We start from the raw sequence: 262,466 nt of genomic DNA on the forward strand, positions 1-262,466 counted from the left end.
GAAAAAATCTGAGACGACTGTGGTATTCCAGGACAGGATAGGGAACGCAAAAATCAATCACTTATTGCTACTTAAAATTATCAGCAGTAACAGATATCTTCAGGCTGTTTTTCCTTCCCTCTTTTCTTCTCTAAGGCTAGGAATAAATACGTAAATAGCCTCAGCGACTTTTCCTCTTCTTCCATCAGTGCAGACACTATCTCGAGTCTGAATGGGCCGGGAACACTGGCTCACGCCTGTAATCCCAGCTCTTTGGGAGGCCAAGGTGGGTGGATCGCTTAGAGCTCAGGGGTTCAAAACCAGCCTGGGCACCATGAAGAGATCCTGTCTCTAAAAAAATAATATATACACACACACACACACACACACACACACACACACACAAAATTAGCCGGCCATGGTGACGCGCACCTGTAGTCCCAGCAACTCAGGAGGCTGAAGTGGGAGGATCGCTTGAGCCCAGGAGGGAGAGGCTGCAGTGAGTCATGATAGTATCACTGCACTCCAGCCTGGGTGACCGAGCAAGACCTTGTTTGGAAAAAAAATAAAAAGAGTCTGAAGGAAACAGAGAACTGTGGTTCTCCCAAAGGTGGGTATAAGAAGCCTCCATGTGCCCCTTACATCTTTAAGAAGTAATACCAGTTTTTTAAAAAGCCATAGTGTTGGCTTCTGCACGAATAATTTATTCATGGCATTGAATAAAAATATATAACATGGCTGGATGCAGTGGCTCACACCTGTAATCCCAGCACTTTGGGAGGCCAAGGAGGGTGGATTTCCTGAGGTCAGGAGTTCGAGACCAGCTTGACCAACATGGCAAAACCCATCTCTATTAAAAATACAAAAAGTTAGCTGGGCGTGGTAGCGGGCACCTATAATCCCAGCTACTTGGGAAGCTGAGGCAGGAGAATCACTTGAACCTGGGAGGCAGAGGTTGCAGTGAGCTACGATGGCGCCATTGCACCCTAGTCTGGGCAACAAGAACAAAACCCCGCCTCAAAAAAACAGATATCACCTCACTGATGTTTCGTCAGAAGTCACCCCACTCTTGCTGCCAGTTGTGGTGAATAATCAGAGGTGGACTGTAGGGTCTTTGGGCAAAGGACTGAAAAAATTTCCCTCACTACAGAGTGCCCTTATAGGAAGAAGAAAGAATCAGAAAGCACATAGGGCTGTGAATGGGCTGCCACTCACCTTAAGGAACAGAGAGCTCCTCTACCCTACCCATATCACTGACCACACCTAGGACAGGTGACCCTCACTTGCAGCAGAAACGTAATATATGAACACGAAACGTCCATAATATTACAGTTCTCTTGACTGTAAGGGTCTCTAGAAAACATCTAGAGATTGCCCCAGTTTACAGGCCAGAATAAAGATCTCTGGTTTAAGGCCGGGCTCAGTGGCTGACACCTGTAATCCCAGCACTTTTGGAGGCCGAGGCGGGCAGATCACAAGGTCAGTAGTTCGAGATCATCCTGGCCAATATGGTGAAACCCCATCTCTACTAAAAATACAAAAATTAGCCAGGTGTAGTGGTGCGCCTGTAGTCCCAGCTACTCGGGAGATTGAGGCAGAAAAATCGCTTGAACCCTGGAAGTGGAGGTTGCAGTGAGCTGAGATCACACCACTGCACTCCAGCCTGGGCGACAGAGCAAGATTCCGTTAAAAAAAAAAAGAAAAAATCTCTGGTCTGTCATTAGTTCATTTACAAAGAGGATATTGCCTGGCAGAAGGAATTCTCATAAGTGGAATAGTTTAACATGAAATTTCATTTTGAAGATTACGTCCCTACTGTAAAGCATCAGAGCCTGCATCAGCCAGCTAGCCTTCAGCCAGGGCAAAGTAGGCAGGTGTGCCATCTCGGTGCGGTAGTGCCGAAGCCACACCTAGGGCACCCCGAGCCTCTGTATGGGACAGCAACTTCAGATATAAAAAGAGCCAATAGGCCGGGCGCAGTGGTTCACGCCTGTAATCCCAACACTTTGGGAAGCCAAGGCAGGCAGATCACCTGAGGTCAGGAGTTCAAGACCAGCCTGGCCAACATGGTGAAACCTCGTCTCTACTAAAAATACAAAAATGAGCTGGGCGTGATGGTGGATGCCTGTAGTCCCATCTACTCGGGAGGCTAAGGCAGGAAAATTGCTTGAACCCGGGAGGTGGAAGTTGCAGTGAGCCGAGATCGCACCACTGCATTCCAGCCTGGGCGACAGAGTGAGACTCCGTCTCAAAAACAAACAAACAAACAAACAAAAAAGCCAATAAGCAGATTAAAAGAAGCTCAATAGCTCAATATCATTAGTCATTAGAATAATGCAAATCAAAACAATAATGAGACACCACTTCATACCTACCAGGATGGATTTGATAAAAACAAAAACCTGGAAAATAAGTGTTGGCAAGGATGTGAAGAAATTGTAAACCTCCTGTACTGCTGGTGGGAACGTAAAATGGTACACTGCTGTGGAAAACAATGTAGTAGTTCCTCAGAAAGTTCAACATAGAATTTCCATATGATTCGGCCCTTTTGCTCCTAGGTATATGCTCAAAAGATTGAAAAACAGGTATTCAAACAAAACTTGTACATGAATGCTCATAGCAGCACTACTCACAATCATCAAAAGGTGAAAACAGCACAAATGCCCATCAATTGATGGATCTATAACCAAAATGTGATACAGCTTATACAGTGGATTTTTATTCAGACATAAAAAGGAGTGAAGTGCTGACACATGCTACAATATGAATGAACCTCAAAAACACTATGCTAAGTGAAAGAAACCAGACATAATTGGACACATATTGTATGATTCCACTTACATGAAATATCCAGAATAGGAAAATCCATAGAGCTAGTACATTACTGGTTACCAGGGCCCACAGAGAGGGAGAGAATGAGGAATGACTGGTATTGGTTACAGGCTTCCTTTATAGGGTGTTGAAAACTTTCTGAAATTAGATAATTGTGATGGTTGTACAGCACTGTGACTATACTAGAAATCACTGAATAGCACACTTAATTTTAAAAATCATAGTAGTTACCATTCCACAGCATGTTCTCTCTACAAAGCATCATTCTAAGAAGCTAGCTCAAATCCAAGGTCCATTACTTACAAGCTGCATGCCTTTAGGTAAATTAACCTCTCTGCGACTCAAGAACATCATTTGTAAAATTCGGATAAGAGTATTTACCTCCATAAGGTTATGAGGGTTAAATGTGTTAATATTTAATCTTACTTTGAACAGCGCTTTGTACATATTAACAGTATATATGGACTAGTAAGAATTAGCTAAGTGTTAGCTATTATCATTTCAATTAATCTTCACAACAATTCCATGACCCTAGGTGCTTTCCATTATTCCCATTTTACAGATGAGAAAACTAAGGCACAAGGAGATTATGCAACCCACCAAGTTACTTATTTAGCAAACAGCAAGCAAAGCCAGCAGTCTGGCTTCAGGGTCCCTGCTTCTCAACTATTGCTGTGCTTGACATAAATCTGGTATATGTAAATCTGGCGTTCATAAATCTTGAATTCATAGCTATTTTTGCCTAGGATGAGATTTAATTAGGTATTTAAGGTTTTCAAAAAGTAAATCAATTTAAGTAAGCGTGTTAAGTAAATATCGTCCTCTCTGGTACCCAGATACGACAAAACTTGCAAAGGGACACTTGAATGACTGAGGTTTAGAAAACATTGGTAAACCATGGAAATCTAAGATGTGACAGAACACACCCATACTGTTACCAATTATACTAGGTAGGCTACTGCACACCTTGATTAAACCCTGTACGGATTTCTTGTGTGATCTAACAGCCCAGGCAAAAATTGTTCGCCAGGTATGGAGCCCAAAGAGAAGAAGGCCTGCAGACTCAGCAGGAGCCAGCCTTAGGAGGAAATGTCTTGCTTAAAATCAGAAAGGCTGTGGGGTTGTAACCCTTGAAATCTTTTTGTGATTTGAATATGAATATTCAAAGTGAATATGAGGCAGGAGGACTTATTAATTAGACACTGTAGTCGAAGTGCCTAGGCCCATCGCACTTTTAGGGGACTGTGAAAATGTCTTAACTGACTGGGCGCGGTGGCTCACGCCTGTAATCCCAGCACTTTGGGAGGCCAAGGAGGCAGGACCGCTTGAGCCCAGGCGTTAGAGACCAGCCTGAACTACATAGAGAGCTCGTCTCTACTAAAAACAACAACAAAAAAATTTGCCGAGAGCAGTGTCCCGCGTGCCTGTAGTACAAGCTATTTGGGAGGATCGCTTGAGCGGGGGAGATAAAAGCTGCCCTGAGCCCTGAGGGCATCATTGCACTCCAGCCTGGGCGACAGACCGAGACTCTGTCTCAGGAAAAGAAAAGAAAAGAAAAGAAAAGATCTTAATTTCTTTTAAAATCATAAGAAAAAATTAATATAATCCATCCCAAATTATATTCATCCTTATACCAACACAGCTGTAAAATATAATTTTTTTCTTAATGGAGGAAGGGGCCCAGGAAGGCAAAAATGCCTAGGACCCACGAAAGTCATAATGTGGCCCCGACATGAGGGTGAGAGTGAGGGTGAGCCTCATTACCTCTCCCTCCTGACCAGGTCTTCCAGACACCAGCTCAGCAACTAATGCATGCAGTATCCTGTCTTGTTAATATCCTCTCCGTATTGAGCAAACGTGAAGTGGTGGGCTGGGGGAACCCAGAAGTGCTGGATCCCAACCCTGTGGTTTAGGGACATCCAGCCGAGGCCCTGGAGCAAGGGGAAGAGGCCTGAACTAGTGTGCAAAAGAAGAAGACCCCTCACACCCAGGAATTGTAAAGGTTATGTCTCCCCCAAAAGCCACCTCCTCCTACTCTTACCTGAAATCCCACTATTATTTACTCGTTTGAATTAAGACAGCCATAATATAGTGAAAAGTGCACACATTTTGTAGTTAAAACTGGCATGTATTGCCAATGGCAAGTTGCCTGGCTCTTTGGGGCCCAGTCTTCTGTATTTTTTTAAAAAATGGGGGATGATAATGGTGGTTATCAAGGTGAAAGTAAGATAAATCATGTACAGTGCCAAGCATAGGGCCCATTATTAGCAGGCTTTTAAAAAAATTTTTTTTAATTATTTTTATTTTTTGAGACAGGGTCTACTGTCGTCCAGGCTGGAGTGCAGTATCCCGATCATGGCTCACTGCAGCCTTGACGTCCCGGGCTCAAGCGATCCTTCCACCTCAGCCTCCCTAGTAACTGAGTCTACAGAGCTATTTTTATAATATTACGGATATTAACACGTCCTGGGGAACCTGCAAACACTTATTGGAGGGAGAACCATATAGCCTTCAATCATAGCCCGGCCTTTTAAATGTGATACATCACTGGGGAGCAAGAACTCAGGAAGACAGTTCCAGAAAAGCGGAGGGGGGAGGAGGAAGAACGGGTAGTGGGGAAGGCGGGAACTCTCCCAGGTCCACAGCACAAGCCCGGGGAATACGCGCGCTTTAGGAGCCTGCAGAACGGGCTTCTGCAAAGTGCGCTGCAATAAGCAGCACAGCAACCTAGCACAGCAGACGTTGCAAGTACCGCGCATCAAAAGACGGGGCCCCTGTAGTGTAAGCATTCTTGGATGCACTACGCACTTAGCAGATTTCTATACTTGCACTCTGACATAAGTTCATTACTGAAAATCTTAAGTCTTTGGAGCTTTCTCAAAAAGCACGTTGGGTTTCTTGCAGCGTGCACCTGAGCAGCGGACTGCTCTTCGAACTCAGCTCCAAATTCCCGCTCCCGGAATGCACGGTGGGTTCTGAATTCAAAAATCCAGAGCAAGCAGCCTTCTAGCCAATCATTGCACCTTATCACTATCCTGACTTTGGCGCGAACTGTACAGAACTAGATAGTCCTATCCATTTGTCACCAATTTCTAGTAGGGGAGAGTCGTTCTCAGAACCCAACTGCATGGTAGACTAACAAGTTCACTTTTGCATGTTTGGGCTGCTGAACGCTCCGAGCTTTCTTCAACGCCATCTCTGGGTCTTTTCCGTGGGGGAAGCAAAGGGCATTGCTCCACCCAAGTGCTACGAGGTAAAGAGGGTTGGGCGGAGGAACACTGCCAAAATACCTCTCCACAAGCTAGTGTGAGGTGTCAACCCACCCCCTCGCCCCCAAATCGGCTTTCACAACCCAGTCGCTTTTTCCAATCCCGGTCTCCGCTCAAGTTGGAAGTAGTTAGTTAAGCAGCAACTTGGAGCTACTGTTCACCGCACAGCATGCTCACTACCTGCACCATGCTTGCGCACGCTCGCCCTATTTTTTGTACGCCCTGGACACGAATGCGTCCCCACGGGGTCGCACTCACAACTAGATGTACTGTGAATGCTAATAGGGGGCGTTTAACCGACGCGTGTGCGTACGCTTTGAACCTGCGGAAGGCACCGTACCGCTATATAGGGCGCGCAAGTGCCAGACGGCGCCAGAAAGAGGTCCCGGCGCCAGAAAAGCGCTCGCCCGAGCCATTGGTCCCAGAGCCAGTTCCAACCCCGGGATCGTCGCGGAGCCCGCGCAGAGTCTGCAGAAGTGCACGGCTTTATCGACAGCACTTGAAGCATGGAGTCTCTTCGCGAGTACACCAACAGTGATACCGGCTACCGCAGCCTGGCAGTCGGCGAGGACATAGAGGAAGTGAATGGTTAGTGCTTGGACAGGGACAGGAGCTTTCGCGAACTCCAAAAGAGGAATTTTTCCCTGGGAGAGGCGAGCAGACGGGACGCTGCGCGGCTGTCGCAGTTGCTCTTCCATAGCGGGTCCCCTGCCTCCTCCAGCCCTCGCGCCGTGGGCTCCAACGCCCTGGGGTCTCTCTTTTGCTTTCCTCCCTTCCCAGATGAGAAACTTACCGTGACCTCGCTGACGGCAAGGGGAGGAGAGGACGAGGAGAATGCACGGTCCGAACCTGAGTACGGAGCAGAAGCCGAAAACGTTGGCACGATGGGGTTCGTCCCCTCGGACGACCAAGACCGTGAGGGTGGCGGTGGCCACGAGCCGGAGCAACAGCAGGAGGAGCCGCCCCTGCCCGAGCCGGAGCAACAGCAGGAGGAGCCGCCCCTGCTTGAGCCGAAGCAAGAGCAGGAGGAGCCGCCCCAGGCAACCGTGGAAGGGCCACAGCCGGCGGAGGGGCCACAAACCGCTGAGGGGCCACAGCCCCCAGAGAGGAAACGCCGCCGCCGCACCGCATTCACCCAGTTTCAGCTGCAGGAGCTGGAGAACTTTTTCGATGAAGCTCAATACCCCGACGTTGTGGCGCGGTAAGTGGCTTGCCCCGGAGGCGCCCAGTTCATCCCGAGACCCTTTCACTCTCCTCCCGAGCCAAAAGCCACGTACCGGGCTCACGGGCGCTGGCTCCGCCCTTGCTTTTTGAGGGATGTGGGGGGCTGGGCGCGGAGGATGTAAAAGACTGGGGCGGGACTAGGGTAAAGCGAGTGAGGCAGGGTCCGATCCCGCCTTTATTTAAAATTTTGGCAATTTGCTCATCATGGGTTGTTTTTGCATTAATTTTGATACGTTTTAATATTGCATTAAAATAGTATCTGTCTTGATTATTGGGTTTTTAAGCGCCATTTACCTTGTGCGCGCGTGGCGAGCGCCTCACTCTTTTCGCTCTAGTAACCGCCCTGCCACGTGGAGCGCACTTTTACAACCAGGAGGCGGACTTTTGAGCTTTCGGTAGCCAGAGACCCCTTTCCTTCGCTAGCCTCTTCGGAGCCCTCCTCGTACCGGCCCCCGTAGTGTACGAAGGGGCAGGCCTTTTCTGGCCAGGCTGGAATTGGGGGCGGGGGTCACCTGGACAGGTCAGAGTAGGGTTCAGGGGACCTTTCTGGCTTCGTTGTACTTAGCCTTCGCCAGGCAAAGAGCAAGAAAGAATTTCCCGAGGGCGTGCTTGGCCGATGTGGTTTGGAGTTCACTCCCTGAGAGTTCACCTCTCCCTTTTACAATAAACAGAAATACTGTGGTTCAATACAGCGCTTTAAAGGTGTTTTGGCATTTCATTTTTTTTTTTTTTTCACGGACGGACTTCCCAAGGAAAGATTTCCAGGGTTGTTGTCTGCTGTTTCACAAACAGAAGAATTGAGTCATATTCAGCTAACAAACCATCGGGCTCTTTTACATATATTCCCTTTTTCTATCTTATTTAACAGCAAACTCGTTCATGGGAAAAACCTCCCTAAAGCAAGTCCCAACCGTATTTGGGAGGTGGGGAAAAACTGCACTGGGAGGTGGGGGATAGAAATAATGTACATTCATATATACACACACACACACACACACACATATATATATATATATATATTTTTTTTTTTTTTTTTGAGACGGAGTCTCACTCTGTGGCCCAGGCTGGAGAGCAGTGGCGCGATCTCTCCTTGCTGCAACCTCCGCCTCCCAGGTTCAAATGATTCTCCTGCCTCAGCCTCCCGAGTAGCTGAGATTAAAGGCATGCACTACCATGCCTGGCTAATTTTTGTATTTTTAGTAGAGACAGGGTTTCACCATGCTGGCAAGGCTGGTCTCGAACTCCTGACCTCAGCACCGTCTTCGGCCTCCCAAAGTGCTGGGATTACTGGCGTGAGCCACTGCACCCAGCCACATTGATATTTCATTTTATCCACAACTCCAAGTACTGAATATTTGTAATTTTCTTCCCTAAGAGAAAGACTTGCAGCACGCCTGAATTTGACTGAAGACAGAGTGCAGGTCAGTAAATCTTGAAAAAGCAATTTGGCAGGACAGCCATTCTAAAGCATGCTTTAGGTTTTGTCCTGGACATTCTCAAGTTTGTGTTTTTTGTTGTCTTTTCCATCGTTGGCAAATAAGTTTTGAACAGTAGGGGCTTTGGTGGTAGAAAATAGGATATGTAAACTTCAGATTATGGAAATTGCTCGTTAACAGAGGAAATATGATTTTCTAAAGAAAAAAAATGACTGTTCTCCTATCTCTATCTGTATCTGTCTTTCCTTCCATATAGTGTATGCACATGTGTATGTACATATATACATTTACATACACATATATGCACATGTATACACATACATACATACATACATATATTTCAATAAATAAGATTAACCTTCTTCTAACACTGGTATTCTCTAGGGAGAATGTTAGTTTTCCCTAAAGGATTACTTCTATATGGAGTCATGTTCGGGGCTCAATCTGACCTCGGAAGTAGTCAAATTAATGCACAGAAGAACTGAGTTTTATAAGAAGGTTCAACTGTACTAAATTATTTAAAATATTTAAAACCAAGCACAAGCACTTAGCTAAATGAGTGAATTTATATTTAGGCATTGGGATGAAGGAGTAATTCACACACAGAACACAGTACTTAAGTAGAGAGTGGCGGACCTAAGTTTTAATTTTTTTGGAAGATTTTGATGTCAGCCTGAAAACATTGCTAACGTATTGCAATTAAGTGGTAATGGGGGAAACATTCGTAAGCTTTGGAAAACTGTCTTTAAAAAATGAAACAAAGAAAAAGAAAGAAGAATTTGAATAAAGTCCCCTTACCTAAGAAGGATGGAAAGCTTAGAGAAGAATTGTATACAGTCAAACACATGCATTGCAGATGTCACACAAATTCAACTTTATGAAACTACCAAATGCATAAGAGATTGTTCACTTTTTGTAAACACCTTAGAAAAAACATCTTAGATGTTTTATTCTTTTTGGTGGTGGTATTTTGAAAAGGTGGGTTTTCTGGAATTTGATTGATTAGGGGGGTCTCTCGATTCAGGCAAGATTCTTACCTGTGTTGATTTAAAATACCTTTTCATTTACTCAGGCAGTAACGACTAATTTTGCAGGTCACGAGATCAAAAGTTGACTGTCTAAAATTACAGAAGACCATAGCTGCATCAAGGAAGTATTTGCAAATAAAAAATAAAAAAATGTTAGAATGGGCTTATTAGCTTTGCCTCAGGGTGTGTGTGTGAGTGCAGTGATGGAAATGCACTGCATGCCTGTGGGTGTGATGTCTGGAAAAGCAGTCCAACAAAGCAGACCACTGAATGCTGGAGTCCTGATGTGCCACAGGCCTAGCCTCAGGTTGGGATGACGTATCCTCTGCCTTCTCAGGGAAGCAAGGTAAACTCAGAGGAAAAGAAAAAAGGTTCGCTGACCTGCTTTTTTTCCCTCCCAGGGTTTACATAGGCCTCTCAATGGATTTCTGAAGGAAGAAAGAGCCAGAAAATACAAAGAAGGAAAAAAGACAATATTCTCATCTATTTCCAAATTCTACAGCATGAATTTCCCTAAAGACACTTTTAATAGACACTCCCCTCCTTTTCTTTGCAAATATAGTATCCTTATTTTATGAAATCAGTATTGAGAATACAGACCCAATATGGGCCCATACCAAAATTTGCCGTCTGTTGGCTTCGGTTATGTTTAAGCAGGGGTGACCACTAGCACATCTGAGCCCGCCCCTCCCTCAGTCCTCTAAGATATTTCATCAATAAGAAAATAGCTTCACCTGTTGCAGTTTAAAGTCTCAATGGCATATAGAATTGCATGTCATGTTTTTTTCTATTATGACGTTAGCTGTTCAAAATACTAAACCAATTCATTTTTCCCCTCTGAAGGTTTGGTTTCAGAACAGAAGAGCCAAGTGGAAACGAAATCAGAGGGTGCTCATGTTGAGAAACATTGCTGCCGCCGCCCTGGCCCGCCCTACGGAGGTGTTCTTGGGTGGCCCCTATAATGCCACTCCTTCTCTGGATCCTGCTTTGTGTGTTCATCTGGTGCCACAACTACCAAGACCACCTGTGCCACCTATGCCACCCAGGCCACCCATGGTCCCTATGCAACCCAGGCCACCCATGGCACCTATGCCACCCGGGCCACCCAGGCCACCCATGGCACCTGTGCCACCCAGGCCACCCATGGTCCCTATGCAACCCAGGCCACCCATGGTGCGTATGCCACCCAGGCCACCCATGGCACCTGTGCCACCCGGGCCACCCATGGTGCCTATGCCACCCATGGCACCTGTGCCACCCAGGCCACCTATGGCACCTATGCCACCTGTGCCTCGTATTGGCCTGGCTCCTGTACGCATCACATGGGCCCCTGTCATCAATAGTTATTATGCAGGTCCCTTTTTCTAAAGTAAGGTCTTCATGACAGTTTTTCCAAAGTTCTTTCCTGCCAGATAGAAATTGTGCACAGCACAGCATCAAGTAATACGTTAGATACTTGTTAAATGAGATGGATAGATGAACAAAGTTGACGAATGCCCTGTTATTTTTGTAGGTCACATGATGGTAGTATTTTCAATAAAGATGTGACTTAATAGTACGTTGGTTTTGGATGCCATTTGGGGTCAGTAGAATACGGATGGGAATTGCTAAGGGAATGCAATTTGAGTAGAATGGTGAAGAGGCCTCTTCTCATCAGGTAATATCCCTGAGTCACCATCAGTATGTCCTGCACATCACAGAGCTTGCCAAGTGCCCGTGATGGATTTACATTGACCCATACATTTTCCTTCCACATGTCCCCCTATCCCATCCTCAACCCTCCACCCTGCCCCACTGGGAACATATAAATGTGCGGGATGGGAAGGGGTGAGTCTAGTGAGACAACAGTGCGTTTCCAGGGAGGGCCACGTTCCATTCATGCTAAGGAGCTCAGGCTAAATCATGGACTCTGAGAGAAACTTACTAAGGGGCTACTCACAGAGCCTTGAGGGAACGGGACAGCTAAATTTGCATCTAGTACTCTCCAAATTCTGCTCCCTGCCCTTATTATTATTATTATTATTATTTTGACAGGTCTCTCTCTGTCACCCAGACTGGAGTACAGTTACATGATCATAACTCATTGCACCCTCGAACTCCTAGACTCAAGGGATCCTCCTGCCTCAGCCTCCTGAGTAGCTGGGACTACAGGTGCACCACCAAGCCTGGCTAGTTTCTGTTGTATATTTTGTAGAGATAGGGGTCTCACTGCAGTGCCGAGGGTGATCTCAAACTCCTGTTCTCGAGCGATCCTCCTGCCTCCAGCCTCCCAAAGTGCTGGGATTACAGGTGTGAGCCACTACACGCAGCCTGCCCTCCACTTTGTGGAGGAGATAGAGGAATAGGAACTATTCTGGTCCAGAGGTTCTGCAACTTCAAGGGAGACACAAGAAGGGGCTCCATCAAGACCAGAAAGAGGTGCTCTCTCTTTTCTTCACCACTAGGCCAGGAGAACCTATTACTGTAGCTTCCCCAGCTAAGAAGTGGGCAGTTACACCTTCCAGTGTATTTTTCACCTTCAACATCTTTGAGAGAATCCTGGTTCCTGCCAATTAAATTGAAAGGGAAACTTTTGGTTTAATGCTGCTCAAAGTAAGAGATGGTCTGTGAGCAATGTTCCAGAATAATCACTCATTGAAAAGCGGTCAGACCTTTGCTATGCCTGCAATCTTTACGCAAATCTGCTTCAGTAGGAAGCAATAAAAACCAAAATGGAGGAGGGGGAGGAAGGCAAGTCCACTATTTTTTAAACATTGAACTTTTTCTTAGAGCCTTTACTTTTGAGCAATTTCTAGCCATTTGCAGTAATTTTATGAACACATTTTATGCTATGAAATGATTGCAATGGCTTCAGATAAGGGTGTCATAGTTATACCAGAATTTCTTCTCGCAGGAGGTGGGCTGGAGGGAGTTATCAAAGACAAGTTTCACAGCAGTTACATACTCCCAGTTTGAAGGGCGGCTCTGTTTTCTCAGAAAAGCATACTATTTTTTTTTTTTTTTTTTTTTTTTGCAGTGTTGCCTGATACTTTTTTTTTTTTTTTTTTTTTTTTTTTTTTTTTTTTTTTTTTTGAGACAGAGTTTCGCTGTTGTTGCCCAGGCTGGAGTGCAGTGGAGAGACCTGGGCTCACTGCAATCTTCGCCTCCCAGGCTCAAGTGAGTCTCCTGCCTCATCCTCCCAAATAGCTGGGACTACAGGCGCCTGCCACCATGCCCGGCTAATTTTTTGTATTGTTAGTGTAGACAGGCTTTGACCATGTTGGCCAGGCTGGTCTCAAACTCCTGACCTCAGGTGATCCACCCCCGCCTCGGCCTCCCAAAGTGTTTGATTACAGGCGTGAGCCACCACACCCGGCCTGCCTGATACTTTTTATTCCTTTCTTCTCTCCCTTCACACATAAGGATGTCAAGCATTAGCAAGGCAGTTAGAGTCTTAGATTAGATTATATCTAAGATTTCTACAGCAAGGAGGTCATTACCTCCCCAGGAGTCCCAGTCTCTGATGGGAGCGAGAAATATCCAGTAATGTATCTGTGGTGCCCATTGCCATCCTCACCGGGTGATTTTGAAACTCAGCCTTTCTTGTTTCCCGTTGTTAAACTTTTCCCTTTTGTTAACATCTGGTTTCTCAATGCTTTAAGTTCTCTTGGAGCTACAGGGTCTGTACAAATAAAGGTGCCAATACCCCATCCAGTCTTGCCACTCTGAGACTCAAAGCCAAACAGCATCCAGCACACAAATCCCACAGTTAATTCATAACCAATTGGACACACACAAACAGAACATTTTTTTTCAACTCAGGCAGCCTGGAAGAAGCAAAAATAGGAATATTCTTTTTCATACGTGAATAGGGTCTTCAAGATACATTTATATTATTTTCAAGTCATATCTACTTCTTCCAGGTTCCAGTGATTTAAGGAGGGATAGTGGGATGGGGACAGGAAATATGCAACACATTCCTGCAGATAAATACTTTCTCTGGCCAGGTGCAGTGGTTCACACCTGCAATTCTATCACTTTGGGAAGACAAGGTGAGAGGATCACTTGAGCCCAGCAGTTAGAGACCAGCCTCTATAACATGGTGAGATCCCATCTTTACAAAAAATTTTAAAAATGTAATTGAGTATGTTGGCACATGCCTATAGTCCCATCTACTCAGGAGGTTGGCGTGGGAGGATCACTTGAGCCTGCGAGGTTGAGGCTGCAGCAAGCTGTGATCGAACCACTGTACTCCAGCTTGGGCAACAGAACCAGACCCCGGCTCAAAAAACAACAGAAAAATAAACACCAAAACAAAACAAAAACAAAAAACAACCTTCCTCTAAGTCTACGTTTTAAAAGGAGGAGGTCTTCTACAATGATCTCAGAAAAAGCATGTCTCTGTCTCTTTTTAGGGACAGGGTCTCACTCTGTAGCTAGGACTACAAACGTATGTCACCACACCAGGCTAATTTGTTTATTTTTAGTTTTTTTGTCAAGACAAGGTCGCACTCTGTTGCCCAGGCTGGTCTCAAACTCCTGGCATCAAGCTGTCCTTCCACTTTAGCTTCCCAGTGTTTGGGGATTAGAGGCGCGAGCCACTGTGTCTGGCTTCTAAACAGCATTTCTCTCAAAGCGCATTTCCAATTCCCTAAGACATGGATGAGAATTATTGTAATATAAGGAAATTAATTTATAAAAAGGCTTTAGAAATTAGCTGTCAGCAAATAACGTTTACCTGTCACAGATGGTCTTTGCAGAAGTTAGTTTTGGCTGAAAAGTTATGAATGTGATCTCAGGAGGGGTGCAGCAGCTTCAGCATTGTGCAGTAATCTAATAATTCTGGATATGCTATTGCTTTATAAAGTTGTTTCACATTGAAGAATATATGCCAAGGAGCTTTCACAAGAGTAATTTTTATGGTCAAATTAAGCAGGGAGAAGTTGAGCTATTTGAGGGGACAAGAAGCCTCTTTGATTAAAACTAGATTTCTATAACTTGGATCTTGTTTTAAATAGATGTCATCAGAACTTAGAGGTATAACTTGGAAGTGCCTAAGAATCAAAATTCTAAGCCATTATTTGGACTACAAGTACTTAGAAAAAAAGGGCAGAGAAAGAAGGGACTAGAAATAATTCTTTAGCTGAGAATACAAGGGTATCCCTTGAGATAGGTGTGAAAGGTGACTTCTTAAACAAAGAGAGAAGTTACTGTAAATATATACAAAATAGAAGAACAGTTTTGTTTGACTTTTTTTCAAAAGAACAGACATTTGCCCGAATTTTGATCATGGGGTGTTATATTTAAAATTGGGCATGTTCTGAGCATATATGGATGTACTGTTTTTCTACCCAATCATTTGGAGCTGGTAGCTCTAGGAATTGTTGAAAACCTGAAGGTAAAATATGACGCTTAAATAGAATCCTGACCAGATGCAGCAGCTCACGTCTATAATTTCAACACTTCGGGAAGCTGAGGCCAGAGGATCGCTTGAGGCCAAGCATTTGAGACCTTCCTGGGCAACATAGCAAGATACTGTTTCTACAAATTTTTTAAAAAATTTGTCCTGTAGTCCCAGCTACTTGGAAGGTTGAGGCAGGAGGATGGGTTGAGCTCAAGAGTTTGAGGCTGCAATGAACTATGATTATACCATTGCACTCCAGCCTGGGCAACACAGCAAGACCGTGTCTCTAAAAATAAATAAATAAATAAAAATTGAGTCCTTTACTGGATCTTCTAATTGGTAAATCCAACTTTGTCTAATTCAAGTTTCTGTAGCCCAGGGACTCCTATTGATGGAAGTAGGGGAGTTAGTACAAAGTGGTGCATAGATCCTGGAGCAGGGCTCTCAAACCTTGAGTGGAGGCTCTCTGGAGGCAGTAGATATCATAGCATAACCCTCATCACACACTCCTCTTCCTGAGAATGCTGCATGAAATTGGGAAAATACATCTGGGACTTTCCTAATGCTCCCTTCCAATTAGTCAAGGCAGTAGGGTGACCCGAAGAGAAGGAACCCTTTGCCTCAGACAGTTCCTTTTTCCTAGCAGGCACTTTCTCATGTTCCTTTGCAAGTGAGACGAATGTTCATGAGTCCTGCAGTAAAAGTATGGTGACCACAGGGAACTCCTGTCATTTCATGCCACTCTTCCAAGCAATGGGCCTTTCTCCTTCTGGGGGACATGCAATTGAAAGGAAGAGACCATGGCATTCTTTTTGAGCCGAAAGGGGCTTTCACAGCCATCCAGTGCACTCTCTTCATTTTACAGATGAGGAGACACAGGCCCGGAGGAGTGGAATGGTCTGCCCGAGATAGCATGCAGAGTTCATCCCAGAGAAGGCCAGCTTCTGTATGGCCATGGCCTCCCCTGGTGCCCACGATTGCCCAGCTAGGGGCAGCGCATACCATTGCAAGTGTAGCTCCTCAGTGCGTATCACCTCCAGCTGCCCAGACCTTTTTCCTTCAAGGGCTATAAACTCAGGGCTCCTCCCCAAGCCTCGGCACTGGGCCATTTTACCTCTAGGAAAAGTAAGCAACTTCCCCTGAAGGCATGCAGTATTCTGGTGTCCGCTCTTGAACGCTGAACAGCAGGGGCTTGAGAGTGATGCAATTTGTACCCTCCTCACAAAAGGCTGAGTGTGCTTCCACTACAATAATCCTCATTTCCCCCAATCCCCTTGCAAAGCTGTGCCTGCCAACTGGCAGCACAACACATAAGCAACAGCCAGTTCTGGGCTTGTGTTGAATTAACTTTTTTTGTAAAGTAGGCTAATAGTTTGGAAACTGTCATTATGCAATTTGTATTCATTTTGAAATGTGGTTATTTATGCTTTGCCTTGATCAATGTCACACTCTCTCCTTCCCAGATGTTAGCACAGCACTATGGGGCAGGGACCCAAGGTGCAATTGGTGTAAATTTAATTTTCAAATGCACCCCATTGATCTGAGTGCCTCCCCATGAGAAGCGCAGATCTTAAGGAGACTGTCTGGATTCCCAACATTTACATGCAAATATTTTTAGACTCTAGGAATACAAAAGACTCTTTCTGAAAGCACACTCTGTTGTGCTTCACAAACAAGGGGACACAAGTGATTGAAGAGGTGGCATACAGGCATGGGCAGCATAATTGATACACCTGGACCCTTCTGAAACACAACCCCCAGAAAAAACTAGGATCTCTATGAAAACTGTGGAGTTGGAACACAATTTTCTATTCCAGGCTCAAGAATCTTGGTTCAGGAAATAAATAAGAGGCAGGGTAGAGACCAAGGAAGAGTCTCTGACCAATTCCCTTTGAACAAGAGAGACAAAGAGATGAAGCAGATGTTTGAAGTCAGGAGTAGGAAATCAGGCTGTGGTGACCTAGGGGAGAAAGAAGGCCATGTCTATGGCTGGGAACTGAGCTGTTGCTGTGGTGTGGGGATATAGGTGGTAAGTTGGCACTGGCCACTGTATAGTGTCTCTGGGAGGTAGCCAGTGGGGCTCAAGGAGGTGGCTCTAGCCAGCTGGGCTTTACAGAAAAGAAGACAGGAAAAACAGAACACAGGTTCATATGCAAATCAGTCCCTACTATCTCTTTCCCCAGTCCCAGTCCCCATCATAAGGCAAAGCAATGCAGCTGCCCTTTCTCTTTTCCCTTCATCCTTACCTTCCATTAACTCAACGGATCATCCCAAGGGGCTTCCCCAGGACTGAAATATTCATGAGGAAAGAGGGAAAGCCAGGATAGAGAGAAGGTCCTACGATGTGATTGTCCCCGGCCAAGATACTCAGTCCCAGTACCTCCAGAAATACCCAGGATGGTTCTATTTCTTCACTTTAACCAGAAGGAATTTCCAAGCATGTCCAATTAATTTCATGGGCCCGCCTACCATATCAAAACCTCAGTTCCAACAGGGAATCACACAGAAATATTGCAAGGTACTGAATTGGTTCTTCTGCTGTTTATTTAACATAGAGGCTTAGACTTTAGGGCATCTCCATGGCCCAATCTGTTCTTCCATTAAATGAACATCTATAGTCTTAAAACTCTGCTTGACGGTTCAATCCATTTATTCTAAATAGGAAGCAAGAAGGCTGGTCATCAATTGTGACCTTGGTCAACAGGCAGGACATGAAAAGATAAGAAGGTCATCTTCACAAGTATGAGGTCCCTGTACAAGGGTAACAAGCAAAGCACAGGCCAGAAATCAAGGTCCATTCACCTCACACTACTCTTTATCATTTTCTCTCTGGGGAACCCTGAGAAGGCCTCAACTGACAGGCAAAATTCAAATAGCATTTTGAATTTCTCTATCCATAGCCCCGCTCCCTGACATTTCAGGGATCTTCGCACAAGTGTGGCTTGTTCTCTCCCATAGCTGATAAGCCTTGTAATATTATATGTCAATGTCTCAATTAAATAGGATTATATTTGCATAGAACATTGGTTCATCAGGATTGTGTATTTATTGCAGATCAAGGTAAACCACCAGGAAAGTCTTTTTTCTTTTAATCCCTTTTCCTTTTTAAGTCTCTTAAAATTATTTTGCTGTGGTTTTCATTGTGTTGTACTTTGTATACCATTTAGAGAAGTCCCAGGGATCAGCATCCATTCAATCCAATTGCCCACTTCTTTTTCAGTTACAGGCCTAGCAAGGAAGTTTGATCTCCAAAATTATGACCCTGAGGCACTGCAACCACACAGCAGACCTCCAGAATATGCCATGCTCATTTCTGACCCACACCTTTCTTAGCTGGTACTGTTCCATCCCCCTTCCTCATCTAGCTGAATCATTCTGGGCTTGCTTCTATCATGCCTTTTCCTCCTCCTTTCAACTCTCCTCCTTCCTCTTCCTTCCCTTTCTCAACCTCACCTGCCCAGCTCTTTTCTCCCTGAACCCCTATGGGCCTGAAGTGTGCATCATTCATTTGACAGGAACCTTCATAACTTACAGCATCCCACTAAAACCAAACTGTTTTGTGGATGTAATTCTTGTATCCCTTACCTGGGCAGTAAGCACCTGGAATTTCCATCTGGTTCTCCTACTTGTCTTATTCCCCCATTGCACCTACGATGGTGCTGTACATTTAACAATAATAAATAGTGATAATGGTAAGAGCTAAAATTTGCTAAGGGCTTACAATATGCCAAATACCATGCTACACATTATGCATGAATTAATAACTATCACTATTTTGCAGATGAGGAAATTAAGACAAAAGAGATTAAATAACCCACCTGAAATCACACAGCTGATAAGTGGCTATGATAGAATTCAAGCCAAAGACTTTGAATCAAACATTTAATTTGTTCGCTAGACTGTTTAAATTTGAGAGAAAAATGGACTAATACATATTTTCACAATTTTTTCAACGTAAAGGATAGAAATAGACAAAACATGGGTTTCTTGTTAATTTTCAGTTCATCAGAAAGTGCCATTAAAAAGAATAATCCCCATTTCTTGAGCATTCTGATCTATTAAGGATTTATTTTAACATATCATCATGCAATATTTCTGGAGAAAAACTCAGCATTTAAAATCATTGAGTATCAACCTGAGAATTTTGATCTCATTTGTTCCTCTACCTGAGCCCTTTTCTCTGTTTTAAGCTTTCCTTTTTAAAAGAGAAAGCAATCTCCCCTTTTCTAGGTGAGTAGAGGACAGACTGAACACACCATATCGTTGGAATCTGGAAGCTTCATATTTTCAAAAGAAAGGTAAAACGAGATCATGAATATTGCCAACTCTGCTTGTTTGAATCAAAGTGTGTCTCTTTTGGTGATTTTTGCTTGTTTGTTTTTTGAGACAGAGTCTCTCCTTGTCACCCAGGCTGGAGTGCAGTGACCCGATCTCAGCTCGCTGCAGCCTCAACCTCCCAGGCTCAAGCAATTCTCTTACCTCAGCCTCCCCAGTAGCTGGGACTATAGGCATGCACCACCACACCCTGCTGAGTTTTGTATTTTTTGTAGAGAGGGAGTTTTGCCATGCTGCCCAGACTCCTGGGCTCAAGCGATCTGCCCACTTCCTCCTCTCAAAGTGCTGGAGTTACAATCATGAGCCACGGCGCCCGGCGGTGATTTTTTTTTCTTAAGTTTATCAGACAATAGCTTAAAGTAGTTAATGGACTACAGGCACTGGAACTGCAGGCACCCACCATCACACCCAGCTAATTTAAGATGGAAACGTTCATGTTATGTATATTTCACCATAATTTTTTAAACGAAAAAGTAGTTTGTGGAGAGTTTCTTGCAATTCTACACTCCTGTATTCAAAGGAAGTCCTGTTCGTTTATTTTTGAAGAAAACTGTCTTGAGTGTATCAAATGCCATAGTTCTACTTTTTCCCCACCTCCCTAAGGTCACTCTACCTGAAAAGCCCTTATTTATGGAACGAAGTACAGGGCAGGCATTTTCACATACTCTCTCCTATTTTAATGCCTTTTTTTTTTTTTTTTTTTTTTTTTTTTTTTTTTTTTTTTTGAGACAAGGTCTTGCTCTGTCACCCAGGCTGGAGTGCAATGGAGTGATCACGGCTCACTGCAGCCTTGACCTCCCAATTGATCCTCCCACCTCAGCCTCCTGAGTAGCTGGGACTACAGGTGCATGCCACCACACCTGGCTAATTTTTGTATTTTTTGTAGAGACGGGGTTTCACCATGTTCCCCAGGCTGGTCTTGAACTCCTGAGCTCAAGCCATCCACCCACCTCGGCCTCTCAAAGTGCTGGGATTATAGGGGTGAGCCACCGCACTGGGCCTTTTCTTTTTTTCTTTTGAGATACTGTGCTGCCTAGGCTGAACTCAAATTCTTGGGCTCAAGCAAGCCTCTTGCCCTCAGCTTCCTGAGTAGCTGGGACTACAAGCGCATGCCACCATGCCCAGCTTTCCACATTTAATAAGTCTGCATTGTTCTTAAATAGCAAATGCCAGCCTAGGCAACATAGTGAGACCCTGTCTCTACAAAAAAATTTAAAATTCACTGGGTGTGGTGACACGCTCATGTAGTCCTAGCTACTTGGGAGGCTGAGGTGGGAGGATCACTTGAGCCTGGGAGGCGAAGGCTTCAGTGAGCCGTGATGACCTCACTGCACTCCAGCCTGGGCAACACAGCAAGACTCTGTCTCAAAAAGAAAAAATAATAATAATAAACAAATTGTAAAAAAGAAATAGCAAATAAGTAGCACATTTATCTCTGAATGTCTCCACAACAAAAGTTTCGTACCTTAAATGCTATAAATTATAAACATCATAAACTGGAATTAAGCAATGCAGGGCCAGAGGGCTGTATCTTACTTACATCTGAATTCACTTCTTTTTCCATTTTCTCCCCTTTCTCATAGTAGATGTGAATCTATAGTTGCTCAATTGTATTTGGAATCTGTGACACCACTGTCCATTTGGCTGTGCTTTCAAATCCAGTTTGTTGGCCAAATTTTGGAACCACGTCAATTTCCACCCCTTTCGGATAGTGAAGACGAGCTTCCCCACACTAAGCATTAGCCTCTAGGATGGTCAACCCACAACCTCTTCCTCTGGGGACCCAGTATGCAGCAGAGCACTCAGCTGCTCCTCCCAAGTCTCATGGTGAGCTCTGCATTTGGGGCTGTTCCCATTTCCTCTTTGTTTTTTCACACACACACATGCATATGTGCACACACACATATGCACACACCGGATCTTTTTTTAATTTAATTTTACTTTATTTTAAGTTCCGGGATACATATGTAGGACGTGCAGGTTTGTTACATAGGTAAACGTGTGCCATGCACACAACAGATCTTTAACTTGAAAATATCCTGGAATGATCATATCAGTTCATTTCCTTCTGTCCTTCTTTTGGTCATTAGAATGCCCCCAACAAGCTCCAGCCACATCATTTCTACCTGTTGTCAGATATAGCTGTCAAGCTGCCCCCAAATGAGGTCATATGAGAAACAATTTTCTATTGATGGCAGAGTTTTTCCAATGAGAAATTCCAATTGGCTAACACAGGAGTTCAGGAAATATTTCCTAAATCTAGTGGCCTAATATCATCAAACTTCTTCCTATAAAAAGCAAGAAGAATTCATTATCAGAGAAGAAAGCCTGCTGAGCCAGGTGTTAGAAAGACCAACAAAGCCAGCAACCCAGCAGGGTGTCTTGGCTCATGAGTCTGTATTGACTAAGAAGTATTCAGGAAGAAAATTAACTTTTAAAAGACCTTTCAATAACAGATTAGTGATTTAAAACTTTTTTTTTTAGTTTTGCAATCCTTTTAAACAATTAGTGGCGTAATTGGAAAGGGTCTACAAATTCAAATGGACTACCTATGAATGGGCTCTCCCCACCACTCTCCCTGCCCAATACCATCCTCAGAACCCTGCCAAGGTGCACTGAATGACAGCCATCACCTGCTCTTTGGAGGGTCTCAGATTGTCAAGAGGGGCAATGAATGGAAGTCGAATGCCCCGGTAGCTCATAACACAAATTAATTCCAGAAAAGGGATCAGTGTAGTCACTGTAAATGAAAATAATTCCTTCCTCTGGGCTGGGCTGAAATTCCATAGGAGTCCTCCGAAAGCCCGACTCCACTGGTCACCTGCACCTGTCGGCCAGTGGACTCTGGACTCCCCTTACTTCCCATTCAAAAAACAGGCTGCTCTAGGGAAACCTGGCAAGAGGAGCTTCTTACTGCTCGTGGGAGGGGGAGACAGGGTGTTCCCACAGGAACTAAAGTGCTTACCCACCAAACGCATAGACCACCCACTGTTGCAAAGTTTGTTTTCATAGGCAATGGAGGTTAAAGTGTACACCCTGGCATCACAAAGGCCAAGCGGTAGGGGTCTCCCCTCAAAATGTTATTGGAAGGTTCCCCCAACCCCCATCCCAAGTCTCATAACCTCTCTGCGTAAATTTAGCTCTTGGATCTCACCCTGTGACTAATTGTTTTTACATATAGGATGTCCATTTTCTGCTATTTATTTATTTACTTGGGTCAGGGTCTCGCTCTGTCGCCCAGGCTGGAGTGCAGTGGTGAGAAGACAGCTCACTGCAACTTTTGCCTCCCGGAATCCAGCGTCCTTCTGCCTCAGCTTCCTGAATAGCTAGAACCACAGGTGTGCACCACCATGCTAAACTAGTATTTTTTATTTTTCTTTTGTAGAGACAGTGTCTTGCTATGGTTTCAGACACCTGGCCTCAAGCAATCCTCCTACCTCAGCCTCCCAAAGTGCTGGGATTACAGGTGTGAGCTACTGCACCAGGCCTATTTTTGCATATTTTATAGTATTCTTCACACTGATTATTTTAATGTTTGCATTCATATATTATAATTTGTTTATATTATTTCATGGTAGATAATGAGCAAACAGATATTTGTTAAATTAATAAACATCTTTGTGTATATATAAAAATATGTATACATACATCTATACATATATAAGGACAGAGAGATTTATGCTTTGAAATTATTTTCTTAGGATAAATTTCTGGGGCTGGAATAGTCAAAATGTATGAAACTCTTCACTGCTCGTGTTACATATTGCCATAGAAAGCTGTGTAGAGCTTTGGTTAAGAACACAGGGTTGGCCAGGCACAGGTGGCTCACACCTATAATCCCAGCACTTTGGGAGGCCAAGGCGGGTGGGTTATTTGAGGTCAGGAGTTCAAGACCAGCCTGGCCAATATGGTGAAATCCCGTCTCTACTAAAAATACAAAAATTATACGGGTGTGATGGCGGGCTGAAGAATCTCTTGAACCTGGGAGGCGGAGGTTGCAGTAAGCCGAGATCATGCCGTTGCACTCTAGCTGGGCAACAGAGTGGGACTCTGTCTCAAAAAAACAAAAACGTAAACAAAAACAAACAAAAAACAGGGTTTGGACTTCAACAAAGGTTTTTTAGGCTGGTTCTGGCCATAATAGCCGTGTGATGGTGGACTACTTACATCACCTGTCTGAGTTGCAGTTACCTCATTTATAAAATGGGAGAAACAATAGTTCCCTCACACAGAAATGTTATGAAGAACATGGGCGCAGTGTTGGTTACTGTTGTTATGATTATCACTTCCAACATACATATTTCCCCACAGCCTCATGAACATTGGATTTTATCATTCAAATTTTTTTTTTTTTTTTTGAGACGGAGTCTCACTGTGTCACCCAAGATGGAGTGCAGTGGCAGCGATCTCGGCTCACTGCAACCTCTGCCTCCCAGGTTCAAGCGATTCTCCTGCCTTAGGCTCCCAAGTAGCTGGGATTACAGACTGTGCCACCACGCCCCGCTAACTTTTGTATTTTTAGTAAAAATAGGGTTTTGTCATGCTGGCCAGACTGGTCTTGAACTGCTGACCTCAGGTAATCTGCCTGCCTTTGCCTCCCAAAGTGGTGGGATTACAGGCAGGAGCCACCGCGCCTGGTCGCAGGTGGATGGCTTGAGTACAGGAGTTCAAGATCATCCTATGCAACATGGCAAAATCTCATCTCTACCAAAAAATACAAAAAATTAGCCAGGTGTGGTGGCACACACTTGTTTGGAGGCTGAGGTGGGAGGATCACCTGAGCCAAGGAGGTGGAGGCTGCAATGAGGCACCATCTCGCCACTGCATGGCAGCCTGGGCAACAGAGTGAGACTGTGTCTTAAAAATAAAAATAAATGTTTTTTGTTGATTAAACAGGTATAAAAACAGCACGTTTTTGTGTTTGTATTTCCTTGTCGCATAATAAGGTTAACATATTTTTCAAGTATTTATTTTTTGTAACTTTTGTTCTGCAAATTGTCTGCTCTTTTACTTTTAAAACATTTTACCTTCAAGGATTTTGTGGTATCCTTTCAGAGTTCAGTAATTTTTTTTTGTTTTGTCTTTTGGGGGTTTTCTTTAGATGGACTCTCACTCTGTCGCTCAGGTGGGAGTGCGGTGGAGCGATCTCGGCTCAGTGCAACCTCTGCCTCCTGGGCTCAAGTGATTCTCCTGCCTCAGCCTCCAGAGTAGCTGAGATTACAGACACCCACCACCACGCCCAACTAATTTTTTTTTTTTTTAATCTTTTTATTTGAGATGGGGTTTCACCATGTTGGTCAGGCTGGTCTCTAACTCCTGTCCTCAAGTGATCCACCTGCCTCGGCCTCTCAAAGTGCTGGGATTACAGGTGTGAGCCACCGTGCCAGGCCAAGTTTTAAAATATGTTTAAAATAACTAATACTTATCCGTCACTTATCACACTATTCCCCACATTCTATCGTGGGATAGAATATTTTTTCTTCGCTTTGTGGTCCACATTTTCCTTTTTGAGTTTTGTTTTGTTTTGTTTGTTTGTGTTTGTTTTTACAGGCGTGCCACCATACTCGGCTAATTTTTTGTATTTTTAGTAGAGACGGGATTCACTATGTTGGCCAGACTGGTCTCGAACTCCTGACCCTGAGTGATCTGCCTGACTCGGCCTCCCAAAGTGCTGGGATTACAGCTGTGAGCCACGACACCCAGCCTTTTTCTGGGTTTTTTACTTCTTCAGTCCTTTAAAAATTGTCCTTCTCGAACAGCTGGGTTTATACTTTCTCAAATAATTGAGTTTATGAGGAGCTATCTATTCTATTCTTTAGATTTAATTTTACTTGAATTTTAACTCAATTAAAATCCCAACTGAGATCTATTGTGCCCTATAGTAGGAAATAGGTAGTTTTAAATTTATTTTTCCACATTACTATTCAGTTGTTCTCTAGTGCTCACTTAATATTAAATACTTCACTCATTGTGTCATGGTGCATGTTTGACATCTGTTAATGTCATATACGCTCAAAGTTATTTCCAACCTCTTGCTATCATTCTATTGATAAATACTTCACTTTTGAGGCAGTATCACAGTTTTAAGCATTACTGCTTTGTATCTTGTTCTAATATGTGGTGAGATGAATTTGTACTTATTATTCTTTAAATTATTATTTTGTTTTATTGCTTATTTTTCCATTTTAATTAAAGTTGTATTAAAATTAGAAAATTGTTTGGCACAAATTGTCATATTTACAAATATGCTATCTTCTCATTCAAGAGTAGGTAAATAACAAGCTGTTTTACAAATAATACCTAAATCCTGAATATTCTGTCAGTGTTGCTGGAGTCTCACAATTGCCCCTAATCTTTTCTCCCTTTGGTAACAAGGGCCAATTCTCTGCAACATTCAGCAGCTGTGGTAAGTGGAATAATAACCCCAGTCTCCCAAGGACGTCCGTGTCCTAATTCCTGGAACCTGTGAATGTGTTATGTTACATAGCGAAGGAGAATTAAGGTAGAATATAGAATTAAGATTGTTAATCTGATGTCCTCAAAATAGGGAGAGCCAGACGCAATGGTGTGTACCTGTAATCCCAGCTACTTGGGAGATTGAGGCAGGAGCATCAGGAGGATGCCTTAGGCCCAGGAGTTCAAGGCTAGAGTGAGCTTTGGTCACACCACTGCACTCTAGCCTGGGTGACACAATGAGACTTTACCTGTAAAAAGCAAACAAAGCAAAACAAACAAACAAAAGAGAGAGAGAGAGAATGGAGAGCGAGAGATGAGACCTCATCTGTCAAAGAGAGAGAGAGAGAGAGAGAGAGACATTCTCTAGGTGGTCCTAATGTAAGCACAAGGGTCCTTAAAAGTAAAAGAGAAAGGAAGAAGAATAGGTGGCTAGGTCAGAGTGATGAGATGTGAAAAATCTAGACTCACAATTGCTAGCTTTGAAGATGGAGGAGGGGGCCAGGAGCCAAGGAATGTGGGCTGGGCTGGAAACAAGTTCTCCCCCAGAGCCTCCAGAAGTGAATGGGGTGCCACTGATACCTTTCTACCACACTTAGGAACAGTGTCTCACTCTGTAACCCAGGCTGGAGTGCAATCGTTCCATCGTAGCTCACTGCAGCCTCAAACTCTTGGATTTCAAACTATCCTCCCGCCTCAGCCTCCCAAGTGGCTAGGACTACAGGCATGTCCATCACACCCAACAAATTTTATATTTTTTTGTAGAGGCAGGGTCTCTTTTTGTTGCCCACGCTGGTCTCAAACTCCTGGCCTGAAGGGATCCTCCCACCACAGCCTCCCAAAGTGTTGGGATTACAGGCATGAGCCATCATACCCAGGCTCATATGATAAATAAGTTTATGTTTTAAGCCATGAAATCTATAATATGTTATAGCAGCTACAGGAAACTAATACATTTGCTAAGTAAAAGCTGTGCAAAGGATTCTTCTTCCACTGACCTTGCTCCTCTCTGCCCTTAACCTATCTCTGAGGCTAATGAAAGTTAGCAGGAGGCCAGGTACTCATTCCTCTAATCCCAGCACTTTGGGAGGCCAAGGTGGGAGGATCACTTGAGCACAGTAGTTCGAGACCAGCCTGGGCAACAGAGAGAGAACCCATCTCTATAAAAAATGTAAAATTAGTTGGGCATGATGGCAGCGCCTGTGGTCCCAGCTACTCAGGAAGCAGGGTGGGAGGATTGCTTGAGCCCAGAGGATTGAGGCTATAGTGAGCTGTGATCATGTCACTGCACTCCAGCCTTGGTGACAGAGTAAGACTCTGTCTAAAAATTAAAAAAAATTAGTTAACAGACCTGCCATGGCCCCTGCCTCTTCTCTCTCTTGGCTCTTGGAATGTAGGAATCATCTTTCTGGAAATTAATTGCTTCTGCTTGGTACATGCTGTACCACTTTTGTTCAGTCCTGCCTAACCACTTTTGTACTCCTACTTTCCTGCCTAAAATACTTGGGAATCTGTAGGTGCTCAGAGATAGGGGGCAATAAGGGAAACTGGAAATCACACTTCTTTTACTCCCTTACTCCCGCCACATTTATGAAATTTGTACAATTTTCACACCATCCAAGGACTTTCTCAATTATACATCTTTTCCTTCAACTACAGAAAAGGTTTCCCAGAATCACTCGGTACTAGTTTTCAAATGTTTGATAAGATGAAAGGACAAGAGTCCATGCAGCTTGTAGCAGACTGGATTTGGAATTTCCACAGCAAACTTATTGTGCCTTTGAGAATTGAAATCTTTAGAATTAAAACACTCTTTAATTTCAAAGTATAAAATACATTTTCATTTTATTTCATGTATAAAAATGTAGAGAAACACTGATTATGACTCACATATTGCTGGGATAACATGAGATGGGACAAGTTTAAGGGGCTGACCAGAAAGGAGATAAATTTCCTTTGGTTGGGACACATTGGTGGAGGTAGTGCTTTTATAATCTCCCTCCTCCCTTTTTTGGTAGCTTACATTTATTGAGCCTTTACTCTGTGCCAGGAGATGTACTAAATAATTTATATGGGTCTTTTCTTTCTTTCCCTTCCTTCCTTCCTTCCTTCCTTCCTTCCTTCCTTCCTTCCTTCCTTCCTTCCTTCCTTCCTTCCTTCCTTCCTTCTTTCTTTCTTTCTTTCTTTCTTTCTTTCTTTCTTTCTTTCTTTCTTTCTTTCTTTCTTTCTTTCTTTTTCTTTCTTTCTTCCTTCCTTTCCCTTCCTTTCTCTCTTTCTCTCTTTCTCTCTTTCTTTATTTCTTTCTTTCTTTTTTCTCTCTCGCTCTTTCTTAGATGGAGTCTTGCTCTGTCACCCAGGCTGGAGTACAGTGGTGCGACCTCACCTCACTGCAACCTCTGCTTGCTGGGTTCAAGCAATTCTTGTGCCTCAGCCTCCCGTGTAACTGTGACTACAGGTGTGTGCTACCACGCCTGGCTAATTTTTTGTATTTTTAGAGAGACGTTGGCCAGGCTGGTCTTGAACTCCTGACCTCAAACGACCAGCCCATCTCTGAGGCCAATAAAAGTTAGCTGGGGGCCAAGCACAGTGGCTCATTCTAGCACTTTGGGAGGCCAAGGTGGGAGGATTGCTGTTGGCCAGGCTGCTCTTGAACTCCTGACCTCAAATGATCTGCCCGTCTCTGCCTCCCAAGGTGCTGGGATTACAGGCGTGAGCCACTGCACCTGGCCCACGGATGATCTTATTTGATCCTCACATTAAGAGTTAGGTACTCTGAATCCCATTTAAAGATGAGGAAGCTGTTACCCACAGTCACAAAGTGACTTAAAGCCAGAATTCAAAGTCAAGTCCGTCTGACTCCAGAGCTCGTGCTTTGTCAAGTGTAATACAGTAGTCACACACTGCGATGCTAGTATTACAATGATCTGGCTGCCAATTCCAGCTTTGCCACCTCCCAGCTGTTTGTTCCTGGGAATATTTTAACCTCCATGTCTTCAGTGCCCTTCTCTATAAGAGTGGAATCGTAGACAGCAGATGAGAAGAATAAATGATGTAACATACGTAATGTACATAGTACAACGCTCAGCCACAGAGTAAGTGCTTCAGAAATGTTCACCACTATTTCTCCATACTATCTCCTATCATCACATTGTAACCTCTCTTGCCATCTTTCATATGTGGCACGATGGAAAGAGGCCTAATTAGGAGTCAGGTGGTCTAGCTTCTTGTCACAGTTCTTTTACTATCTCTGTAAGTTAAACAAACCACTTAACCCACTGTATCTGTTTTGTTTCACAAAATTTTAAGCACAATACTCTTCCCTATGTATACAAAGTTGTTCTAGGGATCAAGCAAAATCAGACATACTTCAAAAAATCAGAAAAGTATAAAAAGTTAAAGGTATTATACAGACATAAGGAATCATTTCATCCATGACCTTCTAGAGATCAAAGTGTCATGTTCATATTTCTAGTCCCACTCCCCTTTCCCAGACCTACCTTTCCCACTTCTTTTTCCTCAAAGAAATGAAATCAAATGTGGTGAATAACATAGAGAAGACTTAAATAGTTATCAGACTGGATATTTGATAATATTGGCCATGTTTTAACTGTGATAATGATACTGTGATTCTGTTCATTAAAAGGGTCTATCTTTTAGAGAAACATACTAAAATATTTACTGATAAAATAATATGATGTCTGGATTTGCTTCTAAATAACGGGGAGGGGGAAGACAGGGGAGTTGGAGAATCGGTGAAGGTATTAATGAAATAAGATTGGCTATGAATGAGAATTGTTGAAAGAGGGTAATGCATGCATGGGGGCTAATCTTACCATTCTTTCAACTTTTATGTATGATTGATTTTCCCATAATAAAACTCTTAAAGCCAGACACAGTGACTCACGCCTGTAATCCCAGCACTTTGGAAGGCCAAGGCGGGCGTATTGCTTAAGCCCAGAAGTTTGAGATCAGCCTGTGAAACGTGGTGAAACCCTCTCTCTACAAAAAATACAAAAATTAGCCAGGCGTGTGGTGTGCACCTGTCGTCCCAGCTTCTTAAGAGGCTGAGGTAAGAGGGATCTCTCGAGCCGGGGAAGTCGAGACTTCAATGAGCCTAGATTGCACCACTGCACTCCAGCCTGGGCGACACAGCAAGACTTTGTCAAAACAAAAACAAACAGACAAACAAACCAACAAAAAAACTACCACCACCACCACAACAAATCCCTTCAAAAAAAAAAAAAAAAAAGAAAAGAAAAGAAAACAAGGGTTTTGATGGACATGGTGGCTCACGCCTATAATTCCAGCACTTTGGGAGGCAGAGGTGGGCTGATACCTGAGGTCAGGAGTTCAAGGCCAGCCTGGCCAACATAGTGAAACTCCGTCTCTACTAAAAATACAAAATTAGCCGGGCGTGGTGGTGCATACCTATAGTCCCAGCTACTCGGGAGGCTGAGGCAGGAGAATCACTTGAACCCAAGCGGCAGAGGTTGCAGTGAGTTGAGATTGTGCCATTGCACTCCAGCCTGGGCAACAAGAATGAAACTCCGTCCCAAAATCAATCAATCAATCAATCAATCAAGGGTTTCAAACCCAAATGCCCGCAGAGCCAGTCAGGTAACATAAAAGGGAAGCAGACTGGGTGCAGTGGCTCACACCTGTAATCCCAGCACTTTGGGAGGCGAAGGCGGGTGGATCACCTGAGGTCAGGAGTTCGACACCAGCCTGGCCAACATAGCGAAACTCCGTCTCTACTAAAAATACAAAAATTAGCTGGGCGTGGTGGCACACGCTTGTAGTCCCAGCTACTCAGGAGGCTGAGGCAGAAGAGCTGGAGGCTGAGGCAGAAGAATGGCTTGAACCTGGGAGGCGGAGGTTGTGGTGAGCCAAGATCTGCCACGGCACTCCAGCCTGGGTGACATAGTGAGACTCCATCTCACACACACACACAAAAGGTGGTGAACAGCCCCTACTCAACTCCAGCTGACTGTTGTTTTGGATGGGAATGTGGAGTTGGATGCCAGAGTTTTTGGTTTTTCAAGAGAAGCCAGAAGTAAAACATTTTATATGAAATCTTCCAATCTTTAATGTTGGTGGCTAATTCAAATATGTTTTATCAACACTGTGCCAGCCAATTAAAACAAGTCTGAAGTCCGGGCGCAGTGGCTCAGGCCTGTAATTCCAGCACTTTGGGAGGCCCAGGAGGGTGGCGGATGACTTGAGGTGAGGAGTTCGAGACCAGCCTGACCAACATGACGAAACCCTGTCTCTATTAAAAATACAAAAAATAGCTGGGCATGGTGGAGTGCGTCTGTAATCTCAGCTACTCAGGAGCTTGAGGCACGAGAATCACTTGAACCCGGGAGGTGGAGGTTGCTGTGAGCCAAGATTGCGCCACTGCACTCCAGCCTGGGCAACAGAGTGAGACTCCATCTCAGTAAGATAAATAAATAAATAAAAATAAAAAATAAAACAAGTCTGAGGACCAGATTCTACCTGCAATTGCCAATTTGTAACCTCTGCATAAGAGGCTAATTTTAGGCAATGTTCACAACTCCGAAGCAGTCGAATGTCATGGGATGCCCTCCCAAAACCAACAAAACTAGAATACCATCATTCTGCCTTAATCTTCCTTAGTACAGGTACTGCTCCTATATATGCTTTTTCTCTACTCTCCACCCCTACCTTTGAGTTCCAATAACTTTATCCTTCACTTGCATTACTTCGTTCCAATCTCAAATTCCTGATTGCCGAGGACCAAAAGTTCACAAGGTTTCAAGATGTGAGACCTCACCACAGCAAATCAAGATTTAGGCCCCACATGATCTGATCCTTCTTCCTAACACATTTTTCTGCTCTTCTGAATGATGAGAGAAGCTTGGGAGAGTCTTAAAAATCATTATGCCACAAGGGGCAAAGGAATAGGCTGGGAGGCGTAGGGCATCCTAGAGAAGGAGCAGGTGTTGTGTTACCCTCCTGACTGACAGCCCACAGGGCAGGCATTTAGTGTGTGTCTCCTAGTCATGGTGGTGGAGAGAGTGGGTGAGTCTGTTTGCAGTCTTCCACTTTCCCTCATTCACCCCTTCTCCCATGACTACAAGTTTATGAGATATGTGACTGGGTGATAACTATGCAGGTTTTTTTCTGAGAGGTCAGGGCAGGCTTTCTTGAGAAGTGATGTTTTAAGCAGAGAGAGAAGGATGAGTTGGAGTTAACAATATGGAGAATGGATGAGAAAGCATTTCAGGCAGAGAGGACAGTGTGGGCAACAGCCCCAAGGGAGGAAAGTACTTGGCACATTTGAGGAACTGACAAAAGGCCAGTGTAGCTGCAGAAAGGAGGAGGGTGGCTAGAAATCAGGCTAAGGCAGCAGGCAAGAGCCAGATCATACAAGCCTGGCCAGACCCAAATTGGAGAGCCCAGTGGATTCATGACACTGTTCTGGAGACTCTAGAAGCTATGGACATGGCTCAGACCTAGTCCCTGCCCTCCAGCAGCAGATAGCAACCAGTGGGATATTAGGCAAATGCCAGTGGTTGCTAAGGAATGTTATTGGAAGGGATTGAGGAGAAAAGTGGTTCATTTTTGAATGGAGGGATTAGGAGAAGCTTCAGGGAAGAGGTGATGGTTACTTAAACCTTGAAGGATAAATGACATTTCAACTAACAGAGAAGGTGGGCAGAAAATTTCCAGTAGCAGGAGCAGTCTACTCAAAGGAACAGAGGCGAGACCATTTGGAGTATGCTTGGGAGAAAAGAAGAGCAAAGTTGAGGGTGGGAACAGTATTTGGGAAGCGACACTGTCGTATAATACAACTTTGTGGTGGCCTGAATCCCTAACTAAGAAGTATGTGTACCATCTAACCTGTTGTAAGTACTGTAAGCTAGAAACAAGATTTCCTAAATGCAACCTTTTTCATTGTGCATCATACTTTAAAATAATACTGGGTTCAACCATACAGATTCCAAAACTCTTTTCTTTTTGCCTTTGAGACAGAGTCTCACTCTGATGCCCAGGCTGGAGTGCAATGTTGCGATAATGGCTCACTGTACCCTCAAGCTCATGGGCTCAAGTGATCCTCTTGCCTCCAGAGCTGCTAGGACTACAGGCCTGCACCACTAGGCCTGGCGAATTTTAAAAATTTTTTGTAAAGATGGGACCAAAATACTTTCTGTCTCTTCCTATCACAGATGATCTTGATTTACTATTTTCTCATGGAATTGATTTTTATATAATAAAATTATACCCTATTGCCAAAAATTAGAAAATACAGGCCAGGCACGGTGGCTCACACCTATAATCCCAGCAATTTGGGAGACCAAAGCAGGTGGATCACTTGAACCCAGGAGTTTGAGACCAGCCTGGGAAACATGGTGAAACCCTGTCTCTACAAAAAATATTTAAAAACTTAGCCGATCATGGTGGCATGTGCCTGTAGTCCTAGCTACTCAGGAGGATGAGGTGGGAGGATTGCCTGAGCCCGGTAGGCAGAAGTTGCAGTGAACTCAGATTGCACCACTGCACTCCAGCCTGGGCGTCAGAATGAGACCCTGTCTCAAAACAAAACAAAACAAAAAACAAAACAGAAATCCTAATGTAGACTGTAAAAATAGCATGCAATTTGTATTAGTCCATTTTCACACTGCTGATAAAGACATACTCGAGACTGGGCAATTTACAAAAGAAAGAGGTTTAAATGGACTTGTAGTTCCACGTGGCTGGGGAAGCCTCACAATCATGGCAGAAGGCAAGGAGAAGCAAGTCACGTCTTACATGGATGGCAGCAGGCAAAGAGAGAGAGGGGAAGATGTAAAAGTGGAAACCCTGGATAAAACCATTAGATCTCATGAGATTTATTAACTACCAAGAGAACAGTATGGAGAAAACTGCCCCCATGATTCAATTATCTCCCACCAGGTACCTCCCACAACATGTGGGAATTATGGGGGTACCATTCAAGATAAGATTTGGGTGGGGACACAGAGTCAAACCATATCACAATCTTACAACTAAGAGATAATTACCGTGAACATTTTGGTGTATATTATTCTGATTTTTTAATCTAAATATATGTTTATATAATTTTAAATAAAAATTAGATCATATTATACATTCTGTTTTATGATATCATTTTCTTCTAATAATACATCAGGAACCTCCTCATTCTGTAACAATAAAAATGCATTTCAGTCATTATAATTTTTAGTATCTTCATAGAGTTCTAGCATATGGGTTGCCATAATTTGTTAAACCAATACTTTATTGTTGGACATTTCACTCATCCCTAGCTATCTACATCATAATTAACACTGTGATTAACATCCTTGCATTAGATTAAACCATATATGTCATTGTTGAAGGTGAAAAATGGTCAAATATCAGCAATTTCATATTATTCAACTTAATACATACATCTCTATGCCAAACTCTGGTTACTGCATTAGAATAAATTTCTAGAAGTAGAATTGGCCAGATGTGGTGGCTCATGTCTGTAATCTTAGCACTTTGGAAGGCTGAGGCAGGGGGATCATTTGAGCCCAGGAGTCCAAGACTTAACTGGGCAACATAGTGAGACCTGTCTCTACAAAAAATATTTAAAAATAGAAGTAGAACTACTGGATAGGAAGGTATGCACATTTCAAAAGCTTGAAACATTTTACAAGATTCAAAATTGATCTCTATTACCATTTATTTATTTATTTATTTATTTATTTATTTATTTATTTATTTTTGAGACAGAGTCTCTCTCTATTGCCCAGGCTGGAGTGCAGTGGTACAACCTCAGCTCACTGCAAACTCCGCCTCCCAGGATCAAGTGATCCTCCAGCCTCAGCCTCTTGAGGAACTGGAACTACAAACATGTGCCACCATGCCAGGCTGATTTTTGTATTTTTAGTAGAGATGGGGTTTCACCATGTTGGCCAGGCTAGTCTGGAACTTCTGACCTCAGGTGGTCCACCGACCTTGGCCTCCCAAAGTGCTGGGATTACAGGCGTAAGCCACCATACCCAGCCTATTAACTTTTATTTTTAAAGTACTTCTTCTGTTTCACTGAGGTTCCTCACGATACTGTAGAAACATAGATTAGCAAGTATCAGATGTATTCATCTAATGTTTGGGCAATTGTGTTTACCTGTTCAAAAAAGCAATGCGGAATACACCATAAAATCTGTATGTGTACCACCTAATCCGCCGTAAGTACTACAAGCTAGAAACAAGTTATTACTTTTTTCTACATGGTATCTTCACTGTGTTGTCCAGGCTGGTCTCAAACTCCTGGGCTCAAATGATCCTCCTGCCTCAGCCTCCCAAAGTGCTGGGATTATAGACGTGAGCCATTATGCCCGGCCAATTCCACTTCTAGAAATTTATCCCAGTGCAATAATCAGAGTTTGGCATACAGATGTATGTGTTAAGTTGAATAATATGAATAATAAAAAATTATTTATGTTTTATATAGAAAAATACATGCCCACAAAGAGTTTAAGTCTCATATACTTATTGAAAGAAAAATAAAATCTCACTGCAATCAAAGAGTTTGGGATTCCCTGGGATCTACTCTTACTGTCCAGCAAGGGTATTTACATTTTTTTAATTTGAAGTATCAGATGAAAGTCCCGGTTGAACTACTACAATGAACAGCACTGGAGTTAACCAAGTTGTTTTAAATATTTTGTAGCAGGGCTGGGTGTGGTGACTCATGCCTGTAATCCCAGCTCTTTGGGAGGCTGAGGCAGGCAGATCACTTGAACCCAGGAATTCAGGGCTGCAGTGAACTAGGATCATGTCACTGCACTCCAGCATGTGTAACAGAGAAAGACCTTCTCTCACTCACTCACTCTATCTATCTATCTATCTATCTATCTATCTATCTATCTATCTATCTAGATTATATATATATATATGAATTACCTGCTACACTCTATGTGTATATATACATAGAGAGAGAGAGAGTAGCAGGAAATTAGATAACTATTTTATATATATGTATATGTGTGTGTGTGTGTGTGTGTGTATATATATGTGTGTATATATATATAGAGAGAGAGGCAGGTAATTAGGTAATTTCCACTTGTTTTCATTTCATGAAAGCTTGTATTGCCCTGGAGGATGTATCTTAAGAACATAATCCTAGCTAGGCGCAGGGTACATAATCCTAGCTGGGCACAGGGTATACCTGCAATCCCAGCACTTTGGGAGGCCGAGGTGGGTGGATGGCTTGAGTTCAGGAGTTTAAGATCATCCTGGGCAACATGGTGAAACCCAACTTTGTCAAAAATACAAAAAATTAGTCGGGTGTGGTGGCATGCACCTATAGTCCCAGCTACTCAGGAGGCTGAGGTGGGAGGACTGCAAGAGCCCAGGAGGTGGAGGTTACAGTGAGCCGAGATCACTCCACTGCACTCTAGCCTGGGTGACAGAGTGAGATCCCATCTCAAAAAAAGAAAAGAAAAAAGAAAAAAAAATGATCCTTTTTGAAAATGAAAATTTTAGCCCATTTTAACAAGATATTGCAGAGAAAATTCAAGTATGGGGAAAAAATTGTCCAAATAAAAAATTTTAAAGAAGCACAATTCTTGATGCGATCTTTATAAGGAAAGAAAAACAATTGTAGTTATTTAAGTGTTGTTTTCAGGTATCCACATTGAATATTTCAATACAGTAGCAGTAATGGCCAGTTGTTGTGTGGTCTTTGAATGAGGCCTAGAACATGAATAGGAAGAAAAAATGAAAATATTAGCATGGTGTCGTAGGTTAAATTATTGGCATCAATTCCTCACCTCACCTTGTGTCCATGTATTTTGCCAAGTAGCTTTGCTGTTCCTCCTAGTAAAGGCCAAATGCACTTCCCACTTCTTGACTTTGGGCTCTGCCATGTGACTTACTTTGTTCATTGGAATATAAGTAGAAGTGACAGTGTGCTAATTTCAAGACTAGACTTTAAGAGGCAGTGCATGTTTCTCTATGTATGTATGTATGTATGTATGTATGTATATTTTATTGAGATATTCACATAACATGTAATTCACCCATGTAAAGTATATAATTCAGTGGTTTTCAGTAGAGTCATATAATGATCACCACAATCAATTTTATTTTCAATATCCCAAAGAGAACGCCTTCATGCTTATTAGAAGCCACTTCCCATTCTCTCCAACTCCCCTCTCTGGTCTCTGTTAACCAGGAGTCTACTTTCTGTCTCTATGGATTTGCCTATTCTGGACATTTCATATAAAAGGAATCATACAATACATGATTCTTATGACTGGCCTCTTAATGCCTGGCATAGTACATTCAAGTTTCGTCCATGTTGTAGCATGAATCAGTACTTAATTCCTTTTGTGGCTAAATAATATCCTGTTACAATATGGATACTTCACATTTTATTTATCCATTTTTCAGTTGATGAATATTTGGGTTGTTTCTATATCTCCATGGCTATCATGAATAATGCTACTTAAACATTTGTGTACGAGCTTTTTGTGGATGTATGTTTTCAGATCTCTTGAGTATATGTCTAGGAGTGGAGTTCTTGGGTCATATGATAACTCTATGTTTAGCCATTTGAAGAACTTGTCAAACAGTTTTCTAAAGTGGTTGTATTATTTTACATTCCCGCAGCAGTATATTATTTCTTCACATCCTCACCAACAATTGGTACTATCTAACTTTCTGATTATAGCCATCCTAGTGTGTGTGCAGTGGTATCTCATTGTGGTTTTGATTTCATTTCTGTAATAACTAGTGATGTTGAACAATTTTTCATGTCCTTATTGATGATTTGTATATTGTCTTTTGACAAATGTCTAAAGAGATCCTTTGTCTACTTATCTCTGTGTCTCTGCCATGGCCAGAAGGGCTTTCCCTGGGTAGCCAGAGCACTTCGTCCTGTGCCCCAGAATGAACACACCTAGAGCAGATCAGAACTAACCAGCAGTGGTGAATCAACCCCAGTCAGATCCATAGCTTGAAGCATAGCTGCCCGGCCAAGCTGCCTTGACCAGCCAACACTTAATTAATATATAATAAATCAGGCCTGGCAGGGTGGCTCACTTTTTTAATCCCAGCACTTTGCGTGGCTGAGGCAGGAGGATGGCTTGGACCTAAGAGTTTAAGACAAGCCTGGGCAACATAGTGAGATCCTCATCTATAAAAACAATTATAAAAAATAGCCAGGGATGGTGGTGTACTTCCAGTTACTCAGGAGGCTGAAATGGGAGGATCGCTTGAGCCCTGGGAAGTCAAGGCAGTAGTAAGCCATGACTGCACCACTGTACTCCAGCCTGGGTGACAGAGTGAGACCCTGTCTTCTCCCCTCCCTCCCCCCCAAAAAAGAGAAAGAAATAAGCATATCACTGTGTCTCACTGAGATTTTGTGCTTGGTTGTTACTCAGTAATACTTGACTGATAGTGAAGAAAAGAAAAATAGGTGACATACTAATTACATGTGACAACATCTGTCTAGAAATGCTGATAGCAATTCTTTGCTTCCTAACTCCCCTCCAACTCTCTCCACCAAAATAAAACAGGTTCACATCCTCCATCTTTAGGACATCACTGACAGTTCCTTGGGTACCTTTTGAATCATCTCATCCACATTATTACTACCTTGCTAGCATTTCCTTTTAAGAATTTCCTGAATAATAAAATTAATTCTATAACAGAGAATTTTAAGTCACCTGAATATACAACACCAGTGTTCTTTTTGTTATCCTTTCACTATTAATACTTTATTATATTTTCTTTCTGCCCATCAACCGCACCAAAAAGAAAAGAAAAAACCTTAAATGAAAAAAATGGAACTTCCTTATTCCCTCTTTACTACTAAGTGTTCTGGGATGTTTCTACCAACCAAGAAAGATGCAAACAATTAATAATTTGAAAGTGATTTTTTATAGTCAGATAATTCTGGGTATTTATAGCAATTTCTTGTCAAATATGCGTTGAGTAAAGAGACCCCAGAAGAGAGATGGAAAAGAATACGTCAAGCAAGCCAAGAAATTAAAATATAAGTTCACCAACAGATTCTCTTTCAGTGGGAAGAGCTACTCTAAAATCCTCTCCACTGCTAGCTTTACTGCTAGCCTAAAATTAAGGCCCAAATAACCATGAAAAATAAGAGACATTAAATAGAGTGAGTGAACAGGCATCAACTGCTATACAGGAGGACACTTACTACACAATCAAAATGAACTTTCCAAGAGCATCTAGTTTGGTCCGTCTGTCACTTAATCCTCTCTTTGGCTAAATAGAACTGGATGTCACCTATGAACCCAGGTTAACGTAAGAAATAAATTGCAATGTTATCTCCATAGATACTCAGAAGGTAAATGGAAATGGTACTTAGAATTTAGTAAGAGAGTTAAAAGTAATATACTGAAAAATAATAAAACTATCTAACAGAAAACGGGGCATGATTTGTTAACTCTTTAGAGTTAACAAAATGGAAATACAATACACACATATTATAAGATACAAGTATATAGTGAATAATTGCTTAAAGCTTTTATGTTTTTATATTGCCCCCAAAACATACTAGCTTTTCAGTCTCTATTAATACAAAGAATGTTACTTTTAAAAGAGAAACCAACAACAAAATGAGCAAAAAACATCTAACTTTTGAGATGATCTCAACAAATAATGTAGAATCAAACCTAGGCCATTATCTCTGGCTGAGAATAACTGGTGCAAACTTTTGGAATCTTCCATGAGTTGCTAAAGCACAAAGTTTAAGCACTCAAAAATAAATGTAATTACTAAATTAACAGAAAGAAAAAGAAAAAAAAATTTGATCATCTGAAGAGATGCAGAAAAGGTGTTTGACAAAATCCAACCTCCATTCCTGATTAAAAGAAAAAAAGCTCTTAGCAACTGAATAATTGATGGGACTTTCCTTAATCTGTTAAAGGATGGCTCTGAAAAATCTGCAGTTAACATCATGATGGTAACAGACTGAATGTTCTCCCTGTAACAACAGCCTCAGGCAAGGAGGAAGTTGAGGTAGTTGAAGCTAGAGTCTGTTTTCTCTTTGAAGGCGGTAACATTCTCTGCCTATGCCCAGTCTTCAGTCTATCACTCTGATATTGTTCATAGATATTGCAGATCTAAGAAGGAAAAGAAAGCTAAGCACTTAACTTTGAACAAGTAATGTACAAACCAATCATTTATTAGAATTGTTTGAATTCACTAAGCAACACTGTGCCAAGCACTACACATGACATGAGGTACACCTCAAAGTCTTAAATTGTGAAGCAGTAGTTCTCAAACTTTGATATGCATTCAATCACCTGGGAGCTTATTAAAATGCCTGTGCCTAGGCCCCACTCCTAAAGAATCTAATTCAATGTATCTGGAGCAGAACATGGGAATCAGAGAATCGATGTTTCAAAAAAGCGCCATTCAATCCCTGATACGGATGCAGGTGGTTCCTAGACCCTGTTCGGAGAAATACTGGAGTAAGGGCTCCATCACAACTGTGACAATCACAACTATGGCAACCTAATTTTGGTAGAAGGGTATTGGATGACAAGCTGTTTCCCAGTGTTCAAGCTGCCAAATTATCTGTTGAAATCGTTACAGGCCACAGAGATACTCTTCTTCACGCTTTCTCTACCCTGCCTCCATGATACAATCTGATTCAAGGCTTCTACCCTTTTCTCTAACTGCCCGTAGGGCAATTTTGACAAGGACTGGCTCTATATTGACATATGTGGAATTGCCAGAGGAAGGGGCATTTTGTGGTCCACTCTGCTGAAATCATATTTGTTTAATCTTCTCCACCTTCTTGGCCTGTTCCTTCTCTGCTTGACCTCCGAGAGAGTCTGACAGAGCTGTGCCTACCGTGGGGATCATTTCCCTTTTTCAGCAGAGCTGTATATGTAGAAAACTACGTGTCACGTGAACCTGAAAAACCCAATCCTTTAAGATGCATCCCAAGTAGCTAATTAGGCCTAAATTTAAAATAGAGCCAAGTGGCCATTTGCTGACTAGAGGTCACACATTTACTCTGAGTTTCTCCAAAAACTCACCTCTGTTTAACTTTGGGACTTCCAGAGTTTACCTGAACCAACCAATGAGAGCTCACCTGAACCAACCAATCAGAACTCACCTGCCTTGACTAATCAGGGCTCAGCCAATTGGAACTAAGAGAGCTTGAATCCCTTATTTGCATAAATGGGCGTGATTAGGAACCTAGGTGGGAACTTATGCTATAAAACTTGAATCCTCCTTTTGTTCTTTGGAATGCATCTTCATTTTACACCAAAGGCTGCATCTCCCTGGCTTGCAAACTGTTCACTGCAAGAGAGTCTCTTTCCTCCAAATTCCTTTTCTTAGAACTTTTGTTTACACACAAATATATGTGTATTTAGAACCATTTACATCAAAACTGATGGTATGCACTGAAAAGATATACTTGTAAACTGGCCAAAATTACAACTGTTTCTGTCCATATTGGTATGCTTTGTAAACTCAAAGTGCAGTTGAAAGAGCACCATGATGTCTGACAAGCTCTGAAAAGCGGCACTTGCTGTAAGTAATTTAAATGGAGCACTATCATGGTTTATGGATTTTTTCTGTTTAGAATCAGTAAGAAGCAAAGGCCTGAAAGTTTTAAGCTGATGCTTATCACTTTTTTTTTCCATAACTCCTTGTGGTTATGTATTTTTTTTACTTTGTATCTTAATCATTGAAGTTTCTTGGGCAGCAAAGTATCTTTAGTGATCTTTAAATATTTTACATGTTCTCCCTGCCCACTCCCACTTCACCACATTTTCACCTATAAATTGGTTGCAATAGAACATTTTGTTTGGAGACAATTGATCACAGGCACAAGAAGGGAAATGTAGCTAACAAAGACACATCTTGAGAACAAAATAGGGTTGGTATGTCATTTCAGATGGCAAGTTTATTATGCCTTACTGACATCTACTCCTATCAACACAGGTTTTAGAATAGTGACCTCATGCTGGGGTTGGGAGACACTTATGGATCATCTACTGCTATCTCCCCTTTTCAAGATGGGCAAATTTAGGCCAAAGAGGGAAGTGATGTCCCCAGCTCCCAGAGAGTCAAGTTTTGCCTTCCTTCTTTCCTCCCTTTCCCCCTCCCTCTATCCTTCACATGCCTTGGGGCTAGCCTGGAGTTTAAGGTTAACCATGTTATGTCTAGAACCCAGAAGACTGGGCTAGGTGCGGTGGCTCATGCCTGTAATCCTAGCACTTCGGGAGGCTGAGGCAAGTGGATCACCTGAGGTCAGGAGTTCGAGACCAGCCTGCCCAACATGGTGAAATCCCGTCTCTACTAAAAATGCAAAAAATTAGCCGGACGTGGTGCTGGATGTCTGTAATCCCAGCTACTTGGGAGCCTGAGGCAGGAGAATCATTTGAACCCAGGAGACAGAGGTTACAGTGAACCCAGATTGCGCCACTGGCCTCCAGCCTGGGCAACAAGAGCCAAACTCTGTCTCAAAAAAAAAAAAAAAAAAAAGAACCAAAAGAACCCAGAAGACCCTGACCCTCTTGACCTGCTTTGTCAGTCTCCAAATCTGTGGAAACACCACTGTTTGCATTTACTGAATCGTACCTGAGTTCCTCTCTGGGGCCTGCCCAATCTACTGCCAAATCTAGTGATTCTTCTTTGGCAGGACTTTCCAGATCACTCCATGCCTTCCTAATTTCTGCAGGCAACAGTCAAATTCAGGCACTCATTTCCTCTCCTCTGAGTTATTGGTACAGCTTTCTAACTATTCCCTACCACCAGTTTCTTTGTCCCCAGTCCCATCTCCACTACCACCCACCACAGAGCTGGAAGACTAACATCCCTAAAGTCAAGTCATCTTATGACTCTCTTGCTTGAAACCTGTCAATGGCTCCCTATAATGGAAAACAAAAGTCCAAACTCCTTGATCTGGTATTCACGGCCTGCTAGGAATTGGTCCTCACTTATTTATACAGCCTCATCTTCAACTATTCTTGATGTATCATATGCCCCAAACTTGACTTCTAGCATATTTCCAAATGTACCCCATATTCTTACCTTCGTGATTAATCTAATACTCAGCTTAAAGATTCCCCTGCCACATATTAGAAATTCTCTCTCCTTCCTCCTTCTTAGCACTTAATTATAATTTTGGAGAGAAATATTTGATTCTTACATTCTTCCTACTCAGACTGTAAGTTTCTTGCCAGCATGAATAATCTGCTTAATCTCTGATTCAAGCAAAAGTCATGGTGACCATGCTGCCACTGGAGCAGTTGTGCGATGGAAAAATAATGCGAGTTAGATATGTAATTTTAAGTTTTCTAATAGCCTCATTTTAAAAATAAAAGATTCATGGAAAATTAAATGTAGTCCTATATTTTGACTTATATTAAACTATCATCTCGACATGTAATATTAAAATATTATTGAGATATTTTATATTCTTTTTTGTATTCTATTTAATATTCTTTTTATATAGAATATTTTATATTCTATTTTATATTCTTTGAAACCAGGTGTATTTTTCAAGTGGACAGCACATATTAACTTGGACTAGCCAAATTTCAAGTGCTCGATAACCCCATGTGGCTGGTGGCTACCACATTAGACAGTGAAGATCGGGAGTCTTTCTGCCAGGGCTCAAATCCTAGCTCTGTAACTTACAGCTGTGTGATCTGGACTAATTGCTTAACCCCTCTGTGCCTTACCGTGAATATCTTTAAAATGGCAACAATAATAGTACTTACCTCATAGGGTTACAGTGAAGATTAAATGAGAAAATGTGGCCATGTGCAGTGGCTCACACCTGTAGTCTCAACATTTTGGGAGGCCTGGACAAGAAGATCGCTTGAGCCCAGGAGTTTGAGACCAGCCTGGGCAACATAGGGACACTCTGTCTCTACAAAAATTTTAAAACTTAGCTGGGTGTGGTGGCACACGCCTGTAGTCCCAGCTATTCAGGTGGCTGAGGTGGGAGGATCACTTGAGCCTGGAGTTCAAGGCTGCAGTGAGCAGTGATGCACTCCATCATGACAGAGGGATGACACTTGCCAAAAAAAAAAAAAAAAAAAAAAAAGAAAAAGATGGTGGAGAGAGGGGAGAGAGAGAAAATGGGAACTGAGAGCTTTGCATGTGGTTAGCATACAAGAAATTGTAGCCACTATTTTTAATATCATTATTTTTGAAGGTACCAAAAGGTCTAGAGACATCTATGGTTGGCAACTACTGCATGTTTATTGAATTGAAATGAATTCTGCTGAGTTCCCCAAATCACGGAGGGATTAAAGTGATATTTATGAAAAATTAGCCTAAAAGTGTGAGGCTTATTAAAGTACAAAATCACAATGAAATATACGTGTCTTTTCAATGTACTGAATTTCCTTTGCAGCCTCTCAGGTTCTCGCCATGTCTCTGTGGTCACAGGGGAAAGGATTTGCTACCACTCAGATCACTGGTTCTCAATCTTGACTGCATATTGGAATCATCTGGGAAGTCTTTAAAGCTACTGCTGCCCAGATCTACTCCCTCACGATTCTGAGTTAATTGGTCTTGATGAGACTGGGACATTGTTAGTTTTTTTGTTTTGTTTTGTCTTTTGAGACAGAGTCTCACTCACTCTGTCGCCCAGGCTAGGGTGCAGTGGCACAATCTTGGCTCACTGCTTCCACCTCCCGGGTTTAAGCAATTCTCCTGCTTCAGCCTCCTGAGTAGCTGAGACTACAGGCATGCACCACCACACCCGGCTAACTTTTGTATTTTTTGGTAGAGACGGGATTTCATCACGTTGGCCAGGGTAGTCTCGAACTCCTGACCTCCAGTGATCCACCCACCTCGGCCTCCCAAAGTGCTGGGATTACAGGTGTGAGCCACCACGCCCAGCCGGACATTGTTAGTTTTAAAAGCTCCCCAGTCTCACTGTGTTGCCCAGGCTGGAGTGCAATGGCGAGATATTGGCTCACTGCAATCTCCACCTCCTGGTTCAAGCGATTCTCCTGCCTCAGCCTCCCGAGTAGCTAGGACTACAGGTGCGTACCACCACACCTGGCAAATTTTTGTATTTTCAGTAGAAATGAGGTTTCGCCATGTTGGCCAGGCTGGTCTCAAATTCCTGGCCTCAAGTGATCCCCCTATCTTGGCCTCCCAAAGTGCCAGGATTACAGGCATGAGCCACCATGCCCAGCCTGAGAAAGGGAAATTCTCTCTGTCTCTCTCTCTCTGTCTTTCTCCTCCCCCTACTGGTATTTTTAATTGATGTATAATACTTGTACATGTTTATAGGGTGCAGTATGATATTTTCATACATGTATATAATGTATAATGATCAAGTCAGGCTAATTCGCATATCCATCACCTCAAACATTTATTATTTCTTTGTGTTGGGAGCATTCAAAGTCCACTCTGCAGCTATTTGAAAATATATGAAAATATATAAAATAAGTTGTTTTAAATTATAGTTGAACTACAGTGCTATAGGACACTAGAATGTATTCCTCTTATCTAGCTGTAATTTTGTATCTGTTAACCAACCTCTTATCCCCCTTTCCCCGCTACCTTTTCCAGCATTCAGTGACAACTACTCTACTCTCTGCTTCTATGATATCAACTTCTTAAACTTCCACATATGAGTGATGACATGTGGTATTTTTCAGTGCCTAGCTTATTTCACTTAACATAATGGCCTCCAGTTCCATCTATGTTGCTGCAAATGACATGATTTTATTCTATTTTATGAATGAGTAGTATTCTATTGTGTATTTATAACATATTTTCTTCCCTTAGTCAAGATTACATTTCTTGGCTATTGTGAATAATGCTGCAATAAACATGGGGGTGCAGATATCTCTTTGACATACTGATTTCCTCTCCTTTGGACACATACCCAGTAGTGGGATTGCTGGATCATACGATATTTCTATTTTTAGTTTTCTGAGGAATATTCATACTGTTTTCTACAATGGTTGCACTAATTTCCATTCCTACCAACAGTGTATAAGAATTTCCCTTTCTCAGGCTGGGCATGGTGGCTCATGCCTGTAATCCTGGCACTTTGGGAGGCCAAGATAGGGGGATCACTTGAGGCCAGGAATTTGAGACCAGCCTGGCCAACATGGCGAAACCTCATTTCTACTGAAAATACAAAAATTTGCCAGGTGTGGTGGTACGCACCTGTAGTCCTAGCTACTCGGGAGGCTGAGGCAGGAGAATCGCTTGAACCAGGAGGTGGAGATTGCAGTGAGCCAATATCTCGCCATTGCACTCCAGCCTGGGCAACACAGTGAGACTCCGTCTCAAAAAAAAAAAAAAAAAAAAAAAAGAAAGAAAAAGAAAGAAAGAAAGAAAGGAAAAAAAAAGGAATCTCCCTTTCTCTGTGTACATGCCAGCATTTTGTTATTTTTGTCTATTTTTGTATTTTTAAAAATAACTTTATTGTAGATTCGGGGGTACATGTGCAGGTTCGGTACCTGGGTATATTACATGATGCTGAGATCTGGGGTGTGAATAATCCCGAAACCCAGGTAGTGAACATAGTACCCACAGTTAGTTTTTCAACCCTGTATCCCTCTCTCCTCCTTCTACTAGTCCCCAGTGTCTATTGTTGCCATCTTTTTGTCCATGAGTACCCAATGTTTAGCTCCCACTTATACGTGAGGACACTTGGTATTTGGTTTTCTGTTCTTGTATTAATTCACTTAGGTCATTCTAACTGGAATGAGGTATCTAATTATGGTTTTGATTTACATTTCCCTGATGAATATGGATGTTGAGCATTTTTTCATTTACCTGTTGGCCATTTGTATGTCTTCAGAGATGTCTGTTCAGCTCACTTGCCCATTTTAATTGAATTATTTTTTTGCTATTGAGTTCATTGTATATTCTGATTATCAATCCCCTGTTGGCTGCATAGTTTGCAAATATTTCCTCCTATTCTGCAGGTTGTCACTGTCACTTCACTCTGTTGATTGTTTTCTTTGCTGTGCAGAGCTTTTTAGTTTGGTATAGCTCTATTTGTCTGTCTGCTTTTGTTGCCTGTGCTTTTTTTTTTTTTTTTTTTTTAAATGGAGTTTTGCTCTTGTTGCCCAGGCTGGAGTGCAATGGTGCGATCTCAGCTCACTGCAACCTCCGCCTCCCAGGTTCAAGCGATTCTCTTGCCTCAGCCTCCCGAGTAACTGAGATTACAGGCACACGCCACCACGCCCAGCTAATTTTTGTGTTTTTGGTAGAGACGGGGTTTCACCATGTTGGCCAGGCTGGTCTCAAACTCCTGATCTCAAGTGATCTGCCCGCCTCAGCCTCCCAAAATGTTGGGATTACAGGTGTGAGCCACCGTACCCAGCCTAGGACCATCTTGTTTCTGGGAAGTGGGTGCCCCTGTAAAGTGTTCTATGGATATGACTGTGCTTCCATGAATCCAGCTGGACCTTGGCAAGGCCAAAAGGTTTACTTAGCCAGTCCAATGCAAGTGGCTGGTGGCTGGCCAGATCTATCTGGTGGCCTTAGAGGTTCTCCCTTCTCTTCTCTCTGTGGATATTAAGCAAACTTAGTGTGATCAATGACAGTGTTTGGATGAGAAATATATATTTTTAAAATCATGAATGGTTTTGCCTACAGGAAGAATAATTACATTGTAACCTGAAAAGCAAGGTAATAGGCAGCCATCCTTATGTGTTCAACAAAAATCTACAAAGTGCCTGTTTTGTATGCAGTGCTGTGTTCTGTGCTGTCTCTTTGCCCTAGCAGGTCTCTTTGCCAGGAATGGATGGCTGCCTCCTAATCTTGTCTTTCAAATCAAAACTTAAATTTTCCCTCCTCAGTATTCCTGAATCTTAAGTGACCCACTCTCCATCACATTATCTGATTTTATCTTCTGCATAGTGCTTTTAAGTATCTGAAATTATCGTATTTGTTTTCTTTTTGTCTCACTCTTTTCCTTCCTCCCTCGCCCTCTCTTCTGCACTCCCTAGAATGGAAGTTCCAGGAAAGAAAACTGGTCTTATCTGCCTTGCTCATTTCTATATCCCCAATGAGTAGCCACTCAATAAATATTCATTGAATAAATAAATGAGACACTTGGAAGACAGGAATCTCCAGTCAGGTCTTAAAACGACATAGCCATGGGTCAGAAGAGAAATCAGCTTTCCAGATAAGGAGAATAGGGTAGAAGACTTAATGACCTCCGTTTTCTGAGGGCCTGAGGGGAGCAGCTGGTGCATAGCCCAGGGGTTAGGTTAGGGAGCAATAAGTGCTGTCATCAGAGGCACAGTTCCCATGGAGGGGACTGTAAAGCATGGAAAACCACAGATGCTAAGATGAGGATGTACATGATCCAAAAAGTAGTTAAAAAAAATCAAGGGGGCCTTGTGTGGTGGCTCATGCCTGTAATCCCAGTACTTTGGGAGGCCAAAGTGGGTGAGTCACTTGAGGTCAGGAGTTCAAGACCAGCCTGGCCAACATGATGAAACCCCATCTCCACTAAAAATAAAATAAAATAAAAAGGTGGGTGTGGTGGCGGGCGCCTGTGGTCCCAGCTACTAGGGAGACTGAGGCAGGAGAATCGCTTGAACCTGGGAGGCGGAGGTTGCAGTGAGCCGAGATCGTGCCACTGCACTCCAGCCTGTGAGACAGAGACAGACTTTGGAAAAAAAAACAAAAAAAACAAACAAAAAAACAGAGAGAGAAACAATGGTTTATTGAGTAGGAAAATAATGAGAAAAACTGTATTTAGAGTTTATCCTAAAAGAGTAACAAGAGTAAAATCCATTCATGTTCCTGAAGCACACTTGTTCCTCAAGCAAAACCTTGGAGAACACAACATAAAACAGTTAAGTGCCTTACCCCTTTCATTCTTCTCTTTTCCCTTCTGTAAAGCAGGAACAGAAACATCATTAACAATAATGATATGCTAACAGTTCTATTGTGAGGCACTAATTCATACAACATCATTATGAGGTAGGTGGTATTATTAGCTCTATTTTGCAGATCAAGCAACAGAGCCTCAGGGAGGAGGTTACATAAATCAAACCCAAATCTAGTCCAGAGTTTTATTAACCACCATCTATAACATGGAAGTCTCAAAGATAAAATCCCACTTGTAAATTTATTGGGAGAAGATGTCACCTTAAAAGAGACAAAGTACATAATGTTAGAATAGGAGATTTCTGGACACTAAAACCTGAGATGAAAACACTGTAGTTGTGCTCTGCTCTGACAGAAGGCAACCTAAGTGTATATGCAGCCCTGTGATGTGGTGTTAAGAGTGAAGGCTTTGAAAATGAGATCAACCTGAATTTGAGTCATGGCTCAACTAGTTTCTCGCAGTGTGATCTTGAACCTCTCTGAGCCTCAGCTGCCTCATCTATAAAATGAAGATGATACTAATACTGAGGTCATTAAGATATAGTGAAGATTAAATAAGCTAACATATGTAATCTGCCACTGTAGAGAACAGAATCAACAGCTTTAGAATCAGACAAATCTAGATAAAATCCTAGCTCAACAGTTCAGTAGCCGTGTGACCTTGGGCAGGATGCTTTACCTTTCTGAGTACTGATTTCCTTATATGTAAAATGATAAAAATAACACTCACAACTCATTCTTCCAACAAACATATATATATATATGTAAAAATACATAATACACATGTAAATATATATATAATTTAGAGACAGGATCTCTGTCACTCAGGCTGGGATGCAGCCTGATCATAGGTTACTGCAGCCTCGAACTCTTGGACTCAAGTGATCCTGCCACCTCAGTCACCCGAAGTGCTGGGATTATAGGCATAAGCCACTGCACCTGGCCCAACAAATATTTTTTCAATGCCTGTGATCCTAGGCAAAAATACCTTCTAAATGCCTCTGTTGCTTTTCTAGGTTTTTGTTCACAACATTCGGTTTTCTCTTGTACATGGTTAATTTTGAGTGAGTGAACACTATATATGAACAATGCAAAAGATCATTTGAGGCCTAGAATGAAAGTGCCCTGCTCAGAGAGCATTCTTGCAAGTGACTAGAGTCCTTAGCAATCTGAAATTATCTTGATCCATTTCAATGACTGAGATTATCAGAAACTGGTCTTTAAATCCTGCAAGGGCCAATCTATTTCTGGTTTCCCATTATTCCTAGAGTTACAGCGTTTTGAAGTCCCAACCAAGAGTTGACTGGCGGGTGGAGTTGCCAGGCCCTACTGTCCTTGCTGAGCTCTGGACTGCAGATTTTGTACTCCCTTTCCCCTTGAAGCTATCATAGTACTGCTTGAATTCTCAGTCATTTAGATGTTTCTTCTGGAATCAAGAGAGGCCTTAGAGGAAAAGTTGTCCAAATGCCAGACTCACCTCTATGAGTTTCTGCCTTTTCTTAGACTTTTGAATCTCGATCCCCATGATTCTTCATTGCTTTGATACACTTACACACACACACACACACACACACACACACTTTTCATAATTGTCTTCAATGAGTGGGTTGCCTAAATCCCTAGTCCACCAATACCAGAGTGGAAATGTTGCTAGAAACGTTTTTAAAATATTACCTCCTGTAATACTCACAAATGTGCTCAGCATCACACAGGAGAAAAGTGGAAGAGACAGCTATGGTAGCCCATTCTTTCTGATTCCAAAGTCTAAGTAACAAAACAAACAAGGGCGATGTAGCAGCCTGCATGGTGTGCAGCTATAACTGGCAAATTAGTTTTTATTAGTTTCATTCCATCTCTAACATTTAATGCTAATTTAAGTATTAGAGGAAAAGGAAAAAAACTATAAGTGAGTTATGTGTTTGAGAAAGAAACACCTCAGAGAAGGGTGACTAACATATATAAATCTCAGCAAAAATAAGTTGTGGTAACCGGCTTCTATACAGTGAAGAATGCCTCTATTCCCCCCTTGCCATCCTCATTGCCATTGCCTTAGTTGAGACCCTAATCATCTCTCTTCTGGATCTGTCTCTGTAAGTTCTCTTCTGCAAAAGAAAGTAACAATGCTCAATCTTCTTCAAATGATAATGGGGTCACCACTCTACTTAAAAGCCTTCAAAAAGACTAGGATTCCCCTTGACTTCACAGCCTCCTCCAGCTACCACCTTATTTTTTTGCTCCTTGTCACAGTAAAGTTTCTCAACAGAGTTGTCTCTATACTGGCTATCTTCACTTCCTTGCTTCTCATTCTCTCTTAAACCCACCACATTCTGGCCTCTGTCCCTCAGCATTCCACAAAAACTTTTTTTTTTTTTTTTAATTTTGAGGTCACCACAATCTTCATATTGTCAAACGCAGTGGACCCTTTTCATTCTCATCTTACTCTCAGCAGCATTCCACACTCCCTCTCTCTAGAAACACTAGCCTGGACTTTTTCTGACTTCTCCTCCTCTCTCCAACATCTGAAATTTGGTGTCTCAAGTCTTGGTTGTGAGAAACACTTCTCCATCTGCGTTCTCTCCTTATATGATCCCATCCAGTCCTACCTTGAAATACTACCTATATGCCGTTTCCCAAATTTACGTCTTCAACCAGATCATTTCTCAGCTTCAGTCTCCTATGTATGATGATCTGTTTGATATTTCCACTTGCATACCTCAAATTCAACATGTCAAAAATGAATCTTTGATTCCCACAATGCCCAATTTCTCTTACAGTTTTCCTCATCTCAGAAGATGTCATCTTTCCATTTCTACCATCATCCTAGTCCAAACTATCATTTCTTGCTTAGACTATACCAATGGCTTCCTAGCGGTTCTCCCTGCTTTTATCTTTGCCTTCCTATATACTTTCTCCATAGAGCAGTCATAATAAACCTGAAAGCCTCAATCAGAACATAGAACTACCCTTCTTAAATACTTCCTTCTATACACACAAAGGGCTTACATGTAGTAGAAGGAATAAAAATTATAAGATAGCCCTAGCATTGTTAAGGATTTGTGCATACGTCTTACTCTTCCTAACAAATGTATAGCTTCACAGATTCCACAGTGCCTTACACATTAGGAATCTGCAAACTTTTTCTGTAAAGGGTGATATTTTAGGCTTTGAAGGCCATATTGTCTCTGTCACAACTACTTAACTTTGTTATTGTAGCACAAAAACAGCCATGGACAATAAATGAAGAGGCATGGATGTGTTCCTACAAAACTTTATTTATAATAACATGCAGCAGGCTGGATTTGGCTCACAGGTCATAATTTGTCAAGCCCTGTTCTAAGTGTCCCGAGTCTTGTGTGATTATATCAAAGAAAAATGGCTACTATGGCAGAAATGAAGGTGCACCATTCAGATCTCCCTTCAAGAGAGAAACTAGTCAAGGAGTGCAATTATCTGACAGCCTCCAGTTGCAGGTTGCTTTAGGATCTGTTCAGTTTTTGAGCCAAGGCCATGTGCTTCCCAGGTAGTTCTCAGCCTATGACTGAGCATAGTGGTGGTACAATGGCTCACCATTCATGGCCAGCACAGGACAGTCTTTACACATGGGTGAGCTTTGCACCAGAGCTCCCTACTTGGCTGGCTGAGATTTTTTCAGAGCTGTGCTGCAATGTGAGGCTATTCCTCCCCAATCCTCCTTTCTTCCCACTTTCCTTTGTCAGGGGTCAAACCTGCATCACAGTCTAAAGGCAAGTAATGTGTTGGTGGGCTGGACTTCATGGTAACAACAGTAGTGGTAAGAAATGGTCAGATTCTGGACAAACTCTATAGGTAGAGCCAACAGGATTTGCTGACAGAATGGGTTTTGAGTGTGAGTTAGAGAAAGGAGTTAGGGGCCGGGTGTGGCGGCATGCACCTGTAGTCCCAGCTGAGGCAGGAGGATGACTTGAGCCTCAGAGGCAGAGGTTGCAGTGAGCTGAGATCGCACCACTGCACCCTAGCCTGGGCAACAGAACAAGACTCTCTCTCTCTCTCAAAAAAAAAAAAAAAAAGGGAGTTGCCGAAGATGACTCTGTTTAGTGTTTTCTGGTCCACTCATTTCTGCTCCTATTTTTCTTATTACCTGTCTTATATTTTCTTTAGTTTTATTCTGTTGTTCTGTCTCTGAATTCTTCATTTATACAGTTAATGAATCAATTTGGAAGCCTTTTCTCGTTTTATAAGCACTTAAGACTACACATTTCCCATGAGATAATTTGGCTGCATACCACTTTGTTGCACAGTACTTTCATTTTTATTCAGCTGTATTTTAAAATGTGTTACTTCTTCATTGACCCATGAGTTATTTAGAAGTACATTTTCAAACTTTCAAAGACGTGTTTTTCTCTAATTATTATTTTCTATTGGTTCCAGTTTATATGCACTGTGGTCAGAAAATGTGCTCTGATGATATATATATATATATATATATATATATATATATATATATATATATATATAATGTTCAGACATGTTTTAAGGCCTGGTCTGTAGTCAAATTTTGTAAAAATGCTGTGTGGGCTTGTTGAGACTTCTGTAATGATTGGGATTATGTCCTATATATTCCATTAAATTAGGCTTGGTAATTGTGTTGTTTAAATTTATACCCTTATCGAACTTTTATCTGTTCAATCTAAAAATAGAGAAAAGTGCTTAAAACTCCCACCATAATGTAGATTTGTCAGTTTCTCCTGGTAGTTCTGTAAATTTTGCTCTCTATATTTTTGAAACTACGTTGTTAGGCAAATTCAAGTTTAGAACTGCTATATTCTTATAGTGACTTGAACCTTTTATCATTACATAGTGACAACCTTCTTTATTTTTAGTAATGCTTTTTGCCTTCAGGTCTATTTTGCTTGTTGTGAATGCAGTTTCACCACCTTTCTTTTGGTTATTATTTGCCTGATATACCTTTCCCCATTCTTTGACCTTCACCTTTTATGGGTCCTCATGTTTTAGATGTGCCTATTACAAAGAGATTACAAAGAGCATTTGCTTTTCTTCTCCCTTAACTTAATCATATAATATTTTAACATTAGTTGTTTCACATTTATTGTGATTTTAAAAAATGTATTTGATTTTCTTTCAGCCATTTTATACATTCTATTCATCCCATTTTGTGGGTTTTTTCTTTTCTTGCCTTTTTTAGATTTTAAAGATTCTTTTTTCTTGCTCCATTTTTTCCCTTTACAGATTTAGAAGTTAATTACTCTTTTATTTTCAGTAAACAATCCTTGGAATTCAAATTTAAAATAAAAATTTTAAATATTCATTGAAATAAAATTAAAATTTAATGTAATTTAGGATCTTGTACAAGCCCTTAGAATATTTTGACTGCAATCATTGCCTTCTGGCTTAAATGCTCATTTTGAAGCATTTTATTGAAATATACATACAGAATATTGCACATTAGTGTACAGCTGACTTTCTACAAGCAGACTACATTATTTAACTAACCAACAGCCATCTCAAGAAGTTGAAAATTACCAGTTCCCCAGAAGGGCCCCTCAAATACCCTTGTAGTCATTACAGGCATCTCAGACCCATAAAGGTAACCACTGTCCTAGTCCTAACAACATAGTTTTAATTTTCTTTTAATACCATGTACTATGTACTCCTTTGTATTTGGTTTATTTTGCTCAACATCATGTTGGTGAGACAGATTTATATTGTTGGGTATAGTTGTAGATAATTCATGATCAAGATTGTATAGTATTCCATTGTGTGAATATACCCTGATTAGTCTATCCATGCACCTGTTGGTCATTTGATTAGTTTCCAGTTTGGGGATATCATAGTGTTGCTATAAATATTCTAGCATATGTCTTTTGGCAAACATACACCTTTCTGAGGTAGGAGACTGTCAGCCCTTATTTTCTGGTCCTGACAGGATGAAAAGAAAAAAACCATTAGAAACCAGCAGATGGTAACTAAAGTGATCCTGAGCTGCTCTCATTGCTCATTAGCACCATGACAGTTTACAAACAACATGGCAACAACCCAGAAGTTACTGTCTCTTTTTAGAAAGTTCTTTATAAGCCACCCCTCAATTTGCATTAACCCACCCCTTAATTTGCATGTAATTGAAAGTGGGAATAAGTGAGTATAAATACAGTCGCCAAGAGCCCATACATTGCTGACTGTGGGTGCACTGTCTACGATTTAGCCCTGCTCTGTGAGGAGCTGTGCTGTTTAATACAAGACTGTTGTCTAATAAACCGGGCTATCTTAAGGTATTAATTTGTGAGCTATGGGAAATTTTGCTTTTAATGGTATAACCAGTGTCTTTTGGAGCTTCTTGGATTCATGCCTCAGAGGTTCAACTGTTGTCTCACTATTTTCTGCTCTCTCCTTTTAAAAATGCTGGGGATGATGGCTCTCTTTTTTAGCTTTTTTGTCAACTTCTGTGACTTTTTCTCCTCTTATTCTGACTTTTGTTGTGGCCTGATACTAAAGTGTTTTGTCTTAAAGGTCTGTAAGAACAGTGGTTTCCCTCAGTATTGCTTGATTCTATGCTTTTAATTTTTCCTAATATATAATTTTATTTTTGACTTTTAAGTATTGACTCTCATATTAAAAGAGCTTAAAAGGGGTTAAGGTTTAATAAGTGCCTGCCCACCTTCATTCCCGTTCAGCCCACAACATACATTTATTTATTTATTTATGAGACAGAGTCTCACTCTGTCGCCCAGGCTGGAGTGCAGTGGCACCATCTTGGCTCACTGCGACCTCTGCCTCCTGGGTTCAAGCGATTTTCCTGCCTCAGCCTCCCAAGTAGCTGGGATTACAGGTGCACACCACCATGCCTGGCTAATTTTTGTATTTTTAATAGAGGTGGGGTTTTGCCATGTTGGCCAGGCTGGTCTCGAACTCCTGACCTCAGGTGATCTGCCCTCCTCAGCCTCCCAAAGTGCTGGTATTACAGACATGAGCCAGCACACCCAGCCCTTAGGACGTTTTTAAATGGCCATACTCCCAGTGGCAATAAATCTTTATTTTTATTTTTATTTTTTATTTTTTGAGACAGAGTCTCGCTCTGTTGCCCGGGCTGGAGAGCAGTAGTGTGATCTCAGCTCACTGCAACCTCTGCCTCCCAGGTTCAAGCAATTCTCCTGCCTCAGGCTCCCAAGTAGCTGAGACTACAGGCGCCCGCCACCATACCCGGCAAATTTTTTTGTATTTTCAGTAGAGATGGGGTTTTGCCATGTTGGCCAGGCTGTTTTTGAACTCCTGACCTCAAGTGATCCTCCCGCCTCATCCTCCTAAAGTGCTGGGATTACAGGCATGAGCCACCGCGCCCAGCCGGAAATAAATCTTTTAATAACTATCTTATTTAGACATATTCATACTACACTGATGACAAGGCAGTTTTCTAAATGTGCACGAGATAAATGGAATTAACACTGCTAAGCGAATGTGACATTTTTGTTGTACTGTGATCATAGATGAATCAACTAAGTAAAACAATTAATCACAAATCAGTATTACCAGGCTCACTGAGAGACTATTTCTCCCTTGCAAGGCAGTTAGAAGCTCTAAATTTATAAGCTAATGAGTTTATTCTAGCTATAAGCAGACATAAGTATCTGAGTATGCAGAAAATGTGTGGGCAATTAAGCTCAAATGATGATCCCCTCATATATATTTTGGCACATTTTTATCATACGGGTGTTGTGCAGATATATAAAATGACATACATTACAGATAAAATTTGGATAATATAATACTAAGATAACTAGTCTAGAATTTCAATACATGTCAATAAGATACTTAAGAATCACAAATTATCTTCATTTCATCAGTCTTTAAACAGCTTTGCTTTGTTTTGCAGTGACTAGAACTTGTAACCTTAATAAGTATCATTATCATGACCAAAATCATTTGGAAAGGAAGAGGGATTTACAAAGCTTTCAGTAAGTATTCCCTTAAAAACAGGAGAAAATGAAAAGTGATGGTGTTAGGGTTTTTAAAGTAACCTATCTGAATTGAAATCTCCACCAAGCTCAGATTGGCAAAGTTATTAATAATATCAAATTAACAAAGTTCTTTACACAGGCACAAGGAACCACAAGGATGTAAAAATGAAAACGTGGACTAGTGGGAAAGACAGACAAATAAACCTTCTTAACTGTAAGGCAGAATGACATACAAGCTGAATAAAGGTACATAAATATTTGAACAGTACCTAGAAGCAGCAGCCTACATGTGGCCTGTGCCGGTCTATAATGAAGTTTTCACTGGTCTGTAGCAAAATGATCAATATAACAACGTAGAAAAGTTTCCATACAGCTTCTTTAGATTATGTCCTTCCTACTTTCTTGGCATTAAAATTAGCTTTCTTTTAATGAAATGTATATTGGTTCCCTCTTCTAGGAAACTGAAAACCTATGCAAAATAATGTAAGCTCTGTAGGCTGGGTGCGGTGGCTCACGTCTAATCCCAGCACTTTGGGAGGCCAAGGTGGGCGGATCACCTGAGGTCAGGAGTTTGAGACCAGCCTGGCCAACATGGCGAAACCCAGTCTCTACTAAAAATACAAAAATTAGCCAGGCTTGGTGGCAGGTGCCTGTAATCCCAGCTACTTGGGAGGCTGAGGCAGGAGAATTGCTTGAACCTGGGAGGTGGAGGTTGCAGTGAGCCGAGATCACGCCATTGCACTCCAGCCTGGGTGACAAGAGCCAAACTCTGTCTCCAAAAAGAAAAAAAAAAAAAAAAAAAAAAAGAGAGAGAGAAAAGAAAAGAATGTAAGCTGTGTGAAGGCAGAGACTGTATCTGTTTTTGTTTACCACTTATCTCATGGTGCTTAACATAGTGCCTAGTAGACATTCAACAAATGTTGCTGAATAAATGAACGAGGAAGCAGCATATGAGTTTTCCTTTGCATGATGAAAAGGATGCAAGAGGAAGTCATTTCATTGTATATTTTTAGTAAATGATGTACTAGTTACCTAGCACTGCATAACACATTACCCCAAAATTTAGCAGTTTAAAACAACACACATTGTCTTGCAGTTTCTGTGGGTCAGGAATCAGACACTACTTAGATTGGGTGTTTAGCTCAGATCTCACAAGGCTGCAGTCTTCTCAAGAATCCACTGGGAAGGATCCACATTCTAGCTCACTCACGTGACTGTTGGCAGGATTCAATTCCTCACAAGCTGTTGGCCAGAGGCTTCCTCCATGATTCTTTGCTATGTGGCCCTCTCCACAGAGCATCTCATAGCATGGCAGCTTGCTTTATCAGAGCCAGTGACTAAGAGGACAGAAGAGAATGCCAGCAAGTGATTGCATAAGCAAGGCAACAGTTTTCTACACTACCTCACTTATGCTGTATTTTATTGATCAGAAGCAAGTCACACAGCCCACACCCAAGGGAAGGGAATTATACAGGGCACGAATTGCCACAATCATTAGAAGCCACATGAGAAGCTGCAGACCACAAACACTGAGTAGACTGGTTGGTTTGATCGTAGAGTAAATGAACAAATACACAAAGTAGATTGAGGCCAGGCAAACAGTGGAGGCTCTTGAAATGTCCTAAGTTGTCTGAACTTTGTTCTGACCCTTGCTGCCACTCAAAGTGTGGGTCATGGATCACCAGCATTCCTATCACCTAGATACTTGCTGGAAACACAGAATCTTGGGGTCCTACCACAGACTTACTGAATCAGAATCTGCATTTTAACAAGTAGCTATGTGTATTAAGGTTTAAGGAGTATTGCTGTAGATCCTGAGAAGGAGAAAACAGCTTTGGTGATAAGATTTAACGTGAAGGTAAAGGAGGGGGAGGAATGAATCAAAGATGACTAAATTTTTTGAGGATATGAGATAAGAATTTGGTCTGATCAGGGCATTAGGAGGTCTACCGAAGAATATGACTCACCCTCAATTAGTGGCTTCCACACTTATTCTGCATTAAAATCACCTAAAGACTTTTTAAAAATGGTGCTCAGGGTCAAGCATGGTGGCTCATGTCTGGAATCCCAGAATTTTGGGAAGCCGAGGCCAGAGGATCATTTGAGCCCAGGCGTTTGAGGCTAGGCTGGCCAATACAGTGAGGCACTGTCTCTAAAAAAAATAGAAAAATTAGCCAGGTATGGTGGCTTGCGCCTATAGTCCCAGCTACTCAGGGAGGCTGAAGTGGGAGTATTGCTTGGGCCCAGCAGATTGAGGCTGCAGTGAGCCATGATCATACCACTGCACTCCTGTCTGGGTGACAGAGTGTGACCCTATCTCAAAAGAATAAAATGGTGCTTAGCTCCTTAGAGAAATGGCTAATTCTAGGGCTGGGTCATCGTGTAGTGCCAGAAAGTAAAGAACTGCTCAAAATACAAAAGGATGAGGGCAGGTCAAAGGGACACTGGAGCCAAGCTTTAAGAATTTCTAACATCCAAAGCTGGAAAAATTTGAGTAACAAAATGATAGTACTTGGTTACAACCCAAAGTATAAAATAAACATCCATTAACCTGTCCTGACATGAATGATTGAATAAATAAATAAGGGTCGGGCACGGTGGCTCACGCCTGCAATCCCAGCACTTTGGGAGGCCGAAGAGGGTGGATTACCTGAGGTCGGGAATTCGAGACCAGCCTGGCCAACATGGTGAAACCCTATCTCTACTAAAAATACAAAAATTAGCCTGTCATGGTGGTGCATGCCTGTAATCCCAGCTACCTGGGAGGCTGAGGCAGGAGAATAGCTTGAACCCAGGAGGCAGAGGTTGCAGTGAGCCAAGATCATGCCACTGCACTTTATCTCGGGTAGGCAACAGAGCAAGACTCCTTCTCAAAAATAAAATGAAAATAAAAATAAATAAATAAGTAAGCAGAAGAAACAAATCTTTCATATGGAAGAATTCCAAATAATATATGTATATATTCCATTCTTCAGGAAGTAGAGCCTCCCCTCCACTTTGAGTGTGGGCTGGACTGAATGACTTGCTTCTGGAGAACAGAGTACAGAAAGGGAAAAATAGTAACATTACAATGAAGAAGTCTGGCAAACACTATCTTAGCCAGGTGATCAAAGTTAGCATGACTAGTGTTAAGCCATGTTGATAGTATGTATCTTTGAGGTGAAGAGAATGGCACTTCATTTTTATGGTAATCTTCCTTAAGTCCCCAAATCCCAGTCTAACCATGAGAAGAACATCAGACAAACCCAAATTGAGGGGTGATATTCCACAAAATATCTGACCAATTCTCCTATAGGTCAAGATCATGAAAAGCAAGGAAAGGGCTGGGCATGGTGGCTCACACCTGTAATCCTAGCACTTTGGGAGGCTGAGGCGGGCAGATCACTTGAGGTCAGGAGTTTAAAACCAGCTTGGCCAACATGGTGAAACCCTGTCTCTACTGAAAACACAAAAAAGTTAGCTGGGCATGGTCGTGGGCACCTGTAATCCCAGCTACTTGGGAGGCTGAGGCAAGAGAATCACTTGAACCCGGGAGGCGGAGGTTGAAGTGAGCCGAGATCCCGCCATTGCACTCCAGCCTGGGCAACAGAGCAAGACTCCATCATCAGACCAGAGGAGGGTAAGGAGACATGACAATTAAATGCAAAGGGGATCCTGAATTGGATTCTGGGATATAAAGAGGAGATTAATGCAAAAACTAGTGAAATCTTAATAAAGTCTCTAGTTAACAGTAATGTACTAACATTAATTTCAAAGTTTTGGCAAATGTACTATAAGTACATTAATATATTAACATCTGGGTGAGAGGTATGCAGTTCATCTCAGTATTATCTGTAACAACTTTTCTTTAAATCTAAAATTATTCCAAAATAGAATGTTTATTATAAAACAATAAATACCCAGGCCTCACCTTTGAGATTTTAATTGAATTTGTCTGCGTGAGGGACAGGGAACATCTGGCACCAGTATTTCCAGTATTTTCTTTTTTTTCTTTCCTTTTTTTTTTTTTTTTTTTTTTTTTTTTTTGAGTCTTGCTCTTGCAACCCAGGCTGGAGTGCAATGGCATGATCTTGGCCCACTGCAACCTCTGCTCCCCGGGTTCAAGTGATTCTGCTGCCTCAGCCTCACACGTAGCTGGGATTACAGGTGCCCGCCACCACGCCCGGCTAATTTTTTGTATTTTTAGTAGAGACAGGGTTTCACCATGTTGGCCAGGCTGGTGTCGAACTCCTGACCTCAGGTGATCTGCCTGCCCTGGCCTCCCAAAGTGTTGGGATTACAGGCATGAGCCACTGTGCCTGGCCTGGCACCAGTATTTTCTAAAAGTTGATGATTCCAAAAGCGGATGATTCTGATGTTCAGCCAAAGATACACTACTCTATACCAGTGTTTCTCAAACCTGAATATCCATCAGAATACTCTGGCAGGCTTGTTGAAACATGGATTGCTGGTCAGGTGCGGTGGTTCATGCCTGTAGTCCCAGCACTTTGGGAGGATGAGGCAGGCAGATCGCTTGAGCTCAGGAGTTCCAGACAAGCCTGGGCAGCATGGGGAAACCCTGTCTCTATGAAAACACAAAAATTAGCTGGGCATGGTGGCACATGCCTGTAGTCCTAGTTAGTTGGGAGGCTGAGGGGGGAGGACTGTTTGAACCCAGGAGGTCGAGGTTGCAGTAAGTGGTGGTCGCCCCACTGCACTCCAGCCTGGGTGACAAAGTAAGACCCTGTCTCAAAAAGCAAACAAAAAAACACAGATTGCTGAGCCCCTCCCCAAGAATGTCTTACTCAGTAGGTCTAGGTTGGGGCCTGAGTGTTTGCACCTCCTACAAATTGCCAGCTGATGCTGATTTGGATGGTCCACACACTGGGACCACTGTTCTATACCAAAATCTTAAGGTGGTTTCTCCCAATTTCTTGGTGTGAGTTGTACAAGTGTGCAAACCACTGTGAAAAGTAACAGCATGACATATGCAGTGTGATACACCTCCAGAGACTTGGATTCTAGCCCTTAATCTGTCATCAACCAGCCATGTGACCTGGATGAAGCACTTTACCTCTCTGGGCCTCACGTTTCTCATCTGCAAAATAAAGAGACTGATTTAATGACCATTAAATCAAAAAGCCTATATCTCATTCAAGTTTTCAGATTATCAACTAGTTCTGTTATCTCAGATTTGATAAGTGATTATGTGAAATCTAACCCGATATTTCTAAAACATTAGTGAAAGATTTCTCGAGTACATTTTATGATTATAAAGCAATAAAAACTCTTTTAAATCAATAAGCCAGAGCTAATACATCCAAATTAATATCACGCCATTCTATGTTACCCTGATACACCTAGTCCAATAATGCTGTCTTGCCCAAGATATTTCTGGATCTCTAGTAGGTATCAACACCAGTTTTAAGGCCACACACACATAAAAACCAGTGTAATTACTTTAAAAATTATACCTCATTGACCAAATCCAGACATTTCCAGCTTTCTCACTCCCATCAACCACCAGACAGCTTCCAAATGACCCTTGGTTATTTTCAAACACCAAAACTGCCCTAAAAACACAGTGTTAGTCATTAGGGGGAAGGAAATTCACTTGAGAACTTGATAGAAGATACAAAACCCTCCGTAGAAAAACATATCAGCAAACAAATTGCCAAAAATTTTGATCGCTAGACTCTAGGTTAGTAACTTCTGCCCTAGAAAGACAAAAGATTTACTACTACCAAGAAAATCCACACATGCTGAGGAGACTCGAAAGAAAGCTTCTGTGCTGCACCATCAAGTTGATGGGTGCAGCACAGCAACATGGCACAAGTATACATATGTAACAAACCTGCACGTTATGCACATGTACCCTAGAACTTAAAGTATAATAATAATAATAAAATAATAATAATAATAATAATAATAATAATAAAAGAAAGCTTCTGGAGCCAACTACTCTGAAGGGAAAAAACATATAATAGTAAAAGCACTGGATTGGGGGTAAGTCACCTCAAGATTTAGATTTAGATTTGGCTCTGTCACTAACCAGTTTTGGGCAAAGAACTAACTTTCCTCCTAGTGTAAATTTTCTCATTTGCAGGGAGGGAGAAAAAGGGACTGAGCTGCATCAATAGTTCCGTGTGTTCACTGGATGAGCAGCATCACATAGGACCTGTTTTAAAAATGCAAATTCCCAAGCCCCACCCCAGACCTATTCAATCTCTGGGGGTGGAGCTCGACCATCAGTGTTTTAACAAGCCCTCCTGGGGATTCTGATCCACTGCTCAAGTTCAAAAACCAAGACAGATGATCTCCAAAGTCCTTTCAAGTTCTCAAATTCTATAATTTATTTGAAAAGTATATTCCGGTAAGTTAAAATGCAAAAAAAAAAAAAAACCCAATAGTCTCTGTTATATGTTAAAAAATATTTAATTTCTAATAAATAAAAGGTTAGAAATATCTATTTTTTTCTTATATTCCCCATGGGATCCTTACTTTTTTTAAAAAAATAAATACTAAGTATTTGAATCTGTGACATGTGGGCCAATTTCAGCTAAAAAAAGAAAATTCTTAAGCGCAGAGGTAAAGTGGGACAGAAAATACCTGGCTCAGCTTATTTTGAACAGTTACTTTCCTGCCTGCTACTCAAATTATCCTGTGGCTTTAATAACAAAGTAGAGAGGAAAACAACTGGAATTTGTTTTTATCTAAGAATAATAGATACCTGTCTTTCAATTAAAATGTGCTCAAGACACTATCAGGACCTATCAAGTAATAGTAAAAATAACTATTCTACCTTGGTGCTAGAAAAATGCAGAATGATTTTGAAATGAACACAAATGGTTATAATTTTGATGATTCTGAAATGAACACAAATGGTTATGATTTTGATTTCAAATAAGTAGACCAGATATTTGATATTACAGAACTATTTTTATTTATAAATAAACAAGGTATATTAAATAAATAATAAATAAGGAGGTACGATGATGGTATCATAATTATATATAAAATGGGAAGGCCGGGTGTGGTGGCTCATGCTCATAATCCTGGCACTTTGGGAGGCCAAGGTAAGAAGATAACTTGAGCCCAGGAGTGCAAGATCAGCCTGGGCAACACAGGGAGTCCATCTCTAAAAAAAATTAAAACAATTAGCCAGGCATGGTTGTGCACACCAGTGGTCCCAGAGGTCCCAGTACCTTGGGTGACTGAGGAAGAAGGATTGCTTGGGCCTGGGTCGAGGCTGCAGTGAACTGTGATTGCACCACTCTACTCCAGCCTGGGTGACAGAGTGAGGCCCTGTCTCCAAAAAAATATAAAAGTATCCTTACCTTTTAAAAATCATATACTGACATATTAAAAAATGAAATATGCCACCTGGGGTTTGCTTTAGTATCACTGCGAGTTGAGGTAAGGTGAGTGGGTAGGTGGGAGTAAAAGACACAAGATTGTCTGTGAGAAGAGTTGAAGTAGATACGGGTATGTGTGGATTCATCTTACTGTTCTCTCTACTTGAAATTCTTTGTGTGTTTGTTTTTGGAGTCTCGCCCTGTCGCCTAGGTTGGAGTGCAGTGGCATGATCTTGGCTCACTGCAACCTCCGCTTCCCAGGTTGAAGCAATTCTCCTGCCTCAGCCTCCCGAGCAGCTGGGATTACAGTGCACGCCACCAGGTCCGGCTTTTTTTTTTTTTTTTTTTTTTTTTTTTTTGTATTTTCAGTAGTAGAGACAGGGTTTCTCTGTGTTGGCAGACTGGTCTCGAACTCCTGACCTCAAGTGATCTGCTCACCTTGGCCTCCCAAATTGCTGGGATTACAGGCGTGAGTCATCGCGCCCAGCCGAAATTCTTTATAACACAAAGTTGAAAATATATAAATCCAATCTAAATACATACTTTTAAGATAAAAAAGCATATAACAGGATCCTGGTAACCAAAGGAATAAACTAAAATGTTAAAATGTTTGCTCATTACAAAGAGAAGCAACACTGTACCTAAATCTAGTATCTTATCAACTTATTACTAAGAAACAAGGATACCATAATACAAACATCCCACTTACCATGAGATCCAAACTGATGGTGAGAGGGCAGAGGATTGTGAACCCAAGTAACAGTGACTATGAAGTCTCTCACATCACACGAATTTAATAAAAAACACTTTGGGCCGGGCGCGGTGGCTCACTCCTGTAATCCCAACACTTTGGGAGGCCGAGGTGGGTGGATCACCTGAGGTCAGGAGCTCAAGAACAGCCTGGCCAACATGGTGAAACTCTGTCTCTACTAAAAATACAAAAATTAGCCAGGTGTGGTAGTGGATGCTTGTAGTTTCAGCTACTCGGGAGGCTGAGGCAGGAGAATCGCTTGAACCCAGGAGATGGAAGTTGTAGTGAGCGGAGATTGCACCACTGCACCCCAGCCTGGGCAACAGAATGAGACTCCATCACACTCCCCTGCACCCTCCCCTCCCCAACAAAAAAAGAAAAAACACTCTGAGGGGATGATTCCAAAATTCACATTTCTACTTATTTGTAAGCATAGTTTTAAACAACTGGAGTCTTCTAAAATATATTCAGTTCTGTGTCCCAGCACTGTCATTTACAATTGCTTTTTTTTGCATCAAAGGACTAACTCACAGAGAAAGCTGCATGGCAGCACTCTGCAACAATAAAACCTGTGAAACTGGCCCAAACTTCTCACATTATTCAAACATTAAATCTTACTCATAGTCAAATGAAATGGTCACTGATAAATTTCTCCATTAAACTACCAAGTTCTCAAATTTGGTAGTAGCTTTAATGAAGCAGAAAGTGAAATACAGGCTGGGTACACTGGCTCACACCTATAATCCCAGAACTTTGGGAGGCCAAAGCAGGAGGATTGCTTGAGCCCAGGAGTTCGAGACCAGCCTAGGCAAAAAACACTTTTTGTAGAGACCTCATCTCTACAAAAAATTTAAAAATTAGCTGAGTGTGGTGACATGTACCCATGGTCCTAGCTACTTGGGAGGCTGAGGTGGGAGGATTGCTTGAGCCTGGGAGGTTAAAGCTGTTGTGGGTTATGATCGCACCACCGCACACAAGCCTGAGTGACAGAGCAAGGCCCTGTCTCAAAAAAAAGAAAAACAGTTTAATCTCCCTCTCACACCAATCACCTGCAACAGTTAACTATAGGCAGCAGTTTTTTAGCCACTAATTACTGTTCACTGATAAAATGATAATGGGCACTACATAAACCAGCAAATCTCTACAGCAGCTCTGTCCAACAGAACTTTCTGTGATGATGGAAATGTTCTACATCTCATGCTTTTCAATAGAGTAAATAGCATGTAGCCACATGGTAGCTACTGGATACTTGAAGTACTGCTAAGGAGACTAAAGAACTACATTTTAAATTTTACTTAACTTTAATTCATTTAAATAGCCATATGTGGCTAGTGACTACCATATGGGCATTACATAATGTACTATCCATTATGGTAGTCACTAGCCACATACGGAGCTCTAGAGTACCTAAGAGAAGAAACACATACACGCACATTTCACTTAATATCTAACTCACATTTATTAAAAATTGAAGATTACAGAAAAGCATAAGATTGGTGTCATTAAACAAGCTTAATTAACTTACCTTTGACTAATAAATGAAAGTATTTAATAACACTAAAGGAATTTTGAGAATAAGTTCTATTCCAACCTTAGAAATTAAAAACAAAAACAAAGCAGCTATTCTCCAAAGGAGAACGCAACCACAGATCTCCCTCTAGTGGCAAAAGATAAAGTTGCTGCTGAAAAGCTGAATTGCTCCTCCATACATAGAACTGCTCAGACATTTCTTTTATAAAATTTTAACTTAAGATTCTAAATCAACATATAAGGAAAATAGATCTATTTTTTGTCGACAAAAATTAGACCTACTGCCCAGTAATAGCATGGATTAAAAAAATTAGACAATTTTCATTTACTATGAATGCTAATCTCTCTAGAAATCTGATCTCTCCAGAAAAAAAAAGTTTTGCCAATGACATTTGGGTATCTGGGACTTTCACCAAATAAAAGTTTATAAAGCCATAACCAAACTGTGAGCAACAGAAAAGAGAGCAGTTCTCCTCTGTTGGTAAATATTCTGGGATAGAGCATGAAAGGAGCTGACTCAGAAGTATAAAGTAGTAAGCAGCAGTGAATGGGGTTTGTAACAACTCAGGGTACATCAAAAGAAACAATACATTATAAGAGTTCTTAACCAAAACAACACTTTTCATTCTGGTATTCAGTTTCAAAAGACAGCTCTGCCACATTGCCAGTTTTAATTACAACCATAAACACTCATTTAGATTTCACTATTGAACTACTTTCAAGTACAAGAAGGAACTCAAAATAGAAATGACTTATGATACAACTATTGTTATTCCCTCACAGCTTCAGGGAAAACAGGCTTTATATACACTGTAGTAAGTACAGAATGTACAGAAGACAGTTATATATACAAAAGTGCATTAATATAGTAATACATTTAGCAGTAATACAGGAAAAAAAAATCCTGGTTAACAATCTGATACATTACAGTATTTAAGACTACTTGAAGATTCTCCAAACCAGTCAACTTTCTACTTGCTTTGGTTATGATATTGCTGCTACATAACTAATCTTTGAAACTAAAAAGCAAAAACAAAAACAAAAACCCACAATTTGAAATTTTTATCCATCTGTGAATTGTTTTGCATATACTTGTTTATCATTAATAGACTTTGACAATAGTCCTTAAATTCCCAACACAAAGATTCAGAATAGATAATACTTATTGAGAGTACTCAAATAGGAAATTAAATGGATCCACTACAGGGACATTATCTGCTCCATTGCTAAAAGACTCAGCTAGATAACCTAACCACAAATGTCAATTTCAGTCTCAGTTTAAATCCAATAGGTCAGCTACTGTTAAAAGAGCCAGCAGCTTCACAAAACAAGTCATGGCTTCAGGCCACTGTTCCTTATTCAGTTGTTCAATTCAGAATAGTAAGAGTTAACTTGTTATTTATACATATAGTCTACAACTACCTTTACATAGTCAAAATGTATATGCATAATTAGAGCAAGTCTCCCCTTTTTCACCCCCATCCCTCACCACAAAAATGAACAGATTTTCACACAGGTTTTGTTGGACACAAAGACGCAACAAAGAAATCTGACAATTAAAAAAAAGTACTACATATAGAATTTAGAGAAGACCAAACAAGTTTTTCTGAGTTCGGTATGAGGGTCAAATTAAAATTTAATTTGCCATTATATGCTCTAGGTTAAAACACTAATTACCTTAATTTTAAAAATAACTGGAGGGAGAGCCAGAAAGAAATAATTTTAATGTTAAAAAAATAAGAAAATAAAATTTCAGTGAGTCAACTCAGATCTTCAGCAGTACCATGCAACTTCCTCACTCTTCATGGCCAGTTAGAAGAATTTTCAGAGTTCCTTCTAAGCCTTTTGGAATAAGTAAATTATTTTCCAAAGAAATAAGACCTAAGCATTATAAGTAGTTATGTTCCAGATACTATGCTAACAAAGATGCCTAGCTTAAAATATCTCAGATAGTTTTTATTCACTTAGCATAATTTTATTTTTAAGACAAAGTTTATCTTACTTTATCAGACTTAAAACGAATCCAAAGTTACCACAGTACATGTGTATACAAATACTTATTTCCTAACTAATAGTCCTTTCAGAATTAAATTCACTTCTAGTTCAGACATGTTGAATGAGTCAGTGCCCTCAACATCAACACTATTATTTGAATGCAACTGGGGATTTTCCTATTAATTGTCCCAAACTATAAACGGACTGTGAGTACCCTCCACCAATTCCAAACAAATGTTTTTCTTGGAGATAGAAGTGCTAAAAGTTCATTTGTTAAAGGAAAGAAGAGGAGTATGTTCCAGCTATTACACAAATGAATTCAAAGAATTCATAAAGAATCAACTTGCTACATAATCTCTGTCCTTGAAGTGCTTTTGCTTGTACCTTGAAAATTATCTTTCCAGATATTAAAAGTGCTCTGGTTTGAAGAAGTATCCTGGCATATGATCTTTTTCAGAGGAAAAAACATACATTAAGCCATACTTTAGATAACTTTCAAGGCTCTTCAATGATCTAGCTAGGCTGAAAATAAAGTCACGCAAATGAAATTTAAGATTTGAAGGTTTTTGTTTTTATACTCTATTAGCATTGATTGGTTCAATTTAATGACTTTGCTTACTGATACCCAATTCCATGGGCATTATGCAAAACAAATTACAACATTTGGATTGTTTTTGAGTTTTGAAAAGCCTGATATTGACAAAAAGTACAGAGTTCACCACCTTTAAGGCACATGAGGCTATACAGAGTAAGCCACAAACAAAAAGTCTCTGCTGGAGAACCCAGAAACAAACAAGACTTCTATACTGGTTGTGTACTAACATTTCTAGCTAAAATATGAAGGCATTTGCTATATTTTATAATTTTTAAAGCTCATCAGAATCTGGATACCTCTATATAGTAGTTTCCTGTAATTCTTCCTTTTTGAGAGGATTTAGCACTTTCAAAAGTTAAATAAAATGAGAAGTTCACCCAATCTATAATGAGTCATTATTTTATAAGTCAGTTTCTGAGATTAATTCAGCAATATCTAATTCACTCAAGGGACAGAGGAACTGGACAAAACTGCCATAGCCTAACAAAAATGAGGTAAGTCTCATGAAAAAAAGTGTTATTTTATTCTAAGTTCTTGTTGGGAGAGAATGAACTAGCCCTTTATACCTCACTACACATTATAATACATCACCTTCCTTTAATTCAGTTGCAAAACTATAGAAAAATATTATATATGTCATTTTGTTAAATGCAAGTCTCATCCTTTAAAAAGCTGTGGTAGGAACTGAGATACTACTATAAGATCTCTAATAGAATGTTTCTGGATAAATCTGTGGGAAATTTATTACGCCCTCAGTTAACAAGGCTTATTTTCAAAGAGGAGACTTAAAATTTGCTCAGTTCTCTACAGATGAGAACCAATACTACAGCAAGTAAGTCTTGCCTTTTTATTAATTAATTGGTTAGTTTGGATTTGAATTTAAAAATAAATACTACTGAGTTGGATTGTTTTAAATTGAACTCAGAGATATACCATATTGAATAAATTATTACTTATTCCAAAAAAGAAATAGTTCAAACTTTGAATTATCTACACAAGACATTACAATGGAAAAAACATACAGCACATGAACAGAGACCTAAGAGCTTTTTATGTCTTTTTCTGCTAGTTTCTTTTTTGGGGGGACAGAGGACTATTAAATCTCCCTCTTCAATCACGAGCAAGCCTAAGTTATTTAATGATTTTCTTTTAATCAAACGAAATATTTTCAATCTCCTTCAACCCAACTTTATTACTATCTCTAACGTATAGTACTATAATGACAGTTCATCTGGATTTACACAAAATTTCATGATGCACTTCTATAAACATTCAAACCTTTACAAACTTTAAAAATCAACTTTGTGGCACTTTGGTAAACTTATTTAACAGTGACTCAAGTTAAATTGAAAGTAGTAAGACTATGATTATTGGGAAAGTAGGGGAATTGGTCTTAAATTACATCATGACCTTGTTTAGGGTTTTCTTTTACTGATCCCTGTTAAGTAAATAGTTTCCAAGTATTTGACAGATACATGGTGCTCTATGGTCTCCAAAAGTGGCCTGTTTTCCTTGAAGAATAGGTAAAGATGGCAGGCAATCATTCTGTGGCATTTTACTTTTCCTAAGAGCAGGTAGAGAATTTAGATACAGTTACTATGCTCTCCATTTGCTCCTCCTATACTTGGAAGGGAAAACAGTGAGGTTAAGTTGTTCCACCTCCACAGAGTATTCTGGTGTCTATCCCCAAGCTCTCTTTGGGTCCTCTAAGCTGGTTAGGAGAACCAAAGAGGGGGAGGGGGAAAGAAAGAAAGACTACTCCAATTGAAAACCATAGACACGTTTTATTTTAGTAAAAATTTCAAATTACGACTTTAGTAGTCTTTAAAAGGTTACAACCACACCATGGACTTTGGCAAAGCTGCAACGTATTAATTTTTATCCCCAGTTTCCATTCTTTAACCTTCAAGGAATGAAAATGAAATCAAAATTTTAAAATACATGATTATAAGCCTTTGTATCAACTGAGAATTAAGAATTTAAGTCATGAATCTTTTTCTTAATAAGCTACTTGACATAACAAAAAGCAAAAAAAAAAAAAACAGAAATTTTACTAACCTCTGTATTCTAGAGTTTGAAAAATATTGATTACAGCTCTTCCTACAGAATCACGGTCACCTTCAAAATGCTATCCACAATATAAAGAAAATTATGAAAGTCAGAAAGCAGCTTGATTGTCAGTAGTATCAGTTTCCATCTTCTTTAACCCATGTGAATGTTCAAGACATGTGGTAGAAGAAAAGGAATCACGCTATTTCTAATGTTCATGATAACAAACTCTCTAGGAAAACATTTAAAGAAACTCCATGATTTCACAGTTAAAATTAGAGCTCTATTAATAACCAACAAGCTAAGGTGTTTTCTATATCTCATTGCTCTGTATATTTCTAGCAATTTATAGAGAAGTTTAGCAGATCTATAAGGGTTTTCATCAGTTAATTTTCAACATTAACAAGGTCACATGCCAGAAGCTGTTATACCAAATATTTAAAAATTAGAGCTGTGCTGAAAAAAAAATGACCTACAATAAGAACTTGAGAGAGATACAGACTGACTTCCCACCTGAGACAATTTTACAGCCTAAAATTTCTGAAAGCAACAGAAAAGCAGAATTGCTTATTTTGCCTAATTACTTTCACCATTTAAATATTAATCAACATAGCATCAAGTCTAAAATTCAGCTACTAGTAACATTATTTCATCAGTAGTCATCACTTAACAAAAAAGGATTCTAAACTTATATAAAGTTAAAAACAAAAATAAATCTAACAGGAAAAAGATGAGGGCCTGTTCTTATACCTTTGAGTCAACAATGAATGAAAACAGAACTAAAACTAATGAAGGCACTATCGTAAACAGCAATCCACACCTTGCCCACCCCCACACCTCAGAAAAAATTTATACCAGGAATCAAGAATTATGCTATGGCCCTTTAGGAAAAGTAAACTAAGAAATTGTAACATTAAGAAGGGAACTAAATTATGATCTCTACACATGTATGTATACTGACATAATAAACTACTGTCAGCAGTACCTTGAAATCTTCTAAACTGTATAAGTGCTAGTCTTTGAAGAAGCCCACTTCGCCACCATAAACTTCAAACAGTCAAAACGTTTACCCAAAGTAGTGGTTCTTAAACTAGACTGTGCATCAGAATAACCCCGCACTTGTTAAGAAACAATGCTGGGCGCCTCCCTGTTGGTTTCTGATTCACTACGTCTGGGGGTGGGGCCCACAAGTATGCATTCCTAACAACTTCTCAGGTGATGCTGAAGCTGCAGGTCTTGGGACCACCTGTCAAGAACCACTGGCTTAAATTATTAATGGTACATCAGCACAGCCCTAACCAAAATTTTGGTCAAGATGCATGTAAACCAATAAGGATGGAGTATTTTAATGCTCACAAAGAATGCTAATAAATTCACCCTTACTACATCAAAACATCAACATCTGCTTCATGGTCTTCCTCAGTCACTTTCAAGGACAGCACCTCTTCGTTAAGGAAGAGCCCACTGAGCCTCTCCTTCCGGGCCTGCCTCTGCTCCTTCAGCTGCCTCTTGCGGAAGGCCTTCTGCTGTAACTTCCGCTGCTTGGATCGCTTCTGTCAAAATAAAAATTTCTAAATCAGTCTGGTTTAGTATTTGGCATATCCACCCCAAAACGTTTTGTGGATCAAATTCTCTATTTTCTAACTTTAAGAGATGTTCAAATCCTTCTGTAGTATGATCCTCATTCCAGTAAGTGAGCCACTGGCTTAGGCATAAAAATGATTAAGATTCCAATTTTGTGGTATTTGACCAGTGACTCTTCTGATTAGGAAGGGTTGAGAAAATCATTTTGGCTAGTGATGCATAATGAGTCACTTCAAAGACTTCTTTTTTAAATTCCATTAAGGTACATTGGTATAAATGCATAGTGAACACACAATTAATACTAGGGGACAATACTGAATACAAATGTAGAGAACATTGCCCAGGTCTCTAATACTTATGATTCTCAGGTGCCTTTCATCCAAAAACACTAGCAATCTTATAATGGCAGGTAAAAAAAATCATGCCTTTTTCGTAGTAGGCGAATACCATCTTAAAAACCCATCAGAAACTCAGTGGGTACTCCCATCCTTGTTACTGGTGAACTGATACTAAAAAGGAATGACCACATATCTAGGGAAATTCCTTAGCAACTAACAAAGTGGGCTATGTTTCTGCTACTTCCCTAAGAACCAGGGAAAGAATCACTGTGTATCTTCAAGTCACCACTTGGTCACCAAAGAGAGAGATTCTCTTATCATCTTTAAACTGGCTCCAGATTCTTGTCACTGCAAGGAATCAAACTCCCCTGCTAAGCCACAGGACCATTCTAAATATACTTATACCTTCTTTTTTTTTTTTTTTTTTTTTTAAGTGCCCAACAATATTATACAGAACTTTCTCAACTGTGAAAAGAGTAGACAGAAATTAGAGAAAGTATTAGATTTTTAAATTAGCTAAGAAGAAACATTTAAGATTAAAACATTAAGAAAACATTTAACACACACAAAAGACATACACAACATTCTTAGGAGCTAATAGACAGCAACATCAGCAACATAGTGAGATTCGCTCAGTAGTGAGTTGCAGTCAATATTGCAATCTTGAGAATAACTCATTATTTCCACCAATTTATCTTACTTAAAACATACACAAAAATCAGGTAAGATTGAATGCAATATGGTTGTGGGTCAAAACAGCATTTCAAAGCACTCAGCCAAGAGTGCTTTGTTCAACAGCAGAGCATCCTGCTTGTTCAATTAAGACCAAAACCCACAGGCATCTAGACAGCAGGATCATTTTAACTCTTCAAGAAATTTATATGAAGGAGTACTAATGTTAATATTGAAAGGTAAAGTTTTGTATTGATTAGACGTTTTACTTTTGAATCCCGAATCCGCTCTGCTGCACTTGCAGACAGGTTGCTGTCACTGTGTGCTCGACTCATGTTGGCACTGGAGTTTGAAGCAGAGTTTCCAACACTGGACCCACTGCTGCTTGCAGAACTGACCATGCTGGCACTGCTGCTGCTGGCGCTGGCACTGGCACCGCTCACTCCACTGGTGCTTGCACAACTAAAGTTGCTTCTCTTCCAGGCCTCTCTTGCAGGCCGTTGGCGAGGGCTATGCTCCTTGATATAGTTTCTGACCTTGGGAAGCACAACCACAAACTGGTTAGTGTTGCACCTTGATGTTCTACCTTCAAAACGCTGGGGGGAAAATAATATTGTACTTAATCTAAAAGACTGTCAAAAGTGCTGCAGATGCATATATAAGGTAGAATAGAAAGGCTAAATTTAGAAATAAGTACTAGAAAAATGAACAATGTTCAGAATTCTAGAAAACATGTTATAGATCTGGATTTTAAAAGCACATAAAATATAATCAGTAAATGGAAGGCTACTCGCCTTCAGAAATTTAGGACTGTAAAAAAATAGTACTCAAAATACAAACTAACAATAAAATAAAATAGATGAGATTAGGCAGTTGTTAAAGGTCTCCATTTAAGATAATTTAAGTAAGCTGCTGATTTTATATAAGATGAGAGTGTTTCCTAAATCTTAGCTAGGGGCCAACGATACCTGTCTTCAAATGCAAGACATCAATTTATCATACTAATGAAAAATTTGCTGGAATGTAGAAAATTATAGTATGTCTGCTGGGAGAAATACTGAAATGAGAGAAATTTTTCATAAATAATGATAAATGCAAAACAAAGAAACAAATCCAAAGTAGAACGTAAGAACATTAAGTATTCATTCAACTACATACCAGAGAAAAAGAACAGCAAAAATTGTATTCAGAAGATACCAGAGGCCAGGCGCAGTGGCTCACGCCTGTAATCCCAGCACTTTGGGAGGCTGAGGCAGGTGGATCACGAGGTCAGGAGTTCAAGATCAGCCTGGTCAAGATGGTGAAACCCCATCTCTACTAAAAATACAAAAATTAGCCGGGTGCGGTGGCAGGTGCCTGTAATCCCAGCTACTCGGGAGGCTGAGGCAGGAGAATCGCTTGAACCTGGGCAGTGGAGGTTGCAGTGAGCCGAGATATCGCCACTGCACTCCAGAGTGAGACTCCGTCTCAAAAATAAATAAATAAATAAATAAGTGGGGGAAGAAGAAGATACCAGAGATGCAGATTTCAGAACAGCAGAGGGAAAATTCACTAGGTTTCACCCTAGCCTGGCTCAATTATTACAGCATAAAACTACTCAAATCCCTCAGCTCAGATATTTACCAAAGAATAGCTCTCATTAATTAGTATTTTGTCGATTAGTCTCCTGTAAACTGAGTTAGAATAAATCTATACCTTAACCTAACCACCTCATAAGTGGTAACATTACATTTCAAATCCTATACAACTGAAAAGCAGGTTCTAGATTCACACTGATCCCAGAAAGGTACTGGCAGGTGAGATGTACATAAAACCTCTTAAATCAATGTGCCATCATTTTTTCTAATATTACCTTTCACCGCAGTGATTTTGGCCTTAATTATCTACGTATTTACATATGATTATTTTAGTCTACATTTTATAAGATGGTATTTTTAATAGGTAAATAATCTGTATTTTCTTTACATACCTGCTTCAGTTTTTCATCTGTGAGACAGTTAAGTTCAATAATAAACTCACTGTCTGTAGGGGAGATTTGAGCAGAAGGATCAATGATCTTAATAATATCAAGTTGCTCCCGAAGACCCATCTCAGTACTCACTTTCCGACTCAGATACTCAATATATTCCACCTATGTGATGAAAAAATTACAAGTAAGATCATTGCTAAAACTTCTGATCCTTCATTATGTAAATTATAATGTGTTTACATATGAGAAGCACTTAAGGTTTTATTTGTTCCCTGAAAAACAGTTAAAGCTCAAATTCAGATTTACTAAGCAATCCACATTTCCCCAGTAGCTTCAAACAGGCAATAAACTGAGCTTTACCTAGTCTCCACATAAAAGCTTTTAATTAAGAATGTTAAGATCTTTACCTGCTCATCATTTGTCATTGCACTCCAAGGAAGTTCATCTAAATTCCGGTGCTTGTTTTTCTTTTTAGGAAGCAGGCAAGGTGAACTTGGAATACTGGGTATGACATCAGAAAGTACATCACTCCCACTGGCAATGTCACTGCCTGGTAACTTTATAAAAATAAGGAGGGTGTGGGGAGGGAAAGCAAAATTGTTTCAGACTACATTTTAAGTACTACCGTATATTTTCCACATCGATTAAAAGTTACTTTATGAGATTGACATGCTGCGGGCTATGCTAAGAGGGCTTCCTTAAAAGTTCCTTTAATATAAGACTAATGGCAGCCGGGCATGGTGGCTCATGCCTGTAATCCCAGCACTTTGGGAGGCCGAGGCAGGGGGATCACCTGAGGTCAGGAGTTTGACACCAGCCTGTCCAACATGGTGAAACCCGGTCTCTACTAAAAATACAAAGATTAGTCGGGTATGGTGGCATGTGCCTGTAGTCCCAGCTACTCGGGACACTGAGGCAGGAGAATCTCTTGAACCCGGGAGGTGGAAGTTGCAGTGAGCCGAGATCGTGCCACTGCACTACTCCAGCCTGGGAGACAGTCAGACTCAGTCTCAAAAAAAAAAAAAAAAAAAAAAGACTAATGGCAAATACAGAATCACAGGACATTAATTCTGATCCATGCCTATTTTATACAAAGCAGCAACATAAATATATAAATATATATTCTTTGCATATAGTTATTCAATGAAAGATGTTTTTGAAAAGCTTAGACTCGTAATCAAGACTTATTAAAATGGTAACCGAAGAGTCAATCATCATTAAAGTTTTTAATGTATAAAGAGAATATGACTAGGGCCTCCACACTGTAATGAATAAGAAGTACTGGTATCCATCTGGGGAGACCTGAATGATGTGCCACTAACTGGCTTTTTGCCAGAGACTGTGCTAAACATACTGTCAATATAAAGACAAATACATCTTGGTCCTTGTCCTCAAGTCTGTATCAGTGACCTCAAGACAATTAAAATAAATTAAGGCTAGGCAAAGTAGCTCATGCCTGTAACCTCAGCACTTTGTGAGGCAGAGGCAGGAGGACTGCTTGAGCCCAGGAGTTCAAGACCAGCCTAGGCAATGTGGCGAGACCCCGTCTCTCTAAAAATAATAATAATAATAATAATAATCATGCCTGTAATTCCAGCACTTTGCAAGGCTGAGGCGGGAGGATTGCTTGGGCCCAGGAGTTCAAGACCAGCCTGTCCAACATAGTGAGACCTCATCTCTATTTAAAAAAAAAGAAAAAAAAAAAAAAAAGGAAAGGAAAAAAATTAGCTGGGTGTGGTGGCACATGCCTGTAGTCTAAGGTGGAAGGATCGCTTGAACCTGGGAGGTTGAGGCTGCAATGAGACATGTTTGTGCCACTGCATACCAGCCTGGACGACAGAGTGAGACTCGGTCTCAAAAAATAAATAATAAAATAATTTTAAATATGCTGTTAATATAAAGCAGAACACTTTTAAGAACCAGAAGTATTATAAGAGAAAAATTAGAAAACATCATAGAAGACAAAGTGTAGACAAAGGAGAAATAAAAGCAAGCCTAACATACAGAAAATAAAATCAATTTAAGACAAACAGCAAAAATATGTGCTATAATTTTATATATATTTATGTATATTTTTGCACATGTGCATATACTCATGTAACCACCACCATGACCAAGATAATAAATATATCCATTACCTCCAAAAGTTAGAATGGATTTAATTTTAAATAAATGTATTTAAGTCATTCATCAAAAAAGTAAAGTCTTTTCTTCTACAAGGAGCACATGACAATTTTCAAACATACTGGCTTCATTTTTACAAGGTATAAAACAGCACCTTTTTGTTGTGTTTTGGTTCTATAGAGCTTGCAACTGTATCTGAACTCTGGATGATTTCTAGGCTTATGCAGTTACCAAAAAAGTGAAGAGCTACTTTCGTCATGAAGACTATTGCGATCACATGTATTTGAACTCCTACTTTGTACACAGCAGTATAATAGGTACAGGGGATTCAAAGGAGTGTTAAGTCCCTACACAAAAATTTTACTTGGGAAAGTAATAAATAACACAGACATACAATTATACAACACAGCACATGATGAATGCTAGGTTTCAGACCACACGTCATCAATGGAAATATCTAGCAGTGGGTTGAAGCTGCAGGATTAAAGTTTGGGAGAGTTGCAATGGACTGCAGGCAGGCACTGGGGAATCAATCACAAAGAAATAAATGAAACCACAAAGATAGGAGTCAATCACTATGCAAAAGATGACTATGATGTTTAAAATGAAATTGTCTAAGACAGAGGCCATTCTTTCCACATCCCCATAAGTAGCTACTACTCTTAAAAACTACATTTTCACTATGACAGTTATTGACAAGTCCAAGTACATAAGTGACTACCAACAATCTGTATAACTTATTTTAAAATCTCATTAACGGCTGGGCGCAGTGGCTTACGCCTGTAATCCCAGCACTTTGAGAGGCGGAGGTGGGTGGAACACCTGAGGTCAGGAGTTCGAGACCAGCCTGGTCAACATGGCAAAACTCCATCTCTATTAAAAATACAAAAATTAGCTGGGTGTGATGGTGCGCACCTGTTATCCCAGCTACTCAGAAGGCTGAAGTAGGAGTATCATTTGAACCCGGGAGGCAGAGGTTGCAGTGAGCCAAGATCGTGCCACTGCACTCCAGTGTGGGAGAGAGAGCGATCATCTCAAAAAAACAAACAAAAAAAAACACATAAAATCTCATTAACTAACACTGCTTGAACTGTTCACCCTTCACCCTAATTGTTATCTAGGTGGTGTTATGAAAGGATGATTGCTGAATGCACATATGAATGCCATCTCTTTTTCAGCCTGTAATTGCAAAAAAGAAAATGCTTTGCTATTTTCCCTTTGACTTCAAATCTCCCTGTGGCCCCTAAAAAAAAAAAAAAATTAGACACTTCTTATCAGACAAAAGGCCTCCCCTCCCCTACATCAAGCTCCTTTGATAAATGAGGTAAATGAAAGAACTCTTGAAATACCTGTATTTTCAAAATATAAGAAAAAAATTCACCTAAATCTTGGAGAATATCTGCTAGGCACTTAAATTTGTACCTTTACTTCTGTCTATGCATTTGTTGGGGAGGGAGGGGTGTAAAAAAGCTAATTAGTGGTACCTTGGCCATTTTTTCAGGGATAAGTAAAAAGATCCCAGAGTTCAAATCCCAGCTCCACTGCTCACTAGCAGAGACCTTGCATAGGTTAGTTTATTTCTTTGAGCCTCAGAGTTAGCAGTAAAATGTGGTCAATATCATCAATCTCAAAGGATTGTTTAGTGGTTTAAATGTGGTAACATGCCTGGCACACAGGCAACCCTCAATAAAGAGATGTACTTTTCTTTTTCCATCCCTTGCCATGGTTTTGGACCCTTAAAAAAGTAGCACAATCTCTCAGAGAATGTCACATGTTGCTAAAGTGCTTGGGTTAATTTCACATGGTAGTGTTTCAGAATGATAGGGGAAAAAGGAAAAGACATTCAGGTAAGGAGAATAATTTAGTAAAGTCATAGATGGAAAAAAACATAGTATGAGGTGACATATATCCTAGATATCATGTAATCATATGTCAGTAAGATTAACAGAGAAAATCAGTGCTAGGGATTTAAAAGTTCAACAGAAGAACCAGAAACTGTCATATGATATGTAGAAGTAGGCCGATAACATTTTCTAAGAAGTAACTTGATGAAACTGGTCTTTAGGGAAGATCAGCTAGAAAGCACTATGGGGACAAAATAGAGTGAGGAAAGACTAGAATTACATAGGAAGCTCTTGTAATCTAGGCGTGGATGAAAATAAGCAAAAATGGAAAGAAAAATGGGAATAGATAGGACAAATGTAACATGAAAATTTACAAAGCTGGGCGCAGTGGCTCACACCTGTAATCCCAGCACTCTGGGGAGCCGAGGCGGACAGACCACGAGGTCAGGAGTTCGAGACCAGTCTGGCCAATATGGTGAAACTCCGTCTCAATCAAAAATACAAAAATTAGCCAGGTGTGGTGGCATGCGCCTATAGTCCAAGCTACTCAGGAGGCTGAAGCAGGAGCTTCGCTCGAACCCAGGAGGCAGAGGTTGCAGTGAGCCAAGATCGCACCACTGCACTCCAGTTGAGGGCAACAGAGTAAGATTACATCAAAAAAAAAAAAAAAAAAAGAAAGAAAGAAAGAAAGAAAGAAAGAAAGACAGAAAGAAAGAAAGAAAGAAAAACAATTTACAAAGCTGTTTGATAACTGAATGGATAAGGTAATAAAGTGTCTCATGTTAAGACCAGAAAAAATTTGGTGACATTTCAGGTCACACAACCCACCCAGAGTGATACACTTAAAGACCGCAATTTTCATAGCAAGGTAACTGAAAGGATGTTACAGATCTTCTAGTCCAACATCCTCATTTTATATAAAAGAAAAAAATGATGTCTGGGAGGGTCATACAACTAGTGGCAGAATCCAAAGTAGGACACCAATCTAATGCTTTCAACTATGCTAAACAGTTTTGCCTGTCTGGCAAGTTTGTAATAAGAGAGGAATACAATTTGGGATATAAAGGGTTTGTAGTGATAATGGGAGAAGCAAGCACAAGTGTCCTCTGGACAGACAATAATAATTTTTTACTAAGTTGTAAGACATGTCACTAAGCAGAGTCTATTTTTTTCCATGGAAACATTGTAATTGGAAGTTGCAACACTGCACCAAGGACTCAGCATCAAATAATGGGTTAGTATTAAATATTAAGGTCATCTAAGTGGAAATGTCAAGTAGACAATTGGAGATACGAGATTAGACTAGCGGTTGTATCGGAGAATTGTATGGGCTCCTGTATATTTATTAGACCAGCAATTTTCCATTTTATAACTGATACTATATTTCAGAATAAATGCTTACTAACTCCCAGCCCATATTTTTCATGGGCAATATTTGGCATATTTATATTATGATCAGTAATTGTGAAACACAGGGAGACTTAAATCTCTGCCATATTTTCTGCAGAATGCAGCAGAATTTTATGAGTAAGCTCATTTCTGTAACAGCTGATGTGTAATTTCAGATTGCACCTCTAGGTTTCAAGTGTGACAGCTGATTATTCACTGTTTAAATTTTCTAAGCTTTCCTGCTCAAAAACAGAAATAATTTCTCAGACTCTAAGACTAGTCAAATATATCCTTAATAACAAAAGGACTGAAAGCAAAGAAAATTATCAGCAAAGCAAAATGCAAAGATGCTAATTCATTCTAAGGTTAAAATCTCATCTTACTAAGTAGTGAGCATATTTCTTCCCAGAGAATCCGTAAATCATTTATATTTACTTTAGTAGTAACTGAAACATCTGTTAAAAAGAAAGATTTAAACAGATGTAGTTTTTAATCATAACAGAAGTAATACAAATTTTTTAACTATAGTAAATGAATTTAATCCATATTAATCCTAACATGTAATTTGTAATTATCTTCTTGGATAATTTACTGCTCATCATTATGAAATCCCACAAATATAAAGATTTAAAGACAGCACTTTAAATCTTTCAGCATATTTAAATAGCAGATATCCATGGTAACAGAGTATCCATACTCCAATTTCACAAGTGGGAAAACACATTACTAAGGCAGGTATGATTTTTGTTCTGACATCATAGTCACTCATGTACATTAACGGTGAATGGCTGGGGACGGTTTTCCACTCTAACTACTCGCAACATAAGTGAAGGAGCCAGCAATTAAAATTTAAAAATGTCTGCCACCTTGTAACATTATGGATGATAACTCTAAAGAAATCACATAAAATAAGCAGAAAAAATATTTCTTAGAATTATCAGGACTCTAACTGACTTACGCTTTACTAAGAATTGTTGCAGTCTGATTTTAAATACAAAGTCTGCACTAAAAAAAAAAAAAAAGTTGGGGGTTGGGAGAGAGAGAGAGAGACACTGGCTGAGCACGGTGGCTCACCACTTTGGGAGGCCAAAGTGGAAGGATCGCTTGAGCCCAGGAATTCAAGACCAGCCTAGGCACCAAAGTGAGACCCTGTCTCTACAAAAAAACAAACAAAAAAAATTAGCTGGTTTGTTGTGGTGCCCACCTGTGGTCCCAGCTACTGAGGAGGCTGAGGCAGGAGGACTGCTTGAGCCCAGGAGGTCAATTCTGCAGTGACCCATTTTTGCATCACTGCACTCCAGCCTGGGTGACAGAGCGAGGCCTTGTCTCAAAAAAAAAAACCAAACCAAAACAAAAAAAAAAACAAAAAAACACTGAAAAATTCATTATGAATATCATGAAAAAGTTTATATCTTAAATGAGAAAATCTTATTAAAAAATTTTAACCAGAAGAGGAAAAACTTCCTATCTCCTTATGAGGACAGTATTACCTGGACACCAAAGCTAGACAAAGACACAACTGAGAAAGAAAACTGCAGACCAATATCCCTTATGAATACAGATGCAAAATTCCTTAACAAAATACTAAAAAACCACATTGAGAAGCAGACTGAACTTCTCCCCTAAGATTAGGAAAAAGACAAGGATGCTCACTTTCACCATTTCTATTAAACACTGTACAGAAGATCTAGTTAGGGCAACTAAGCAAGAATTGAAAGGCATCCAGATGAGGAAAAAAGAAGGAAAACTATCTCTATTCATAGATGACATGATCTTAAATATAGAAAATGATAAATAATCCACACAGGGGAAAAAATTATTAAAGCTAACAGATGACTTCAGCAAAGTTGGCACGATACAAAATCAATATACAAACACCAATTGTATTTTTATATATACACTAGCAATGAACAATCTGAAAATAAAATTAAGAAAACAATGCCATTTATAACAGCATCAAAAAGAATATAATATTTAGGAATTCAACCAAGAGAGTGTAAGACTTAGACATTGAAAACTACAAAACATCACTGAAATAAAGAAGCCCTAAATAAATAAGATATTCCATCCCATATTAATTGGAATATTTAATATTGTTAAGATGGCAATACTCCCCAAAGCAATCTACAGATTCAATGTGATCTCTATCAAAATTCCAACTACACTTTTTTGAAAAATGGGCAACCTGATCCTAAAACTCATACGGAATTGCAAGGACCCCAAATAGCTCTGTTGCCCAGGCTAGAGTGCAATGGCACAATCTCAGCTCACTGCAACCTCCACCTTCAGGGCTCAAGCGATCCTCCAACCTCAGCCTCCTGAGTAGCTGAGACCACATGTGCACACCACCATGCCTGGCAAATGTTTGCATTTTTTTTTTTTAAAGACATGGGGTTTTGCCACGTTGCCCAGGCTCGTTTTGAACTCCTGGGCTCAAGCTATCTACCTACCTCAGTTTATCAAAGTGCTAGGATTACAGATGTGAGCCTAAACAATCTTTATAATGAACAACAAAGTGGGAGAACTAACACATCTCAATTTCAAAACTTACTGAAAAGCTATAATAACTAAACAGTGTGGTACTAGCTTAAGGATAGACACATACATCAATGGAATAGAATTCAGAGTCCAAAAATAAACCCACACATCTATGATTAATTCATTTTCAAAAGGGTGCCAAGATGATTCAATGAGGAAAGAATAATTTTTGCAACAAATGGTGCTGGGACAACTGGATACCCCCATACAAAATAAAAAATTTGGGAGCCAGGTGCAATGGTGCATGCCTATAGTCCCAGATACTCAGGAGGATGAGGTGAGAGGATTGCTTGAGCCCAAAAATTCGAGACCAGCATGGACAACATAGTGAGACTCCGTTCTTAAAAAAAGAAAGAATGAGCCTGTAATCCCAGCACTTTGGGAGGCCAAGGCAGGCGGATCGCCTGAGGTCAGGAGTTCAAGACGAGCCCGGCCAACATGGTGAAACCCTGTCTCTACTAACAATACAAAAATTAGCCGGGCTTGGTGGTGGGCGTCTGTAATCACAGCTACTCGGGAGGCTAAGGCAGGAGAATGGCTTGAGCTCAGGAGGCAGAGGGTGCAGTGAGCTGAGATTGCATCACTGCACTCCAGCCTGGGCAACTGAGCTGAACAGGACTCTATCTCAAAAAACAAGACACATACACATACAAAAAAGAAAGAATGAATCTGGACTCCTATCTTACACATCATATACAAAAAATAACTCAAAATGGATCAAGACCTACATGTAAGAACTAAAACTCTAAAAGTCTGGGAAGGAAACAGATGAAAATCTTCCTCATCTTGGATTACACAACGGTTTTTAAAATATGATATTATAAGTACAGCAAAAAAAAGATAAATTAGACTTCATTAAAATTAAAAACTTTGGTGTCAAAGGACACTATCAAGTGAATAAATACTAACAAGCAAAAAGACAACCCGCAGAATAAAAACATCTTCGCAAATCATATATCTGATAAGGGTCTAGTAGCCAGCATATAGAAAGAACTCTTACAATGCAACCATAAAAAGTAAAATAACACAATTTTAAAAGGGGCAAGGTATCTGAATAGATATTTCTCCAAAGAGGACACACAAATGGCCAAAAAGCACATGAAAAGATGCTCAAAACCATAATGAAACACCAATTTATACCCAGTAGGATGGCTATAAACAAAAAGACAAGGCCAAGTGTGGACAAGGACGTGGTGAAATGGGAACTTTCATACGTTGCTGGTGGAAAAGTAAAATGGTGTAGTCACTCTGGAAAACATGTTAGCAGTTCCTCAAAAAGTTAAATATCAAGTGATCATATGATCCAGCAATTCCACTCCTAGGGGTATATCCAAGAGAATTAAAAATATAAATCCACATAGAAACTTGTACCTGAATGTTCACAGCAGTATTATTTATAACAGCCAAAAAGCAGAAACAACCCAAAGTTCATCAGCCAATGAATGGATGAACAAAACGTGGTAGTGTACATCTACAAAATGGAATATTAGTCATAGAAAGGAATGAAGTGCTGTTATATGGTACAACATGGATGAGCCTTGAAAACATTATGCCAAATGAAAGATTAGCCAGACGCAAAAGGCCACATATTCATCCATTTATATGAAATATCTACAAAAGCAAATCTATAGGGAAATTAGATTAGTAGTCGCCAGGTGATAAGGGGGAGGGGAGAATTGGGACTATGTGCTAATGGGTATAAGATTTCTTTTGGGGGTGACAGAAATGCCCTGGAATTACATAGTGGTGATGGCTGCACAACACTGTGAGTATATTAATAACTACTGAACTATACATTTCAAAATGATGAAAATGGTGAATTTCACCTCAAATTTTTAAACAGTTTTAAACATTTTTAACCCAAATAATATGAAAAACAAAAATGGAAGGGTTGTGAATTACTTTTTTTCTTAAAAAAAAAAAAATCTCATCTTTTCAGTGTAGCATCATTTATAACAACAAAAAACTGAAACAAACTGAAATAGCCATAATTAGGAAATGGATTAAGTAAATTATGATCCAGTTATGGAAAAGAATGAGATGTGTTAGCTGAAAAAAAAGCACAGGACCAAACAGTGGATGAAGTATAATCCCATGTGTTTTTAACAGTATGCAAACATACTTGAATCTGCATAAGCTCCTAACAGTGGTAACCATAGTAGAGTGGGACTTGGAGACTTTTTAAATTTGGTGCCATTCTGTATTATTTGAAAGCTGTTTGAAATTACAATATTCAATTCCTCTTTTGGAATAAAACTTCAAGTATTCAGATAGCTTTCAAACGTAGCAGGCATTCGAGTTTATCTAGCAAATAAAATCTTTGCTGTAGGCAGGGAAAACATCTTTAAATGTATCGTTTTTACAATCAGAATATGGATGTTGTAATAACACAATCTAAATTTTCTGACAAACTGCACTCATTATAAGGCAGCATTTTCAAACAATTTACCACAAAGCCGTTTTACATGGTATATATGCCACAAGAAAAAAGTGTCAGGCGAAAAACATGTCTACATACAAACAGAATACAAAATGAGAAATTACATATTTCTGATGACAGAACCAAAAATCATGTATTTATGGTAATAACAGTTTATGATATTAGATACATAATGTGACTGATATGTGTCCTATAAGGACACAAAACCTATTTATTATAGGGTAGGAAGCATAAATTTGCTTGGATTCATGCATAGAAAGGTACTGATGATATATAATAATGGTAATATTACACAAGTATTAAATAACATAAAAATCTACAAAAGGAGATCTACAGCATCTAAAAGGTACATTAGCAAAAATAAAGATATCCCATCAAATTCTTAACTTTAAAACACGTTGTAAGAGAATTTCCAGGACTGGATAAACAGTAGAGAAATTTACTTTGAAGTAGAGATGAAAATATCAAAAGAGAAGTTTATAGTTCTACTTCTATAGTAATGAGGACAAGAAAAGGACAAAAAAACTTACCTGCCATTCAAACTCGCTATCTGACCAATCCCAGTAAGTGCTAATAGAAGAAGAGACATCGCTGCAGACACTCCCTTCAGGAAATAAATCAAAAGAAGTGAAGTCCTGATCATCTAACAGGGAATAGCAATCATCTTGATCTCCAACAGACACAGATGAAAACAGCTCCTCACTGCCTTCTGAGCTGGCAACACTTGTTCCACAAGAAGTTAGGTTCCACCTTCAAAAACACAACACAAAAGAAATCACAAGAACTACAGAATCCACACAATGTTAAGATATAATTAACAGGACATATTTATAACATTTATAAGGAATGTGAGGGTTTTTTTTTTTTGTATTTTTAAAAGAACCCTTACCTTTTAAGGAAATATACTAAAATATTTATGAATGATATATGTCTAGGAATTACCTCAAAATAAGGCAGGGGTTGGGGAGTGGATAGAGGTACAGATGAAGCATGATGCCATATATGAATAAATGTTGAAGCTGGGTGACAGGAACATGGGGTACATCACACTTTTCTCTCTACTTTTGTAGCTGCCTGAAAATTTTTGTAGTACACTATTTTAAAAGAAAGTAGTATTTAAATTAGGACTAAAGTAAAATCTTCATCCACAAACAAAACATACAGCATAGTGGTTAAGAATCAGACAGTTCAAATTCTTGCTCTGTCACTTCCTAGCTAATTGATTTTAAGCAAATAACACTCTCTCCAAGTCTGTGTCCCAATGGAGGTACTGTGATGATCACATGAGAATGAATACAGAGCACTTGCAGCACACATAAAAAGTGCCCAATATATGACAGCTTTTATTATTGTTAAAGGAAGAGTGGGGCCATTGCAGGGCAGAGAAAAGCACCAACAAGCATCTACACAGGTAGATGTTCAAGAAGTGTTTGTTATATTTAAGTAACTTTTCCATATTAATGCTGTACAGGCTCATTGCAAAGATGTTGGAAAGAAAGGAATGAATAATAAAATGATCAATAATTCCATTATCCAGCAGTAACTAATCTATAATATTTTGGTAGTTTATTTTTATGTGCATACATATTTTTTACAGAATCAGCAACCATTCTGTGTATATATATTTTAGTATATTGCTTTTTTCATTTAACATTAATATGCTAAATATTTTCCTAAGTATATTACTTAAAACCATTTTAATGCCTATATAATATTCCATTGTATTAAATGTATCATAATTTATTTAACTTTATTCCCCCAATAATAGATACATAAGTTGTTTCTAATTTTTTAATATTAGAAATAATACTGAGATGAGCCTTGTTTATAATTATTTATCAAAATATATTATCTCAGGACACAGCTGCTTGAAAGCTAAGTACTGAGTCAAAGAATATGAACACTTCTAAGGATCAATTTAGTCAACACCTTTCTGAAAGGCTGCATCAATTTATACTCCCCAAGGCAGTATATAAAAGTGCTCATTTCACCACAATCTTAACAGCACTAAAATTGCTAAAAAATTTTTTTACCTATCTTATAGGACAGAAACTTTTTGTTTTTATGAGACAGGGACTCACTTTTGTCATTGAGGCTGGAGTGCAGTGGCACAAACACAGCTCACTGCAGCCTCAAACTCCCAGGCTCAAGTGATTCTCCCATCTCAGCCTCCCAAGTAGCTGGGACCACAGGTGCAACACGTCTGTCTAATTTTTGTATTTTTTGTAGAGATGGGGTTTTGCCATGTTGCCAAGGCTTGTCTCAAACTCCTGAGCTCAAGCCATCCATCCACCCCAGCCTCCCAAAGTGCTGGAATTACAGGCGTGAGCCACTGCACTGGCACAGAAACATTTTTATATCAAGTTTTATTTATTTAATTACTAGCAAGATCAAATTTTTAAATATTTATTAGCTATTCTGCTATGGTGTTTTCCTATGTGTTAATATTTTCATTACTAATTTTGTAAGAGTTATTTATGCATTAAGGATATTAACATTTTGTCTACAGTATTTATTGTAGGGTTTTTTGGTTGGATTTTTTTTTTTGGTCTTGAAATTTATCAATCTGTTTTCTTTTGTAAATTTCCACTAGTTTTATACTATTAATAAGACAATTTTCATTGCTTTGCCAGTAGCATAGGGAATTAATCCTTAAGATAATGATTTAGTATTTCCAGTACTAACAAGCTCCTGAAGTAACGACTTCCTTATGAAAAGTCTGTTATTTACCTATTATTAGGTCGTGTCTCATCCTTCATTAAATCTACTGTTTCTCAAATTACGCACTTCATTTTTTTAACTTCCTCCATTTTGTATGGTTAATCTTTTAGAAGTTCTTGATTTACATACAAAATTTGGACAATCTGAAAAACTTTATGGTACCTTTTCTTTTGAATTGAAGGTAGAGCATTTTAAAACACTGAAACACACATACACACAAACTATTATAATTCAGTAAATAGAAAATGGATATCAATAAATTTTTACAGATAGTAAAAAAAAATAAAATTCATCTAAGAATCCTAGAATACCTTGTAATATTACTTTCATCACATGCTTGCTAGGTGAACAGTATCCTCATTTTAGAAAAATTTTTAATTAACCAAATTATCCCAGGTCTTGCAATAAAAGTTATGAAGAGGAATCACACCCTGCTTTGAGACCAGTCTGGGTAACAAAGCGAGACACTGTCTCTACAAAAAATTTTAAAATGAGCTGAGCAAGGTGGCACATGTCTGTATTCCCAGCTACTCTCAGGAGGCTGAAGCAGGAGGTTCACCGGAGCCCAGGAGTCTGTGCTTACAGCAAGCTGATCCTGCCACAGTACTTCAATCTGAGCGACAGAGCAAGGCCTTGTCTCAAAACAAAACAAAAATACATTCTGGACACAGTTAACCCTATCTACATTATGTCCTGAGCAAACTATTTTTCTCTTATGTCTTCGAATTACATGTGATTTTTTTCCCTTTATTCATTCACTCATTCAACAAACATTTAGTCAGTATCTTCTATGTACCAAGTAATATGTTCAGTGCTAGGAAAAACTGTTAGATAATTGTTTTTAATTAGAATTTCTTTTTAGCTTCTAAAAATTCTGTAGAAATGTGTTTCTCTCCATGAGTAATAATGACATTCCTTAAAAAAAAAAAAAAAAAAAATGCCATATTTAGTAATCTAACCATTAGATCACTGCCAAAGGAGTCAGGAATTTGCTTCATTTTGTGCTCTTACCCTTGGGCAAAGTCAGTGTGTTTCTCAGTTTTTCAGATTTGTAACCATCACAAGGTTCTGAATGTTCTCAGAAGTCTTTTTTTGTTTTTAATTATCAGCGGCAAGTAAACTGAACTCATAATTGAACAAACCATTCATAAAATAGAATAATAATATTTTTTACTAGTAAAGATTGTAACATTTTTTATATCCTCTTCTTCTTTTTTTTTTTTTTTTTTTTTTTTTGAGTCAGGGTCTTGCTCTGTCAACCAGGCTGGAGTGCAGTGGTGCAATCATGGCTCACTGCTGGCTTGACCTCCTGGGCTTGATTCATCCTCTCACCTCGGCCTTCCCAGCAGCTGGGACTATAGGCACATACCACCACGCCTGGCTAATTTTTGCATTTTTTTTTCTTTTTTTTGTAGAAAAAGGGTTTCATCATGTTGTCCGAGCTGGTTTCAAACGCCTGGGCTCAAGCAATCCTCCCACCTTGGCCTCCCAAAGCGCTGGGATTATAGGTGTGAACCAATGCACCTGGCAAAATTTTTGTATCTTCTAATCTGCAAATTTTTAAGGTCATAATTTTAAGGCAATATAGATAAAAACAAAGTAGGAAATACTTTCATCCATTGCTAGTGACAGTGTAAGTTGACATAATCTTTCTTAAAAGCAATTTGGCAGTACTATGTACATCTAGAGGTTTAAAAAGGTTCATTCATTTGGAATTAGTAATTCCCCTTCTAGGAATTGTGTTCCCTTCCCCAAATAGAAATTTGGAAAAAAGATATGTATACAAATATGTTCAAACAATACTATTTGTAATAGTCCAAAAGGGAAAACAAATGCCCCTAAAATATAGGGATTAAATGATATATTTGAATGGTATTTTTATAATCACTAAAAATCATATTTTCAGACTATTCAAAAGGAAAACACCCAACAATGTAAGTTCAAATATGCAGGTCACAAACTGTATATACAGCCTGATCCTGATTTTTAAAAATTATATATGTACATAGAAACATTAAAAGAAACATCATTAAAATGTTGATAGTTGTTACCTTTGGGAAAAAGGATCATGAGTGGTCTACAGTTTTTTATATGCCCTCAGTTTTCTATAATAAGTTTTTAAATAAAAATTTAAGTATGATTCTTTTAGACTGTTCTGTCAGTTTCAAACTTGTAATGAATGTCCATTGTGTGCTCAGCACTAAACTATTCAAATTTACAAGCCCTTACATTTTATTCCACTAAGAGAAAGCTACCTAACACTTCGATTCTAGCTATAACCATAATATTACTCTCAAAGGAGACTTTCTCCAAAATCGTGAAAGATGTTGAAAAGAATTCCAGTGAAACACAGTGTTTAACTCAATAACTAGGCTTGCTGCCCAAATTTTAATTTACAAAAAAATAAAGCCAACAATATTTCTCTGCAAGGTGTTTCAGCAAGAATATACAGACTAAGGACTCTCAATAGTATTTTGGTAAATAGCCATTTAAATGTTAAAATTAAGAATTAAAAATTAAGAAAAGCATGTGCACCATGTATACATTCCTCTGCAGTCCCCTTTTCTCTCAGGTGGACCTGATTGCCACTTCTGAAGATAAGAATCCAGCCAATGAGCACTGTTGAATAAAGTCCTGTCAAGCTGATGGAGGTCATTTGAAGTCCATGCTATACATTCATTCTTAGGGGACAGTGCCCTATTAGTACTTGTATTCACCACTGACTCTCTGTCAGAATCCCCATATAGCCAACCTGACCTCTGCTGCTATTCTGGAGTCCAACAGACCACCAAGGTTCCAAGTTAGAGAATATACAATCCCTTCTTCTACCCACTTAAGTTCCCTACTTTCCTCCTCGCTATCTCAATCATGTTGGGTTCATTACCCATCTTTCCTACCCTCTTTATTGCCTTGGAAGTAAAAAACACTCTGTGTCATTTCTAAGGCTAATGATCCCATTTGCACTTCTGAGTTCATCATCTCTCTCTCTCATCCCATCTTCTTTTATATTTTCAATTTCTCCCTTTCCTGTGGCCTGCTTCTAAGGAGGTAACATCTCTATTCTTGGAAAAGAAAAACTAAATGAGGTTAAAAAAAAAGAAAGAAAGAAAGAAAGAAAGAAAGAAAGAAAGAAAGAAACCTTTACTTCCCTTTCAAATTCTCACAACATCTCCCCTTCTCCTTTCCTTCCCTGCTAAATTTATTGAAAAGCTTCCACTTTCTCAACCTTTGTAACCTGTAGTTCCACTTCTATCACGTCACGGATTTCTACTGATTACTCCCAAATCTGTATTTCTAGCCTGGATATTTCTCCAAATCCTAACCCCCATTTTCGACTTGTCTCAGCAAGTCCCCAAACCAAATTTCTCCAACATGGTTCTCCCACCTGCAACCCACAGCTCTTCTGCACCTCTAATTCTGTATCTAGATAGGAAAACTATGGGTGTTACCAAAGGCACACAATAGTCTTTAGGTTTTTCTGGTTAATGGTGATTGAAAATGGAGCTCTAAAATCACATAACTGAGTAACTGATTTATGCGACAGTCTGGAAGTGCTAAGAGAAAGCCCCCATTTACATCAGAAAATCACTGCCCCCCAAACGACAGAAAATGTCTTAAACACTACATATGTTCCACACTGACATTTCACATTTTTAAAAAATTCATTCACTTTTTTGGCTTACTGAAATTTATTCTATTTTCCTAAAATTCTAGACCAATCCATGTAGGTCTTAAGGTATGAATGATTAGGAAACTGGCTGTGTCCACGTAATGTATTTTCTACTGAACCTAAACCAGTGACATACCAACCTACGCCACAAATGACTTTAATCTGAATATTGGGCCGGGTGCGGTGGCTCACACCTGTAATCCCAGCACTTTGGGAGGCCGATGTGGGTGGACCACCTGAGGTCTGGAGTTCAAGATCAGCCTGGCCAACATGGTGAAACCCTGTCCCTACTGAAAATATAAAAATTAGCCAGGCATAGTGGTATGCGCCTACAGTCCCAGCTACTCGGGAGGCTGAGGCAGGAGAATCGCTTGAACCCAGGAGGCAGAGGTTGCCCTAAGCCAAGATTGTGCAACTGCACTCCAGCCTGGGTGACAGAGTGAGACTCTGTCTTAAAAAAAAAAAAATCTGAATATTGCATCCATTCAACCTCAGTGCTGTGACTGTCTTTGTTCATGAAAATTGTAAATATAGCCCAGAATCCAGTAAATGAGTAGGCACAAACTGCCATAATCATAAAGTCCTTATCAGGGCATTATTTTTTAAATCTCCACATTTTTCTTATCAGGTATCAAGAAGGAAGCAAAATAAAGGTTAAGTCAAATATCTACCAATTAACAAGCTTCCTACTTCCAATGAAATTTGTTTTACAATGACTAAACCCAAGGCAGAATTTCAGCCTACAACTATTTGAAATGTGATTTTTGGGTTGTTGCCTGAATTGGCAAATGACGTGATGTGAAGGGAAAAAGTGACACATACCACTCCAAAATAAAAGAACTCCCTAAACTTTGCCCAATATATGATTTAGCTGTGTGCTTCTTCCTGAAAAGAAATGGCTGGAAGCCTATGGTCCTCTCAAGCACCGTCTTGAGGAGGGGTAAGAAGGCAGAACATTCCAGAAGGATAATAGATTTAAAAGGCAAGTTAGCCTAGGGCAGAAACATCATGTGCTGTGAATATTGCTAATTTTGCTTCCCCTACTCTCTGCTGAAAAGGATATAGAGCATTAGAACCCCTGCCACCATGCCAAGCCTTGTGAAAAGTAGGGTAGGAGAGGGACGTTGAAAAAAAAAAAAAAAAAAAAAAAAAAAAAAAAAAAAAAAAAAAAAAAAAAAAGCAGGCAGTAACTAGGAAAAATGCTTGACTTGGAAAAACTGGGGCTTGCAAAGAACCTCCTTCTCCCCTCCTCACTGCCCCATTGAAAAAAAGTCCTGACCTCACCACAGTCTTTTAGGGGAAGAAAACACAGGGAAAAAATGGGGAGGAGGAGGAGAAACAGAACAAGTTGTAAGAAACATACTATTCTCATAACTTCACTCCCCATCACCTCCACCCAGTTTTGGCAGTACTTACCCACAGCCTCTGCCCTCACTCCCTTGCCCTCATCATCCAACAGGATCATTCTGAAATCATTTAACTTTCCTGGGTATGTGACTTGCTCCAAGGCTGCAAAACTTAAATGCCAAATATGTACAAAGGTATTCTTTTATATTATTTTCCAACATAAATAACCCTAAGCACACTTGATTTCATGAATACGTTACATTCACATTACAGTGACATTAGGGGTTAAATAGGGTTCTGTGAGTTGGTCTAGGAAACCATAAGTTCTATTTGTAACACGGGATCGATTAGTTCTGTTCCAGGTTTAATCATTGGCTTCAAAAGAATAGTCTTGGATTTGCTTGACTAGGTTTTACGACCTTGAACTCAATCTTTTCTTTCTGGGCCTGTTTCTTCAGTTTTTGCAATGACGACTTAGAGTACTCATAATAAATTTACTGCCACTTCCTTTTGAGATGTGTTATACTGATATTCTGATTATTTAACTATAACACCTTGTTCCCATAGACTATAACTTTCATTTATGTAAGAAACATCTTTTACACATTCCTTGTACCTGGTAGAAGCTCATTCAATCTACAGACTGATTTAAGGGAAGGGAGGGGAGAAATAGGCTAAAGACATTAAAATATGAAAGAATTTGATCAAACTCACATCATAAATTTGAATCAGAAGCCAGAACTAAATTTCTTAATTTATCTCCAGTATTTTCCATAGCTGAACCCCTCTCCTAGAGCCTTATCCACACACACCCCCAGCCCTTTGTATACATATCTCAAATATCCACCTATATTAAAAGTTGAGGCTATATCTAGGACGTCTTCAAATCCCCCCGCCCCCAAGATTTGATCTAACACGTAAATGCTTGCATGAGAGAAGTCTCCAGAACACTACCTTCTACCGAAATCAGTTAGGAGGAGATACACCCTCTGAATAAATTTGTGTAAGTCAGTCCATCCTAAGCCTTACTCTGTCCTTTCAAAGGGGAAGCAAACCAAGGGATATGTCATATGAAGGAATCTTCCAGATTTAAGCTTACCCAGTTTGGCTGAGCCTAAAGCGCTAAGGCAAACAGTTAATAAAGGAGGGGGAAAAAAAAATAATCGACTAGTTTCCTAGCGCTCAACTAAAAAAAAAAAAAAATGGGGTAGGGGTGGTGGCAGAGGGGGGGAACAGGACTGTGAGATAGGTTAAAAATAGGGAAAATTAAGCTTCTAGCTTTAAACGTGCCATCTTTCAACGCCACTTTTCAAAAGATCTATGGATTGATCTTGAGACATCCAAATTCCTCTACAGCGTACCGGAAATGGAAGGGGTTAAACTTTTGCAGATGGATGGAAACAGGGGCGTATCTAAAAATCAAGGGTGGGGGTTTGGGATTCGTAGGGTACAGATGGGGGAGGGAAGGGAAGCGAGGGAGGAAGAAGGTAGGGAAGGGAGGAGTCGCTATAGCCAGAATATGAATGAGGAAAAGAGAGTAAAACGCCGGTCGAAAGGAAAATCGGAGGGCAGGGGTGAAAATAGGGAGGGGGGGCAGGGAAGGAGCCCGGGAATGAGTGCCGGTCAAAGGCAGGTGGGGGAGGGTGCGACTGGAAGCGCAGCCCGGGACGAAGGACCAGGAGCAGGGGGGCGACCAGAGGTGGAAAATCCACCCCTGCCCTCAGGTGCAGTTCGTACCTGTTGGTGTGGAAGCGGTGGAGCGGGTCGGTGCGATGGCAGGAGGACAGCTGGCAGCCGAAGTCGCTGATGTCCAGGCAGCCCGGCTCCTCGCTGGGGCAGGTGCCCACCCCGCGAGGAGGTCCCAGGAGTGGGAAGGGTTCCTCGGGGGTTAGAAACTTCTCGTAGGAAGTGATGGCCGAGGCCTCGTCGGACATGGTTGGATATTGCCTGGCTCGGGCTCCCTCTCTGGCCCTGGGCTGCTCCCGCGCCCGCCCCTGCCCCCACTCTAACCTGTCCGCAGTCGCCGCCGCTCCGGGGTGTGCCCGCCGCAGCTCACTGGCAGGCTGGGCGTCGCGGCCCACTGCTGCTTGCGGGGTGCGGGGCCGCGCGAAGAGGCTGCTCGAGGCCACAGCAGCCCACCGGCCACCCAGTTAGCGCCTAGGTAGCCTCTGCAGCTGCCGCCGCCGCCCGACTCAGCCCGTCAGCGCAGCGCCGCCGCCCGGCCCGGCCAGGCCCGCCCCGCCCACTGCGCTCGCTGCTAGTGACTGCAGCAGTCTGCCCGGCGCCCGCCAGGAGGGGAAGGGCGGCGGGAAGCCACTCCCCGTGCCCCCTGCTGGACCGGAGGAGGAACTGAACCTCCGCCTGCCGCGGCCCCGAGCGGCCCGCCCCGCCCTCTACTCATCGAATCAGGGATTCAGGCCGCTAGAAGGGCTCGGCGCCTCTGGCCAACCTCCTCCTCCGCTTTCTCACTCGCACTTGATTACTAAGCAGGAACCGCAGTCTCAGAAAAGGGACTTGGCCAAGGTCACACTGCGGGTGCGTGAGAAAGCATCCAGATGCCCTGGTTCCCAGCGCACTCGATCACCCTGTCCCAATTCAACAAGTATTTATTGAGCTCCTGCAACGTGTGCCCAGCACCGTGCAATGAGCTGTAAGAGAAATCTTCCAAGCAGGAAAAAATAGTCCCTTCGTCCGTCACCCTTGATCACCTAACTCCAAGAACACTACGCTGCAGCCACTCGCCTACTCAGAGCTGCTGGACACGTTGTACTCTTTTGTGCTTTGCGCCTTTTGCTCATAGGCACTCTGCTTGACATGCCCTGCCATTTCTCCCCTGCTAATCCTTCAAACTCCAGCTCAAACGTTATCTCCTCTGTGAAGCCTTCCCTGACTCCCAAAGGAGACCTAGGCACTCCTGCTAATTTGTCCCCTCTCTCCCGTAGAAAATATATTATGGAGCTTAACTTGTTCAACTTGAATCAACTTGTTAGGTGTCATATACTGTACTTTGCTCTTTATCTCATCTCTCTTCTCTGTATTCTGGACAAGTGGTTCCTGTTCTTGGATGCGTAAAATTTAAAAAATATATATTCAGAGGAAACTCCAAGATTGCTAATTTACTTTGCCCAAAGAAGACAATCTTTAAAACTACCTAATACTATTTTATAAAAGGAAGCACATTTTCATATAAGCATAATTTTTCAATAAAAGCAATTCTTTGCATTAACTGTATTTATGAAAAAACTACATTGATCCTTCAGGAAAGCATAGAACTAAAATAGGTGGAAAGGAGGGGAAAGATGAAAAAAGGCAGGAGGAAGAAGAGAAAGAGGGCAAGAGAAGTGGGGGTTGTCACTAAAACAAGCCCCATTCAGTATTAAACTCTGTGCCTTGCCCTACCAATGCAACTTATAGTGAAAACAGCTCCGCTTTTCCAACGTGCCTTTAAAATGTATACATTATCTTGCTTCAGTTACTTGTTTGACTGTTGAGCATGCCTGCTTTCTTTCATTGAGATTGCAAGAAGGTATGTTGCATTGTGTATGTGGCTTTCAAAATGAATCATTCATTAATATCTAATGAGGCTGACCAATTTAAACTTGTGGAAGTGAGGCTGATGATGGTTTGTTCTATGGTCCCTAATGCACCAATCCCCAGGGGTCTGAGGCCAATGAGGCTGATTGGGCCATGGCTTGGTCCCCACAAACAAGAGACTTGATTAGCCAAATGAAACAAGAGTCAAGTGCTGCATGACAATGTAGGTACTCAGGTTAATAAGTACTGTTAATAAGAGCTGTTAATAAGAGGCTAACGAAATAGTGTAATTTATTTTATTTTATTTTATATATTTTTTGAGACGGAGTCTTGCTCTGTCACTCAGACTGGAGTGCATTGGTGTGATCTTGGCTAACTGCAACCTCCACCTCCCAGGTTCAAGCCATTCTCCTGCCTCAGTCTCCCGAGTAGCTGGGATTATAGGCATGTGCCATGACACCTGGCTAATTTTTGTATTTTTAGTAAAGATGGGGTTTTGCCATGTTTGCCAGCCTGGTCTCAAACTCCTGACCTCAAGTGATCCACCCGCCTCAGCCTCCTAAAGTGCTAGGATTACAGGTGGAGCCACTGCGCCTGGCGGTCTAATTTAAATATATATACCTTTTACACATACTATAAGAGGTGGGTGTTTTTTAAACTGGAGTCTAATGATAGAGTATGTGAGGTTTCTACAAGTATGTGTTTTACTTTTGTGTTTGATTTTAAGCATATTCTGAAATATCTGTATGACCACATAACTAACTGCTGCCACATGATTAGGACATGTATTTGAGTTTATTTTCACAATGAATTAGCATAAGGTAATACTACTTTAATTGTCATGATCTAGTGAGAAGACAAATGAGCTGAACCTCATACTTGGCATCTTCCTATACAAATGAAGGGTTGCAGTAGTCTGAAAAGAAGAACGTGATGGGAAAGTGAAGTCAACCCCAAGACATACTTACAAGCATTCTGAAGGCCAAGAGCATATGCTTGCCAGTCAGTAGTATGTTCACGTTTCTAGGGCAGTTTTGTTTCATCATATATACCACATTACACTGACTTTGTAAAAAAGTTTGTGCACAATTTGTAAATTTCCTTTGGTGTTACATTTGTACAAGAGCTTTATGAACATGCAGTTTATACTTAGTGTTTACTTACATTTAAGAAATATTATAAAAAGAATTTACAGAAATGTTTGGGTGTGAGATAATTTAAAAAAAAAAAAAACAAAACAGAGGTCCTAGGCCGGGTATGGTGGCTCATGCCTGTAATCCCAGCACTTTGGGAGGTCGAGGCAGGCAGATTACCTGAGGTCAGGAGTTCGAGACCGGCCTGGCCAACATGGTGTAACCCCATCTTTACTAAAAACACAAAAATTAGCTGGGTGTGGTGGTGCACGCCTGTAGTCCCAGCTACTTTGGAGGCTGAGACAGGAGCATCGCTTGAACCTGGCAGGTGGAGGTTGCAGTGAGTCTGGGCAACAGAGCGATACTCCGTCTCAGAAAAAAAAAAAAAAAAAAAAAAAAAAAAAAAAAAAAAAAAAAAAGGAAGAGGTCCCTGCATATATTTATCAGTGAGAAATACTGACATAGATATGGATAGCAGTACATAGAGTTTGTGCACTGTATGTATAATGTTTACTTAAATATATGGTAATAATGTATTAATACATCTTAACCAAGTTTGTAATCATTGGAGTTGATGACTGTTGGGCATCCTGCCTTCTTGTCTCACTTCGATTTGGTTTGTCCCTTGGGTGTACTTCACCTCAATGGATTTACCCAATTCATCTCTCCCTTCCATTCTCCAACATCCTTCCTAATTTCTGTTTCTCTGAAAATGTGGGTAGGTACAGTAGTTCCTTATTTTCTCTGAAGATCTGAGCCTGAGAGCAAACCCTGGGGTAATCTGCCTTGAAGTCTTCAGATGCATGATTTACCTACCAGAGAGCTGATGGCTGCAGGAGAGACTGAGTGGTATCGAGAATTGTCAACTAACTTATCATTTTGTTTACCATTGGATAGAAATACACTGGACTTGACCCAATAATCGGTAATCTAACCCTTATAATTTTTTCATGTGATTTATGAGCTCAAAGTGTGTGTGTGTGTGTGTGTGTGTGTGTGTGTGTGTTTGTGTATTTAGCTGAGTCAAATATCACCAACAAAACCTGCTGATAAAACAAAGCTTGAATTTCTTATGTATTTGGCAAGGAAAACCTCAGCTTCCACAAACTTTGGCAATGTTTCAGAGGGGAATGTCTGGGCAGAATTTATTAAGAATTGGAAGTTTGATTTAAGGTGGGTATTTCAATGTGGGGTCTTGATTAAGATTGGGTAAGAATCATTTTACAATAATCCAGGATTGGTGGAAGAAGCAAGATGAGGATTTTGAGGTGAGAAATTCAGAGAATTGTAGAGGGCAAACTGTTGATGCTTTCCATTGAAGAGGTGGTAGGTCTTTCAGGAAGTTCTGTAAAGGATGTTAAGAATTAGATCAATTCTTTTTGCACGTGGATGTCCAGAAGCTCCTACATTATTTATTGAAAAGATTATCTTTCCTCCATTGTATTGCCCTTGCTCCTTTGTCAAAGATCAGTGGACATTTAAGGAAAGGATGAGTTTGGCTTGGGAGAAAGAAGATTAGTGAGGGCTTTACAGTGAGTGAGATTTGGCCTGGGCTTTTAGAAGAGTAGGCCAGCAAAAGATGGGCATTTTAGACAAAACATTGTAACACTGAAATTGTGGATCGTTTCTGTGGTGAAACTGGTGAATTCTGAAAGATACATGATGGACTTAGAAAACGTTTTTGATAATAAATGGTGTGATATCAATCATATACAATCATTGAAACCCTTGTGAACAAATGTGAACCTGAAAGAACCAATCCTTCAAGATGAATCCCGAAATGCTAATTGCCTAAATTTAAAATAGAGAGCCAAACAGCCATTTGCTGACTAGAGGTCATACATTCACTCTGAGTTCCCAAAAAACCTCCACCTTTTTTACTTTGGGACTTATAGAACTCAGCTGTATCAACCAATCAGAGTTCAGCCATATCAACCAACTGGGGCTCAGCTGCTTCCACCAATCAGAACTAAGCAAGTTTGTATCCTTCATTTGCATAAATGGATGTGATTGGGAACTTGGGTGTGAACTTTTGCAATTAAACCTAAACACTCTTTTTGTTGTCTGGAACACACCTTCATCTTAAACCTGTTTGCAAACTGTTCAGTGAAATAAAGTGTCTTTCCTCCAAATTCTTTTTCAGAGAACTTTTGTTCACACCCTTAAGGGTTGATGGCAAAAAAAATTTTGAGAAATAACCAGGGGGACGATTATAACATTTTTACATTTGTCCTCGTATAATTTTCTTCTTCTTCTTTTCTTTTTCTTTTCTTTTCTCTTCTTTTTTTTTTTTTTTTTTTTTTTTTTTTTTTTGAGACAGAGTCATGCTCTGTTTGCTCTGTTGCCCAGGCTGGAGTGCAGTGCCACGATCTTGGCTCACTGCAGCCTGCAACCTCCACCTCCTGGGTTCAAGCGACTCTCCTGCCTCAGCCTCCTGAGTAGCTGGGATTACAGGCGTGCACCACCACGCCTGGCTAATTTTTGTATTCTTAGTAGAGATGGGGTTTCACCGTGTTGATCAGACTTGTCTCAAACTCCTAACCTCGTGATCTGCCCGCCTCAGCCTCCCAAATTGTATAGGGGTGAGCCACTGCGCCCAGCCTCTTTCTTCTTCTTTTTTTTTAAAAAAAATATGATATATTGCTCCGCTGTAAAATTCTATCCAGTCTAATTTTAAGTACTTTAAAAATTTTAATGAATGGGGTAATTCACCATTCTTTAATTGCTCTTACCTAACCTTTGTTTAACCATTGTTACAGATAAGTTAGGAAAGTCATATCTCCTCTTTGATGTATATGTGTGTTAAGCAAGTAGCTATGATATTCTTTCCTATGCTTTAATGAAAATCTTGTACACAACTAAAACATTCCATGAGACTTATAAATATTATAATTTATTTGACTAACGTAGAAAGGGCTTTTCAGAAACAACCAACATTTCTCAGATCAGTATGAATTTTTAGTTTAATGATATTTTCTTAAGAAAATGTTTGTTTTAGCTGCCAAAAGTAACCACTTAAAAGACCCTCCATAATCTGATTTTTTGGAGAGGAAGATGATCATATATTTGCTTACATACAGCAAAAAAGGAATTAAAATAAATTATGATATATAATATATGTAAATAAAAATAATAAAAGGAACCAATTACAAGAGGTCATAGCAAAAGGAATGTATTAAAATATATTCAGAACTAGATAATCCCAAAGAAAATTATTATCTTGGTTCTTTTATTGTAGCTGGAGGAATGGACTTAGTCAAGTGAGATTAGAATCAGTGACTATACATTATGTACTATGTAAATAATAGGATATATATTTTGGAGGAGATGCTAGATGTTTTGAAATTTTCCTCCTTGCAAATATATATTTTAACAATCTGGTCATTTTCAACCTGAACTTTTTTTTCAATCCGAACATTACTCTTAACTAGTACTTGTACACTTTTACAATATTATGATTGAGGTTTGTAAAGATGATTCAGTATGTCTTCTGAATCATAGAAGAATTATTAAATTAGGATATGTTTTTATTATTTGCAAGCTGGTAATCTGGTCTGTTGTTGTTTCTTTTTTTTTTTTTTTTAAACACTTCTAGACTAATCGGAGCATCCTTATCAGGTATCTAACCTTGGGCTCATTCTTTGATCATCTCTGATAACACAGAGTTTACACTCAACAGACATATAGCAACCAACAGCTGATAAATTTAAGATTCATGCTATTATAGCAGTTATCTATCACAAAATAATTGTGACCTAACTAAAATTTTAACAAATGCCACATAACTATTTTTAATAAAAACATTTTTCCACAATGAAGCACAAACAAATATATCTTCATTTCTAATTTGATAGAATGTAGTCTGCTGGTGTCACCAAGACAGTAGATTTCAGGAATAGGGCAGATCTCATTTTAATCTGAGTTAGGACAGATGTTCAAGTTTGACTTGAGGGGTCTTATCCAGTTACATCTTAACTCACTCCTGACTTCCCCAGAGATGGGTATGATGGCTCTGCCTACAACAGAGGGTCTACAGAGGGACTTCTTTACACGATCCTCTGACAAACATGAGCTGAGCATGAGTATTAGGGTTCCCTAGAAGCAGAGCCAGAGGTGGGGCATGATTCTTGTGCAAGTGATTTAGAGCGAGTGCTCTCAGCAGCAGGGGAGTGAGAGAAGCAGGATATGGCTGAGGGAAAAAACCTAAACTCACTGGAAATGAGCTCTAGCCTAATCCCAGGAGAAGCTCTGGAGTAGGATTTGCACCATAGAATTGGTCAACCTCGAGGCAAGGTACCTTGTACCCTCATCATCAGTCAGTCATTGCTTTTGGCTGCACGGTTGTGTGTGTAGGGGTTGGGGGTATTAAACAGCAATCTCCCAGGCAATGAACCTCTTCTGCAGAGTGCAATTCTGCAGAGAAGGAAGCAGCTGTATTTATCAGCTAATACCCATAGCAGCTGGGGGATGGATCTATCTGCCTTGTAAAGGGGGCCTGAACTGGTCACCAGCTGTGTAAAACACTATGGCATAGAAACACTGTCATATATATGTTAGGATCCCAGAACAGTTCTTAAGAAACAAATAACTGAAACATACTGAAGAAAGCACTGCAGAACCTGAACACTTAAATTATGTACGTAGAACACTGCTTCTAAAAATATGCTACGAGTACAACTAGGGATGCTAGGAACACATCTCCCTTTCTAACATTGGGTTTACGAACATCCTCTCCCCTCAACTACCCAGTTTGCTTAGCAGTAGCAGCTGGTGGTGAATTCTGCCATTAGGGCAAGATGCCCAGCAAGGAAAGAACTGGGTTGGTTAGGAGAATTTAAGGCAGTGGAAGTCTCTGGAATGGGGATATGGTGTGTAGGGTGAAAGGAGCTGAAAGGGAAACGTTTCTTTGTGTATGAGACCCACTCACCAATTTCCACCATTTGTTTATTTCTACCGACCCTAGAGACACTCTTGTCAGCTTGTCTTTCCTCTGCCAACACTTTTGCTTTGCATCAGGATTTTTCTCTTTCCTGGCCTCTGGAACTCGACTTCTCACAGCTCTACCCCTTACACTGACATTTTCTAATAGTTTGACAGCTAGAAATAATGGAGAAAATTAAGTAAAAAGTTTTTCCATCCTACCTCTGTTATTTTTGTTTTTAAATTTGGACAAGTCCAGACATGTGTGCTACCGTTGGGTGTCGGGGGAGAAAATAAAAGACAAGATGATTTGCCTGCAATTCAAACCCAAGAGGGTTTCCTAGGTGTGGAGTGATGGGTTCTGAAATGCCAAATGAGAAACAAGGTCAGGGAGCTACAAAAGAGGTACAGAGGTAGGGACAAAGCAGTGCTTCATTTACCTTCAGCAAACCTGGCGATTTACCTTCTCCTTCAGTCCCTTCACCATCACCAGTCCTTCCCCTGAAAAAACCACTGTGGACCACCTGATGATAAGTTGGGAAGTGAGAGTGGGTGGGTGTGGAGCAAGAATAACAACATCCTGAGTACCATACACTCTGAAGGAACAGAGGAAATTCCTGTTCTGTTTTAACCTGGGACAGAGGGGATGGCCCTGTTCTCTCCAGGCTGAGGCAGTAATTCCTGACTCTAGGGACTGCTGATATGGAAATTACTACTACCACTCTGGGTGGAGTCAGATGAGTATGTTAAAAAGTCTCATCGTACTGTCCTAAAATAAGCAAGATCTTCGTTAATATCCAAGCTTTACAGAATGGTGGGATGAAGTGAAGTCCCTATACCTTTATCCCCAGTAGTCTTCAGTACTATAGGCAGTAACAGGGCCTGTGTGGCACAGTGGAGGGCAATGAGTGAGCTGTTTATGCCAATTCCTAGTATAGTCACCTCTTTGGCTGCCAGCCTTCAAGGGAGAGATCTTTGCCTTACTGGGGTCTGCCCTTCTGCTTCTGAAGTGAACCCAGTCTTCCTGTATGGGCATTGAGCAACTCTTGGGGTGGGGAATCGGGGGAGAGAGAGCACTTGAAAAGAATTTATGGTGGCTTTTTTTCTCAGTGATATTTGAGAGATACTAGGACACATCTGAATGTATCTGAGTTTAAGTCTTGGCTCTATTTGTTATTAGCTCTGTGACTGTGGGCAAGTTATTGATTTATATGCAATGTGACTAATCTGAGTTTTCTTAGCTGCTTTAAGCAGACGAAGAGGACAGGAAAGGGTAATACACTTAACAACCAGCAAAGGGTTATTGCGAGGATGAAGCAATAGCAACAAAATGAGTTTAAAGCACTTATCATAGTGCATGGTCCATGGAACTGCAAATGTTGGGTTTTGCTTATTTTAGGACAGTACAAAGAGACTCTTTAATATACTCTTCTGACTCCAACCAGAGTGGTAGTAATTTCCGTATCAGCAGTCCCTAGAATCAGGTATTACTGCCTCAGCCTGGAGAGAACAGGGCAATCCCCTCTATCCCAGGTGAAATGATTATTATCATTTATTATTTATTAGCCAGAGGTCTTAGGGGAGATCAAATTCAATCATAATTTATATTTCAATATACTGCTTAACTCCATGACAGGCAATGTTCTAGGTGTTCCTCACATGTGAAATTTTAGTATTTTAACTGCAACTCTGGAGGTAAGTGCTATTATTATACTCATTCTACAGATGAGAAAGCCAAGGAATAGCATGCTTGAATCACTTGCCCAAGATGCCATGGTTAGATAGTGGTACAGTGGGGATTCGAACGCGGGAACTCAGGTTTCAAAGTCTGTGCTCTTTACATACTCAGTTAAAGAGTCAGACAAGAACCAAAAGGAGATGGAGAATGGAGGGTAGAAAGGGCACAGGTTCAAGGTGAAAGGTCAGAAACTGCAAATTCCGAGTTTGGGTTGGTCTAGCAGCTTGAAGGCGTCATCGTGAACTGTTCACCTAAGTAAGTTAAGCTCCTGTTTAATGATTGATAAGCTTGCAAGCCAACTTAAAAACAAACTGGGGAAATGTTCCAACAGATGACTAAGTCTTTTAGGTCTTTTTACCTGTGTCTTTTTGGTCTCTTTACCAGATTAGTCGCCTGGCTCTCCCAAACAGACCAGCCAACGGACGTGGCCGCAAAGGGGTTAATGTCGAGGCGGGGCGGGGCGGGGCGGGGTGGGGGCGAAGAGGGGGGCAGCTGAGCGCAGGGCGGATGGCGAGAGCGGAAGCAAAGAGGATTGTGGGAGCTCCGTTGTGCGTCGCTTAAGGGAGGGCGGTGGATGGGCAAGGGTCGGGTCATTGCAACTGCCGCTGCTCTCCGAGGCCACAGGACAGGGGCCGTGGGTCGCCGTCATGAAAGCGAGCGAGGCGGAGGTTTGTAGCACTTCTTATGGGCTGAAGGCGTAGACACATCCTGCTTCCAGCCGAGTAGGCAAACGGGAATGGAAGTGATAGGGGATCGGAAGTTGCGAGGGGATGAGGAGTCGGAGGAACTGACAAGAGGACGGACCCGGCGGCGAGAATTGATTGCGTAGCTGTAGGATTAAGGGGCGTGTCAACTGTGTTGTGCGTGTTGACACTGAGATGTGTGAATCTTATTATTTTTGGCTGGGGACAGGCGGGGTCTATGGGGGAGGGGGCGGACAGATGAATGGAGGATAAAATCAGGGCGAAAACGTGTTGTCTACAGGGCACCAAGACATCTGAATCCCATCTCGGCAGGATGATTTTATGGAAAGATCTGGGTCGCTGGTTTCAGATTCCGCTATTGATGCGTTGATTGATTCCCTTACCAAAATACCAAGTACCTGCTCTGTGCTGGGTACTGCACTAGAGGCTCCGGATGAGGAAAGGAATTAGGCTTTTCCCTCGACCTTTACAGCCTGCCGGTTGCTATCTGCATTTGGAGACAGGCTATTACAATACAAGGAGACAGAGATCCTGTGTTGTGAAAACCTACTGGGTGCCACCGAACTCACCTGGGAGTTTAGATCTGGGACGGCTCTTTGATGTGGTAAATTAACATATATTTTGAAGACAAAATAAGCAGGGCAAAAACGAAGTGCGATTTTCCTCCAGGCACCTTCCCTCCCTGTTGAGGTGAACTGGAGAACTGAGTAGCATTTAAGGCCCAAAACTAGTTTCTTTTTCTTTTCTTTTCTTTTCTTTTTTCTTTCTTTCTTTTCTTTTCTTTTTTTTTTTTGATAAGGAGTCTCTCTACTTCTGTCGCCCAGACTGGAATGCAGTGGCGTGATCTCGGCTCACTGCAACCTCCGCCTACCGGGTTCAAGCGATTCTTCTGCCTCAGCCTCCCGGGTTGCTGGGGTTAGAGGCGCCCGCCACCACTCCTGGCTAATTTTTATATTTATAGTAGAGCCGAGGTTTCACCATGTTGGCCAGGTTGGCCTCGAACTTCAGACCTCAAGTGATCTGCCTGCCTCGGCCTCCCAAAGTACTGGGATTACAGGCATGAGCCACCGCACCTGGCGCCCACAGCTAGTTTATTTCTGGTAAGAGCATTTGCCCATCACATTGGCACTTCCAGGCCCCTCTGGAAGAATCAGTCTTACGTGAGTGCAAAGCCTGCAAGCTCTGGGTAGGACTACAGTGGAGGTGCCAGTTATTTGGTTTTCTAGCAAACTCGATTCACAGCAGGGAATTGTGCACCCAGCAGAAATCCTAAGCAATATTTTAAAGCTTCTGAACAAGAAAAGCAGCCTCTTTGTTTACCAGATAAACAACAGTATAGCAGTCTAAGTCAGTGGCTCCCAAACTTTCCTGTGAATCAGAATCAGATGGAGGGTTTCTTAAAATAAAGATTGCTAGGTCCCATCCACAGAGTTGCCCCTACAGTTGGTCAGGAGTGGACCCCTGAATTTACATTTCTAACTAGTTCCCAGGAGATGCTGATACTCCTGGACATGGGGCCATACTTGGAGAACTATAGGTCCAAACGGAACTGACAATAAATCTGAAAGAATAGCTCCTGGAATCCCTTAGAACTCGGGAGGCATAGGTTGCAGTGAGCCAAGATTGCGCCACTGCTTGCCAGCCTGGGCGACAGAGCGAGACTCTGTCTCAAAAAAAGAAAAAAAGAAAAATCTCCCATAGGGAAGGCTAGGCACACTCCTAAAGGTCAGGCATGTCTGAATTCAGACACAGTAGATATGAAATAAAATTGACTTACTTGACACTGCTTAGAAAATCTTTTTATTTTTATATTTGTATAATTTTATTGTATATTAACAAATTGTATACATTTATGGAGTTCAAAGTGGTATTATATGTATACAGTGTAGAATGATTAAATCAAGCTAAATAACATATTCATCACCTAAAATATTTATCTTTTTTTACACAAAAATGACTCAACATGGAACTTAATAGTTTTTTTGTGGTGTTAACATTTGAAATGTACTCTTAGCTATTTTGCAATATGAAATTTTGAATTATCACCACTATTCTATTACCTGCTTCTGTGGGTTCCTTTGTTTTAGATTCCACATACAAGTAAGAACATGAAGTATTTGTCTTTCTGTGCCTGGCTTATTTCACTTAGCATAATATCCTCCAGGCTCATCAATGGATAGATTTTCCTGATTTTTGAAGATTGAATAGTATTCCATTGTGTATGTATAGCACATTTGCTTTATCTGTTCATCCACTGATGGATACTTAGGATGATCCCATAACTTGGCTATTGTGATAAATCCTGCAATGAACATGAGAGTGCAGATATCTCTTCGACATACTGATTTCAAATTCTTTGGATATATACTCAGAAGTGGGATTGCTGGATCATATGGTAATTCTATTTTTAATTTTTTGAGGAACCTCCATGCAGTTTTCCATAATGGCTGTACTAATTTATATTCCCACCAATAATGTATAGGGTTGCCTTTTCTCCATATCCTGGCCTGTTATCTTTCATCTTTTTGATAATAACCATTCCGAAAGGTGTGAGGTAATATATCACTGTGATTTTAATTTGCATGTCACTAGCAATTAGTGATGTTGAGCATTTTTTCTTATGCCTGTTGGCCATTTGTGCGCCTTCATTTGAGAAACGTCTATTCAGGTCCTTTGTCCATTTGTTAATCAGGTTATTTGTCTTTTTGCTATTGAGTTGTTTGAGTTCCTTATATATTTTGGACATTAACCTCTTATTAGAAGTAGGGCTTGGAAATATTTTCTCCCAATCTGTAGGCTGTCTCTCCACTCTGTTAATTGTTTTCTTTGCTGTGCAGAAGCATTTTAGTTTGATATAATCTCATTTGTCTAGTTTTGCTTTTGTTATTTGAGCTTTTGGGGTCAAACCCCCAAATTCATCGCCCACCAGTGTCCTGTAGTTTCTTCCCTAGGTTTCCTTCTTGTAGTGTTATGGTCTCAGGTCATATATTTAGGTCTTTAATAAAATGGATGTGTTTTTGTTGCTTGTATGTTTTGAATGGTCGAGCAAAGATCATCTTCCTGAACTAAACAAGCGAATTGTTTTTCTCCATTGTAGTTGTCACAGTGACTTATACCATAAATTGGTTAAAAACACAAAGTAGCTGTTTTCTATTCAAATCCTTTGCTGCTTTTTATATATTCAAGTAGTTGTTTACAGTGGAATTCACACCTCCACTATGTCAACAACGAAAAATGAAGTGTTCCTAATTTCTGGTAATAAATTATGTTTGAGGTTAAAAATTAAAAAGACAATGTGACAAGCTAATTGACAGAGAAAGATTAGTGTAAGAAGTCAGAATTGGTAGGTAGTTCCCCCCCACCAATAAAACCCTCCCGTTAGAAGAAATACAGTCATTCATTGCATAGTGGCATTTCGGTCAACGATGGACCACATATATGATGGTAGTCCCATAAGATTATAATGGAGCGTATATAGAAACCTGATATACAGCACTTGATACTGGCCTTGCAGATCAGGTGGGGTAATGATTGATGTTCATTATTGGTACTGGGACATTTTGTTTTTCATATGAGAAAAAAATATGTATATATACACACACACACTCTAGGTTTGTGTAAGTACTGTCTATGATGTTCTCACAATGAAATTGCCTAACGATGCATTTCTCAGAATATATTCCTGTTGCTTTGCAAGGTGTGACTGTAATCATTTTATTTACTCTAGAACACAGAATCAGAAATCTCATTGTGTTACAGATTAATTTGAAGCCTTCCTTTAGGGGTTGGCCCTAAACAGACTCCTATAGGGTGGCAGTCCACAGTTATACCTCCTGTTCAAACCCCCTTCCATGACCCTAAAAAAGGCTAGGACACATTTTCAGAAATTTCACTGATCATTCTAGACTCTAGTCAATGCTTCATCCCAAATCTTGCTAGGCCAGTTACAAAACAAAATAAGTGAAACCCCAAACCAAACACTGAGACACACATAAAAAGACAACCAAAAAGTCCATACAAACTGGCCTGAGTCTATTGTGAGTGTTTGTAGGGGCCAGCAAGTTGCTAGGATGGCCAGTGCCTTGGATGTTTCAGAAATCTGTTCTCAGGCTGGGCGTGGTGGCTCACGCCTGTAATCCCAGCACTTTGAGAGGCCAAGGCAGGCAGATCACAAGGTCAGGAGATTGAGACCATCCTGGCCAATATGGCAAAACCCCGTCTCTACTGAAAATACAAAAATTAGCTGGGTGTGGTGGTGCGTGCCTGTAGTCCCAGCTACTTGGGAGGCTGAGGCAGGAGAATCGCTTGAACCTGGGAGGTGGAGGTGGTTGCAGTGAGCCGAGATCGTACCATTGCACTCCAGCCTGGGCAACAAGAGTGGATCGCCATCTCAAAAAAAGAAAAAAAAAAAAAAGAAAAGAAATCTGTTCTCTATCATATCCATATTCCAAAGGAGTCAGCAAGACAACCACATATGACTCCTGAAAATTAATCAGATTTTCCACGTGATTGGTGAGCCTCTCACCTCATGCTTGTGCACTTACCCTGCCCCTCCACACTAGTCATCATCTCTGTCTAAATCCACACCTAGTCTTACAGGCAGTGTTATTTTCCGTGAAATGTGAGGAGATAAAACAAACCTATGTAAGTTTGAACTCTGCAGCTCCATTTCCTAAATGATGCCCGAGTAGTAATGATTTAATTTTGTTGCATGAACATGCAGTATCTCAGGGACCCTGAGAGTTTACAGATGGTTGTGAAGGAGAATTTTGGGTCAAGAGTGTCAAAGCAGCAAACATGATTACTCCAGAATTCAAGTTCAGATGGGATTGTTTCCAGTCCATTTCTGTGTGCTACAGCTGATTCCTTAAACTAAACTTTAAATCAGTATGTGTCTCTGACCTGAAGTTGGGTGGGGATTCTGGTCTGGCACTGAACTACTAGGTTATGGAGGTCAGTGTTTTCTTTGGAACGGTTTTTCTGAGGGTAAGAGTCCTTGCATCAAGCAAATGAGAACTATAAAGGAAAGGAGGAAAAGGGTAATGATATTGTCACGTTTTTTCTTTGCAAAATAAGATTAGGATAAAAATGAAGAATACACTAGGAGGAGGAGGAGGAGGAGGTGGCAGAAATAGGATTGTGAATCTGGGATCTGCAACTGAGATGTCCTGTGCCTATCTATTGCTTTTCCCAAAGCAGAGGCTTAAGCACTGTGTGTGTGAAGCCATATTTCCTTTAGGTCCTGTGACCATGCTGGGGACAGGGCAGCTGTTGCCACTGTTATTGGAATAACCTTTCTGTACTTGATAAGGTGATGAGGAGGAAACTTGGTGGACCAGATCTCATATACACATATATTTAAGACGTGTGTGTGTGTGTGTATACACACATATATAAAACTTTAGGGGCAATTTAATAGCTTCTGGCAGTCTAAGGAGTTTATATAATTGTCTGCCAAAACTGCAGTGTAAAAGAGCCAAATCGAAAGTCTGACTGAAAGCTAGAATTCAGGGGATGGGAAGTGACCTCTGCTAGAAATGAGTTTTATTATGCAAGGTCCTTAGAGGAGTTGTCAGTGCCCTCTAGCCCAAGACTACCAGGAACACACCTGTGGTTGAACAGGTTGGGTTGATTGCTCAGTGCATTACATGGAGGGAGAGCACACACCATGGGTGCTGTGGTGCTTCTCTGTTGGAGGGTGTCAGCAAGGACTTATTATGGGATTTGAATCTGTGTTAGGTGAATTTGGGCAAGATTTAAATAAGTGAGGCTTTGCCCTGGATTGGACTCTGTTAGGAAATGGGAATAATTCTGTGATTTGGTATCTTAATGAATCTTATCCAGAAGGAGGCTAATTGGTAAAGTAGCAACAGTCACTGTTAACCAGGATAGCACAGTGTTTGGTCATTTTTATGGCCTGGTCAAAGTTCATGTTTTGTTTCTTCAGATACAATTACGAGGTGGTCTTGCTTTTTTCTTGGTCACTGTGGTCACATAGTGGCCTTGTCTGATAGTGGCAGTTTAGAAATTGTTATGTGCATCGGGAGGACACCAAGGCCCAGCTTCGAGTGCCAGGCCAGTTGCCACATGTCAGTGGCTGCTTTTTTTCCTCCAGAGTGATCAGTGCTGGGTCCAACAGCTTATTGGAGGCCAGATTTCCTGGCCATTTATAGTAGATAAATAGTCAGCTATGCTGAACAGGAAAGCTTGGGGCTGGATGTGGATGAAAGCATTTGGTTATCTTTTTTTTTTTTTTTTTTTTTTTGAGATGGAGTCTTGCTCTGTCACCCAGACTAGAGTGCAGTGGTGCGATCTTGGCTTACTGCAGCCTCCGCCTCCTGGGTTCAGGTGATCCTCCTGCCTCAGCCTCCCAAGTAGCTGGGACTACAGATGTGCGCCACTACGCCCAGCTAATTTTTGTATTTTTAGTGAAGATGGGGTTTTGCCATCTTGGCCAGACTGGTCTCGAACTCCTGACCTCAAGTGATCCTCCCACTTTGGCCTCCCAAAGTGCTGGGATTACAGGCATGAGCCACTGTGCCAAGCCCTCTGGTTACCATGAGCCTCAGTTAAAATATTAGTCTCCGAGGTGGTTTTTCCCTAAAAAATCAGATCAAAGTATACTTAAGCATGAGAAGTACATGGGAGAAAGTGGCAGATTGTATTTTTCAGAGATGGCCACCATAGTACCTCTCATCCCATACTCTCTTCTGTAATGTGACCTTGCCAACCTTCCATTGAGAAGTAGGGTCAAATATCTCCTCTCCTTTCAATCTGGGCAGACTTTGATTATATTAACCAATAGAATAGGGGGCAGTGAGACTGTGACTTCTGAGGCTAGGTTATAAGAGGCAGTGTAGCTTCTGGCTCACGTGCAGTGACATTCACCTTTACAGCCCTGAGCTGCCGTGTACAAAGTCTGATTACCCTGAGGCTGCTGTACTGTTAGAAGGCCTAGGCCTATGGTAAGGCCACCTATAGGTCCTCTGATCAACAGCCCTAGCTGAGGTTCCAGCTAATAGCCAACATTTACCAGTAGCCTATAAATGAAAACTCCTAAATGATTATGGCCCCCAGCCTTCTGGTTTTCCCAGCTGAGGCCCCAGACATCATGAAGTAGAAACAAGCTGTCTCTGTTCCATGATGTCTCAATTCTTAAACCACAGAATCCTAGAACAAAGTAAAATGATTGTTTAATGCCACTAAATTTGGATTGGTTTATTATGAAGCAATAGTAATTCAAACAGAGGTGGGGAGCTTGGTTAACAAAAGGATTGAAGTAAAAGGAGCAAGGAAGGCAAATAGTCAGTAGAGAAGAAACAGGCGGGTACACAAAGCATTTTGCTTTGCTGCTGATGAGGGGTGCTTTGATCCCAGAGACTTCAGAGTGGACAGTAGAGGAGAAAATGGAAAGAGAATTTATCCATTATGCTAAATGAAATTGCTGTGGATAAATGAAAAATCCATAGATAATTGTGCCTCCTTTTAAAGTAAGATCTTGAACTATTTATTTTTTAACTGAACATCTTGATTAAAACTAACAGAAGTGTGTGGAGTTTTTTGTAAGTAAAAAGTAGTAATAATATTAACATTGGCCAACTATTCAGTGAGTAACAAGATTTTTTTTTCTTTTTTTGTTATTATACTTTAAGTTCTGGGGTACATGTACACAACGTGCAGGTTTGTTACATAGGTATACATGTGACATGTTGGTTTGCTGTACCCATTAACTCATCATTTGCATTAGGTATTTCTCCTAATGCTGTCCCTTCCCCAGCCCCCAACCCCCTGACAGGCCCCAGCGTGTGATGTTCCCTTCCCTGTGTCCATGTGTTGTCATTGTTCAACTCCTATTTATGAGTGAGAACATGCGGTGTTTGGTTTTTTCCTTCTCGTGTTACTTTGCTGAGAATGATGGTTTCCAGTTTCATCCATGTCCCTGCAAAGGGCATGAACTCATCCTTTTTATGGCGACATAGTATTCCATGATGTATATATGCCACATTTTCTTTATCCAGTCTGTCATTGATGGGCATTTGGGTTGGTTCCAAGACTTTGCTATTGTGGATAGTGCTGCAGTAAACATACATGTGCATGTGTCTTTATAGTAGAATGATTTATTATCCTTTGGGTATATACCCAGTAATGGGATTGCTGGGTCAAATGTTATTTCTGGTTCTAGATCCTTGAGGAATCGCCACACTGTCTTCCACAGTGGTTGCACTAATTTACACTCCCACCAACAGTGTAAAAGCATTCCTATTTCTCCACATCCTCTCCAGCATCTGTTGTTTCCTGACTTTTTAATGATCGCCATTCTACCTGGCATGAGATGGTATCTCATTGTAGTTTTGATTTGCATTTCTCTAATGACCAGTGATGATGAGCATTTCTTCATAAGTTTGTTGGCTACATAAATGTCTTGAGAAATGTCTGTTCGTATCCTTTGCCCATTTTTTGGCGGAGTTGTTCGATTTTTTCTTGTAAATTTAAGTTCTTTGTAGATTCTCGATATTAACCCTTTGTCAGATGGATAGATTGCAAAAATTTTCTCCCATTCTGTAGGTTGCCTGTTCACTGCTGATAGTTTCTTTTGCTGTGTGGTAGCTCTTTAGTTTAATTAGATCCTATTTGTCTATTTTGGCCTTTGTTGCCACTACTTTTGGTGTTTTAGTCATGAAGTCTTTGCCCATCCCTATGCCCTGAATGGTATTGCCTAGGTTTTCTTCTAGGGTTTTCATGGTTTTAGGTCTCACGTTTAAGTCTTTAATCCACCTTGAGTTAATTTTTATATAAGGCGTAAGGAAAGATTCCAGCTTCAGCTTTCTGCATGTGGCTAGCCAGTTTTCCCAACACCATTTATTAAATAGGGAATCCTTTCCCCATTTCTTGTTTTTTCAGGTTTGTCAAAGATCAGATGGTTGTAGATGTGTGGTGTTATTTCTGAGGCCTCCGTTCTGTTCCATTGGTCTTTCTTTCTGTTTTGGTACAGAACCATGCTGTTTTGGTTACTGTAGCCTTGTAGTATAGTTTGAAGTCAGGTAGCGTGATGCCTCCAGCTTTGTTCTTTTTGCTTAGGTTTGTCTTGGCTATGGGGACTCTTTTTTGGTTCCATATGAACTTTAAAGTAGTTTTTTTCCATTTCTGTGAAGAAAGTCAGTGGTAGTTTGATGGGGATAGCATTGAATCTATGAATTACTCTGGTCAGTATGGTCATTTTCATGATATTGATTCTTCTACCCATGAGCATGGAATCTTCTTCCATTTGTTTGTGTCTTCTTTTATTTCGTTGAGCAGTGGTTTGTAGTTCTCCTTGAAGAGGTCCTTCACATTCCTTGAAATTTGGATTCCTAGGTATTTTATTTTCTTTGTAGCATCTGTGAATTGAATGGGAGTTCACTTATGATTTGGCTCTCTGTCTGTTATTGGTGTATAGGAATGCTTGTGATTTTTGCACATTGATTTTGTATCCTGAGACTTTGCAGAAGTTTCTTATCAGCTTAAGGAGATTTTGGGCTGAGAGATGGAGCTTTCTAAATATACAATCATGTCATTTGCAAACAGAGACAATTTAACTTCTTCTTTTCCTAATTGAATACCCTTTATTTCTTTCTCTTGCCTGATTGCCCTAGCCAGAACTTCCAATACTAAGTTGAATAGGAGTGGTTAAAGAGGTCATCCTTGTCTTGTGCTGGTTTTCAAAGGGAATGCTTCCAGTTTTTGCCCAGTCAGTGTGATATTGGCTGTGGGTTTGTCATAAATAGCTCTTATTATTTTGAGATACGTTCCATCAATACCTAGTTTATTGAGAGTTTTTAGCATGAAGGGCTGTTGAATTTTGTCAAAGGCCTTTTCTGCATCTGTTGAGATAATCGTGGTTTTTGTCATTTGTTCTGTTTATGTGATTGATTATGTTTATTGATTTGCATATGTTGAACCAGCCTTGCATCTTAGGGATGAAGCTGAGTTGCTCGTGGTGGATAAGCTTTTTGATGTGCTGCTGGATTCGGTATGCCAGTATTTTATTGAGGATTTTCACATTGATGTTCATCAGGGATATTGGTCTGAAATTCTCTTTTTGTTGTGTCTCTGCCAGGTTTTGGTATCAGGATGATGCTGGCCTCATAAAATGAGTTAGGCAGGACTCCCTCTTTTTCTATTGTTTAGAATAGTTTCAGAAGGAATGGTACCAGCTCCTCTTTGTACTTCTGGTAGAATTGGGCTGTGAATCCGTCTGGTCCTGGACTTTTTTTGGGTGGTAGGCTATTAATTACTGCCTCAATTTCAGAACCTGTTATTGGTCTACTCAGAGATTCTACTTCTTCCTGGTTTGGTCTTGGGAGGGTGTATATGTGCAGGAATTCATCCATTTCTTCTAGATTTTCTAGTTTATTTGCATCGAGGTGTTTATAGTATTCTCTGATGGTAGTTTGTAGTTCTGTGGGATCGGTGGTGAAATCCCGTTTATCATTTTTCATTGTGTCTATTTGATTCTTCTCTCTTTTCTTCTTTATTAGTCTGGCTAGTGGTCTATCTATTCTGTTTAATCTTTTCAGAAAACCAGCTCCTGGGTTCATTGATTGTTTTTGAAGGGTTTTTTGTGTCTCTGTCTCCTTCAGTTCTGCTCTGATCTTAGTTATTTCTTGTCTTCTGCTAGCTTTTGAATTTGTTTGTTCTTGCTTCTCTAGTTCTTTTAATTGTGATATTAGGGTGTTGATTTTAATCTTCCTGCTTTCTCTTGTAGGCATTTAGTGCTATAAATTTCCCTCTACACACTGCTTTAAATGTGCCCCAGAGATTCTGATACGTTATGTCTTTGCTCTCATTGGTTTCAAAGAACATCTTTATTTCTGCCTTCATTTTGTTATTTGCCTGGTAGTCATTCAGGAGCAGATCATTCAGTTTCCATGTATTTGTGCAGTTTTGAGTGAGTTTCTTAATCCTGACTTATAATTTGATTGCACTGTGGTCTGAGAGACAGTTTGTTGTGATTTCTGCTGTTTTACATTTGCTGAGGAGTGTTTTACTTCCAATTATGTGGTCAATCTTAGAATACATGCAATGCGGTGCTGAGAAGAATGTATATTCTGTTGATTTGGGGTGGAGAGTTCTGTAGATGTCTGTTAGGTCTGCTTGGTCCAGAGCTGAGTTCAAGTCCTGGATATCCTTGTTAATTTTCTGTCTCGTTGATCTGTCTAATATTGACAATGGGGTGTTAAAGTCTCCCACTATTATTGTGTCAGAGTCTAAATCTCTTTGTAGGTCTCTAAGAATTTGCTTTATGAATCTAGGTGCTCCTGTATTGGGTGCATGTGTATTTAGGACATATTTGTTGCATTGATCCCTTTACCATTATGTAATGGCCTTGTTTGTCTCTTTTGATCGTTTTATAAACAACTCAAGATAATTGGCTCAAAATGGTTAGTGAGACTTCCTCAAAGGCTTGTCATCATAGGCAACTACAATATTAAATCTTGTTACTCTGATTTCCAGCAAGATGGCTGAATAGGAACAGCTCTGGTCTGCAACTCCCAGTGAGATTGACGCAGAAGGCCAGTGATGTCTGCATTTCCAACTGAGGCAAACAGGGTCTGGAGTGGACCTCCACTGTTTAAGGTCTGTTTTATCAGAGACTAGGATTGCAACCCCTGCTTTTTTGCTTTCCATTTGCTTGGTAGATCTTCCTCCATCCCTTTATTTTGAGCCTATGTGTGTCGTTGCACATTAGATGGGTCTCCAGAATACAGCACACTGATGGGTCTTGACTCTTTATCCAATTTGCCAGTCTGTGTCTTTTAATTTGGGCATGTAGCCCATTTACATTCAAGGTTAATATTGTTATATGTGAATTTTATCCTGTCATTATGATGCTAGCTGGTTATTTTGCCCGTTAGTTGATGCAGTTTCTTCATAGCGTCGATGATCTTTACAATTTGGCATGTTTTTGCAGTGGCTGCTACTGGTTTTTCCTTTCCATGTTTAGTGCTTCCTTCAGGAGCTCTTGTAAGGCAGGCCTGCTGGTGACAAAATCTCTCAGCATTTGCTTGTCTCTAAAGGCTTTTATTTCTCCTTCACATACGAAGCTTTGTTTGGCTGGATGTGAAATTCTGGGTTGAAAAGTCTTTTCTTTAAGAATGTTGAATATTGGCCCCCACTCTCTTCTGGCCGAGAGTTCTGCTGTTAATCTGATGGGCTTCCCTTTGTGGGTAATTCAACCTTTCTCTCTGACTGCCCTTAACATTTTTTCTTTCATTTCAACCTTGGTGAATCTGATGATATGTGTCTTGGGGTTGCTCTTCTTGAGGAATATCTCTGTGGTGTTCTCTGTATTTCCTGAATTTGAATGTTGGCCTGCCTTGCTACGTTGGGGAAGTTCTCCTGGATAATATCCTGAAGAGTGTTTTCCAACTTGGTTCCATTCTCCCTGTCTCTTTCAGGTATACCAGTCAAACGTAGATTTGGTCTTTTCACATAGTCCCATATTTCTTGGAGGGTTTGTTCTTTTTTCTTTTCACTCTTTTTTCTCTAATCTTGTCTTCATGCTCTATTTCATTAAGTTGATCTTCAATCACTGATATCCTTTCTTCCTCTTGATTTGGCTACTGAAACTTGTGTATGCTTCACGAAGTTCTTGTGCTGTGTTTTTCAGCTCCATCAGGTCATTTATGTTCTTCTCTACACTGGTTATTCTATTTAGCCATTCGTCTAACCTTTTCTCAAGGTTCTTAGCTTCCTTGCATTGGGTTAGAACATGCTCCTTTAGCTTGGAGGAGTTTGTTATTACCCACCTTCTGAAGCCTACTTCTGTCAGTTCGTCAAACTCATTCTCTGTCCACTTTTGTTCCCTGCTGATGAGGAGTTGTGATCCTTTGAAGGAAAAGAGGCATTCTGGTTTTTGGAATTTTCAGCCTTTCTGCACTGGTTTCTCACCATCTTTGTGGTTTTGTCTACCTTTGGTCTTTGATGTTCGTGACCTATGGATGGGGTTTTGGTGTCAACGTCCTTTTTGTTGATGTTGATGGAATTCCTTTCTTAGTTTTCCTTGTAACAAGTCAGTTGGAGTTTGCTGGAGGTCTGCTCCAGACCCTGTTTGCCTCAGTTGGAAATGCAGAAATCACCCACTTTCTGTTTTGTTTTGTTTGTTTGTTTTTGAGATGGAGTCTCGCTCTGTCACCCAGGCTGGAGTGCAGTGGCCCATCTCGGCTCACTGCAAGTTCCGCCTCCCAGGTTGACGCCATTCTCCTGCCTCAGCCTCCCGAGTAGCTGGGACTGCAGGCGCTCGCCACCATGCCCGGCTAATTGTTTTTTGTATTTTTAGTAGAGACAGAGTTTCACCATGTTAGCCAGAATGGTCTCCATCTCCTGACCTCGAGAAATCACCCTCCTTCTGCCTCGGTCTCGCTGGGAGCTGCAGACCAGAGCTTTTCCTATTTGGCCATCTTGCTGGAAATCAGAGTAACAAGATTTAATATTGTAGTTGCCTATGCTGACGAGCCTTTGAGGAAGTCTCACTAATCATTTTCAGCCAATTATCTTGAGTTGTTTATAAAAAACAATTTCTACTTTGCTGTGGTTATGTGAATGTTTGCCTCAGTATATCTTATTTGAGGTGTTTAACATATGACACATGGCTACCATTAGTGTTGAAACTGTGAAGACGTTTAGCTGTTCAGTCTTCCTTGATAATAGTACTTAGTTATCAGAGATTGAAAGGACATTTGCTCACCTCTGTCTCATTGTGTGAGATGAAAACACAATGTTATTTCCAATGACATGTATGGAAGTTTCATTCTTTTAATCTGGCAGAATCTGGTTCACTTTTTTTGAAACAGGGTCCCACTGTGTTGACAGTTGGAGTGCAACAGTGAGATCATGGCTCACTGCAGCCTCGACTCCCAGGCTCAAACAATCCTCCCACCTCAGCCTCCCAAATAGCTGGGACTACGGGAGACTGCCACCATGCCCAGCTAATTTTTGTGTTTTTTGTACAGACAGGGTTTAACCATGTTGCCCAGGCCGATCCTGAACACTTTTTCTTTTAAAAGACTAGTCAAGCATAGTAGTGAGAATGCTGGTTCACTTTTAAAGTCTCCATATGTGGCCACATTTTAGATTTTATATGCATCAGTAATTTTTGCTGGGTAACCTATTCTATCTGTAGGTAAGAATGGAAGTTCTAGGGCTGGGTGTGGTGGCTCACACTTGTAATCCCAGCAATTTGGGAGGCCAAAGCAGGTGGGTCGCTTGTGCCCAGTATGAGACCAGCCTGGCAACAATGGTGAAACCCCATCTCTACAGAAAATTCAAAAATTAGCCAGGCGTGGTGGTGCATGCCTGTGGTCCCAGCTACTCGGGAGCTGAGGTGGGAGGATCGCTTGAGCCAAGGAGGTGGAGACTGCAGTGAGCTGTGATCACTCCAGCCTGGGTGACAGAGTGAGACCCTGTCTGGAAAAAAAGAGAAGTAGAAGTCCTTGTACTGTTGGAATTGTTTAATCAGTGAGCATTCAGAGATACTGGTTATAAATGTTGAGTATGGCGACCAAATGACCACATGGTTATGGGCCAAGGTACAACATGTCTCAGTCACTTCTTTTATTGTAAAAATTCATGTGAATGTCTAAGGTTTTGAAGATTTACACCTGTGTTTTCTAGGAGTTTTATATTTTTCTTTCCTATGCCTTTGTTTTGTTTTCAGGTAAGTTTGGCATGTGGTATAAAGTAGGAGCCCAGCTTTGTTTTCCAGACACATATCCAGTTGTCCCAGTAGCTGGAATTCACAGCTTACTGTGATTGCAAGGCTTCTGGTTTTCAAGGCCATCACTGAGCAGTAGAGCAGGGGATGTGAATAGGGCAAGTTAAAAGGCCACAAAGATCAGTGTTTTTGCCAAGATTCAGTTGTTTTCTTGAATAAATGCTTCTTAGATTGCTGCAAGCTTTTGGATAATTTCCAGCGTATTGAAAAACTTGATTTTAACAATTTTGCCAATATTCTCATCACTGATTTGAGGAGCAGATTTTTTGGAGGGTCTTACTCGGCTATTCTGAAAGTCCCTACTCATAGGTTTCTGTTTTGCCTGGGCCATAATCAGATCTCCATATGAAATAATAATTTTGATATATGTATATATTTGGGTCAGAACTTCTTAGCGGTGGGCAGGATTTGAACTGACCAACAAAATGCTTAAGGTGGCCTTCTCCTGTCTCTTCAGGACTCTAAAAGACTGTCATGGGTGGAGGCCGGGCTGTATTCACGAGCAGGCCAGTGGGTGAGAACTATAGGCAGCCAGTGAGACCATGTTGTTTTTGTCCCTGCCAGACTGTTTCTGTGCTCATAGACATATGAAAACATCTGGAGATACGTTTGAGCTCATTTTTTCCCCCCACAGATGGACTGCCAATTTCCTCTGCTGTTTATGGTATTCCCCAGAAAATTTATTAGACTTGTACCTGTCCTTTAGAATGAATTTGGGAGAGACCAGTGTTAAAGGGGGTAATTGGAGAGACCAGGGAAGGCTTCCTGCAGGAGCTATGAGTTTTGACCTAGTCCTACAGAGTGAACAAGAGCTGATTAGTTGAAGAAAATAGGTGGTGAGTAAGAAGTAGTTAAATTTAACACAAGCCATGAAGATTATACGTAATTATTTCCCCTCACTGAGCTAATGCAAGAATAAAACCCAGGCTTATCCCTGGAGGAAAGCCAGAAACTATTCTGTGATCCCCACCCACAAAAAACAAAAAGAACAAAAACAAAAACAAAAAAAACACCGGAATCCTGTCTCTACAAAAAATACAGAAATTATCAGGGTGTGGTGGCACATGCCTGTAGTCCTAGCTGCTTGGGAGGCTGAGGTGGGAAGATTGCTTCTTGAGATCGGGAGGTCCAGGCTGCACTGAGCCTTGATCCCACTACTGCACTCCAGCCTGGGTAACAGAGTGAGACTCTGTCTCAAAATAAATAAATAAATAAGGAGGGGAGGCTGTATATCGTAGTCATAAAAAATTCAAGACCTGATGTCAGAAAACTTAAGTTCAAATGCCGGATCTTCTGCTTATTGGCTGTGTGACCCTGGGAAACTTACTTTATCTCTTTGGTCCTGTTATCTTTGTAGAATGGGAATATCTACCTGCTTCACAGGTTTGGTGAGAAGTTTAAATGAGAGAATGCATCAGTAGTTCAATGCACAATGTCTTGCACAGAGTATTTACTAAAAGCCATTTAATTTTAATTTTATTTATTTCTGTGTTTGTTTATTTATTGAGACGGAGTCTTGCTCTGTCGCCAGGCTGGAGTGCAGTGATACAATCTTGGCTCACTGCAACCTCTGCCTCCTGGGTTCAGGCAATTCTCCTGCCTCAGTCTCCCAAGTAGCTGGGACTACAGGCGCACACCACCACACCCAGCTAATTTTTGTATTTTTAGTAGAGACGGGGTTTTGCCATGTTGGCCAGGATGGTCTCGATCTCTTGACCTTGTGATCTGCCTGCCTTGGCCTCTCAAAGTGCTGGGATTACAGGCATGAGCCACCATGCCCGGCCTATATTTATTTTTTTGAGATGGAGTTTCTCGCTCTGTTGCTTAGGCTGGAGTGCAGTGGTGCAATCTTGGCTCACTGCAACCTCCGCCTCCCAGGTTCTAGCGATTCCCCTGCCTCAGCCTCACAAATAGCTGGGATTACAGGCATGCGCCACCACGCCCAGCTAATTTTGTATTTTTAGTAGAGATGGGGTTTTACCATGTTGGCCAAGCTGGTGTTGAACTCCTGGCCTCAAGTGATTCACTGGGCTCGGTCTCCCAGAGTGCTGGGATTACAGGAGTGAGCCACTGCGCCCAGCCAATTTTTATTTTTGAGACAGGGTCTTAGTCTCTTACCCAGGCTGGAGTGCAGTGGTACCATTTCAGCTTACTGCAACTGATACGGAAGGGGAAAGGGAAGTACTGGGAAGGGAAGAGCATGATCCCTTTCAATGATATGGAAGGAGGCAAGAGTGTGGTCCCTGGCTAGGGCTCTATCCCCAGGCCTATGCCCACGGACCTAGGTGAGGACAGGCATTTTTGTTTTCCTGCCCAAATGTTGCATTTCCCAAGACCACCCTGGCCTGCCATACCACCATCCTGTGCCTATGAAAACCCCAAGACCCCAGCAGGCAGACACACATGTGGCTGAGCTTTGAGAGGAGCACATCAGTGGAGGAACACACAGGTGGCTGGATGTGGAGAGGAATGCACTGATAGGTACCAGCACACTGGGAGGTCATCGACCGGTAGAACGACATGGAGTTTGGCTAGGGCAGTCAGAAAAAAGCCTGGGCCGTGAGCAGCCTGACTCCAGAGGAAAGCCATCTCCCTTCTGGTTCCCTCATCTACTGAGAGCTACTTCCACTTAATAAAATCTTGAACTCATTCTCCAAGCCCACGTGTGATCTGATTCCTCCAGTACACCAAGGCAAGAACTCCAGGATACAGAAAGCTCTCTGTCCTTGCGATAAGGTAGGGGTCTAATTGAGCTAATGCAAGCTGCCTACGGGCAGCTAAACTAAAAGAACACCCTGTAACACACGCCTATTGGGGCTTCAGCTGTAAACATTCACCCCTAGACACTGCTATGGGGCTCCCTGCCCATTCGTATGCTCCCATAGAGGTTTGAGCAGCGGGGCACTGAATAAGTGAGCTATACCCCACATTGCACACCCTGCAAGGGGGACGAGAGAACTTTTCCATTTTCACAACCTCTGCCTCATGGGTTTAAGTGATCCTCACACTTCAGCCTCCCTAGTAACTGAAAGTACGGGCATGCCACCATGCCCGGCTAAATTTTGTATTTTTTTCTAGAGATGCTGTCTCCCTATGTTACTCAGGCTGGTCTCAAACTCCTGGCTTCAAGCGATCTTCCTGCCTCAGCCTCCCAAAGTGCTGGGATTACAGGCGTGAGCCACTATGCTGGCTGGTGGGCAGCCACATTTTAAATCTCTGAGTCTAGCCATAAATCCAAATATCAAATGCACAAAGCCTAAAAACCGTGTGAGTGTGGTCAAAATAGAAACTGTTTTTGAATGCTTTCTGAAATTTATTTCTGTTCTGTTCACTTTTAGAATTTGGTAGCATCTTGAAAATGCCAACAGTCTCTATCATGTTAGGAAGGATCATATGGAGTGTTTTTTTGGTTTGTTTTTTTGTTTTTTGTTTTTGGCTATATTTGAGACAGAACATCTGTGAACAAAAGGTCTGAAAAGGAGACTGGAGGAAAGAGACTCTGTTCCAGTGAACTGTTTGCAAACTCAGGAGTCTCAGCCTCCAGTGTAAAACAAAAGTACATTTATAGAGAAGGATTGAAGCATGGTTAGTTCTGATTGGTCAATGCAGCTGAGTTCTGGTTGGTCCATATAGCTGAGCCCTGATTGGTCAACACAGCTGAGCTCTGATTGGCTGAGCCAGATGAGCTGTGATTGGTTGGTTCAGGGAAGCGCTGAAAGTCTGAAATATAAGAGTGCTGGTTTTCAGGGAACTCAGAGTATGTGTGTGACCACTAGTCAGTAAAATGGCTTGTTGGCTTTATTTTACATTGAGGCCCAGTGAGCTGCTCAAGATCCATCTTGAAGGATTGGCTTTTTAAGGTTTATGTTTGTTCACACATGAAAGGAGGAGCACTGACTTTGGGGCTTGGGGGGTGCAGGGCTACAGTAGAGGCAGGGATCAAGCAGAGCGTATTTCCAGGGGCTAGGTGAGATTCAGAGGGATGGAGTCAAGGTCCTGATCAGCTTAACCTCCTACTAGGAGATTCTACTACCTGAACTTTTATCTCCTTGAGTTTTGGAGGTACAAGGTTTTTATTTGTTGAATCATCAAACATGCATTGAGGCGGGGTTATGGGGACAGTAGTTGGTTTTTTTTTTTTTTTTTAAGCTATTGCATGGGTTCTGGATCCAGGGCAGGCTTGAATCCGAGCTCTAGCATTTCCTGGCTGTGTGACTATGGACAATTTACCCTACCTTTCTGTTGCTCTTTTGCTTCATCTGTAACATGAGGATAATCATATTATTTACCTCACTGAGTTGTGAGCATTAAATGGGATAATACAGATACAGTATTCAGTGCTCAACAAATGTTAAATATTATAATTATTCTATAGTGGTTGGAAATATGGCTATTTTAATTCTCTGTGTACATGTTTAATTCTTTGTTTATGCGGTCAACTGGTTTTGTTCATCATGTGCCTGTCCTAGGCACGACACTTATAAATTTGTTGGGTGCAGGAATGAATGTATACAGGTAAACAATTATAATACAATGAGAGGTGCTATAACAGAGCTTGAGTACAAGACACTTTGCAGGACATGGAGAAGAATATGATTAACTCTGAGCATTTCCGAGAACAGTTCACTGAGCTAGGCTGTTCCCTTCCAGAACTTTCACAGTGCAGTGGGCTTTCAGAACAAACTGCACTGGGGAATTAAGTAAAGGGATGCTAGATAGCCACCAGGTGGCGATATTGCAGAAGGATTCAAGTAGCGGAGGAAAAGAGCAGCCCTTATCCATCTAGAAGTCCATGTTTATGTCCACGTCAGATTTTTTCTCCTGTCCACGAAACTTCAAGTCGTAATTTATTTCCCTTTGTTCTGATGGTATTGGAGCACTGCTGTTCCTGCCCAACGCTGTTTTGGAGCTGCCTGGTGCTCCAGCCACTCTGTCATTACCAGAGGACAGAAATGATGCTGTTTCCAGTTCTTCAGTTGTTGGGCTTCTAATTCTTACATCACTGACCTGCTGTTTCCTCTGCTATGCCTCCCATGGATGGAGTTAGAGGGGTGAGGGGAGAAGCAAAACTGACATATTTTGAGACTTCTGGCACTATATCAGACATATATACATATATAATATGCATGCATATTGTGCATATTATATACGTATGTATGCATATTATATACGTATATAGTATGTATGTTATATGTAACAAATACATAATTATATACTTTGATATGTGAGTTGTGAGCCATTTTATATAGTGGGAAGCTGAGGCTCAGAGAAGGACATCCTTTCAGTATTCAGATAAAATTCTCTAGTTAATCAAACTTGGTATCAGATATTGGAGATACAAAGATTAGGAAGATGTGGTTCCTACCCCTAAGTCTTGTGCTCCTGTAGTACTCTGTTGGTGTGTCTATCACAGGACTTATTACATCATGTTATTAGTGGTTATTTATATGTCTGTCTTCTCAGATAGATGGTAAATTCCTTAAAAGGCAGCAGCCATTTCAAGCATTCCTCATACTTAGCATAGGCTTCAGTAAATAGTAGATATTTACTATGAGGCAAAGAATAATTGTGTCTGACGGAGCAGTGGGAACTAGTGAAGAGTTTCAAGCAGGGCAGTGACATGATGAGGTTTTCGCTGGAGGTGGGTAACAGGTTGCCCATTGGATTGGAGGAGTGAGTGGAGGCAGGCAGGGAGGTGACTATGGCAGAGTCTGTGCTAGAGGGGATTTGGGCCAGAACGAGAGCAGTGGCAGTGAGTATAGAGAGAAGGCAGGTTGGAGAGTTATTGAGGACATGAATTAGGATTTGGTCATTTCTTAGATGTGCACATCGAAGAATTCCAGGCTTGGATGATGGTGGTGCCAGCAGCAGGTTCAGAGTAAAGAGGGGAAGTGGGTTTGGGGTGGGGAACGTGAGTTTGGTTTTGGACATGCTGAAGTTGAGGTGTCTATTCAGGGGGTGTGATATCTCAGGATCTTTGAAACAAAAACTCAGGAAAGAGGTTAGGAGTGAAAATCCGGGGATCATGAGGCTGTCAGGTGGAGCTTAGAAGCTTGCCAGGGGATGCCATCACTCCGGGGCAGGACATGCAGTGAAACAGGAAGTGGGCTGAGGATGGAACCTGGGAACGTCGACACAGATGGGCTGAAGAATGAGAAACCCATGAGAAAGATGGAAAAAGAATAGCCAGGGAGATTGGAAGAAAACCAGGAGGGTGTGGTGCCACAGCAGCCAACAGAGGAAACAGTTAAGGAGGGAGGGAACACGGGAGTTGTTAGTACTTTAGAGGCAGGTAGGAAGTTGATGGTAGAGAATAGTTCAGTGTGACCGGACTTTGGGGCATCATGGAGGAGTGGCAGGAGATGAGCCCAGAAAGGCCATTCGGGCCCTTATGCAAGGAACCTTGGTCACTAGGCTAAGAAGTTAAGGCTTTATTTTGTAGGAAAGGAAGAATCATTGAGGAGTTTCCAATAGGAGTAACATGGTCAGATCAAGGTGTTTCAGAAAGTTCAGGCTGAGACAATGTGGAGGACGCTGTGGAGGAGGCAATGGCTCATTGAAGTGATATAAAGTGGCTTTTGGGCTGTGAAAGAAGATACTGTCTTCCAAGATCTTCAGTAGGTAAAATTGAGATGCCTTGAATATGGTAGTTAATACTCATTGAGCAGTGTTCTAAGTGCTTACGTGAATCGTCTTAATTCTCACAACCAACCTGTGAGGTACATTAACATCATTTTATGCCTAAGGAAGCAGGAACAGAGAGATAAAGTAATGTGCTGAACAGAACTAGTAAGTGGCAGAGCCTAGATTCAAACTCAGGTGGTTTGGCTCTAACCCACACTCTTAACTTCAGTGTTGTTTTGCCTTGATTAGATGTGGGGAGTGAGGGGGTTGTCAGTTAGCATCAGGTTCAGCTGTGAGTTATTAGCCATCCAAAATAACGTATGGACTTTCTGTCCCATCGTCTCCACCATGTGACACTTGTCCTCTGGTCATTGCATTTATGTTTCACGCAGTAAAATACTGGGTAGGGGGAAGGGGAGAACAGATATTGGGGAACAACAGAAGTCTCTGCTGTAAGAGAAATCCCAGGACGCTGACATTTGCATGGAGGACGATATTGCCACAAATTGAAGTGGTGACCACAGGAAACCTGTTAGACCTTTATCATTTGACAGTTTCTTTTCCCAGAGTCCTTCCTTTGCCCTGGAAATGAACCCCTCTGTGACTCTGGTGCACTGTTCCTCTCCTGTCCAGCCATTCAGTGCTCGTGAGAGCTTCCAATCACAGTACCTGTCTCCCTGGCCACAGTTGATTCGATTGGTTGAGGTGTGGCATGTGGTCTAGGTCAGGACAATCAGAATGTTTTTCTTTGAATTTTAAAAATTTAATTGAGGGAAAATATTGCCTCTTGGTTTTGTGGCACAGCTAGGAGATATGTGGCCAGAAACTGCTGGTGGCCCATTTTACAGCCATGGGGAGGAAACTTGTTTCAGAGAATGAAGTGAACTTACAGGATGAGCAATTGAAAGATTCCTGTTCATGTTTGAGTCTCTGATTGTACTTGTCCTTGAGGCTCATCTACTTATGATTATGTGAAACTTCCAGTAAATTAACTCTTTGACCCAAATGGTGTTTCTGTTACTTGGAATCAGTAAAGTCCTAATTAAGCCTGTGTTCAAATAGGTAATTCTGGAATCACTGTAGATGTGTTTAGGGTCTCTGTGTGTGTTGGGGGGGTCATAGTAAATAGTAACCAGAAGCAGGGAGGCAATTTTTGAGACTGTTTTAATGGTCTACGTGAAAAACAGTAAGAATCTGAACTAAGACAGTGTTGGTGGGTGCTGTAGGTCCTGGCCAGGCTTGCCACTCCCAGTCTCTTCTATCTTCTAGACTGTGAACCAGCCACCCACCTCTATAGGCTGCTCATCTTTACATGGTTGCAGTACAGCTGGTCACTATTCATTACGAGCATATTTTCCTCTGTGTCCTTGGGAATCATTATAATAGCTGGTTAAAAATTCCTGTCTGCTAATTCTAACATGTCAGTCATCTCAGGGTCAGTCTTCATTGATTGCCTTTTTTCTTTGGTATAGGTTACATTTTCCTGTTTCCCATAGGAAACATGTTCAATCATTTTGACTTTCCTCAAACAATGTTCAGTCATTTTGACTTGTCTCCTGGATATTGCAGAGGACATGTTCTAGAGAAACTGGATTCCATTATATCCCTCTGAAAAATATTGACATTTTTGTTTTAGCAACATTTAACGTGACTAAACTCGAATTCCATGCTCTGTCTCCCTTGTGGCAGGCAGCAACTGAAGTCTCTAGTCAGTTCTTTTAGTCTTATACATACAGACTGTTTGGAGACTGTCCCATGAGTGCATAATTCAGAGGTTGGCCAGAGATTTGGGTAGAGTTTATACACAGAATTCAGGACTCTGCCTATCTGGCTGTCTCCATTCCAAGATTTTATCCCCACAGTTTTCAGCTGCTGTGGAAACTCTGAACTCTGTCCTCTTGTCTTCAAGTCAGTAAGGTTCACCCATCAGGGAACTGATTGGGGCCTACCCCTGTGGTTCAAAGTCTTAAAAATGGGAATCTCATCTAGTTTTGATCTCTTCTTTCAAATGTAGATCGTCCTCCAGTTTCTGCCTGCCTTCGGTTGCTTGTCAATACTTGCAGGTAATTAAAAAACAAATTGTCCAGAGTGTATAGTTGTTACATCTGAAGGAGGATGGGTTTGATAGGAGCTATTTGGTCATTTACTAGAAGCCAGAATCTGTCTGGTCACTGTGCTATAACCTGTGGTGTGTGTAGCCATGATGTGCTGGCAATGTATTAAGAAATTGTACACACAATCTGGATGTGAGATCCAGATGATGAGGCTTAATTAAGGCAGTTTTTATAATCATACTAAATGCGATGATGTTTCAGGATGGCATGCTCAGGGGTATAAGGAGCTTGATTAGCCAATAAGCCCCCACCTGGGGCTTCCCAGGAACTGAAGTAACTTCACCCTAGAGGTTACCGAAAGGCAACATCCCATTGCTACCAACTTGAGTGCTTCTCCCCATGTGGAGTTTAACTCATTAAATATCTCCTGTCCTGATATCTCTAGATCACCTCTGCTTTATAAAAAAAGGTGTTTGAGTTTATTATAGTAAATGTTAATTTCTATATGGTTTACAGATCAGAATGATGAACTGAGACCCTATCTAGTCCTCTGCCAGAGACCTAGTATTTAGGATGGAGAGGAATAGATAAATTGACAAGCTTTTTAGCAAGCTGAATGGTTGGGGATCAGTGACAAACTGTATTCAGTATAATAGGAGAGATGGTAGAGTTAAGGATGACTTCCAAGTTTCAGCCTTGGGCATCTAGGCGGGTGGTAAATACAGGAGAGAAAAGACAAGGAAGAGAGCATGTGTAAGGAAGATGAATTAAGCTTTGGCTGTTTGAAGTACCCGCTGGACATCTAGGTGAGTACATGAGATTCTGGATCACTGGAGAGAAGTCTGGGATGGAGATATATATTGAGGAACCACCAGTAGTTAAGTGATAGATGAGGCTATAGGTGTAGTTGATATAACTAGGTAGCATATGCAGAGTGAGAAGAGAACTGATAGCAAAGCCCAATAGATAAGGGGAGAGCCTAAGAAATAAGTCACTTTAGGAGACTGAGGAAAAGACAAGGAAAGGTGATATACAGAAGCTAGGGGAGGAGAATTTCAAGAAGGAATTTAGTGGTCAATAGGGTCCAATTCCAAAAACAAAAAAACAAACAAACAAACAAAAAAAAAAACCAAATAAAAACAAACAAAAAAACAAGCAAAACAAGTACTGACAGGCATCTATTGGATTAGCAACTAAGACATCTGTCTTTACCTCAAAGATTACAGTTTCAATGGAGTGATGGGGAATGCAGCGGTTTGAGGAGTACATGGGGGCGGTAGTCTGTAACATGTGACTCCTATCAACCAAGCCTCCAAGTAACTGTACCTCTGTGTAGTCCCTCTACTGTTGAATCTGGTGGGCCCTGTACAAAAGTTTAACTGAAAGAATGCAGGGAATTAATGCTGCTTGACTGCCAAGGATAGGTTTTAAGAATCCTGTAACTTTTGCCTTGGTCTTTTGGATCCCTCAGGAACCATGTAAGAAGTCTGACTGCCCTGCTGGAGAAACCAAATGGAGAGGTCCAGAGACAACATGGAGAGAGAGCGCACAGCCCAGCTGAGCCCAGCTTTCCAGTTATCCCCACCAATGCGCCACGCATATGAAGGAAGTCATCTTGGTCCCTCCAAAACAACCTAGCCAGCCAGCTGGATACCACTGAGTGACCTCAGTAGATGGCACATGGGACAGCAGAATTATCTAGTGAGCTTTGCCCACATTCCTCACCCACACAGTCGTGAGTATAATTAAATGATTATTGTTTTAAGCCCCAAGTTTTGGGGTGGTTTATTATACAGCAGAATATAACTGGAACATTGGGCATTAAAGTAGTGGAAACCATACATGCACGTTATATTTCCGTTAAACTTGGAAAGATCTGATGTAGTGGGAGGGTCACATAAGATCGAGGGAGAATTTTTATGAAGATGACAGAGACTTGGGAGTGTGCATATGCTGATGGGGAAGAGTTAGGAGAAAGAGAATGTTGAAGATGGGGAAGAGAGAGGAGATGGCTGATGCATGAGGTTTATGAGAAGGTAAGGGAAAGGATGAGATGCAAAACTCTGCTGGAGGGACTGATCTTGCATACAAGGATAGTGGGATGCTTCACCTTGTAAAATAGGAAGTGTCTGCCTGCTTCCTGTTCTTTAAAAATGTCAAGCATATCCATGTACTAGAGTGGAGAGAATATATGAAGGTTAGTTGGACAGTACTGGATCTCCTAAGGATTGTTTGACTGAGGCCCTTTCTCTAGACTGCTGACTCAACCCAGGCTGGAGTTAAGTGATTGGAATCCACACCCTTGGACCAGAATCCAAGTTACCTTCTGCTAAAGCCATACATGCACGTTAAAACCACACTTCCACAGAGTCAGCTGGTCTGGGCTCAGTGGGCTCTCAAAATAATACAGGGTTCCATTGCCTCTGACCCAGAGGTTCTCTCCAAGAGAAAGAGCTATTGATGTTACAGTTCTGCCTGTCACTGTCCCTGTTATAGCAGGGAGTGCGTACTGGATTAGTACTCCCCAGGAGGACGTGTGGTAGGTTGGGTTGGTGGTGGATGGCAGTTTGTCCCAAAATGTCACTTGAACTTCACCTTTGACAGCTGCAGACTTCTGCATGCTGGTAAGGAATTAAAGAAAGTGGAAATGCAATGCAGTCCAAAATAAACCACTTTACAAAACTTTATCTTATGGAAAATTGCAAACATACACAAAATTAGACTAGTGAAATGAATCCCCATATACCTATCATCCAGCTTCAACAATTACAATTTCTGCTCATCATTTGAATGGCGCACACACACATATTTGTGTGGATATATATATGTGTCTGTAGTTTTATATATATAAATAAAGCTACATATATATAGTTATATATATACTTGATTCTTATATAAATGTAGTTATATATATATACACATATATAAAAAGTTGATTCTTATTATTCACAGATTTCATATTTGCAAGTTCACTTACTTCAAACTTATCTGTAACCCCAAATCGATACTTGCAGTGCTTTCAATAGTCATTCATAGACCTGCACAGAGTGGCAAAACAATTTAGTTGTCAGGCACTCAATATTCCCAGCTGAGGTTAGAAAAGGCGATGTTCTTGTTTCTGCTCTCATACTGTAAGCAAGTGTTCTTTTCATAGTTGATTTAGTGATATTTTTATGGCTTTTGTTGGTGATTTCACTGTTTAAAATGGCTCCCAATCATAGTGCTGAAGTACCGTCTAGTGTTTCTAAGAGCCAGAAGGCAGTGATGTTCCCTATAGGGGAAAATACATGTGTTAGATAGGCTTCCATTAGGCATGATTTATAACGCTGTCTGCTGTGAGTTCAATGTTAATAAATCAGCAACACAGTACATCCAGAAAAAGGAATAGGAAATTTGCCAATCTATGTGTGAAGACACTCTGTATGGTGCTAAAGTAACATCGTTAGTGTGTGATGGAGCTATGGAATAAATGGAAAAGCAGCAAAGTTTGTAGATTCATGAGATAACTACTGATTAGAAAAAGCACAGTGGACAGCATGGTTGTGAGGCTTTTGAAAGCCAAAGAAATTTATGGTTATGTTAACCCAGGATCAGGAAAATGTTAAACCCTTCTTGGCTAGTGGTTTACTATAAAATACTGCATATAATGTATTATTTTAAGAAATATATATTAAAGAGGGTGTCTTTAGACAGAAGCATACATAAAACAAGGTTGTGTGTATTGATCATTTTAAGGAATGCAATGAGAGGCCCCCAGGAACCTAAACCTGTATTTCTACTAGGAGCAGTGGCTTGGTATTTGGTAATTCATTGGTTAAGGTGACTTTATAGAATATAACTGCCACAAATAATGAATCAACTATATGTACATGGGGGTGTGTGTGTGTGTGTCTGTGTATGTGTGTGTGTGTTTTGGAGTACTTTAATGCAAATTGCTGACTTTTTTTTAATCTGAAAATGTTTCAATATGTCTCTCTAACATATTGGTTCTTAAAGTGTGGTGTGAGGAGTCCTGGAGACACCTGAGACTGAGACCCTTTCAAGTGACTGGGAAATCCTTTTTCCAACTACATATCTCCATGAGGTTGGATTTGTCTTCATATGATTTATCCAAAACGGCATGTTACAACATTAAATGCAGAAGCAAATACGAGAATCTAGCTGTCTTGTACTGAGGCAGACATTTAAGAGATTTTCAGAAATGTAAAACATTCCTAAAATCTTTGTTTATGAAAATGCAATTATTTTAATAAAATTTTATGTACAATAATCAGTGGATTTATTATTTTAAATGCATTAATAGATATTTTTAAAATTTGCAGTTTTGATTTCTCATATAATAAATATTGATAGCTCTGTAACCTACATTAGCAAAAGCTCTTTAGGGTCTAAAAGTACTAATATTTTCACCATGTGTATATAATTTTTATTTGTAAATATTAAAATAACTGTCACTTAAGAAAACATAATAATGCTTTTTACAAAGAAGCACTGATACACTTCTTTTTAGCACTGTTTGTAAAACTTGTCGAAAGGAGGAGGAATTTTTAAACTACCCCAGCTGTGCATAGAAGACAGCTAACACAGGAAAAACAAGTCTAGCAAAGAAATTCGCTAAGGCTACTTTCTGCCACCCTGGAATCCCACACTAGTTTTTTTGTTTTTTGTTTTTTTTTGAGACAGAGTCTAGCTCTATCACCCAGGCTGGAGTGCAGTGGCATGATCTCGGCTCACTGCAACCTCCACCTCACCAGTTCAAGCCATTCTTGTGCTTCAGCCTCCCGAGTAGCTGCGATTACAGGCATGTGCCACCATGCCCAACTAATTTTGTGTTTTTATTAGACACTCAGTTTCATCATATTGGCCAGGCTGGTCTCGAACTCCTGACCTGAAATGATCTGCCCACTTTGGCCTCCTAAAGTGCTGGGATTATAGGCATGAGCCACCGCACCCAGCCCCACACTAGTTATTTTTAAAAATTATTTTAAAATAATTATAGAGTCACAAGAAAGTTGCAAAAGTACATAGAGTCCCATGTACCTGAAAGCATGCTTCCTCTAATGGTGGCACCTTATGTTATTATAGTACAATATCAAATTCAGGAAATTATTACAAGATTGTTAACTAGAATATAGACCTAATTTTCACCATTTTACATGCATTTGTATGTGCGTGTGTTTTTCTATGTGGTCTTATCCCATGTATAGATTTAACAACCACCACAGTCATGATATAAATCTGTTCAATGACCTCCCTTGTGCTTCCCCTTCATAATCATACCCACTCTGCCCCATCCTTGCTCCCTGGCAATGATTAATCTGTTCTGTATCTCTAAAATTTTCTAATTTCAAGAATGTTACATAAATAGAGTCCTATACTATGTAGTCTTTTGGGATTGACATTCTTTACCAAATGTAATCCTTTTGAGTTGCATCTGGGTTGTTGTGTGTATCAGTAGTTTGTTCCAGCTCAATAGTATTCCCTTGGGTGGACAGACCAGAATTTCTTTATCCAATTACTACTTGATGGACATTTGGGTTGTTTCCTGGTTTTGCAATTACAGATAAAGCTGCTGTGAACATCAGCATGCAGGTTTTTGTGTGACTATAAGTTTTCATTTCTCTGGGATAAATGCCCAAGAGTGCACTTGCAGGGTCATATGATAAGTACACGTTTAGTCTCATAGGAAATTGCCAGAATGATTTCCAGAGCCTTACCATTTTATATTCCTAACATCAGTGTATGAGAGATTCGTTTTTTCCGCATCCTTGTGAACATTTGGTATTACTGTTTTTTATTTTAGCCATTCGTATAGGTGTACAATGATACCTTAGCTTATTGTGGTTTTAATTTGCATTTCCTTAGTAACTAATGATGTTGAACATGTTTTTTGCCATCTGCGTATTCTTTTTGGTGAAATTCTGTTCATATATTGCTCATTTTCTAATGGAATCTATTTTTTACTTTTTTTTTTGGAGACAGGGTCTCACTCTGTCACCCAGATTGAGTACAGTGGTGCAATCATGTCTCACTGAAACTTTGATGTGGACTCAAGTGATCCTCCTGCCTCAGCCTCCTGAGTACCCAGGACCACAGATGTGCACCATCATACCTGACTAATGTTTTAATTTTTTTTAGAGATAGGGTGTCACTATGTTGCCCAGGCTTGTCTCAAACCCCTGGCCTCAAGTGATCCTCTCACCTCAGCCTCCCAAAGTGCTGGGAATACAGGTGTGAGCCACTGTGCCAAGCCTTTTAATGGAATCTTCATGTCTTTTTTACTGTTGAGTTTTGAGAGTTTCTTTTCCTCTTCTATCTCCCCCTAACAAGTGCTTTTGCCCAGACTGGAGTGCAGTGACGTGATTGTAGCTCACTGCAGCCTCAAACTCTTGGGCTAAAATGATCCTCCCACCTCAGCCTCCCAAGTAGCTAAGACTGCAGGCATGTGCCACCACACCTGGCTAATTTTTAATTTTTTTTTTTTGTAGAGGCTGGGTCTCGTAATGTTGCCTAGGTTGGTCTCAAACTCCTGGCCCCAAGTGATCCTCTCGCCTCAACCTCCCAAAGTGCTGGGATAACAGGCATGAGCCACCATGCTGGGCCAACTTGCGTATATCTGTGAAAAATCCCTTTGGGATTTTGATAGTAATCAGGTTAAATCTATAGATAACTTTGGGGAAGATTGACATCTTTATTATATTGAGTTTTGCAATCACTGAGCACTGTGTGTACCTCCATGTTTTCAGATCTTTGCTAGCTTTCTTTCATCAAGTTTTACGGAAAGGGATGGATGTACTTATGAACTCTCAGTGGCTTCATCCTGGCAGAGAACAGGAATGCTGCTTGCTCTGTGAACTCTGCAGCCTCAGTGTCCTCATTTGGGGTGACAGCTCCCTCATAAGGTCATTGTAAAGATTTAAGGAGATGCTGAATGCCCAAGTCCTGCCTCCAGCATATGTGCTTTTCTCCTTAATTTCCCACTCATTACCTTTTGAGCCTTGAGTTTTCATCTGTGAACCCACATAGGATAATAGTGGGACCGACTTCCAAGGGGTTGTTGTGAGGAATGGGTATGAGAATTCAAGTAAAGCACCAAAGAGACTGCCAGACACAGTAGGGGTACCATAAGCAGTAGCTGTTATTACCATATGATTGTAGTGAGGTGAAACTATAATTTCTTCCTTTCACTGAGAGAAAACTCTCAAGCAGCTGGTCCAAAGAGCATAAACAGCACAAGGCAAGTAGCAGGATGTTGCTGAAGGTTTGGGACAGTGGAGAGGGTTTATTTTAGCACAGCAGGCAATACGAAATAGAGTCTCAGAACCATGTACCTGCTATGACCCAACTTTTATAGAAAAAGAACAAGAATAGATATGTTTGTGTTTGTGTAAAAGCATCATCTGGAAGAACACACCCCAGACCAGACTGTGGGGAGCTGGGGAACTTTCACTTCTACTTTTTCCCCTTTCTGTGAAAGGTGTTTTTTGGGCTGGGCGTGGTGACTCACACCTGTAATTCCAGCACTTTGGGAGGCCGAGGCGGGCAGATCACTTGAGGTCAGGAGTTTGAGACCAGCCTGGCCAACATGGCGAAACCCCTTCTCTACTAAAAATATAAACATTAGCTGGGCATGGTGGTGTGTGCCTGTAATCCCAGCTACTAGGGAGACTGAGGCAATAGAATCTCTTGAAACCAGGAGGTGGAGGTTGCAGTGAGCCAAGATCATGCCACTGCACTCCAACCTGGGCGACAATGAGACTTTGTCTCAAAAAAAAAAGAAAAGAAAGAAAAAAAAGTTATTTCTTTTTAGTTGAGCATGTACTACACTAAACAATGTTACAATAAATTTTTTAATTGAATTTATTTTTATTTTGAGACAGGGTCTTGCTTTGTCACCCAGGCTGGAGTGTAGTGGCATGATCATAGTTCACTGCAGCCTCAACTTCCTGGGCTCAAATGATCCTCCTGCCTCAGTTCCCCAAGCAGCTAGGACTACAGGCATGTGCCACTATGCCTGGCTAATTTTTTCATTTTTATTTTTTGTAGAGATGGGGTCTTGCTGGGTTGCCCAGGTTGGTCTCGAACTCTTGGCTTCAGCAATCCTCCGGAGCCTCTCAAAGTGTTGGGATTACAGGCATGAGCCACTGTGCCTGGCCAGAAATTGTTTTGAAAGGCTAACCAGTAAAACATTAACCAATTTACAAGAGAAAAACAACCCCATCAAAAAGTAGGCAAAGGATATGAACAGACACTTCTCAAAAGAAGACATTTATGCGGCCAACAAACATGAAAAAACGCTCATCATCACTGGTCATTAGAGAAATACAAATCAAAACTACAATGAAATACCATCTCATGCCAGGTAGAATGGCGATCATTAGAAAGTCAGGAAACAACATATGCTGGCGAGGCTGTGGAGAAATAGGAACACTTTTACACTGTTGGTGGGAGGGTAAATTAGTGCAACCATTGTGGAAGACAGTGTGGGGATTCCTCAAGGATCTAGAACCAGAAATACCATTTGACCTAGCAATCCCATTACTGTGTATGTACCCAAAGGATTATAAATCATTCTACTGTAAAGACACATGCACATATATGTTTATTGCAGCACTATTCATAATAGCAAAGTCTTGGAACCAACCCAAATGCCCATCAATGATAGACTGGATAAGGAAAATGTGGCACATATACACCATGGAATACTATACAGATATAAAAAAAGATGAGTTCATGTCCTTTACAGGGACATGGATGAAGCTGGAAACCATTGTTATCAGCAAACTAACACAGGAACAGAATAACCAAACACTGCACATTCTCACCTATAAGTGGGAGTTGAACAATGAGAACACATGGACACAGGGAGGGGAACATCACACAGTGGGGCGTGTTGTGGGGTGGGGGGCTAGGGGAGGGATAGCATTAGCAGAAATACCTAATGTAGATGACAGGTTGATGGATGCAGCAAACCACCATGGCACGTGTATACCTATGTAACCTGCACGTTCTGCACATGTATCCTAGAACTTAAAGTATAATTTTAAAAAAGGGAAAAAAAGTAAAAAAAAAAAAAAAAATCAACAAATCAGCAAACTACACAGAAGAATATTAGAACAATTTATCTCAAATTTCTCTTCCATTGAGCTTCCTGCCTGACCCTAGAGCTCCCTCACCTCTTCCAGCTCCCATCCTTCAAAGTTTCTAAGTTATTCTGTGGAGAATTTGAGCTGCTCTCTTCCTTCAGATCCGGGCCATCTCAGCTAGGTCCAGAGAGCCTCACTCACCTCCCCAACTAAGCAAGCATCCCCGGAGGTATGTTCTTCATGCAAGGGCAGTTCGTGCTCTGAGAGAATTTATTTGGTTAGCTTATAAAGGGATTATATTCTTTTCCCCTGCACACGAGAGAGAGTAGCTTTACTGCCTTTAATGACATCCTCTGTGAAGGGTCTGGGAGGGATGGTTTAGGTAATCCATCTACAAGGGTGCTCAGAGAGTTTGGAGAGAAGTGATTGGTGTCATTATGATGGCATTCTGTGGCACAGTACTTACAGTGCACCAGGCGCTCTTTTAAAGACTTCTCAAGTGTTCCTTCATTTAATTCTCACCACAACCCTGTCAGGGACTTCCTGTTATTGTCTCCATTTTACTGATCAGGAAGCTGAAGCGGAGAAGTTAACTACTTTGCCCAAGTTCCTTTCCTCCTGTGAGGATAAGGAGCCAAAGGTTCAGGAATGCCCAAATCACATCCCTCTTCTTGTCCAACCACCCAACCCCTCCACAAGCAACCTGACCAGCCACCTTTATACAAAGTACCGTTTTCAGATTGGAATACAAATATATCTCCTTGACTCCCTGCTCTGAGAGGTATTTCCTCTCAGACTCCCAAAAGCTGGATTGAGGAACATGGCTTAGTTGGTACAGTATAGCAAAATGTCCTGCTTGTTGAAACTGAATTTGTGATTATCTTCTTTTTCCTCAAGAAGTCATTGAGGGCTGTTGTATTTCTAGAAAAGGAGAATTTAGAGTAGCCAAATAAAAAGGGGGGTGAAGTAGTCTCACTACAGAAAAAGGGAGTTTGAGCAGCCTTTTAGTAGTTGATTGCCTCAAGATGTGGTATTCAGCTAGGGTGAAGGGAAAGTGCTTGGGGCTGTGGATCTGGATGTTTACAGAAGCTTTTACCCATCCTGAGACTTCAATTCTGCTGTTGGTCTTCAGAGAAGTGTCTGCATCTGCTGAGAAGAAATCACACCACTGCATTCCAGCCTGGGTGACAGAGCGAGACTCCATCTCAAAAAAAAAAAAAAAAAGGAAATCAGGAGACATCTAAATTTGTACAAAAAACTAATAAAATTCTGGAAAAGTGGACTCAGAATATAAGAAATTTACAAATAAAAAATATTTGGAATGTGTACTAAATGCCACTGAATTGTACACTTTAAAATGGTCAAAATGGTGAATTTTTTTGTAACTTTTACCCCAATAAAAATTCTGGAACAAAAAGGGGAGATAGAACCATGGGTAGAATACAGAAGAATCAGGCCAGGGATGGTGGTTCACACCTGTAATCCCAACACTTTGGGAGACCAAGGCGGGAGGATCACTTGAGGCCAGGAATTTGAGACCAGCCTGGGCAACAGAGTGCGATTGCTCTCTCTCTCTCTCTCTCTCTCTCTCTCTCTCTGTCTATATATATATACACACACACACACACATATATATGAATCATACCATTTGATGTGATATCCAGTAATTGCTTTAAAATACTTCATCAAAATGTGGGGGACTATAGATGAGACAAGTTATGCAACATATTGATAATTCTTGAAGCTGAGTGATGGGTACATGGAGATTCATCATTCATTTTCTATAATTTCATGTGGGTTTGGAAAGTTCCATTGAAAATGTTAAAAACAACCCCCTCCTCCTGCCAAATCATTTGAAAACTTAATTTGGAGAGTTTCTTAGAGCTGAATTGACCTTTAAATATTGTTAAGTATTAAAGTCTCTAGTAGCTCAGAGTTAAAGGGTATTCCCAGCAAGTTAAGAGATGAGGAAGGGCCCTGAATGTGAGCCAGAGCTACTAAAGTAGGATGTGCCACAGGCCACCTCTCTTTCTGCTCTGGTTCCTGTGAAACATAGTGCTTGTTCCAGCAACATCACCTCTAGGAATGTATCCTCAGGAAATAATTGTTCACATGTACAAACTTGTATGTGAATAAGGATGCTGTTCTCAGTGGGTTTATAACAGTGAAACAATGGAAACAAGGTAATGACTAGCACTAAAGAGGCTGGCTTAATAAATCATGGATACAAGTAAATAATTGGATTTAATGCAGTTATGAAAAATAATCTAAACACCTTGGACCTCAGTTGCCTGGTTTTTAAATGAAGAAAGCCAAAGGAGAATTGTATTCCTCAACTAGTTTTAGGAGACCAGCAAAACTTTGATACCAAAATCTCACAAAGACATTATACAGAGAGAAAAATTATAGGTGACTCTCTCTTACAGACATAGATCTAAAAATCCTAAACAAAATATTAGCAAATTGAATCCAGCAATATATAACAATTGTAATAAATCAGGACAAAATCTTGTTTATTCCAGGAATGCCTGGTTGGTTTACTATTAGAAACACAAATAATGTAATTTAGCATTTTACCTAATAAATGAGAAAGAAGCATATGATAATCTTAATAGATACAGAAAAAGCATTTCATAAAATTCAGCATCCATTGATTATTTTAAAAACATGGTAAATTAGGAATGGAAAGAAACATTTTTAAACTGATAAGTGGTATTTACTAAAAACCTGCAGCAAGCATCCACTTAACGTTGAATTGTTCAAAGTGGTCCCCTTGAGTTCAGGAATAAGACAAGAATGTCTCTTCTCACTACTTCTTGTACTCTAGGTCCCAGTCAATGCAGTAAGGTAAGAAAAAGAAATGTATATGGATTGGTAAAGAAGAAATAAAACTGCCATCATTCACAGATGATGTGCTTGTGTATGCAGAAAAATTCTAAGGAAGCTACAGATTAAAATTATTAAGAGAGACTAGCAAAGTCAGTATACAATATCAACATCAAAATACCAGTTATATTTCTATACACCATCAATAAGCACTTAGAAAATGAAATTTAAACCAATATTTAATTTATAGTAGCATACACAATTACCTTGAACGAAATGTAATAATAGACATACAAAACCTGAAGCAAAAGTTATGAAGCTTTGTTGACAGTGTCAAGTGTTTGTGAGAATGTGGAGCAACAGGAACTCTCAAACACTGATGGTGGAAGTGGGAATTGGTGCAACTTTGGTATACAGTTTGGTGGTGTCTAGTGAAGTTGAAAATATACATAATCTATGAGCCAGCAATTCCTCTCCTACATATATACGTTGTGTGTGCACATATGTACCAGGAAACATTAAAAACATGTTCTTAGCAACAGTTTTCATAATTGTCCCAAACTGGAAACAGCCCAAATGTCCATCGACAGTAAAAGGATAAATTCTTGTAAAGTCATAGAATGGAAAGCTGTAACACAGTACTGAGAATGATGAACCAATGCCACATGCAACCAGGTTGAATCTCAGAAGCATAATTGTAAGGGCAATGAGCTGGATACAGAAGGATATATGCATTATGGTTCTATTTATATAAAGCTCAAGAAACAATAGTGTTTGGGCATCTATATTTGAGTGGTAAAGCTATAAAGAAAAGTAAGAAAGCAATAGCCAAAACTGTCATGAGAGTGTTTTGTTTGGTTTGGTTTGGGAGAGAGGAAAGAGGTTGTGATTGGGCAAGGACCTACAGGAATTTCTGGAGTTCTGGTGTGTTCTGTTTCTTGATCTTTATGGTGATTTGCTCTATAATAATTTGTTAAGTTGTAAATTTATATTTTATGCACTTCCCTCCGCCCCAACCGCCCCCCCCCATTAGAGTGTTTTAGAATGTGGAAATTTTAAAATAAGATTTATCTCAGGACTTGTTGTAAGAATGGGATGAAGGATAAAGCCATGTAGAGCTTGTAGAATATGCCTGGCACTTTGTAAGACCTTAATAAATGTTAACTGTCTAAACACAGTACAGATTTGTTGTTATTATTGCTTCTCTTATTTGTTGCCAACCCTGCCCCCTGTCCATCATATTTGTTGCCAGTGTTTCTCAGCTTACTGTTGGTATTTTTGTTAATGCTGTCTTCTGAATTATTGATCTTTTCCTTTATACTTTCTTTCATTAGTCTTAACCATAGAAAGTTCTCTCCAACCCAGAGATTTAACATGTATTGTGTTGCAGCTTTCAAAGGGGTTGCTTTTGAACATTTGATTCTTTTTATTCATTTTATAACAACAAAATATATGATTAAAAATATATGAAAAAATATATGATTAGTACATAATTGCATAAAATCTACATTTACTTCTCAAATGTGTCTGGGATTCATATTTAGTGTCATGGGAGAAAGGAAACTGGCCTTTTTTCCAATCAGGTAATGAAGTTCTCCCCAGCACCACAAATTGAACAATTTATCTCTCTTCCACTCACTGTTGCAGCTGTCTCCTCTTGCATACTTCAAATTCAAAACCATTTGCACCAAAAGCATAGACTGGAAACTTTGATACCTGAACTGAATGTGATAATGCAACTCTGAAGGGAGAGGGGATGGTTGCCAGGCAGCAGGAGGGATAGCTGCAGCAAGGAAAGAATGTGAAAGAAAGGTGGAAAAAGCCTGTGTCAAACAAGTATTCTTTAAAGGCTGCATCCTTGTGTATGGCGCACAAGCCACTTGCTGCTATGACGTTTGGCTAATTATATCTGTTGACCTTGCTTTCCTCACGTATCATCTCTATATAATCATAACACCAACCTCATAGGGTCCTGTGCACATGAGGGCTAACTCAAGTAAGGAACACAGACTTGGGGGTCAGTCAGTCCAGTGTCTTATCCTTGACTGTACCACTAAATAACTACATGACCCTAAGTACGTTTTCTAACTTCCCGGCCTGTTTCATCATCTGAAATATGTGTCAATTAATAGTAATTAAATTAGTAGCAAATTAGAAATAGAAAGTAATACTTATCTTGAGGGAGTTGCTATGAAAAGCTAATTATGCGTTTTAAAGGTTTGGCACTGGGTGCCTGGCATGTAATAAGCTTGGAATAAATCGCACTTGCAGTGATTTTAATTTTTATTGCTATTGCAGAAGGATCAGGAAGGGAAAGAATATTCAGCAAAAGAGACTGAGAAGTAGGCACCAAAAAGATCTGGGAGAGGGAAACCGTGAGATGATGTCATGGAAACAAGGGAAAATAGTATCAAGAAGGAGGGAGATAATGCAAAAGGAGGTCATTCAAAGGCTGGTGTCTCCTGACAAGACAAAAGAGCAATTTTCATCTCTTAGCGACTAATGAGAATGAAGGGAGAAAGGAAAGGAAAAAACAATAATTATAAATGAAGGGTATTGAACACAAAATTTTCTAAAAGCCTTTCACTTAACCCTGTGATCACTCCAAGTCTTCTATGTCTTCCAATTGGGGAAAATACATACTTCTTGAATAAAGGAAAGCCAGTGTGACACAAAATGAAATAAAAAGTATCACTTTTGCATCATTTTGGTGAAGTAAAAATTTAGACAGTTTCAGGTTTACACAACAGAGGACAGGATGAGGGGGGAAGGAAAGGGGATGAATTACAGAGCAGGGTTTCAAAGTAATGATCTTGAACCTCCAAGATAACTCCAGTGAAAAGGAGGGTGGGGGTGGGTGTAGCATTTACTCCTCTTTTCACTCTACCTGGTTTCAGAAAGAAATCATGACAGCATATCTAGGTAAATCATTCAATAGCATTTATAGATTGAATTTGAGAAAAGGTGAGCAGGAAGTGGAACTATATTCTAATCTTGGAGAGATGAGTGGGCAAATCCCCTCCAAGGATAGATTGCAGGAGAGGTAGGAAGGAATAAGGGGCTGTAAGAGCCAGGTAGTGTTGGGGGACCCTGTGGCTTTGGGGGCTTGATGAAGCTGCCTCCTGCCTGGGTGGTGGGTTCCTCTTCGCCTGTGGTGAGATGGAGGTGGCTGCCAGGGGCCAGAGGTGCCCCAGATGGATGTAAAAAGTGGGTCTCTTGAACCTTTACTCCTGCTCAGTTCTCAGCTAAAAGGTCAGAGGCAGAGGGGCCCTCCCAGTCTACTGGACATGAGCATTAAGGAGGCTGAGGCTTAAGGCCATCATGGAATGCGGAGGAGGGGGAGGTAATGATGGGCAGAGCACATGAGGCTGAGCCTCCATCTCCCCCCACCAAGAGGTGAGTGTGGCTCCAGGGAAGGGGAGTGGTGGTAAAGTGCAATTGTGAGAAAATGGATGGAGCAAGGGGGATAGGAATGAGATTGCGGGGCTATGGATGAAGCAGGGGGATCTGAATGAGACTGTGGGGATATGGATGGAGCAGGGGGGATATGAATGAGATTGTGGGGATATGGATGGGGCAGGGGGATCTGAATGAGACTGCGGGGATATGGATGAAGGAGGGGGGATCTGAATGAGACTGTGGGGATATGCATGGAGTAGGGGGGATCTGAATGAGATTGTGGGGATATGGGTGGAACAGGGGGATAGGAATGAGACTGAGGATACAGATGGAGCAGGAAGGATCTGAATGAGATTGTGAGGATATGCATGGAGCAGAGGGAACTGAATGGGATTGTGGGGATATGAATGGAGCAGGGCGGGTATGAATGAGACTGTGAGGACATGGATTGAGCAGAGGGGATAGGAATGTGATTGTGGGGATATGGATGGAGCAGGGTGATAGGAATGAGATTGTGGGGACATGGATGGAACAGTGAGGATAGGAATGAGATTGTGGGGATATGGATGGAGCAGTGGGGATAGGAATGGGATTATGGGGATGTGGATGAAGCAAGAGAAAGGGACCAGGGAAGAGCAGAGTTGGGGGTGATTCTGGAAGGAGAGCACTCCAAGGCAGATTCTGGGCCTGGCAGCCCTGGGAAGGCTGCATTGGGCTCCTTGCAGTGTGTGGCTTCTACTCCTCCCTGGGGGCCTCAGCCTAGACCCTTTTGTCCCCCATCAGTCTGCTAGCCTAATTAGAGTCCCAACCTCCACTCCTCCCACCACATAGCCCAGGGTTCTGTGTGAAACCTGTGGGTCTGCAGTTTCTGCCAGGCCTCTTGTCCCTGTCACTGTAGATGGGAGCCCACCAGCCTGGCCATCATACGCCTTCCCCTCTCCCCCTGTCCTTCTGTCCTCCACCTACATAGCTCTGTGCTCCTTTCCCTGAGGTGCCAGCTCTGGCTGCTGCACACCCTGTCTCGTCAGCCCAGGGGCCCCCTCTTTCCTCCCAGGCAAACTCCCTCAGGTCCTCAGGTCTGCATTCATTTCACTCCACTCCCTGCCTTAAATGAAATCATTCCTCCCTGCACCTTGCCAGTCTTGACCTCTTTGTGAGGATAGTGACTACTGTACCTACAAGAAAGTTGGGACCCTCGGGGATAGAGGTCACATGTCATCTTTTATCACCCTCTAATCTGAGGTCAAGAGATGGGGCAGGAGTAGTTGTCCCTTCCCAATACAAACAGGCATGGAGCCTCTGGAATACCCATTTTCAATTTTTGTCCCTGCTGTTCCCCATCTGGTGTCTCATGATATGTTCAAGAAGAAAACATTGGAACATTATTAACTCATGGGTACAGGAGTTGGCTCTATGACCTAGGAGACAGGTCAGTTGTGTTAAGGGGTTGTATGGGAGATATTCAGTCCATTTCAGTTTCCTTTCTCCTTTCCTATAAATGAGGTTGATAAAAACCCATCCTCCTAGTATGACCCCCACTTATAGCTTCTATATTTAGTTTCATTTTTCTTTATCTTTCTAAAAGTAACATCACACAGAGATATGAAATAAGATGTTTATATATATTCATTGACATAGAAGTCCACAAGATATATTATTTGGTGAAAAATACACAGTATAGAACAGCATTTATATTTGATCACTCTTATCTATACATGTATCTATCTGGGTACACAGGTACAGGGAGATATCTGGAAGGACATTCACCAAAGGGCTGACAATGGTTACAAAAGGGTGCTGAGTTTCAGGTAATTTGTACTTTAGTTTTTGTATCTTCCTTTATTTTTGAAGGTTTATTGAAAAGATGCTCCTTTCATAAAAAGTAGAAAGTCATCAAAGAAATAGACACATGGAGAACAGACTCTTAAGCCGGCAGAGAAGGGAGCAGGGACAGAGGTCACACCATTCCCCTCCACTGTGCTGGTATGCAAGACCTCTTCTCTTTCCCAAAGGAAAACTGCTTTGTGGATTCATGCAGTTAGAAACCCACCCTCCTCTCTTGTTATTCCCATTAATCCGAATACAGTTAAGAACTCATTTAGGGCTGGGTCTAGATCCTTACTGTGGCTCAAAAGCATCACTGTGTTCTCCAGGGACGTCTTTTGACCTGTCCTCTGTATGTGTCAGCTCCTGCAGGGTGATGATCAGATTCTCAAAACCTGGACCTTGTTGCTCTCGTTGTCACAGGTTTCTTCTGAGTGGCCCTCCTCACCACAATATGAACAGCAGATTGTGTATTTTCGCTTCCTGGCTCTACAAATATTCCCAGGACCATCATTCTTATACCCAGAACCACCACTGGTAGAAAGAGACTGAGCCCCAGAATTGTTGGGGGAATCAATAACCAGCACTTGATCCAGAGGTCTGGCTCTTCCTCTGAAGGGAGGGACACCTGTGGGTGTCAGTGAAGGGTCCAGAGACACCACCAGGATCACATCCTCATCGGAGTCATCAAGGGTATCATCTATTTCTATCACGTTGCAGTTACAGTTAGCACTGCCGATTGTTATTGGCTGGGCACCCTGAAATGCCACAGGGCTGGCTGCCTTCTCTATTATTGGCCCAGACCTTTTCGGCCGCTTCCGTTTAATAAAAGCATCATCCCAATCCTCTTCCTCCCTTATCATCTTGATTAACTCCAGGAAATTGGGAAGTCGCTCCTGCACATTTGCATACATCCTGAGAAGATGCTTAATTTTAAGCCTGAAGCACAGGTCCCTATTCAGCTAGGTGCCTAAAAGAAGCCGTTGCAAGCCAGTCTGGTTTGCATCTTTCTCAGCTAGGATGCCAGCCTGAATAGCATTCTGGAGCTGCAACTCTTAACGGATCACATAAAGGGAGGCTTTCTCCCCTTGTGCCTGCAGGGTGTTAACAAATTTACCATGGGCAGTCACACTGCTTTCAAACTCCCCAAACACCAATTTCATGGCCCGCAAGAAATCTGCTACACTTAGGTTGGGGTTGGCCGCCTGAAGCAAACGCATGACCTCCCGGGTAGGGCCCCTAAGTGTTTTCATCAAGCGCTTGAGTTTTTCCTCCTCAGACATACTCCAATCTGGCAGGACCCCACTGACTTGGATCAGCCAGTTTTCAAAGGTTTCTTTCCTCTGGGCTGGCACCACTCTCCCCGAGAACAACTTCATGTTTCTCTCTGCCATGTTGACCACGAAAGGACCGAGACTCCTCCCCAGAGACCTCAACATGGAATGGGCCCAAGGCGGCAAAGGTGCATTCTGCTGCCTGCTGTTACCCACACGCGCAATGATGCTAGCCATGACTGACGACGATAGGGTATCTGAATACAACAAGGTACTCGCGCTTTTTGGAAAAGCCTTATCTGCAGGATTCTCCAAAGCAACGTTCATGCGCTGTGCCTGCCTTGTATTTCAGTAGGGATTCTAAGGAAAATAAAAACGGTTAATAAGATAGTGGGCTGTGGGGAAGCAGTCTGTAGTAGCATTCTCGATTTTCCTGAATAACGTTGTAGTGCATTTTATATCTGCCCAATGCCTTAACAATACCCTGCAGGAGACTGGCAATGACAACATTCCAGAGCTAGCAGGTTTCCTTGGACTAGTAGGTAGTTTTTCAGAGCCACATCCATCCACTCCTGCCTGTACTCCAGGAGGGGCGACAACTGTTGCTTCTAATTCTAGATGACATAGTGTTTGGAGCTTATACTGGGCCCTTAAAACGGAACTCAATGGTTGTGGGTCACAGATTTATGGTAATAAGAAACCATTAACCTCATGGCCTCAGGTCTCAATCACATCCCCTTGTCAACGTTTCCCCCGTTATTTCTCAGATTCTTACATGAACTCGGAAACTAGCGTTCGCCTTTATTTTACGTGCAGCCTCTGCAACAGGTGCCTGCCGTGAGAAAATTAACCTCTGGGGTAGAGCCGACTTTTGTCCACTGGGGGTCGCAGGTCCCAGTCCTCAGGGCCTCAAGACTGTGACGCGAAGGAGGGAAAGGAAGGATTGGAAGCAGCTTCATCTGAAAACCTGATACCTCCTCTCCACCAGCTTCACTGTCGCCAGGCGGAAAATTCCCTCTCCCATCTTCTGAACGCAAGCCAAAGTGCCTCCTGCCCCCCCCCTCCCCCGCACCCCGCCTTATATTTCCTCCGGGAGACCCTCGCCCTACCAGCTCTGCAATCCGCCGCACAGAATCCAAGTTCGGATTTGGCTTTGATGACCTGCCAGGGAGAAAGAGACTGGAAGTTGGATAACCTCCCACCCCCATATTCCTTCCCAGGAAGAGAGGAGGAGATGCAAAAGGGGTTCAAGAAAGCTTGCGATCGTCTCCTCCCGCCCCTTGCCACCTCCCCGAACACCCCCCCACCCCCGATGCCCGACAACACCCCCGATCTCCGACAACACCCCGACCCACCTTAATCCAGGCAAATACTAAATCCTACCCAGTTGGCAGCATACAGATGAACCACAACTCCTTCCACAGCGCAACCAGGCCAAGGGAGTGCTCCATCCCCTGCCTCGCAGTTACTGATTCTCCCAGCCAGGCGCCGCCCAGTCCTGGCGGGGCTTCCCCCACCCCTCTCCGAGCCGGGCAATCGCGCGCTCTTTCTTTACCTGCGCTCCACTGGTAGGCAGCATGTGCTCCCGCGTCGACAGCTCTGTTTCGCCTTCCGGTCCCCGTAGCTCTGCAGGGGAACGGTATCTCTGGCGCCTCCTCGGCCGCTAAGCGACCCGGGGCTGCCAGACCTAGCGAGTGCTTCGCATGACCGCCCAGCAAGGGGTAGCCGAGTTGAGGCAGCGCGGTTCCCAAGGCAGCCAAGGCTGCGCCCACCCTCTAGTTCGGCCCTCCGGGCAGCAGCGGTTGCTTTCAGTCTCTGCCCATTGAGACAAAAGAGCGTGACGAGCCGGGCGACGCGGCCAATCAGCGGGGCGAGGGGGCGGCCTCCCCGCGCAGCCTCCGGCCCCGAAGCTACTGCTAGCAAGAAGGGGGTGCGGGAGGGCGGGGGCTGCGGCAGACAGGCGCGGGAGCCGGCACGGCGTTAAGTGCAGCTCGGAAGCACGGACTGGGCCCATTTCCCTTTCATCCGTGAGTTTGCTGCTACCCCATCGCTTCCCTTCTCCCTATCCCCTTCCACCTCGGCTCTCCTCCCGGCTTTGAGACCGGATGCCTTAAACACGAGGTGGGACAGAAACCAAGTGAACAATGAGAGTTCCTCACCTTTGTATAGGCGGAAGGGGGGAAACAGCGTTTACTGAGTGCTTTTTGTGTGCAGAGGCGCCTGCATGGACATCTCCTTTCCTCTTCTCAGCAGCCGTGTGAAGGAGGTAGCAGCGTACCCATTTAACAGGAAAGGACTGAAGCACCCAGGCAGTACAGTTAGGAAGTGCAGAGCTAAGAGCTGACACTCAAGTCAACATGTCTGACTTCAAAGGCTGCCCCTTGCCAACACTCCTCTGTTCCATCAGATTAAGGGATAGTGGAGAAAAACCAAGGCCAGGATGGGAGGACCAACTTGGGATTGCATAGAATTGGTGAGCAAGAACCGTTATCTCCATTTCACAGATGAAGAAACTGAGCCAGAGAGAGAGAGGTTACTCGTTTTGGCCTGTATCCTGCAGCAAATAAGTTACAGCATCCAACCTAGCACCTGTATGTTGATCTCTAGATGCTAATTCTTTGCCCTGCAGCGCTGCCTGTAGAGTATTTTTGCACAGGTAGTCTCAAACCATCTCAACAGCAGTCTCAATGTGATGATAGTGCTGAGGGAGGGGGTGAGGAGGTAGTGGGTACAGGGCTGAGGGAAGATGAAGGCAACCTTTATGGCACCCATTGTACAGAAGAGGAAACTCTTTTTGACACTTTTCTTTCTTGTTTCTTTTTATTATTATTATTAATCTTTTTTTTCTTTTTTTTCTTTTGCTTTTTTGTTTTTTTAACACAAGCTGCCTGTTTTTTAAAAGCAACATTATTTCTACAGCCCTTTGTGACCCCAAAGAGGCCAGGCTCAGAGAGGTAAAATGATTTATCTGAAAATACAAGGTGAAGCCAAAATTTGAACCAAGTCTCTGAATCCAGAACTCATGCTATTAACCAAAGTGTGAGTACAAGGTGGGCTGCCTCCGAACCATTTTGGAGAGCTTGTTATAAATGCAGCTTATTGGGCCTTACCCCTGGGGGATTTTGATGTACTAGGACTAGGCATGAAGAGTGTGATTTGTAGTTTTAACCAGCCCTGTAGTTGATTCTGAGGTGTAGAGAGATTCGTGAACCACTGTTCTAAACACCACCACGTGATGCTGAAGGTTATGAGTAAATGGGCCTGTCATCAGTGTATCTGTCCATGGCATATCTGTCATGAAATGTAACTCCAGAGCACAGGTTCCTACCCGCGATCCTTCCTGGAATTGTATGCAAAGAATCTGGACTCTGTACATTCTTCTGAGTCCACAGCTTTGCAGATTTTCAAATGGGTCTGTCATAACATCTTCCTTCTTCAAGCCATGCTTGACGAAGAAGTGTGAGAAATAAAACCCCATTTAACCTAACCCCCAAACCACAGCTCTCTGTTGCTGATATAGCTCTTTCATTTCCTGGCTCAAGGACAGGTTGCTAGGTTGCCCTTCTAGAGCTCTTCAGGGGACTTCTCCTTTGCTGGATTTGGCATCACTGGCCCCAGAGAAGGAGCAACTCCATGGAAACGGCATGCAGGGTTGTCCAAAGTGAATGGCCATGAAGGCAGTGGCTGGAAAACCTGCTCCATTTTTCCCTGACTTAGAGAGCAGGTATTACTTCCTTTATGTATAGTGTGGCTAGGAGGCTCCTGTGGGGCCTGTTCTTGACTCCTGATGTTTAGAAGCAAGTAAACAGTCTGATGCCCTTCTTGGCTTCATCTTCAGTCTGCCAAGGTACTTCACTTGCTCCTTTCCACCCTCTTATTTACAACCCCAAGATCTAGAGTCCCTTGGAGTAAACAATATAAATTTGGAGATAAAGCACCTTCCATCTCAGGATCACGGCCTGTGGATGGAACAGTGGGGTAGTGGTGGTGGAGGGTGGAAAGTGTGGATGTATGGATAAGGCAGGTTGCTCACCTTGCACACTCAGGGGTGATGCTGGCAGTAGCTCTTAGGTTTCCTTCAGACTTTTGCTTCTGCTCCCCTGTCCCATGACATCTGACTCTTGCCTCCCAGAAGACTCTTGTTCAGTGTTTAAATTGGCTTCATCACCAAATTAGGTATTTGCAGCTGGACTTGGTAGGGATGGAATCACATAAGACCAAGAATAGGTCTCAGAGCTCTGACAAAAATAATGACAGGAAATGGATTGTGTAAAGTGGCCAGGGTTGGGCTACTAGAACAAAGCAAGGGACTCTTCATGCAGGGATGGGGGGAATATTAGCAACCTGGCTCCAGTTGGATACAGGATATCCTATCTCTGGCCTCATGTATATGAGTGTGTTCCAACTGATGGCTCTAATGAGACCACATTTTCTAATTTCAGAAAATAAACCTTAAAGGCTTGAAGGTTTGGAGATAAAGCTTTCAGCTGAAACAATAATAGCTGCCTTTGGCTGCCTGCCTCCTTTGTGCCAGGAACTTTCTATCTGTTATCTCTTTTAAGCTTCTCAGTAACCCTGTTGAGACAGCCATTGTATCCCATTTTGCAGACAGGGAAACTGAATTTCAGGGATGTTACGTAACTTGTGTTAGGCTTCACAACTTGTAAGTGGAGGCACTGAGACTGCAGGCCAGGGATGTCAAACACCAAAGCCCATAAAAACTCTTCTTTGCTGCCTTCCAAACAAGCAGTCCAAAATGCATTCTGCAGATGACCCAGTTCATTAGACCAATTGCAGCCTTTAGAACAATTTAATTGTAATCGTGCCTTTATTCCTATTATCTAATTTTTTTGACTTTTAAAATTGTATATATATATATATTTTATTATACTTTAAGTTCTAGGGTACAAATGCACAACGTGCAGGTTTGTTACATATGTATACATGTGCCATGCTGGTGTGCTGCACCCATTAACTCGTCCTTTACATTAGGTATATCTCCTAATGCTATCCCTTCCCCCTACCCCCTCCCCACAATAGGACCTGGTGTGTGATGCTCCCCTTCCTGTGTCCAAGTGATCTCATTGTTCAATTCCCACCTATGAGTGAGAACATGCGGTATTTGGTTTTCTGTTCTTGTGATAGTTTGCTGAGAATGATGGTTTCCAGCTGCATCCATGTCCCAACAAAGGACACGAACTCATCCTTTTTTATGGCTGCATAGTATTCCATGGTGTATATGTGCCACATTTTCTTAATCCAGTCTGTCACTGATGGATATTTGGGTTGATTCCAAGTCTTTGCTATTGTGAATAGTGCTGCAATAAACATACATGTGCATGTGTCTTTATAGCAGCATGACTTATAATCCTTTGCATATATCCCCAGTAATGGGATGGCTGGGTCAAATGGTATTTCTAGTTCTAGATCCTTGAGGAATCGCCACACTGTTTTCCACAATGGTTGAACTAGTTTACAGTCCCACCAACAGTGTAAAAGTGTTCCTATTTTTCCACATCCTCTCCAGCACCTGTTGTTTCCTGATTTTTTAATGATTGCCATTCTAACTGGTGTGAGATGGTATCTCATTGTGGTTTTGATTTGCATTTCTCTGATGGCGAGTGATGATGAGCATTTTTTCATGTGTCTGTTGGCTGTATGAATGTCTTCTTTTGAGAAGTGTCTATTCATACCCTTTGCCCACTTTTTGATGGGGGTTGTTTTTTTCTTGTCAATTTGTTTGAGTTCTCTGTAGGTTCTGGATATTAGCCCTTTGTCAGATGGGTAGATTGCAAAAACTTTCTCCCATTCTGTAGGTTGCCTGTTCACTCTGATGGTAGTTTCTTTTGCTGTGCAGAAGCTCTTTAGTTTAATTAGATCCCATTTGTCAATTTTGGCTTTTATTGCCATTGCTTTTGGTGTTTTAGAAAGGAAGTCCTTGCCCATGCCTATGTCCTGAATGGTATTACCTAGATTTTCTTCTAGGGTTTTTATGGTTTTAGGTCTAACATTTAAGTCTCTAATCGATCTTGAATTAATTTTCGTATAAGGAGTAAGGAAAAGATCCAGATTCAGCTTTCTACTTATGGCTAGCCAATTTTCCCAGCACCATTTATTAAATAGGGAATCCTTTCCCCATTTCTTGTTTTTCTCAGGTTTGTCAAAGATCAGATGGCTGTAGATGTGTGGTATTATTTCTGAGGGCTCTGTTCTGTTCCATTGGTCTATATCTCTGTTTTGGTACCAGTACCATGCTGTTTTGGTTACTGTAGCCTTGTAGTATAGTTTGAAGTCAGGTAGCATGATGCCTCCAGCTTTGTTCTTTTGGCTTAGGATGGTCTTGGCAATGTGGGGTCTTTTTTGGCTCCATATGAACTTTAAAGCAGTTTTTTCCAATTCTGTGAAGAAAGTCATTGGTAGCTTAATGGTGATGGCATTGAATCTATAAATTACCTGATCTCATTTTTTAAAAATGAAACTACTAATATAACTTATGGAGCAACTTATATACCAGGTGCTATGCTAAGCACTTTCTGTACTTTGTCTCATGCATCCTTCATGACAATCATTTTACATATAAGGATACTGAGGATCAGCAAGATGATGAAACTTGGCCAAGGTTATAAAGCTAGGAAGTGACAGAGTGAAATTCAAACCCAGGGCTGGCTGAATCCAGAGCCCATGTCTGTGCCCTACAGCACAATGCAGTGGGGAAGACAAATGTGGTCCTCATCTTAAATGGGCTCCTCTCTGTCAACCACAGTTCTATTTCCTTCTCACCACATGGGATAGGCCAGCCCCATGTACAACTCACACTTCTAAGCCTATGTGCCTTAGGCCACTTCCTCAGCCTAGAATGCTTGCCCTTACTCCCCTACCTAACAATAGCATATTCTATTCTACTCAGTTAAGGATTGAGTCATGTGCCCCTTCTCAGGTAGAATAAATTGCTCTTGTCTTTTTGCTTCCACCTTCATTAGTGTACCCTTTATTTTGTTTTTCTGTAGAGTTTAGCTCATTGTTGACCTGTCTCCCCTGCTAGATTCCAGGCACTTGAGGGCAGGCACGAAATTCTATTCACTCTAGCTCCATGGTGGTTTACCCGCAATGATTTAGTGGATGATCAATACATGTTTGTGAGCTGACCAAAGGACTGGCTGAGAGATACCCTGAATGAACAGACAAATACGTTCATTTGTGGCTGGATCCTGGGGCAGTCACACAGGCTACCCATGTGGACTAGACTGGCGGGGAAAGTCTGGAATCCTCTGGGCTCATTTTACTAGGCTGTAAACATAGGAGGCAGGTCATAGGGTACAGATGATATCTGCTTAAGGCCAACTCTAGGTCCATTCTGTGGTCTATACTTTGAATTCATGTGAAGGGGCCAGGCTCTCCTAGATTGCTTATGCTGCGCCTTCCCATTCGTGGAAGTAAGGGCTTCCCTGCCTCCCTTGGGAACAGAAGATTTGTTCCCAAATGCCCCTGTGTCTGGTTATGGTTGTCCTGAGAGCGTCCAGAAGGAGCATGTGTTCTGTGGACACAGATACTGAAGTCCAGAAGCATTTTTGTTTTGATACTTCTTATCAAGGCCACCATGTTATGGCTTCTCAACCACTTTCTCTCATTTCATGTTATTAATCTCTGCCACAACGTTTTGAGGTGGATCCTAATATCCCTGTTTTGTAGCTGAAGAACCTGAGACTGAATGAAATGTCTTGTTCAAGGTCACACAACTAAGTAAGTGGCAGAGGCAGAATTCAGTCTCAGGTCTGTCTGCCCTTTCGAAAGCCTGGCATCTTAACAGAAAATACATTGGAGAAACACGAACTCCCCTCCCATAAAATGGAAAGGATTGGATTTATAAAATGGATTACATATTAAAGTTAGATGTTTCTCAATTATTGTTCACCTTTAATCCCTCAAAATGATTTACAAAAATGGCAGGAGTTGGGAATTGAAAAGTACAATCCCTCTATCAACTATTGACCTGAGTGCCCCCCATATCAACACCCTCTGACAGATACAGTATGGAGATGACTAAAAATTATTTTGCCCTTTCTGCTCCATTTACGTCTCAGGTGGGTAAGGCTCCAAGATGTCATTGAACTTCTAAAGGTCACACATCAAGTTAATAACAAAACTCACTTAGAATGCTAGTTATCTCATATTACCCCACCTGCTTCCTGGCCTTTCTGGGGTAGGTGCAATAGTTGGGAATCCTTGTACTGCCAAATCCTAGCCCAGTTTTCTTTCTGCTAAATCATCCTGCCTCATGGTGTCAGTGAACACGTTTATAAATGGTAGGGAGGAAATGGAACATTATTGCACTCTGAGGTAGAAGAAAGGACAAATATTTACCTCACCACCTGTCCTTATTTAGGTGAAGGTAAGACTTTGGAAAGAAGATCTTTAGTAGGAGAGCTGAGGACTGTTGGGGGCTTCTGTGGATTTAGCGGCCTGAGTATCTGGGAGGAGTCCCCTTTGGCTCTGGAGAAATGGAAGTGGGGCTGCCAGGGGCCAGAGGTGGCCTAAAGGGATGCAAATAGTGGGCCTCTTGAGCTTTTACTCCTGCTCTGTTCTCAGCTAAAGGGTCAGAGGCAGAGGGGCCCTCCCAGTGTACTGGCTATGAGGGTAAAGGAGGCTGAGGCTTAAGGCCATCATGGAATGTGGGGGTAGGGGGAAGTGGTGATGGGCAGAGTACAGGAGGCTGAGCCTCCATCTCCCTCCACCAAGAGGTGAGTGTGGCTCCATGGGAGGGAAGTGGTGGTAAAGTAAGATTGTGACAAAATGGATGGAGCAAAGGGGATAGGAATGAGAATGTGGGGATATGGATGGAACAGGGTGGGATTATGAATGAGATTGTGGGGATGTGGATGGAGCAGGGGGATAGGAATGAGATTGTGGGGATATGGATGGAGCAGGGGGTATAGAATGAGATTATGGGGATATGGATGGAGCAGTGGGGATAGGAATGGGATTGTGGGGAGATGGATGGAGCAGGGAGAAGGGGCTAGAGAAGAGCAGAGCTGATGGGAGTGATTCTGGAAGGAATAGTATGCCAAGGCGGATTCTTGGCCTGGCAGCCTCGGGAAGGCTGCATTGGGCTTCTTGCAGTGTGTGGCTTCTACTCCTCCCTGGGGACCTCAGCCTGGACTCTCTGGTCCCCCATCAGCCTGCTAGCTTAATTAGAGTCCCAACCTTCATGCCCCCCACCACATAGCCCAGGGTTCTGTATGAAACTTGTGGGTCTGCAGATCCTGCCAGACTTCTTGTCCCTGTCACTGTAGATGGAAGCCCTCCATCCTGGCCATCATGCCCCTCCCCCTCTCCCCTGTCCTCCTGCCCCACACTCACACATCTCTGTGCTCCTTTCCCTGAGGTGGCAGCTCTGGCTACTGTACTCCCTGTCTCGTCAGCCCAGGGAACCCCTCTTTCCTCCCCGGCAAACTCCCTCAGATCTGCACTGAGCATTCATTTTTTCTTTAGATCCCAAAGTTCCTTCATATGTCCTGGCTTCCAAATTGCTTCTCATACTAGCCATCTGCTTCCTGGCCTTTCTGGGGTAAGGAGCAATAGTTTGGGGTCCTTGCACTGCCTATTCTATCTAGTACAGTGGTTCTAAGCCAGGTTTTGCCTCCCAGGGGACATTTGGCAAGGTCTCAAGATATTTTTGGTCATCACACTGTGTAAGTCACCACTAGTGCTACTGGCACGCACTGAGCCAAAGCCAGGGAGCCTCTGAACATCCTCCAATGCACAGGACAGGTGCCAAGAATAAAAAATTATCCTGCCCAAAATGTCAATAGCACCGAGGTTAAGAAACCTTGCTCTATTATATAGCTACAGGTCTTCAAGATTAGGCTTAGAAGTTGCCAGGTGCTGAGTCTTTAGGCACTGAACTTCCAGAAGCAGCTGCTCTTTCCTTTCCTCACTCGCTAGAGGGGGGCTGGGCGTTGCCATGAAACAGCTACAACTTGGGCAGGAATCTATGGAGAGAAAGGCGAGGGGAGATTCCCCCTCCCCAAATTTAATACCAACTTTTAGAGAAAGCATTGCACTTCAACTGTTAAATGCCTTTCTGCCGCTACAAGATAGTGCCAGATTTTTTAAAAAAGAGAATAGTAATGTATTATCAAAGTAGTTTATAAAATGCAGTTTCATGTCATGAAAGTTGATGCATTAAGTTTTGGAGTCTTCCCCTCCTCTATTTCATGTTTTCCCGTTGTAATCCTTTGAATATTGGAATATTTGCTGTGTCAGCAAAATACTGTAGTGGTGGCTCTGTTCAGAAAAACTCATTGCCTTTCTTTTAATTTAAAGTTAATGAATTCTTTATTTCTTAAGGGTGTGCTTATATATCAGAAACTGGCTCAAAGAGTTGCTTGTTTCCGTCGACCTGAGTTTCTTAGGGTTCATTTCTAATTAAGCAATGAAAATGCTTGCCAACAGAATTAATTGGTCAGTCTAATCTCTTTTTTTCCACCCTTGCCAGTTTCTTCCATCTGCACACAGTTGTCTTCAGCATGGGGGAGCAGAACGACTCTCCCGGGAAGGAGCTTCAGCACAGGACACGAGCAGAGGCTCCAGGAAAGAAAAGCTGGCATTCCCAGGCCTACGCCCTTGGGGCCGTTTCCAACTTTATGTCTACTTTTCTGACCTTTCCTATCTATAAGGTTGTGTTCCGGCAACAGATCCATGCCATGGCAGTGTCAGAGGCTGTGAGACAGCTTTGGCATGAAGGTCCTCAATACTTCTACCGGGGAATCTACCCTCCTCTTCTCTCCAAGACGTTGCAAGGGACTCTTCTGTTTGGGACTTATGATAGCCTGCTGTGCTTTCTCTCTCCTGTTGGGCCACACACCCTGGGACACCGCTGGGCTGCAGGGCTCATGTCTGGCGTGGTGGAGGCTGTGGCACTCAGTCCCTTTGAAAGGGTGCAAAATGTGCTCCAAGATGGTCGCAAGCAAGCTCGCTTCCCCAGCACCTTCAGCATTCTCAAGGAATTCAACTCTTATGGGCTTTGGGGGCGGCTGTCACTGGGTTACTATCGTGGTTTCTGGCCTGTCCTGGCCAGGAACAGCCTGGGGAGTGCTCTATATTTTTCTTTCAAGGACCCCATCCAGGATGGCCTGGCAGAGCAAGGCCTGCCCCACTGGGTTCCTGCCTTGGTGTCTGGTAGTGTCAATGGAACAATCACCTGCCTAGTTCTGTATCCTCTGATTGTGCTGGTTGCTAATATGCAGTCCCATATTGGATGGCAGAACATGCCAAGCCTGTGGGCCTCTGCCCAGGATGTGTGGAACACTCGGGGTCGAAAGCTGCTCCTGATCTACCGTGGAGGCTCTCTGGTCATCCTAAGGTCCAGTGTGACATGGGGCCTCACTACGGCAATCCATGACTTCCTGCAGAGGAAGTCTCACTCCAGGAAAGAGCTGAAGACTGACTAGCTGCAGAACGTGTGGCCATGGCAGCTTTGTTATTCTAAATCTTCCCTGGTTGGTTCTATATAGCTTACTTCTTCAGTTGCCTAATACAGCCATCCTTTAGCATCTGTAAACTCATTGCATGGGAGAAGTTCCCAACTACCAACCTGTTGAGCAAGGACAAAGCCCAACAGGATTCCTTAGTCAAAAAGAAATGTTCGCCCCAGTCTCTCCACAGCTTCAGTAGCCTCAGAGCCAGGAGGCCTTTAAATAACATGTAACCCAGATTAAGTGTCATTCCTTTAAATAATTCCTTGGCAATAAGTGGAAACTTAAAAAGATGACCTTACTTAGGCACTTTGAGCTTTGGGGCCCCTCTAGGTGTCCTCCAGACCAAACTGAGTGGAACTCAAATTTCAAAGAACTATGCTCGACTCTTAGGATGGGAATTCCATAAAACTTCTCAGATGGCTACATTTTCATGACATTGTTCACTGCCTCTACCACCACCTCTCACTTCTCAAGGCTGTGGGTCCTACTTTCAGGGTAGCAGCTGTGACTGGAAATCCCAAATTAGGCTTGTGTGAACTCATCAGGTGCCACAAGAACTAGTGGGGCTGGAGATGGGAGTGCGAAGAAGTGTGGCCCATGGATGGAAAGGATAAAACTTTGAAAGAAGAGATTTAATTACATGCAAAATAGAAACATTTGCTATAGTCTGCTTGGTGTTATCTGCTAGGACATTTCTGAGAGCAAGGTGATAACATTGCCTAGAAACCATTTGAGTTTCCCTAAAAAACCTGGAAGTGAAGTGACCATATCTTTTCACAGATAATTGCATATTTTGTTGATGTGGTTAATGTAGTTACTATGACATAAAGATCACAAATCTTAGCCTTAGAAATCAGAGCCATTCAAAATATGGTCCTTATATAACTTTCAACATATTGTCACTCCACTTACATAAACCCCAAACACTAGCCATAATGAACTCTTGTTCTCTCCCCAGACATTCCATGAACTTTCCCATGGCCATACTTTGGCCCACACTATTCTTTCCACCTGCAGTGCTCCTCCTTCATGTGCCAGTCTACCAAAATCCTTCCAGCTCCTCAAAGCCCAGCTCAGAGGTCACCTTCTCTATGGAGCCTCTTGATTTCCCCCAACTGAATGTGACATTAATCTCTGTGACATTAGTCTCTTTAACATTAGTCTCTGTGATGCCCCTTTCTTTTTCTTTTCTTTCTTTTTTTTTTTTTTTTTTTTTTTTTTGAGACCGAGTTTCGCTCTTGTTGCCCAGACTGGAGTGCCAATGGCATGATCTCGGCTCATGCAACCTCCGCCTCCCGGATTCAAGTGATTCTTCTCCTGCCTTAGCCTCCCAAGTAGCTGGAATTACAGGCGCCCACCACCCATGCCCGGCAAATTTTGTATTTTTAGTAGAGATCGGGTCTCTCCATGTTGGTCAGGCTGGTCTTGAACTCCCAACCTCATGAGGTGATCCACCCACGTCAGCCTCCCAAAGTGCTGGGATTACAGGCGTGAGCCACTGCGCCTGGCCTCTGTGATGCCCATTTCTAACAGCATTTCATACATGGTACTGATTCCATTATGTCACTAATCTCATGTGACCCTGTGTTCTTGTATTCTTCAATACCTCCTACTAGACTGTAAAACTCATTGAAAGCAGGGATTCTTGTATGCATTTTAAAATCTTCCATTGTGCCTAGGTGCTCAATAACATTGGTTGAATTATTGAATTGATTATCAAGCTGTGATGTGGTATATCCTCAGGGTGCTGTCCCTTGTACACAAAGATAAAGTTATTGACTCACTGTCAGCAGGACACATGCCTTTGGGCTGTGTTTTTGTTTTCTTTTAATAATGGATTTAGTTTTGTGCTAATGATAATGATGCTGCTGCTGATAATAATAACAATAATAAAAAATTACTTTCAACTGGAACATTTGATGAGTTTGTGTTACTGATGGCATGTTTGCTCTTAGCACCAGTTCAGGAACTGAAATTTCACAAACAGAATCACACTGTATAACTGTCCCATTTATTTCAACTCTAGGATTTTGAGGATTTCCAAGATGACATGTGTTATAGTTTCCCCCTACAGATATCTTAGTAATGCCCTCCTCTTGCATGTCCTTACTGAACCAAATTTGTCCTATCTTTGTCTTACTTGGTTGTAGATTTAGCAGTGAGAACTTCTCACTGAATGCCACAGAAATTAAAGATACAATTGTTGGAGGTATGATGTCAGAGAGCATTTGCCACCAAGGTTGGCAGAAAATGGCTGGTCCAGGAGAGCTGAAGATGAGTTTCCACATCTGCAGATCGGGATGTGTTGGGACAGTACTCAACCTGTGGATTCAAGAAAGCATGAACACAGAGTCTGCATAAGGAAAGGAAAAAGATGCATTTATCTCCCAAGTACACTGGTGATTTCCACTTATGTCATTCTGTCCATCCATGTCCCTTTCTTCATTTTAACTTCTTTTTTAAAAATAATTTCAAACATTTAAAAATGTTGCAAGCATAAATAAAGCTGAAAGAACACCCACGTCCCTTTTACCCTAATTCCCCTATTATTAATGTTTCTCCCCATTTGCTTTATTATTTAAGTGTGCACTCTGTCTATACACACACAGGATATTTTTTCCCTGAACTATCTGAGAATCGCATACATCAATTTTCAATATTCCTAGATTCAATGTTTGTAGATCCAAATTATTTTTTAAAAGACTGTGTTTTATCTCTGACAATGCCACAGTTATTACAGAATATAATAAAATGAAAACTCACACGGTATATGTGATACTGTGAAATATATACTTGGTCTTTGATCCTGTTTCCTGGCATACAACTCCTAAAATCCTTAGAATTTCCAAAGTGATATCTTTTTGTATGCTAATGATTGGCTTATGGCTGGCAGCCCCTGGTTGCTTCAGGATGGGAACTAGTCACCAGAAAGACCAAGGCACCATTAGAGGGTTGGGACTTAACAACCTCATTCCGACCTCCAGGGAGGGAAGAGGGGTGGAAGATTAAGTTGATCACCAGTGGCCAATGATTTAATCAATCATGCCTATGCAATGAAGCTTCCATAAAAACCCCAAAGCACTGGGGTTTGAGAGCTTCCAGATAGCTGAACATGTGGAGGTTCCTGGAGGGTGGTGCCCCAGGGAGGGCACAGAAGCTCTGAGCCCCTTCTGCAGTACCTCACCCTATGCATATCTTCATCTGTGTCCTTTGATATATCCTTTATAATAAAGTGGTAAACGTTAAGTATTTCCCTAAGTTCTGTGGCCCTTTCTGGCAAATTAAACCCAAAGAAGGGGTCATGTGAACTCAAAATTGAAGCCCATCTGTCAGAAGTTCTGGAGGCTTGGATTTGCAACTGGTGTCTGAAGGGTCTGGGAACAGTCCTGTGAGACCTAGTCCTCAGCTTGTGGGATATTATGCTATCTACAGGTAGATTGTGTCAGAATGGAATTGGAGTACACCCATCTGGTGTTCACTGCAGAACTGATTGCTCACTTAGTGTGTGGGAAAACCCCACACATTTGGACATGGAAATATTCTGTGTTGATTGCCATGGTGTGAGAGCAGAGGAAAAAGTTAGGGTACTTTCCCCTCAGAGTATATTTTAAAGCTAAATTGCTAATAATTGCTTAAATTTACTATATTTGCCCTTATAAAAACTTTACATTGTGTATGTTGAAGCCTGAAGCTATGCAATTATAATATAAACGTGGATTTACAACTAAAGTAAGTTATAATTTAAATAATTGAGTTTTTCAAATCGGTTCATATGAAACCCTAGGCAATACTGTAAAATTATACAGACTTGTCAACTTTGTCCACTTAAATGTTCTCAGCAAAATTTAAGGGCATAGTCATTTTCAAGTAATTTTAAATGTCAATGTTAATATTTAGTTTAGTGATGTTAATGTGGCTATGTTTTCTGATATTAAAAATGACTTTTAGGAGTTGAGATCAATAAAATAGGAGGTAATAAATATCCATATCTGTTTAAATACATAAAATATACAATTTAACACTAAAATTACTTGGTATAAAAAGTCAAAAGTAAAAGAATAAAAAGCCATCATACAACACAATATATGCATGAGATACATTTTTTTCTAAATATAAACAACAACAGCTTTTCTAAAGCTCAAGTTGAAATAATAAATGACTAATGTTTTGTGACAAATCATTATATGGTATATTTTGACTTAATTTTGCGTTTACAATTATTTTTAAACATTAAATAGCATTATAATTTTGCTGGGATAACTATATATAGTGTAGTATGTTAAAGTTAATAAAATATCGTTGCATGTGAGAGAAAAAGCATAATAAATCAGAAACAATATAAAAAGCTTTCAGAAAAGATAAAAATACTGTATTTCTCTAGTCTGTTCACTCTCCAATGTCTCTGGTCCTTTCCTCAAATCTTTTAATACTCCCTCCCTCATCATTTCCAACTAGTGACCCTACTTTCTATTTCATTAGGAAAACATACATTCAGAAGAGAACTACCAGTTTAAAGAACATTTATAAAGCCATCACCCATGTAATAACCAGCCAGGGCAAGAAATAGAGCCCTTTAATAACCTACTCCTCTCCCCCCACCACTGATGACATCCCTCCCTCCATCTCAGGTGTAGCCCCTATGCTGACATTTGTAATAATAATTTCTTTGCATTTGTTTATACGTTTTCTTCCTTATAAGCATCCCTAAACAACAGTTTTGTTTTACAGATGTTCAAACATTAAATGCTTTTTAAACTTGGAATTGTGACTATCTTGTTTCATTCCACATTGCTTGTGAGACTCATCGATATTGCAGATAGCTGTAGTTGATCCATTTTTATTGCTGTACAGTTTACCATTGTATAAATATACCATGATTTATTCATGATAACTTTGAGGACCATTCTGGTTGTTTGCAGGTTTTATTTTTACAGTTTATTAGTTTTATTGATGTATAATAATTGTATATGTTTATGGGGTACACGTGATATTTTGATACATGTGTACAATGTGTAATGATCAAATCAAGGTAATTGGGATATCTATCAGCTCAAACATTTATCATTTCTTTGCATTAGGAACATTACAAATCTTCTAGCTATTTTGAAATACACGGCTGGGAGCGGTGGCTCACGCCTGTAATCCCAGCACTTTGGGAGGCCGAGGCGGGCGGATCACAAGGTCAGGAGATCGAGACCATCCTGGCTAACATGGTGAAACCCCTGTCTCTACTAAAAAATACAAAAAATAGCTGGGCGTGGTGGGGTGTGCCTGTAGTCCCAGCTACTTGGGAGGCTGAGGCAAGAGAATGGCATGAAGCCGGGAGGCGGAGCTTGCAGTGAGCCGAGATCGTGCCACTGCACTCCAGCCTGGGCAACAGAGCGAGACTCCGTCTAAAACAACAACAACAACAAAACACTGTGGTCATTCTGTTGTGCTATTGAACGCTAGAACTTATTCCTTCTCTCTAACTTTATTTTTGCACCCATTAACCAATCTCTCTTCATTCGCCCCTCTGCAGCACCCTTCCCAGCCTCTGGCAACCACAGTTCTACTCTCCACCTCCTTGAAACTTTTTAGCTCCCACATGAGTGAGGACATGTGATATTTGTCTTTCTGTGCCTGGCTTATTTCACTTCACATAAAATCCTTCAAGCTCATCTGTGTTACCACAAATGACAGGATTGCATTCTTTTTTAAATACCTGAATACTATTAAATCGTGTACATATTATCACATTTTCTTTATCCATTTATTTACTGATGGACACTTAGGTTGATTCCATAACTTGGATCTTGTAAATAGTGACGCAATAAACATAGGAGTGCAGATATCTCTTCAATATACTGTTAAAAATTTTTTTGGATATATATCCAGCAGTAAGATTGCTGAATCATAATGGTAGTGCTATTTTTAGTTTTTTGAGGGACACCCATACCGTTTTCCATAATGGCTGTACCATCTTACATTCCCAATAACAGTGTATGAGAGTTCCCCTTCCTCCACATCCTTGCCAGATTCTGGGTTTTTTTTTTTTTTTCTTTTTGATAATGGCCATTTTAACTGGGGTGAGATGAAATCTTATTTTTGACTGTTACAAAACGGTGCTACCATCAATGTTCTTGGTAGTGTATATAAACACAGGTATTTCTAGGGCACTTATGTAAGAATGGAATTACTGCTTTATGGAATATGAGCACCTTCAATTTAATTGGATGATACCTAACTTCCTCAAGGCATGTACCAATTCATACCCTTCCTAGCCAGGTTAAACAGTTCTCATTGCTCCACCTGCTGGCCAATACTTGGTATTATCAGACTTCTTAATTTTTGCCTATCTAGTTGGTGTAAATGGCATCTCATAATTTGATTTTCCTGATGACTAATAATGTTGAGCATCTTTTCACAAGCCTATTGAACATTAGGGTTTCCTCTTTTGTGTAGCATTTATTCTAGACATTTGTCATTTTCTCCTGTTGAGTTGTATGACTTTTTCAAATTAATTTGTAGAAGTTGTTTTAATTTTAGTTCTTTCTCCTTTATATGTGTTCCATACATCTCTCCCCACCTTGTCACTTACTTTTCCATTTTAATGATTTCTTTTGATAAACATAAGTTCTAATTATAAGATAGATATCGAAGTTATCAATCCTTTCTTACGGTAAGTGCTTTTTGTGTCTTTTCAAAGGAATCTTTCTATACTAAAATATGAAATATTCCTTTATACTATGATAACATTTACAATTTTTATGGTTTTGACTTTCACATTTAGGTTTTTAATATACTTGGAATTAATTTTCATGTAGAGTATGAGAATAGAGGTCTAATTTTTTTTCCTTATGAATATCCAATGCCCTAATATCATTTGTTAAAAAGTCTTTCCTTCTCCCATTCAGTTACAATGCCAACTCTGTCAAATACCAAGTGTTCATATATTATTGGGACTATTTCTGACCTGTCTGTTCTATTCCACCAGTTTATTTATCTAATCTTGTGCCAGTACAGCATTGCCTTATTACCTGTAGCAGTAATAATAATAAATGTCTTGATATCTGATAGGGAAAGTCTTCCCACTTCATTCTTATTCCTCAAGAGTTTCTTAACTATTCTTATCAATAAGTACAGAAATAGGTACTGAGATTTTCTTTTCACAAAATTACTGTTGAGATTTTAATTTCAGCAAAACGTAACTGTTGGGTTTTTTTGTTTGTTTGTTTGTTTGTTTTTGAGACGAAATATCACTCTGTTGCCCAAGCTGGAGTGTGGTGGCGCAGTCTCGGCTCACTGCAACCTCCACCTCCTGGGTTCAAGTGATTTTCCTGCATCAGCCTCCTGAATAGCTGGGACTACAGGCAGACACCACCATACCCAGCTAATTTTTGTATTTTTAGTAGAGACGGGGTTTCACTATGATGGCTGGGCTGGTCTTGAACTCCTGACCTCGTGATCTGCCAGCCTCAGCCTCCCAAAGTGCTGAGATTGCAGGTGTGGGCCACCACGCCCGGTCAACTGTTGAGTTTTAATGTAAACAAAAATAATGGTTGAAATAATGGTTGAAATTCTAATTTTAATGTTTCTCCAAGTTTCATAATATCCTTCATAGTGTTCAATATATCTTTTTTGGGATTTTTATTTGTTCCTTGCTGTTTTTAAACAATTACTAGCAGTAAAGCAGATTATCATAAATGGGATTATAATGAGTTTCTTACATACAATGTCCTTCTATTTTAAGAGAAAAAATATATATCTGTTAAGAAATCAATTTATATGTGTTGAAGCCTCATGTTGACATATTCAGTATAACATATATTAACATAATGAACTATGTTATTATCTATAAAGATGCCACTAATTCCTTAGGTTTTCAAAAAGTAAACAGCAAACCTTAAAAAAAAAGTATTATGACAATGGAGATGGAGTTGACAAAAAAGGTCAACTCTGAGATAGAGTACATAAAAGCTCAAGATATCTGTATCTAACTGCCTACTTGATATTTTCACTGACATATAGGCATTCCAAATATGTCAAGATTAAACTCTTTATTCTCCCTACCAGTGTGTCCCTAGCCTTCCCATTTCCAATGGTATCATTATTTTCTGGTACTTTCAGCACAAAGGGTACTAACATATAGGGAACTTGACTCTCTCACTCATCACTCTATTTCCAGTGCCCAGACTGTCATGCACATACTAAGTGCTCAATGGATATTTGTAGAATGAATGAATGAATGGGTCCTGCCCTCCAAACCTGTTTGATTAAAAAATCATTCAACAACATACACAGAGTAGTATATGAAAAACCACCAAAAGACTTCTCTCCTTAATTTTCAATTATTAGACCCACAGCCTTAGTTTAGTCTCTTCTTATTTTATACCTGAACAACTACCACAACTCTTTTCAATGGATTTTCTTGTCACTGTCCAATGTGAATAGCTTACAAGATAAAATCCAAACCACTTGGCATGACATTCAAGGTCGTCCATAATCTGACACCAGCTTACTTTTTTCACCTGATTTTCCTCTACTTAAATATTATGAATCTCGATGTCCCAACCACATAAGACTACTGGATGTTTCCCAAGTGTGCCCTACATTTCTCTTTGTTCTTTTCCCCTCTTCCTGTAATTCCATTGCACCCATTTCTTCCTTCAACAAATGCTATCCATTTTTAAAGGCCCAATTCAAATGTCATTTCCTCTATGCAGGCTTCTTGGACTCCCTTAGGTAGAATCAGATTTCCCTCTTTTTCACTTTCCCCTGGTACTTATTAACCTTGATGTAACATTTAAAATCATAGATGTCATAGAATTATTAGACTTAGAAGTGGTCTTGATGATCATGTGGTCTGACTTTTTCATGCTATCAAGGGCCAGAGCTAGAAGAATCCAGTTCTTTTGATTTGCTTTGCCTCATGATTATTTGTGTATCTATATATATATACACACACATTTTTTTTGAGACAGAGTCTCACTCTGTTGCCTAGGCTGGAGTGCAGTGGCACTATCTCAGCTCACTGCAACCTCCACCTCCTGGGTTAAAGCAAGTCTCCTGCCTCAGCCTCCTGAGTAGCTGGGAATACAGGCGCAGGCCACCACGCCTAGCAAATTTTGTATTCTTAGTAGAGACGTGGTTTTGCCATGTTGGCCAGGCTTGTCTCCAACTCCTGACCTCAAGTGATCCTCCTGCCTCATCCTCCCAAAGTGCTGGGATTGCAGGCGTGAGCCACTGCACCCGACCTATTTGTGTGCATACTTTTTATTCTCCACCTGACATGTTGCTGGGCAGAAATAGGGTCTTATTCATCTTTGTTCTTCATGATACTTAATACAATCTATTGCACATACTGGATATACAGTAAGTATGTTTTAATTGACTTGAGATCAGAGGGATGGATACAGTAGAGGTAGCCTTCATAGTATTGTACTCTGCACAAGGTACCATGCCAGTTTTACAAGAATTACCTGATTGATCACATAGTACTATAAGATAAGCACCATTTCTAGCTTTACTTGCCCAACACTTCATAGCCAGTAAGTTGTAGAATCTGGACCAGAATCCAAATTCCTCTGGCTCTAGATACTTTGCTCTTAGTCATTGTGCTATAGTGCAAAACAGTAAGGTGGGAACTCAAAGATTTTGAGTTTAGAATATGATTGATGGATTAATTTGGCATGAAAGACTAACTTTTATTTCCTGGAGGACATAGCAGCTAGGTTTGGGAAGATAGTTTGGGACTATATTGTGGAAGACTCTGAATGCCAGGTATGGTATCAGAAGTTACCTCCCTTCCCTAGCTCTCCATCTGCACCAGTCTAGATCACTGTCTGAGGCCCAACTGAAACACTACTTACTGTTTGAAGACTTCCAGAATCTTCCAAGTCACGATGAACTGCCCCTATTCCCACAGCACTTTGTTCATACCTTTGTTATGATACATAATGTTACTTTTTTTTTCTTTTTTTCTTCTTTTGACGGAGCCTCACTGTGTTACCCATGCTGGAGTGCAGTGGTGTGATCTCGCCTCCCCTGGCTGGGTTCACGCGATTCTCCCACCTCAGCCTCCGAGTAGCTGGGACTACAGGTGTGCACCACCATGCCCGGCTAGTTTTTGTATTTTTAGTAAAGACGAGGTTTTCCTATGTTGGCCAGGCTGTTCTTGAACTCCTGACCTCAGGTGATCCATCAGCCTCGGCCTCACAAAGTGTTGGGATTACAGGCGTGAGCCACCGCACCTGGCCAATCTGACTTTCTTAACAGAAATATTTTGCAGCTCTGTCTTCTTCACATTTTATAAATTTCTTGAGAACAGCCACTTTATTTATGATTGTATACTTCTTTTTATTTAGCATCTGATACATAGTAGATGCTTGTCTTAGTCCATTTTGTGTTGCTATAAGTGAATACCTGAAACTGGGCCATTTACAATCAAAAGAGGTTTATTTAGCTCATGGTTCTGCAGGCTGGGAAATTTAAGATTGGGCAGCTGCATCTGGTAGCTTCTGATGAGGGCCTTGTACTGTGGCAAAACATGGCAGAGAAATGGAAGGGAAACCAGGTCCCGGCAAAGAGAGTAAAACACAAAACACAAGAGGCAACCTCGCTTTGCAACAACTTGCACTTGCATAACCAATCCAGTCCCACAAAGGGTAAGAACTGACTCACTCCCACCAGACTGCTTTAATCCCTTCATGAGAGTGAATCTCTAATGAGAGTGAATCTCTAATGACCCAGAAGCCTGTTAAAGGTTCCACCCCCTCTCAACACTGTTACATTGGGGACCAAGTCTCAATATGAGTTTTGGTGGGCACAAACCATATTTAAATCATAACAATGCTCAATAAATATTAGTTGAATTAAATGTTTCATTAGGAGAATATAGACATGAATAAAGCATGGTTTCTGCTCTCAAGAGAAGCCAACATTCTATTAAGGGAAACAGTACATTATTCCATGTGAGATGCTGTACTAATGACATGTATAAGCCTGTGGAATTCAGCAATCAATTAGAAAATGCAATAGGAAAAATAACCTATTCATGATATTCCCAAAATCTATCAAGCAACTAGGAAGATAGCTAACAAAGATGTATAAACCATTATGCAGAAAAGTATGAGATTGTACTAAAGGAAATTCAATAAAAATCAGAAAGTGGAGGAATATACTTGTCAGGAACTACCAAAGGTCTAGAATTTGACCCTATTTACAAACTTAAAATTAGCCTGACACGACACACACAGTTTCATATATTCTGTCAGAAGACATGAGAATCTTGGGTGAGAGGCAAAGGACTTTATTACTCAGAAAGAGCAGTAGCTAGAACTTCTTGTTGGCTTGTGTTTGTACCCAATGCCCCCCAGATCCCACAAGGGCAATGCAAAGGACCAATGATGGATGGCTGCACAGTGGGTTGCATTACAGGAAAGAAACAACACATTTGGAGGATCCACTGCTTTTATAAAAAATGGAAATAAGCTGGCTCTTTGTGATGTTTCCTCATCCTTCAGGGTTTCTCACTGCAAACATGGCCCTGAGAATGGCCAAGGTCAAGAGTCATCAGTGCCTTACATTTTTGGCCTACTCAGAAAGAACATGCATGAATGCTTAGGGACCATGATGGGTTGTCTTTCCCAACAATACTCCATTTGTATGTGGGGAGACTTTAAGTCAGCAAATTGGTAATTCTTCTCAAATTAATCCATAAATCCAATATTACTCCAATCAAAATATTAATGGGCCAAGTTTTTTGTGGAATTTGGAACATTGATTACAAAATTGGAAAAGGCACATACAGTAAATTGCTATATGAAAGAAGTGACATTGCAAAGGAGTGAAAAAAGGATGAATAATTTAATAAATGTGATTGGGACAGTTGTTTCCCTTCTCGAAGAAAAATCTAGATCCATGCCTTATACAAAATAAAGTCTAGATGTATAAAAGACCAAAATACACAACCAAAATCTTAAAACCAAAAAAAAAATCATGTCCCCAGAGTAGAGAATTTCCTAAACAAAATCCCAAAACAAGTTTTAAAGGAAAATATCGATATATTTGATTTCACAAACATTGTATAATAAAAGACATGAGAAATAACATCAGTGTTAAAAGACGAGCAATCATTGGCACAAGCTTTTTGGAAAACTAGTTTGCTCTATCTACTGAAGCTGAACCTATGCATTCCTTATGACCAGAAACTCCATTTCTTGGTATATACCCAAGAAAAATGCATATGTATATTCACTAAAGATATTATGAATATGCTCATAACCGCATTATTTGTTATAGTCCCAAACTGAAAAAAACAAGTATCCACCAACAGTAGAATGAATAAATGAATTGTGGTATACATTAAAATGTAGCACATAAAGGAGAATAAACTAACTACAACTACAAACTCATGACAACATGGATGAATCTCATAAACCTAATGTTGAGCAAAAGAAGCCAGACACAGAGGAGTATAATACTGAAAGATCCCATTTATTTAAAGCAGAAAAGAGGCAAAACTAATAGTCAGGAGAGTGGTTATCATCCTTGGGCATAGTGACTGGAAAGGGGCACAAAAGAAGCTTGTGGCGGGGCAGGGGGAGGTTGGCAATGTACTGTGTCTTGATCTGGGAGCTGGTTACATGGGTGTCTTTACTTTGTAAACATTTATCAAGATATACACCTAAGATATGTATGTATCTCTATTGTACTTGAATAAAACATTTTGAAAATCTGCCTAACAGGATACTTTCTTATATATGACTCTCACCAGCAGAGTTGCATACATACCAAAAGTCATGTTTTTCCTCAAACAGGTTTATTCCAGTTACATTTGTTGTAAATGAACATAACATGGATTCGAAAAAGAAGATCAGCAACAGACTTAGAGAAACTTATTGCAAAATATATTGCTGACCAACAATTAGATACAGAATATGTGAAGACCCCCTAAGAAGCAATACTTAAAAAACAAACAACTTATAGGAAAAACAGGCAAATGACGTGAAAACATACTTCACAGAAGAGGAAATGTATATAACCAGGAAACCTATAAAAAGATGCTCATACTCGTTCATGTCCTTTTCAGGGACATGGATGAAGCTGGAAACCATCATTCTCAGCAAACTAACACAGGAACAGAAACCAAACACTGCATGTTCTCACTCATAAGTGGGAGTTGAACAATGAGAACACATTGACACAGGGAGGGGAACATCATACACCGGGGCCTGTCGGTGGGTGGGGGACTAGGGGAGGGATAGCATTAGGAGAAATAGCTAATGTAGATGACGGGTTGATGGATGTAGCAAACCACCATGGAAAATGTATACCTGTGTAACAAATCTGCACATTCTGCACATGTATCCCAGAACTTAAAGTATAATTTAAAAAAGATGCTCATCTTTATGAAATAATCTGGGACATACAGGTTCAAACACTAGGGAGATACTCACTTTCACCCATTTAGTTGGCTAAAGAAGTCTGAAAATACTAAATATTGGCAAGAATATGGGGAAAATGGGACACATACACTGTTGGTATGAATGTAAATTGATGCAATTACTGTGGAAACTTATTTGGCAGTGTGTAGTCGGTTGAAGATGCATGTACTATGTCATCTAGCAATTTCAATTCTAGGTGACATTTATAGACTAAGAGGAGGCTATTGCAAGAACATTAACTGCTGCATTGCTTCTAACAGAAAAAATTGGAAGCAACTTAAATGTCTAGGAGGATGGAAATGCATTAGTTAGCTATGGAATATTCACATAATGGAATGTTATATATCATTTAAATGCACCTCTATTGGTTACAGTATAAACACAGGTAAAATGTTTAGAGATGCATAATATTAGGTGAAAATTCATAATGTTGGGTGAAAAAAACAAGCTGTAGAAGATTACACACAGATATGATCTAACTTGTCATAATGCAAAAATCACCAGAAAATGATTCATTTAACAAATATTTATTGTAGGCACAATTCTAGGTACTTGGGATCATTGAAGAAAGCAGAGATATCTTCCTTTGTAGACCTTACATTTCAATGGGGGAAGACTGAAATAAGATAATTAGCATAATAAGTAAATAAATTATATAGTGTATTAGATGGTGATGAAGCAAAAACAGAGGATGGTAAGGGGGATAGAGAGAACAGGGTGGGCAGTTTGCAGCATTAAGTAGGATGGTTCAGGTAGGTCTCATTGATACAGTGAGATTTGAGCCTTGAAAAATGTGAGAGAATTTAAAGGAGTGGCTCTATTGGAAAACAGCACTCCTTCCTGGCAGAATAGACATTGCCATGGTCTTATGGCAAGAGTAAGCCCAGGATGTTTCAAGGATAGCAAGAAGGCCACAGCTGTGGCAGAATGAGGAGAGCAGATGAGAGGTCAGAGATATAATGGAGAACCAGAAAATATCAGGCTTCTGCAGGGACTTTGACTCTGATTCCAAGTGGAATACAGTGCCTTTGCAGGATTTTGAGCAGAGAAATGCCATGATTTGATTTATATTTTAAAATTATCACTTTAATTTTTGCATTGAGAATGTACCACCATAGGGGAACGAGAGTGGAGGCAGAAAGGCATGTTAGAAAGCTGTTGCAGTTATCCAGAAGAGATATGATGGTGGATTTGACCTTACATGTACCAATGGAGATGGTGAGAAGTGGTTGGATTTTGGATGCATTTTGAAGTAGAGCAAAAATGATTTCCTGATGGATTGGATGTGTAGTGGGAGAGAAAGAAAGAAATTGAAGGTGATGTCAAGGTTTTTGGCTCAAGCAGATGAACAGATGGAGTTGCCATCAATTGAAGTGAGGAAGGCAGTAGGAACAATAGGTTTTATAGAGCAGATTAGTTCTGCCTACGACATTTTGAGTTTGAAATGTCCATTAGACATTGAGTGGAGGTGCTGAGTAGGCAGTTGTATGTATCAGACAGGAGTTTAAGATGAAGATCTGGCCTGCAGACATGAATTTGGAAGTTAACCTAGAAATATTTTATATTAGCTATTGGACTGGAAGAGATCACCAAGGGAGTACACACAGAAATGCAAAGAACAGGGATGGAGCCCTGCGGCATTCTCATTTTAAGAGGTTTGGAGGAAGAGGAGAAGCCAGTAAAGGAAACTGAGAAGGAGCACCCAGTGAGATCAGAGAGTGTGTTGAACTGGGAGCCACAGGAAGAAAGTGAACCAAAGAGGAGTGACTCGTTAGCGGTGCCCAATGCTGCTGATAAGTAAGGTGAGGACTAGGAATTGATCATTGGATTGAACAACAAGAAGTCATTCATGGCCATGATCATGACCATGACAGGAGCAATTTCAACAGATTTGTGGAGGTGGACCCCTGATTAGAATGTGCCCAAGAGAGAATGAGAGGAGAAAAATTGGGAACACTGAATAGAGACCACTATTACAAGGGGATGAGAGAGTAGTCAAACTCGTTACCTGGGGGAAGAACTTTCCTGATAGATGAAACAGACATTGCAAAGGCTCTAAGACAATAGTGAGTATGGCTTGTTTGAGGAACAGCAGGGAGGCTACAGCTGGGGCAGAGTGAGTAAGGAACAGAACAGGCAGAGCTAGTGGGAGATAGAAAAGTATGGTCATCTGGGGCTCCCTCTTGGCCCCAAACTGATATAGGTAGAAGGCCCAGGGGAGTATAGTCTTAGACAGGAACACTGGTTCAAGTGATGTCTTATATTATGTATAGAAACATATTTCATATGTGTCTGTAAAAGAGATTTGCATCAAAGGGGAGCAAGGGAATTGCGTGATGGCAGGTGGGGAAGTGGAGCCAAGATTATATATATATTTGTGTGTGTTATATAATAAAGATGAGAAATAACAGTATAATTTAATCCTGATTGACTGAAATGACCCAATAGACAACACAACATTGATAATGCTGGAGATAAGGGAGAGAAAGAAGGTAGTGATATCATTCAGTTGATGTGAGAAGATATCTAGTGGGAAAGGAGAGGGTCTGGCTTTAGAGGGCAGTCTGGAAATATCATTATATTAACTTGCTAAGATTGCTATAACAAAATACTACACATTGGGTGGCTTAAACAACACACATTTATTGTCTCACAGGGTTGGTCTTCTGAGGCTTCTCTCCTTTGCTTGCAGATGGCCATCATCTCCCTGTATCTTCACATGGTCAGCCCTCAGTCTGTGTTATCTGTGTCCTTATCTCTTCTTACAAAGGCACCAGTAGTATTGGGTTAGGACCCATCTTAATGACCTCGCTTTGACTTAAGAGGTAATTATGTTACATTATGAGGTACTGGGGGTTAGGACTCCAACATATGAATTTTGGAGGGACACAATTCAGCCCATAATAATCATGTATGATATCAACAGGAAGACCATGTATACAGATGTGGGTGCAGGTAGGTGAAGCAATGTGGTGGTAGGAGTCTGTAGAAGTTCTCTTCTGATGGCTTCAATTTTCTATTGAAATAGGAAGCAGTGGAAGAGTTAGTCAGGATATGGAGATAGTGTTGGGAGTTTGAGGAGAAAGAAGTTGCAAAATAATAACTTGGAAAAGTCAGAAAATTATGGGACAGGAGACCTATAGCATGATTGCCTAGCAGCATTAAAGTCTGGTTGAAGTTCATGGTCATGAATTTAAACTGAGAGTTGTCATGTGGTTGTGAATTTTCCCCTAGCCAGCTTTAGTTGTGTGGGTGCAGGCTCATGGGGACATAGCTGGATTTAGCCAGGGGTTGTGATTTTGCCAAGCAACACAAAGTGAGAGAGGGGCAGAATACTGGAGGGTATTATGTAGAGGAGTGGTTGTAAATTGAGCATGACATCTGAGCTAGGAAAGGAGAAGAGAGAAGACAATAAAGGGAAGAAGAGACAGTAAAAATCTGATAAGGTCAATGGATTGGAGATTCTGGTGAGGATGAAAGAAAATAGGGTACAGAGTGAGTGGGCTAAAAAGAGAGGGGTGTATGGTCAGAAAGAGGGATGTTTGAAATTGAGATTACAGAGGGGTTCCCAAAATTATAGTGACAAGGGCTAGGGTATGGCTACATGAGTGAGTACATGAGTGAGTAACTGAGGTGGAGTTGAGGACAATGTCATGCAGGAGAAATGCTCAAGGAACAGAAGGGGCTAGTTTGTCAGATTATCAGAATGATTTTTTTTTTGAGATGGGGGTTTTGCTAGGTTGCCCAGGCTGGCTCAAACTCCTGGGCAAACTTCCCAACTTAGTCTTCTGGGTAGGTAGGACTATGGTGAGCGCCACCATGTCTAGCTTTAGAATGATCGATATTGAACTCACTAAGAATTAAGATACGACAACTACCACTGAGAATGACCATGTTCTCAGAGACAAAATGTCTGAGAAATGAGGGGAGAATATTTCTGACAACAGCAATAAGAGCTGGTTGGTGACACTAGCTGTCAAAAGCTGGAAGTTTTTAGGGAGGTAGGAGAGGGATTGCTATCTAAAGGCAGCAATGCGAAGTAGTAAAGTCACTTACACAACTTTTAGGATCTGTGGTACAGTGGGGGTAGGAGAGAAAAATCATCTGCTCCTTGTGAGTGGGTTTCAGGGGATCCAGAGTCCTCAGGAGAGGGGGCATTCAGAGAAGAGGCTTCGACTATGGAGGAATTATCGTGGGTGCATTGTGTTTTATTAGTAGGGGAGGGGTGAGAGAGTGACCTAAAGAGGGGATGTGGACACAACCTTATGGAGGTTAGAATGTAGCAGTTGAGAGGTGTCTTGGGATACTCGTGGTGACTGGCACAAATGGAGATAAATGTTATCATTAGTTGAGTCATAATAGATTCAGGTGACATCAGGGTGGGAGGATTTTGAGGTTTGGGCTATGGAGAGGTGGGTATCTGGAGCTTCCTGTCAACCCCAAGGGATGTGGGGGGTGTGGTCTTAGACTTGGATCACTGGTTCAGATAAGGCTTCATTTTGCTCCTTCATTGTGCTCAGAAATCACATTAACCTGTAATGACAGAAAAATAGGCCAGAGGGCCAAGATGGCTGACTAGAAGCAGCTAGTGTGTGCAGCTCTCACGGAGTGGAATGGAAGGTGAGAGTAGACATAGTACCTTCAATGGAAACATCCAGGTTCTCGCATTGGGATTAATCAAGGAAATAACTTGTCCCGTGGAGAACAGAGAAAAGCAAGGCAGGACGACAGCACACCCAGGAGCAACACAAAGCCAAGGGAAGCTCCCCCGCAAGAGAAGTGGTGAGTGAATGTGTGGTCCTGGGAACCCATGCCTCTCCCATGGATTTTTGCAACCCACAGGTCAGGAGATCCACTCATGAGCCCACTCCATCAGGGCCTTCAGTCTCACACACAGAGCTATATGGAGTCCCAGCAGGACAACAGGTGTATGTGGAGAACCAGGAACTTTATATACTCTGGCTATCTGGGCATTCCGGCAAAAGTAACTGCAACTCCAGCAAAGCAAGAGGTTAGACCCCTGTACATGCCCCTAGGAAAGAGGCTGAATCCAGGGGGCCAAGCAGCCATAGTCTGCGGGCCCCACTTCCACAACATTGCACAGGATAAGACCTACTGGTCTGGAATTCCAGCTAGCCACCAGTAGCAGTGCTGCACCTACCTGGGACAGAGCTCCAAGGGGGAGGGGCAGGCCACCATGTTTGCTGTTTGGGTGACTTAGCCCTTCCAGCCTTCAGGCTTTGGAAAGTCCAAACCAACTGGGGCAGAAGGGATCCCTTAGCACAGCACAGATGCTCTACCAAAACGTGGCCAGACTGCTTCTCTAAGTGGGTCCTGATCCTGTTCTTCCTCACTGGGAGGGACCTCCCAACTGGGGCCTCCAGCCACCCCTGCTGGTGTTCTGTGGGTGACAGAGATTTGAAAACTCCCTGCAACAGATCTCCCAGAGAAAGGGCAGGCCACCATCTTTGTTGTTCGGATGACTTAGCCATTGCAGCCTTCAGGCTTTGGAGAGCCCAAATTGACCAGGGCCAGAAGCGGTACCCCAGCACAGTATAGCTGCCTTATGAAAACATGGCCAGACTGCTTTTTTAAGTGGGCGCCCAATCCCCTTTCTCATCACTGGGTGGGGCCTCCCAACCAGGGTCTCTAGCTATACCCATTGGTGTGTCTCTGAAGTTTCAGGCCTCCATGGGATGGAGCTCCCGGGGAGAGGGGTGGGCCACCATCTTTGCTGTTTGGGTAACTTAGTAGTTCCAGCCTTAAGGCTTTGGAGTGTCCAAGGTGACCAGGGGCTGAAGCAGATCCCCAGCACAGCACAGCTGCTCTATGAGAACGTGGCCAGACTACTTTTTAAAGCAGGTCCCCAATCACATTCCCCCTGACTGGGTGAGACCTCCTTACGGAAGTCTTTAGCCACCTCCAACAGTTGTATTCGGGCTGGCAACAGGCCCATACCTCCTTGGGATGGAGCTCCCAGAGGGAGGGGCAGTCTGCCATCTGCTGTTTCACAGCCTTCACTGGTGATACCTCCAGGTACTAGAACATCTGAGGTGACTAGGGACTGGAGTGGACCCCCAGCATACCACAGCATCCCTGTAGAAAAGTGGCTAGACTGTTACATGGGTGCTCATTCCCATACCTTCCTCACCAGACAGGTCTTCCAGGCCTGGGACTCCAACTACCCTCCTGCCAGAGATATTGAGCCACTAGCAACTCAGTAACTTCCTGGACAGAGTCTCCAGGGGCAAGTGAAAGCCTCTCTGCCTCTGCTTTGGCAGTGAAACCGTCCTTGCTAACTTCGGACTAACAAAGAAGCAGAGACTCTAAGTGTCTTATCCACACCTCCAACAAGCTACACTTAACCCAAGGAGAGGAGGCCAGTTTGTCTCTCATGGGTCCCACATACCGTCCACTGCTTGTCACCAGACAAGGAACCCCTGGCTTGAGCTTACAGCACAGAAACTCTATCCTAGGCTAACTGCACTGAGCTACTGCTGACTCACATTTCTCTGGAGTGGAGCCCCCAGGAGACAAGTAAAGTGGTGAAGCAGCAAGCAAGCTGATGTGGAGCCCAGAGGTTCTGGCACAGGACCATCTGTAGCAGAGCATGGCCAAGCATGGCCACCCCTTCAAGCTCAACATGCTCCCATAAGAGACTTTAGCACTATGGGAACTGTCTGATCTGATGTGTGCAGGGCAGTCTTGCACATCAGACAGGGCTGGTCAGACCTGAGCACTCCTTGGTCTGCTGTCCTCTCCCAGGGTCACAGCCTGGCCACACCTGCTTACAGGGCAGTCTTGCGTGCCCTAGGGGCCCACACCATAGCTTCTGTGCTGGTGGATCCTGCTTGACTGGTGGAGAGCTCCAGTATGGCAGCTCCTATGACCGTGCACCAGCCTGCATGTTAACTCCCAAGCCCACAGCAGCTACTCCCAAGCCCACAGCAACTCCCTACATCACTCTGCGGGCACCTGTCTGCATGGGTGGGTTTTGCTTTACTTGCCCTGCCAGCATGTGAGAGTGCAGTAGGCCCCCAAACCCTGCCGACTACCACTGGAGATGGAGTCTTGGTGGGAAGAGAGCCAGCAAGCCTCACCTCACCAACAAATAGCAATCAGGGGATCTGCCCATACCCTAAGCAATCACTCCTGCTTGTGGGGCACAGGAAAGGCACCCAGACCTGAGCTAGCCAGCACTCTGCCCCAAGCCAACACTACCTCCATTGTAACAGCCCACACAGTCTCCAGCAGTGGCCCCCTGCTCCCTGCTCCCCACAGCTGCTTTGCCTCTGCTGCTGTGATGAATGCCCACAGGGAGGCAGGCACCTCTGCATCCACTAGTACTTGGCTGCAGCTACTGCACCTTGATCCCCCCAGTACAGTAGATTCCAAATGTCAAGGAGCCAGAGAACAAAGCTGGGGCCCAACACAAGTCCCCAGAGGTAGAGCATGCAGTCCAGGGGTTGGGAGCTGTACGTTGGCCCCCTAAAATCTTCCAGAAACAAAGCCAGATGGCTGAATCCACCTTATACCACAATCAAATCCTCAAGGTCATCAAATAGGATAAAAGAAAAAAAAAACCATCCAAAGGTCAGCAACCTCAAAGGTTGAAGGTAGATAAGCCCACAAAGATGAGAAAGAATCAGTACAAGAATACTGAAAACTCAAAAAGCCAGAGTACCTTCTTTCCTCCAAATGATTGCATCACCTCTCATGCAAGGGTTTGGAACCAGGCTGAGGCTAAGGTGGCTAAAATGATAGAAGTATAGGAAAGAAGTTCACTGAGCTACACGAATACATTGTAACCAAATGCAAGGAAGTTAGAAATCACGATAAAATATCTTAGGAGATGACAAACAAAATAGCCAGTATAGAGAATGTAACTGACCTGACAGAGCTGCAAAACACACTACAAGAATTTCAAAATGCAATCACAAGTATTAACTGCAGAATAGACCAACAGAGGAAAGAATCCCAGAACCTGAGGGCTGTTTCTGAAGTAAAACAAGCAGATAACAGTATATAAAAAAGAATGAAAAAACCACCAAGAAATATGCGATTATGTAAAGAGACTGAATCTATGACTGCTTGGTGTACCTGAAAGAGATGGGAAGAATGGAATCAACTTGGAAAACATATTTCAGGATGTCCTCCATGAGGACTTCCCCAACCTAACTAAAGAGGCCAACATTCAAATTCAGGAAATGCAGACAACCCCAGTAAGATGCTCCATGAGAAGATCATCCCTAACACACATAATCCTCAGCTTCTCCAAGGTTGAAATGGAATAAAAAATGTTAAAGGCAGCTGGAGAGAAAGGCTAGGTCACCTATAAAGGGACGCACATCAGACTAATAGCAGACCTCTCCGTGGAAACCCTACAAGCCAGAAGAGATTAGGGGCTAATATTCAACTTTCTTAAAGAAAAGAAATTCTAACACAGAATTTCACATCCAGCCAAACTAAGCTTCATGAGCAAAGGAGAAATAAGATCCCTTTCAGACAAGCAAATGCTGAGGGAATTTGTTATCACCAGACCTGCCTTACAAGAGTTCCTGAAGGAAGCTTTAAATATGGAAAGGAAAGACTGTTACTGGCCACTACAACATCACACTGAAGTACACAGCCCAGTGATACTATAAAGCAATCACATAACCAAGTCTGCAGCTAACATCATGATGAAAGGATCAAATCCACATAGATAAATACTAACCTTAAATGTAAATGGGCCAAATGGCCCAATTAAAAGACACAGAGTGGTAAGCTGGATAAAGAACCAAAACCCATTGGTATGCTATCTTCAAGACACCCATCTCACATGCAATGACAGAAATAGACTCAACATAAAGGGATGGAGACAAATCTACCAAGCAAATGGAAAGCAGAAAAAAGCAGGTGTTGCAATCCTAGTTTCTGACAAAACAGACTTCAAACCAACAGAGATCATAAAAGACAAAGAAGGGCATTACATAATGGTAAAGGGTTCAATTCAACAAGAAGATCTAGCTCTCCTAAATATATATGCACCCAACACAGGAGCACCCAAAGCAAGCTCTTAGAGACCTTCAAAGATACTTAGACTCCCATGCAATAATAATGGGAGACTCACTGACAATATTAGACAGATCATTGAAGTAGAAAATTAACAAAGACATTTGGGACCTGAATTCTGCACTGGATCAAATGGGCCTGATACACATCTATGGAGCTCTCCACTCCAAAACAACAGAATGTACATTCTTCTCATTGCCACATGGCACATACTCTAAAATTGATCACACAATTGGAAGTAAAACACTGCTCAGCAAATGGAAAACAACTGAAATTATAACAAACAATCTCCTGGACCACAGCTCAATCAACTTAGAAATCAAGACTAAGAAATTCACTCGAAATCATACAATTCCATGGACATGGTAATTGTATTACAATTCCATGGACATGGTAATTGTATTACAATTCCATGGACATGGTAATTGTATTACAATTCCATGAAAGACTTCTCCTGGAAGATTTTAGGGTAAATAATGAAACTAAGGCAGAAATCAAGAAGTTCTTTGAAAGTAATCAAAACAAAGATATAACATACCAGAATCTCTCAGACACAGCTAAGGTGTGTTAAGAGGGAAATTTATAGCACCAAATGCCCACATCAAAAAGACAGATTGATCTTGAGTTAACAATCTAACATCACAACCAAAAGAACTAGAGAATCAAGAGCAAACAAATCCCAAAGCTAGAAGAAGACAAGAAATAACCAAAATCAGAGCTGAACTGAAGGAGACAGAGACACGGAAAGCCATTCAAAAGATCAATGAATCCACGAGCTGGTTTTTTGAAAAAAATTAATAAAATCAGTAGGCCACCAGCTAGAGTAATGAGGAAGAAAAGAGAGATGATTCAAATAAACACAATCAGAAACAGCAAGGGAGATATTACCACTGAGCCCCAAAGAAATACAAACAACTATCAGAGAATATTATGAACAGCTGTACGCACATACACTAGAAACTCTAGAAGAAATTGATAAATTCCTGACACATACACACTCCCAAGACTGAACCAGGAAGAAATTGAATTCCTGAACAGACCAATAGTGAACTCTGAAATGCAGGCAGTAATAAATTAGCCTAGCAACCGAAAAAAAGCCCAGGACCAGGGGATTCACAGCTGAATTCTACCAGACGTACAAAGAAGAGCTGGTACCATTCTTACTGAAACTATTCCAAAAAATTGAGAGGGAGGGACTCTGCCCTAACTCATTCTATGAGGCCAGCATCATCCTGATATCAAAACCTTGGAGAGATACAACAACAACAACAACAAAAACTTCAGGCCAATATCCTTGATAAACATCAATGCAAAAATCTTCAACAATCTAACAGTACATCAAAAGGCTTACCCACCACAATAAAGTAGGCTTTATCCCTGGGAGGCAAGGTTGGTTCAACATATGCAGATCAATAAGTATGATTAATAACAGAAATAGAACTAAAGACAAAACCACATGATTATCTCAATAGATGCAGAAAAGGCTTTCAATAAAATTCAACATCCATTCATGTTAAAAACTCTCAATAAACTAGGTATTGAAGGAACATACCTCAAAATAATAAGACCCATATATGACAAACCCACAGCCAGCATCATACTGAAAGGGTAAAAGCTGGAAGCATCCCCCTTGAAAACCGGCAACAAGACAAGGATGCCCTCTCTCATTACCATTACTCCTATCCAACATAATATTGGAAGCTCTGGCCAGGGTAATCGGGCAAGAGAAAGAAATAAAGGGCATCTGAATAGGAAGAGAGGAAGTAAAGCTATCCCTGTTGCAGGAAGTCAGGGACCCCGAACGGAGGGACTGGCTGAAGCCATGACAGAAGAACATAAATTGTGAAGATTTCATGGACATTTATTAGTTTCCCAAATTAATACTTTTATAATTTCTTACACCTGTCTTTACTGCAATCTCTGAACACAAATTGTGAAGATTTCATGGACACTTATCACCTCCCCAATCAATAACCTTATGATTTCCTATACCTTTCTTTACTTTAATATCTTAATCTCGTCATCTTTGTAAGCTGAGGAGGATGTATGCCACCTCAGGACCCTGTGATGATTGTGTTGGCTGCACAAATGGTTTGTAGAGCACGTGTGTTTGAACAATATGAAATCTGGGCACCTTGAAAAAAGAACAGGATAACAGCAATGTTCAGGGAACAAGGGAGATAACCTTAAACTCTGACTGTCGGTGAGCTGGGCATAACAGAGCCATATTTCTCTTCTTTCAAAAGCAAATAGGAGAAATATCGCTCAATTCTTTTTCTCAGCAAGGAACATCCCTAAGAAAGAGAATGTGCCCCTGAGGGTAGGCCTCTGAAATGGCTTCTTTGGGGGTGGCTGTCTTTTATGGTTGAAGACGAAGGAATGAAATAAGCCCCGGTCTCCTGTAGCACTCCCAGGCTTATTAGGACGAGGAAATTCCCGCCTAATAAATTTTGGTCAGACTGGTTGTCTGTTCTCAAATCCTGTCTCCTGATAAGATGTTATCAATGACAATGCGTACACAAAACTTCATTAGCAATTTTAATTTTGCCCTGTCATGTGGTCCTGTGATCTCGCCCTGCCTCCATTTGCTTTGTGATATTTTATTACCTTGTGAAGCATGTGATCTCTTGACTCACACCCTATGCATACACTCCCTCCCCTTTTGAAAATCGCTAATAAAATCTTGCTGGTTTTACGGCTCAGGGAGCATCACAGAACCTGCCAACATGTGATGTCTCCCCTGGACACCCAGCTTTAAAATCTCTCTCTTTTGTACTCTTTCCCTTTATTTCTCAGAGCAGCTGACGCTTAGGCAAATAGAAAATAACCCATGTTGAATATCGGGGGTGGGTTTTTCCCCGATAATCCCTGTTTGCAGATGACATGCTCCTATAACTAGAAAACGCCATCGTCTCAGCCCAAAAGCTTCTTAAGCTGATAGGCAACTTTTGTAAAGTCTCAGGATACAAAATCAATGTGCAAAAATCACTAGCATTCCTATACACCAACAACAGTCAAGCCAAGAGCCAAATCAGAAATGGACTCCCATTCACAATTGCCACACAAAGAATAAAACACCTAGGAATACAGCTAACTAGGGAAGCGAAATTTTTCTTAAAAAATACAATAGAACTACAAATAAAAAAGGAGAACTGCTCAAATAAATCAGACAGCACAAACAAATGGAAAGACATTCCACGTTCATGGATAGGAAACATCAATATCATTAAAATGGTCATACTGCCCAAAGCAATTTATGGGTCATACTGCCCAATGCTATGCCTATTAAACTATTATTGACATTTTTCACAGAACTAGAAAAAATATTTTAGAATTCACATGGAACCAAAAAATAGCCAAGGCAATCCTAAGCAAAATGAACAAAGTTGGAGGCAAACCATACTACAGGGCTACAGTAGCCAAAACCGCATGGTACTGGCACAAAACAGGCACACAGACCAATGGAACAGACTAGAGAAGCCAGAAATAAGACCACATACCTACAATTATATGATCTTTGACAAACCTGACAAAAACAAGCAATGGGGAAAGGTTCCCTATTCAACAAATTGTGTTCCCATAAGTGGTTGCCATATGCAGAAGATTAAAACTGGACTCTTTCCTTACATCATATAGAAAAATTAACTCAAGATGGATTAAAGACTTAAATGTAAAACTCAAAACTATAAAAACCCTGGAAGACAACCTATGCAATATCATTTATGATGTAGGCACATGCAAATATTTCATGACGAAGATGCCAAAAGCAATTGCAACAAAAGCTTCTGCACAACAAAAGAAACTATCAATAGACAGACAACCTACAAAATGGGAAATACATTTTTGCAAACCATGCATCTGATAACAGTCTAATATCCAGCATCTATAAGGAACTTAAATAAACATACAAGAGAAAAACAAACCCCATTAAAAAGTGGGCAAAGGATGTTAACAGACACTTTTCAATAGAAGACATACATGTGGCCAACAATCATATATTTAAAAAATGCTCAACATCACTGATCATTAGAGAACTGTAAATCAAAACCACAAGGAGATACCATCTCATGCCAGTCAGAATGGCTATAATTAAAAAGTGAAAAAATAACAGATGATGTCAAGGTTGTGGAGAAAAATGTATACTTGTACACTGTTGCTGGGAGTATAAATTAGTTCAGCCATTGTGGAAGACAGTGTGGCAATTCCTCAAAGACTTAAAGACAGAAATACCATTTGACCTGCCAATCCCATTACTGTGTATATACCTGATGGAATAGAAATTGTTCAATTATAAAGACACATGCACAGGTATGTTCATTGCAATACTATTCACAGTAGTAAAGACATGGAACCAACCTAAATGCCCATCAATCATAGACTGGATAAATAAAATGTGGTATATATACAGCATGGAATACTATGCAGCCATAGAAAAGAAAGAGATCATGTCCTTTGCAGGGACATGGATGGAGCTGGAGGCCATTATCCTTAGCAAACTAATGCAGGGACAGAAAACCAAATATCGCATGTTCTCACTTGCAAGTGGGAGTTAAATGATGAGAACACATGGATACAGAGGGGAACAACACACACTGGGACCTGCCAGAGGGTGTAGGGTGGGAGGATGGAGAGGACCAGGAAAAATACCTAATGGGTACTACGCTCAATATCTGGGTGATGAAATAATCTGTAGAACAAACACCCATGACATAGTTTAGCTACGTAACACACCTGCACATGTACCCCTGAACTTAAAAGTTAAAAAAAATACGCTGGAAGTTACGCATCACATTCAGGATAGGAGTACCCCTGGGGAAGAGGGAAGGTGAATGGAAATGGAGTGAAGGTCAAGGAAACCTCAATTTTTTTTCTGTAAAGTTTTCATTCCTTAAAAGAAAGACAAAGTAAATATACCTAAATGTTAACAACATTGAAATCTGAGTAGTGGAAACACTGGTGTTTATTATATTTAATGCCAGGGACATTGTAGCTACTCAATTAATATTATTTGTTGAATGAGTATGCTTTTCTGTTTTAAAAGTTTCTCCAACAAGCATACACAATTTTCAAATTAACAGAAAGTGCTACAAGAGCAAAGAAAAGGGAATGAAGTGAGGTGGGGAAGGCTTGAGAAATCCCTGTGGAAAGAGTGATTTCTGAACTATATAAATCTGTACCACCATACATGGGGTACAAGCTAAAGACATAGTTCTACCTCCACCTCACCTTAATGCTCTAAGGTTCTGGATAAGCATCCAGAAAATGATCCTGAACACTTAGTCCTTTCAAGTAAATACCGGATCCTCAATTTTCTCTTCCAATAGACACTGGGTGGTGCTATTGTTCAAAAATTCCTCCCTGTCACAGATTTATTACTTCAATCTATAGACATCTCCACAACCAATGTGTCTTGTGGGCCAAAGTGCTAGGGATTGGGGATATAAAGGTGAATAGCTTCAGTTGTTCTGTGATTATCAACTGATTGCTATCGGGTTCCGTGGCCGAGAAAGTTGCAAATGTGACTGCTACATTTTGTAGGAGAGCACTACTGTCACAGAAATGTCCAGTTGTAGGGGTGAATGGCCCTGAACCACCCACCCTCATCATAAGCACCCCTACTCCACGACCTGGCTAAGGATTAGAGCAGACAACACCGAGCCCCACTTCCAACCTACTGTTAGGTTTTCATAGCGTCCTTAGGCCCCAGTGGCTATAAAAAGCCCAGAGAGCCTAAATACCGGTCATTCGGCTTGGACTTCAGTGTTCCAGATGTTCTAAGCTCACTGGGCAAGATGTGTCTGCTTAACGCAGAGGTCTCTGTTATTGTGAAAGAGTGAGGGTACTTAGGATTAAGGGAATGTGGACCCTCAGGACTAAAGCAGTGGGAGAGGCCTGGGAGGTGGAGCCTGGGGAGGCGGGGTCTGCTCTGATGTCACCAAGCCCCTGATCATAGAGGAGATGGTGGGCAGGCTCTGGAGGCTGAAGCGGAGGAGGGGAAGGAAACGAGTCCGGAAACCCTGGGCCAATCAGACAGGGCTGGGGCGGGGTCTGCTGCAGGGCTTAGCGCTGCAGGCCTCTGGCGGGAACGCTAACCTGGTCCAGAGCGATCCTGGGTCTCAGCCCCGCGGACAGCTTTTCACGAGTCTTCAAGCCTTCAGGTGAGGACCTGCGGCCTCGCAGGAGCCAGAGGACCATGGGAACAGGGAGGCCTCGGGGTCGCGAGGCGGAGGATGCCGCGCCTTCGGGAGCCAGAGGGGCCGGGGTTGGGACTGGCGCTTTGCGTCTGCGCCGCCGCCAGGCCTGGCGAGTCTGCGCCTTTGCCTGCCCCGGGCGCCGCCTTCTGCGCGCGACGTCCAGCCCTGCAGGGTGCAGGTCCTGGGAACAAGACCCAGGGATAGGGGGTGGGGACAGACCCTTAAAGCGACCGGTCCGCGGTAGCTGCATGTCGGAGGCTTTGAGGATGAGGAGTTTGGGGGCCGCCCGGAATGGGCCCTCTGGGGCTGGGCCCTCGTTCCCTCCCATCCCGTGGCCGTTACACTGGGCGCCAGACAACGCTAATAGTTATTTGAAAAGGTATGCAAGCTGCTCCTGACAGACTGGCCTATGCACCTGGCCCTGCTGTTATTTATTTGTTAGTTCCAGTTTCCCAGCTCGGAGCTTGGCATCTGATCGCTTGGCAGAGGAGGGTCTTAGGGTAACCTCGATGGAATGGAGGCATGTTCGGCACTTCTGGCTGCTTGGGGGCCTCTCCATTCTACTCCAAGCACTAGACATAGTATCTTACTCCACCAGGGTGGGGCCGGGCTCGCTTATGAGAGCTCTGCCTTCCGATTTCTGGGATACCCTATTGTCTCTTTTGGACAAACTCGGGATGCTCACAGGGCACCAGGCATTTCGTCAGGTCCATAGCCACGGACTTCTGAGTCTCATCTCCTTGCCTGTCTCTTTGCAGAGAAAACATGGTGAAAGAAGACTCACTTCTTTTTGGTTTATCCCATTCTGCTGAAGTCATGGGTCTGATCCTAGTTAGCTATCTCTTCTTACAACGTTTACAAACCAGTGCCACAAGGAGCTATGAGGCGTGCACTGTAGTGCCTTAATGTACTATCGTCTTTGGGGATTTAAAATAGAAAGAAATTAGTACAACTTATGCCACTCTGTTTTGTGTGCTGCCCCCCATCTCTCAAGAAAAATGCCAAAAACCAAAAGTAATTTAATAGAAAGTGAAGATGCTCAAATAGTGCTATCTCCTGTTACAAAATAATTACTTGTTTAAAGTCAGTCTTTACTTTTTCTTCTATCCCTATCTGCTCTTGTGCTTCTATCACCTCCGTTTTACTCTTGCTATGATTTTAAGAGTCCGACATACTGGCTCTGGGTTTCTAGGGCACCTTGGTTTATAGTGCGTTCTGATGTAGTGGCATTTACTGCCTATCAGAAATGGGCTAATGATGTAGAGTTGAAATTATTTTAACAAAAATATAACTTTTTTTTTTAATAGACACTTGCTCTGTTGCCCAGGCTGGAGTGCAGTGGTGCAATCTCGGCTCACTGCCACCTCAGTCTCCCAGGTTCAAGCAATTCTCCTGCCTCAGCCTCCCGAGTAACTGGGATTACAGGCGCCCGCCACCATGCCTGGCTAATTTTTGTATTTTTAGTAGAGATGGGGTTTCACCATATTGGCCAGGCTGATCTTGAATTCCTGACCTCCAGTGATCCGCCCACCTCGGCCTCCCAAAGTGCTGGGATTTTCTAAGATGTGTTGCTGTTTTTCTGTTGAAAATAAGCAGGTAGAATATACACTGATAGGAAATGTGAATTTTTTTGCTTGTGACCCGTTAGTCCGAAGATAGTTCTGCCATGTACGTTTTCTTAAAAATGTTTTTTTCTTTTCAGGCTTTCTTCTAGTCAAGATGAGTGATAAACCAGACTTGTCGGAAGTGGAGAAGTTTGACAGGTCAAAACTGAAGAAAACTAATACTGAAGAAAAAAATACTCTTCCTTCAAAGGAAAGTAAGTCATGGGGGGTTCTGATGGAAACAAACAATAGAGAAAGTTAATAGGTTCACTAAATAAACCTATCTTCTAGTAAATTTTTGATGCAAAGTAAGCAATAATTAGAGTACCATGGTATTTAATGCAGCAGTTAAAACTAGCAAATAGTTTTCTTCTGGTTCTCATATGATGGGGGCCCAGTAGTGATAGGGGAATAAAAAACTAGTTTCTTGTTAGAAAATTATTAAAACCACGTTAAAACCAATCTTGGGATATTGGATGTAGCACTAAAAAACACTTAGTTTTTGTCTACTTTTGGGTATTTGGCATTTTTCTGCATTTAGAAATTTGAGTCCATAATATCCCTAAATAACCCTGTAGACTGCAGTTTTGGCTTTCTATATCTGATGACAAGATAAGGTGAGACAACAAATTTAGATCTTAGTGTACTCAAAGCTCTCAGATTCAAGGGATGGGTTTTGCCCTCTGGAGTTAGACCCTGCTGGAGAAACTCTAAGCATATTCACAAAGGCTGAGGGGCACTTTTTGTTATGTCACTTTTATTTGAGAGTTGCAACATTAGTTAAAATTATTTGAAAGTATCTAATTTCCTAACTGTGTAGTGATAGATAAATCTGAAGAAAGTGCTTCACTTACTCCTCTGTCTTGAATAGTCTAAAAAAATGACAACAGCATTTGGAAAAACAAACCCTACAGTTGATGTAGTTTCTAATGAATGTTCAGGTGGTTAACATACACACGCATGCATACACACACCCCACTGTGAGTTTTGTGGTTAATGCCTTGGCATTCTAAATTTAAAGCTTATATAGCAGCCTTCAATGATTTACAAAGAGCTCTTTTGGAAGAAGCTGAACTTAGTCTTAGGAAAATTCTTTTGTAATGTTTTGTTTCTTTTATCCCCCCAGCTATCCAGCAGGAGAAAGAGTGTGTTCAAACATCGTAAAATGGGAATCTCCTCCAAAGAGCAGATTTCAACATTGTGTGACAGTCTTGGTTTTGGGTGTGTTTTTTTGTAACCCTATGTGTTTGTAAAGATTTCAGGCATCTTCTGATTTCTTCTCAACTGTATTCCCTGGCTAAGAGGTCAGGGGTAGTGAATGTTTCCTTAAGTTCCTTTTTAAACTTCCCATTGGTATGTAAATTCCAAATGGCAGATGCTGTCAATAATCTTGCCATTGATGACCTTTGTGTACGTAGTCCTTGCACCTCATACAGGATAAGCCAATTTTAACTTTCTACAATGGATGCCTCAATTGTTTTGTAATCTTCATGAGGTTGCATCCTTTTGCAGCTTCTTATAGTTTATTTTCACTTCCAATGTAGCAATAAAATAATAAATATAATAGTTATCGTGTGACTGTTGTGGTTCATTCTGGTAGGTAGTTTAAGGAATGAAAAGTACACAAGGCTACCCTTTCAGCCGAACAAAATGGTTGAAGGAAAACTTTTAGCAGATTATTCCTGGGGGGAAATACTCAATTCCGTCCAGGTCCAGTGAGTCCTGACTTGGGGATGGTAGGTGCTTTTTCTTTAGAGTTGGAATCACAGAGTTAAGAGAACCTTGGGAGAGAAGGTCATGTGGACTAATCTTATTGCAGAATGAAGCAATGAAAACAGGGTCTGATGTGATCTGCTCAAGGTGAATAAGGGCTGGAATTCAAGCTTGGCTCTCTTTCCTTCTGGAAAGTATTTTTCAGCTTAATGGGAGTTAACATCCAAGACTGAACTTGGATGGAGAAAGGGGCAGGAGGCACTTCCTAACAAACACCATATTAAGCACATCACATCTTCTAATGACCTGTAGCACCGAACTTCTGGTATGATTTTTTCTACTGAACAGAATTTGCTGTTTTATGAACTAAACATTTCTAGTGTTCATGGTGAGCATAAATGCTATGGATGAATTTTGTCACCTGTGACCCCCCAATTCATATGTTGAAACCCTAATCCTTAGTGTTATTGTATCTTTAGATAGCTTGTTTCAGAGGTAATTTAGGTTATGAAGTGATAACAGTCAGGGCCTCATCCAATAGGACCATGGCCTTCTAAGGAGAGAGAGACCAGTCTGCAACTTGCGAGGACACAGCAAGAAGGTGGCTATCTACAAGCCAGGAAGAGAGCCCTCACCAGAATGTGACTGTGCTGGACATCGACTTGAGATTTCTAGACTCTAGAACTGTGAGCAAGTAAATTTTTGTTGTTTAAGTCATCTAGTCTATAGTATTTTGTTATGGTAGCCTGAGCTAATACAATAAGGAATATGTATAAATGCATGAATTTTAATTCCTGCCTTTAAACAATACTTTTATACCTTTTTAAAAATTATTATTTTATTTTATTTTTATGAGACAGGGTCTTGCTCTGTCACCTAGGCTAGAGTGCAGTGGTACAATCATAGCTCATCGCAGCCTTGACCTCCTGGGCTCAAGCAATCCTCCCACTTCAGCCTCCCTAGTCCCTGGGACTACAGGCACATGCCGCCACACCCAGCTAATCTTTCTGATTATTAGTAGAGATGAGATCTCGCTATGTTGCCCAGGCTGGTCTTGAACTCCTGGGCTCAAGCAATCTGCCTGTCTCAGCCTCCCAAAGTGCTGGGATTACAGGCATGAGCTACCATGCCCAGCCTAATTTAATCATGTGTATAAAAACAAATCACCTATAATTCCACCAATTAGAAGTATTAACCATCCAGACTTGTGATCTATTAATGTACATATCTTCCTACAAAGACAGATTATACCGTTCATACCTATTTTCAACTTCAAGTATTATCTTACCTCCCCCTTTCTAAGGGCTCACATTCTTAAATAATCAGTGGGATTACATGAAGTGGAAGCTGTTTTCTCTGCTATAGCTTAAAGTTTCAAAATCAAAACAATAGGTAGGTCAATTTTGATCAAGTGCTGATGAGGTGACACAGTCACAGGGCTTAGTGTAGCCAGAGAATTTGAACCTTGGAAGTAACCATGTTAGTCAACAGTACCTTATCTTCTGCCTGAGGCAATTGTCCAGTAGAGTTGCTCAGCTCCTTGCAGTTCTCTGGAAGTGCACCTTTGTTTTACACTGAAGTCTGCACCTCCATGGTATACAAACTGTTCACAGGAATAGTATGCATTTCAATGGGAATTCCTTGATACGGATCATCTTGACAAAAGTTAATGAGGGTATCCTTGATCTGCTACTACTGTTTTTCTTGGTATGATGCTTATAATTTGTTAGTTACATGATGCACGCCAATTCCTTTAGTCCCTTCTTTCAGCAAAACACACCATTAGATCACCGATGCTCACTTATTGCCCTTTACCTGCTTTCAGCCACAGAGACGGATAATCAGATGTATTCATTTCCCATTCCAGTCTTCAACATCAAGACCTACTTCTCCTTTCCCTTGCCTATAATTTGTCTATGTCAGTCACCCTTACACTTCTAGTCAGCATTCCACAGCTGGATTATGGTGCATTTTAAACATTTCACTACGCTCCAGTATACTTTCTGAATTTACAAAGGCAACACACAAGAAGAAAGTCCTAATCATTCAATGTTTACAAAAATGACTACTCACGAGACTAAGTGCTTAGAACTGTATGCAAGAATTAACATTCTTTAGTGGGACATTTTTATGTCCTATGGAAAACTTCTGGCAAGTTCATGCAGCACCAATGAGCCTGATAGAAATAAAGTGATTGAGGGAAATGCAGTGTTCTTCAAACAACTCCACAGTTACTTTTTATCCCTGCAAAGGCAAACAGCTCTGAAAAGAGGCTTCAGCTTCCATAATTTTGTTAGGGATGTATAAGACAGTCTCAAAGCACCACACGGGGACATTTGTTGCAGTTAATTTTGTGAAAGATTTTTTCAGTCACTTTTGGAAGCAAACTTTTTTATTCTTTTTGAAATACTTTTATGAGATTTTCTTAAAATTCAAAAATAAGTACTAATCCTGATAAGGTGGGTCAATGGCCCTAAATCCTTAGTTTATCTATTTGAAGGAGAGCTGTGGAGGTATTATGGCCCAGCACAGTAAGTCAGCATTGGGCCTAAAATGAAAAACAGACTTCTCCATGGCCTCCTTGATCAGCCATCGGCCCCGTCTTTCCACCTGCACTGTTCACGGAAGCTCTCTGGAGCATCCGGCATTGCCCACATTCTTTCTCTTGAGCACTTGTGGCTCTGCCACAGGTGAAATCCTCTGTGGTTGGTCTCTTCTGCCAGGGATTTATCACGATATTATGAGCTGCAGAAGGATTTTGTTTTTGTAGATTATCCAGGGTTCGTTTTATCATTTGCTTGAATTGACATCCTAATCAGGTGTTGGCATCCGACTCGGAAGGGGAATTTACAACATATTTTGAAAGTACTGATAACAACAATACAATAGACAAACACAGGGCTTTCAAGCAACTCATCATACGTTTCCAAGGATTGAAATCCCAGAATATGTGTTCTCTCCACAGAAGTGAGTGCTAGATATAAATAATACTTTTTAAAAAGTAACTGGAAAGTCACAACTGTTTTGAACCTCAGCAATATAGATATAGAAAAACAAACACACACCCAATGGGCCAAGAAGACAACACAATGTAAATTATATTGTATTAACATTCCCAGGAATATTAACATTGACATCCCAGGAGGAGAAAGGAGGGATCATCTTAGTTTTCTTAGTGCCTCATCATCTTTTTCTTAGTCATTGCAAGGAGCAAGTGACATGCCCCACTACCAGCTACAGATTTATATCTCCAAATCAACACATTTGAAAGCAAGTGAGCAAAAAGTCACAGAGCAAGCAAAAATCATTCTCTGTCCGTCTTCCCTGTAATAGGGCAACACCAAGGAACACACATTCTGTTTCAGTCCCAGTCATCTTCCTTGCTTGTGCCAATGGCTGTGGTTCATGGGCTGCAGGTTCCTCTGTGGTGAAATGAGTGGAGACTGGGGCTTGGCATTCTCTTTGGACACCCCCATCAGCCAATGATGCACAATTGCAACTGATAAAAGTTTATGTTTTTAAAAAACAGGAGTTTATGGACAAGAAAGGAATAGAATTGGATAATTCTGAAGCAATCAGAACAGTAGTTTCCATGCTCAAGGACCCGGAATAATGAGATGCTTCCTGAAAATTCTACTTGGCTATTTCCTGTACTATCTTTGCGTCCTAATTTGTGTATTGAAAAGAATTCTGTGTATGAGACATGTTCGAAAAACGGGATTAAATAGGAAAGATGTTTATATCAAGAATTTCTTTTTATATGTTCCCAAATCGAGCATAACGGACATGTGGACTAGTCCACCAAATGCTCTGGGGAGAATAAGAGTGAAAATATTAAGGGACTTAGCTACAAAAATAACGTTGATCTGACTAATCCTTATAAACAGAGGCCTGGGAATCAAACTAACAGAAATGAGCATGTAGCGAAGTGATTACATTCAAAATTATCAAATGAAATCAATTATTTCCTGTGGAATAAACTGCACCACAGATATAAATTGAAGCAGAGTTGACAATGTTTAGTTCTTGGGGAAAGAATGCATGAAAAATCAGTGGGATACCACAGGTCATGTGCCCCTTAAATCGCAAGGATGTTGCCCTTGTGCACATGATGCGTAATTATAATATTTAGTTCTTTCTTATTTCATTGATTGTTCAATGTCTTCATAGTCTTCACTGTATCCGTTTCATAAGTCATTGTTTTTCATTCACCCCTATATGTCAGTGTATTGCATTACTATTCCCTGTTGGCACTTCCAGTCGTACTCTTTTGGTCACTTTACATCTCTTTAAATGACATTCTTCGGAAATTTCTTCAACAAGGTTTCTGTTGATGTCAACACTAGGAGTTTTCAATTTTTCTCCCGTCTCATTGTTTCTGGGTTAGGTTCTGCAGGAAGCTGACACCGTGATGGAGTTTAGTGTGCGGGACACTTATCCCGGATCAGCAGCTGAGGAACGGACAGGAAGGAGGCAGGAATGGGCAGAGGAAGAAGTTCATGCTTACTTCAGGCCAAACAAAAGCCTCTTGGGATACCCAGAGAAGCTCTGAAGATAAAATGGCTCATCAGAGTTATTCAGCATTGGGAATAGTTAGCTAGATCTTTATACCCCTTCCTGGATTTGTCTTTGCGTGTGGTCCACCTCGGGAAGGGCATGAGGTAGAGCAAGGCAGCTCAGGTAATGTCCTCAGGGACAAGTGGCTGTTGACTGGCAACTACCTGCACTCTGAGCCTCACAAACATCAAATCCATCCTCGACAGGGATTCTGGGTGGTTCTCCTGCCTGTCTATCACAGCCTTCTTATTATTTCATGATACTTTAGCTAGGAATGCAACTTTATGTTGACAGTATTTTGTCGCAGACTCTGCTTTTGACTTCCATTCATTGATAGACAGAGGTCTGCTGACACACACTTTGTTATTCCCTGGAAGGCAACGTGTTTTTTCTCAACTATTATGATCTCTATGTTTTCACTTTTCTGTAGTTTTAGTATGATGTGTATAAGTGTGTTTCCTGAATCGGCAAATCATGTGTTTCCTTTGATCTGCAAAATTACCAGCCATTTCTCTCTGAATATTATTTTCTCAAAATTCACTCTTATTTCAATTTTTGTAATGCCCATATGATGTTCATCCTACTTTGTTTTTCCACACCTTTAGTCTCCTTGCCTCTCTTTAATCTTTTCTTTCTTCGTTCTCTGTATGAGGTATCGTGTATAATTATTCTGATCTATCTTGTCATTCACTAAATCTCTATTCTGCTATCTCTAAACTGGTGTTACTTCTAGGGGTCACTATGTTTGTTTCTTTTCTTTTCTTTTTATTTTACTTTAAGATCTGGCGTACCCGTGCTGTACGCGCAGGTTTGTTACATAAGTACACATGTGCCATGATGGTTTGCTGCACCTGTCGACCCGTCATCTAGGTTTTAAGCCCCGCATGCAGTAGGTATTTGTCCTGATGCTCTCCCTCCTCTTGTCCCCGACACCTGACAGGTCCCGATGTGTGATGTTACCCTCCCTGTGTCCATGTGTTCTCATTGTTCAACTCCCACTTTTGAGTGAGAACATGCGGCGTTTGGTATTCTCTTCCTGTGTTAGTTTGTGGAAAATGATGGCTTCCGGCTTCATCCATGTCCCTGCCGAGGACATGAACTCCTTCTTTTTTTATGGCTGCATAGTATTCCATGGTGTATATGTGCCAACTTTTCTTTATCCAGTCTATCATTGATGGGCATTTGGGTTGGTTCCAAGTCTGTGCTATTGTAAATAATGTGTCAAGAAACATATGTGTGCTTGTGTCTTTATAATAGAATAATTTATATGCCTTTGTGTGCATACCTAGTAATGGGATTGCTGGGCCAGATGGTATTTCTGGTTCTAGATACTTGAGGAATCCCCACACTGTCTTCCACAATGGTTGCACTAATTTACACTTCCACCAAGAGGGTAAAAGCGTTCCTATTTCTCCACAGCCTGGCCAGCATATGTAGCTTCCTGACTTCTTACTGATCGCCATTCTAAGTGGCATGAGATGGTATCTCATTCTTGTTTTGAGTTGCACTTGTCTAGTGACCAGAGACGATGAGCTTTTTTCATCTGTTTGTTGGCTGCATTAATGTCTTCTTTTGAGAAGTATCTGTTCATATCCTTTGCCCACATTTGATGGGGCTGTTTGTTTTTTTCCTTGTAAATTTCTTTAAATTTCTTTTAGATTCTGGATATCAGAACTTTGTCAGATGGACAGATTGCAAGAATTTTCTCCCATTCTGTATGTTGCCTGTTCACTCTGATGATATTTTCTTTTGCTGAGCAGAACCTTAAGTGTGCAGAAATTTGTTTGATTCCTGCTTTGGTAATATTCTACCTGTTTGATCTCGGGCAAGTAACACTCTTATGTGATTCGGTGTCTTTATCCACAAACATGGAGATAATAACACTACTTCACAGAGATCTTGTGAAAGGGAATTGAAGTGTTCCCTGTAAAGCACTTAGAACAATGCCTGGCAAAGTCGCCATTCAGTCAGTGGTGCCTCTTTTTATTACTATAGCAATGCCTGGTTTAATTGACACCAACCAATATGAGTGTGGGCTATATGGGTGGTAATAAGGGAGTGCAATTAACTGGCAAGGTCGGAAGTGGGGTAAGTTCATTCAATCTTCTGGTTAGCATGTGCCACATGGACTCTGCTGATGTTCAAGGTATTGTTACCTTCTGTGATAATAATTGTAATTAAGTCCTCAATTTTACCATTGAACTGAATATGTTGTTATCCCCAGTCATATCAAATGATGAAGAAACATCTCTTAAGACCCAGGAAAAACTACTGACATAATTGTGTAGTCACTAATCAAAGGGACAGGTATTGATTAATGGAATCATGAAAATGTCTGATACATAACCGGATATTTTACATGTGGAAACAACACTCAGATCTCCGCAGCAATGTTTTAGTGCAGAAAGCTTGTATTAGGGGATTTCCAGACAAATAAAATCAATAGGATATTTATCCATCTATCTGTCGAGAGAGATTTATTTTAAGAAACTGAATCATGTGATTAAGGAAGCTGGCAAGTCCTAAATCTGCAGGTTGGGCTGGCAGCCTGGAGTCCCAGGTACAAGCTGACATTACGGCCATGAGGCTGAAGACCCATGGGAGGGTCGATGTTGCAGTTCAAGTGTGAACGTTGTCTGCAGCAGAATTTACTCTTGCTTGGGGGAAGTCAGTCTTTTTGTTCTTTTTCTGTTTTTAAGTTCTAAGGTACTCAGGCCATTATGGCGGGCAGTCTGCTGTACTGAGGCCCATTGATTTAAATGTTAATCTTACCAAAAAGCACATTCACGGAAGCATTCAGAATGAAATTTGACCACATATCTAGGTACTGTAACTCAATCAAGCCGAGTTACCTAGATCTCTGTCCTTGCTTATTTGGGAAAAAAATATCCCCCTGTTTGGAAAGACAAGACATGAAATTGGCCATCACAGAGCTAAATGTGGATCATCAGGTGATGACCATGTAACCCTAACCTGAACATTTTCCCACTCTCTGCTTCCTAACCTTTCTCTCACTAATTTGCAACAGAGTAAACTTATACTCCCCAACTTAAAATGGAGTTAAGTCCAGTTAAACCTATCATAAAGGCAAATAATTTTAAGTTGAACCATGCTAAGTTGGAGTCCATGTGTATTGGACACAATTGAGCAACATGGAATGGCTATCCAAATGTTTCAGACAGCTATTGAAACACAGAACTGAGCTCAGGCATGGTTGAATTTCCTAACTGCTGCTTCAAAAAACTCCCGTGGTTGCACAAGAAAATCAGGTTCCTTGCATACCTTTGCAGGAAGGCTAACTTGATGCTTTTGCTTTTACACCTCTGAATTTATCATGTTGCCTTCAGGGAAAGATCAAGCTACAGAAAGACTTGTTGTAAAGGGGAGGCTCACCTTAGACTGTCTACCTAGGTATCCATGCATTGAAGGTGCCATCACTGCAATATGAGAGAGGATGGCAGAAGACAATGTTCAAGTGCTTGGGTTCTGGAGTCAGACTGACGTGGATTTGCATTTCTGCCCTTCCATTTATCAGTTGTGTGATCATTGGACACGTTTCTTAGTTACTGTGTTTCTTGTCTGCCAAAAAGTTGAGGCTAAAATATCTACACCATAAAGGGTTAATGGGAGGAGTCAATGTGATACGCAGATCATGGAGGAAACAAAATCTGCCGTTCTCATGGGTTTAACACGGGGACTCAGACAGCTTTGTAGAGAAATAATTTTTTTAAAGTGCAGTACAGGAAAGGGGACTGTACCCAAGTGGTCCAGAAGGGTGGTGTGGACTAGCCACAGAATTCAGCAATGGTCTCGTAGGTTGTCAGGGGCCAGTCTCTTATCTAATTTAGGTTCATTTATTTATCTGTTCATTCAACAAATATCTGAGAGCTACTACACTTACAACTAACTGCATGATCTAGTTACCCTGGGAAGTACAGAGTTGTAAATTTGGACATGTTTCAGAGTGAAAGGGGGTGCTATTAAGAATTACTCAGGGACAACAGGCGAAATCAGGACATATGGTCACTATACTAGGTAAAAAGTCTGGGATAAGGAAAAAGAGTAAATAGCCACCCTTTACAGCATCTTCTGTGCCCTCACTCACTTCCACACTCCTTCCCCCTTATTCCAGAGTGACAGTCTCATGAAAGAGGAAGAGTATTATATTGGGTCAAGAATCAGGCCCAATCATATTTTGGAGAAAGCATTGTACTGAAGTGTTTTTATTGTCTCAAATTATCATAGTGCATTAATTTTGTCAGACACATGTGCCTGAAATGGAAAAAGCCCCACAACAGTGAAACTGAAAAAAAAAAAAAAAAAAGGAGAGTCATCCTAGTTTTTTTAATTGGTCACTTTCTTTTTCTTCAACTTGTGGACAAATGTGAACCTAAAAGAGTCCATCTTTCAAGATGGATCCCAGTGACTGAGCCTAATTTGAAACTAGAGCCAAGCTGCCACGTGCAGACTAGAGCCCACACATGTACTAGGAATTCCCCAAAAACCCACACCTCTATCTAACTCTGCAGCTTTCAGAGGTCACCTGAACCAACCAACCAGAGCTCACCTGCCCTGCCAATCAGGGCTCAGTCGTGTTGACCAATCAGAGCTCAACTGAGTCAACCAATCAGAACTAAGTTTGAATCCTTTATTTGCATGAATGGACTGTACTGGGAACCTTGATGAGAACTTTCTCTATAAAAGTCGTATCCTTTTTTGGTTCTCTGGAACTGCACCTTTGTTTTACACTGAAGTCTGCACCTCCCTGTTATGCAAGCTGTTCACAGGAATAGTCTCTTTCCTCCAAATTCCTTTTCAGAGAACTTTTCTTCACAATATGATGCAAGAGGTAGGAGACATGCTTACTTACAGGCTTGGATTCAAATCCTTAAGTCACCACAATTACAAGAAAACGAAAAATCAAACAAAGAAATAAAAAGTAGATGAACACCTCAAACTAATTTTCTCTTCAATTTACAAGGCTGAACAGCTCGAGGTCATTTATGGGTTCAGGACTGGTCACCTGCTCACATTCTGAGCCAATGGCTCAGGCCTAGGGCTGAAGACATTTCATTAGCTGAGCCAGTGGAGAGTGGGGTTTTGGTCCTATCATTGGATACTTCGATCGTAAGTGATGCATACTCACAGGACATTAAACTTTGCATTAAAAAAGATTGTAGACTGGGAAATAATAGAATTAGACAAATGCGAATGAGTTAGAGTCCTTATTTCAGTTTCTCGGAAGCTTGAAAAGGGTGCTGCTCATTGAATTTTTGATTTAGCTGTTTCTGCACTGTGGGTTTTTATGTATTTAAATGAATTGTATAATAGAGGTAATATTGAAAAAAGATTCTATGAGATCTGCTTGTTCCATTAGTAATGTTTGTCCCGTTTGATGGTTCTAAATTGTTATTTATAGCAGTAAACAGTTTATCTTTGTACGTGTGTGTGTGTGTTATGTGATTTAGTTAATATTTCAGTATGAGTTTTGTAACCACGTTTATAAATATTCGCAGATTTTTTTGTTTGTTTTTAGGGTGCATCCTTCAATGGGTATCAATATCATGTTTTATTTTCCTGGAATAACTTTTCTCAGCCAGATACAATAGCTCCTGCCTGTAATCCCTTAAACTTGGGAGACTAAGGCAGGAGAATCGCTGTAGTCCAGGAGTTCGAGACCAGCCTGAGGAAACATGATGAAACCACGTTTTACTATACACACACACACACACACACACACACACACACACACACATATATACATTCACACACACACACACATATATATACACACACATATATATACACACACATATATATACACACACACACACACACACACACAAAACTTAGCCGGGTGTGGTGGCACACGCCTCTAGTCCAAGCTACTTGGGAGGCTGAAGAGGGAGCATCGCTTGAAACCGGGAGGCACAGGTTGCAGTGAGCTGAGATCGCACCACTGCACTGCAGCCTGAGCGACAGAGCAAGACTCTGTGTTCCTTTGTCTGAGGTAGGCAACCGGGCAGCTTAGGCCGGCAGACACCCTCTGTGATTGGCTGATGTGATGCCAAGCAACAGGATCATCCAATCACCTTCAATGGAGGGAGGATTGTTGACGGGCTCCCTGGGTGACACTTCATCCAATCAGATGTCGAGTTGGACTGTGACGTAGAGCCACACGGCCATACCAAAGTACTCCGCTTCACTGATCCACAACCGTCACTCTCTGATCTTGCATCTAATGGCCGCTGCCTCCATCATGGCTGAGGCTTCCTCTAAGACGACCTCTGAGGAAGACCAGAGCATCCAAGAGCCCAAAGAGGCCAACTCCACCACCGCCCAGAAGAAGAGGCGAGGGCTCCGCGGTTCCCGCAGGCGCCATACCAACCGCCGCAGGGACAGCTTCAGGGACAGCTTTGCCGCCTATTTCCCCCAGGTGCTGAAGCAGGTTCACCAGGGCCTCAGCCTTTCCCGGGAGTCCGTGAGTGTCATGGATTCTATGGTCCATGACATATTGGACCGCATCGCCACTGAGGCTGGTCGCCTGGCCCGCTACGCCAAGCGTGTGACCATCACCTCCCGGGACATCCAGGTGGCCGTGCGCCTACTGCTGCCGGGGAAGATGGGCAAGCTCGCTGAGGCCCAGGGCACGAATGCCACCCTCAGGTACACCAAAAGCAAGTGAGCTGTCTCAGGAGCACCTGAGCACCCGGGAAACCCAAAGGCTCGGTTCAGAACCTCTGTGCATGGCCATAAAGACCAGTGACCCGCCAAGGAGGGGAACCCCACCGGAGGTTGGGGTGGGTGGCATCCTGCGGGGGTGGCCATCTGGCTATGCTCCAAGGAAAAGTAGGGGGTGTTTCCGTGATCGGGTTTCATTTCCTCAGTTTCCTAAATGGCCGTTTTTATTAGTTATCTTTCTCAGTTATTTTATGATGATATTATGAAGGTACTGATGTTTACCTTTTTCTCTCTCATTCTCCTACGACTGTATGGTGGAATTTTCCAGGACTTCATTATCTGCGATATGGCAAGAGAGAAAGTGAATACGCTGACATAAGAAGAGAGGTAACCCTCCTAAACGTGTTCAGCACCTCCCTCATCATGAATCCACGTAAATAAGCAAACGAGGCCCAGTTACAGTGTATATGTAGCTAAATAAAATTTTCAAGAATCCATTCATTTTCCAGCTTCCCCGACTCTGAGATCACTATTGCAATTCATTCTCTGTTTGCTCTGACAATAATTTTTTCATTTCCTTTTGAACAGAAACCTTCCTTACTTCCAGGTATGTGTCAGTAGGATTACTGAGTGTCCACGAAACAGCTCATGCCTTAGTGTACAGCGGTGCAGCCAATGAGTGACCTGCAGTCTATCAGCAACAGTCATTGTCCCAATGTGGGGGGAGTGACCCAAGCTGAACCCACAGCAGTCTTCCTGTGATATTCAACCCGGTGTTTAAAGGAACGGCAGTGTGATTCTTTACCTGATGTTTTTGTTTGCAGTGTTTGTAATCATGGTCTTTTAGGGATATGAATCCAAAGCTAAGATTAATCTATGTTCCTTGTCCCTAACATCAAGTCATACAGAGCATTGGCAGTCATTAGTAGATGTCAGATAATGCTTATTTCCTCAGGAGATTGGCATATTAATATTCTTGTTAATATTAATATAGGCTACCATTCGTTGTTCTCTCTTCTGGGTCCCAAGTCTTGGTATTTTTAGCATTTTTTTCTATAAGTGTATTGCTGAATTTCAGAGCAGGTGCTGACTTTCCCATTGCTTTCCTTTTCAATTGATTTCCAGTCCCTAAGGATGTGGACAAGAGAACATACTCTGGGATTGTAACTCACAGGAATTTATTATGTTGTGCCTTGAAGCTCAATCTATGGCCATTTTTGTTAAATGTTTCCTGTGAACTTTGAAACATCTCATAAACACCCCTTCTCCTTCATATGTCAAAACCAGTAAAGGACGGCACTCTCAGTCAAACCATGAAACAAAAGCTGGATAAATGCCAAAAATCAAAATTTTCTTGAACTCATTCGAAGTGGGTATAACCACCCCATAGGGCCCAACACATAGCCACATAGATTATTCCACCATTTAAAGAGGAATCCTTGGTCAAGAGGGAAATGGGTTCAGGACAGGGTAGTAGCCAGAGCTTCCTTGAGTGGTGCAGATGGGAAAGGGGGAAGGTCACCTCCAGAGCTCCACTTGGGATCCACAGAGAAAGGATGTAGAACCAAGAAGTCCCCTCATTGGGATTTGTTACTTTCTGTTTTTCCAGATTGTTAGAAAAATGTTACGAAAATAGTTAAAGAGAAACGTTATGAAAATAGTTGAAGCTGTGCTTACTGCACAAGGAGACCAACAAAAACCCCACAAAATCAGCTGCAAGTAAATCCCTCTGGATGGTGCCACCAAATGTTCCTACAAGTCCAGAACAACACTTGCCAAATGAAAGACTCTTGGCAGAACCCTGTTTCTTTGCAGAGACAGAGTCGTGTAGCTGGTCCAAAACACCACATCACACTCAGTGACTTATTTCTCATTATGCTAATTGTTTTGCTGTAAAGTGCCAATGTTTCTGTGAATTAAGACCTACAAATAAATTTCTGAAGTTACCCTTGCACATGTGTGTAATTAGACAAGTCCTTTTGAGAAACCAAATCTACTGGGATATTTTACCCTGGAATATGTGTTTTCCCTTTGTAAATTCAGAAATCAAAGAGGGCCATTAGTAAAACACGGTCAATAATGAAATTTGACTTGCTTATGGGGAGTGAAGAGTGAGGGGGCAAGGGGACTGATACCGGTGAATTGTAGAAGAAAGAGGAAAGGGGTGGATTGATGTGAAGATTGGAAGTGGAAGCTCACACATTTGATACAGCATTTCTGTGGGTGACTGAGCGGAAGGGGAACCTAGTGAGCAATCGTGCTGTCATGCTGTGACTTAAGGAAACACAAACTACGGGAAAGAGCTTAACTGCCCAAACAACAAATAAGAAGTATCAATGTAGGGAAAATAGCATGAATGGGAAAAGATAGTCCAGTCAGGCATTTCACCAGCCTTCCCTGTAAGCTGGAATTCATTTGAAAATATAAACAAGGACCCAAACATGGCACAGAGAAAACTACTCCTCAAAAAGTTTAAGGAACAATGCCTATTCTAGGTTCCCTCATAATGAAATCTCACTTGTTTACATTTATCTGATTCTGCTCTTCTTCAGGCTAGAATCTTCTGTTTAAGAAAATCTTCATGACTGGCCTCTATGCATCATGGGGTTGATGGAATGCTGTACAATGGAGCAGCACAAGCTCCACTCGGATCCGTGTCTGCCAGTGAGGCACCTGCAGCCGAGGAGCCACAGCCCAATGTGTGATCAAGTTTCCTGGTCTGAACTAGGAAGAGTTAGTTGTCCAGGGATGTTCAATGGGAGTTGAAGGGGAAACTTGTGATTAGATGGGTGTGCTTCTTTGGTTCTTCCATGGATCTTATGCTTTTAATGCTGTTGATGGAGGTGTATTCTGTTAGTTTTCTAGGGCCGCTGAAAAACATTCCAGAGCCTGGCTGACGTAAACACTATGTATTTTTTATCTCACAGTTCTGGATACCAATTGTCACCTTTTTGTAAGGATACCAATCCTGTTGCATAGAGTTAACCCTCACAACTTCACTGTAACCAGATGACCTGTGTGGAGACTCTCTCCACATAAGGTCACATTCTAAAACACTGGGGGCCAGGAGTGCTACCTGTGCATTTTAGGAAGACACCACTCCATCCATACTAATATATCTTCTGCATCCACTCAGCAGCACAAATTAACATCTTCACATAGAAAATACATTTATTTCATCACAATATCCCCAAAGACTTAACTCACTCCAATGTCAATTCTCCAATATCGCACTTGATAATCTTCTGTATCTGGAATGGGTGAGTCTCCAGGTATGACTCATGCTGAGATGGGAAGTTTCTCCAGCACTGCACCTGTGAAGCTAGACAAGGTATCTGCTTCTGAAAGACAGTTGTGGGACTGGTACCGGATAGGGCTTATCATACCAAAAGTAAGAAATCTGAAAAACTACTGAAGTTCATGGATCCTAAGCACCGTGGAAATCTAGTGGGGACAAATTCCATTGCCTTTTAAGGATGGAAAAGATTCTGCTTGGGCTCAATGCTCTCAAAGAGATAGAGATAAGGTTGCTCCTGCTGTTCTCACTCCCTAAATTCCAGTGGCCTGAAACCTGTCTTCTCTCGAACGCTGAGATGTATGCTGAAGTAGGCTCCATAGAGAGGGTGGATAGTCAGATTTTAGGGGAGTCCTGAAAGAGGAGGTCGATGAGGGAATTTGGAACACCCAAGGGCCCCAAATGTGGAGGATCAGATATTGAGACCAGGTTCTAGTCAAGTGCCTATTAACAAGTACTGATTCCCCATTTTCTCCTTACTGTCCTCTGTGTGTCTGTTTACGTTTGGCCAGGGCCCCAGAAGGGATAAAGAGTGTCTATAATGGTTAGAAACTTCATGCCACTTAAGGGCAATCACTGTGGCATAAAGAAGGAGGATCCACTAAATGGGAGAGGTCACCCTGCTAGCGATAGGTCCAATGTAAAACCAGTCAAGAGGCTACCCCTTTGACCCAGAGAGTAAAGGACCTCTTCTTATGCACATGCTCTGTGTGTGGCCCCTAGCAGCATCACAAAAAGTGTGTGTGAATAGGCTGCATCCCAGGAAGGCTGCTTATTCCTGAATGCTCCTCCCATTGCCCCGTTGGACAGGTCTGTTTGCCTCTCCCAAGGGATCCTGATAGGCCCGTGATGGCTTTGACGCATGGAGAATGGTAGAGGTTTGTCTGTCCCAGAGCTATCCTTTCAGAGGACTGGAGTGGCCTATGCCTGGCTGTGTAAGAGCTCTGAGCTGCCAGGTAAGAAGTCTGCCTCTCTTGCTGGAGACACCACAGTGATATGCTCTAAGGAGCCTTGGAGAGGTGCAGAGGCCCAGCTGAGCTCAGCCCTCCAGACAGCCCCTCCAAGGCACCAGCCATACCAGACCTGAAAAGTGAATAGGATTCAGATAGGGAGATGGTGGGCGGGGGCAAGGAGGTGGTATGGGAAGCCAGGTTCCATGGCAGTGAGGGGGAATTGCTTGACACAAAGCCCCGAGTGGGTAGTGCCGCAAGGCTGGAGCACTGTAAAGTTGCTCCCCAGCAACTTCCCTTCAGGACTCAGAGCAGCATTATCCGTACTGCTTTACTAACACGTGGCTCAGGTGTCAGCTACTATCACTGTCAGCCCGAAGCAAACAGATGGGGCCCAGATAGCCAGGAAGGTCTGGGACCTTCCCCAATGACCTTAGGCATTGGCTGAATAGCAATGAGTGAGGGTCCTCTGGCTTCTACTTGTAAAGGACACTTAAGCACAGTGGAGCCTGTCTCCTCATTGCATCAGAGGTCCACGCACAATCTTGTAGCCTGCTGCTCTCCAAAGGATCTGTGGGAGTGAAATGCCCACCATGGACTCCCAAGGGATTCAACATCTTCTAGGCTAACAAACCTCTTCCAGGGAGGCTCACTTGACCCGGGCTTGTTCTACAGTTCACCTCGAGGATGGCTAGTGGGTGGGTCATCTGCTACCGTTTTGGGGGATCCTGGAGCCACTGTGGAATTCCCTGGGACAACTCCCTTGAGGTTTAACTTGACCAATCTCTTCTCCGTTTCTCCCTATGGCCTGGAGTGACTATATCCCCTTACCTAAGCTCGAGGACCCACTGAGTCCTATGTCTTTATTGCCTACATCTTTCTCTCAAGCAGGCCTGCCTATGCCATGTAAAAGTAATGGGGCAGGCACTCCTATTCTGGGTTCTATGTGTGTCCCTCTTGCCAACTACCCATTCACAAGCATTCACTAGAAACTTAATCTATCATAGGACTTGAGGCCTGGCAAGGCCACTTACTCATGTTGCGACCTTGGTAGCGGTTGACCCAATCTGGTATAATTAAAGGAGAATCAATGCTTGCACATGCTGGAAGAGAGCTAGGAGGTGAAAGAGTGAGGACTACACTTATGTGCATTACACACATAGCCGAGTGCCTGCCACATGGTACCCTAAAGTGGCCAATGAAAAATGGTGATGATGGCCTTTATTGTAGTGTTGGATTCTGGAAGGTGAGGAAGGATGAGATATGGCCCCACACTCCATCGTCTGTGACATTGCAACTGAGGAGAAAACTAGCACAGGCATGATCCCCAGTGACTATCAAGAGAAGGCAGCATGTGATCAAGGCCACCATGCCTGCATGCTGGGGGTTCAGAGGGGAGGAAGAGGAAGAGGCAGGGAACTCACCACAAGCCTACACCAGATACTGCACCTAGCATGCTATATCGACTCTCTCTTTCCTTCCTCATCACAATCCATCTGTGGGGATGCTGCAAACAGTATGCCCATGTCACAGTTGGAGATCCTGAGACTCAGGACATCTTCACAGGGGAGGCAGGATTTGAGCCAAGACCTGAAAAGTGAATAGGATTCAGATAGGGAGATGGTGGGCGGGGGCAAGGAGGTGGTATGGGAAGCCAGGTTCCATGGCAGTGAGGGGGAATTGCTTGACACAAAGCCCCGAGTGGGTAGTGCCCCAAGGCTGGAGCACTGTAAAGTTGCTCCCCAGCAACTTCCCTTCAGGACTCAGAGCAGCATTATCCGTACCGCTTTACTAACACGTGGCTCAGGTGTCAGCTACTATCACTGTCAGCCCGAAGCAAACAGATGGGGCCCAGATAGCCAGGAGAGCGTGTTCATACAGCTGTGCGGCACTGGATCCCACCTCCACCACCTGTGATTTCCCGAGGGCATGAATCTCGGAATTGGGACCAGGTACCTCCGACATTCATTGGTTGCTGACTATGTGTCTGGCACCCTGTCTGCATCATCACCCTGGATCTTCACAACCACTTTCTAGACTCGTATTCCACAGAGGAGGAAACTGAGGCTCAGAGAGGTCAAGCCACTTGCCCAAGGCAGTACAGCCAGTAAGAGGCACAGCTGGGGTCTGAGCCCAGGTCTCCTCTGACTCCCAAACCTGTGCCCTCAATGACTCTTGCTGTCGAGTTCGGTCCCACTAGCTCACATGAGTTCTAAGACCCAAACAGATGCTCTCACAGTGTTGTGTCTCTTTCCCATGTTAATGCAGCCTAGCCCTACCAGTTGTCTCCAGGAAACAAAAGCACCAGGACTTCAAAGAAAGGAAATCATGAAAAAGATGCTGTTAAAAGTAAATCGGTCTCATTGCCCACTAACCTTTGTGTTCCAAACCCCAACGGATGTTCTTATTCTATCCCCAGATCTTTCCCCTAGAAGGGGGGCCACACATCCTGATTTTGCCTATTGCCCCAGCCCAAGGATTCACAGTGCCCCATTTACTCTGAAACCTAACCCCAAATTTATTCGACAAGAAATTATATGCTCACCCTACCTATGAAAAGGAAAGAAGCCTCACATATCAAGTCTTGGGCAACCCTACACACCATACTGAGCCAGGATCCGCAGCTCTCCCAAGAGAGACTGGGCTCCTGGAGGAAGAAATAAGGAATAAACAGACCAAGAATATGATTTAGAGAGGATTCCTAGTACAACCCAGCTTGTTTGGAATTGGAGTGGTTGCAGAACAGGAGTGGAAGAATGCGTGGAATGCAGAGCTCGCCCTAGTTGTGAGTGGGCAGGGTTGAGCACAGAGAGCAGGTCGAAAGACACCCACTGTGATTGCCAAGCAACAGGACCGTCAAATCACCTCCGAGGCCAGGAGGATTGCTGATAGTCTCCCTGCATGGCACTTCATTCAGTCAGTTGTGGAGTTGGTGACCCGTGACTTCAGCCATACGGTGACTACAAATGGCCCTCCCACTGGTGGTCAACTGTCATTGTCTGTTCCTCACATCCACTGGCAGTTGCCCCCGAGATGGTTGAGCCTTCCTCTGAGAGGGCCTCCGATGACGTCTTGAGGACCAAGGAGCCCAAAGCGGCCGATGCCACTATGGCTGATAAGCAGCAGGAGAAGACAAGCAGCTGATATTTCTGGGTTTTGGCCTTTTCTTCATTGTTTTGTTTTCTGTAAAGTAAAAGTACCTTTTCTTGATGGTTTTGTTTACTGTAAAGTAAAGGTACCTTTTCAGTTAAGTTTCACCAAGATTATGACACAACCAAGGATGCATGAGGTGTCTCCAACGAGGTAGAAAGTAGATTTCACAAGGTCCAGAACTTCCCCATACCCCAGAGAGAGTTCAAAGAGGAAAGACAGTTTTGCTAGCCTTTCACAGGATACAACCCACATATTTGTCCTACCAAATTTTCTAGGGTCTTAGATTGTCGGCTGTCTCCACAAGAAGGCCACAGGGCCTCATGTGTCCCCATCATAGGTGAAGGAAGACAGGAAATCCAAAACAATCCAAGGAAGGTAAAAAGGTCAATAAGAAATAGATACTCCTCAAAAGTCACACCAATATCCAACCAAGAGGGACTGGTTTCCTGACTAGCAATGCAACCCACGGCGTTGAGGTGAAAGTGCAGAATTTGAACTCGAAGGGCACAAGGTGGAGTGGCCTTGTTGTTATTCCCACATGGGGCAGTTTGAGCAGACACAGGAAGTTATCTTTGTTTTGTACAGGCTTTTTCTCTTCACTTTTGTCAAGCCAAGTTTTAAGGTTAGCTGTCACACCATGAAGTGTCTTTTTATATAGTTAACCTTTTTATCAATCGGTTAGAATGAGAAATCTCTAAAATCCTTTTAATATATTTTAGCAGGTTAATTTAGAGGATCAATCTATTGGCCATTGACAATTAGAATTCTCAATAGTGTACTGAAGTTCAATAGTGACTGGATGCCATACCCTCTTCAGAGAAGAAGTAATTTCAAATATTGTCCCGGTTCCCAGACATAGACTAAGATGATCCTGTTGCTTGGCATCATGTCAGCCAATCACAGAGGGCGTCTGCCGGCCTCAGCAGCCCCTGACACCTACCTCAGACAAAGGAACACAGAGGCTTGCTCTGTCGCCCAGGTTGGAGTGCAGTGGTGCGATCTCAGCTCATTGCAACCTCTGCCTCCTGGTTTCAAGCGATGCTCCCTCTTCAGCCACCCAAGTAGCTTGGACTAGAGGCGTGTGCCACCACACCTGGCTAAGTTTTGTGTATGTGTGTGTATATATATATGTGTGTGTATATATATGTGTGTGTATATATATGTGTGTGTGTGTGTATGAGTGTATATATGTGTGCGTGTGTGTGTGTGTGTGTGTATATATATATATATAGTAAAACGTGATTTCATCCCGTTTCCTCAGGCTGGTCTCGAACTCCTGGACTACAGCGATTCTCCTGCCTTGGCCTCCCAAGGTTAAGGGATTACAGGCATGAGCTATTGTGTCTGGTCGAGAAAACTTATTCCAAGAAAATAAAACATGGTGTTGATACCCATTGAAGGATGCACCCTAAAAAAAAATCTGAGAATATTTATAAACGTGGTTACAAAATTCATACCTGAAATATTAATTAAATCATATTACACACACACACACACACAGAGAGATAAACAGTTTACTGCTATAAATAACAATTTAGAAGCATCAAAAGGGACAAACATTACTAATGGAATAAGCAGACCTCATAGAATCCTTTTTCAACATTACCTCTATTATACAATTCATTTAAATACATAACAAAAACCCACAGTGCAGAAACAGCTAAATCAACAATTCAATGAACAGCACCCTTTTCAAGCTTCCGAGAAACTGAAATAAGGACTCTAACTCATTCACATTTGCCTAATTCTATTATTTCCCAGTCTACAATCTTTTTTAATGCAAAGCTTAATGTTCTGTGAGTATGCATCACTTACGATGGAAGTGTCCAATGAGAGGACCAAAACCCCACTCTGCACTGGCTCAGCTAATGAAGTGTCTTCAGCCCTGGGCCTGAGCCATTGGCTCAGAATGTGAGCAGGTGACCAGTCCTGAACCCATAAATGACCTCGAGCTGTTCAGCCTTGTAATTTGAAGAGAAAATTAGTTTGAGGTTTTTGTCTACTTTTTATTTCTTTGTTTGATTTTTCGTTTTCTTGTAATTGTGGTGACTTAAGGATTTGAATCCAAGGCTGTGAGTAAGCATGTCTCCTACCTCTTGCATCATATTGTGAAGGAAAGCTCTCTGAAAAGGAATTTGGAGGAAAGAGGCTATTCCTGTGAACAGCTTGCATATCAGGGAGGCGCAGACTTCAGTGTAAAACAAAGGTGCAGTTCCAGAGAACTAAAAAGGGATACAGCTTTTATAGAGAAAATCTGTATAAATGCATGAGGTGTCTCCAATAAGGAGGAAAATAGATTTCACAAAATGGAGTGGCCTTTGTTGTTATTGCCACATGGGGCAGTTTGAGCAGACACAGGAGGTTATCTTTGTTTTGGTCAGATTTTTTGCTCTTCACTTTTGTCAAGCCAGGTTTTAAGGCTAGCTGCCACATCATGATGCGCCTATTTATATATTTAACCTTTTAATCAACCGGTTAGAATAAGAAATCTCTAAAATCCTTTTAATATAACACGGAAGGTTAACTTCGAGGATCCATCTATTGGCCATTGACATTTAGAATTTTCAATAGTGGACTGAAGTTCAGTAGTGACTGGAAGCCATACCCTCTTCAGAGAAGAAATAGTTTCAAATATTGCCCCTGTCCCCAGACATAGACTAAGATAACAAATGACTCATGGGATTGCAGTTTGCCAGCACGCACTAGCTAGACCAGCAGTCCCCAACCTTTCTGGCACCAGTGACTGGTTTCAGGGAAGACAATTTTTCCACGGAATGGCATTTGGGGGATGGTTTTGGGATGACTCAAGTGCATTACACTTATTGTGCACTTTATTTCTATTATTATTATAATGTAATGTGTAATGAAATAATTTTATGACTTACCATAATTGAGAATCAGTGGGAGCCCTGAGCTTGTTTTCTTGCAACTAAATAGTCCCATATGGGGGTAATGGGGGACATTGACAGATCAGAAGGCATTAGATTCCCATAAGGAGGGTGCAACCTAAGATCCCTCCATCACCAGTACATCTATTAGACTCCAGAACCCTCATCTCTCTCCTACTTGAAGATAGGTCCTTTACTGGGGTACTCAAGTTCAATTACATTCATTAGGGTGTGCTGTAACCAAAATAACTAGCATGCATTTTGCATACCAAAAGGGGAAATTCAGACACAGGAACATGAGTCCAGGGAAGAAAATGTGAAGTGGCATGGGGAAAAGTGGGCCATTTACAAGCCAAGGTAACATCCTTGGAATAGATCCTTCCCTTTTACTACTCAGAAGGAACCACCCCAGCTGAGGCTTTGATTTGGATTACCAACTGCCGAATCGTGAACAATAAATTTCTGATGTTTATGCCATGTTTGTGGTACTTTGTCAGACTAGCCCTAGCAAACTACTAGAGATTCTGCTGCCAAGCAGTGGGATGATGCAATAAGGAACATGCAGAAGATTGGAAGAAGCCTTGGAACTAGGTGATGCATAGAGGCTGGAAGCATTTTGACATGCGTGACGTAAGAAGCCTAGAGTGGCTTTACGAAATGGCGGGGGGAAATATGAACACCAAATGCAATTTAAGAAAGAATTCTTTGCTATAGAGGAAGGATCTGACTTAGAGAATACATATATCACGATCACCGAAATGTTGCTAGAACTATGTGTGTTAAAGTTGCTTGTGGTGTGTTTTCAGACGCAGACTAGGAAGAGGTTATTGGAAGCATGAGGAAAGGCGATGTTAGTTTCACAGTGGCAAAGGTTTGGGCTGTATTGTGTTCTTAGTGTCTTTGAGGAAAGTAGAAATTTTAAGTGATGAACCAGCACATGTGGCTGATTTCTATTATTGGTGCTCAGGACACAATACCCCAAAATGAGGGCTTCAGAAGAAGTCTTGGATGAAAAAGATTTTCTCTGATGTTCTTGGTCCTCCTGTCTCTCAGTCCCATTCAGCCCTGGGGGCTAAACATGGAGACCAGAATCCCTCTTCCCAAAGTGATCCCAGAAACCAGAAGCTCTTTTTTCTAAAAATAGTCACAAAACCTAGAAACGGTATTGTAATATTTTCCACATTTTCATGTAAAAAAATGTCCCTAAAGAAATGATCTAACCTTTCATGTTTGAATGGACGTCACAAGATCCCCATTCCAGAGAGGGTTCTGCCCTGTAATCGGGAGGAAGGACTGTGTGCTCAGATAGGCCAAGCAGAGTCTAGATGGACAGGCCTTGCTGGGTTTCCCCTACTCAATCTGTTAGCATTAGGTCATAGCCTTTTTGTCCCACCATATTTCTAAACAGCTGTCCATACTCTTTTGAGCCCAGGCATAAAAATAGATAATTTCCCATGTGTTTTCAGCTATTAACACTAAAGGCTCCCGGGAGTACACATTAAATAAGTTAGTATGCCTTATGTCCTATGGATCTGCCTTTTGTGACTTGAGTTTTCAGTGAAATTTAAGAGGACCAGGGGGAACCTTGGCCACTACACTGACAAACTGAGAAAAGTATTTAGGATTTAATCGGGTTTCACCTAGATCCATATAGTAAATGCGAGAGAAGAGAGAGAAATTAGGCAAGGAAGCACTGAGGAAAAGGAAGCCAGCATCGGATGATTCAGAAGTTACTCAAAGTATGCAGATACCTTGCTCTAGAAACAGGTGCAAGGCTGCACCTGGAAAACCATTAACCAAAGAGGTGAGGCATGTGTCTCACGGATTCAAGCAACCATCTCTGCAGAAGGTGGGAACTGGGATATGGCAGATGAGGGTATTCAAGAAAGATCTGTAGACAACTTCTTGTCTGATGGCCAGGAGTCATGTGAATTCCATGGGAAGCCAACCATTTTTTTGAGAATTTTGTACCAGAAAAACGTTGCCAGACCAGAATGAATGGGACAAAGATGGGACGAAATAAAAGGAGGCTGTTAGAGTTTCTGGATTGTACTGGCAAGAAAGCGACTGACTGAGGTACCCAGCTGTGACCATTTCTTCATTTTCAAGACAGGGAAGAAGGACTCCAAAGTTGGGTCACAGGTTGGCATGGCCATCACTGCCCCCAAGAACCAGGGCATGGTACTAGGGGACTGGGCCGTCTCTCTCTTTGTCCCAGAAACAGAGGTCACCTCCTGAGTTCCAGGCATTTGTTCCAACTCCTCGGTCTCAGAGGGATGGGCTGCAGCAGCCCAGGCTGGAGGGAGAGCCCCCACCCCGCTGCCCAGGACTTAGGGTGTGAAGCTGTTACCCCATTGGGCCTGAAGGACAGAGCATTGAGCCCAAGCAGAATCTTTTCTATCCTTGGAATATAATGGAATTTGTCCCCACTAGGTTTCCAAGGTGCTTAGGGTCCATGAACTTCAGTAGTTTTTCAAATTTCCTGCTTTTGGTATGATAAGCCCTATTCGGTACCTGTCCCACAACTGTCTTTCAGAAGCAAATAACTTGTCTAGCTTTACAGGTGCAGTGGTGGAGAGAATTCCTGCCTTAGCATGAGTCATACCTGGAGACAACCATTCCAGATACAGAAGTTCATCAGGTGAGATATTGGAGAATTGATGTTGGAGTGAGTTAAGACTTCGGGGATGTTGTGATGAAATGAATGTATTTTCTATGTGAGGACGTTAATTTGTGCCACGGAGTGGATGCAGAAGATATACTAGTATAGATGGAGTTGTGTCTCCCTAAAATTCACAGATAGAAGTCCTGGCCCCCAGTGTTTTAGAATGTGACCTTATTTGGAGAGAGTCTCTACACAGGGTATCTGGTTAAAGTGAAGTTATGAGGGTTGACCCTACCCAACAGGATTGGTCTCCTTACAGATAGGTGACAATTTATAACCAGAGCTGTGAGATAATAAATAAATAGTGTTTAAATCAGCCAGTCTCTGGAATAGTTTTGCAGCGGCCCTAGAAAACTAATAGTACATACCTCCATCAACAGCATTAAAAGCATACGACCCATAGAAGAACCAAAGAAGCACACCCATCTAATCACAGGTTTCCCCTTCAGCTCCCATTGAACATCCCTGGACAACTAACCCTTACTACTTCAGACCGGGAAACCTGATCACACTTTGGGCTGTGGCTCCTCGGCTGCAGGTGCTTCACTGGCTGACACGGATCCGAGTGGAGCTTGTGCTGCTCCATCAGACAACATTCCATCATCCCCATGATGCACAGAGGCCAGGCATGAACGTCTCCAAAAACAAAAGATTCTAGCCTGAAGAAGAGCAGAATCAGATAAATCTAAACAAGTGGCATTCCATTTCTAGGGAGCCTAGAATAGGTATTGTTCCTTAAACTTTTTGATATAGTTTTCTGTCTACTTTGTTTGGGTCCTTGCTTATGTTTTCAAATGAACTCTATGGTACAGGGAATGCTGATGAAAAGAATTATTGGACTATGTTTGTCCTATTCATCATATTTTCCATACATTGATACTTCTTATTTCTTGTTTAAGCTATAAAGCTGTTTCTCCTACTTTGTGTTTTCAGTAAGCCACAGCTTGACATCATGATTGCTCACTAGGTTCCCCTTCCCCACAATCACCCCTTGAAATGCTATATCACATGTGTGAGATTCCTCTTCCGATCTTCACATCATTCCACCCCTTTGCTCTTTCTTCCTATAATTCACCAGCATCAGTCCCCTTGAACGCTCACTCTTCACTCCCCGCAGCCCAATCAGAGTTCATTGTTAACCCTGTTTTACTAATGCTCCTCTTTCTTTTCTGAATTTGCAAATGGAAAACACACCCTACAGGTTAAAATATACTAGTGGATATAGTTTCTGAAAAAGACATGTCAAATTACCCTGTAGACATGTAAGGATAATTTTAGAAATTTATTTGTATGTCCCATTTGACAGAAACACTGTCACTTTAAAGCAAAACAATTAGCATAATTAGAAATAAGTCACTGAGTGAGATGTGGTGTTTTGGACCAGGTACACAGCTCTGTCTCTGGAAAGGACCAGGGTTATGCCAAGCGTCTTTTGTTTTCAAAGTGTTGCTCCAGACATGTAGGACCACCTGGCGGCACCGTCCAGAGAGATTTAGTTGTTACTGATTTTCTGGGGGTTTTTCTTGGTCTCCTTGTGCAGTGAGCATTTCTCTTCAACTATTTTCATAATATTTTTCTAATATTCTGAAAAAACGGAAAGTAACAAATCCTGATTAGGGGGCTTCTTGGTTTTACATCTTTTCTCTTTGGATCCCAAGTGGGGCTCTGGAAGTGACCTTCCCCTCTTCCCATCTGTACTACTCAGGGAAGCTCTGGCTACTATCCTGCCCTGCCCATATTTCCCTCTTGACCAGGAGGTCCTCTGTAAATGGTGGAATAATCCATGTGGCTATGTGTTGGGCCCATTGGGTTGGTTCTTTTCCACTTCTGATGGGCTCAAGAAAGTTCTGACCTTTGTCATTTATTCAGTTTTTGTTTCATGGTTTGACTGAGAGTGCCATCTTTTACTGGTTTCTACTCATGAAGGAGAAGGGTTGTTTATGAGATGTTTCAAAATTCACAGGAAACATTTAACAAAAATGACCACATATTAAGCTTCAAGGCCAAACATAATAAATTCCTGTGGGTTGCAATCCCAGAGTATGTTATCTTGTCCACATACTTGGGTGGCTATAAATCAATTGAAAAGAAAAGCAATGGGAAAGTCACCAATTGCTCTGAAATTCAACAATACACTTCTAGGAAAAAGTGCTAAACATACAAAGACCTGGGACCTAGAAGAAAGCACAATGAAAGCTAACATATATTAACATTAACATGAATATTAATATGCCAATCTCTTGAGGAAATAAGCATTATCTGACTTCTCTTAAAAGCTGACCATGCTCTGCATAACTTGATGCTAGGGGCAAGGAACATATATTACTCCTACCTTTGGATTCCTATCCTTAAATGACCATGATTACAAACACTGAAAACAAAAACATCGGGTAAAGAATCACAACCCTGTCTCCCCAACCACCAGGCTGCATATCAGTGCAAGGATGTTGTGGGTTCAGCCTTGTTCACTTCCCCCACACTAGGACAATGACTCTTGCTCATAGACTGCAGGCCACTCATTGGCTGCACAACTGTATGCTAGGGCATCAGCTGTTTCCATGGACAATCCCTAATCCTACTGACACATACCTGGAAGTAAGAAGGTTTTTGTCCAAAAAGAAATGAAAAGATTATTGTCAGTGCAAAAGGAGAATGATTTGCAATAGTGATCTCAGAGTCGAGGAAGCTGGAAAATGAATGGATTCTTGAAAATTTTATTTAGATACATGTACACTGTAACTGGGCCTCGTTTGCTTATTTACATGGATTCATGATGAGAGAGATGCTGCACATGTTTAGGAGGGTTACCTTTCTTCTTATATCAGCATATTCACTTTCTCTGTTGCCATATCGCACATAACGAAGTTCTGGAAAATTCCACCATCCAGTCCTGGGAGAATGAGAGTGAAAAAGGTAAACATCAGTACATTGATAATACCACCATAAAGATAACCTAGAAAGATAACTAATAAAAGCAGCCATTCAGGAAACTGAGGAAATGAAACACGATCACGGAAACACCCACTACTTGTGCTTGGAGCAAATTGCACTACAGATATATTGGAGTTGACAATGTTTTGTACTTTGGGAAAAACGCTTGAAAAATCGCAGGATACCACATACCACATGCCCCCCAAGCCAGAAGGGTGCCACCCACCCCACCTCCGGTGGGGTGCCCCTTCTGAGGGCCACTGGTCTTTAGGGCCACGTGCGGAAGCTCTGAACAGAGCCTTTGGGTGTTCTGGGTGCTCAGGTGATCCTGAGACAGCTCACTTGCTCTTGGTATACCTGAGGGCGGCATTCACGCCCTGAGACTCAGCGAGCTTGCCCATCTTCCCCAGTAGCAGCAGGCGCAGGGCCATCTGGATGTCCCGGGAGGTGATGGTCACGCGCTTGGCATAGAGGGCGAGGCAACCAGCCTCGGTGGCGATGCGGTCCAGTATGTCACGAAACATAGAATCCATGACACAGCCTCCCGGGAAAGGCTGAAGCCCTGGTGAACCTGCTTCAGCACCCGGCGGAAATAGGTGGCAAAGCTGTCCCCGTGACAGTTGGCATAGCATCTGTAGGGCCCACGGGGCCCTCGCTTCCTCTGCTAGCTCTGCTTCTGGGCCGTCGTGGAGTTGGCCTCTTTGGGCTCCTGGGTGATCAACTGTTCCTCAGATGGCATCTCAGAGGAAGGTACAACCATGGCGGAGGCAGCAGCCATTAGATGGCACGACCAGATAATGGCAGTTGTGGACCTAGGGAATGGGAGGTACGGCCACATGGCTCTACGTCACAGGCCAACTTGACATGTGATTGGATGAAGTGTCCCCCAGGGAGACTGTCAGCAATCCTCCCTGCATTGAAGGTGATTGGATGATCCTGTTGCTTGGCATCATGTCAACCAATCACAGTGGGCATCTGTGGGCCTAAGTGGGCCCGGTTGCCTACCTCAAAGGTACACAGATAGATACCCCACAGGACAAAACCATATCAGTTCTCCCCAGCTGATCCATGCCACACCATGAGCACTTTGAAGGGTGTCACTGAAAACTCCCAACGTTTAGCAATTTCAGCTCATGCTCTTGAAGAGGGCTTGACCTCCTGAGCCCAAGTCCATTATTTCAGAGGAATGACGGTGACCACATCAGGATCATTTCTCACCCGTCACAGAATGTAGTGTTATCCTGGGCTAAGCCACCCTGGCTTGAGCAGGAACTCCCTGACATGGCCACCAAGGGCTCCTGGGCATCAAAGGAAGAACCTGGCCATCTGGCTCCTGTCTTCAGTGCTGATCAACACCTTCAGTGATTGTGCATAAGGAACAATGTCCAAACCACATCCTCCAAGCAGACAACATAAACAGAAATTGAGACGCTAGTAAAAATATTACAAATCCTTAACAATGTACGAAATTTAAAATTGTTTACTTAACAGTATTTTGATCTCCAAAATACTCTGTTAGTGTTGGTGAATAAGTAGTGTTGGGTGAAGAAAACATTACCCCAATTCACTAAGAAACCTCACTCAGCTCACTGCAACCTCTGCCTCCTGGGTTCAAGTGACGCTCCCACCTCAGCCTCCTGAGTAGCTGTGACTAGAGGTGCACACCACCACAGCTGGCTAAGTTTGGTATTATTATTATTTTTTGTAAGGACGGGGATTCGTCATGATTCCTCAGGCTGGTCTCCAACTCCTGGACTCCAGCAATTCTTCTGCCTTGGCCTCCCAAGGTGCTGGGATTACAGGCATGAGCTATTGCACCCGGTTGACAAAATTTATTTCAAGAAAATATAACATTATGTTGATACCCATTGAAGGAAGCATTCTAAAAAAAAACTGAACAGCTCATTTATAAATGTGGTTACAAAAATCGTCCCTGAAATATTATTAATTAAATCACATTACACACACACACACACACACACACACACACACACACACACACACAAAGGGAAACAGTTTACTGCTATGAATAACAATTTAGAAGCATCAAACGGGGCAAACATTACTAATGGAACAAGCAGACCTTATACAATCTTTTTTCAACATTACCTCTACTATACAATTCATTTAAATGCATAACAAAAACCCATATTGCAGAAATAGGTAAATCAAAATTTCAATGAACAGCACCCTTTTCAAGCTTCTGAGAAACTGCAGTAAGGACTCTAACTCACTCACATTTCTCCAATTCTATTATTTCTCAGTCTACAATCTTTTTTAATACAAAGCTTAATGTCCTGTGAATATGCATCACTCAGGATGGAAGTATCCAATGAGAGCACCCAAACCGCACTATCCACTGGCTCAATTAATGAAGTAGCATCAGCCCTGGGCCTCAGTCATTGGCTCAGAATGTGAGCAGGTGACCAGTCCTGAACCAATAAATGCCCTCCTAGCTGTTCAGCCTTGTAAATTGAGGAGAAAGTAAGTTTGAGGTTTTTGTCTACTTTGTTTGATTTTTTCATTTTATTCTAATTGTGGTGACTTAAGAATTTGAATCCAAAGCTGTGCCTAAACATGTCTCCTACCTCTGGCATCATATTGTGAAGAAAAGTTCTCTGAAAAAGGAATTTGGAGGAAGAGACTATTCCTATGAACAGTTTGCATACCAGGGAGGTGCAGACTTCAGTGTAAAACAAAGGTGTAGTTCCAGAGAACTAAAAGAGGATATGGCTTTTATAGAGCAAGTTCCCATCAAGGTTCCCAGTACAGTCAATTCTTGCAATTAAAGGACTCAAACTTAGTTCTGATTGGTTGACTCAGTTGAGCTCTCATTGGTCAACATAACTGAGCCTTGATTGACAGGGGCAGGTGAGTTCTGGTTGATTGGTTCAGGTGACCTCTGAAAGTTGCAGAGTTAGATAGAGGTGTGGGTTTTTGGGGAATTCCTAGTACATGTGTGAGCTCTAGTCTGCATGTGGCAGCTTGGCTCTAGTTTAAATTTAGGCTCAGCCACTGGGATCCATCTTGAAAGATTGACTCTTTTAGGTTCACATTTGTCCACAAGTTGAAGAAAATGATAGTGACCAATTAAGAAAACTAGGATGACTCTCCCTTTTTCTTTTCAATTTGATTGTTGTGGGGCTTTTTCACTTTCAGGAACATGTGTCTGACAAAAGTAACACACTATGGTAATTTGAGAAAATGAAAACACTTACTTCAGTACAATGCTTTCTCCAAAATATGATTGGGCCTGATTCTTGACCCAATATAATACTCTTCCTCTTTCATGAGACTGTCACTCCGGAATAAGGCGGAAGGAGTGTGGAAGTGAGTGAGGGCACAGAAGATGCTGTAAAGGGTGGCTATTTACTCTTTTTCCTTATCCCAGACATTTTACCTAGTATAGTGACCATATGTCCTGATTTCACCTGTTGTCCCTCAGTAATTCTTAATAGCATCCCCTTTCACTCTGAAACATGTCCAAATTTATGACTCTGTACTTCCCAGGGTAACTAGATCATGCAGGAAGTTGTGAGTGTAGTAGCTCTCAGATCTTTGTTGAATGAACAGATAAATAAATGAACCTATATTGGATAAGAGACTGGCCCCTGACAACCTATGAGACCATTGCTGAATTTGTGGCTAGTCCACACGACTCTTTTGGACCTCTTGGGTACAGTCCCCTTTCCTGTACTGCACTTAAAAAAATTCTTTCACTACAACGCTGTCTGAGTCCCAGTGTTAAACCCATGAGAATGTCAGATTTTGTTTCCTGCATGGATTGTGTGTCACATTGACTCCTCCCAATAACCCTTTATGGTGTGGATATTTTAGCCTCAACTTTTTGCAGACAAGACACACAGTAACTAAGAAACGTGTCCAATGATCAGACAACTGATAAATGGAAGAGCAAAAATTCAAATCCATGTCAGCCTGAGTCCAGAACTCAAGCACTTGAACATTGTCTTCTCTCATCCTCTCTCATATTGCAGTGATGGCACCTTCAACACACGGATACCTAGGTAGATAATCTGAGGTGAGCCTCCCCTTTACAACAAGTCTTTTTGTAGCTTGATCTTTCCCTGAAGGCAACGTGATAAATTCAGAGGTGTAAAAGCAAAAGCATCAAGTTAGCCTTCCTGCTAAGGTATACAAGGAACCTGATTTTCTCGTGCAACCACGAGAGTTTTTTCAAGCAGCAGTTAGGAAATTCAACCATGCCTGAGCTCAATCCTGTGTTTCAATAGCTGTCTGAAACATTTGGATAGCCATTCCATATTGCACAATTGTGTCCAATACAGATAGATTGGGAGTTAGCATGGTTCAACTTAAAATTATTTGCCTTTATGGTAGGTTTAACTGGACTTAACTCCATTGTAAGTTGGGGAGCATATATTTACTCTGTTGCAAATTGGTGAGAGAAAGGGTAGGAAGCAGGGAGTGGGGAAAATTTTGAGGTTAGGGTTACACAGTCATTACCTGATGATCCACATTTAGCTCTGTGATGGCCAACTTCATGTCTTGTCTTGTCTTGTCTTTCCACCAGGGGGAGATTTTTTCCCAAATAAGCAAGGATAGAGATCTAGGTAACTAGAGTTGGTTGGGTGACAATACCTAGATATGTGGTCAAATTTCTTTCTGAATGTTTGTGTGAATGTGCTTTTCGGTAAGATTAACATTTAAATCATTGGACCTGAGTACAACAGACTGCCCTCCATAATGGCCTGAATAGAACAAAAAGACTGACCTCCCCCAAGCAAGAGTAAATTCTGCAGCAGAGAGCCTTCACACTTGAACTGCAACATCGACCCTCCCATGGGTCTTCAGCCTCATGTTCTTTAGACTCAAACTGTAATGTCAGCTTGTATCTGGGACTCCAGGCTGCCAGCCCACTCTACAGATTTAGTACTTGCCAGCCTCCATAATCACATGAATCAGTTTCTTCAAATAAGTCTCTCTCCACAGACAGATGGATAAATATCCTGTTGGTTTATTTGTTTGTAAATCCCCTAATACAAGCTTTCTGCACCAAAACATTGCTGTAGAGATCTGAGTATTGTTTCCACATGTAAAATATCCAGTTATATATCAGGCATTTTCGTGATTCCATTAATCAATACCTTTGCCTTTGATCAGTGACTACACCATTGTGTCAGTAGTGTTTCCTGGATCTTAAGAGATGTTTCATCATTTGATATGACTGGGGACAACAATGTATTCAGTTCAATGGTAAAGTTGAGGACTTAATTACAATTATTATCACTGAAAATAACAATCCCTTGAACATTGGTAGAGTCTATGTGGCACATGCTAACCGGAAGATTGAATGAACTTACCCCACTTCTGACATTGCCAGTTAATTGAACCCCCTTTCATTACCACCCATATAGCTGACACTCATATTGCTTGGTGTCAATTAAACCAGGCATTGCTATAGTAATAAAAAGAGGCACCACTGACTGAATGGCAACTGCGCCAGGCATTGTTCTAAATGCTTTACAGGGAACACTTCAATTACCATTCAGAATTGTGAAGTAGTGTTATTATCTCCATGTTTATGGATAAAGAAACTGAACCACATGAGTGTCACTTGCCCAACATCAAACAGGTAGACTATTACCAAGGCAAGAATCAAACAAATTTCTATACATTTAAGCTTCTGCTCAGTGAAAGAAAATATCATCAGAGTGAACAGGCAACATACAAAATGGAAGAAAATTTTCGCAATCTTTCCATCTGACGAAGGTCTAATATCCAGAATCTAAAAGAAACATAAAGAAATTTACAAGAAAAAAACAAACAACCCCATCAAATGTGGGCAAAGGATATGAGCAGATACTCCTCAAAAGAAGACATTCATGCAGCCAACAAACACATGAAAAAATAGCTCATCATCACTGGTCATTAGAGAAGTGCAAATCAAAACCACAATGAGATACCATCTCACGCCACTTAGAATGGCGATCAGTAAGAAGTCAGGAAACTACATATGCTGGCGAGGCTGTGGAGAAATAGGAACACTTTTACACTCTTGGTGGGAGTGTAAATTAATGCAACCATTGTGAAAGATAGTGTGGGGATTCCTCAAGGATCTAGAACGGGAAATACCATTTGGCCCAGCAATCCTATTACTGGGTATACACACAAAGTTGTATAAATTATTCTATTATAAAGACACAAGCACAGGTACGTTTACTGCAACGTTATTTACAATAACACAGACTTGGAACCAACCCAAATGCCCATCAATGATAGACTGGATAAAGAAAAGGTGGCATATATACACCATGGAATACTATGCAGCCATAAAAAAGAATGAGTTCATGTCCTCAGCAGGGACATGGATAAAGCTGGAAGCCATCATTCTCCACAAACTAACTCAGGAAGAGAAAACCAAACACCACATGTTCTCACTCATAAGTGGGAGTTGAACAATGAGAACACACGGGCACAGGGAAGGCAACATCACACACTGGGGCCTGTCATGGGGTGCAAAGGGAGGGAGAGCATCAGGACAAATATCAAATTCATGTGGGGCTTAAAACCTTGATGACGGTTTCATAGGTGCAGCAAATCACCATGGCACATGTGTACCTATGTAACAAACCTGCACAGACAGCACATGTATCCCAGATCTTAAAGTTAAATAAAAAGAAAAGGAAAGAATTAAACATAGTAACCCCTGGAAGGAAAGATGAAAGCATTTCTAAATGGCAGTTTTGAGATGCAGAATAGAGATTTAGTGAATGACAAGATAGATAAGAATAATTATACACAATACTGCATATAGAGAATGAAGAAAGATTAAAGAGAGGCAAGGAGACTTAAGGTGTGGACAAAGAAGGTAGGATGTGCATCATACAGGCATTACAGAAATGGAAATAAGAATGAATTTTGAGAAAATAATATTCAGAGAGGAATGGCTGGTAATTTTCCAGAATAAAGGAAAGACATGATTCGCTGATTCGAGAAACACACTTGTACACATCTTACTAAAGCTACAGAAAAGTGAAAACCTAGAGATCATAATAGCTGAGAAAAAACACATTACCTTCTGCAGATGAACAAAGAGTTTGTCAGCAGGTCTCTGGGTATCAATGAGTGGAAGCCAAAAGCAAAGTCTGAGAGAAAATACCGTCAACATAGGTTGCATTCCTAGCTAAAGTATGAGATAATAAGGAGGCTGTGATCGACGTGCAGGAGAACCACCCAGAATCCCTGTCAAGGATGGATTTGATGTTTGTGAGACTGGAAGTGCAGCCAGGTGCCAGCCAACAGCCACTTATCCCTGAGGACATTACCTGAACTGTAGGAGCTGCCGTGCTCTAGGTCATCCCCTCCCCGAGGTGGACCACATGCAAATACATATCCAGGAAAGGGTATGAAGATTTAGTTAACTATTCCCAAAGCTGAATAACTCTGATGGGCCATTTTACCTTCAGAGCTTCTCTGGGTATTGCAAGAGGCTTTTGTTTGGCCTGAAGTAAGCATGAACTTCATCCTTTGCCCACTCCTGCCTCCTTCCTGTCCCTTCCTCCGCTGCTGATTTGGGATAAGTGTCCTGCACACTAAACTCCATCATGGTGTTAGCTTCCTGCAGAACCTAACCCAGAAACAATGATACAGGGAACACAGGGAGAGAAATCGAAAACTCTTAGTGTTGACACCAACAGAAACCTTGTTAAAGAAATTTCCAAAGAATGTCATTTAAAGAGATGTAAAGTGACCAAAAGAGCATGATTGGAGGTGCCAACAGGGAATAGTAATGCAATACACTGACAAATAGGGGTGAATGAAAAACAGTGACTTATAAAATGGATGTGGTGAAGACTATGAATGCATTGAACAATAAACGAAACAAGAAAGAACTAAATATTATAATTATGCATCACGAACACAAGAGTGGCACCCTTGTGATTTACGGGGCACGTGACCTGTGGCTTCCCACCGATTTTTAATGCATTCTTTCTCCAAGAAGTAAATATTGTCAACTCTGCTTCAATCTATATCTGTGGTGCAGTTTGTTCCATGGGAAATAATTGATTTCATTTGAAGATTTTGCAGGTAATCACTTCGTTACATGGTCATTTCTGTCAGTTCAATTCCCAGTTCTCCCTTTATAAGGGTTAGTCAGATCAACATTATTTTTGTAGCAAAGTCCCTTAATATTTTCACTCTTATTCTCCCTAGAGAATTTGGTGGAATAGTCCACATATCCGTTATGTTTGATTTGGCAACATATAAAATGAAATTCTTGATATAAACATCTTATCTATTTAATCCTGTTTTTTGAACACGTCTCATACACAGAATTCTTTTCAATACACAAATTAGGATGCAAAGAGAGTACAGGAAATAACCAAGCAGAATTTTCAGGAAGCATCTCACTATTCTAGGTCCTTGAGCACTGAAATTACTGTTCTGATTGCTTCAGATTTATCCAATTCTATTCCTTTCTTGCCAATAAACTCCTGTTTTTTAAAAACATAAACTTTTATCAGTTGCAGTTGTGCATCTTTGGATGATGGGAGCATTCAAAGAACATGCCAGACTCCAGTCTCCACTCATTTCACCACAGAAGAACCTGCAGCCCATGAGCCACAGCCGTTGGCACAAGCATGGAAGATGACTGGGACTGAAACAGTATGTGTGTTCCTTGGTGTTGCCCTATTACAGGGAAGACGGACAGAGAATGATTTTTGCTTGCTCTGTGACTTTTTGTTCACTTGCTTTCCAATGTGGTGATTTGGAGATATAAATCTGTAGCTGGTAGTGGGGTATGTCTCTTGCTCCTTGCAATAACTAAGAAAAAGGTGATGAGGCACTAAGAGAACTAAGATGATCCCTCCTTTCTCATCCTGGGATGTCAATGGTAATATTAATGTGAATTTTAATACAATAAAATTTATACTACATTGTCTTCTTGACCCCATGGGTGTGTGTTTGTTTTTCTATATTTATGTTGCTGAGGTTCAAAACAGCTGTGACTTTCCAATTACATTTTAAAAAGTATTATTTATATCTAGCATTCACTTCTGTGGAAAGACAACCTATTCTGGGATTTCAAACCTTGGAAATGTATGATGAGTTGCTTTAATGCCGCATGTTTGTCTATTGTATTGTTGTTATTAGTACTTTCAAATAAGTCATAAATTCCCCTTTGGAGTAGGAGGCCGACACCTGATTAAGATGTCAATTCAAGCAAATTATAAAACAAACCCTGGATAATCTACAAAAACAAAATCCTCTTGTAGCCTGTAATAACGTGATAATACCCTTGCAGGAGAGACCAACCACAGAGGATTTCACCTGTGGCAGAGCTGCATGTGCTCAAGATAAAGAATGTGGGCAAGGCAGGATACTCCAGAAAGCTTCCCTGAATCGTGCAGGTGGAAAAAGGGGGCCGATGGCCGGTCAAGGATGCCATGGAGAAGTCTATTTTTCATTATAAGTCCAATGCTGATTAACTGTGCTGGCCCATTATACCTCCAGAGCTCTCTTTCAAAAAATAAACTAAGGATTTAGCGCCACTGATCCACCTTATCAGGATTAGTACTTACTTTGGAATTTTAGGAAAATCTTGTAAAAGTGTTTCAAAAAGAATAAACAAGTTTGTTTCCAAAAGTGACTGTGAAAATCTATCACAAAATTAACTGTAATAAATGTCCCTGTGTGGTGCTTTGAGATGGTCTTACACATCCCTAACAATATTTTGGAAGTTAAAGTCTCTTTTCAGAGCTGTGTGTCTTTGCAGGGAAAAAAAAAACGGTGGAGTTGTTTGAAAAACACTGCATTCTCCTCAGTCACTTTATTTCTGTCAGGCTCATTGGTGCTGCATGAACTTGCCGGAAGTTTTCCATAGGACATGAACATGTTCCAACAGAGAATGTTAATTCTTGCATACTGTTCTTAAGCTCTTAGTATCGTGAATAGTCATTTACGTAAACATTGAATGATTAGCACTTTCTTGTTGTGTTTTGCATTTGTAAATCCAGGAAGTACATGGGAGCATCTGTGAAATAATGTTAAAAATGCACCATAATCCAGCAGTGGAATGCTGACTGGGAGAGTAAGGGTGACTGACACAGACAAATTATAGGCAAGGGAGAGGAGAAATGGGCTTTGCTGTTGAAGACTGGAACGGGAAATGAATACATCTGATTATTCATCTCTGTGGCTGAAGGTGGGTAAAGGGCAATAAGTGCGCATCGGTGATTTAATGGTGTGTTTTGCTGAAAGAAAGAACTAAAGGAATTGGCATGCATCATGCAAACAACCAATTATAAGCATCATACCAAGGAAAATAGTAGTAGTAGATCAAAGATACCCTCATTAAATTTTGTCAATATGACCCGTATCAAGGAATTCCCATTGAAATACATGACTGAGGATTCAAACATATTATAGAAATACCGAGATAAAAAAATTTTTTAAATACAATATAACTTTTCCAAATGTCCCAGTAGCTAAAGATACTATTGCAACTCATTCGGTTTCATCTGTGTCTACTCTTTTCCCAGTTATAATCTTTTGTTAAGAAAGAAAAATAACACTTCATGACCTTCAACTGTACATCACTGAGAAGATGGGAGTGTGTGATGAGAGGAGCTGAAGTCCCACTCTACACTGAATCACTGGAGGGATGCAGCCACTGAGCCACAGTCATTGCTTCCACGTTTGCTAAGGGATCCAGACAAAAAAAGCGTCTGTCTGGGTGTTTGTCCTTGAAGACTGAGGAGGAAATTTGTGTTTACATTCTTGTTGGGAACTTCTTTTTCTGATCATTTGGTCACAGTCTTGGTGGTTGAAAGATATGAATTTATAGGTACGAGTAGAAATGTCTCCTGCCTATTCCATCAATAAGAGAAGAAAGGGAGTCAAATGGAAATTGAGAGATAAAAATGATTCTCTCTTTTGCCATTCCCAGTTTTGTCCCCAAGCTACTTGAATGTTCAGGCAATAAAATGTTTTTTTCACCTCCCAGCATATGGGCCTGACAAACAAAACCCACCACATTTAGGTGGCAGGATAAGACTCCCACCCCAGTGTAGTGGCCGGTACTATGGGGTTGATCCTCATTCTTGACCCATCACAGCCTTTCTCCTCTTTGATTGTGGCCCTGACTCTTGGATAAGCAGAGAACAAATGCATGGTGGGGAGGACGAAGCTTGAAAGAGTGGCATTTATTCTTTCACCTTATTATGAAGCACCACCGTCAAACATCTGGGGTCACAGGCCAAATGGGCCGGCACCTGAATAGGGCATTAGTGAAGCACAGAAGCCGCTTGACTCCTCTTCACTCGCGTCATCAATCCAGTCCGTGCCATGCAGCATCTCTCTGATGTGTGTGACAGGCCGGTCCTACACCTCATGGGCCTGCTACTGCTTCCATGATTCTTCCGAAATCCTGAAATATGTCCATCATTAACTAACTGTGCTCCCAAAATCTCCACAGAGGCACTGGTGAACAACACATGCTTTGGGGGACTGACGTTAGGCAAGGACTATCTGGTGGCCTGGATGCTTGTTGAGGTACTTTGTCATGCACTAGAGGGAACTTTGTGTTAAGGAGGAATAAGGTACATAATTACTGTGCTTGCTATAATCCTTGGACTGGTAGAGTGAATTCTGTCCTTTCCAGGAACTTAGTATCCCTTCACAAATACAAGAAGGACCTTCCTTACCCAGAGGTCCACAGCTACTGGGTTAGATCTGACACCAGCACACAGGTTGATCTCCCAAATGTCACTCCAGTGCCTGGTCCACCCGTCATGGTATTAGCCTTTGAGTTTGTCAGCCTGTCAGAGTTTAGTAGAAGTAATGATTCTTGAGGTTAATGTACCTCACAGAAAATACCTCAAACTGTAAGGAAATGCATCATTGATTTGCTTCACCTTACTCAGTCTCCATTTGAGCCTGAATTCAAATGAAATTGCATAAACAAGTGTTCCACCTAACCAAACTTCAACGGAGTGGGATGTCTGACAGAAAGGGTTCCCTCTTGTTTTTACACTCACTGAATTGTTATTTGCAAATGTCTTGTTTTCTTTTTATATGCTTTCATTACTCTTGAGTCAATATGCAGGACTAGGATTGCAAGGTCACATGGTAATTGTCCGTTTAATTTCCAAGGAGCTGACAAGTAGTTTCGGAGGGGCTGTTGCATTCTCTATGAGCACTATCAATGCATGAGAATTCCAGTTGTTGCACATCTCTGCCAACACTTGATATGCTCAGTCTTTTTGTATTTCTGTTAATGTTATTTTTAATGGACAAATCTTAACTGTATGCAATTATGGGGTACAATGTGATATTTTGAAATATGTATTCAATGTGGAAATTTTGCATACAGCTAATTGACATGTCCATCCCCTCGTTTACCTATCATTTTTATGCTGAGAGATATGAAATTACTTTCTTGGTTGTCCTGATTTACACAATCCATTATTACTGACTGTAGCCATCCTGCTGTGCAATAGATCTCAAAACGTACTCATCCTGTGTGTCTAGAAAGTGGGCCCCTTTGACCGGCAACTCCCCATTTTCTTCCTCCAACCCCTCCCCACCCATGTCCCAGCCCCTGGGGAGCCGTCATTCTACTCTCCACTTCTATGAGTTCAGCTTTTTAAGATTCTACCTATAAGTAAGACATTTGGTATTTGTCTTTCTGTGCCTGGCTTATTTCATAACAGCAGAACGTCCCCCGGCTTCGTCCACAGTGTTACAAATGACATACGTTACTTTTGTCAAGGTTGAGGAGCATTCTGTCGTACCTACATACCATGTTTCCGTTACCCATGTACCCAATGATGAACTCTTAGTTAGATTCCGCATCTTCACCGTGGTGTATAATGCTGCCATGAACATGGGAGTGCAGATGTCTTTTCATGGTACTGATTTTATTCCCTTTGACTATAGACCCAGAGCGGGTATGTAGGATTTCCGGACCATATGGTATTTCTATCATTCTGTTTTTTGAGGAATTTCCACACTGTTTTCTGTAACAGCTCTGCTACTTCACATTTCCACCAAGCGTGTACAAGAGTGCCCTTTTCTGCATTCTCGACAACACTATTATGATGTTCATCTTTTCTGGTAAAAGCTATTCAAACAGGTGTGTGAGGTAACATCTCACTGTGGGTTAAATTTGCATTGCTAGGCCAGGCACAGTGGCTCATGCCTGTAATCCCAGCACTTGGGAGGCCAGTTCGGGTGTATCATGAGGTCAGAAGTTCAAGAGCATTCTGGCCAATATGGTGAAACCCCGTCTCTACTGAAAATACAAAGATTAGCCAGACGTGGTGGCAGGCGCCTATAATCCCAGCTACTCAGGAGGCCGAGGCAGGAGAATCGCTGTAAGCTGGGAGGCAGAGGTTGCAGTGAGCCGAGATCGTGCCACTGCACTCCAGCCTGGGCAACAGAGAGAGAGGCTCAGTCTCAAAAAAAAAAAAAAAAAGAAAAAAAAAAGAAAAAAAAAAGAAAAAAAAGAACTTGCATTGCCCTAGTGATTAACGATGCTGAGCATTTTTAATGTACCCACTGGCCGTTTGTGCTGCTTCTTTTCAGTAATGTCTATTGAGGTCGTTTGCTGATTTAAAAATTGAATTATTTGTTTTCTTGCTATTGTGTTGTCCACATTCCTTCTATGTTTTGAATATTAACCTCTTATCAGATGTACATTTGGTAGTATTTTCTCGCATTCTGTGGGCTTGTTGCCTATGAAAGGGGTCCCCTGAAAGGTGGTATCTTTCCCTGTTTGGTGTTGTGAAGCCAGTATGATAAACTGCAAGTGAGTGTCAGGCAGTGCAGGCTTTATTCCATGGCCATGGACTTCACAAGCAGGAGGTTGGCTCACAAATCAACTTCTCAGCTCGGGAGAGGGAGAATATCACAAATACAGGGGATTTTTAACGAAGGGATTGGGCATTAGAAGCAAGGGGAGGAATATTTATTTCTTTTCTGTGAATAGGTGCAGGACTTCTCGAAAACAGAATGCCACCTACCTTATTGCCCATTCAAGGTTTCTTTCAGTCATTGTCACAGTGATTGTCAACTGTTGTGGCGCTGGTGGGTGTGTCAGTTCGTATGGGAATTAGATTATAATGAAGTTCCAGTTTCTTTAAAGATCAATTGAGCTGCCATGTTGCATCCCATCAGTCTCGGCCGGTTTAGTCACGATGGGGAAATTCTGATGTCAGGTATCCTGCTTCCTAAAGACAAGCAGAGTTAAGGCAGGGTAGAAATTTAACTAGGTCCTGTAGGCATTAAATTGGGTAACACGTTGTCTCCTCACTCTATTATTTATTCTTTTTCTGTAAAAACGTCTTTAATTTGACACCATCGCATTTGTCTACTTTTTACTTTTGTTGCCTGGGCTTTCAGGGTCATATCCAAAAAATCATTGCCCAGGCCTATGTCATGGAGCTTTGTCAAAATATGAAACTTGAATGGCTATATCACAAAATTAAAGAAATTTTAAATAGCAGAATAGACACAGTTGGACTGAGAATTGGAGAATGAGAAGACAGATGTAAAGTCATTGTGAAAATTTCATAGGGACATAACTCGTGAGAAAGGAGTGAGGAGAACTGATAAACCTTAAGGATCTGACTAAAAGGCACAAAGTATATCTCATAAGTAATACTGGGCAAGTTGGAAAGAATTCTAATCAAAGGGAAAATCGCTGGTAATTTTACAGAATTGAAGGAAGACATGATAAACTACCTTCAGGGAGGACACCTGTTCCCATCCTTCTAAAGCTTAAGAAAAGTGAAAGCAGAAATCACAATAGCTAAGAAAAGAAAAAAAGACAACTGCAAGGCCTATAAAGGAATAACAAATAGTTTGACAGTGAACCTCCTTATATCAATAAATAAAACTCAAAAGCAGAGGAGTTGTGTGTCAACACAGAATGTCATTGCTAGCTAAAGTATTATTTGAGAATGAGGCTGTGGTAAACATGGACGAGCCAGGGTCCCCTTTAAGGATGGATTTGCTGTTTCGGGTTTTGGGAATGCAAGCAGGTGCCAGTCCTGAGCCATTAGTCCTTTCCGGTATTACTGTAGCTACTCTTAGCTGCCTTGTCCATACACACTGCCTGATCCAGGAGAAGTGGAACAGTCTGGTATTTCAGCACAATGGCGAATATCCTGATGGGCCCCTTTATCTTCAGATCTCACCCTGGGAACAGAATAGGATTCCACTGGCCTTGCACTCGAGATGCACTTCTCTCTGTTCCCAGTCCTGCCTGCCTCCTGACCCTTCCTCAGCTATTGACCATGAATAAGTTTCCCATGCACTAAACTTTATTTCAGAGTCCATTTCTTCCAGGACCTAAGTCAGAAATGATGAGATTTGAGAGAAATGGGAAACTCTTAGTGTAGATAACAACAAATTTTTGTTAAGGAAGTTTCTCAAGAATGTAATTTAAAGAGATTTAAAATGATCACAAGAAGATGACTGGAGGTGCCAAGAAGGAAAGGTAATAGAATGGATTAACAAGAGGAATAAAACAATGATTGTATAAAACTGATGAAAGAGAAATACAACAGAAAAAGAAAACCCTTCAGGCTCATATCCTTGATAAACACTGATGCAAACATCCTCAACAAAATACTGGCAAATCGAATCCAGCAGCACATCAAAAAGCGTATCCACCACGATCATGTGAGCTTCATCCCAGGACTCCCGTGATGCAAGGTCAGTTCAACATATGCAAAGCAACAGTTGTGATTCATCACATAAACAGCACTAAAGAGAAAAACCAGCAACATGGCACAAGTATACATACGTAACAAACCTGCACGTTATGCACATGTACCCTAGAACTTAAAGTATAATAATAATAATTTAAAAAAAAATTTAGTGATGATTGAAAAAAAAAAAAAAGAAAAACCACATGTTTATCTCAATAGATGCAGAAAAGACTTTTGATAAAATTCAACTCCCCTTCAAGTTAAAAACTCTCAATAAACTATATGCTGAAGGAACACACCTCAAAATAATAAGAGCTATTTATGACAAACCCAAAGCCAACACCATACTGAATGGGCAAAAGCTGGAAGCACTCCCCTTGGAAACTGGCCCAAGACAAGGACGCCCTCTCTCACCACTCTGATTCAACATAGTCTTGGGAGCTCCGGCCTGGGCAATCAGGCAATAGAAAGGAATGAAGAGCATTCAAATAGGAAGATAAGAAATCAAAATCATGTCCCTGTTTTCAGACAACATGATCCTATATCTAGAAAGCCCCATCGTCTCAGCCTAAATGTTTCTCAAGCTAATAAACAACTTCAGCAAATCCTCAGGATACAAAACCAATGTGCAAAAATCACTAGCACTCTTGTACATCCACAACAATGAAGCCGAGAGACAAATCACGAAGGAACTCCCATTCACATTTGCCACAAAAAGAATAAAATGCCTAGGAAGACAGCTAGCCAGGACAGTGAAAGATCTCTACAAGGAGAACTGCAAACCATGGCTCAAAGAAATCAGAGGTGACACAAACAATGGAAAAACATTCCATGCTCATGCATAGGAAGAATCAGTATCATTAAAATGACCATACTGCCCAAAGCAGTTTACAGATTCAATGCTATTCCCATTAAACTACCATTGACATTCTCCACAGCACTGGAAAAAATATTCTAAAGTTCACCCCAAATCAACAAAAGAGCCCAAATAGCCCAACACAATCTTAAGCAAAAGGAAGGAAGCTGGAGGCATCACGCTACCCGACTTCAAACTATACTCAAGGGTTACAGTACCAGTACAAAAATGGACACGCAGACCAATATAACATAAGAGAGAATGCAGAAATTATTATTATTTTGTGACAAACCCAGAAATAAAGACTGCACACCTACAACTATATGATCTTCGACAAACCTCACAAAAACAAGCAATGTGGAGAGGATTCCCTATGCAAAAAATGGTGCTGGATGTGCTGGCTAGCCATAGGTTGAAGATTGAACCTGGACCCCCTTCCTTACACCATATACAAAAATTAACATGAGATGAATTAAAGACTTAAAAGTAAAACCCAAAACTATAAAAACCCTGGAAGGCAACCTAGGCTACACCATTCAGGACATGGGCACCAGTACCAAGCAAAGACTTCATGACTAAGATGCCAAAAGAAATTCCAACAAAAGCAAAAATTGACAAATGGTATCTAATTAAACTAAAGAGCTTCTGTACTGCAAAAGAAACTCTCAACACAGTAAACACACAACCTACTGAATGGGAGAACATTTTTGCAAACGATTCATCTGACAAAGTGTAATATCCAGCATCTGTAAGGAACTTAACCACATTTACAAGAAACAAACAATCCCATTAAAAAATCAGCAAAGGACATGAACAGACACTTCTCAAAAGAAGACCTACATAGTGCCAACAAGCAAATAAAAAAAAGGTCAACATCACTGATATTAGAGAAATGCAAATCAAAACCAATATGAGATATCGTCTCACATCAGTCAGAATGGCTATTTTGATGAAGTCCAAAAATAACAGATGCTGGCAAGTTTGTGGAGAGAAAGGGATGCTTACGCACTGACTTTGGGGAGTGTGAATTAGTTCAACCTTTGTGGAAGACGGTGTGGCAATTCCCGAAAGACCTGAAGTTTGAAATACCATTTCACTGAGCAATGCCATTACTGGGCATATACACAAAGGAATAGTAATCGTTCTATTATACAAATGCGTGCATGTGTATACTCATTGCAGCACTATTCACAATAGCAAGGACATGAAATCAACCCAAATGCCCATCAGTGATAGGCTGGATAAAGAAACTGTAGTACATATACACTGTGGAATACTATGCCTCCATAAAATAGAACAACATCATGTCCTTTGCAAGGACTTGGATGGAGCTGGAGGCCATTATCCTCAGCAAACTAATGCAAGAACAGTGACACTGTTTGGCTCTGTGTCCCCCACCCAAATCTCACCTTGAATTGTAATTCCCATACTCCCCCCATGTTAAGGGTGGGACCAGATGGAGGTGATTGAATCGTGGGGGTGCTTTCCCCCATGCTGTTCTCATGATAGTGAGTGCGTTCTCACAGGATCTGATGGTTTTAGAAGGGGCTTCCCCCTTCGCTCTGCACTTCTTCTTCCTGCCACCACAAGAAGAAGGACGCGTTTGCATTTCCTTCCACCATAACTGTAAGTTTTATGAGGATCCCAGCCCTGTGAACTGTGAGTCAATTGAAACTCTTTCATTATAAATAACCCAGCCTCGGCTATTTCTTCAGAGCAGCGTGAGAACAGACTAATACAAGCAAAAGACCAAATAGCGCATGTTTCCACTTATAAGTGGGAGCTGAATGATGAGAACACATGGACATATAGAGGGGAACAACACACACTGGGGCCTATCGGAGGGTGGAGAGTGGGAGGAGGGAGAGGATCAGGAAAAATAACTAATGGTTACTAGACTTAATGCCTGGGTGATGAAATAACCACCACAGCAAAGCCCCATGACAAACGTTTACCTGTCAAAAAAACCTGTACATTCTGGACATGTACCACTGAACTTAAAATAAAACAGAAAACAGCCTGATGCAATAAAGATTATGACTATACTAAAAATTAAGGAAACAGGCAGGATGCCGTGGCTGATGCCTGTAATCTCAGCAATTTGGAAGGCCGAGGTAGATGGATCACTTTAGGCCAGGAGTTCAAGGCCAGCGTGGCTAATATGATAAAACTCTGTCTCCAATAAAAGTGCAAAAATTAGCCAGCTGTGGTGGCGCATCCCGGTAGTCTTAGCTACTGGGGAGCCTGAGGCAGGAGAATCTCTTGAATCTGGGAGGCGGGGGTGGCAGTGAGCTGAGATAGCACCAATGCACTCCAGCCTGGGAGACAGAGTGAGACTCTGTCTCAAAAATAAAAATAAAGAATTAAAGAAACAAAATAAGAACTATATATTATACTTTTGTATCACGTGGATGATGGGAGCATCTGTGAGAGCAGCTATGCCACAGCCACCACTGGCTCAGGCAATAAAGGCTTTCCAGCCCTTGAGCTAACACCAGCCATGGCTGAAATTGTGGGAAGGTGACCCAGAAACGAACCAGTGAGAGCCTCCCTGGGATGTTTAACCTTGCAGATTGTGAAGAAAAATGATGTGGCTCTTTCTCTGTTGTTTGTTTGCTTTTTTTTTTTTTTTTTTTTTTGAAGAAAAATAACATGTTGACTTACTGATATGAATAGAGAGACTGTTGTGGACAGGTCTCTCGTGCCTTGTACCAAACTACAAGACAGATTGGCTTGCTAAACGTTTAAGTAGATTTGTAAAATCACCGTTTGTAAAGGGGACTGTTTAGAAATCGTTGACTAGACTTCAGTCAAGGAGTTTACCATATATGATGTTATCTAATAACAAAAATGAGGCTTTTTGTCCTTCTTAATTGTGAGCCGATTTGTTTGGAATAGAACAAGTTGTTTGTTAAATATATGACAGGAAATACACTTGAAAGCCTGACCTTTGAAATGACAGTTCATTGATGACCTTTATTTCTTCATTATTTTTTAAGAATCTTTTTTGTTCCATTCCTGCAACTTAATGTTACTTAAATGCATTTAAGGAACGTCTTTACATATATTATCAGAGACTTTGAAAGCTATCTATCTAACTTGCACATAATTTTCATTTTTGGAATCCCTTTCTCTCCCTCAGGGGTTTCCTAGGAGATTTAAGGTGATATTTTTTAACCCAATATCTCTTGAACTTATTAGCCATTTCCAGCTTCTGAGTTGTGATTTGTGGTGGTTGTTTTGTTTTCCTTTTCTTTATTTTTTTAAAAACCTGGTCAATGTTGAGTGTTGTCATATGTTTTTTTTTTTGTTTGTTTTGTTTTTTTTTTTTTTTTTTTGAGACGGAGTCTCGCTGTGTCACCCAGGCTGGAGTGCAGTGGCGCGATCTCGGCTCACTGCAAGCTCCGCCTCCCGGGTTTACGCCATTCTCCTGCCTCAGCCTCCGAGTAGCTGGAACTACAGGCGCCCGCCACCTCGCCCGGCTAGTTTTTTGTATTTTTAGTAGAGACAGGGTTTCACCATGTTAGCCAGGATGGTCTCGATCTCCTGACCTCGTGATCCACCCGCCTCGGCCTCCCAAAGTGCTGGGATTACAGGCTTGAGCCACCGCGCCCGGCCTGTCATATGTTTTTAATAAAAGTGCCTTTCTGTTTCTATTGTCTGCTTGGAGGTTGTGTTATGGCTATTTCTTGTTCTCCTGATTCACGGAAGATGTTGATCAGAACTGAAGCCAGGAGCCAGACTGCCAGTTCCTTGGATGCCCAGGAGCCCTCGGTGGCCATGTCAGGGAGTTCCTGCTCAAGCCAGGGTGGCTTAGCCCAGGATAACAGTAGATTCTGAGATGGTGAGAATTGTTCCACACGTGGCCACAATCATTCCTGTAGTATAATGGACATGGGGTCAGGAGGTCTGTCTCTCCTCAAGGATCATGAGCTGAAATTGCTAAACTTTGGGAGTTTTCAGTGACACCCTTCAAAGTGCTCACAGTGTGACATGGATTAGCTGAGAAGGGCGGATGCGCTTTTGCCCTGTCGGGCATCTGTCTGTGTAGCTTTCTCCGAGTTAGGCCACAAGGGGCGCTTAGGCCCGCAGACGCCCACTGTGATTGGTTGATGAGACGTGAATCAACGGGACCATCCAGTCACCTTCAACACAGGTAGGTTTCATCCAATCAGACGTGGAACTGGCCCATGATGTGGAGCCATGCTGCATACCCAAGTGTCCCCGCTTCCCCGTTCCACAACCGCCATTGTCTGTTCGTGTCATCTAATGGCCGCTGTCTCCGCCATGGCTGGACCTTCCTCTGAGATGATCTCTGAGGAACAGCTGATCACCCAGGAGCCCAAAGAGGCCAACTCCACGATGGCCCAAAAGCAGAGCAAGCAGAGGAAGCGAGGGCGACGTGGGCCCCGCAGGTCCCACGCCAACTGCGGCAGGGACAGCTTCGCCACCTATTTCCGCCGGGTGCTGAAGCAGGTTCACCAGGGCCTCAGCCTTTCCCGGGAGGCCGTGAGTGTCATGGATTCTTTGGTTCATGACATACTGGACCGCATCGCCACCGAGGCTGGTCGCCTGGCCCGCTCCACCAAGCGCCAGACCATCACCGACTGGGAGATCCGGACCGCTGTGCGCCTGCTGCTGCCGGGGGAGATGGGCAAGCTCGCGGAGTCCAAAGGCACGAAGGCTGTCCTCAGGTACACCAGGAGCAAGTGTGCTCCCTCAGGAGTGCCTGAGCACCACGGAAACGCAAAGGGACTTGGTAGAGCCACTGAACGTGGCCCAAAAGACCAGTGGCTCGCCAAGGAGGGAATCCCACTGGAGGTTGGGGTGGCTGGTGCCCTTTCGACTTGGGAGGCATGTGACGTGTGGCATCCTGCAATTTTTCGAGCATTTTTCCCGCAGTACTAAACATTGCCAACTCTAATATATCTATAGTGCAATTTGCTCCAAGGAAAAATAGTGGGTGTTTCCGTGATCGTGTTTCATTCATTTCCTCAGTTTCCAAAACAGTTATTTTTATTACTTATGTTTCTAGGTTATCTTTATGGTGATATTATTATTGCACTGATCTTTACCTTTTTCTCTCTCATTCTCCTGTGACTCGATGGTGGAATTTTCCAGAACTTCACTATATGCCATACAGCAGCAGAGAAATTGAATACAGTGATGCAAGAAGCAAGGTAACCCTCCTAAACGTTTTCAACACCTCTCCTGTCACGAATCCATGTAAATAAGGAAATGAGGCCCAGTTAAAGTGTACATACAGCTAAATAAAATTTTCAAGAGTCCATTCATTTTCCAGCTTCCTCGATTCTGAAATCACTATTGCAGAATCTTTTTTTGCCCTGAGGATAACCTTTTCATTTCTTTTTAAACAGAAACCTTTGTTACTTCCAGGTTTGTGTCAGTAGGCCTAGGGTGTGTCCACGGAAACGGCTCATGCCCTAGTGTTCAGTGTGCAGCCAATGAGTGACTCGCAGTACAAGAGCAACAGTCACTGTCCCAATGTAGGGGGAGTGACCCAGGCTGAACCCACAATAGCCTTGCACTGATATGCAGCCTGGTTATTGGAGGGACAGGGTTGTGATTCTTTACCTGATGTTTTTGTTTTCAGTGTTTGTAATCATGGTCATTTAAGGATATGAATCCAAAGGCAGGAGTAGGATATGTTTCTTGCCCCTAGCATCAGGTTTTGCAAAGCATGCTCAGCCTTTATGAGAAGTCAGATAATGCTTATTTCCTCAAGAGATCTGCATATTAATATTCATGTTAATGTTAATATAGGTTACCTTTCATTGTGCTTTCTTCTGGGTCCCAAGTCTTTGTACTTTTAGCACTTTTTCCTAGAAGTGTATTGTTGAATTTGAAAGTAGCTGCTGACTTTCCCATTGCTTTTCTTTTCAATTGATTTATAGCTGCCGAGGATTTCAACAAGATAACATACTCTGGGATTGTAACTCACAGGAATTTATTATGTTGTGCCTTGAAGTTCGACATGTGGCCATTTTTGTCAAGTGTTTCTCGTGAATTTTGAAACATCACATAAACAACCCTTCTCTTTTATGTGTAGAAACCAGTAAAGGGTGGCACTCTCAGTCAAACCGTGAAATGAAAGCTGGATAAATGACAGAAATCAAAATTTTCTTGAGCCCATCAGAAGTGGGAAAGAACCACCCCAGAGGGCACAACACATAGCCACATAGATTATTCCATCATTGACAGAGCACCTTTTGGTCAAGAGGGAAATGGGTGCAGGGCAGGATAGTAGCCAGAGATTCCCTGAATAGTGTAGATGGGAAGTGGGGGAAGGTCACCTCCAGAGCTCCACTTGGGATCCATAGAGAAAGCATGTAGAGCCAAGAAGTCCCCTCACTGGGATTTGTTACTTTCTGTTTTTGCAGAATATTAGGAAAATGTTATGACAATAGTTGAAGAGAAATGCTCAATACACAAGGAGATGAAGAAAAATCCCCACGAAATCAGCTGCAACTAAATCCCTATGGACGATGCCGCCAGGGGGTCCTACATACCTGGAGCAACACTTTGAAAACCAAAGACCCTTGGCAGAACCCTGTTCCTTTCCAGAGACAAAGCTGTGTACCTGGTCCAAAACACCACATCTCACTCAGTGACTTATTTATCATTATGCTAATTGTTTTGCTTTAAATCGCCATTGTTTCTGTCAAATGGGACATACAAATAAATCTCTAAAGTTATCATTGCACGTCTACAGAGTAATTTGACATGTCTTTTTCAGAAACTATATCCACTGTGATCTTTTACCCTGGAGTGTGTGTTTTCCATTGGTAAATTCAGAAATGAAAGAGGAGCATTAGTAAAACAGGGTTAACAATGAACTCCGATTGGACTGTGGGAAGTGAAGAGTGAGAGTTCAAGGGGACTGACGCTGGTGAATTATAGGAAGAAAGAGGAAAGGGGTGGATTGATGTGAAGGTCGGCAGAGGAAGCTCACACATGTGATACAGCATTTCAGGGGGTGATTGTGGGGAAGGGGAGCCTAGTGAGCAATCGTGATGTCAAGCTGTGGCTTACTGAAAACACAAAGTAGGGGAAACAGCTTTGCGACTTAAACAACAAATAAGAAGTATCAATGTATGGAAAGTTAGGATGAATAGGACAAACATAATCCAACCAATCTTTTCATCAGCATTCCCTGTACCATGGAGTTCATTTGAAAACATAAGCAAGGACCTAAACACAGTACAGAGAAAACTACATCAAAAAGTTTAAGGAACAATACCTATTCTAGGCTCCCTAGAAATGGAATCCACTTGTTTAGATTTACCTGATTCTGCTCTTCTTCAGGCTAGAATATTTTGTTTTTGGAGACCTTCATGCCTGGCCTCTATGCATCATGGGGATGAGGGAATGTTGTCCGATGGAGCAGCACAAGCTCCACTCTGATCCGTGTCAGACAGTGAGGCACCTGCAGCCAAGGAACCACAGCCCAAAGTGTGATCAGATTTCCCGGTCTGAAGTAGTAAGGGTTAGTTGTCCAGGGATGTTCAATGGGAGTTGAAGGGGAAACCTGTGATTAGATGGGTGTGCTTCTTTGGTTCTTCTATGGGTCGTATGCTTTTAATGCTGTTGATAGAGGTGTCTTCCATTAGTTTTCTAGGGCCTCTGCAAAATTATTCCGGAGACTGGCTGACTTGAACACTATTTATTTTTTATCTCACAGTTCTGGATACCAATTGTCACCTATCTGTAAGGAGACCAATCCTGTTGGGTAGGGTCAACCCTCATAACTTCACTTTAATCACAGGACCTCTGTAGAGACTCTCTCCAAGTAAGGTCACATTCTAAAACTCTGGGGGCCAGGACTTCTATCTGTGAATTTTAGGGAGACACAACTCCATCCATGCTAGTACATCTTCTGCATCCACTCCTTGGCACAAATTAATGTCCTCACATAGAAAATACATTCATTTCATCACAATATCCCCAACGTCTTAACTCACTCCAACATCAATTCTCCATTATCATACCTGATAATCTTCTATATCTGGAATGGGTGAGTCTCCAGGCATGACTCATGCTGAGGCAGGAATTCTCTCCACTACTGCACCTGTGAATCAGACAAGTTATCTGCTTCTCAAAGGCAGTTGTGGGACTGGTTCCAGATAGGGCTTATCATACCAAAAGCAGGAAATCTGAAAAACTACTTGAGTTCATCGGCCCTAGGCACCTTTAAAACATAGTGGGGACAAATTCCGTTAGATTCTAAGGATGGAAAATATTCTACTTGGGCTCAGTGCTCTGTCCTTCAGGCCCAATGGTGTAACAGCTTCACACCCTAAGCCCTGGGCAGCGGGGCATGGGCTCTCCCCCTAGCCCGGGCTCAGCCCATCCCTCTGAAACCGAGGAGGTGAGACAAATGCTTGGAACTCATGAGGTGAGCTCCGTTTAAAATTGTTGGCTTCCCATGGAATTCACATGAGTTCAGGCCATCAGAAAATAAGTTGTCTACTGATCATTCTTGAATACCCATATCTCCCATATCTCAATTCCTAACATCTGCAGAGATGGTTGATTTGATCTGTGGGCCTCATGCGTCACTTCTTTAGCTAATGGTGGAAAAACTGTCTTCCCCAAAACCAGTCACTGGTGCCAGGAAGGTTGAGGACCACTGGTTGAGCTAGCGTGTGTTGGCAAACTGCAATCCCATGAGTCATTTGTTATCTTAGCCTATTTGTGGCAACAGGGGTAATGTTTGAAATTACTTCTTTTCTGAAGAGGGTATGGCATCCTGTCTCTATTGAACTTCAGTACACTATTGAGAATTCTAATTGTCAATGGCCAATAGATTGATCCTCTAAATTAACCTGCTTAATTATATTAAAAGGACTTTATGGATTTCTCATTCTAACCAATTGATAAAAAGGTTAAATGTATAAAAAGACACATCCTGGTGTGACAGCTAACCTTAAAACTTGGCTTGACAAAACTGAAGAGCAAAACATCTGAACAAAACAAAGATAACCTCCTGTGTCTGCTCAAACTGCCCCTTGTGGGCATAATAACAAAGGCCACTCCACCCTGGGCCCTTTGAGTTCAAATTCTGCACTTTTGCCTCAGCGCCGTGGGTTGGATTACTTTTCAGGAAACAAGCCTCTCCTGGTTGGATATTGGTGTGACCTTTGAGGAGTATCTATTTCTTATTGACCCTTTTACCTTCCTTGATTGGTTTTGATGTCCTGTCTTCCTTCATTTGCGATGGGGGTACATGAGGCCCTTTGGCCTTCATGTGGATATAGTTGAGAATCTAATACCCCGGAAAATTTGGTAGGACAAGTATGTGGGTTGTATCCTGTTAAAGGCTAGCAAAACTTTCTTTTCTCTTTGAGCTGTCTCTGGGGTTTGGGATTGTTCTGGACCTCGTGAAATCGACTTTCCACCTCTTTAGACACAACTCATGCATCCCTTGGTTGTGTCATAATCTTGGTGAAACTTAACTGAAAAGGTACCTTTACTTTACAGAAAACAAAACTAACAGGAAAAGGTCAAAACTCAGAAATATCAGCTGCTTGTCTTCTGCTTGTGGGCCATAGTGGCTTCAGTAGCTTTGGGCTCCTTGGTGCTCAGGCCTTCGTTGGAGATCCTCTCAGAGGAAGGCTCAGCCATCTCAGAGGCAACTGCCAGTGGATGTGAGGAACAGACAATGATGGTTGACCACTGGCAGGAGGGCCTTTTGTAGTCACTGCATGGCTGACGTCATGGGCCACCATCTCCACATCTGAGTGAATGAATTGCCACGCAGGGAGACTATCAGCAAGCCTCCCAGCCTCAGAGGCGATTCGATGGTTCTGTTGCTTGGCAATCACAGTGGGTGTCTGTTGACATGCACCAAACCCTCACCTGCCTCAGAGCAAGTGCTCTACCCTGCCCACTCTCAACTAGGGCGAGCTCTGCATTCCACACATTCTCCCACTCCTGTTCTGCGACCACTCCAACTCCAAACAAACTGGGTTGTACTAGGAATCCACTGCAAATCATATTCTTAGTCTGTTTATTCCTTATTTCTTCCTCCAGAAGCCCAGTCTCTCTTGGGAGAGCTGCGGATCCTCACTCAGCATGTTTTGTCAGGGTTGCCAAAGACCTGATGTGTAAGGCTTCTTTGCTTTTTCATAGATAGGGTGAGCACATAATTTCTTGTCAAATAAATGTGGGGGCAACTTTTGGGGTGAATGGGGCACTACGAATCACTGGTCTGGGACAATAGGCAATATCAGGATGTGTGGCCCCCTTTCTAGGGGAAAGATCTGGGGACAGAATAAGAACATCCCTTGGGGTTTGGAACACAAAGGTTGGTGGGCAATGAGATCGATTTACTTTTAATAGCATCTTTTTCATCATTTCTTCTCTTTGAAGTTCTGGTGCTTTTGTTTCTTGGAGACAACTGTTGTGGTTAGGCTGCATTAACATGGGAAAGAAACCTAACACATCTGTTTGGGTCTTAGGACTCATGTGAGCTAGTGGGATCGGACTTGACAGCAAGAGTCATTGAGGGCACGGGTTTGGGAGTCAGAGGAGACCTGGGCTCAGACCCCAGCTGTGCCTCTTACTGGCTGTACTGCCTTGGGCAAGTGGCTTGACCTCTCTGAGCCTCAGTTTCCTCCTCTGTGGAATACGGGTCTAGAAAGTGGTTGTGAAGATCAGGGTGATGATGCAGACGGGGTGCCAGACACATAGTCAGCAACCAATGAATGTCAGCGGTACCTGGTCCCAATTCCAAGATTCATGCCCTTGGGCAATCACAGGTGGTGGGGGTGGGATCCAGTGCCAGACAGCTGTATGAACACGTTCTCCTGGCTACCTTGGCCCCATCTGTTTGCTTCGGGCTGACAGTGAGATAAAGGAGGATGACTTTTCCCTCCTGAGCCACATGTTAGTGAAGTGGTGGAGATAATGTTGCTCTGAGTCCTGAAGGGAAGTTGCTGGGGAGCAACTTTACAGTGCCCCTGTCTTGCAGCACTACCCATTCAGGGATTTGTGGCAAACGATTCCCCCTCACTGCCATGGAACCTTCTTGCCCCTGCCCACCATCTCCCTATCTGAATCCTATTCACTTTTCAGGTCTTGGCTCAAATGCTGCCTCCCCTGTGAAGATGTCCTGAGCCTCCCAGCTTAGAGCGACTTCTCCCTCCTTGAGTCTCAGGATCTCCAACTGTGACATGGGCATATTGTTTCCAACTCCCCACAGACGGATTGTGATGAGGAAGGAAAGAGAGAGTTGATGTAGCATGCTAGGTGCAGTGTCTTGTGCAGGCCTGTGGTGAGTTCTCTGCCTCTTCCTTTTCCTCCCCTCTGTACCCCCAGCATGCAGACATGGTGGCCTTGATCACATGCTGCCTTCTCTTGATAGTCATTGGGGATGATGCCTGTGCTAGTTGCAATGTCACAGATGATGGGTGTCACATCTCATCTTTCCTCACCATCCAGCATCCAACACTACAATAAATGCCATCGTCACCATTTTTCACTGGGCACCTTAGGGTACCATGTGGCAGGCACTTGGCTATGTATGTAACGCACATAAATGTAGTCCTCACTCTTTTCCCTCCTAGCTCTCTTCCAGGATGTGCAGGCATTGATTCTCCTTTGAATTATATCAGAGAGATTGGGTCAACCCCTACCAAGGTCACATCATGAGTAGGTGGCCCTGATAGGCATCAAGTCCTATGCTAGATTAATTTTCTAGTGAATGCCTGCTAATGGGTGGATGGCAGGAGGGACAGATGTAGAGGCCAGAATAGGAGTGCCTGCCCCATTACTTTTACCTGAGAGAGGCAGGCCTGCTTGAGAGAAAGCTGTAGGCAATAAAGACATAGGACTCAGTGGGTCCTTGAGCTTAGGTAGGGTGATATAGTCGCTCCAGGACAGGGGGAGAAATGGAGAGGGGATGGGTCAAGCTAAACCTCAAGGCAGCTGTCCCAGGGAATTCCACAGTGGCTCCAGGATCCCCCAAAACAGTAGCAGATGACCCACCCACTGGCCATCTTCGAGGTGAACCATAGAACAAGCTCAGGTCAAGTAAGCCTCCTTGGAAAAGGTTTGTTAGCCTAGAAGATGTTGAATCCCTTGGGAGTCCATGGTGGGCATTTCACTCCCACAGATCCTTGAGAGAAGAGCAGGCTATAAGATCACGTGTGGGACCTGTGATGCAATGAGGAGAGAGGCTCTACTGTACTAAATGTCCCTTACAAGTAGAAGCCAGAGGACCCTCACTTAGTGCTATTCAGCCAATGCCTAAAGTCATTGGGGAACATCCCAGACACCTTGTACTCACAGGCCTGGTGCCTTGGGTGGCCTGGCTGGAGGGCTGAGCTCAGCTACAAACAAAATTTTGTTTGTAGAGCATGGCCTTTGCACCTCTCCAAGGCCCCTCAGAGCATATCACTGTGGCATCTCCAGCAGGAGAGGCAGACTTTTTACTTGGCAGCTCAGAGCTCTCAGACAGCCAGGCAGAGGCTACTCTAGTCCTCTGAAATGTTATCTCTGGAACAGGCTAACATCCATCATTCTCCATGAGTCAAAGTCATCATGGGTGTGTCAGGAGCCAAGAGGGAGGGGCAAACAGACAGGACCAATTGGCCAATGGGAGGAGGATTCAGGAATGAGCAGCCTTCCTGAGATGCAGCCTCTTCCACACACACACTTCTTCAGATGCTGCTAGGGGTCACACACAGAGCATGTGCATAACAAGAGGTCCTTTATTGTCTTTGTGTAACTGGTAGGCTCTCAAATGGTTTTACATTGGACCTATTGCTAGCAGGGTGACCTCTTCCATTTAGTGGATCCTCCTTTTCCATGCTGCAGTGATTGTCCTTAAGTGGCATGAGGTTTCTAACCATTATATATGCTGTTGTGGGCAGTCAGGGACCCTGAACGGAGGGACCAGCTGAAGCCACAGCAGAAGAATATCAATTGTGAAGATTTCATGGACATTTAACTTCCCCAATCAATAATCTTATAACTTCCCATGTCTGTCTTTACTTTAATCTCTTAATCCCATCATCTTCGTAAGCTGAGGAGTTTGTCACTTCAGGATCCTGTGATGATTGCGTTATCTGCACAAATTTTGTTTGTAGAGCATGGGTGTTTGAACAATATGAAATCTGGGCACCTAGAAATGGAACAGGTTAATGGCGATTTTCAGGGAACGAGGGTGATAACCATAAAGTCTGACTGCCTGCGGGGCCGGGTGGAACAGAGTCATATTTCTCTTCTTGCAAAAGCAAATAAGAGAAATATCACTGAATTATTTTTCTCAACAAGGAACAGCCCTGCGAAAGAATGCACTCCTATGGGGAGGCCTCTAAAATGGCCGCTCTGGGAGTGTCTGTCTTATGCAGTTGTAGATAAGGGATGAAATACTCCCTGGTCTCCTGCAGCGCCCCCAGGCTTGTTGGGTTGGGAAATTCCAGCCTGGCGAAATTCTAGTCAGACCAGTTCTCTGCTCTTGAACCCTGTTTCCTGTTAAGATGCTTATCAATGACAATACATGCACAGAGGGACAGGGAACCTCATCAGTAATTGTAATTTCGCCCTGGCCTTGTGATCTTGCTCTGCCCCCATTTGCCTAATGATATTTTATTGCCTTTGAAGCATGTGATCTCTGTGACCCACTCCCTATTGGTATACCCCTCCCCTTTTGAAATCCATAATAAAAACTTGCTGGTTTTGCAGCTCAGGGGGCATCACAGAATCTGCCGACATGTGATGTCTCCCCCGGACACCCAGCTTTAAAATTTCTCTCTTTTGTACTCTTTCCCTTGATTTCTCAGACCAGCCGACACTTAGGGAAAAAAGAAAAGAACCTACATTGAAACACTGGGGGCTGGTACCCCTGATAATATGCTCTTTCTCCCTTCTGGGCCTTTCTCCCTCCTGGCCATATATATAAATAGACACACAGACAGTAAAGAGAATATGGGGAATCAGGAGTTGTTAATAGTAGCTTGACTAGAACCTGGTCTCAATATCTGATCCTCCAGAATTGGGGCCCCTGAGTGTTCCAAATTCCCTCATCAACCTCCTCTTTCAGGGCTCCCCTAAAATCTGACACTCCAATGACAATCCATCCCTCTCTATGGAGCCTATGACAGCACACATCTCAGCATCCTAGAGAGGACAGATTTCAGGCCACTGGAGGAATTTAGGGAGAGAGAACTGCAGGAGTGACCTTATCCCACACTGTTTGAACAAGCACTGTGGGCCAATGGCCATGGCCCAGGAGCCGCAGGGTCTTCATGGACTGAGCCAGTGCAGAGTGGGTCTTGGACTCCTCTGATTGGGCATCTCCATCATCCCAGCCATGTGGTAGTTCCAAGTGATGAAGGTGGGCGTTTCCAGAAAGAAAAGACTATAACCTGGAAAAGAACAGACAAAACCACAAACATTAGAACTAGTTAGAGTAATAACTTCAGTTTCTAGGGAGCTTGTATAGGTATTGGTTGTTGAACTTTGTGATGTACCTTTGTCATCAAAAACAAATACATTTTGTGAATGGGTGACTGCTAAGACATTTATTTATTCTTTTTATATATTATATATATTTTTATATTTTATATATATATATATTTATATATTTTTTGTTTTTTTTTTTTATGGTAGGGCCTCACTTTGTCACCCGGGTTGGAGTGCAGTGGCGACATCTCAGCTCACTGCATCATGGACCTCCTGGGTTCAAGCAAATATCTGATATCAGCCCCGCAAGAAGCTGGGACGGCAGGCATGTGCCACTGTGCCTGGCTAATTTGTGTGTGTGTGCATGTGTGTTTGTATTTTTGGTAGAGATGGGTTTCTCCATGTTGCCCTGGCTGATCTCAAACTCCGGAACTCAAGTGATCCACCCGTCTCAGACTTCTAAAGTGGTAGGATTATAGGTACTGTGCTGGGCCCTAAATATTCAAATGACTTCCATTATATGGGTTGTGTTGTGAAAAACAACCCGGTGGGTTACGTTTGTCATATTAATACATCTGTTTTCTAGGTTGACGGTTATACTTTGTTACAGAAGTAGTAAGCCATTTCCTTTTAGGTTGTCTTTTCCGTAAACACCACCACCAGATCACGAAGGCTCCCTAGGTGTCCTTTTTCCTTTTGCACCCACTGCAGTGAACAATCAGTTGTCCTCTTTTTCCCTTGGATTTCAGCATCAAACCCCATTTCCCCTATCTCCTTCCTAAATTTCATTAGTGTCAGTCAGCTTTGAGCTTCCAGGCTTCAAGTCTATAGCCCGCTTCCAATGCACTTTTGAATGTTGTATGGACAAACACTGGCATTCTGAAGCAACAGCAACAACCATGATAGAAATTAAGTGATTTGTAGAGAAATGGTGTTTTCTTTTTGCTCTGATGTGCAGAGTTCTGTTTTTGAAAGTGTGCACATGTCCACAGAGATTCTTTGGCTTCAAAAATTTAAGACAAACTCAAGGCACCACACAGAGGGATTGAATTGCCATTGAATTGTCGTAGTTTCTCCTGGTCTGCTTAGGGAAAAAAAATGTTTTTCCAAGTCTTTTCATGATATTTGTTTAATTCAGCAGAGTAAAAGTAAGTAATGATTCTTATGAGGTGGCTCTTTATCCTAAATCTTCACCTTCACGATCCCAAGGAGAGTCCTGAAGGTATCACATCCCAGCAGAGTTCTTGTGATTTAGGCCTTGAAAATACAGACATTTATTCCCACTCCTTGATCAAGCATTGTGCCCTTCATGCCTGGACTACTCGGGAATGCTTCCCTTAGTATCCTCCCTTCCTCCCATTCATTCACTTGAGGTCACAGGGGTCTACCAAAGTTAAAGAACCTTTGTGTTTTGTCTTTCCGGGAGGGTCCTAAGCTTTTTCTGATGGGCTACAAAAAAGTGTTCATTTTTGGAGACTATCCAACATTGGTCGCATGGCTTCACTGACAGTGATGTCCCTTACAGGTTGTACATCCTACTGAATAGTGGAGTTTACACATTAGTATAAAACTGCAAATGAAACACTTAATAAAATTGGCCAAATCTAGGACTTTAAAGCAAATAGTCATACATTTCTGAGGATAGAAATCACAGAGTATCGTCTCTCTGATGAGAAGAGCTGGAAAGGGAGAAACATATATATATATGTGCATATGTATAAATACATATAATATGCATATATAATATATGCATATATAATATATATAATAAAATTACTCAACATTCAAGTAGACTTGAAAAAACAAGGGTAGGTATCACCTTAATTCCCTTCATCAGTCACCACTGTTCTCTTAACATACTGGAAGAGGCAGGAGATATTCATACCTACAACTCAGGATTCCCATGTCCTCTGGGTTCAGTTGTGTCTCCCACTGCCCCTGCCCCATAAAATACATGAATTGGACTCCCAAACTTTCATCTCTATTCTACTTAAAGATGGTTTCTTTACTGTGGTACTCAAGTTAAACTACATTCATTAGAGTTGGCTCTAACCCAAACTGGCTATCGTGCATTGTGCCTGTCAAAAGGGGAAATTCAGAGATGGAGACATGAGTACAGGGAAGAAAATGTGAAGTACCATAGACAGTAGTTGGCCATCTACAAGCTAAGGAGATATCCCTGGAAGAGATCTTTCCCTCTTTCTACTTAAAAGGAATCAACCCAGCTGACACATTCATTTGGACTGCCATACTCCAGAACTGTGAACAATAAATTTTTACTGTTTAAGCCACAAGGTGTTCATTACATTGTCAGGAAAACAGACAAAATTAATAGGGATTCCATTGCCATGCAGTGGGGCGATTCAATAACCAACGCCTGAAAGATGGAAGTGGTTTTGGAACTAGGTTAAGGATTGAGGCTGGAAAAGTTTTGACATAATGACACAATAAGCCGAGAGTGCCTTAAGGAGACAACTGGGGAAAATATGGAGGCCAAATGTAATTCAAATGAGGGTTTAGAAAGAATTATTAGCTGTAGAGAAAGGATGTTTGACTTAGAGAATACATACATGATGATCATTAATATGTTGCTATCATATCAGTGTAAGGCTGTGGTGGATTCAGCCTTGGTTGCTCCCCCCACATGGGGACAAAGCCTGTTGCTCATAGACTGCAGGTCACTCATTGACTGCACCACTGTACACTAGGGGATGAGCTGTTTCTGTGGACACTCAGTAATCCTATTGACACATACCTGGAAGTAAGGAAGGTTTCTGTTCAAAAAGAAACGAAAAGATTATCGTCATGGCAAAAAGACAATGAATTGCAATAGTGATCTCAGAGTCAGGGAAGCTGGAAAATGAATGGATTCTTGAAAATTTTATTTAGCTGTATGTACACTGCAACTGGGGCTCGTTTGATTATTTACATGGATTCATGATGAGAGAGGTGCTGAACACGTTTAGGAGGGTTATCTCTCTTCTTTTTTTTTTTAAATTATACTTTAAGTTCTAGGGTACATGTGCACAACGTGCAGGTTTTTTACATATGTATACATGTGCCATGTTGGTGTGCTGCACCCATTAACTCATCATTTACATTAGGTATATCTCCTAATGCTATCCCTCGCCCCTCCCCCCTCCCCCCTCCCCACAATAGGACCCCGTGTGTGATGTTCCCCTTCTTGTGTCCAAGTGATCTCATTGTTCAATTCCCACCTATGAGTGAGAACATGCGGTATTTGGTTTTCTGTTCTTGTGATAGTTTGCTGAGAATGATGGTTTCCAGCTGCACCCATGTCCCTACAAAGGACACAAACTCATCCTCTTTTATGGCTGCATAGTATTCCATGGTGTATATGTGCCACATTTTCTTAATTCAGTCTGTCACTGATGGACATTTGGGTTGATTCCAAGTCTTTGCTATTGTGAATAGTGCCGCAATAAACATACGTGTGCATGTGTCTTTATAGCAGCATGACTTATAATCCTTTGGGTATATCCCCAGTAATGGGATGGCTGGGTCAAATGGTATTTCTAGTTCTAGATCCTTGAGGAATCACCACACTGTTTTCCATAATGGTTGAACTAGTTTACAGTCCCATCAACAGTGTAAAAGTGTTCCTATTTCTCCACATCCTCTCCAGCACCTGTTGTTTCCTGATTTTTTTAATGATTGCCATTCTAACTGGTGTGAGATGGTATCTCATTGTGGTTTTGATTTGCATTTCTCTGATGGCGAGTGATGATGAGCATTTTTTCATGTGTCTGTTGGCTGTATGAATGTCTTCTTTTGAGAAGTGTCTGTTCATATCTTTTGCCCAATCATGTGTTTTTGTCATTGATTCTGTTTATGTGATGAATTACTTTTATCGATTTGCGTATGTTAAACCAGCCTTGCATCCCAGGTATGAATCTGACTTCATTGTGGTAAATAAGCTTTCTGATATGCTGCTGGATTTGGTTTGTCAGTATTTTATTGAGGATTTTGGCATCAATGTTCATCAGGGATATTGGTCCGAAATTTTCTACTTTTGTTGTTGTTGTGTCTCTGCCAGGTTTTGGTATCAGGATGATACTGGCCTCAAAAAATGAATTAGGGAGGAGTCCCTCTTTTTCTGTTGTTTGGAATAGTTTCGGAAGGAATGGTACAAGCTCCTCTTTGTACCTCTGGTAGAATTTGGCTGTGAATCTGCCTGATCCTGGTCTTTTTTAAGTTGGTAGGCTATTATTTACTGCCTCAGTTTCAGAACTTGATATTGGTTCACTCAGGGATTCGAGTTCTTCTTGGTTTAGACTTGGGAGGGTGTATGTGTCCAGGAATTTATCCATTTCTTCTAGATTTTCCAGTTTACGTTTATAGCAGTGTTTATAGTATTTTCTGATGTAGTTTGTATTTATGTGAAATCAGTGGTGATATCCCCTAATGAATGTAATTTAACTTGAGTACCCCAGTAAAGAAAGCATCTTTAAGTGGAATAGAGATGAGAGGTTAGGAGTCCATTTCATGTATTTGGTGGGGCAGGGGCAGGGGCATCGGGACACACAACTGAACCCATAGGACATAGGAATCCTGAGTTGTAGATGTGAGTATCTCCAGCCTCTTCCAGTATGTCAGGAGAACACTGATGACTGATGGAAAGAAATAAGGTGAGCCCTACCCATGTTTTTTAAAGTCTACTTGAATGTTCAGTAATTTCATTATACATATCGTATATATGCATATATATATCATACATATTCATATATATGTATATGTGTGTGTGCGTGTGTGTGTGTGTGTGTGTGTGTGTGTGTATTTGGCCTTTTCCAGCTCAAAAGGGAGAGAAGATACTCTGTGATTTCAATCCTCAGAAATGTATGACTATTTGCTTTAAAGTCTTAGATTTGGCTACTTTTGTCAAGTGTTTCATTTGCACTTTTATAATAACTTGTAAACTCCACCATTCAGTAGCATGTACAAACCCGTAAGGGACCTCACTGTCAGCAAAACCACGCGATCAACGTTGAATAATCTCCAAAAATGAACGCCTTTCTGTAGCCCGTCAGAAGGAGCTTAGGACCCTTCAGGAGAGACAAAACACAAAGGTTCTTTGACTTTGGTAGACTCCTGTGATGTCAAATAAATGAATGGGGGTAAGAGAGGATACTAGGGGAAGCATCCCTGAGTAGCCCAGGCATGAAGGGCACAATGCTTGATCGAGGACTGGGAATAAGTGTCTGTATTTTTAAGGCCTAAATCACAAGAATTCTGCTGGGACATGATACCTTCAGGACTCTCCTTGGGATCATGAGGGTGAAGATTTAGGATGATGACCCACTTCAGAATATTCATTACTTATTTTTATTCTGGGAAATTAAACAAGTATCATGAAACAACTTGGAAAAACAATTCTTTTCCTAAGCAGACCAGGAGAAACTACCACAATTCAACTGCAAGTCAATCCCTCTGTGTGGTGCCTTGAATTTGTCTTAAACTATTGGAAAGCAAAGGATCTCTGCAGACATGTGCACACTTTACAAAACAGAACTCTGCACATCAGAGGAAAAAAACCATAATTTCTCCACAAATCACTTAATTTCTATCATGTTCATTTCTGTTGCTTCAAAATGCCAGTGTTTGTCTATACAACATTAAAAAATGCATCAGAAGCGGGCTGTTGACGTGAAGCCTGGAAGCTCAAAGCTGACTGACGCTAATGAAATTTAGGAAGGAGATGAGGGAAATGAGGTTCAATGTGGAAGATCCAAGGGGAGTTGAGGACATCTGATTGTTCACTTCAGTGGTTGCAGGAGGAAAATGGACACCTAGGGAGCCTTCATGATCTGCTGGTGAGGTTTATGGAAAAGACAACCTAAAAGGAAATGGCTTTACTGCTTCTGTGGCAAAGTATAACTGTCAACCTGGAGAACAGATGTATTAATACGACAAATGTAACCCACCAGGTTGTTTTTCACAAAAGGACCCATATTACGGAAGTCATTTAAATATCTAGGGCCCGGCGCAGTGCCTGTAATCCTACCAGTTTAGGAGTCCAAGGTGGATGAATCCATTGAGTTCAGGAGTTCAAGATCAGCCAGGGCAACATGGAGAAACCCGTCTCTACCAAAAATACAAAAATACACACACAGACACACAAAAATTAGCCTGGCACAGTGACACATGCCTGCAGTCTCAGCTTCTTATGGGGCTGAGGTAGGAGAATCGCTTGAACCCAGGATGTCCAGGCTACAGTGAGGCGAGATGGCGTCATTGCACCGCAGCCCGGGTGACAAAGTGAGATTGTACGTTACAAAAACACACACACACACACACACATACAGAATATAAATATAAATATATATATATATAAAAAATGCAAAAATATATAAAACATGCAAATATATATAATATATAAAAAATAAATAAGTATCTTAGCAGTCACCCATCCTTAGAATGTATTTGTTTTTGATGACATAAGTACATCACACAGTTCAAGAGCCAATACCTCTCCAAGCTCCCTAGAAACTGAAGTTGTTACTGTAACTAGTTCTAATATTTCTGATCCTGTCTGTTCTTTACCAGGTTGTAGTCTCTTCTCTCTAGAAATGCCCGTCTTCATGACTTAAAACTACCACATCGTTGGGATGATGGAAAAGTCCAATCAGAGGAGTCCAAGACCCACTCTCCACTGGCTCAGTCCATGAAGACCCTGCGGCTCCTGGGCCATGGCCATTGGCCCACAGGGCTTGTTGAAACAGCGTGGGATAAGGTCGCTCCTGCAGTTCTCACTCCCTAAATTCCTCCGGTGACCTGAAACCTGTCCTCTCTAGGACGCTGAGATGTGTGCTGTCGTAGGCTCCCTAGAGATGGATGGATTGTCACTGGAGTGTCGGATTTTAGGGGAGCCCTGAAAGAGGAGGTTGATGAGGGAATTCGGAACACTCGTGGGCCCCAAATCTGGAGGTTCAGCTACTGAGACCAGGTTCTAGTCAAGTGCCTATTAACAAGTACTGATTCCCCATATTCTCCTTACTGTCGTTCTGTGTGTCTGTTTATGTATGGCCAGAGCCCCAGAAGGGAGAAAGAGCGTCTATAATGGTTAGAAACTTCATGCCACTTAAGGGCAATCACTGCAGCATGGAGAAGGAGGATCCACCAAATGGGAGAGGTCACCCTGCTAGCAATAGGTCCAATGGAAAACCACTCGAGAGCCTACCACTTTGACCCAGAGAGTAAAGGACCTCTTCTTACACACATGCTTTGTGTGTGCCACCCAGCAGCATCTCAAGAAGTGGGATGGAGTCTGAGGCAGGTGGATCACTTGAGTCCTGGAGTTCGAGATCAGCCTGGGCACCATGGAGAAACCCGACTCTACCAAAAATACAAGAGTACACACACACAAAAATAGCCAGGGGCAGTAACACATGCCTGCAGTCCCAGCTTATTGTGGGGCTGAGGTAGGAAAATCGCTTGAACCCAGGAGGTCGAGGCTGCAGTGAGCCTAGATGGCGCCACTGCGCCCCGGCCGTGTGACAAAGTGAGACCCTACCATAAAAAAATAAAAAAATATATAAAAAGTGTGTTGGGCATTTGCTCTGCGGCAGGTTAGTGTCCAGGAGCAGGTCAACAGACACCCAGTGTGATTCCCAAGCAACGGGACCATCAAATCGCCTCCGAGCCTAGGAGGTTTGCTGATAGGCTCCCTGCATGGCAATTCATTCCGTCAGATGTGGAGTTGGTGGCCCGTGATGTCAGCCATGCGGTGACTACAATAGACCCTCCCGCTGGTGGTCAACCGTCATTGTCTTTTCCTCAATCCACTGGCAGTTGCCTCCGAGATGGCTGAGCCTTCCTCTGAGACGACCTCCGACAAAGGCCTGAGCGCCAAGGAGCCCAAAGCGGCCGACGCCACTATGGCTCACAAGCAGAAGAAAAAGACAAGCAGCTGATATGTCTGGGTTTTGACCTTTTCTTGTTTGTTTTGTTTTCTGTAAAGTAAAAGTACCTTTTCAGTTAAGTTTCACCAAGATTATGACACAACCAAGGATGCATGAGGTGTCTCCAAAGAGGTGGAAAGTAGATTTCACCAGGACCAGAATTGCCCCAAACCCCGGAGACAGCTCAAAGAGAAAAGAAAGTTTTGCTAGCCTTTAAGAGGATACATCCGACATATTTCTCCCACCAAATTTTCTAGGGTCTTAGATTCTCAGCTATCTCCACATGAAAGCCAAAGGGTCTCATGTGCCCCCATTGCAGGTGAAGGAAGACAGGAAGTCAAAAGAAATCCAAGAAAGGGAAAAGGGTCAATAAGAAATCGATACTCCTCAAACGTCACACCAATATCCAACGAAGAGGGTCTGGTTTCCTGACCAGCAATGCAACAACCCACGGCGTCGAGGCAGAAGTGCAGAATTTGAACTCGAAGGGCGCAAGGTGGAGTGAGTGGCCTTTGTTGTTATTCCCACATGGGGCAGTTTGAGCAGACACAGGAGGTTATCTTTGTTTTGGTCAGACTTTTTGCTCTTCACTTTTGTCAAGCCAAGTTTTAAGGCGACCTGCCACACCATGATGTGTCTTTTTATATATTTAACCTTTTTTTGTCAATCGGTTAGGATGAGAAATCTCAAAATTCCTTTTAATATAACACAGAAGGTTAACTCAATCTGTTGGCCATTGACAATCAGAATTCTCAATAGTGTACTGAAGTTCAATAGTGACTGGATGCCATACCCTCTTCAGAGGAGAAGTAATTTCAAATATTGCCCCTGTTCCCAGACATAGGCTAAGATAACAAATGACTCGTGGCATTGCAGTTTGCCGGCACGTGCTAGCTAGACCAGCGGTCCCCAACCTTTCTGGCGCCAGTGACCGGTTTCAGGAAAGACAATTTTTCCACAGAACGGCATTGGGGGGATGGTTTTGGGATGACCCAAGTGCATTGCACTTATTGTGCATTTTATGCCTGTTATTATTATATTGTAATGTGTAATGAAGTAATTTTACAACTCACCATAACTGAGAATCAGTGGGAGCCCTGAGCCTGTTTTCCTGCAACTAGACGGTCCCATATCGGGGTGATGGGGGACAGTGACAGGTCATCAGTCATAAGAATTCCATGAGGAGTGTGCAACCTAAAATCCCTCAGTCCCCAATACATCTATTAGACTCCTGACCCCTCATCTCTCTCCTACTTGAAGGTAGGTCCTTTACTGGGGTACTCAAGTTCAATTACATTCATTAGGGTGTGCTCTAACCAAAATGACTTGAATGCATTGTGCATACCAAAAGGGGAAATTCAGGCACAGAGACATGTGTCCAGGGAAGAAAATGTGAAGTGGCATGGGGAGAAGTGGGCCATTTACAAGCCAAGGAAAGATTCCTGGAAGAGTTCCTTCCCTCTTACTACTCAGAAGGAACCAACCCAACTGGTGCTTTGATTTGGACTTCCAGCCTGCCAAAACGTGTACAATAAATTTCTGCTGTTTATGCTGCCAGGTTTTTGTTACTTTGTCAGAATAGGCCTAGCAAACTACTAGAGATTCTGTTGCCAAGCGGTGGCATGATGTGATAAAGAACATCCGAAAGATTGGAAGAGGCCTCGGAACTAGGTAATGCATACAGGCTGGAAGCGTTTTGACGTGCATGACACAAGAAGCCTAGAGTGCCTTTAGGAACCGGCAGGGGGAAATATGAACACCAAATGCAACCGAAACGAGGGCTAAGAAAGAATTCTTTGTTGTAGAGAAAGGATCTCTGACTTAGAGAATACGTATATCATGATCGCCAAAATGTGTGTTAAAGGTGCTTGTGGTGTGTTTTCAGACAGAGACTAGGAAGAGGTTATTGGAAGCATGAGAAAAGGCGATCCTAGTTTTACAGTGGCAAAGGTTTGGGCTGTATTATGTTCTGAGTGTCTTTGAGGAAAGTAGAAATTGTAAGTGATGAACTTGCACATGTAGCTGATTTCTAGTGTTGGAGCTCAGGGCACTATACTCCAAAATGAGGGGTTCAGAAGTAGTTTCAGGTGAAAAAGATTTTCTCTGACGTTCTTGGTCCTCCTGTCTCTCAGTCCCATTCAGCTGCGGGGGCTAAACAGAGAGACCAGAATCTCTCTTCCCGAAGATGGGCCTGAGAAACCAGAAGCTCTTTTTTCTAATTTTGTAATGTTTTCACATTTTCATGTAAAAACTGTTCATGAAGAAATGATCTAACCTATCTTGTTTGAATGGAAGTCACAAGACTCCCATTCCAGAGAGAATCCTGCCCCGTATCTGGGAGGAAGGACTGTGTGCTCAGATAGGCCAAGCAGAGTCTAGAAGGACCGGCCTTGCCAGGTTTCCCCCACTCCATCTATTAGCATGAGATCATAGCCTTTTTGTCCCATCGTATTTCTACACAACTGTCCGTACTCCTTTGAGTCCAGGCATAAAAATAGATCATTTCCCATGTATCTTCGGCTATTAACACTAAAGGCTCCTGGGGATGCACTCGAATGAGCTGGTATGCCTTATGTCCTATGGATCTGCCTTTTGTGACTTGAGTTTTCAGCGAAACTTAGGAGGACCAGGGGGAGTCTTGGCCAATACACTGCCACCTGAGTGAAGTGTTTAGGATTTGAACTGGTTACTGTTAGATGCGTATAATAAATGGGAGAGAAGAGGGAGAAATTAGCCAAGGAAGCACGGAGGAAAAGGGAGCCAGCATTGGATGATTCAGAAGGTACTCGAAGTATGCAGATAACTGGCCCTGGAAACAGGTGCGAGGGTGTGCCTGGAAAATCATTAGCCTAAAAGGAGAGGCATGTGTCTCACGGATCCAATCAACCATCTCCACAGAAGTTAGGAATTGAGATATGGGAGATACGGATATTCAAGGAAGATCTGTAGACAACTTCTTGTCTGATAGCCTGGTCTCATGTGTATTCCATGGGAAGCCAACGATTTTTTGAGAATTTTATACCAGAAAAATGTTGCCAGACTGGACTGAATGGGGACAAAAATGGGATGAAATGAAAGGAGGCTGTTGGAGTTCCTGGATTGTACCTGCAAGAAAGGGACTGACTGAGGTACCCAGCTGTGACCATTTCTTCATTTTCGAGACGGGGAAGTAGGACTCCAAAGTTGGATCAGAGGTTGGCGTGGCCTTCACTTCCCCCACGAACCAGGGACACGTTACTAGGGGACTGGGACATCTCTCTCTTGGTCCCAGAAACGGAGGTCACCTCCTGAGTTCCAGGCATTTGTCCCACCTCCTCGGTTTCAGAGGGATGGGCTGAAGCAGCCCAGGCTGGAGGGAGAGCCCCCACCCCGCTGCCCAGCGCTTAGGGTGTGAAGCTGTTACCCCATTGGGCCTCAAGGACAGAGCATTGAGCCCAAGCAGAATCTCTTCCATCCTTAGAATGTAACGGAATTTGCTCCCACTAGGTTTCCACAGTGCTTAGGGTCCATAAACTTCGGTAGTTTTTCAGATTTCTTACTTTTGGTATGATAAGCCCTATCCGGTACCTGTCCCACAACTGTCTTTCAGAAGCAGATACCTTCTCTAGCTTCAGAGGTGCAGTGGTGGAGAAACTTCCCGTCTCAGCATGAGTCATACCTGGAGACTCACCCATTCCAGATATAGAAGTTTATCAAGTGAGATATTGGAGAATTGACGTTGGACTGAGTTAAGTCTTTGGGGATATCGTGATGAAATAAATGTATTTTCTATGTGAGGACGTTAATTTGTGCTGCTGAGTGGATGCAGATGATATACTAGTATGGATGGAGTTGTGTCTCCCTAAAATTCACAGGCAGAACTCCTGGCCCCCAGTGTTTTAGAATGTGACCTTATTTATTGCATTGGGAGTTATACCTGACGTAAATGACGAGTTGATGGGTGCTGACGAGTTGATGGGTGCAGCACACCAACATGGCACAAGTATACATATGTAACAAACCTGCACGTTATGCACATGTACCCTGGAACTTAAAGTATAATAATAATAAAAAAGAAAAGAAAAGAAAAAAAAAACAAAAAAAACAATTCACTCTTCTTCATATGGAACCATAAATTTTGTAATAAATTTGTAATCAAATTGTAATAAATTTTGTAACAAAATGGTAACAAAAAAAAAAAAAAAAAGAATGTGACCTTATTTGGAGAGAGTCTCTACACAGGTCATCTGGTTACAGTGAAGTTATAAGGGTTGACTCTATGCAACAGGATTGGTCTCCTTACAAAAAGGTGACAATTGGTATCCCGAACTGTGAGATAAAAAATATGTAGTGTTTATGTCAGCCAGTCTCTGGAATATTTTTCAGCGGCCCTAGAAAAGTAACAGAATACACCTCCATCAACAGCATTAAAAGCATACAACCCATGGAAGAACCAAAGAAGTACACCCATCTAATCACAAGTTTCCCCTTCAACTCCCATTGAACATCCCTGGACAACTAACTCTTCCTAGTTCAGACCAGGAAACCTGATCACACATTGGGCTGTGGCTCCTCGGCTGCCGGTGCCTCCCTGGCTGACACGGATCCGAGTGGAGCTTGTGCTGCTCCACTGGACAGCATTCCATCATCCCCATGATGCATAGAGGCCAGTCATGAAGATTTTCTTAAACAAAAGATTCTAGCCTGAAGAAGAGCAGAATCAGATAAATCTAAACAAGTGAGATTTCATTACGAGGGAACCTAGAATAGGCATTGTTCCTTAAACTTTTTGAGGAGTAGTTTTCTCTGTGCCGGGTTTGGGTCCTTGCTTATATTTTCAAATGAACTCCAGCTTACAGGGAAGGCTGATCAAATGCTCGACTGTACTATCTTTATCCCATTCATGCTATTTTCCCTACATTGATACTTCTTATTTGTTGTTTGGGCAGTTAAGCTCTTTCCCGTAGTTTGTGTTTCCTTAAGTCACAGCATGACAGCACGACTGCTCACTAGGTTCCCCTTCCACTCAGTCACCCACAGAAATGCTGTATCAAATGTGTGAGCTTCCACTTCCAATCTTCACATCAATCCACCCCTTTCCTCTTTCTTCCTATAATTCACCAGTGTCAGTCCCCTTGCCCCCTCACTCTTCACTCCCCACAAGCAAGTCAGATTTCATTGTTGACCCTGTTTTACTAATGGCCCTCTTTGATTTCTGAATTTACAAAGGGAAAACACATATTCCAGGGTAAAATATCCCAGTGGATTTGGTTTCTCAAAAGGACTTGTCTAATTACACACATGTGCAAGGGTAACTTCAGAAATTTATTTGTAGGTCTTAATTCACAGAAACATTGGCACTTTACAGCAAAACAATTAGCATAATGAGAAATAAGTCACTGAGTGAGATGTGGTGTTTTGGACCAGCTACACAGCTCTATCTCTGCAAAGAAACAGGGTTCTGCCAAGACTCTTTGGTTTGGCAAGTGTTGTTCTGGACTTGTAGGAACATT

General features: G+C 41.7%; 8 protein-coding genes, 2 long non-coding RNA genes and 1 pseudogene across 12 annotated transcripts in view; 6 read left to right on the top strand and 5 right to left on the bottom strand.

The window, feature by feature from the left end:
* Positions 1–6,586: 6,586 nt before the first annotated feature.
* On the top strand, positions 6,587–11,136 carry ESX1 (ESX homeobox 1). The gene is made up of 4 exons (XM_007992447.3): positions 6,587–6,668; positions 6,861–7,281; positions 8,680–8,725; positions 10,612–11,136. Exons 1-4 carry the CDS (start codon positions 6,587–6,589, stop codon positions 11,134–11,136), a joined length of 1,074 nt encoding a protein of 357 aa, XP_007990638.3.
* Positions 11,137–66,243: 55,107 nt separating this feature from the next.
* Positions 66,244–95,881, bottom strand: FAM199X (family with sequence similarity 199, X-linked). Of its 2 annotated transcripts, none has more exons than XM_007992444.3 (6): positions 95,352–95,881; positions 86,407–86,626; positions 75,949–76,098; positions 75,542–75,703; positions 73,842–74,108; positions 66,244–72,531 (listed from the first exon to the last, which is right to left on the bottom strand). In XM_007992444.3, exons 1-6 carry the CDS (start codon positions 95,546–95,548, stop codon positions 72,361–72,363), a joined length of 1,167 nt encoding a protein of 388 aa, XP_007990635.1. In that variant the 5' UTR covers positions 95,549–95,881; the 3' UTR covers positions 66,244–72,360. The 2 variants fall into 2 exon arrangements, with proteins under 2 accessions (XP_007990635.1, XP_007990636.1); XM_007992445.3 differs by having other exon boundaries at positions 73,971–74,108; positions 95,352–95,870.
* Positions 95,882–105,481: 9,600 nt separating this feature from the next.
* Positions 105,482–138,161, top strand: LOC119620926 (uncharacterized). Its single transcript, XR_005237469.2, has 3 exons — positions 105,482–105,607; positions 130,545–130,808; positions 133,070–138,161. It is a non-coding gene; the product is annotated as an uncharacterized lncRNA (long non-coding RNA).
* A 7,824-nt stretch (positions 138,162–145,985) lies between these two features.
* Positions 145,986–149,029, bottom strand: ZCCHC18 (zinc finger CCHC-type containing 18). The gene is given in 4 exon segments (XM_037988982.2): positions 145,986–146,603; positions 146,606–148,397; positions 148,592–148,643; positions 148,866–149,029. Coding segments are annotated over 2 exon segments (1,305 nt in total). The 5' UTR covers positions 147,810–148,397; positions 148,592–148,643; positions 148,866–149,029; the 3' UTR covers positions 145,986–146,502.
* A 333-nt stretch (positions 149,030–149,362) lies between these two features.
* On the top strand, positions 149,363–160,866 carry SLC25A53 (solute carrier family 25 member 53). Its single transcript, XM_007992434.3, has 2 exons — positions 149,363–149,509; positions 157,978–160,866. The coding sequence occupies exon 2, from the start codon at positions 158,009–158,011 to the stop codon at positions 158,930–158,932; it is 924 nt and encodes a 307-aa protein (XP_007990625.2). The 5' UTR covers positions 149,363–149,509; positions 157,978–158,008; the 3' UTR covers positions 158,933–160,866.
* An 82-nt stretch (positions 160,867–160,948) lies between these two features.
* On the bottom strand, positions 160,949–187,732 carry LOC119620925 (uncharacterized). The gene is made up of 2 exons (XR_005237468.2): positions 187,534–187,732; positions 160,949–161,281 (listed from the first exon to the last, which is right to left on the bottom strand). It is a non-coding gene; the product is annotated as an uncharacterized lncRNA (long non-coding RNA).
* Positions 187,467–190,804, top strand: LOC103232423 (thymosin beta-15A). The gene is made up of 3 exons (XM_007992431.3): positions 187,467–187,598; positions 189,337–189,453; positions 190,365–190,804. The coding sequence occupies exons 2-3, from the start codon at positions 189,354–189,356 to the stop codon at positions 190,400–190,402; spliced, it is 138 nt and encodes a 45-aa protein (XP_007990622.2). The 5' UTR covers positions 187,467–187,598; positions 189,337–189,353; the 3' UTR covers positions 190,403–190,804.
* Positions 190,805–201,727: 10,923 nt separating this feature from the next.
* LOC103232425 (histone H2B type F-M-like) lies at positions 201,728–202,554 on the top strand. Its single transcript, XM_007992435.3, has 2 exons — positions 201,728–202,174; positions 202,518–202,554. Exons 1-2 carry the CDS (start codon positions 201,750–201,752, stop codon positions 202,552–202,554), a joined length of 462 nt encoding a protein of 153 aa, XP_007990626.1. The 5' UTR covers positions 201,728–201,749.
* Positions 202,555–217,970: 15,416 nt separating this feature from the next.
* Positions 217,971–218,882, bottom strand: LOC119620924 (histone H2B type W-T-like; annotated as a pseudogene).
* A 19,946-nt stretch (positions 218,883–238,828) lies between these two features.
* On the top strand, positions 238,829–239,783 carry LOC103232429 (histone H2B type W-T-like). The gene is made up of 2 exons (XM_007992439.2): positions 238,829–239,319; positions 239,747–239,783. Exons 1-2 carry the CDS (start codon positions 238,829–238,831, stop codon positions 239,781–239,783), a joined length of 528 nt encoding a protein of 175 aa, XP_007990630.2.
* A 22,474-nt stretch (positions 239,784–262,257) lies between these two features.
* Positions 262,258–262,466, bottom strand: part of LOC119623770 (histone H2B type F-M) — a 2,520-nt gene continuing 2,311 nt past the window's right edge. For both annotated transcript variants that reach the window (XM_037996419.2, XM_037996418.2), the window contains one exon: positions 262,258–262,466. This exon is cut by the window's right edge. The gene's annotated coding sequence lies outside the window, so the exon portion shown is untranslated.

The sequence above is a fragment of the Chlorocebus sabaeus genome, chromosome X (genome assembly GCF_047675955.1).
Source record: "Chlorocebus sabaeus isolate Y175 chromosome X, mChlSab1.0.hap1, whole genome shotgun sequence".
Classification (NCBI taxonomy): domain Eukaryota; kingdom Metazoa; phylum Chordata; class Mammalia; order Primates; family Cercopithecidae; genus Chlorocebus; species Chlorocebus sabaeus.

Excerpts from the sequence above, each read along its gene's own strand:
- ESX1 (XM_007992447.3), top strand. The coding sequence starts at position 6,587 with ATGGAGTCTCTTCGCGAGTACACCAACAGTGATACCGGCTACCGCAGC. Across the intron at positions 6,669-6,860 it reads GGACATAGAGGAAGTGAATG|ATGAGAAACTTACCGTGACC; the intron begins GTTAGTGCTTGG and ends CTCCCTTCCCAG. Across the intron at positions 8,726-10,611 it reads TGACTGAAGACAGAGTGCAG|GTTTGGTTTCAGAACAGAAG; the intron begins GTCAGTAAATCT and ends TCCCCTCTGAAG.
- FAM199X (XM_007992444.3), bottom strand. The coding sequence starts at position 95,548 with ATGTCCGACGAGGCCTCGGCCATCACTTCCTACGAGAAGTTTCTAACC. Across the intron at positions 76,099-86,406 it reads ATAGCGAGTTTGAATGGCAG|TTACCAGGCAGTGACATTGC; the intron begins GTAAGTTTTTTT and ends ATTTTTATAAAG. Across the intron at positions 72,532-73,841 it reads AGCGGATTCGGGATTCAAAA|AAGCGATCCAAGCAGCGGAA; the intron begins GTAAAACGTCTA and ends TTATTTTGACAG.
- SLC25A53 (XM_007992434.3), top strand. The coding sequence starts at position 158,009 with ATGGGGGAGCAGAACGACTCTCCCGGGAAGGAGCTTCAGCACAGGACA.
- LOC103232423 (XM_007992431.3), top strand. The coding sequence starts at position 189,354 with ATGAGTGATAAACCAGACTTGTCGGAAGTGGAGAAGTTTGACAGGTCA. Across the intron at positions 189,454-190,364 it reads TACTCTTCCTTCAAAGGAAA|CTATCCAGCAGGAGAAAGAG; the intron begins GTAAGTCATGGG and ends TTATCCCCCCAG.
- LOC103232425 (XM_007992435.3), top strand. The coding sequence starts at position 201,750 with ATGGCCGCTGCCTCCATCATGGCTGAGGCTTCCTCTAAGACGACCTCT. Across the intron at positions 202,175-202,517 it reads GGCACGAATGCCACCCTCAG|GACTTCATTATCTGCGATAT; the intron begins GTACACCAAAAG and ends GGAATTTTCCAG.
- LOC103232429 (XM_007992439.2), top strand. The coding sequence starts at position 238,829 with ATGCTGCATACCCAAGTGTCCCCGCTTCCCCGTTCCACAACCGCCATT. Across the intron at positions 239,320-239,746 it reads GGCACGAAGGCTGTCCTCAG|AACTTCACTATATGCCATAC; the intron begins GTACACCAGGAG and ends GGAATTTTCCAG.